Source organism: Carettochelys insculpta, chromosome 1 (assembly GCF_033958435.1).
Source record: "Carettochelys insculpta isolate YL-2023 chromosome 1, ASM3395843v1, whole genome shotgun sequence".
In the NCBI taxonomy this organism is placed as follows: Eukaryota; Metazoa; Chordata; order Testudines; family Carettochelyidae; genus Carettochelys; species Carettochelys insculpta.
In genome coordinates, this window is record NC_134137.1 from 304,186,955 (window position 1) to 304,463,754 (window position 276,800).

The 276,800-nt window shown below is 43.2% G+C and overlaps 2 protein-coding genes across 10 annotated transcripts; one reads left to right on the top strand and one right to left on the bottom strand.

Annotated features, from left to right (window-relative positions):
* Nucleotides 1-8,603: 8,603 nt before the first annotated feature.
* Nucleotides 8,604-12,119, bottom strand: LOC142007391 (uncharacterized). The gene is made up of 2 exons (XM_074984011.1): nucleotides 9,591-12,119; nucleotides 8,604-9,487 (listed from the first exon to the last, which is right to left on the bottom strand). Exons 1-2 carry the CDS (start codon nucleotides 10,126-10,128, stop codon nucleotides 8,946-8,948), a joined length of 1,080 nt encoding a protein of 359 aa, XP_074840112.1. The 5' UTR covers nucleotides 10,129-12,119; the 3' UTR covers nucleotides 8,604-8,945.
* Nucleotides 12,120-12,455: 336 nt separating this feature from the next.
* Nucleotides 12,456-239,582, top strand: PPP1R12A (protein phosphatase 1 regulatory subunit 12A). Of its 9 annotated transcripts, none has more exons than XM_075012338.1 (27): nucleotides 12,460-12,785; nucleotides 92,449-92,579; nucleotides 118,725-118,843; nucleotides 132,057-132,216; nucleotides 136,761-136,905; nucleotides 153,184-153,258; nucleotides 153,662-153,750; nucleotides 153,896-154,053; nucleotides 157,695-157,822; nucleotides 169,687-169,803; nucleotides 170,185-170,400; nucleotides 177,188-177,282; nucleotides 183,724-183,846; nucleotides 190,880-191,047; nucleotides 191,515-191,691; nucleotides 197,921-198,011; nucleotides 200,208-200,405; nucleotides 200,888-201,059; nucleotides 202,899-203,017; nucleotides 204,635-204,700; nucleotides 219,050-219,066; nucleotides 221,576-221,717; nucleotides 222,368-222,472; nucleotides 225,085-225,132; nucleotides 229,407-229,457; nucleotides 231,915-232,024; nucleotides 237,990-239,582. In XM_075012338.1, the coding sequence occupies exons 1-27, from the start codon at nucleotides 12,549-12,551 to the stop codon at nucleotides 238,003-238,005; spliced, it is 3,273 nt and encodes a 1,090-aa protein (XP_074868439.1). In that variant the 5' UTR covers nucleotides 12,460-12,548; the 3' UTR covers nucleotides 238,006-239,582. The 9 variants fall into 9 exon arrangements, with proteins under 9 accessions (XP_074868497.1, XP_074868515.1, XP_074868439.1 ...); XM_075012367.1 differs by lacking the exon at nucleotides 237,990-239,582 and adding an exon at nucleotides 228,663-228,693; XM_075012357.1 differs by lacking the exon at nucleotides 231,915-232,024 and adding an exon at nucleotides 228,663-228,693 and having other exon boundaries at nucleotides 12,461-12,785.
* Nucleotides 239,583-276,800: the final 37,218 nt, after the last annotated feature.

The window sequence follows — 276,800 nt, forward strand, 5'->3', positions numbered from 1 at the left end:
TACAAAATTATACAGATTATTTGAGCAGCTTCATACCAATACTTTTGCAACAGAGTGCTGGGAAACAGATAGGCTACATCTACACTGGTCCCTTCCTTTCAAAAGAGGCATGAAAACGCAGCGAATCAAAAATGCAAATGATGCACTAATTTGTGTATTCAGTGCCTTATTTGCATAATGACAGCCACTTGCCATTCTAGAAGAGCTGCTTTCAAAATGCAAAACAGCTGTGTGGATAGGCCTCCTTCAAAAGGAAGCCCTGCTTTCAAAAGCCTCCTTCTTCCTGAAAAAAATTAGGAAGAAGGGTGCTTTCGAAAGCGGGATTCCTTTCAAAGGAACCCAATCTACATGGTTGTTCTGCCTTTCGAAAACAGCATTTCCGGAATGGTGAGTGGCTTATGTTATGCAAATGAGACACTGAACATGCAATTCAGCACCTCATTTGCATTTTCAATTGGTCACATTTGCATACTCCTTTCAAAAGGGAGGGGCAATGTAGAGGGGGCCATAGTGACACAACACTCTGCTCAGTGCAACTATAAGTAATTGCTCTGCAGCAGCCCTAATTAGAAAGAGATGTGCCTAAATGATGAATTGAGAGGGACTGAGAAGAGCCCAACTAGCTAATGAGCCTATTTCCCAATGGCAGAAATGGCACAGGGAGTTCACACTCAGGATGAAAAGAAATTGCCAGATCCATAGAGAGCTGCTGAAGCTATAAGTCAACAGCTGAGGCAGCTACTGATTATATTATTTGTTAAGCACCAAGAATGTGCTAAGTGCTGTTCAAAATGTAAACAAAGACAATCCCTTTCCTGAGTACACTTAGATTTCCAGAAAACCTTTGACGAAGTCCCTCACCAGAGGCTCTTGAGAATAATAAGTTGTCATGGGATAAGAGGGAAGGTCCTTTCATGGACTGATAACAAGTTAAAAGATAGGAAACAAAAGGAAGGAATAAACGGTAGGTTTTCAGAACTGAAAGTGGTGTCCAGCAGGGGTTTGTACTGGGACCAATCCTATTCAACATATTCGTAAGTGAGCTGGAGAATGAAGTAAACAGTCAGGCGGCAAAATCTACAGATGCTACTAAACTGCTACAGATTGTTACATCCAAAGCAGATGGTAAAGAGCGTCAAAAGGATCTCTCCAAACTGATTGACTGGGTGACAAAATGGCAGATGAATTTCAATGTTGATAAATGCAAAGTAATACATATTGGAAAATATAATCCCTCTATGGCTACGTCTACGCTTGTCCAAAATTTCAAAAGGGCCATGCTAATGGCCAAATTGGAGAATACTAATGAGGTGCTGAAATGAATATTCAGTGCCTCATTAGCATGCTGCTGGCCACGGCACTTCAAAAGTGCCGCATTTGGATCGCGTGTGGCTCATCTACATGGGGCCTTTTTCAAAAGGACCCTGCAAACATTGAGATCCCCTTGTTCCTATCAGCTGATTTCGACGTTTGCAGGGTCCTTTGGAAAAGGGCCCCATGTAGATAACCTGGGTGCAATTGAAGCCGCGGCTGGCAGCATGCTGATAAGGTGCTGAATATTCATTTCAGTGCCTCATTACTATTCTCTGATTTGGCCATTAGCATGGCCCTTTCGAAATGCTGGACAAGTGTAAACACAGCCCAAATGTATAAAATGATGGGGACTAAATTAGCTATTACCACTCAAGAGAGAAATCCTGAAGTCATTGTGGAGAGTTCTCTGAAAACATCCACACAATGTGCAGAAAAAGTCAAAACAAATCCCAAACAATGCTAGGAATCATTAAAGAGGAATAGTGAATAAGATAGAAAATATCTTATTGCCTCTCTACAAATCTATGGTAGGCCCACTACTTGAATATTGTGTGTATTCTGGTCACCTCATCTACAAAAAGATATCTTGGCATTGTAAAAAGATCATACTAGGGCAGCAAAAATGACTGGGTTTTTGGAATAGCTGCCATATGAGGAGAGATTAAAAAGAATGGAACTTTTCATCTTAGAAAAGAGGTGAGGATTGTGGTAGAGGTCAATAGAATCATATGTGCTGAGGAGAAAGTAAAATAAGGAAAAGTTATTTACTTGTTCTCATAACATGAGAGCTAGGGGGCAGCAAATAAAATTAATAGGTAGCAGATCAATGGCTATGTCTACACTAGCCCCAAACTTCGAAATGGCCATGCAAATGGCCATTTTGAAGTTTACTAATGAAGAGCTGAAATACATATTCAGTGGCTCATTAGCATGTGGGCGGCCACAGCACTTTGAAATTGACGCGGCTCGCCGCCGTGCGGCTCATCCTGACGGGGCTCCTTTTCGAAAGGACCCCGCCTACTTCGAAGTCCCCTTATTCCTATCTGCTCATAGGAATGAGCCATTTCGAAGTTTGGGGCTAGTGTAGACATGGCCAATGTGTGGAATTCCTACTTAGAAGATATTCTGAAGGCCTAGACCAATGTTTTCCAAACTTAAAACAATCCTGTACCCCTTTAGGGACTTCAGCCTTATCGACTTACCCCTCTCCCAGTGCCGCCTCAGTGCTTATCTCCTGATTTATAGTCATTCATTTTCTGCCACACACCCCTTGAAATCTTTTTGTTTAACACTGGTGAGATGTGTACCACACTTTCAGAAACACGGGCCTAGAGTATAACAGGTGTAGCAGACCACAGGCTGCAAGCTGCAAGAGCCTGGTTGAGGGGTTGTATGCTGGGAGCTAGATTAATGCCTTCCTGTTCCCCGCCTAGGCTCAGAGAACAAAAAAGCTGTCAGGTAGCACATTAAAGAATATTAAAATAATTTATTAGGTGATGAGCTTTCATGGGACAGACCCACTTCTTCAGATTTGGAGAGGGTGCAGCCCTGCAGTCAGTGCAGGCAGCTGAGGAAGGATTTGAGAGGTGGGCAAGGAAGAGAGGCAGAAGGCTGGAGGTTCAGAAGGGCAAGATGGTGCAGTCAGGTATCAAGGGAAGCTGCTAGAGGGAAGAGGTGGAGAGCAGTGGCCCAGGGAAAAGGCCACTGTATGGTAAAGTACCATCAGTTGCCTCTCACTTAGGGTCCCTGGGCTGGAGCCCAGAGTAGTGGGTGGGTCAGGGCTCCACACACCCTTCTTCTGGAGGGCCACCTCACTGGAAGAACAAGCGCATTCATATTTGCTTAAAGGGGCTTGTCTCCCTCCCCTCCTGCTTTGGACTCGCCTATGATGAGAGTAGCTTGGTAAGTGGAGACCCTTGCCTTGGAATGACCCAGGGCAGTGAAACGGCCTCTGTGAGTCTCTGAGGAAAACTAGTATCTTCCAGGAAGTGCAGGACACCAAGTGGGGCTGACAAGGGACTAGTCACACAGGGTACATAAAAGAACTAGATAAGTTCATGGAAGATAGGTCTATCGAGTATTAAGCAAGACTGGCACAGATGGTGAGGTTTGCCAGAACCGAGGAAAAGCCAACAGGAGATGGATTATTTGATACCTGTTCTATTCATTCCCTCTTGGGCAGGGGTCAGCAATCCCAGCACAGGTGCCAGGAGTGGCATGAGAGCAGATCTTCATCGGCATGAAAGACGGGAGCTCAGTCCCACCTCTCCTCCCCCATGCAGCCAAGAGCAAACTCAAATCCATGCTGCCTGTGGATTAACAAAAGAACAGCTAATGCTACCAACCACCACCTAAATGGCAAAACTCTGTATCTTCATTTATTTATTAATGAAGCTGTTGTAAGTAGGACTACTAGTGGCTTTAAAAAGTATCACCAGCACTCCAGTCATACCTAGAGGTCAAAAGGTCAAATTTTGGCACTCTGCTTCAGAAAGGTCGCTGACCCCTGCTCTAGGGAATCTGGCATTGCCCACTACTGAAAGACAAGTGACTGCGCTAGATGGACCTTTGGCCTGATACAGTATGGTTGTTTTTCTGTTCATATACATATTTACCTTAGTCTGTGATCTTGTTTATTTACACAAGCTAAGCAGCTAAGCAAAGGTGGGACCTGTAAGGGTGCACATAACCCCACAGCAAGGACTTAAGTGAAACCTTATGCAGAGGGTCAACATAAAGCCTGAGCTGAGAGCCACATGGAGCAGGCTTGATCAATGTGGGGCTGTATCAGTCAGGGGGCCTACTTCAAAGGGATCCTGATCTGAAGCTGCCGAGGTGAACACCTCAGCACAGCCTGCCTCTCCTACCCCAGCTGCTCCTTCCTCCCAACTCCCTGCCCCAGGTCATCACCCAAACCACCTGCACACCCCTCCTCCAGGTCAGAACTCCCTCCCAGACTCTGCACTTCCTTAATCACCACTCCAACAGGTCGCAACCTTGTCCTTCACCTGAACTCCCTCTCAGATCCACCCAACACTACCTTCTGCATCCCAGTATCTAGCTCTAAGCTCCCTTCTGCACCAAACCTCTGCCCCAGACCCTGCAACCCCTCTGTAGAAAAGTGAAGCCTTGACAACTTACTAAAATCTTGATATGCCCCACTGTTCAAAATTATTCCCCACCCCTGCTATAGAGCACATGAAAGTTTAAAAAGTTTGTCTGTGTGAAATGCCTGGTATGCTGTATGATATTATGAAACTTGCTATATTATTGAATGCTTCAGTGTATGTTTAATCAGCTGTTTGCTCCCTGGGTTTATGTCATTTGGCTTCCAGCTAAGCCTACGGAGGTCAACAGGACCAACAAGGAATCATTGACCCGAATGGTTTTCCATTCACATTGGAAGCACCCTAGAAAAATGAAATGGCTGCAGGTTGTCTGCAGGGGATGGTGTTGGCATAATGGAAAATTCATCCCAGAAACAAAGAAACAACGTGTTAAAACTAGATTTTCTAAACACAGACTCTGAGTGATTCAAGAAAAAAAAGGATGTGCTCTGAGCTGAGAAACCTTTTGAACACTATATCAGAATCTGCTAATGGAAGCTGGCTGCAGGAGTAAACGAAGACTCCATGATCAGGAAGACAAATCTGAGCTGAGTGGGATCCAGGAAAGGGGACCAGGGATCCCTGAAAGCACTGATCCAAACTTAAAAATGTGCGAGTGGTGAGGTCTCTCACAAAGGAAACTGCATACATCTGTTATGCCTGTGAGTAAAGTGATTTAGGAATTGCTCTATAAAGTCTTTCTCTTACTTCTTCAGGTCTGTCCCACGAAAGCTCACCTAATAAACCATTTTGCTAGTCTTTAAAGTGCTACTTGACTGCTTTTTGTTTTGATAGTGTATAGACTAGCACAGCTTCCTCTTTGTTACTAAAGTATCCTTAAGAATGGAGCTCTGGGGAATATGTTCTTGAGCTATTGGGAATACTTGGGAGGTTCTGCATTGATCTGGGGGTTGGAGCAGCTGGACCATAGGAGCCTATTCCAATAAAGTGGCACTAGACAGAAAATCTGTTCCACAAAGACAGGGTCAGAGACTGGCTGGAGCAGGCTCAGACTGCCTGCAAGTCCAAACACTGCACGATGGTGAGTGTCCACATATGACAACTCGATCAGGACTCTGATAGAGAAAAGAGGATTATATTTCCATCTTTCTTTTCTCACCACCCTTATCACTACCACATTTCCTGGTACTTGCTATGATGGCCACAGGCAAACACAGAAAATACTGTAAGGGCTAAATATATGATGGAATGAAAGGTAAACATGCTGCCCAACTGCAGACACGCAAACACAATATGCTACTGAGAACCAAAATGAAACAGAGTGGTAGAGGGACAACATGTTGGCTGACACCATGAGTGAGCTGTAGTTCTCATACCATGCTGCCCGCGCTGTTCGAAAAACTAAACAGACATGGTGGTCCTCAACTCAAAAATAATATACAGTAGAGTAATATGGAGTTAATAGGAGGTTGGTTGTAAGCACAAATGGTCGTAAGGCAATGTGCTTGTAAGTTGGGGACCTTCTGTAACACACCATAGCCACATCTACACGTGCATGCTACTTCGAAGTAGCGGCACCAACTTCGAAATAGTGCCCGTCACGGCTACATGTGTTGGGTGCTATTTCAAAGTTAACATCGACATTAGGCGGCGAGACGTCGAAGCCGTTAACCCCATGAGGGGATGGGAATAGCGCCCTACTTCGACGTTCAACGTCAAAGTAGGGAACGTGTAGTCGTTGTGCGTCCCGCAACATCGAAATTGCAGGGTCCTCCATGGCGGCCATCAGCTGAGGGGTTGAGAGATGCTCTCTCCAGCCCCTGAGCTCAATGGTGGCCGTGTGGAGCAGCCCCTTAAAGCTCCCCGCCCCCTGCCTTCCTGTGCAGGAAGCTGAGAGAGTGTGCAGGCAGCAGCAGTAACACGCGGCTAGCCTGCACGCTCCTCCGCAGCCACCCACACCCCCACCCGACGCGATGGCCTCCCGGCTGCCCCCCTAGCACCCCCAGGGGACCCTCCCCAAGGGGAGCCAGGGCTCCCAGCCCAGCAGCCAGGCAGGGAAGCGGCAGCAGGGCCCCTCCTGGACGGAGGCTGAGCTTTGGTACCTGCTGGGGCTCTGGAGTGAGGAGGAGGTGCTCCAGGTAATGGGAAGCAAGAGGTGCAACGTGGATGCGTTCGCTCGGCTGGCCGAGGGCCTGGCCGCCCGGGGTCACCCTGCCTGCACTCCGGATCATGTCTGGAGGAAAGTGAAGGAGCTGCGGCAGGGTTACGCCCAGGCCCAGGATGTGGCCGGCTGATCTGGGGCCGCCCCCGTCACTTGCCCCTTTTACAGGGAGCTCAGGGACATCCTGGGCCCCCGGCACACCTCCTCCCCTCCGGCCACTCTTGATACCTTGGCCGAGGAGCCCCAGCAGGCCCCGGAGGCAGAGTCTGCCCCGGAGGCAAGCCCAGCACCCTGGGGGCCCCCCCAGAAGCCCACCCCCGGGGCACAGGAGGAGGAGGAGGAGAGGGACTCCTCCTACAGTGACACCGGCCTGCACATCATCCTCCCATCTAGGAGCTCCAGCCGGGTGTCCGCCCCCCGGGTGTCCCCCGACCGTGGGAGTGGACCGTCAGGTATGTACCCCCCCGGTGCACACCCCCTGGGTTGAGGGGGGAGGTAATAGATATGGCCAGGGCCCTCCACATGCCCAGATGACCATGGCCCCAAGGACAGCAGTGGCATGTCCCTCACAGGAGTGCATCAGCCCCTGCCCCCCCAGCATGACAGTGCCATGCCCCATCCCTGGGGCTGGGGGGAGCGGAACCTCTAGGATCCCCCGGGGGGAGGGGGTGGGACACCCAGCAGCAGCAGCAGCAGCAGCAGCAGCATGTGATGGAGTGGGGGGAGTGCAAATGCAAGACTCAGGCTAGATATGAGAAACAAGCTCAATAGCTCCCAGTGGCTAAGGATGATCCTGGGGCTACAACTGGCAGGTTACACCTCTGCCCTGAACAAAGAGGAGGGAGGAGCCGAGCTGGGTTTGAATCGGGGGCGGCAGTTAGAGGCTACGGGAAGGGAGAGCTGGAAGGCAGCCAGCCTGAGGAGGGGGAAAGCTACACCCCAGAGGGGCACCCCTTGGGGTCTTCTCCCCAGGACGGGTTGGAAGGACCGTCTCTGACTGCTGTACTGTCGCTTCTGGGAGACACTGGGCATCTGTTGCCTAATAAACCTCCTGTCGCACCTGCTGAGTGAGTGAGAGTCACTCCTGCCAGCGGACGGGGTGCAGCGCAGGGGGACCCCTGAACCCCATCAGAGCAGCATCTCCTGGGGACGGGGATGGGGAACCTGTAGCAGAGGGGTCGGGGGACAAGAGCTATGGCTCGGGGCCCACACTAACGGCTGTCTCCACTCTTCTTCCCCCCCTCCTGTATTCCGCAGCTGCACCATCGGAAGGACCGGAGAGCGCCGGCGAGGTGTCAGTGGTCCCGGAAAGCCCTCCGGGGCCATCACTCCAGGCCAGCCCCTCGGCGGAGCAACGACCGGCCCCACAGCATGGAAGATGGCAGACTGGAGGTCGCCGAGCAGTGGCTGCGGGTGGAGGAATGCCGCCTCCACCTGCAGGAGCGGGCGCTGGCCTGGTGCCAGGAGGCATGGGGGGCCTACATGTGGACCCTCAACCGCATCGCGGACTCCCTGGCCCCCCAGGCCGTGCTGGCCACCGCAGCACCCGCCCTGCCTGCTCCACCCACTGCTACACCCGCTCCTCCAGCCGCTGCGCCGTCCGCTGTTGCACCGCCACCCGCCAGCGAGGGCCATTCCGCCGAGTGGGACCTGGGGCCAGCTGACACTCGCCAGCCGTATCTCCGAGTCCGCCCGGCCCCCAGCCAGCCCCGGCCAGGGCTGCGGCTGAGGCGGGGATCCCGGCCGCCCAGCCCCAGCGCTGGACTGTAGGGTCGTGGGGCCCAGGACGTGGCCCCTCCCCCTTTGTACATATTCCCCCCCAGTTTATTGTTCTTTTCTTGTAAATAGTTTGTATTTGTGACCCATTACTTTGCTGATCCTTACCCCCCATGTAAATAGTTTTCCCCTTCCTTGTCATCCCAATTTTTATAATGTATATATATTTATCAGTTTGATTTCCCCTGTACATAGTTTGTCTTGTTCAGAATATTTATAATAATAATAATAATAATGATAATAATAGTATAAGAGTTGTAGTAAAGAAAATGTTTGAGTTGACAAACAACTGTCTGCTTTTATTTTTACAAGAAAAGTGTTGGGGGGTGCTCTTGGGTGCTCTGTGGTGTGGGCGTAGGGGCAGGGAGTGTTGTGGAGGATGGGGGGGTGAAGTGGGGGGCCTGCCAGTGTTCACCCCGCGGCCTCATCAAACTGGGCCCACAGGACCTCCCGCACCCGGGTCCCTTCGGGGTTCACCTGGCGACTGGGGGCAGCGGGTGGGCTGCACATCGGCCCTGCCGGCCTCCACAGCCCAGCCCTGAAAGAAGGTGTCCCCCTTGCTCTCCACGAGGTTGTGTAGGGCGCTGCATGCACCCACAATCTGGGGGATGTTGGTGGGGCCCGCATCAAAGCGGGTGAGGAGACACCTCCAGCGCCCTTGGAGGCGGCCAAATGTGTGCTCCACTACCTGGCGCGCGTGTTTGAGGCGCTAGTTGAAGCGCTCCTGGCTGGCAGACAGATGGCCGGTGTATGGGTGCATGAGTCAGGGCCGGAGGGGGTATGCCGCATCTGCGATGACGCAGAGGGGCATGGTGGTGTCCCCCACAGGGATCTTCCGCTGGGGGATGTAGGTCCCCACCTCCAGCCGGCGGCATAGGCCCGAGTTCCAGAATACCCAGGCGTCGTGGGTGCTGCCAGGCCAGCCGACATAAATGTCCAGGAAACGGCACCAGCTGTCCACCAAGGCCTGGAGGACCACTGAGCGGTAGCCCTTCCTGTTTATGTAGCGTCCTCCACTCTGTTCCGGGGCGTGCATGGGGATGTGGGTCCCATCCAGAGCCCTGAAGCAATTGGGGAAGCCCAAGGTGGCAAAGGCCGCGATGGCGGCATCCGGGTCCCCCAGCCTCACGAGCCTGTGGAGGAGCAGGGCATTGATGGCGCGGACGACCTGCAGGGGAAGCACATGGGAGAGCACCAAAGAGGGGTGTGCAGGGTGTGTGTGGCCCTCCCCTGCCAGGGCTGCCTCCCCCTCCCCCCGTGGGTCCTCTTACCTCCATGAGGACAGCCCCAATGGTGGCCTTGCCGACGCCAAACTGCTGGCCCATGGATCGGTAGCTGTCTGGAGTGGCCAGCTTCCAGACAGCGATGCCGACCCGTTTCTCCACGCTGAGGGCTCGCCGCATGGCGGTGTCCTGGTGCCTGAGTGCGGGATTGAGCCACTGGCACAGCTCCAGAAATGTCTGCTGGCTCATGCGAAAGTTCTGGAGCCAGCAGTCGTCGTCCCACTCTCCCAGCACCAGCCGCTCCCACCAGTCGGTGCTCGTGAGGTAGCTCCACAGCCAGCGGCGTGTGAGGCGGGGGCGGGGGTGCTGCAGGGTTGGGGGTTGAGTCCTCCTCCCCTGCGGGCAGCTCCTCCTCTGTGGCAAGGAGGTGCTCAGCTGCCTCCTGCATGGCACCGAGCAGGGTGAGCACTGCTCCTGCAGGGGTGACTGTGTGGACCTCTGGCTGCTGCTGCTGGGAGTCCATGACTGCATCGCTCGAGGTGTGTGTGCCTATGGCTCTGCAGACTGTGTGCTGTGCAGGCTGCATGTGTCTGGGAGGGGCCCTTTAAGGGAGCGGCTAGCTGTTGCCCCGGAAGTGCTAGTCCACCCTGTGACTCTGTCTGCAGCTGTGCCTGGCACCCTTATTTCGATGTGTGCTACTTTGGCGTGTAGATGTTCCCTCGCAGCGCCTATTTCGATGTGGTGCTGCGCAACGTCGATGTTGAACGTCGACGTTGCCAGCCCTGGAGGATGTGTAGACGTTATTCATCGAAATAGCCTATTTTGATGTCTCTACATCGAAATAAGCTACTTCGATGTAGCGTTCACGTGTAGACGTAGCTCATAGCTACACCAACACTAGAGACTTTGTCAACAAAACTGGGGTTTGTTGACAAATCTCAGAGCATCTACACACAAAACGTGTTTTGTATCGGAGGGGTAGCTGTGTTAGTCTGGATCTATAACAGCAACGAAGGGTCCTGTGGCACCTTATAGACTAACAGAAAAGTTTTGAGCATGAGCTTTCGTGAGCACAGACTCACTTCATCAGATGCTGGTCTTGGAAATCTGCAGGTCCAGGTATAAAATGTGTTTTGTCTGTTAACACAAGTTGACACTTCCACCAATGGCATTCTGCGTCTCCATGATGAGGAATAATGCGTTGGTCAACAGTTTTGTCACTGAAACTTCGTGCACATGCTGTAGGAGGCCCTCTGTTGACAGACAGAGCTTCTGGGTCCCTGGGCAGCCCCATTTGCTAAGATTCCAGTTGGCCGTTCTGTTTAAAGAGCAACTGGGCAGTCTGGCCCTTTTCTGTTGACAGAGCAGATTGCTCTTTCAATCTGATACAGTCTCTCTCTGGGATAGCCTTTTTTTTTTTTTGCAAGCGCAAAGACAGTAAGCCTAACATAAATAATGCATATGCACTGCATTAAACTTAACGTATGCCAATACACATCTTATAGAGCTGGAAGGGACCTCAGGAGGTCACTGAATCCAGTCCCATCCCTTGCTCTCTTGGCAGGATCAAGCACCATTCCTTGTAGTATTTTTTTCTCTTTAAAATTTAATCTATTCACCCCACACTCCTAAATGGCCTCTTCAGGGACTGAGCTCCCCACCCTAGGTTTAGCAGCTTATTTTTGCTTTTTTTTTGGGCTGCATCAAAACATGATCACATCTCAGGCTCAGGTTCTAAAGTCAGCTACAGATGTGCACATGCAAACACATAAGGAAAAACAGAGGTACATCCACCCCAAATTTCTTGCTGTGAAATATGTGACCATGCAGTTCTACTGCTGGAACTCCAAATGGCATCTACAAATTCAACAGTTTTCAGTTTTGCTTAACTGCTGTCCTGATGTGTGTCTCTCGACATTTCAGTCAGACAGTCAGTCAGACAGGGAGAGCCCTATTATTGTCATTCATATGGGCTGTACACAGTTACATGTTCTTAACTTAGGAGGTGAAATATTACTCGATTTAGAGTCAAAGTGAGTTAACAAAACTGCCTGATTATGGTACATTGAAGCCTTGGATTTTCCTAGATGCCATGTTATGAAAAAAAAACATGCAACAGAACATTTTGATGCTTTTCTCCATAGAACTTCATGGGGGACAGCCAACTGCACTAGTACCAAAGAACTCTCGTACAGTTAAGTGTCAGAGGAGTAGCCGAGTTAGCCTGTATCTTCAAAAACAGCAGTAAGCCCCGTTGCACCTTATAGCGGAAGCAGGCCAGTGTGTTACACCGACAGTAATTACTTATCCCCTGCCGCATGGGAGAGACATATTAGTCCCACTTTGGTCAGCGAGGGAAACTGAGGCAAATGATTACGACCCGAACCACGCCCCCCACGGGGCTTCCGCACAAGCCGACGGCCCAGCCCAGGCCGCCCTCTGCCTTCGGAGCGGCCCGACGCCAGCCGCTGCTCCCGCGCTCCCGACCCCTGTGGGGCCCCGGGGCCAGGCGCAGCGCGCGGACGAGGGTAGCGACCGAAGAAGGAGCGAGCCCACCCGCCGGCGTCCCCTCACTCTGCTCCCCCCGGGAACTCCCAGAGCTTCCCGCTGAACTGCTCACCCCGCCCGGGCAGCCGCCCGCCACACGGGTCACCCCCACCACCAACCATCTCCTGCTCGCACGCGCTCTCCCTCCGGGTCCCTGTGCCCCTGCCACCTGCCCACCCCCCGGCGATAGCCCACCCCACACCTGCCTCCTCCTCCTCCGTGCCCCGCCCGCTCCCTCCGGTCTGACGCGCCAGCCTTCTCCAGCTCCGCCCACCCGCCCCTCAAGAACCTCGCGAGATTATGCTAATAGAGCCGGCTGCCGCGCCCCCTCCCCGGCTCTTTCCCTTTGGGCGGGTGAGCGAGTGCGGTGGCGGCCGGGTCGGCCGCGGTGCTTTGTGGGACAGTGGTGGCTAGAGGCTGTCCTCGGTGCGGAGCGCTAGGGCCAGGCAGGAGCGGGGCATGAAGATGGCGGACGCCAAGCAGAAGCGGAACGAGCAGCTGAAGCGCTGGATCGGTTCCGAGACCGACCTGGAGCTGCCCGTGGTCAAGCGCAAAAAGACCAAGGTGAAGTTCGATGACGGCGCCGTCTTCCTGGCCGCCTGCTCCAGCGGGGACACGGACGAGGTGCTGCGGCTGCTGGAGCGGGGCGCCGACATCAACTACGCCAATGTGGACGGGCTCACCGCGCTGCACCAGGTCCGTGCGAGGCCTCAGCGGGGGTTGCCGGGGCTGGGCCTGGCCGCGGCGGGGCGGGGAGGGGCTCTGGAGGGCCCGGCGTGAGGGAGCGCGCGCGCTGGTTGTGGTCCTGCCGGGGCGGGAAGGGTGCTGCCTGCCCAGCTCTCCGCAGCGGGGTCTGTGCTGGGAGCGTGGGCCGGGCAGAGGGACCGGCCTTACGGATGCTGCTCTCCCTGGTTCTCGCTGGCTCCTGGGTTCGGCTCTACTCTGGCCGCTGGGGTGGAGGTTGAGCCCTTTCCTTCCCCAGCTGGGGGGAATCGGGACCTCTCTGCCTTCCTCCCCCCCGGGGCGGGGCTGGTGGGAGCCCCCGGCCGGGTGTGCCGGCGGGATGTCACTGAGACAGCGGGGTCCGCCGGGGGACCCTGCGCGCCGTGTGTCCGAGGAGGAGAAATCCCGCCCGCATGGGGGGGGGGGGGAGGGAAAGACCCCAGAGGGGTGATGCTGGCAGGTGGGGTGAGGAGGTGAGATGCAGGGTCACTCTCATGTCTGATGATTTTTCTTTCGCCCCGACCTCGCCAGTTCCTTTTGTAGCGTTGAGGGCTGAAATCTGTTCTTCGTGCAGGCGGATCATTCAATTTTCTCTGGTTTCTAGGGGGAGGTTGTGTTTTGTTCTTAATATAGAAACGCGTGTCCGTAAGCGGCAGGCGTCTTTCTTCAGTGATGGGTTTCTGCCGCAGTGTGAAAGCCCCCTCCTAGGTTAGCAGCCTTACAGTAATTTTGTTCTGCGGTGCGAGGCTGTAAGAAGGGGTTGCTTTGTTCATGGATTTTTGAACTGAGCTCGAACTTTCATTGCGGGTGGGGGGAATGGAAAGTGGCCGAGAAGTTTCCTCAAAATGGATGCTTTATGCATGTTAAAGTTTTATAGCAAGCTCATTGGAATCTCAAAATGTTAGCCAAATAAGGAAAGGCAGTGGCAATCCAGTGATAATGTGGGTTTGCCCAAATAGTTTTTGCGTCTCCGGCAGACCAAAAGCTATAGAAGCATCCTAAATTGACGAAACAGCTCAGAAAAGCAAGAATAATCTCCTTTGACATTATTTTTTTGTTTTGGAAATTGTACCTCAGTAGTTCCAGAAAGACTTGGTAATTATGAGCTCTAGTTTGATCAGGTAAAAATCTTTCCAAAATAGTTCAATGAGGGACTTCAGAATAGTGTAGGAGTGTTCTTGTTTCTTTCTAAAAGGAAACTGATAACTTTAGTGTGCAGTAAATATTGATATTGAAATAAGTATGTTAAATGTCCCATTATTTATTGCAATAGTTAATAATAAACATTGCTGAGAACTGGATTTTGTGCTTTTTGACTTTTACTGTGATGTAAGATACATAAATTTACTGTTTCGTGTACAAAAGCTGTCACCTGCACTTTTGTTGAATTATTACTCTTGATGGAATTTGGTATACTTTCTGCTGGCAAAAATAAAAACAAGTGAACGTGACAGGCTATGGAGTAATCATTAAATTTGGATCATGTTAACATTCTGTGAAACTCCTAAATTTCAGTATATGTCATATTATATGGCAGACTAGTATAATGTAACCTCTTTTCATCAGTCTGGATACTTGTACTTTGAAGAAATGCCTTACTTTCAGAAACCGTATCTTTTGGGTCTGGGATATGTGAATTTTCAATAGTGTGAACAAAAGGATGAAGTTTGGTTTTTATAATTATTGATAGAACAGCACAGTTAAGAATAAGGTTTCTGTGTTTTAGCAAGTCTGAGAAGCCTTTATGAAAAACAGGTGAGGAGGAGTTACTTTGGCACTTTATGATGCTGTAGTGCAACATTTTTAGCAATTAATGTCATCTTTGCCTCCATGCTGTCAGACTTCTACTCCATCTCAGTTTGCAAGATGACTGCAGATAGTGGGAAATTAAGATCGCTGTCGATTTTATTTTTTCCAAAACTTATATGGAGTAGTTGTTACTCTAGTGCCATGGGTATGATATTTATAAAAATGGTGTTTTGAGGCTTCTGTCAACAAACATTTAGTTGAAAAGCAAATTGTGAGATTTAACTGAATAGTTTTCTGTATGTAACTTAGTACATAATTCTCTCTCACAGACAAACAAAATCAATCAGTCCTGTAACATCTTAAAGAGTGCAAAAAGATATAAAACTGTTAGTCTTTAAGGTGCTACAGGACTGCTTGGTTTTTATTTATTTATTTTGTGAAACTACAGACTAACATGGCTATCCCTCTGAGACGAGTAAATGGTGGTATAATTACTCCAATCCTTAAGGGAATGTGTTGTGGTGCCATTTTAATTGGAATAGTCTTTAGGTACCCAAACTTCAATAGAAAATGCTGGACACCTTGGCTACGGTTACGCTATCACGTTTTGCTAACTAACTGTTGAACTGTCCATGTACAAAATGCATTTTGTCATCAAAGCCCAGCACTTTTGATGGCACTGTTCTGCCTCTCAGCCAGGAGGCGTAACTCTGCTGTTGACCAAAAAGCTATGTGGACACACTGGTGGGCCTTCTCTTGAAACAGGGCGTCCAGAACAATGGGCAACTCTGCTGTGCTTCCAGGTGCAGTACGTCTGTTTTGTCATCAGAGCCGAGTACTCTTCTGATTGTCTTTTGCGTATGGCCACACTCTGACAGAAGTTTAGTCCAGAAGTGTCTCCTGCCAGTGGCTGCTTTTGACAGAGTGCTGTAGTGTAACTGTAGTCCTTGATAATAGAAGGGTCTTTACGCTAAATGAGAGCTGCTGTGGTAAGAAGTAAGGCCATATGTACTGTAGGAAAAAGTTCAGAAATTTAACACTTGGCTAGTATCATTTTTAAATCACTAGTGTCGGTTACGTTGAAAGCCCTATTCAGAATAACCCATTGTTGCTATATTTTAAGAAGTATATCATTCAATTTAGATACACTTATTCTTGAGAAATGAATACCTGTATTATGTCTCAAATGAAGTGGCTTATGTCCATTTTGAACTCCTCCCCCCCCCCCCCCACCCCGGATATGTTTTTCTGTCTTGGCTGACCTGATATAAGTTAGACTTCAGTGTACCAAAGCAGGAGTGCTACCTTTTTTTAGGATAATATTTTCACATAGATACAAGGCAGTATAGGAAAAAGGGATGAGCAGCACTATCATACAAAAGTCCTAGTAGTTGGTAATAGTTCAACTCTTTCTGCCCTGAATACATAGTTTCAGGGTATAGATACGCTGCAGCTAGATGTGTAATTTCTGGCTCAGGTTGATGCACATTAGCTCTGAAACTAGTGAGTTGTATGTCTCCAGCTGGCTGTCTGAGAACAATTCTGCTGGTCCAGGGGTTAGCAACCAAAATATCAAGAAGAGCCATTTTTTTCCAATTTGGTTAAAAAAAAATCAATACTTCAAGAGCTGCAGTGCATGTGAATACGAGACAGCCCTTAATAAATAACATCAAACCATACTTTTTGTAACCCCTATTTTAAGAACAGCGCACACACAAAGGTATGTAATGCAATACATGTTTACTGTAGGATGTTCAGAAACTTTTTACGTGTTCTGTTTCCTCACACTTTACATGTGTGTTTACACCGTCTTCCTGACTTTGACTCCTGAATCTTCTCACCCTCTCTGTAGGGTGCCAGGGGTCGTCCAAAGTCATAAAGAAGACCTTAAAGAGCTGTATGTAGCTCTGGACTCCAGAGCTGTAGGTTGGAGATCCCTTTGCTAGTCTGTAGGCGTACGTGAGTAGGTAGCAAACCTGCTTGTTTTAGCTTACTGGCTGGATCAAAGATAATGCATGTGTGTTTACTCAAACTGGAAATTACACCTTCAGCTTCAGTGTGGAGGTACTCTGTTTCCACTGCAGCAATAAGTTGTTCTACCAGCCAAACCACTGGGTCATCCATTAGCCAATCTCTTCCAATATTAAGGCTCAAAAACTAGTTGAGTGGAGTAATGAAACTTGGTGGATGAGTTAGGTGGGGTTTATGGTCCTCTTCCTGTATAACTAAACAAATTCTTCGTATTCTTCTTATTCAACATACATTGTAAAGGCCAACATGTGTTGCAGACATTTATTTCTGAGATGGAAAGTCTGTAAGTGCTTCTCTCCCTCATACTGCCTACACATTTTATTTCTACTGTGATTTGACACTAATTGCTGATTCCACTTTTATATTTTGCTGTTCAGAAGGAAAGTATGGTCCATGTTAAATGCACTTCTCTTTTTGAAGGGATGCAGTATTTTCTGTTATATATAGGTCACTTTTACCACCCATATTCTAAGTAGCATTTAAGCTTGCTATTTGCAAACTAATGAAAAAAATTGTTGCTTTGCAATCTAAATTAGAACAGATTCACGTTATGGTCCCTTTTGATTTAGTGCTGATGTCTTGATATTGTACAGCACTTGCTCAGCAGTGACTGACTAACAACAACTCTGAAAATAATCACAGATCATCATAGAACTGTACAACGATCTGTTCTTGATTAAGGGCAATCTTGAAGATGGCACTATCTTCCATTCTAGCTATTTTTATCTTAATATTTACTATCCCATTAGTAGTTGCTTTGATTTTAGTCTGAATTAAGTGAATTGCCTCCCTTTTCTTTCAGAGAGATGCAATTATTGCTTATTTTATGGCAAATTCATAAAATTGCTCATGCTGACATGGACATTGGTAATAATAGTCATTAAATATTTCAAATGACAGCTTTATTCCTTCTATTGCCTTAACACCTGATTAAAGGGCTGGAGTGATGCAAATGGGTGCTTAAAACCAGATGATGGAGTTCACTAGAATGCAAAATATCAGAGGGGTAGCCGAGTTACTCTGTATCTTCAAAAATAACAAGAAAACCTGTGGCACTTTATAGACTAACAGATATTTTGGAACATATGCTTTCATGGGCATCTGACGAAGTACGTGTTTGCCCACGAAAGCTTATAGTACAATGTAAATCGGCTTTCTCAGTACCCCTTTGAAGCCTGGGTTAGGAGGTACACCAGGGCAGAGGACATAACATGCAGCAAAATAGCCTGGTAACCAGGAGTAGATTGCTGTAATCTGAGCCCCTGTGACCATCTACTCTACCTTATGAAAGGAGGTACAGAACAGTTTGGGGTTGGGATGATGGAAAAATGGCCCAATGTGTCCTTAGCATCCGAACCTGTTGTTTCTGTGCCCTTAGAGTAGGGGTAAGCAAACTTTTTTTTACACCAGGCCTTACTTTTTGTCCCTGCAGTTAGCAGCCTCCCCCCCATCCCCCGCCAACCTGTCTAATGTAGTCCAAACTGATGGAAATGTTGGTTATGTTCATATGGGGAAAAAACCTTTCAGCACATGTAAGAAAATAAGCATATAGCACATATAAACTTTATTAACTGGTGTATGAATGTGAACACATACATAAAAGCAGTAACACGTTTCAATATTTTTAATGAGATGGATTAACCTGAGACCCAGCAGCTGCTGCTGTTGTACCCCCCGCCCCCATGAAATTTCATGCCCCCCCATTGATAACCCTTGCCTTAGAGGTAAGAAATAAAAAAAAATCCTGTATTGGTCATGGTTCTGTTTTTTTCCTTTTGTGTGTATCTGAGGGTGGCCAACAAAAGTGCGGAAATCAGTTTTACTTCTTGTCTTAATATTTCACTGTCTGACTTTATACTGGTAAAAACAATTATTTATTGTTTAAATTAATTATAATGTAAAGAAATAAGTGGAAGCACTTCTGCTGGCCATAGATTCTGTAAAACATGTTATTTTCAGGAAATGAGAGTTGAATAGCATAATACCTCAGTGTGATCAAGCTAATATCTTAAAATAGTTAACTCTTAATTTCCCGATTTTTGTGCTTAATTTTGCAACCTAATTTTAGTTCTCTCTGAAAAAGTGGTGCTAGAGGAAGAGACAGACTATGAAATGGCCATGTAGTGTGTCCCTTCATACTGCATGGTAACTTAGGGGACCTATAGTACTTGGCAGTATAAGAGAAACAGTATTTTTGGCCTCTGACTGAGACACCTCATGTCTCTTGCATCCAACTCCAAGGAGTGTGGGAGGAAGGACCGAGATTCAGGACTTCTCACAGTCCAGATTATTTTTTCTGGGGGACTGGAGCTAGTTAGGCCTAGGCTCTGGGTGGAGAAAAAATGAGGGATTCAGTGTGCAAGTGGGGGCTAGGAACAGAATGGAGATGGGTGCAGGCTCTGGGTGGAAGGGAAAATGCAGGTTGTGGGGATCTGAGAGAGGGGTGTGCAGAAGTAGAGTGCGGGGGGGTGGGAGAGAGGGAGGGTACAGGAGCAGAGTGGGGGTGCAGGATTTCTGCAGGAAGGGTATGTGAGAGGGAGATGGAGTCCAGGGTCTGGCTATGAGGGAGATGGGGATTGCTTACACAGCTCTGTGTCCCATGCTGCTCCCATTGGCTGGAATCCTGCCAATAAGAGAAGTGGAGAAAGACTCCTAGGAAGCAGTTTCCTGTTCCCCAGCTGCAGGGAGTGGAGTGAGAACGTGTGCAGCCGTGCCCCGTCTCCTCCCCTGTATGGGTTCTGGACTGTGAGGCTCAGACCTCCACTCCCACAGTTGGAAGCCAGCCTTGATTCTTCAGCCTCATGGGGGAGAGGTATGAGGCTGCAGCGCCAGACTGGGCTCTCTGCTGCAGTGAGGGAGGAAGAGGTGAGCCCTGAGCCTGTGGCCCACCTGTGGGGCAGACCACACTTTGAGAATCACTGGTGTAAAGGCACTACATTGTCCCTGATTAGTGTTCTCTTTTAAGTACACACACATAATTACTGAACTGAATTTCAGAATTTAGGTTGAGACAAAGCATGGGGGAAATTCCATCTTAAAAGCTGCTGGTAGTAACATGAGTGAAAACATCTCCAAGTTAATTATAGCCTCTGTAATGTAGCGTTTGAATCACACCTTTATCAGATAGTCACCTAGATTTCATAAGACATTCAACATATAGGCAATACAGTAAACTCTTTCATATCTGGCAGCCCCGGGACCTGGAGGTTGCCGGATATTGAAATATTCTGGATAATAGAATAGTATACCTAGCAATGCCTAACATTAAAGAAAAACAAGATTTGATATTAAGAAACAAACAAAAATGTATGCAGCATATTTTACCAGCAGTAGCATTGTACAACGTAAATGTATACTGCATTTGCGGTATTTATTTGTATTTACTTTCACTATATTGTACTTATGGAAAACATAACTAAAATTTACTTATGGTTAAAATGCCGGTTATTTGAGAGTTCCTGATGATAGAATGTTGGTTAAGGCAGAGTTTACTGTAATTACAGCCAACCTCATTTTTTTTAAATGTGTTGCTGTTGTAGGACCTTGTCTTTCTAGTTGAAATTAAGTTTTCTTGATTCCAATCTATATTACAGACTTCACTGGCACCATGAAACATACAGATTAAATGCTGTACATATTCTGACATATGGTACACATTTTTTTTCTTTTTGTAATCTACTAGTTATGTGGTAAAAGGCAGATTATATAAACACTGAATTAGTAGATTGTTGGGGAAGGGTTGCAAGTGGAAAATGAATGTGAACGTAGGTGGAGGAAGTCAATTGCTCACCTTGGTGGATGTTAGTACTACAGTAGCACAGCTGCAGCTAGTTGTTATAGTGTAGAACAGTGGTTTTCAACTAGTGTGCCACACAAGCTGTCCATGTGTGCTGTGAGATTTCGTCCACTTCCCCTCACTGTGGCTCTTTGCAGAGCCACCACAGGGTGGAGGGAAATGATGACCCCACATCAGCTGGGGCTCAAGCAGCATGGCTTAAAGAAGAGACTACAGAAGAGAACACAACATTCAGTTACACTTACCTGAATATATTTTATTGTTTTGTTTTATTGTTCTAACCAAATAAGGTGCATTCAAAGGGTGCATTACAAGTGACTATCCATAAGAGCAAGCTCTTGCCCCTTAATTGTCTCTTGTTCAGTTGAATTTCCCTTCTGAGTTGAAAGCAAACACCAATGCAGCTGAGCATTCACTATTGGCACACATTGAATAGTACAGAATGTAAAAGTTGGTAATTCATACTAACTTGTTTCTTTGTTGATGTGACTAATTGAAATAGAGCTGCAAGTTTGTATGGCTAGCTGTAAGCAGTGCATGTTCAGATGCTGTCAGATGGGTGGAGACATTCCAAGCTGTCATGCTTGCTATATGCATTCCTGAAATGAGTCAGTGGAAACCAAGGCATTGGGGTGGAAGCATTCCTCAGCTGTCACCTTTCTAGTAGTCTGAAATGCATTGTGATACAGCAGTAAAGCAGAGATTATCCTGTAGTTCAGCCATGTCAAACTTGCAGCCAGGGGGCCACATGTGGCCCACACAGTTTTTACCCCCCCCCCCTTTTTTTTTTTTTTTTTTTTTTTTTTGCAGCTCGCGACTAGATGTTAATAAAAAATCTAAGTGCGGCCTGCCCAGTCACAATCCTTCTCTGTCACACATGAGCAGCAAGGGCTGGGGACATGCCCCAGCCCCAGCTCCTCAGGCTGTCCATGTCAGGTGTATGAGTATTAAAACCCCAGGGAGCCAAGGGGGTTTTAATACGCGTGCACCAAACGTGGACAATCTGAGAAGGAGGGATGCTGCTCATGCATGCCAGAGAAGGGTGTGTAACCACTTGAAGGAGAGGGATGGTGAAACCCACTTTGGACAAGATGTAGAGGGGTGCCTGCCTGGGGCAGTGTCAGGTAGGGAGCCACAGGGGGTGGAGCAAGGGGCAGCCGAGGAGTGTGAGGCAGAGTAATATGGGGAGGGAGTACAAGGGGTGCAGTGCAAGCCTTGTGGAGCCTGGGGCTAGTGCTTTGGGGCATAGTGCAAGCCTCAAGCCTGTTGATTTTGATGGATGACTTCAATGCGAAAAATGGAAGCATAAATACAGGTAGGAATAGACAATGGGAAAAGAAGGCCAAGGCGACATGAATAAAAGTGGAGAGTGCTTCAGTGAGTTTTGCTTTTTTAATGGATTGGTGATAGGTGGTAGTGTTTTTTCTCCACAGAAGGATCTATAAGGTCACTTAGGTTTCACCGGACCACTGAAAACCAAATTGATCATATCTGCATAAGCAGTTCTTTCAGTTGGTTAATGCAGGCCGTCCATGCTAGAAGAGGAGCAGATGTAGGTTCAGACCTCGATTTGGTCACGGTCAAACACAAGTTCAAGCTCAAGAGGTACACCACAAAACCTGACCACACTGGGATTGAGATTCTGGCAAACCTCATCACGAAAGACGCTACCGTAGAACATGTTTGGGAACACACCAACACAGCCTGGAAAGAAACCTTCAATAAAACATTGGGAAAGCGGACAAGGCATCACAAAGAATGGATCACAGCAGAAACTCTGAGAAAAGTGAACAAATGAAAGGACAGAAAAGCAGCAGTCAACAATAGCAAAACAAGAGCAGCCAAGGTGGAAGCTCAGACTGTATTCAGGAGCCAACAAAGAGGTTAAAGGCTGTAAAACTGGACAACAAGAACTTTGTGAAAAACCTTGCACAACAAACTGAACAAGCTGCATGACAAAGAAACTTGAAAGAGCTCTATAACATCACTCAGAAGTTAGCTGGATCACTGTGTACATGGATCAGCCAGTACAGGATAAGGGCAGGGTGTGTGCTGACAAACCCAAGTGAGCAACTCAGTAGATGGAACACTTGGAAGAGCTACTGAACTTCCTTGCCAACATGGAACCTCCTGAGTTACCACTTACAAATATACCACTGCAAATTAACAGCAGCAGACCTACAAAAGAAGAAATCAGAAAAGCCATTGCCCATTTGAAAAATGGAAAAGTACCTGGCCCAGACAACATCCCGCAGAAGCAATCAAGGCAGGTAGTGAGACATCAGTCAACAAGATGTATAATATATTTGGGAAAATTTGTAACACTGAAGAGATCCCACAAGACTGGAAACTGGGCCACTATCAAGCTTCCAAAGAAAGGCAGCCTGAAGGAATGCAAGAACTGGAGGGTATCACCTTATTATCTATTCCGGTAAAAGCGTTCAAGAGGATTCTTGTGGTGAGAATGAAGACAGAATCGATAGACAGCTCAGGGAAGACCAGGCTGGCTTCTGAAGTGAGAGGTCCTGTACTGACCAAATAGCAACTCTGAGAGTTCAAAGAAGAGTTGCTTGAGTGGAACTCCCCCTGTACTTAACCTTCATAGACTTTGAAAAAGCTTTTGACGATGTTGACAGAGATACTTTGTAGAAACTGCTGCAACACCATGGTATCCCACACCCAAAATTATTGATTGGTTCAATGTATGGACCCTCAACATGCTAAGCTGTTTACAATGGTGTCTTGACAGAATCCTTTAGCATACTGTTGGGAGTGTGACAAAGGTGCCCATTTGTCATTTTTCCTGTTCGTAATCCAGTCCATTGTGATCAAGAACAGGACAACAGATGGCCGTCAACGAGGCATTCAGTGGACACTTTTCAAACAGGTAGAGGACATGTTTTTACTGATGATGTTGCCCTTCTTTCACACCAACAGTAAAACATGAAATAAAAGGTTGCAATGCTAGACAAAACTGCCTCAATGACTGAACTGAGTCTTAACAAGGGAAAGACCAAGACAATGAGGATCAATCAGTCCAACAACACCACCATCACACTGAGATGGGATGACCTTTAAGAGGTGAAGCAGTTTACCTACTTGGGGTGTATTATGGGCACAGATGGAGGAACAGATAAGGATATCAGTGCCAGGTTAGGGAACAGGTGCAGTCAAGACTCTTCCTCTCATATGGAGTTCACAAATAATATCTGTGAAGATGAAACTGCAGATCTTCAACACAAATATGAGAAGTGTGCTCTTGTATGGATGTGAAACCTGGCGTACTAAAAAGTCTTCAAATCACAAGCTACAGACATTAATAAACAGATGCCTGAGATATATCCTTCACATCAAATGGCAAGACTTTGTCACAAATGAGGAGTTTTGGAACAGAGCAGGACAAGAATCAATTGACATTCAAATCAAGAAAAGAAAATGAGGATGGCTAGGTCACACTCTTAGAAAGTCATCATCCAGCAAAGTCCGTCATGCTCTCGCATGGAACCTGCAAGAGAGGAACACTTTGGACAAAGTGGAGAAGGCATATTGAGATTGAAGGACAGCAACTGGGGTACTCCTGGAGCCAGCTAGAAGTTTTGTCCCAAGACGGAGTGAAGTGGAGAAGACTTGTAGATGACCTATGCTCCACGCGGAGTACAAGGGTGCGGAACGTGGTATGGGGACTGCAGTACAAGCCTTATGGAGCCTGGGGGCAGTGCAAGCTTCAGGGGGCCAGGGGGTTGTGCATGGAGTGCAAGCCTCAAGGGGCCTGAGGAGACAGTGCAGTGCTGGGCCGAGAGAGGCGGGGGAGCTGCACTGCCAGGGATGGCAGTGCAAGCCTCAAAGAGCCAGGAGGTGGTGCAATGGTACTGCACTCCAGTGGGGCAAGTACAGGCCCCAAAGGGTCTGAAAGGTGGGCAGAACAGAGTGCAATGGGGAATTGCAGTGTAAACCCCAGCATGTCTGAGAAGGAAGTTCAGAGAAATTGTTGGGGAGTAGAGGAGTGCAGTGTAAATTGGAGGGGAGGGGGCCTAAGCGTGAGAGGGGAGTGCAGTGTTTCTCCTTCAGTGGAACTGAAAGGAAATCACCTTTCTGAACTTTGGACAGTACCTATGCAAGTTGAGATCCTGACCTGGTCTCTGTCCGCATCATCCCTTTCTTCTACTGGGGTCCACCCAGTGCCCCTTTCCTCTCCCCCTGCTTCCTCTATGCAGGAGAAAAAATGTTGGATTTTGATGGCTTCTGTGGCCCACTGAAAGGGAGCTGGGGAAACGGGAGTCTCTAGAGGAGGGATTTTACTGTGTTGTACCCACCCTGTGCAAAGGTGAGAGGAGAAGTACTTAAAATCAGGCAAAGCATCATTCAGACTTGGTCACAATGATTGACAAAGCAAAGCCTGTACATTGGAAATGTTCTGACTTAAGTACATCTTTAGTGATGTAACATTGGAGCGGTCCACCAGTGAGCTGGTGGTGATTAGGGCTGAGAGGAAACTCTTCTTCATTCTCTGAGTCTGTACAGCTTCATACCCATCAGATACTGCTTCTTTAACTGAGGCACTGCAGACAACATAATCACATAAAGATCCCATTGGGCATTGCACCTATGGTGGTTGTGGCTGTTTTCTCCACAAGAGTGCTAGTTAGTGATTCTGACATTTAATTGCTCGTAACCGTGCAGCTCTATTTACATCTTCAGTCAAAAATCTGAATCATGATGGATGAACTTTATAGTGATTATTTGCTTATGTTAGTTCTTCCCACCTGACAGCTCTGAATTATTGCATCATCTACTCCTTTTTTCTTAGTTCCACTCTGTGCTAAGAGACTAGTTGAGTAGCCTGAGACTACATGCTAGAACACAAAATGACAGGCAGATATTCCATTCTGTATTTGCAAGCAACACCACTGTCTGATATTTTATTAATGGGGGCTTCAGATTGGCTGACATGGGGCTCTGTTTGTAAAGGAGTCTGATATAATTAAAGTCAGCATGAGTTTATTGTCAATATATCCTGTCAAATGAACTTTATTTTTAAAATGAGATTACACAATTGATAATGGCAATAATATATATAGACTTTTATGAAGCATTTTAGTTCACATAAACTTTTGATTGGAGAACAAGAACTATATAACATTGGATTAAAACTAATCTCAGAAAGTAATTATGAATATGGAAACATCATTGAGTGAATGTTTCTAATGGGGTCCCATAGAGTTCATTTTTAGCTCTGTGCTATTTAACATTTTTATTAATAGCCAGCAAAAGAACATAAAATAATCATTGGAAGTATAAATTAGGGAAAGGTAAATAGTGACAAGGTTCAGGTCATCCTGAGAATCCTGGTGACTGTGAAAATGATTTGGAAGTCACGGTGGGTAATCAGCTAAGCATAAGCTTCCAGCATGATTCGTTGCCAGAAAGGTTTGTCGGACACTTGGATGCGTAAAGAGTGGAGTCTTGCAAAAGAGAGATTATTTTATCATTATTTGGCAGTGTTGTTGGAAGACAGCATGTTCAGTTCTGATGGCCACAATTCAAGAAGCCTGTCAGTAAATTGAAGAGGATTGGCTCATAGAAGAGCCACAATAATGATTAAAAGAATGGAAAATGTGCTTGGTAGCAGTAGATGAAGGTACACAGCTATTTAGCTTAACAACCCGAGTTTAAAGGGGTGATGTGATCTAAGTATGTGGTGGTGGGCCACGGGGAGCGATAAATGTTTGGTAATGGACTCTTCTTAGTGTAATAGATAAAGCTATAAATAATCAAATGGCTGGAAGTTCAAGTTTTGTAAATTCAGACTGGAAAACAGATGTACATTTTTAAGAGTAATTTATTATAGTGGGACTGCTTTTTTTTTTTTTTTTTTTTTTTTTTGTTTGAAGTCAGAGACTAGCATGGCTACCTCTGAGTCTTTGAATTTAGACACTTCTTAAATCAAGATTTTTGTTTAAGATCGTCTCCAGGAATTATTTTGGGGAAATTCTGTGGCCTGTGTTGTACAGTGGGTCAGACTAATGACTACAGTTTTCCCTTCTGATTGTGGAATTTGAATCTGTTTACCTTCAGAAGTTCAAGAAAGCTGAAATTCTTTGGCTACAACCTACACTATATTTCTCTGTCTGTTTGTAATTGTCAGGGGCCTTATTTTTCTAAATCATGCAGCTTTTAAAAATAACCATAGGTGCTTAAGTATAGGCTTAGGATCCTCATATTGAAAACTTTGGCCAATGTATTTATATATATATATATATATATATATATATATATATATATATATATATGTATATATAAAAAAAAAAAAGCTTTGCGATTTTGTTGCATTTAGTGTAAGTCTAAGTTTCAGTCGTGTTTTGAAATGAGATTCTTAGTGACAAATTTTTAATAAACACAACTTGCAATATTGTAAACATGCACATGCATAGCTTCACTCAGGTGAATTGCCACTGAAATCAGACTGTTCTGTTATTGTGAACTGCATCACACAACTGCATTAGTGTTTCTGGGATAAAGACCTTCAATTTATGTATCTTATTTATATCATTTTTGTAAAATTTGAGACCCTACCAGCAGGGTCAGTTAAAGTCTTAGTATTTAATTAAACCTTTAAGTTTACATTAATACATTTTCAAGTGAGAGAAATTGAGTTTAAATCAATGATTTATTTAAAAGTTAACTTTAAATGTATATTGCCCTGATCTAAAAATCACTGGAATTCATGCCAATCGCAGCGGGGGGTGGAGGGGGTGGACAGTGCCTGTGAGAAGCTGGAAAAAAGTCTCTCCGGTGAGCGTTTCTCCATGCCGACACTCCTCCAGCTGCGGGGAGGGGTTTGCAGCAGCAGTATGTGGAGGTAAGTACCCCTCTCCCCATTGCCAAACCCCCCACCTTGCTCCTGCACCTCCATTCTGCCCAAGTCCCCTACCCCCTCCTGCCCAGACCCCTCATCTGCAGCCTGCTCTTGAACCCACACCCCCACTGCTGCTCTCAGTCCACTTATGCACCTTACCACCTACCCAGATCCACCAAACCCAGCCCACTCCTGAACTCTTCCTTCCGCCTAGACCACCCATCCTTATCCTGTTTCTGCACCTTTCCTCCCATCCAGACCCCAAATGCCCACCCCCAGCCTACTTCTGCATCCTTCCTGCTACCCATATCCCACATCTGCTCCCCTACAGCTCTCCCCCACACACTGAACCCTCTATCATCCATTTTCAGTTCCATCCTGGGCCCCCAGAAGAGTTACTCTGGTCTGGGGGAAGCCCTGAACTTCAGTCCCTCCCTGAGTGTGAGGGGGAGAGTGAGGTGTCTCAGTTAAGGGCCACATCAGTGAGGGTTTTGTGTATGGTGTGTTTTTTCTCACTCACTTTAATGTGGCCCTTGACTGATTCTTTTGTGGGTTAGTGACCCCCAACCCACAAAAGGTTCCCCATCTCTCCAGACACTTAGCTGAAGATGAGTAGTGGAAATATGTCTTAAACCATCCTCCTTTTGGATTTTAGTCCAAGTAAATAGTGACATTTAATTGTCCCTGGAAACCTCCCCCATCATCCCAGTCAGGATCAGATGGAATTAAAAACACAAGTGTCATAAAACTGCAGATTTTTTAGAACTGCAAATTTTACATTTTTTGTCTAATTAAACTTGTGCACTTTATTATGAGGTCCCAAAAGTGCTTAAAGCTAATTTGAATAGTGTAAATAATTTGTCTCCAGCTCCAAGGAAAACAGTTTAACGCTTTCTCTTTATAAGGAGACTTTGTGTAATGTCAGTTTCTTGGCTGTCAGGAATAGCTTAGCAGAGAGATTGTGCTGTACTAATATGCTGTGTCTGTCAGTGGGTTTGTTTGCAGCATCTTTTCAGATGAGGTAGCCAAATACTTGTTACCATTATGTGTATCACCAAAGTGTATGTGTGGAAAAGGGTATCGAACACTGATACTAGCATTTCATTTATTTACTGTAGACCTGGCTTACATCCCAAGGATTTTTTTTTTAAACTTCGGGAAGATACAATAAGTTGCTTACTGGTATTTTGGTAATTTTGACTAAGACTTAGGAGGTCTGTATTACTATTTAGTTTGTACTTTCAGATTGGGAAGAGACTTGTAGTTAAACAGAGGTGCTCTTGTGGCTGTTTTCTGTCTATAACAACTCCCCTCCCCAGTACCTAGTTTCACTTAATTTATGAATTAAAACAGGAAATAATTTATTTTTGTTTTTTTTTGTATTTGTGAAGTCTTTGTTTAGGTGCAAACAAGATGTAGTTTTTAATCCTCAGTGCTAAATGCTGCCTCTTGGTTCAAAAGCCATTATAAAACTGTTCTTAGAACTGCAAATATTTGATTCTTTATTATGGGTGTCTCCCAATAAGAGGCCAGTACAAAAATAAGCCTTGCTATTAACCTCTATATGCCACTTTGCTTACTGTGTAGTTAGAACACTGGGTTCCTCACTAAGGAAATTTATTTTGACTCTGCCATGGTGGCTCAAAATACTTTGGTCTTGGAAGTCTTTAAAATGAAATACTTTCTCTGGCAGTAGCTGGAGAAGGATGATAAACTTTCAAACACTCTCCAGTCCCCAAGGTTCTATTAGTATGTAGTACTCTGTAGTAAATACATACATCCTTATCTTACTAGCTGGTGGGGGGGGGTGAGAGTGCAGGTGGGGCGGAGAGTGGGTGATGGAGGGAGGAAAAATTTAAGAGGGAGCTTTAGCTGGTTGGGGTCCAGAAGCAGTGCCTTTATGAGAAGCCTGGTACAGTAGTTTACAACCCCCAGCTTGCTTATAAATAAGAATGTAGCAGGGTGTGGTCAATGAATCTTGCATACTGTTCCATTGTTTATATCATCCTCTTGCTGGTAAGTAACAGAGAGATAGCTGCGTTAGTTTATATACCATCAAAACAAAAAAAGCAGTCCAGTAGCACTTTAAAGACTAACAAAATAATTTATTAGGTGGTGAGCTTTCATGGCTCTGTCCCACAAAAGCTCACCACTTACTAAATTATTTTGTTAGTCTTTAAAGTGTTACTGGACTGCTTTCTTGCTGGTAAGTATTGGTTTAATATTATATTTTTCTCCATGACTGTTGGAAAGAAGGAGCTTTCTCTTTGTTTGGATCTTGGCTGCTGCAAGCAAAGAAATAGGCCTGTGCTATTCTGTCCTTTTCCCCTGGCTTCCTCCTTTAGAGTGTGCTTATTCTGTGAATGACTGTAGTGATTATGTTTACTTATAGCTTTTTCATTACAGTATCTTGAAACTAACAATTCTTGACTATTCCTATGCTGCATGGAGTTCTGAATAGCTAGTTTTACCACTTTCTTGCTGCTGCTGTTAAAGAACAACTTTGAAGCAGGAGAGGCTTTGGAACTACATGTTGATGCAGAAAGGTAGCACAGCATTGGCTTGTGCTTATTTAATTTAGAAGATTAGAGGGACTAGAATACTAGCCCATTTACATTTTGCAGACATCGGTAGCCTTGGGGGCTGTCATGATTTATCAGAGAAAACTTGCCATTGTTCACTTTGCACATGGTTGTTTCAAGCATTGCAGGTAGTTTGTACAAGCATCAAAGAGTGTGACTATGTAGCCTTAAAAATGTGGCTGGTCCATTGCTGATTGAGTGAGGCTGCAGGGCTGTTTTATTACAGTATAGCCTTTTGGGGGCATGTTAGAGCATGGACTGTGAGGCAGAAGGGTCCCAGATTTATCTATACAACAATGAAATACCAGTGCAGTTTTAGCACCAGACGCAGATGTCACCCTGTTATATAGATGCTCTTAGGAACTCTGTTCGTCCCTTCTTCCCTGCAGGTCTCAAAATATTAGAACATAAGTGCTTAGTACAACATTTTTCCCCCCAGTTTTCCAGCTTCAGAAGAGAAACACTTTTTCCTTTCTTGACTGGGGACTGAAGGGGATGGGAGGGGCAGACAGTGAGAAGTGACCAAGCTCCTCTCTGTTCTTTTCACCATTTTTTTTTTTTTTTTTTTTGCCTTCATCATCCAGTCCCTCCACCCATGTTCTGGCTTTATTAATGTTGCTCATAATTTGTAGCTTTCTCTTTTGCAAAAACTGAGTAATCTGGTCTACCTCATTCATTATTTCCTCCTACAGACCAAAACTACTGTGAGGATATAGATAGAATTCTTGCAACTCTGAGCTGCAAAAGTGAAACTTCCAACAATCATGTTCATTTTACCTATGCATCTTAGAGCTGTAAAACTAATGAATCTTATTATTCTGCTGTTCCTCCAAAAAGGAGGTAACTGATCTCAAGCTATGATCATAATTACAATTGCACAGCAGGAAATGATCTTTGAATAAGGTGAGTTACAAACTGGAAAGTCTACATATGTGGCTAAACTGCAGTACTGAAAATAAAGGAATCTGGGTTCTGTGCCTTCTTCTGAAGATGTTACGTAAACTCTGTTCCCCGTTTTTTAATGGTGGAAATACTGGCATGAAAATATTAATGTATTTGCAGTAGAAGTCTGGCCGTAATTCATAAATGTATGGGGAAACACTGTGTGATATCCAAAAGACTTAAAAATGATAGACTTTTTTAAAACAGTAACTCTTCTAATTAGTCAAGTTTATTAATAAAATTCAGACATTTGAGAGTTCGAGGTGTCTTTAAACTATAATTATTACAATGACAAAAATATATATGGCAGGATAAAGCAAGATGCTTGCATACCAGTCTTACAAAATTATTAAATACTATTCTATATATACCTTGCAAATCCCTTTAAATGGGGGGATGGAGGGACCTTAACTACAGTAAAATCTGAAATCAACAGAAGTCTTGTCTGTTGGCTTTAAAGGAGGCAGGGTTTCACCTTAAATCGTTCCTCTTGAATTACTCACTGTGTGGCGTAAAATAGTGCAAGTGCATCCTACCACCTTGTTCTTGCTTTCTGTAATTGGATTTCGTATTTGAATAGTTTGAGAAGTCATTACTTAAACAATAATGTCTTATAATTTTTGGCCAAGATTTAATTTATAAAGCCTCCTTGAATGAATCTATGACTTTACTTTTGCCATGACCCCTCAAAGGGCAAAATTCTAAATTGTGTCAGCATAGCAATCTTTCACTTTGTGTTTCAGAGGGGAGAAAGACGCTTATTGGCCTGCAAGTCAGATGTATTTTAGGCTTTTAAAGCAGGGGCACACAAAGTGGGAAGCATGCCTCCTTGTGGGGGGTGTGAAATTTCATAAGGGGGATGCAGCACAATCAGCTGCTGGCTCTCAGGCTCATCCATCTAATTAAAAATGTTGAAATATGTTACTCTGTCTATGTATGTGTATTCACATTTGTATACTGATTGATAAAGTGTTTGCATTCTAGATCAGTGGTCCAAAACTTTTCAGTAACACAGCACACTTCAATGAGACAAACAGTTCTGTGGCATACGCACTTTTTTCAGCTGAATTGGTTGCTCATAAACATCATATTTACTTACATTTACTGTGCTTATAGTCTTAGTAGAGAGGTTTGCAACATAGCACATACAAGCTAAACATGGATCAAATGCATTCATGTTTCACATCCACCAAGAATACACTGTCTTACACAGTGAGCACAGATGCATTTTCAAAATCTGCTCAATTCCATGCTAGGGATGTTGAGTAAAGAAGTAAACACTGGAATGGAAGCAGGCACCCCTTCCCATCAGCCTGTTCGAGTGAGGACATGGCATTTAAACCATGTCCCAGCTCCAACAGGTTCCCCACCAGCTCCTTTGGGTTGGGAAGCAGCATTCCAGCTGCCTCCTGATGCAAAGAGGATCCTGCAGGGGTGACATTTCCCCTCACCCTGGCTCTGCAAAGAGCCACTGTTGGGAGGGGAAGTAGACAAATCACGTGCCAGCTGGGACTCAGGCAGCCTTGCTGCTTGAGTCCTAGCTGTTGTATCATTGTTTTCCATCCCCTGCAGTGGCTCTGCAAAGAGCCACAGTGAGGGGAAATTGCTGAAATTTCATGGCACCCTTGGACATGTCTCATGCCTATCCTTGTGCTGCGGCACACTGGTTGAAACCCATTGTTCCATATACTTGTACATGCCAAAAGTTTAGTTTTTTTGTTTTTTCCCCTCTTTTTTTAAAAAACATAAACATAACCAAAATTGTCGGTTTGTATTACAGGTCCTGCTGATTGCAGGGATGAAAAGTGGGGCCCAGCATAAAAAGTTTGCTCACCCCGGTCTTAGAGTATTGTTTCAAGTGGCAGAAAGTGTGTGTTTGATCTTTCAAATATCTAATGCTGATTTTTAAGCATTGTTTGCAGCCCCAATTTTGTGGCAGCCAAACATATTTTTCATTCTGGACATCATGCAGAAAGAGCTTCTAGTAGAATAGCCTTGTAAAATCTTTACTGTTTTGACCAAAAAAAAAGAAAATCTTGTTAAGATACATATAGTTAGTTTCTTTAGGGGAGAAAAAAAAAAGGGACATCTTTTGAGTAACTTCCTAGCTTGTACTAAAGAGCCAGTTTAGTTCTGAAGAACAACCTGAAACCTATGCCATGCATCAATAAAATAGCTGTCAGAGTTCTGATTGTTGAATATTTTCTGATGAAGAGGACAAGAGCGTGTTTTGTCTTTAAGATAAGATGAGTGTTTGGTTTGGCAGTTGCGAAGGTGGAAAAGCTATTCTCTTGCCATGGGTACTAGATGTGGGTGCACTCTGTTCAACTGTTTTTGAGGATTGCATTCTGTTAGTGATACAGCAGTATGTGGTGGCAGTCTGCTTAAAGGTGGTCTGTCCCCGTGCCCCCTCCCCTGAGCCTTCCACTTTTTCCTTAGGATTATGGATTTTATTTCTAGAGGAGAACACAGCTTGCTATAGCCATTTGGTAATATGGAAATCTATTTTAACAGCATTTTGCTATAGTCTCCAGCTTCAAGACTTCCTTCACTGTAGGGCTGTACTGAGTTAATACTTACAGGCTTGTTTTCAAATGTATGTATAATTTTACATGAAAAATTATGACATGATTAGATCAGTCATAAAACTAAAATAACACTTTGAAAAAATAAAATTACAGAGACTGTGTGTGCATTGCAGGAAGTAGCAAGCAATAATGACAACAATAATATACATGTTTTGGAAGGTGAGTGTGAAAGACAGATTAGTTGTGTGCCTGGCTGCTGGGGAAATTTTGGAAAGGTGCTGTCTCTTTAAGGTACACCATCACTGACTGCAGGAGTGGTGGTTCAACCTACAGGCCTGCTCCTGAGCCCTGTCCCCTCTCCCCTGCTCTGTGGGGATGGGGTATGTGGTTGGGGGTGAGAGACACAGATTATGTGTGCTGGCTGCTGAGAAGCCATTTGATGCCTCTCTAAGCACTCAGCTCACCACCTGGACAGTTAAAATCTCAGACCCCATTAGCCTCCTGCTACTGAGACCTGTCTCCTGTGCACTGGTCTGTGGAAATGGAGTATGGGTTGTGGTGGTAGAGGTTGAAGGGGACACCCTGACATCCGTGCCACTCCCTTTTGGTCCCACTCTGCACAGCCAGCAAGAGGGTCTCTGAAGCAGTTGGCCAGGGGCTCTAGTGCAGGAACAACCTGACTGCAAAGTGGCAGTGGGAGGGACACCTGAACGCTGTTGCAGAGTATGCACTACTCTGCTAATAGAGTGTGTGGCTCTTGAATCACTACTGTGCAGTTAAGGAGTACAGCAGGTAAAACCAGGCAATTGCTATATTCTCAAATTAACTCACCCAAACTAGTAAGACAAAACACTTGTGTGTCTCTTTCTGCAGTGGAGTTTCTGATTTTGTATTGCTCTGTACGATATTGTTTTCTCTTAAATACAAACTTTTTTAATAAGCGCAAACTCACAAAATGATCACTCTAGATCTGACTTTTCAGACCTTGTGCTCAAGTAAAACCTGAACACTTCTAACAGTTGAGCCTGGAACATTACTCATAATTTTGCGAGGTGCTAAAGGTCATGGTCTTAATAAAGATTCATGGCTTATTACAACATTTTCCAGTAACCCCCTCTTTTGGTCTGCCTCTGAGAACCAGAGTTATTCAAGAACCGCTTCACCTTGAATGGTTTCGTAGAGTGTTGTCTACTTACACTAAACAGTCTGTTATATCTTGTATTTAGCTATGACATTGAATATCTTTCCCAAACCTGAAAAGAGGTCTGTATACCTCAAAAGGTTTTTTTCACCAACAGAAGATGGTAAAGTAAAATATATTACATTGTCTGCCTTGTATCTCAAGAAAATTTTGACACCTGTCAGCATTTCATGGCTTTTTAGTTTCTAGCACAGAACTTAAAATGTGAAGGCATAAATTATGCTTTTGTAACTTCCAATTCAACTTCCTCCCTGCTTTGCACAGGTGATTGAGTGAAGAACAGTTAGAAAAATCTGCCAAGCAAAAATTAGGGATTTTTTTTTTTTTAGTGTAGTATAATCGTGGAAGACAAATTGGCTCAGGGGGCATATCCAGAATTGGCTGAAGACACTGAACCTGAAATTGCACCAGGTCTTGAACATCTCAACCAAATGTCCCAATGACCTTTGACTCCAATGACAAAAGTTAAACTAGGCTTCAGTATTGCAAAACATCGTTTGAAAGTAGTGAGCTCAGTACTTTGCTGTCTATTTCTGTAAATCCATAAAAAGCAATTATCTTAAGGAAAAAATTGTGAAATCTTGCTCTTGATTGTTCCCATGACATTTCAATCCCCCAATAAACAAAGTCAAACCTAGTTTAGAAGAAGAAGCTGATTTAGGGGTAAGTCATTTGCTTCTAGTTTAAGCATGCCTAAGTAAAGTAATAATCACATGTTTTGGTCCATTAGAAAGAAGCAATCTGAGAACAAACTGGATCAGACAAAGATGGGCATTTTGGAGGTCTTTGGTATGGACAGAGAACAAGGAGTCTGGTATGGGTTAGACATCAATAACCAGGACTTACCTACTTTGGCAACATCTGTGGATGCAGTGGGGTTTCAGCACTTGCAGGGAACAGCCAGGAAACCTGCACTCAGCAACTCCCCCATGCTTCCAGATCTTCCAGAGCACTGAAAATTGCTCATTTTTGGTATTAAGGCTCTGGGAAGGATGAGGGAGGATCAGGAGCGGGGTAGGGATATTTGGAAAAATGGCAGAGTAGCTGCAGAGGCTGCACAGCCATGCTGTCTCTTCCCTGGAGTGCCCCCCTCAGTCCCACATGATTAATGCTGGTCCCTCTGCTGTAGCTGAAGTGAAGCACTGCAGCTGGTGGCAGCAGAGAGGCTGGCATTGACTTCTACAAGTTTGACAAATTCCCCGGTTTGGGATTCATCAGTCCTTAAGATGACGAAGTTTCAACCTGTAGTAAAATGGGAAGGCAAACAAAATCAAAAGGCTTCCAAAATTGCTTACGTTCACTTAGGTCCTGTGCTGAAAACTTAATTTGCTGCCTCAAATAGCTGTCAGAATCACCAATTTTGTAAAGAATTGTCATTCATAAGTTAAGGTCCTGCCTGAATTACCCAACAGTGAGTGAGTGAAATGCACTGCGATATGCTGAAATTGTCCCAATATGAAAGTAGGTAAGTCCTGAATCCTCTTTCTACTCTCTTTATTCTGTTCTCCTCGGGCAAATAATCCTAGGGTGGCTTAATCAAAGCTGAAGACCCCAGGTCTGCACAAGTTCTCATTATCTGTATTTGTCTCTGGCTTGTTTTTTGCTTTGACAAGTAATACAATTGCAAGGTAGCACTTAACATCATGTGTTCAACTTGAACATGTTTTTCATGACCTGAGCCACATTGTGAGAGACTGTTCCAGGAGTTCCTGGATAGAGCGGTACTGAAGAAAACAGGATGAGAAAAGAACATTTGTGTCCTCCATACAGTATAAATGACTTACAACTGCCCAATAAACTGTTGATAGCTTTTTTTGCCTCCTAATATCACCAGTATTCATGGATGCCAGGTAGAGTTTAAATCTGTGATCTTTTACCTCTAACTCTGTAAGTAGTGCTCAAATGCTTTCACATTATATCAAAAGAGTTGGAACTTGTCCAATGAAAGGGGAAAAGGTGGAGAAGGAAAAAAATGGTATCAGGCACTTTCCAGAGGGCTGTTATTACTTATAAAACACTCAGCAATGGCTATGCCCTGGGGTTTTATCGGTAGTGCATTGACATTATACGTGGAACTAGTCTTACATGGAGTATGATCTCTCTAAGCTAATATTTGCTCATGAAGAACTACTTGAGATGAACCTGAAAGCCTGTGTAGGAAGAGGAAGTTATTGTAGTTGGAGACCTAGTAGAATATACTTTTTACCACTCACTAAGCAGAGCAGACCTATGTCCCCCGCGCCCCCCCCCCCCCCGTAGCTTCTTTGAGAGAATGCCACCCCTTCACTAAAGTGAATCGGTAATCTAGACAGGCTTTTGAAATATTCATTTTGTAATAGTTCTGGGGAGCACTCCAGTGTGTGTCAATTCAGGGTGACTTGCTTAAGGACAGGGTTAATAACAGTCCAAAACTGGGGGTCCTCCACCATAAAGCACACTTCTGTTTACCACACTGGCTAGCAGGAAGCCATGTAAGCAGTTTCCTCAGATGCTGCAGTTATGTGCCACCACCAGTAACACTCATAAAGGTGAGAGATTATGAAGACCAGTCCCATCAAATAAAAAGGTGGTTCTGATCTCAAAGAACCAGCCACATTCCAGGTCAAATTATAATTTATAATTTTACCCCCAAAAGCACTCTGTAGCCAGTTCTTTAGCATCTGAAAGGTTTTATTCATAAGAAGAAAGAAAACTGTTAAAGAAATCAAATACATACATAAATTGCAAAGTTCTTGGTGCAGGCTTGTAGCAGAGATGGAATAATCTACTGGGTGTAAATCAAGTCTCTCAAGTACATCTGTGAGGGAGGGGTCTTCACCAGTCCTTTTAGAGTTCAAGATTACAGAGGGAAACACCTGAACTGGAATTAATTTGCAAGTTTGACATATTTTAATCTTGGATTTAACAGAGATCTGTTATCTTGCGCATTACCGGGGCAATTTCCCCACCTTCTGATATTTGCAGAAATATGGCACGCATCCTACTTACTTTTCTTCTTCCACAGGTCCTATTAATGAGAGATGACACAAACCCCCGTCTTTTTCCCCACTCCCACTGTGTAAAAACCCTGGATTCTTATTGCCTACTCCAATCTGAAGAAGGGAGTCTTACCCACAAAAACTCATTACCTAATAAATAAATCTACAAGACGGAATTTGTCACGTTAAACACGTCACCTGTCCATGTATGACTCAGTCTTTGCGGGTGGATGCCATTGCTCCCAGCCTGGTCTGAACATTCACAGAAAAGCTGATCAGGTCTGGATTAGCGCTGCATAAGGCCCATTTTCAATCAAGTATGTCTATTCCCTTGACTAGTACTTTTTTCACAGTAGGCCAAGCCTCCTGCTGATGCTTTCCGGAAGCAAACATTTGAAATACAAGGACATAGCAATACTTATAACTTCATACACAGAAACGATACATGCATACGAATAACCTAAACATAACCAGTGAGTCATAAGCTCTTTATAGATGTCTTATTTGGCCCACATTTTCGAAGGTTTATTTCAAACATATAGCACTGGTAGCAACAGTGATCTGTATTTCGTATTGCAATCCAGTATAGCTTCTTCAAGAGAATGCTGTCCCTTCACTCAAGTGAATCATTAAGTTACACTTGCTTTTGAAATAATCATTACCCAAGTATTTCTGCATATATCCAGGCTCGCTGTTAAATTTATTCTCTTCTCTTTATCTCCAAGAGGCAGGCCCATCCCTGATAGCTACAGGAAGCTTAGTTCCTCTTTTTTGGAAAAATATCCCTGTTACATTCTAGCTTTAGGAGAATCTATAGTCTGGCCTACAAAATATTAAAAAACGTGCCCCCCTCTCTGTTATGTATAAAGATCTAGAAGTTTTTTTCCAAAAAAATACTATTGTTACTTTTTATGTCACAGTAGACAGTTTTCCCACAAACTGTTTAGTTTCCAAAGGGGTCCGCACTTCCATTTTGAATATTTTAGGAGTTGGCAAATGCAGTAGTTTTAAATCTTTTTCATTAGACATGCCTTGTCTTGACAGAGAATGTGCTAGATTTCTCTCTGCACTTTTAACACATGTACTTGTACCTTAGCTTCAGGGTAGCAATGTGGCATTGTTAATATTCTGGTAAAAGTCTTTGTTCAAGTTAAATATTAGAATTGAAGAAAAGTCACTTCCCCTCAAATCACTCTGATTGGTAGGAATTGCAGTTCCAAAAGTCCAAGGCCTCTGGACCAGATTGTTGAAGTCATTGGTCTGTTCTTATATTTTTCGTAGTGCTTTGGGTATTAAGGGAAACGCATAGAGAAGAGCTACTAACCAGAAGTGGAACTGCATATCTGTTGTGTTCTCATCCTGTGGTGTGTTTTTAACTCCATGAATGAAAAAAAGTGGTGGCTTCTCTCACCTCCTTGCTAAAGTTGTGCCACATAATATCTCATTCTTGCACCATAACAGAACTTGAACTTGGAGAGAAGCTGTGCATTCAGCCATGTTGGAGGCTATTCAGTTAGCCTGCTCAGCTAACCTTGGCTTTGCTAGTTGGCTTTTACACAGGGTTTAAACCAAAGTGAGATTTTCCCCCCACATTCACCCAAAAAGAGTTTTGCTGTGCAGCATGAGTCTTCTCACTGACCTGCTTTCATAAATAAGCTACAGTAAACTCTTAATTTAATGGACCCTAATTTAACAGACTTCTGAAATGATGGGCACTGTTCGCCCACTTCTCCCATGAATGCCAGCGACTCTCCAGGGATAGAGGACCCACTGCTGGAGGAGGGGCCGTCAAAGCAGTTGGGGCCAGCAGAGGCATACCTGCTCCAGGTAACCTTAGTTTCCACCAGTCTTGGGTGGGTGATGAGCGGATCGTGGCAGGTGAACCCGGAGGTTCAGTTCTGTGAACAGTGCAAAGAGCCAGCTGCCGAGCTCTTTCTCCTGAGCCTTCTGCATTCCTCCCAGGTCTTGGACAGAGCGCTCTCTAGTGCGCCTTGCAAGGTGCCTCCAGTCCTGCAGATTTGGATTTAACAGACTTCTGACATTAACGGACACCCCTTTCCTCCAATTGTTCCGTTAAATCAAGGGTTTACTGTGTTGTGATAACAATTGTAGTTGCGGAAGAGGAAGAGAATGTTCCCTCAGCCATCTTTCAATCTTAAGTTCCTTCTTCCTTTTCTGACAGACAAACTTGATAATGCAGTTATACATACCAAATTTGCTAGCTTGCATAGAGAGCTGTGTCTGTTCATTGTATCAGTTAGTGGAAAAAATGGCATGAGGTCACAGACTAAATCAGTTGTCAGTTTTAGGAGCTGTGAACGCTGCTGGCCAGTTGAGTATTACCATGTTTTAGCACAGATGAGTTTAATGTTTTACACAAGGCTAAGTACTGAAAAAGCAAATACTTAGCCTTACCAGCAGGTCTGCACTGCATGGCGGTACTATCTAAGAAGGTACTATGAGTGGCACATGCCTTTCCTAATAAGTTATGAATTTGAATTAACTCAGGGGCCCCAGATGGTTTGTCTTCTCCTTGAACTGAATGTTCAAAGAGATTTTCTGAAATCACTAGAGAAACCTATTCAATAATTTTAACTAAGTGGAGGATGTTTATGCCTTTGGCCTTGAAGGGACACCGGGTGTGAATCTTCTGCTAACATCTTTTATGGGCTAAAGTTAACACTGTGTTCCTGTCGTATATAAATAATCTCAGCAACATCTCAGTGAAGGGTCTTGGGCTCAGACACCTGTTGGACCAGAGAAGAAGCAAAGCTTTAGGGCTCAGTGTTAGCAAAGTCTCTGTTTTTTCCCCTTTTGTTTGAAAACTTTTGAGGGCCATGGTGGTTATGGAGAATGCATGATGTTCTGTTGTAGTGGGGGTTGATGTAAGTAAGGCCCAAATCCGCCATGCTTTATAAACTATGAGCTTTTGGTTGTTGCCTTATTAAAAAAACAAACAAGAAACTCAGCCATTCTTGCTGCACAGAGATATCGATGCTGTTTCCCTTTTTCCTGTCCTGTCAGGCAGGCCTTGTCTGGTTTCTTTGTAATACAGGTGCCAAAGGAGAGTTGAAGGGGTAGAAGTGAAGTGCTGAGGGATCTTTCTTCAGCCAGGGTACTCACAGCACCTTTCGTTCACAAATACTGTCCTGGGGTTTCTAAAACTTGTCAGGTTTTTTTTTTTTTTTTTTCCTTGGATTGTTTTGATGAGGCAGACAGCCAGGGACACGAGCTGCTACAAGCCTTATCGTTCCAGGCTGAATGTGTACTGGTTGGGTTGGTTAAACACTGACAAATCTTCAAAGATTAGTTGCTGACAAGCATATGAGAATGGGTATAGTTTTAGAACTCAATTTGGGAAGAACAGACTAGCTAGCTTCAGTAATGCGTTTGCCTGACTGAGACCCATTTATTTTCAGAACAGAGCTACTCCCGAGCCACCAGGGTCCTCTCATATTCTCTCCTTTCCAAGAAACAGAAGTCGGTTCATGGATGAGGCAAGTGAAGGAGAGTAGCAGTAGAAAAAGAGGCACTGGAGGGAGCCTAGTCATAATGGACATGTGTGGGTCTGGGAATACTGACAGTGAGAGAATTTGACTGGCAACATTCCTGAGGTTTTTCTGCAAAGAATTGTTGTTAAGGTCATAACTCTTATTCTGACTTTCTCTGACAAATTAATAAATTTAAAACTGCTGAAGAATTTCTCTCGTGAGGGTGTTCAAAGAGCAGCTTCATATTAAGACCCAGCGTCTAATGCAGCAATGACACTTACTTCTGTTTTCACCATCAATTTAAAATTCTGTTCCCCCTGGGGGGGACAAGCAGCCATGTGGGGGGGTGAGTGAGTGCCTGAGAAGGGGAGTCAACTGAAGTTTTGTAAACAGTATAAAGAATGGGTTTCAGGAGTAGATGCATACTCCAGTAGGAATTTTTTGCAGCTCAAACATTTCCCTGAAAAAGCTTCTATGTCTGTCCTGTCCTGTGCACCACCACCACCCCCGCCCCGCTTTATACCCTTAAAGTTATAGTCTGTGGGCCAGATCCAGTTTGCCACGGCTTTTAATCTGGTCTGCGGCCCACCTGCTTCTATGACTGTGGAGTTGAGAGAGCTTCAGATGCTCTCCCAAATATGCTAACATTCCTCAGCTAACATTGCCCAGTTTTCATGGAGGCAGGGACAGCCCAGCAAAATTTCTCTGCTCCTATTGACTGCAGTTAGCTGAGGGTGAGGGCAGTACAGCACAATTTCTCAGCTCCCATTGGCTGGTTTTCAGGTACAGGAGCAGAGTTTGCTGGTGGTGGGGCAGTGCGGAAGGGCTCTCTCCCCCTCCCCCAGCATAGAGTGCTACCTGAAACAGCCCAGTGGGCTGGGGCTGCTGGCAGGAAGTGAAGCCTCAGCCAAACTCCCTCTCAGATACCACACCTTATCCAGTGCTTCAGTCTCTTACCCTAAGCTCCCTTCCATACCCAACTGCCATCCCAGACCCAGGAAAAACATAATGGAAAAGTGCAGCCCTTGACCACTTGGCAAATTCTTGAAGTGGCTCTCTAGAAAAAATTATTGCCCACAACTGCCTTAAAACAATGGAATGTCAGAAGTAATTTACATAGGAGGAAACTCTTTCCCATGCACTTGAAGAGATCTGCAGCTGTGGATATAGAATGTCTTGGAGGGCCTATTCAGTCATAGCTTAGGATCCCTGTAGAACAGGCACCTGTTTCACAAGCAGTTGCTTGATTTCTTTAGTGTGGTTTTGCTTTGACTTGTTCTCTACTTCCTGTCTCTTTCTGCTCCTTCCCCTTGCGAAAAATAGATCCAGGTAAGCCACTTGAATAGCAGGAGTTGCTATCCCTGGTCAAGAAATGGTGAGGTATGGGTTAATTTTTCTGCTTTTCCTGTTGTATACAACGTCTGTCATTTATTAGCACCAGATGCCTGAACATGAATGGCACTTTCCTTATAGTAGGTGCCAAACGTATGAAGATACCGAGCTTCTGAAAGGTTACAATCATCTGCATACAGCTGCAGTTATTTTTCTAACTCTTCTTAACTTTCTTCCAACTAGTAATTGGCTGATTTCTTATGGGGTCATGTCACATAGGTCATCTAAACTTCTCTGTATAGTTCTGCAGAATTGGGTAGGCACCTTATAAGTATTCAGATACATAAGTTGTGGAGCTCTGTGGCATCTGCCAGAAATTCTGCTGTGATCAGTTGAATCGTTACACAAAACACTTGTGGGAATCTTTGTATGTAGAAATGTTCTGACTGACTTTTATTTAAAACTCTCAGCAATGTAGCAGATTAAATATGCTAACAAAATTGCACATCTTTTCCGCAGAGAGCTGTAAGCAGTGAATTGTTTCTAGAAAATGAACTAGTACACAAATTTAAGCAGGGGTATTCAACTTCTTCTCATGCCTCTCACCTTAATAGTCTATGAAAACTCCAAGGCCCAGTGGGGAAAGGGGGTGGGGGGCAGGAGTGACGGCAGCTCATGGCTACTGCCTCACCAGGTGTTGGCAGGGCCATCTGGGTGGGGAGGGGCCTGGGAGATAGATGCCAAGTACCTATTTTCCTGTGGAGTGTTCTCCTCAGCTCTGCCCAGGCCATGCCCCACTCCCCGTTCTCCAAGGCCCTGCTATGCTCTGCTTCTTCCCATACCCACCCAGATCTGTGCCCTGCCCCTGAGCATGCTGTGCCTTCGCTCCTCTCCCCGCCCCCCCTTTCTGATGGTGTGAAACATCTGATCCACAGCAGGTGATAGGTACTAGGAGGGAGGGGGGGCATTCTGATGAGTGGATTGGTGGTGCTGTGGAAAGGGGGAGGTTTTCAGGAGAGACACGGGAAGGGGTGCTGAGTACCCATCTTTTTTTTTTTTTTTTTTTTTTTTTTTTGCCGTGCTTCCTCATCCTCTTCCTGCTGTTTGCCACCTCATCTCCCTGTAAGGTTCTCAAAGCACAGGGCCTGGGCTGCTTGCACAAATGTGCCATACCCAAGGAACCACTCTGGCTCCAATGCTTTGGGGTACCCAGGTTTCTGCCTGGGAACCAGCCAGTCTAGAGCTGTCTCTGCTTTGCTAACCCCCTGAAACTGGTTCACTGCCCCTGCCCCCCATCAACCTGCTGTGGACTCTAAACTGAGAGCCTCTGTGTTAAAGGAACAAAGCTTTCAAAGTCTTATTGGTCACCGAAGTTTTATTTGCTATACAGTAGGAAGGAAGCTGTTTTAAGACCTACACAGCCTCCCTAATTCTCATTTGTCCTGTAAATCCAGTAGGCAGTGGTCCCTGTTTAAAGTAACATGGCTACAATGCATTTTATCCTCTGAATTAAAGTGTATAGGAACGTGAAGGGACAATGTCTGGTGTAATATCTTTCATTGCGTCTAAATTAGGATCCTTATTCCTGTGTTGGAAAAATAAGTAATGTACATAATTATAAGATAAATGGATGTCCATAATTTTTTTTTTGCTGAAATGAAAAATTGAGACGTATTAAAATAAAAGCAGCTTTTAATCCATTGTAACAATGGTCCTGTAAAACATAAATATTCTAAACATAGCTGAAGTGAATGCATCCAATAAAAACAAACCAGTATCTGGTAATGGAAAATATTACTCAAGGCAAGAGTAGAAGCTAGCAGAAAGGCAGTTGAACAATCTTATTCTGTACACAGATATGAAAATTAAGCGTTTTATGACTTTCTCAAACATGTTGGCTGAAGACAGGTCAATTCTATTGGCTTTTTGGCACACAAGTACCTGAGCAGTGGCATCCTACTACTGTGTGATTTTTAAACAGGATAAGTTCTTGTACTTGCCAGTTCTGTCAAGTTATGGGGTTTTATGGTTTTAGAAGTACACTGGAACCTGTCTGGTCCAGAACTCTCTGGTCTGGCTGGACCACAGAGCTCCAGTGGCAGAGGGACTGACGACAGAGGGACCAGAAGGGGAATTGACTTTCCCTGGTCCAAGAAACTCCCTCATTTGGGGCCAGTCGGGTCCCAACGATGCTGGACCATGAAGTCCATCTGTCCTTTGAGACTTGTTTTTTATTTTCAAACTTCCTTTTAAAATTTAAACATGGTTAATTTAAGTGGTATTATCTAATAAGCAACAAAGTTACTTTTTGAACAGATGTCCTATTCCATTTTGGAACAGTTCCACATGCAGAAAAAAAGAGTTTGCTGACATGAACAAGCTCTCTAAATGGTCCCATCCTGTCCGTCCCGCTCCCTCCACCCCTCGTTTCTGGCTATATTTTGTCATGGGAGTGAGTCTTATAACAACACAAATCCATGCATGAGGACTTGTGACTAATAATTTAAGACTTGTTGACATAGTGATTCAACCTGCAGTAGAAGGAGCCACATGACAAGACAGAAAACGGCAAGCTTGATACATTGTACACTAGGATCTTGGCTTGCATGTACTACAAGTTCCATTGTGCACTTTGACATATTTCTATTTCAAAGTGTCAGTGCACTGTGCATCTTTCAGTGTGCAGCAGAAGGATCCATGTGGCCCACTAGTGCACTGTAGATTTACATCCAGGCTTATGTGCCCTAAATTGCCACATAGATAAGCCCTTAGTTTTCAAATTTCAGTAGTTGAGCTATGTGTTTGAGTAAGTGAAAGTCAGAATAGTATAACTAAAGAATACACTAGTGTCTTAATGTGTGACAACAGGGTAACACCGTAAGCGGTAAAATTTTTTACTGTAAATTCCAGATCTTCAGCTTCAGACGTGAGAATAAATCAAGTTATCCTACTACTTACAAAATTTTGTGGTTTGTGTTTTTGCACAGTATCCTATTAAATGTTCATAACACCTGGCATAAAAGGATATTTGAACAAACCATTTTTGGGTAGCTTATTGAAGAACATTAACTTTGCTTCCAATTTGAAAACAAAACTATCAGTTCTATTTGGAAAGGTATCTGCCTTTGTTGTCCTGATCAGGAGTCTCAAGTTGGAGATGCTGTTCCGAACATGGACCACTACTTCAGGGCAATATATTTCCCTGAATTGAGGCCAAGACTAGAAAATTGTTTGTGAGGCTTGTTTCCATAAGTTTTCTCCTAAATTTTAAATGTACTTAATTGGATGATGAGATTCTTCCTTTTCCTTCATGGCCTATAAAATTCCATCTGGTTTGTACTTTGTATGTTGGCCTTGTTTTATGCTAGTGACCTGTAATCGAACAACTAAAATTTCTCCTAATTTAGCAATTTAAACAGTAGCCATATTTAGATTGTTAGCACTTTTTCTGGAAGCCAATCCATGTGGGAATTGCAATGCCAGGAATTGTCTTTTGAGGTAGGATTACTGATCTCCATTGCAATGTGAGGAGAACCTTTAATAGTTTTTTGATAAAGTTTTAGAAACGCCCTATTTGTTGAAACACATTTAATCCTTGTGATCTCAAACTGAGAAATGGGACCTAACTCTTCCCCCTCGCTCTTTGCCATGTACCTTAAGCTTTCATTGCTTACCAGTGCTTTTCCACTCTCTGCAGATAGTTGCTGCCTCTGTATATTTGTTAAAAAAATGCAAAATAACACTAATCTAGAAGAGCAGGCCCCATGCTTAAATATAGTACCTGTTCAAATAAGCACACATTCTGGATAACACCTTCTTCTCATCCAGGATCTATCTGTGTAGAAAAGAAACCTGAGGAATACGGGGGTGATTGGAATTTGTCCAGGAACTAGTCTAGATGTAGATAACATATGACTGAAGCCTTTTGTGACCTATTTCACTGATCACAAACTGACATCAGATCACCAGAAATAAAAAGCAAATTAAAAAATAACATGTTTATACTGTGTGTGTGTGTGTGTGTTTGGTAGGGTGGCAGTGCTCACTGTGTGTGTGCTCACGTGTGCATACACATATATAAATAAGCTATTAATTTAATCTAATTTATTGCCAAGAATATAGAATTGTGAATATTTTTTGTCCCAGCTTGTCACAGACAAACAAAGGATCCTGGTGGTGGTAATTTGATTTTTTTTAAAAAGTGCTTTCTACACAAAGCACAATTGTCCATTTTTAGTAGGGGCTGGAATCAGTTTCAAGTGAGAGAGAACTATTAACCTCTGTACAGGCAACTGAGATCAAACCTGGGCCTTATGCTCTGAGCCATTTTTATATACCTGCATGGCAATGTCAGATTCTGCAGAACCATAATTCTCACTTAGTCTTTTAGCCCTAATGGTTAGCCCTTCCAATGGTGAACAGTTTTTTAATCTAAGTCAGTGTTATCTTTCATTTACTTGCACACCACTTGATTTAATGATTAAGCCCTTGTTTAAGCACACAACTTTAACCAGCTTCAGTTAAAATCAACTGGCTAAAGCAGTGTAAATTTCTGTGTATGCTTAGACCTTTTAAAACGAGGCTTACTTAAAACTGGCTTCCCCCGGTGTAATATTCAGTGCTATTTCAGTAATGCAGACAGCAGGTTACCTGGTATTGTGTCCTCTGCTTTGAAAACTGAGTGGCTAAATTTAAGCCTCTGACAGACAGGAAATGTAGACAACCTCCCATCCAACCTTAACTCCTCACTTCTGGAGATGGGAGTAGGCATTCTGAATAGCGATGAGATCTGTGCTCAGCCTGTCTTCGCTTCTCTTTTTCCTAGTCAGGCAGTTGCCCTATCCTTTAACATGTGGCAGCTAACACTACTTATCTGGGAAGTGCTCGCAGATGGTTAGTGTTTACTCTTTACCCTCTGAAGCTGATTTTCCAACAGGGCTGTCACAGTGACATGGATGTGAGTCGTGTGCTCTGCTATACTGTTGCACTGATGACTACTAGCTCCTGCCTGGAGCCCCTGCTGCATTCCCAAGTCCTCGTTTCTGGCCCCACCCCAGAACCATCAACCCTCATGCACTCCAACCCTAAGCCCCGATTCCTCTTCTTCACCCAAACTCCCTCCCAGAGCTTGCATTTCAGCCTCCTGACCCCTCCCTGAATCCCTACTGCACTCTGAATCCCTGAGTCCTAGTGGGAACCCTTCTCCTGCACCCTCAATTCCTCATTCCCTGATCCCACTCCAGAGCCTGAAACCCCAGCTGGAGCCTTCATCCCTTTGCTACAGTCTGATGAAAATGGGCACGGGTAAGGGTGAGCAGGCAATGGTGTGGGGGCAGGGGAACAGTGTGAGTGGGGAAGGGCAGGAGGTGGGGCAAGGGTGTTCACTTTTGTGCAATCAGAAAGTTGGCAATTCTAGTTGTACCAATGAAAGGCATAGTGATGAATGGGATCTTGCTCCAAGTCCTCTGTTCTGCATTATAACCCCCCACATTACATCCCTCACTGTAAACTATGTGAAATGCTTGAATTTTAGTTGGACTTGGCTGTTAATTGTGTGGGCTGTGATCCAGCTGTGGCTACATTCCTGTTCAGCCCTTGTTCCCCGAATATTTTCATCAGATGCTGATGGTCGGTCCTGTGACATTACTCTCCATATTGTTTCGCATATTCACTTTACTTTGAGTGATGCCCACTGCTACTGCTTCAGGTACCACTGTGGAAAAAGCCAGAAAAGGCTGATGGTCCATGAGCAAGGACAATGGATTTTGTAAAGGCTTTGCCTTCCTGTAAATGTGTCATACTGTCCCTGACTCACTGGATGCTGTGATGCTGCAGGGTGAGGTGATGTTAGCCTCCATCTTGAAATGCAGAACTGTTCCACAGGGAGAGGGGGAATTAAGCAAAGGATTCCTGCTTTACTGAATACCATATAAAATGAGGGAGGAAAATGGTTAAGATCTTCAGTATGCTTCTCTGCCTCCTCATCGAAAGAGACAATGAAAACACCTGGAACTGAGGATGAGAGGAAGAAATGCTGGACCCAGGCTACAAAGATGCCCCTCCCCTGTGAAAGAATCTACCTGAAACAATATCTAGGGTGAAGAATTATTATTTAAAATCAATTTCTTAAGTGAATCTAGCTTAGTTTGTGTGTATTATATATATGTTCTATTTAAAAAGGTAAGAACCACATTACAAAAGGTGTGTTTTGTTTATAAACTTGTTTTTCATTTATAATATAACCCAGTTAGTTTATCTGCTAACTGGTGGAGAGGGTGAGAAGTTGTGCGCATGTTCTTTCACATGGGGGGGTGGGGTATTCCATATAATTTTGTTTTAGTACTCCAAAGGAAGAGGACATATGGGTGCTCTGGTAAGTCCCTTAAGCAGAGCCCCCCCAGAGCTGATCTTTGTCTACGCTGATCTGCAGTTGAGTGTGGCCCTGCTTGTGTGTTTGGCTAGAAGAGACCTGAAAGTTGGGCTGAGGAAGACCAGGTAAATGGGAGTCTAGGCTGGCAGCAAAGCTGAACTCAGTGATATCTTCACATCAGGGGCATCCCAAGGGGTCCAGCTCATCACAATGCTGAATAAAATGATCTAGCAGGTGGAATGTATCCTCCAGGCCCATCATTTGCCCACAGCTGGTGTAGGGGGTAGAAGCACTCCACTTCCATGTGCAACATAGTAAGTTCAAATGTAAAATGGCTTATTTATAGTAGTGGGCAACCCTCAGCTGAATGAGTACATTATGGAGATGAGTGTCGACTGAAACAATGGCTCAGACAAGTACAAACTACCCTGTTGATCTCATCTCGGTGTAGTCTGTGTCCCTCATCTATGCCCAGACTACTGTGTGCATTATGTTTTGAAGATGTCATCACTCTAGTTTTTGTGTGCTTCTGCCATGCACGAGTTATGTTTGTTCTCATTCATCAGGGGACTTCTGCTTGCCAGTGGCATGCAACACAAATACCTGTTCCTGACACAGACCCAGTCAGTCTTTTCAAATACAAAATCAAATGTTCTAGCTGAGACTGTCTGGTGCCTATGCTGTCATTTCAATGTGTGACCTAAGTACCTTCCATGTCAGGCACAGTGTTATTTGCTAACCTCTCCTAGAAGTGGTACTAAGGTGAAATTTCAGTATGTTTTTGAGCGGCTGAACTTTGCTAAAATTGTGTACATCTCTTACATTTCCAAAAGAGGTCCATTGAAGCTACAAAGAACAAACGGGACATATTTACACAATGTAAAAGGAGTTAGTACAGGACCCAGGTTTCCTGCAGAGTAAATTCAATCACACAGTACAGTAATCCCTCAGTATGCTCAATTTCAATTTGTGTTTAACTCACATTAATGCAAGTTAAGTGCAAATTGAAAGTGCTCCAGCCCCTGGCTCCCCTAGCTGGGGGAGCCTGGCAGGCAGACAGGAAAGCTTCTCTCCTGCTCCTTTCAGCTGCCACCTAGTTCCTGGCTCTCTCCCACCCCCCCACTTATGCAATATTTGGGTCGTGCAAGAGTGTGCAGAAGTGCAACCCTCTCATAACTTGGAGGACTGCTGTATTTGTTCTTTCAAATTACCAAATTGTTTTTAAATAAAAGGAAAATATACATGCTTTATTTAAATGATTATTTTTGCAAAATAGTGTTATTTTTATGAAGTTAGTTTTTATTTCAGATTTCTTAAAAGGATTGTTAAAAGCTGTCCATATAATTTTTGAAGCAGTTTTTTAATGAGCATTCTATCAAATGTATTTTTTCTTCACTCCCTATTAATTCTTACCATTCAATTGGTTTTAACAAAAAGGGTTATAGTCAGTTTAGTGTCCAATAACAATTTTTTCTAGTTTTCAAAACTTAAGCATTCATTTAGCTATGCCAAAACAAAGCACAACTCCAAATTTCTCCATTTTCTCTTTTCAATAAGGTTGAGAAGCAGTCCTATTCCAGGTTCATCCTAATTTTCTGGCTCATCTCTGTTCAGTCTTTTTCAACATTCAGTTCTGTCAGTTTAGAGTATTGCCCTTAATTTGGTGAATCTGTGTTCTTCCCTGTTTTATGAGAAGTAATCCTTTTCCTGGCACAACCAAACCTGTTTTCCTGACACAACCATACCCTAACTTTGCCTTCTTCTTCGAGTGTCCCCGTGGGTGCTCCACAATAGGTGACGGCTTGGCCGGCGCCGCAGATCGGATCTTCCAAGCAGTTTCTGCCGGACCGCGCATGCGCCGGCACGTGCCGCTCCCTGGCGCGCTCCTGGCCACGTGCGCGATCTGGTCCCCGCCAGTTCCTCTTAACCGCCGTCGGCTGCAGACGGAATCTGACTAGGCTAAAGCCACATAGCGTATTCAACGACTTTAATTGTTTTCTCTTTAAAGTTTTCAGTTATTTAGGCTACCATAAGTAGCCGGTTGTTATTTTGTAAAAAAAAAAACAAACAAGCTACGGAGGGACAGCTCAAGCCAGTCCCAGTAACAAGCGCCGGAGGCCGGGAGCTACGGCCATCAGCCCTCCTGCTGAGGCAGGCCATCGGACGGGGAAGCAGCACAAAGAGGGTGCTAAGTACCCATAAACAAACTCAAAGACTCACCAACAATGTCCTCCTCAGGCTTTAAAAAATGTGAGTCCTGCCGAGAGGCGATGCCAGTGTCCGATGGGCACAGTCTCTGCATAAGGTGCCTGGGGGAGTCCCATGTGGCACAAAAATGCGCCTTCTGTGCAAAATTAACAACAAGAGCACAGAGAGACAGGGAGATGAGGATTAAACTGCTGCTTCTTGACAAGGCCCTCCAGCCAGACGTGCCGGAGCGGCTGCAGCAGGAGGGACCCTCCGGGGCCCTTAGAAGAAAAGCTGCCTCCCTCACTCCATCAGCGGAAAAACGGAGGAGAGTTTCTCCAACCTGATCCCTGCCGGCAGCAACGGTGAGCGGGACGGGAGGAGCACGCAGCCCCCAGCCGCAGCAACAGCTGATCGGCGGCGGCACGGAGAGCCACGTGGAAGCGGCTCAGCCTCCGATGATCAGCCAGCCGCCCCGCACCGCAGGCAGGGCGGCGGCTAAGCAAGCGCCGGTACCGGCGGCACCGCAGGCAGCGGCACCGACCCCCGGGGAACCGGCGGTGCAGAGCGCGCAGGCACGTAGCCTGCAGGCGCAGAAGGACTCCGCACGTGCGGCACCGCCTTCGAGCGTGCCTAGCACGGTGCCGACGGGGCCGGGATCCCCCGCCCATCAGGGGGCGGAGTTACCTCCCTCTAGGGAGGGGAAAGGCTGCACACAAGAGGAGGTACTGCAGCCCCTCTCCAGACAGGGCTGTGGAGCTTTTTTCTCACAGCCCTCCGCTCATGTTGCAGACTCCAACCAGGAGGCAGGGGTCCCGCCTAGCCTACCCGGAGCCCCCTTCGCTTTTCCTGCAATCAGCCTCCCCATGGCTGGCACCACCCTCACCCTTCCTGGGATTTGAAACGCTAGACTATTATGCAAAATCGCTCTCTCCAGTGTCTCGACGATCCCCCTCTCCCAGACACAGAGGGTATGTGCAAAGGGAATGGTCAAGGTCACCTTCCCAGGAACAGTGCCTATACTGCCATGGTCGTCCCTACCACGTGGGGCATGGACACCATCGGCAATCTACCAGGGAAAGATCCCCACATACTACCTCGTACCCCCGAGGGCAATTGCGATCGGGGACAGAGACTCAAGCATCCCAGGGGGGACTGGCCGTAGACCCACGAGATTTTCCCTCGCAAACCTCCAGCGAGAGGGCGCACCATCACCATCAAGAACCGGAAGGGTCCAAAGAAATGTACCCCAGCGGTTCCTCGTTTTCCTCCCCGGATGAGGCCACGGCCTTAGGGGACGTCCATCCTAAGGACGATCTCAAACAGTTTCAGGAGCTGTTTAAGAGGGTAGCTTTCACGCAAGGCATCCAGACAGCACAAGTGCAAGAGAAACATCATAAGCTCCTTAAAAATTTGAGCTCCCCGGCCTCCTCCAGAGTAGCAATACCGCTTGATGAGGCGATCTTGGAGTCCGCCACTACCATATGGCAGACCCCTGCAACTATTCCGCCTGTTCAAAAGAGAGCGGATAAGAAATACTTCGTGCCGGCGAAGGGCATGGAGTTCTTGTTTAGCCACCCCCAGCCAAACTCCTTGGTGGTGGAGTCCTCGCAACAAAGATTAAAAACATCTCAATTTAAAACAGGGGGAACGGACAGAGATGCCAAGAAGCTAGAGCTGTTCGGCAGAAAGGTCTACTCCTCCTCCACCTTAACGTTGCGCATGGCAAATTACGCAGCGCACTTGGCGAACCATAATTTCGACAACTATGCCAGATTAACTTCCCTCATGGACTCGCTTCCAGAGGACAAAAAGCCAGTCCTCAAGGCCATAGTGCAAGAGGGCTACGCGGCTGCGAGGATGGAAGTTCAGATTGCTTTGGACGTTGTGGACACGGCAGCACGTTCCACAGCAACTGCAGTGGTGATGCGACGGGAGTCCTGGCTCCAGACCTCGGGTATACCGAGAGATCTGCAAGCGAAGATAGTCGACCTTCCCTTCGACTCGCAGAAGCTGTTTGCTGAATCAACTGACTCGGTCCTTCATTCCAGTAAAGATTCAAGAGCCACACTCAGGACCCTGGGGATTTACACCCCTCCATACTCAAAGAAAAGGTACTACCCACAGCAAAGGCGGTACCAGTACCAGCAACAGCGCCCCCAGTATCACAGGGGTTACGAGCAAGGGCGGCATCAGCAGCACCAGCAGTACAGAACCCCCAGGCGACGCTCACAACAGGGCCGTCCGTCCTCGGGGCGGGGCTAAAGGCCACAAGTTTGACATACAGATCCAGGGCTGCGCCATCACCACCATTGCACAAGATCATCCAAAACGACTTTTTCACCATCGCCTCCGACCATTCTACGACCAGTGGCAAAGGATCACCACAGACAAATGGGTGCTGGAGATCATAGCCACGGGGTACGCCATCCCCTTCCAGTCGCTCCCGCCGCCGCGACCCCCGCCCAAGCCCCACCCTCAGGAGGCCTCCCATGTAGCCAGGCTCAGGCAGGAGGTGGCCCACCTCGAGTTCTTAGGGGCGGTGGAGAAGGTGCCGGAGCAACTGCAAGGGAAAGGGTTCTACTCTCGGTATTTCCTGACAGAGAAGAAGACAGGAGGCTGGAGGCCCATCTTAGACCTTCGTGGCCTCAACAGGTATCTACGCAAGCAACGTTTTCGGATGATCACGATTGCCTCCATCCTTACAGCACTGGACGATGGAGACTGGTTCGCAGCCCTCGATCTACAAGACGCGTACTTCCACATAACCATCCATCCGGCTCACCGGCGTTTTCTCCGGTTCATGGTGGGCAACGAACACTTCCAATACAAGGTCCTACCGTTTGGCCTTTCCTCGGCCCCCAGAGTCTTCACCAAGACCTTGGCAGTGGTGTCAGCCTACCTGCACAGACAGGGGGTGTTTATCTTCCCGTATCTGGACGACTGCCTGCTCAAAGGGACCTCGAAAAGGGAGGTCCTCCGCATGATACGCGTCACAGCAAACACGTTCTCCTCACTTGGCCTGGTTATCAATCTGGCAAAATCAAAGATAGACCCCTCACAGGACATAGAGTTCATAGGGGCTCGCATAAACTCGGTCTCGGCGAGAGTATACCTACCAGAGGCTCGCTTTCGAGCCATCGGTTCACTCGTGCAGGTCATCACCTTCAGCCCTACAGTGCCGGTCTTGACGTGCTTGCAGCTGCTGGGCCACATGGCAGAGGCGACGTTTGTGGTACAGAACGCCAGGTTGCACATGCGCAGCATGCAACACTGGCTGGCAAGTGTATACAAGCCGGCAGTACACACCGTTCACAGGGTGGTGTCGCCCTCACCTGGGGTGCGCGAATCCCTGCAATGGTGGGTAAACCCTGGGAACTTGCTAACAGGGGTACCCTTCCATCAGCCGCAAATATCGGTTTTCCTCACTACGGATGCCTCCCTCATAGGGTGGGGAGCGCACATGGGCGAAGAGGTGGCTCAAGGACTGTGGTCACCCACGGAACAGTCTCTACATATCAATGTTCTAGAGCTCAGAGCAGTGTTCAACGCCTGCAAACACTTTCGAGACCATATACAAGGCAAAGTCGTCGGGATCAGTACGGACAATACCTCCACAATGTTTTACATAAACAGGCAAGGAGGAGCTCGATCCCGTACCTTATGCGCGGAAGCAATCCGCCTATGGAACTGGTGCATCGCCCACGATATAATCCTGAGAGCCTCATACTTGCCGGGCGCGCACAACGTGAAGGCAGACCAGTTGAGCAGGCGTTTTGCGCTCACCCACGAGTGGCAGATCCGTCCCGATCTACTACGGCCGATTTTCCACGCATGGGGGTTTCCCCAAATAGATCTGTTTGCCACTCAGCACAACAAACAGTGCCCACGATTCTCCTCCAGAGCAGGGCTGGGCCGGGGGTCCCTGAGGGACGCGTTTGCGATCCCGTGGGGGGGGCCCCCTGCTTTACGCATTTCCCCCCGCAGTGCTGATCCACAAGGTTCTGCAAAAAGCCAGGAGAGAAAAGGCTCGGATGATCCTGATAGTCCCAACGTGGGATCGCCAACAATGGTTCCCCCTACTCCTGCGCATGTCGGACCGCCCACCGATGCCTCTTCCGGTGGCGCCGGGTCTGCTCACGCAAGCCCAGGGGTCCATAGTGCATCCGCACCCCCAAAGCCTGCGACTGCAAGCGTGGCTAATCCATGGCTCAGCTCCCTAGAGAGCACATGCACAGTGGAAGTACAGCAAGTCCTAGAAAGTAGCAGGAGGACTTCCACTAGGAAAACCTACAAACAAAAATGGACTCGCTTCATGGCTTGGTGTTCTACCAAGCAGCTGGCCCCCCTTTCGGTGCCTATACCTACAATTCTAGAGTATTTACTGGACCTCAAGAGAGCAGGACTCTCGCTATCCTCGTTAAAGGTCCACCTTGCCGCCATCTCGGCGTTCAGACATGAGGATGGGGGGCACACGGTGTTCGCCCACCCTATGGTTACCAGGTTCCTCAAAGGGTTGGTAAACCTCTACCCCCCTCGGAAACCAATTCCACCTTCGTGGAGCTTGGACCTGGTGCTTACCACACTCATGGGACCACCGTTCGAGCCCTTGGCCACGGTTCCCCTTCGCCTCCTTACAATAAAGACGACCTTTCTTCTTGCAATTACGTCAGCTCGTTGGGTGAGCGAGCTTGCGGCAGTCATGGCAACGCCACCCTGCACTGTTTTTTCCAAGGAGGCGGTAACCATACGGCTGCATCCAGCCTTTGTTCCCAAAGTTTCTTCCGAGTTTCACATCAATGAACCTATTGTTCTACCCTCGTTTTATCCAAAGCCTCATACCTCCAGCGAAGAGGCGCGCCTACACCTCCTGGACGTGAGGAGGGCGCTAGCCTTCTACGTAGACAGGACCAAGTCCTTCCGGAAAACGGATAGACTCCTAGTCTCCCTCACTCCCAAATCGAAAGGAGAAGGTCTCTCATCGCAGAGAATTTCACAGCACATTGTATCCTGCATAAAAATGTGCTACGAGCTCAAAAAGACTCCTTTGTCGGCCACTCCCAGGGCTCATTCCACCAGGGCGGTGGCAGCATCAACAGCCTTTTTCAAGGGCGTTGCATTGAAAGACATTTGCAGAGCGGCGACCTGGTCATCCTATGACACCTTCGCCAAACATTACGCCCTTCACAGGGTATTCCAAGAGGATACCCGTCTCTCCGCAGCAGTCCTCTCGGGGACCAGCTGCACTTAATCCGATTACCCACCACCTATCTTGGGTTACTGCTGGGTAGTCACCTATTGTGGAGCACCCACGGGGACACTCGAAGAAGAAAGAGAAGTTACTCACCATAGTAACGGTGGTTCTTCGAGATGTGTCCCCGTGGGTGCTCCACTTCCTGCCCATCCTCCCCGCTTCGGATCTCTGTTAGTGTTTTGCAGGGGCACCCGAGGCGGTTGGTCGAGGAACTGGCGGGGACCGGATCGCGCACATGGCCAGGAGCGCGCCAGGGAGCGGCGCGCGCCGGCGCATGCACGGTCCAGCAGAAACTGCTTGGAAGATCCGATCTGCGGCGCCGGCCAAGCCGTCACCTATTGTGGAGCACCCACGGGGACACATCTCAAAGAACCACCGTTACTACGGTGAGTAACTTCTCTTTACATTATGAGATGACTAAGCTGGTGTACTGAATTTGGCTGTCCTAGCTCTTACATTCAGGAGTTGTTCTTGATAAACAGACACAGTCTGTAGAACATATAGTAAATAACTTCTGAACCTTTGCATTGCTAAACTGGTTGGTGTTACTGAATAGTTTATGCTCAGGGCTAATCCCGGGAGATAAGATTTAAAAATTGGAGAGGTTTTCCCTTTCCCCCCAAGTCTGTACAAAATTACCCACATTTAAACATTTTTAAAGCATGTCACTCTTTTGGTGTCATTTTGGTCAAAAAGTTCCTAACATGCAAGAATGCCTACCCCAGTTATCTGTGTGGTTTACCAATTTTCTAGGAGGTATGTGACTTTTCAGTTTTACTGCACTTTGAAATCTTCCTTTATATGGAAATTTTCCTCTTGTCTCTCTTGCATTGAGGAAGCAGTTCTGAGATGGTGGGTTGTGACCCCAGCATGGATCATGACTCTGTTTTGATTGAGTCACCAGGGGAAAAGGACCTAGCTAGTTGTTCCATGGACAGCAAGGCACTGAAGCCTGAAGGTCACAGGTGAGTTGGAGCTCTGAGCAGTTCAGCTGGTAGTCTGAAGCTCCATATCCTGAGTGCAGAACTAAAGCCCTTAGCCTCAGACCTGGCATACTGAAGTCATCTTCCCTAAGTGGGGTTGAAGACAGGGGGGTTGCAATATTTTCTGAGCGGTGGGGGGAAGGTCAGTTTTCTTTTTTTAAGTCTACATGGCCTGGAGAGCATAAAAAAGATTGCAGTAAGGGCTTGTCTACACCAAAACTTGTACTATACCGTCTCTGGGGACAATTAGGACTTTAAAACTGTCATTATCTGAAGTAAAACAATGTAAGGCAGACTGCCAGTTTAAATTCAAACCTGAGTTAAATTGGTGCAAGGTTGTGTGTAGGCCATGAACCTAAGAGATTTCCTGCATGCATGCTAGGTTTTCTTGCTCACATGAGCTTCCCTATAGATCCTGAATGAGTCTTAATTTTTGAATTGTTAGGTTTTGATGGTAAGTTTTGGTGTGGGAGTCTGGATGAGCTCTGAGGTTGTTCATAAATGTGGGTCTCTGAGTATACTGCTTTACATTGGGCAAAAAGGTTTAAAAAACCCATATGTGTTTTTAAAATCATGGGGGGGACATGAGGTGGGTCAGCTAACTAACCTGAAACTTGAACAACTAATCCTATTCTGTCGCTCAACTGACAGTTTTCAAGACTATCTTCATATGGATTTCAGAGTGCTTTGAAAAATTGGCTTAGAAAAAGCTCTCTTCCAGTTTAACTACCGGGAAGCAGTTTGCTTTGGTTTACTGAAGAGAATTTTTTTTGAGACCAGCCTGTGTGCAAGGTGTGTATAGAGAGAACCTTAGATGTGTGAACACTACAGAAGTATAGCATAGACAAGGTAATATGTTTTTAACATGCTAAACTAATAAAGCCTGGGGGAGCTAAGGAAATCCCTTGTTTTATAGGCTGACTGTGGATTTCAGACTCAAGACTGTTCTTTTGAGACCTAAGAGAGCACCTTTCTGAAAGTCTGCTTTCCAAGATTCACATTCTTGGCAGGTGTTGGAGTGGTGCTCATTTTGTTTGCATTCTTAAGGATAGACTACTAAATCCCCAACCTGTCTTGGTAATATGTGGGGTTAATCAATCCTCTTAAAGTTAAAAATATATTGGCTTAAATAGAGGAGGAAAATATCCATGCTTCTGTAAGAAAAAAATATAGAAGGGAGTATTAAATCTTCATACTTCTGGACATAAGTTACCCACTAGCAGCTACTAAGTTTCTCTTTAGGTATATTATTTTGTTATGGAATTTCTTGTATGTTCTTGCTGAAGCATCTGACTAATAGTCATTGTTGGAGGCCAGATTCTGGGTCTAAATGAATATGGCAGTTACTATTAAGATTCCAGGTATGTCCCTTTTTGAATAAATCCTGTGCTTTTGTCATGTGATCATTACCGTAACTGTGGCTGAAGGAGCTGTCAGAAATAGACAGTTTAGGCCAGGGGTTGTCAACCTGCGGATCCGGAGCCATGTGCAGCTCTTTATGGAGTCATTTGCCACTCCAGATGCTGTCACCACTGAGTCATCTGTGGCTGTCTACTGCTTCCCCTGACAAGAGCCCCCTGAGCAAGGCCTGACCACAGAGCTGCCTGAGGCAGGCTCTGCACTCCACTGGCAGGTTGCCGACCCCAGACGCAAGAGAAGGCTGCGGGGGGTATGCATGCCTGAGCTGCACACAGCTCTTTGAGCAATAAAATGCTTGGAGCTGTGGGAGTTGCTGTGCACATGCATCCTGCCTCAGCACTTTGTGGGAGAAGCATGTGATTGTCGTGGTGGATCCAGTGAATCATTGGCATTGTATTACCGCAGGGGGTGAGAGAGCTGGAGGTGCCTAGTTCTGGACAAGGGGGATTGGGTTAAAGCAGGAGAGGGAGCTCTGAGGGCGCATAGCTTTGCGGGATGGGATGGGGATTGGGTTAAAGTGGGGAAGGTGCTGGGGATACTTAATTTTTTTTTTAATAAAGGGGTACTTTAATACATATTTACAAAAACAAGTTGAGAAACAGTGGTGCGGTGGGTTGATGCAAACGTTGCTCCTTCCTCCTTAGGAGCCCACCCCCAAGCGTAGCATTCTCCTTTTCCTCATTTGTCTCCAACCCAGGGGTGCCATTCACCTTTTCCAGATTACTGTAACCTTGGTAGGAGTCAGATTAGTTCTGCATAGCACCAAGTTACACCTCACTTAATAACTACTTAAAAAATATGCAGATATATCACAGAAGGCTACTACTGAAAACTTGCTGACTTCCTACCATCTTATCAAATAAATGTATTGGAATAAAAACATTGTACTTACATTTCACCGTATGGCATATGAAACAGTAGAAACAAGTCATTGTCTGAATGAACGTTTAGATTAAACTGACTTTACTACTGTTTATGTAGCTTGTTATAAAAGTACAGTAATCCCTCGAAATGTGGCTCTGGCTCAGCCCCACCCTGCAAAGTCCTGATTCAAACCCCCAGGCCATGGTTCATCTGCCCTTGTGCCCAGTTCTGGCTCCAGCTTACCAACGTGGCTCTGGCTCAACCCCCACAAAGAGCTGTATGTCCCTGGCTTACCACCCCCTCTAGCTCTTCCCTCCCCCCAGCCCCCAGGAGGTATCTTGCAGAAAGAGCTCCAGATGCTCCTATTGCTTCCCTGGCTGCAGAACGTGCATTCAGCCAGGGAAAGAAGTTGCCCCTCCCCACCAACTTATGCGAAATTGGAGTTACGTGAGGGTGCGTAGGACTGCAACCCTTGCATAGCCCAAGGGACTACGGTAGTCAAATATCTAGGTGAGTTGATGTACCCCCACCCCAAAAGGTGCCTGTTCCCCTGGCTGAGAAACTGCTTTAGAGTGCTTTGCTACAGTGTATAGGTAAGTCCTAAGAAGTATTTTGACCCAGTTAATTTTCTACATTGAGATTTAGTCCCTTTATTTACTCAAAATGCCCTGCCTTTCTCGATCCTCCTACAGGAGGATATCTCAGACACACAACTTACTACTAGTGCCTGAGCATGACATTGATTGCTTTAGTGGGCAGGAGGGAAATCGTCTCTGAGGAAGTCAGGTATTAGGTTCAACTTTTTTACCTTTCACCCAGCAATGAACTAGAAATCGTTGCAGATGGTGGATGTTCTTTGTATGAGAACATCTGTAGTATTTATCAAATTTTTATATCAGTGGCCCCTTTAACACAGCAAACTTATGAGTGATTTTTTTCCCCCCATGGTTATAAATTGAAAACTTTTTATATAACATTTATTATAAATGCTGGACATGAAGCAGAGTTTGGGGCTGGAGGTGAAATAACCTTGTTACTCCTTGAGGGGTCACAACCCCAATTTAAGAACTCTTAATGTAAAAGGATAGCCAACTTCAATATTAAAGTTTTTTGTAGGTCATGTTGAACTTTGTTGTTGCCTTCAAAGAATCCTATCAGTTGCATCAACAGTGAGAATTGTGCTGTAGTCTAACCTACTGGCACTTTCATAGTTCTGTTTTTCTAACTCTGGTCAGAACATGCTTTCAGTAATTCATTAATTTAAAACAGGCATATGAATTCCCCCATATACATTAGTGCTCTGATCCTTGAAAGTCTCTTAGAAAAGTAAGTCCAGTGTAGTGAAGGCTGTAGACTGCACAGTAGTTATAGTCTGTATATGATAAAGGGATGGATCAATGAGGTACACACCTAAAAGAGATGGTTAGTTCTAAAGTCATGTAGGAAAAATAAAAGGGCTTCTAAGAAATGGGAAGGAAGGAACAGGAAACAGATACAAAAACCCCATTTAGAAGAGTACACCTGTCATATGCTACCAGGATTCATTGTCTGGGAATTGTATTTAATATCACTTTATTTTTTTTTCTCCCCTATCATGCTTTTCTTCCCCATTTCTTAGAAGCTCTTATTTTTCCTGCATGGCTGTAGAACACATTTAGAGGCTGAGCGTATTGTACTCACTGGAGCTTTCTGCATTTTTTTTTCTTTTTACATTCAACCAATCTCCTATGTTTCCCTCTTTCAGAAATACCCCTTTCTGCTCCCGTAACCCCATCCCTCATTCCCAGTGTTCTGTGTATTTCGTGTGTGGCGGAAGCTATGTGACATAACCACATTTTCCCATGCCAGGATACAGCATTTTCTCCACTCCATGGTAGTGTCTGTTTATTCCCTTCCTTCCAGGTCCCTGTGTTCGTGCCACCCACCCTTCCATTCAGTTTCCCCTCCTTGGTGTCTTCCATCGTGGGTGTATTCATCACCTAGTTCCCTCAAGATACCTGCCTTGTCCACCACCCTTCCATCTCTCTCATCATGGTTGTTCCTCCCTCCCTTTCTAGATCCTTATTTCTCCCCTCTTTAAGACCCACCCTGTGAGGTTCTTGTTAGAGTTCAGATTGTAGGCAGTCTCCCCAGGCATCCACATAAGCCACTGGCCCTGGGACATAGCTGTGTCTGCAGCACTGGGCTGTTTCAGGGCTATAATTTTCCTGTGATTCAGGCTTTCGCAGTGTTCCATTTTACACCAAAATCAATAGGATTGATGAGCCCTGCCTGCCCAACACATCTTTCTGAAATTTCAGAATTGATTGGTTGTGGCGTTCAGAAGTGTCCCATTGGATAGAGTGCCATTGAATGTTAATCATCAGTTTGCTTTGCCTGTTACTGTTAGACCTAATCTTCTTCATTGCCTTCCATTTTTTTGTTTTATCAGTAGACCCTACACCCTTATAGTATTATTTCTATTTGAAAAGGTTATTTGTTGGATTGTATGAGGTCTGGAAGTGTGATGACTTTGCGTAAATAAAAATCACTTATCTAGTTATAAAACTAGTTAGAACTAGGTAGAGCTAACGCTTATGTCCTTGAAAGTCCAAATTTATAAATGACTTCTGAAGATATTCTTCAAGTGCCCCTGTATTGTATTAAATATGTGATATATAAGCTATAGCCAATGTATGGCTATTTGTGTAAGTATTTTCTGTGGGAATCCCAGAGCCTTACATGGTCAACTTGCTTTGTAGCAATACAGTGAAATGAAGGCAGCCATCCAAAAGAAAAAAAAATCAACTACCCATTTGGCTTTAGCTATTATACCCTTTTCTTGGCCTCATCAGTAGCACAGTAGCTAAACTACTAAAACTTAAAATGCTGCAGAAGCCTATGGAGCTAGTGGAAGAAATTCCTTTTGTGGCAGTAGTTACAGACTGGAGATTTAATGTTATTTTAATAAAGCGTTGTAGCACATTGATTATATAACTTTGTTGCAGAGTGAGCTTATGCCACAATATAGGCTGGTATTCCTTCAGCCATGCACGGCATAAATTACTGGCTGATCCCATAGGTATTTTAAACAAAGTTTTAGGCTGCAGAAGACAACAACTTTGAATTTCCGTTACAAGACAGTACTTTCTCTCTGCATTTGACTATTATATTTAAAACATTTTGAATAGCTCTTATAAGGGGGTTGATTTTAATAGGAAAACTCTAAAATGGACTAATATCAGGAAATTTTCATTAACTGAAATTGCAAATGTTATTTGAAAAGAATATAAAAATGACTTACATGGCTAGAGGTTTACAGTTTCCTCTCAAGTCCTCCCTTCACACAAACCTCCTTAAGAGCTCAGCTTTAAATGTACATTGCTGGAGCTTTGGTGCTTTGTTTAGAACGCTGTCTAAAATGTTAAGCATTGGCAGAAAACGTGTTAGCTCCTAATACTTGGAGTCTTGTTTTGCAAGAAGAATATGCACCAGTATGTGTAAGAAGAGGGTTTAGATTTTAAATCCATTTACTACTAGTATGTTAAGATTTATAGTGAAGAATTTTTAATTCTTGTGGGTGTTCTGTTTCCACAAACTGAATTGCTCCATCATGTAGCTCAACCAGTTGATTAATATGAGTTTAGGAAGCATTCCTCATCTAGCATCCTTCCTCATTACCAGTCTCTTCTACCTGTTTGGGATCAGACATTTCAATTTGCTATTTGGCTGCTCAAGATGGTTTCCTCAGAAGAGGAAAAATAAGGAGGTGCTTCTAAAGTAGAGAGGGCCCCGTATTAACTATAGCAGGCCTTGCATGCACTTCCTGCCAGCTGAATCTTTTCTCACTCTTGAGCAGTGGTGAGCACCTTGTGGCCTACTGAGGCTCCACCTGTATTCCATGGACCCCCCAGCCATCTGCTTCCCTACGTCTCTTAGTCATGTCCTTGCTCCTCCTCCTCCACCTCCCAGAACCTTCAGAGCATGCACATTGCTTGCCTTGTGCTCTCACCGCTCCTCCCCCGCCCTCCCAGAGTTAGAATGCCATGAATCAGCTGTTGACAGCATTCCAGCTCTGGGAGGGCGGGGGAGGAGTCAGTAAGCATGGGGCTCTACTGCCTTGGTGCGTGAGAGGAGAAGGGGACAGTGGGGCTGCAGGTGGAAATTCAGTTGGCCACAGGCTGTTGTAGCCCACTGAGGGCCACTTGTGTGGACCATCCCCTGCTCTACTGGGCAGAGAGATCATTTGAAGTCTTTCTTCCTTCTCTTAGGGAGGGAAGGGAGTGTACTAAAACCTGCTAGGAGGTTGATCTCTGAGGTAAAGGGACCAAGAGTTCCTGTGCTTTCCTCAGTTGGCCTTGTACATCCTGTGGCTCTTAAATTCAACCTTTTAAGACACCAAGGAGGGAAGGGAAAAAAACCACTTTATTTTGGATCCTCAGTTTTGTGGACTCTCCGGGGAGAATGGTGTCCCAGCAATTGCAGCTGCTCTTGCCCATCTGAGTTTGGCTGGAAGGGAGCAGCAAGGAAATGTCTGGTAGGTGGTAGTCCTTGGCATTCTCTGCAATCTCCGTGTTACCACCTTGGGGGGAGGAGTTTAGAATTTATCTGAAAGCTCTGTTGCAGGGCTCAAATTTTAAGTGGCTCAAAGGAAGGAGAGTGCTCTATAGAGAGTAATTCTGATCCAAGGGAATGGACCAAGATTTGTAGTCTGTTCTCCTTCTCACGCGCTTCCCTCCCCCCAGCCCTCCACAGCTCAGAAGTATGAGATATTTCTTTGGAGGATTTTAAGTGATTAGTGTGATGCAGAATAATTTAGGCTAATCCTGTGTAAGGCATATAAACAAAGTGTCTGTCTTCCAAGTAAGAGAATTATTAAACTGAATATGCTTCTTAGGGTTTCAACCTGCAATTTGTCACTGTCTTCCCTTTAGATCATAGAATTCAGTAGGCAGTTAGGCACCTTTTGAAATATTTGTAAATTCTCAGTGAAGAATTTAGCTCATATCCCTATCAAAGAGATTCGTCGTGGAATTCTGTGGGGGGGGAATTAAAAATCTGCATATTTTATTTGTCACAATACCATATAGTCATGCCAGTTTGCTATTTTGGTAATTGATTTCAAAATGCTTGGCAGCAAGTGTGAGTGTAACAATGCAGACAAGAGTCAAGACACTTTTTTTTGACAAATAGACTGCTTACTGGGCATTATTGATATGGAACTTTGAGTAATGGTTCATTCAAACTGCAATATAAAAGCCTACTTCTTGCACCCCTCTGAAGTAGTGCAAAGGCTTAGAGAAGTCCGAGCTAATGGAGGAGTTGTGGCAGGATGATGTAATCAATGGCTGGGACAGAAATTTGTGAGTGAACCAGGAGATGGAGAGTTGTTGGATGTGGGTGCGAAAAGTATGGAACAGAATTTTTGTGGGGAGGGGAAGGGGAGGGACTGTTGGAGAGCCTCCCACATGCGGATCCTGGCTGACCTCTTGCCTCTCCCATTTAGGAAATATGAATTTGGTGTATGTGCAGTGGTGCAGAATTCTGCCAAAGGTGGACAGGCTTCCAGCTTCTCTGAAATTTAGCCATTGCTTCAAAGTAAAATTAATATTGAGGTGTTAGCATCTTTAATCAGTAGAACTCAGATTAGTTTTAAAAGGAAACCACTATCCTCATTTTATAGATGGGAATACTGAGACCTAGGGAGCAGAAAAGGGAAGACTTTCCTAAGGTGACCCAGCAGGTCAGCTCCAGATGTCTTGACATGCATGATTTTGCCCAGTTTCCACCCTTTATCTACCCTTTTTCTGTGGAGGGTTGTGGTAAAATGACATTCCTGAGTTTTTGATGGATTTCTATGATGGCATCTAGTTCATCCTTAGATGTGTTTATAGTACACATACAGCCTTGATCAGCCTTAGTTGAGCTAAAAGGATTTCTTAGAGATGGAAAAGAAAAAATAGAATAATAGAATACTAGGACTGGAAGGGACCTTGAGAGGCCATCAAGTCCATCCCCCTGCCCTAATGGCAGGACGGGGTACTGTCTAAACCATCCCTGATAGAATCATAGAATCACAGAACACTAGGACTGGAAGGGACCTTGAGAGGCCATCGAGTCCAGCCCCCTGCCCAATGGCAGGACCAAGTACTATCTAAACCATCCCTGATAGACGTCTGTCTAACCTGTTCTTAAATATCTCCAGCGATGGAGATTCCGCAGCCTCCCTTGGCAATTTATTCCACTGTTTGACTGCCATGACAGTTAGGAACTTTTTCCTAATGTCCAACCTAAACCTCCCTTGCTGCAGTTTAAGTCCATTGCCTCTTGCTCTATCCTCACAGGCCGAAAAGAACAAGTTTTCTTCCTCCTCATGACACCCTTTTAGATACCTGAAAACGGCTATTATGTCGCCCCTCAATCTTCTCTTTTCCAAACTAGAGAAGCCCAGTCCTTTCAGCCTTTCTTCATAGGTCACATTCTCTAGACCTTTACTCATTCTTGTCGCTCTTTTCTGGACCCTCTCTAATTTCTCCACATCTTTCTTGAACAGCGGTGGCCAGAACTGGACATGATACGTCAGCTGAGGCCTAACCAGCACAGAGTAGAGTGGAAGAATGTATTCTCGTGTCTTGTTCACAACACACCTGTTAATGCATCCCAGAATCATGTTTGCTTTTTTGCCACAGCATCACACTGTTGACTCATATTTAACCTTGTGGTCCACTATAACCTCTAGATCCCTTTCTGCTGTAGTCATTCCTAGACAGTCTCTCCCCATTCTGTATGTGGGAAACTGATTCTTCCTTCCCAAGTGGAGCACTCTGTATTTGTTCTTATTAAACTTCATCCTGTTTACCTCAGACCATTTCTCCAATTTATCCAGATCATTTTGAATTATGACCTTATCCTCCAAAGCAGTTGCAACCCCTCCCAGCTTGGTATCATCTGCAAACATAATAAGTGTTCTTTCTATGCCAATAACAGAATTTCCAGTGCTGTTTCAGCTGCCTTTGTTGCTATTGATCACTAGGTTTTAATGACACAGCTTGAAAGTCCTTGTTTCTCTGAAGCCTTTTAAAAAACTTTTCAGTTTAAAGTAACTTTAGATTTTCTGGCAGGATGTCTCTTGTGTCCATACACAAGGGTTTTTTATTTGTTTGGCACTTTACTGTACTTGAATACAATTTGGAAGTAACATAGGCCAGTGTATGGTTTATGTGCATGTATCATAACTTGAATTAACTGTACTGATTCAGACTAGAGATGTTAATGGTTAACTGGTAAGCCCCTCCCTAAATCGATGAGGCTTACCTGCTTTGGTTAACCAGTAGCGCCTGGAGCAGCTCCACACCTGCAGCAGGCAGGGGGTTACTCCAACTCCGCGGGGCCGCCATGGGTCGGAGGTGCTCCAGTGTGACTGGAGTAGCCCCTGTCTGCAGTGGCTCAGCTTGGGAGTGCTGTGGGCAAGGGTGCTCCAGCCTGCCACGGTCCAGGCACCCTGTGGGAGGGGGTGATCTGGCTGCACCACAGCAGTCTCCCATCCACAGTGGCCCTGTGGGACTGGTCTAGCCTAGCTGGGCTGGAACAGTTCCTCTGCCTCCGAATGGGGCTGCTGTATCCTGAGTGGAGCATCCCTGCGCGCTCTGTACCTGGAGCCATGATGGACAGATGCTGCTCCAGTCCCACAGTGAACTGAGGCCAGGCTGCTGCAGACAGGGGCTGCTCCAGGGGCAGCCTAGTCCCTTGCAACTGCTCTGAGGATGTATGTGGGGCATGGAAAGCAGGGATCCTAAGGAACTTGCTGTGCCATTGACTAGGAGCTGCCCAGCTAAGTGTCTCCTGGCCAGAGCCTGCCTCTTGCACCTCAGCCTTCCTGTCCTTGCGGTATCCCCTATATCTCTACCCCACCTAACTCAAACTCTCTGCACTCCCACTCCTTCATCCATACCCCTTTTCAAAACCTGCACCCCTCCTACATCCCTCCTTCAGGTCACATCTCTTTCGCAGACCATGCACCCGAATCTCCTACCCCAGTCACAGCCCAAATACTTGCACCTCTCCTGTACTCTTGGCCCAGGTCATAACCCACTTGTAGAACCTGTACCCTCTCCTACACCTCTTCTCTAGGTCAGAATCCCTTTCCGGACCCTGTACCCCAGTTCCCTACCCTAAGTTCCCTTCTGTATTCAAACTCCATTGCAGACCCCATACCTTCTCCATAGAAAAATGCCGCTTTACCACTTGACCAAAATCTTGGAGTGCCCCCCCTCCCCCCCCGCCAGGAATGATTGCCTGCTGCTGTGATAGTCAGATGTGCTTTTTATTTTTTTTGTGGGGGGGGGGGCGTGGGCAGGAATAGACACACCACTAGTAGCCAAGTATCAGAGGGGTAGCCATGTTAGTCTGAATCTGTAACAGCAGCGAAGGGTCCTGTGGCACCTTATAGACTAACAGAAAAGTTTTGGGCATGAGCTTTTGTGAGCAAAGACTCACTTCATCAGGTGCTGGTCATGGAAATCTGCAGAGCCAGGTATAAATAAGCCAGAGCAAGGCTGGGGATAACAAGGTTAGCTCAGTCAGGAAGGATGAGGTTTACTACCAGCAGTTGATGTGGAGGTGTGAACACCAAGGGAGGGGAAGCTGCTTTTGTATTTAGCCAGTCATTCACAGTCTTTGTTTAAGCCAGAGCTGAGGGTGTTGAATTTGCAGATGAATTGTAGCTTAGCAATTTCTCCTTGGAGTCTGGGCTTGAAATTTTTTTGCTGTAGGATGGCTACTTTAAGTCTGCTACTTTGTGGCTGGGAGATTGAAGTGCTCTCCTACAGGTTTTTGTATATTGCCATTTCTGATATCTGATTTGTGTGCGTTTATTCTTTCACGTAGAGACTGTCCAGTTTGTCCGATGTATATAGCAGAGGGGCATTGCTGGCACATGATGGCATAAATTATATTGGTAGATGTGCAGCTGAATGAAGATAAAAGATATAACTGCATTTGCTCCAACCCCTCCGACAGAGACAAACACCTACAGGATCTCTACCAAGCAGTCTTGAAACTGCAGTACCCACCTGAGGAAGTGAAAAAACAGATCAACAGAGCCAGACGTGTGTCACAAAGCCTCTTACTACAGGACAAGCCCAAGAGAGAAACCAACAGAACACCACTAGCCATCACCCACAGTCCTCAGCTAAAACCTCTACAGCGCATCATCAGGGATTTACAACCCATCCTGGACAATGATCCCCCACTTTCACAGGCCTTGGGAGGCAGACCAGTCCTTGCCCACAGACAACCTGCCAACCTGAAGCAAATCCTAATCAGCAACTATACACTGCACCACAGTCACTCTAACTCAGGGACCCGTCCATGCAACAAACCTCGTTGCCAGCTCTGCCCACATATCTACATCAGCAACACCATTACAGGACCTAATGAGATCAGCCACACCATCGTGGGTTCATTCAGCTGCACATTCAGCTGGGTTCATTCAGCTGCACAGACACGGTCCCACACCAAAGGCTTTTATGTAAATTAGGTGGTCATGGGATAGGAGGAAAGGTCCTTTCATGGATCGGGAATTGGTTAAAAGACAGAAAACAAAGGGTTGGAATAAATGGTAAATTTTCACAATGGAGGGGGGTAACTAGTGGTGTTCCCCAGGGCTCAGTCCTGGGACCGATCCTGTTCAACTTGTTCATCAATGATCTAGAAAATGAGGTAAGCAGTGAGGTGGCAAAGTTTGCAGATGACACCAAGTTGTTCAGGACAGTCAAAAGCAAAAGGGATTGTGAAGAACTACAAAAAGATCTCAGCAAACTGAGTGATTGGGCAGCAAAATGGCAAATGAAATTTAATGTGGGTAAGTGTAAGGTAATGCATGTTGGAAAAAATAACCCAAATTACACGTACTACATGATGGGGTCAAATTTAGCTACGACAGATCAGGAAAGGGATCTTGGAGTTATAGTGGATAGTTCTCTGAAGACATCCACGCAGTGTGCAGCGGCAGTTAGTAAGGCAAATAGGATGTTAGGAATTATTAAAAAAGGGATCGATAATAAGACAAAAGATATCATACTTCCCCTATATAAAACTATGGTACGCCCACATCTCGAGTACTGCGTGCAGATGTGGTCTCCTCACCTCAAAAAAGATATATTGGCATTAGAAAAGGTTCAGAAAAGGGCGACTAAGATGATTAGGGGCTTGGAAAGGGTCCCATATGGGGAGAGGCTAGAGAGACTGGGACTTTTCAGTTTGGAAAAAAGGCGATTGAGGGGCGATATGATAGAGGTATATAAAATCATGAACGGTGTGGAGAAAGTGAATATAGAAAAATTATTTACCTTTTCCCATAATACAAGAACTAGGGGACACCAAATGAAATTGATGGGTAGTAGGTTCAAAACTAATAAAAGGAAATTTTTCTTCACACAGCGCACAGTCAACCTGTGGAACTCCTTGCCCGAGGAGGCTGTGAAGGCCAGGACTCTATTAGGGTTTAAAAAAGAGCTTGATAAATTTTTGCAGGTCAGGTCCATAAATGGCTATTAGCCAGGGATAAAGTATGGTGCCCTAGCCTTCATAACAAGGGCAGGAGATGGATGGCAGGAGATAAATCACTTGTCTTCTGTTCTCCTTCTCTGGGGCACCTGGCATTGGCCACCGTCAGCAGATGGGATGCTGGGCTTGATGGACCTTTGGTCTGACCCAGTATGGCCATTCTTATGTTCTTATGTACATCTACCAATATAATTTATGCCATCATGTGCCAGCAATGCCCCTCTGCTATATACATTGGACAAACTGGACAGTCTCTACATAAAAGAATAAACGCACACAAATCAGATATCAGAAATGGCAATATACAAAAACCTGTAGGAGAGCACTTCAATCTCCCAGGCCACGCAGTACCAGACTTAAAAGTAGTTATCCTACAGCAAAAATATTTCAAGCCCAGACTCCAAAGAGAAATTGCTGAGCTACAATTCATCTGCAAATTCAACACCCTCAGCTCAGGATTAAACAAAGACTGTGAATGACTGGCTAAATACAAAAGCAGCTTCCCCTCCCTTGGTGTTCACACCTCCACATCAACTGCTGGTAGTAAGCCTCATCCTTCCTGACGGAGCTAACCTTGTTATCCCTAGCCTTGCTCTGGCTTATTTATACCTGGCTCTGCAGATTTCCATGACCAGCACCTGATGAAGTGAGTCTTTGCTCACAAAAGCTCATGCTCAAAACTTTTCTGTAAGCCTATAAGGTGCCACAGGACCCTTCGTTGCTACCACCAGTAGTGTAAGTTAAGTAGTTAAAGCTTTGTGTTGGAATGTTGACAGACATTATATGTTGGATTTCTGTAGTCCGGCATCCCACGAGTACTCCCAGGCCGGGGCACTCAAGGGGAAAAACTGTGGACCCTGATTGTTCTGCACCTTGCCTGTTGACCCAGAGTTTCTGGAGTCCACAAATAATCCATTTTTGGCAGTCAAGCTTAGGAAGGGAGGTGGAAGAATGGGGGTCGGAGGATGCTTGGGGGCAGAGAGAGGGTGGCTGTGGAGTCCTGTGTCTGGGTGCTGGGATGAGGGCATGGGGCTTGGTGCTCTCGCATGACTCTGCATTCCTAGACCTTGGCTACAGGACTCTCGCCCTCCCTGCTTCCTGCCCCTGAGTGCACCCCTTTGTCTCCGCAGTTGCTCTTCCATCAGTGATGCAGTGGGGTTGGGGGGTGTCATTGACTTCCTCTGGTCCAGCAGATTCTGTGGTTTGGAACCTGTCAGGCCCTGAGGTTGCCAGACTAGGGAGAGTTACAACCTGTACTTGTGGTACTTTTCTGTTGGAGTGGAACTGAATGCCTTCATGGAACCTTGCAGTGGTATTAAAAGTATGCAAGGTTATTAAGTGGCACTGATGTCCCTAAAAATTCCTATTTCCATTATGATTTTTTTTTCTTTTCGTGGGTTGGAGGTATGTCTTGATGCATTCCTGTTAATCATTAAACAATGCATATTACATGGGTCTTTGCCTAAGGAGGCTGGGAGGGGAAGGAAGGACATTAATATCCTGTAGGTTTTATACAGCTGGTATAGCACGGATATATTTGGATCAACTTGTGTTTATAAATTTGGGGACAAAATGTCTATTCATGAAGATCATTTTCATTTTCTATTAAAAATTGTGCTCTTTCCCAAAATGCTCTGATGTGCTTTTTTTATTTCAATAGTGATGATGGCACAGCCAGATGCTGAGAAACAGTGCTTAGTGTTCAGAGAAAGCACATCTTGGCATAGTTTATGATGAGTCATTTGAAAATTACCCTGCATTTGGCAGCCTGTTCTTATAAGATGCTTAAGCTAACTAAGCAGGGTGAATAAAAATTATTTAAAAATATTTGATTATTAGCTGAATTAAATATTTTTTCTTTATTAATAACCTATTTAAAATATATATTACAATAACCTGGGTTAAAGTTTGAACCTACTAAAATATATTAAAATAATTTAAATTTTAAAAAATCAAATACATGTTTGATGCCCAAATTTCCAAGCAAGCTAAACTGCTGAACTTATGATAATCAGCATAACTTGTTTGTTCAATGTTAAACTAGTTTTTGAAATTGGTAGCTTTTTTCCTGTGGATCTGGGAAGAGTATTTTCTTCATTTTATTCAATTAGTTCATTTTAACAACTTGTTTATCTCAAATTGAATAACTGGTTGGGAGTTGAAAAAGCTTTTGTCCTAGTGAGCTATGAATAAAAACAAGATATAAGAGGAGGGAAGGTCTGTGTACTAGTTCTAAAATCCTGAAGTACCTGGGTAACTGAAACAGATAGTACTGTCTTTGTTTAATAAGAGAGACAAGGTGGATGACTCAGTCTATCTTAATGGATCAACTTCTGTGGGTGAAAGAGAGGCTTTCAAGCGACACAGAGTTCCTCCTCCAGTTCTCATTTATTTTAAGTCCTTTTTGTTACTCTAAATCGTGATTAAAATTTGATTATTTTAAATCTAATTTTTAAATCCATCCAATAAAAACATCTAATTTTAAGCTTTTCAGGAACTTGTCTCCTGTTGCACTATGCTGCTAGGTTAAACAAGGAGATAGATGAGATCAGCCCTGTAACTCCTCTCCATAATCTCTCTTCATATGTGCTACAGCATAAGTAAAAAGCTATTGATGTGTAGCTGTGAGAAACAATTGTCTAAATTGGTGGTAGACTTGAAAAGCGGAACTGGAAGACGCAGAAATTCCAAAGCTGGAAAAGACCAATGTGATCATCTAGTCTGACCTCCTTTATAATGCAGACCATAGAACATCCCCAGAATAATTCCTACAGAACAACTTTTAGAAAATATACAGTCTAAATTTAAAAATTTCTAATGATAGAGAATCCACTGTGACTCTCTGTTAATTGTTTGAATGGTTAATTACTTTCATTGTCAAAAATATAAGCTTTATTTCCAGTCTGAATTTTTCCAGCTTCAGCTTCCAGCCATTGGATCATGTTATGCCTTTGCCAGCTAGCTTGAGGAGTGCATTATTAAATATTTCTTCCATAGGTAGATAATTACATACTGTAATCCAGTCACCCCTTAATCTTCTGTTTTGTTATGCTACAGAACCTCTCCAATCCAGAACTCTCTCATCGGGTAACATCCGTAATCTGGTATGATTTCAGGAAGCCAGATGACCACTTATGGGTGTGGCCAAGTTTTCTGTGGTTCCATAAAGCTTGTTTTTCTTCAAGTGTCCCAGTGGGTGCTCCACATTAGGTGTAGGGCTCGCCCGGCACCGCAGATCGGATCTTCCAAGCAGTTTCTGCCGGACCGCACATGTGCCGGTGCGCGCCGCTCCCTTGTGCGCTCCTGGCCACGTGCGCAATCCGGTCCCTGCCAGTTCCTCTTAGCCGCCGTCGGCTGCAGACGGAATCCGACTAGGCTACGGCCAAGTTAGTGTATTCAATGGTTTAGCTGTTTTCTTTAAAGTTTTCAAGTTCTTAGTCTATTGTTAAGTTAGCCAGTTGTTGTTTTCAAAAAAAAAAAAAAAAAAAAAAAAAGAAACAACAAGCGGGACGGAATTCAGTCCGGTCCTAGTAACAAGCGGAGCACCGGAGGCCAGGAGCCTAGGGCCATTAGCCCTCCTGCCGCGGCAGGCTATCCGAGAGGGGGAAAACAGCACAGAGAAGGTGCTAAGTACCCCATTAACAACTAAAAGACTCCCCAACAATGTCCTCTTGAGGATTCAAGAAATGTGAGTCTTGCCGAGAGGCAATGCTAGCATCTGATGGGCACAGTCACTGTATAAGGTGCCTTGGGGAGTCCCATGTCACGCATAAATGCTCCTTCTGTGCAAAATTAACAGCCGGACAGGGAGATGTGTCTTAAAATGCTGCTATTCGACAAGGCCCTCCAGCCAGACGTGCCGGAGCGGCCGCAGCAGGAGGGACCCTCTGGGGCCCATAAAAGGAAAGCTGCCTCCCTCACCCCATCAGCGCAAAAATGGAGGAAAGTCTCCCCAACCTGATCCCTGCCAGCAGCAACAGCGAGCGGGACAGGAGGAGCGCACAGCCCCCAGCCGCGGCTGATCGGCGGCGGCATGGAGAGCCACGTGGAGGCGGCTCAGCCTCCGATGATCAAACAGCCGCCCCACACCACAGGCAGGGCGGCGGCTAAACAAGCGCCAGTACCGGCGGCACCACAGGCAGCGGCACCGACCCCCGGGGAACCGGCGGTGCAGAGTGCACACGCATGCAGCCTGCAGGCACCAGAGGACACCGCCCGTGTGGCACCGCCCATGAGCGTGCAGAGCGCAGCGCGGACAGGGCCGAGATCCCCTGCACGTCAGGGGGCGGAGCCACCCCCTCAAGGGAGGGGGAAGGCTGCACAGAAAACAAGGCACCGCAGCCCCTTTCCACACAGGGCTGCAGAGTTGCTTTCTCTCAGCCTTCCGCTCATGCTGCGGACTCCAACGAGAAGGCAGGGGTCCCCCCTAGCCTACCCGGAGCCCCCGTCTCCATTTTTACAACCAGTCTCGCCCTGGCTGGGACCACCCTCACCCTTCTTCGGGTTTGAGCCGCTGGAGTACTGTCACAAATCGCTCTCTCCAGTGTCCCATGTCTCTCGACGATCTCGCTCCCCCAGACGCAGGGGGTACGCACCAAGGGAGTGGTCCAGGTCACCTTCCCAAGAACAGTGCCCATGCTGCCATGGTCGTCCCTATCACGCGGGGCATAGACACCACCGGCAGCCTACCAGGGAAAGATCCCCACAGATGGTCCCGTATCCCCGAGGGCAATCGCGAACGGGGACAGAGACTCAAGTATCTCGGGGGAACTGGTTATGGAACCCCGAGAGTTTCCCTCACAAGCTTCCAGCGAGCGGACGTACCATCGCCAACAGGAACTGGAAGGGTCCAGAGAGGTGTATCCTAGTGGTTCCTCGCGCTCCTCCCTGGACGAGGCTACGGCCCCAGGGGACGTCCATCCTCCGGACGATCTCAAACAGTTTCAAGAGCTGTTTAAAAGGGTGGCCTTCACGCAAGGCTTCCAGACAGCAGAGGTGCAAGAGAAACACCATAAGCTCCTCAAAAATCTGAGACCTCCGGCCTCCTCCAAAATAGCAATACCGCTTGACGAAACAATCTTGGAGTCCGCCACTACGACATGGCAGACCCCTGCGACTATTCCGCCTGTCCACAAGAGAGCGGACAAGAAATACTTCGTGCCGGCGAAGGGCATGGAGTTCCTGTTCAGCCACCCACAACCAAATTCCTTGGTGGTAGAGTCGTCGCAACAAAGATCAAAGACATCTCAATTCAAGAGAGGGGGAACGGACAAAGATGCCAAGAAGCTAGAGCTGTTCAGCAGAAAGGTCTACTCCTCCTCCACACTACTGTTGCGAATGGCAAATTACGCAGCGCATCTAGCGAACCACAGTTTCGACAACTACACTAGGTTAACCTCCCTCATGGACTCGCTTCCAGAGGACAAGAAACCGGTGCTCAAGGCCGTCGTGCAAGAAGGCTGCGCAGCCTCGAGGACGGGAGTTCGGATCGCCCTGGATGTTGCGGACAGCAGCACGCTCCACAGCTACGGCAGTGGTGATGCGAAGGGAGTCCTGGCTCCAGACTTCGAGTATACCGAGGGATCTGCAGGCAAAGATCGTCGATCTTCCCTTCGACACGCAGAAGCTGTTTCCTGAATCAACTGACTCGATCCTTCATTCCAGTAAAGATTCAAGAGCCACACTTAGGACCCTGGGGATTTACACCTCTCCATACAGAAAGAAAAAGTACTACCCTCAACAAAGACGGTACCAGTACCAGCCACAGCGTCCCCAGTACCACAGGGGTTACGAGCAAGTGCGACATCAACAGCACCAGCAGTACAGAACTCCCAGGCGATGTTCCCAACAGAGCCGGGCGTCCTCGGGGCAGGGCCAAAGGCCACAAGTTTGACACACAGATCCAGGGCTGCGCCCTCACTACCATCGCACAAGGTCATCCGAAGCGGTTATTCCACCATCGCCTCCGACCATTCTACGACCAGTGGCAAAGGATCACCACAGACAAATGGGTGCTGGAGATCATAGCCACGGGGTACGCGATCCCCTTCCAGTCGCTCCCACCGCCACGACCTCCACCCATGCCTCACCTCCAGGAGGCCTCCCACGTAGCAAGGCTCAAGCGGGAGGTAGACCATCTCATGCTCATAGGGGCAGTGGAAAGAGTGCCGGAGCAACTGCAAGGGAAAGGGTTCTACTCGAGGTACTTCCTCACGGAGAAAAAGACAGGAGGCTGGAGGCCCATCTTAGATCTTCGAGGCCTCAACCGGTACCTGCGCAAGCAACGCTTTCAGATGATCACAATCGCCTCCATCCTTACGGCACTAGACGATGGAGTTTGGTTCGCAGCCCTCGACTTACAAGACGCGTATTTTCACATAACTATCCATCAAGCTCACCGACGATTCCTCCGGTTCATGATAGGCAAAGAACATTTTCAATACAAGGTCCTACTGTTTGGCCTCTCCTCGGCCCCCAGAGTCTTCACCAAGACCTTGGCAGTGGTGTCAGCCTACCTGCACAGACAGGGGGTATTTATATTCCCGTATCTTGACGACTGCCTACTCGAAGGATGAGGTACTACGCATGATACGCGTCACAGCAGGCATGTTCTCTTTGCTCGGCCTGGTTATCAGTCTGACAAAATCAAAGATAGACCCCACACAGGACATAGAGTTCATAGGGGCACGTATAAATTCTATTACAGCGAGAGTGTATCAACCAGCGACACGCTTTCGGGCCATCGGCTCCCTCGTGCAAGTCATCACCTTCAGCCCTACGGTGCCGGTTCTGACGTGCTTACAGCTGCTGGGCCACATGGCAGCAGCGACGTTCGTAGTACAGAATGCCAGGTTACACATGCGCAGCATGCAGCACTGGCTGGCGAGCGTATACAAACCGGCAGCACACACCATTCACAGGGTGGTGTCACCCACAACAGAGGTGCGCAAATCGCTGCAATGGTGGGTAAACCCCAAGAACTTGCTAAGAGGGGTACCCTTCCACCAACCACAAATATCGGTTTTTCTTACTACAGATGCCTCCCTCATAGGGTGGGGTGCACACATGGGCGAAGAGGTGACGCAAGGGCTGTGGTCCTCCACGGAGCAGTCACTGCACATAAATATACTGGAGCTCAGAGCAGTGTTCAACGCCTGCAGACACTTTCAAGACCATATACAAGGCAAAGTAGTCGGGATCAGTACAGACAATACCTCCACCATGTTTTATATAAATCGGCAAGGAGGAGCTCGGTCCCGTGCCTTATGTGCGGAAGCAGTCCGGTTATGGAACTGGTGCATCGCCAACAATATAATCTTGAAAGCCTCGTACTTACCAGGCACTCACAATGTGAAGGCAGAGCAGCTGAGCAGGCGTTTCGCACTCACGCACGAGTAGGAAATCCGTCTCAATCTGCTACGACCGATTTTTCACGCATGGGGTTTTCCCCAGATAGACCTGTTTGCCATTCAACACAACAAGAAGTGCCCACGATTCTGCTCCAGGGCAGGACTGGGACGGGGGTCCCTGGGGGACGCATTCTCGATCTCCTGGAGGGGCCCCCTGCTTTATGCTTTTCCTCCCACAGTGCTGATCCACAAAGTCTTGCAGAAAGCCAGGAGGGAAGGAGCCCGAATGATCCTGATAGTCCCAACGTGGGATCGACAGCAATGGTTCCCCCTACTCCTGCGCATGTCTGACCGTCCACCGATGCCCCTTCCGGTGGCGCCGGATCTGCTCATGCAAGCCCAGGGGTCCATAGTGCATCTGCACCCCCAAGGCCTGCGACTACAAGCGTGGTTCATCCATGGCTCAGCTCCCTAGAGAGCACATGTACGGAGGAAGTGCAGCAAGTCCTAGAAAGTAGCAGGAGGACTTCCACCAGGAAGACCTACAAGCAGAAATGGACTCGCTTCACGGCATGGTGTTCTACCAAACAGCTAGCCCCCCTTTCCGTGCCTATACCTGTAATATCAGAGTATCTACTTGATCTCAAGAGAGGAGGACTCTCACTATCCTCATTAAAGGTCCACCTTGCCGCCATTTCGGCGTTCAGACACGAAGAGGAAGGGCACACGGTGTTCGCCCATCCCATGGTTATCAGGTTCCTCAAAGGGTTGGTAAACCTATACCCTCCTCGGAAACCGCTTCCACCTTCGTGGAACTTGGACCTGGTGCTTAATTCGCTCACGGGACCACCGTTCGAGCCTTTAGCCACGGTTTCCCTCCGCCTCCTTACGATAAAGACGACGTTCCTTCTCGCAATCACGTCAGCTCGCAGGGTGAGCGAGCTTGCGGCAGTTATGGCAACGCTACCCTGCACTGTTTTTTCCAAGGAGGCGGTGACTCTACGTCTGCATCCAGCCTTTGTTCCTAAGGTTTCTTCAGAGTTTCATATTAACAAACCTGTTGTTTTACCCTCGTTTTACCCAAAGCCTCATAACTCTAACGAAGAGGCGCGCCTACATCTCCTGGACGTGAGGAGGGCGCTGGCCTTCTATATAGACAGGACCAAGCCCATCCGGAAAACGGATAGACTCCTGGTCTGTCTCGCTCCCAAATCGAAAGGAGAAGGTCTCTCTTCGCAGAGAATCTCGAAGCACATCGTATCCTGCATAAAAATGTGCTGCGAACTCAAGAAGACTCCTTTACTGGCTCCGCCCAGGGCTCACTCTACTAGGGCGGTGGCGGCATCAACAGCCTTTTTCAAGGGTGTTGCGCTAAAGGACATTTGCAGAGCGGCGATCTGGTCATCCTATGACAACTTCTCCAAGCACTACACCCTTCACAGGGTATTCCAAGAGGATACCCAGCTCTCGACAGCGGTCCTCTCGGGGACAAGCTGTTCATAATCCGATTACCCACCTCCTATCTTGGGTTACTGCTGGGTAGTCACCTAATGTGGAACACCCATGGGGACACTCGAAGAAGAAAGAAAGGTTACTCACCGTAGTAACGGTGGTTTTTCGAGATGTGTCCCCATGGGTGCTCCACTACCCGCCCATCCTCCCCGCTTCAGATCTCTGTTTAGTGTTTTGCAGGAGCATCCGAGGCGGTTGGTCAGGGAACTGGCGGGGACTGGATCGTGCACGTGGCCAGGAGTGCGCAAGGGAGCGGCGCGCACCGGCGCATGCGCGGTCCGGCAGAAACTGCTTGGAAGATCCGATCTGCGGCGCTGGGCGAGCCCGACACCTAATGTGGAGCACCCACAGGGACACATCTCGAAGAACCACCGTTACTACGGTGAGTAACCTTCCTTTTTCAGCTAAAAGTCCTGGCTCTGTGTTCTGTGCTGTTATTTAGCTGTAGTTTACCCCCAAGAGCCCAGTAAGCAGTGGAAGTCTTGGTAATATGGCCTCCTGTGCTCTGGCAAACTCTCACGCACAGCACCATTTAGGTCCCAAGAGTTTCGGAAAAGAGGGTTTTCTATCTGTAATTAGATTGATCCTAAAGCACATTTTCTATCCATGAATCATTCTCCTAATTCTTCACTGAACCCTCTCCAGGTTCTCAACATCTCTCTTGAATTGTAGACATCAGTAGTTGATATGTTATTCCGGCAGCAGTTAAAACAGTGATAAAGGGAAGAAGAAACCGTAATTTGGTCATACTGGGGACCTTAAACTGCTGTCCTTGGCCATCTACTGATTTCAGTGGATGCTGTTGTGTGTGAGGGACAAAGAACTCTATCCTAGAGTTCTATCCTGTATTAGTTTGTAAAAAGATAGAAATGTGCAATGTGCCCAAATATCTACCTCTTTAGAATCAGGGATGAGCGACCCTGAATAGCAGGTTAGGGGAAGTGAGTGGCCCTCATTCAATTCAGTGGGCTGCCGCAGGCCTCCGCCTATTGGGGCTCCACTTGCAGCACTTCCTGGCTGCCCCTCTCCTCCATGTGCCCCTCAGGCACTGTTGCCTTGTACTCACCTGCATGTCCCACTCTCTCCCAGCACTTTCAGAGTATGTGAATTGCCTGATATGTGTTTCGTCCTCCCTCCCATCCCTCCATGCCAGACCTGTAATGCTGCAAACAGCTGATTCGCAGCATTCCAGCTCTGGGAGGGACGGACTCTGTAGCTCTGAAAACCCTGGTAGGGAGTGGGAAGAGCAGGTAAATGTGAGACTCCAGTGTCCTGATGCTCAAGAGGCACTTGGGGGAGTGGGGATCCTGGGGGCGGTGGGGGCGGGAACAGGTGGAATCTCAATGGACCATTTGCCAGCTATAGGTAGCCCACGACTGCCTTAGATTAAAATTGTGGCACATAATCTGTACATGAGATTAAAAGGGTGGGGGGAGTTTGACAAATACTAATTTGAGTTACATTTGTTTTATGTCCACAGGTATCTGCATATGCAGATATCTGCAGCTCATTTTTATGGCTATGGCTGTGATTACACAGTTTGTATCTGCACAGGCCTTTAGTCACAGCATCTTGCCACATTGTGCACACGTAGAAATTAAGTTGCAATTTTAACTATAACATTATTTACTGCAAATCTGAAACTTCAGGCAGTACTTTTCACATATTAATCTTGAGTGTCAGCAGCGTTAAACTATAGTTACATTTGGAACAATGATTTGGAATATCTTGATTACTTAATTTACTGGAAAAAAATAAAATTAAAGATATATTTGATATGAAAAAGATAAACAAAATAGAAAATAAGAATTTATCTGTAGTATTATGTGCTTAACAATTTTCGTTCAAATATTGAGGTTGTAGGTTAAGTTGCTTTTTAAACTGCAAGACTTCTGATAAATTGCCACATTAATGGCATTGATTGTGTAGAACACATTTGCTGCTTCCAAATATCTAGTGAGCAACTGACCTCCAAGCTCCTTTTCCAGAGGGACAGCTTTGATTCATTCTCTGCCACCAGAAGCCATAGAATGTGTGACAAACATGGTCTTCAACCTTTAATACTATTCAAGTTGAAGAAATAAAATATTTAATGTCAGTTTTGAAGGGCTGCTATGTTGCCCATCTTTTGCCTTACCTTTAAAAAAAGATTGACTTGACTTGAATTTTACAAAATTGTGCACTTTTTTTAAAACGACCGCTGATGCTGGTGCAAGAAGGGAAACCACTTCAGAGATGTACGTTGGTGTTTGCGACCAGTCTTAGTTAAAATGGACTGTTGCACAGCAGGTAGTTTGGCTGGTGATAACCAGTGAGTGCTTTGTACTAATCAGCTCTGCATGCTTTCTCTGTAAGACTTGAAGAAACATGGAAAATTACATCAGCTATAGTTACCCTTCAGTAATACTGTGGGGAAAGGAAAGCCTGATTTTCTGTTATGTTTCTTAAACGGTCTCTCATATTTGGCCCTTTCTCTTTTTTTTTTTTTTTAATCTTAGGTTCTTCTCCTAATTTTAGGTGAGAAGAAACGCTTCCCATGAATTTCAAGAGTAGAAGGCATCATCTGGTACAGGTTGAACCTCTCTCATCTGGGACACTTGAATCTGACTGGTACTTAATGAGAGAATTTGCCAGACCGCTGGAGGTCAATTTTATCTTGCATAGTACCAACACTTCCTCTGCTTAGTGGGCTCTTAGAAGAAATTTAGAGGTGAATTAGCACTAAATAACAGCACAGAACACTGAGAGCCAGTACTGGGGGCTGTCAACAACGTGTATGGGCTCAAAGGAAACTTGGTCACACCCATGATGATTAATTATCCTGCCAGAGTGTGGATGTAGCTGGATGAGAGATTCAACCTGTAGTAGAAGCAAGGAGACATGTTTGAATATGCTTCTTATTTTGACATTTGTTTAATGATACTTCTCTTTCAACTATTGAGTTAAATTCCAGGAGACTTGGCTTTTTGGCAGAGGGATGGAGATTACAAGAACCTGAAGTTTGTTTTACAGTCTATTTAAATGTGTATTAAATCATTATTTTACAATGCGAGAAGCACTTGGTACACGACAACATTTAGCAAACTAGCACATTTGCAAAAGCGAACAAAGCTACAGCATCAGAATTAATATAGTGAAATGAAATGTTTTATAGTATACTATTTAATGTACTGTTTTCATAGTGATTATTTTTCGTCTTGTGATCCCATGACTGTGTTCTTAAAATTTTCAGGGGACTACGTAATTTTTGTTTTTGAAAAAAGATCTTGATTTGTGGATTGGAAAAGTGAGCATTAGAAAAGGTGAACTTTACTTTAAAGTAGGGCAGATATTTTCTATATATCTCTCATAGAAATCCATTTCAGCAACATAACTTGCCCTGCTAAGATGTTGAGGTAACAGTGTGAAGAAGCAGTCAGCTACCATCTCAAAAACAGCTGTATGCTGTATTTGAAAAAAGCTTAAGTGAAAATGAAATGTGTATATTGACTGTTTAAGCAAGCACTATCAGAATAAATGCGGTAGACAGTGAGGCAGTTTTTAGTGTTACTTACTTTTATTATTCTTGTTCCCATAGAATATTATGATAATACTTCGCAAATCTTTAGTTATAAGTCACACTAGTTCACTGATGCAGATTATTTGATTGACTTCCTGTTCAACCTGCTGGCCAGGTTTCATTCTAGAACTGCTCAGTTGTCTGAATTTTTTACTATTATGAATTTTTGAAGACTTAACACACTACCTCATTCTATTGAAGGTATCTCTAGATGAATTATGTAACAAAGATTGTAGGCAAAAAATTGCTGTTAAAGCTAACTGGTCACCAGAACAAATGTACCAGGAGCTCTGGGCATATATTTCTGCTGTTTTGACAAAATTGTCAACTGTCCAAGGAAAGTTTTAATTTCAATTTAATTTAAGGAAAAAAAAAACAATATTTTGAGATGTTAGAACTATTGTGTTTAGACTTTATTGAAATGGAATTTTTCCCCTTTTTGTTTTAGAAATGACCTTCTATGTCTAAGTTTGTTTTATACTTTGAATTATAATATAATATACAAGTGTAAACTAAAACATTAATTCACAAGAATTGTTTGTGAGATCTTGATTTTTTTATTAAAAACATTCTGATTTAGAATTCCGTTTTTCTGAGAGAGAGAGAGATATCCAATGGATCTACCTTCCCCTTTACATTAAAGGTTGGGATTCTGATTTTATTCAAAGACCCTCAGGTGCCATTAACGTCAGTGAGTGTTGAGGGCAACTTCATACATATTTTGTTCTTTTGATGTGGGCAGAGCAGTTTTTAGAGAGCAAAGTCTTTTTGCAGATAGCTGAGCACTTCCTCACCACTACAGCATTGAGCTTGCTGGGGGGCGGAATACCTGCACAACCACTCCTTCCCCACGAATGCATCTTAAATTTACTGAGTTTGTTTTTTATTCAGCCATTCTCCTCCAGACCATGTTGTGCCTCATAGTCAAAACAATTAATGAGATTCCCTTCAAATTAATTAATCATTTTTTGCTGGGTCTTGCTTGTTTTTTGGCTGTACTAATCTGGGGGTTTGCCTAAAATAGAAAGTTGAATCACTTTAATTTATACTTGTATTAAAACAATTGAACTGTAAACTTATTGTTCAGTGCTGGTGTGATGTCTAGCACAATGGGGTCCTGGTCCATGGCTAGGGCTCCTAGATACTATTGTAAGTGAAGAGTGACTTGGCTTGCTTGCATTAAATTTTTACTTTTACTTTCTCTCTCTCAACACTTAAGGTTTGTGGAGACAGCCTAAGCATGCAGGATGCTTTCTGCTTCTTACTTTCTCCTCATTTATCATGTGTAGTACACACGTGATAAATTGACCACTGAGTTCTCTCCCAGTGACTTTAGTGCGCCACCAAAATGAGAAGCGTACAGGAGAACGTCAGATGTCAACTTATTGCAGAAAGCAGACCTACATACTTCAGCTTCACCTATATTATTCACATATGCCATGTCTACACGGAGCTGCTTTCCCTGTAGCTCCATGCTAGTGAGCAGTCTCACAATTGCAAATGGCTGCTTGTTAGCATACTCATGTGGCTAATTAGCATAGCCGCACGAGATTCAGGGACTGACGACAAGGCTTTAGCAGGTAGAGGCATGTCCACATGGTGTTTACTGCTTGCACCACCCTTTGCCGAGAGTGAAATCTCGCATGGCTATAGTATCCTAGTGAGCAGCTGTTTGCAACTGCAAGACTGCTCATTAGTATGGAGCTTCCAGGAGAGCAGATCCGTGTAGATGTGGCCATAGCTGAAGTTGCATAACTTTGATAGACAGCCCAAGGTAGTACAGAAAAGGCTGCTTAGACAAACTATTAAAGTAGCTGAGGCACAGATGCTGTGCTGTTCCTTCCCCTTTCTCCATTGGAGTAGGGAGGTTTTTAGGGAGCAAGATAGAGAAAAAATTGTGGAGAAAAAGTAATGCCCCACCTTCACCTATCTGATTGGCCTAGTCACCTGGTGAAACTTAAATACATATAAGTTTTACAAGCCCAGCCCTTTTGAAGCATCTTTGATGCAAGAAATAAAGGGAGACCATCCGTGGTACAGATAGGTCAGTAAGCTGCGAAGGGGTTAAGTTAGTGGAGGCAGGGAACATGATCCCTTTACCTAGGATTGCTAGTGTCCAGTTTTTGACTGGAACGCCTCATCAAAAGAGAGGTCCTGGCAACTGTTGTCAATACTGCCAACTGTGCCATTAAAAGTCCACTAGAGAGTGCAGTAGGAGGGGAGGGCCTTATGGCATATTCCCTACCTGCCCTGGCTCTGTGCATTTCTGGAAATAGTCACCAGGTTCCTGCGGCCCTTAGGCACAAGGAGGCTCTGCGTGCGGCCTCTGTCCAGAGTACCAGCTCAACCCTTCTCATTGGCTGAGAACCATGACCAACAGGAACTGTGGGGGCAGAGCCTGACATCCTTTTGGTGCTTCAAGCAGAGGAGCCTTTTGATGTCCAAGGTAACAGTCCAGTCATCGCCTTCACTCTTTCTCCTGTTTAATATGCATACTTCTATTCAGTTGGTTGAAATGAGACAGCAAATGAAACTGCAGTTGAGGACTGATGAGCTTGACAGAGTGAGTGGTGTATCAGACTGGAATAGTGGGAGGCTGCTTCAGATCAAGAGCTATATTGGTTGGGTAGGAGTCAGGCTGAAGATTTACACTGGCTTCTTACACATGCCTGATTCAGCAAAATATACCTGTCCCCAGTTTAAGGCTACTGAAGGGATTTGGCTGAGTTACCTCTTGTCACAGTGCTGCTACTCAGGCTTCTTAGACTATGGCATCCATTGGATGCTGTCAAGGGGAAGTGGTGGTAGATATGAAACTTCTAAAGCAGCAGCAATGGGGTGAGTCAACTTAGATGACTTTACAATAAACTTAAGTTTTTGTGGCAGTATCCTATACCAGGATATCCTGTACCCTATCAAGGGTGGATGTCGTTCTTGTCACTCCCACGCTGTGCTAGCTCAGCACACATAAGCAATGTCCTTAGGGCTACGTCTACGCTATCCCGGAACTTCAGAATTGCCATGCAAATGGCCATTTCGAAGTTTACTAATGAAGCGCTGAAATACATATTCAGCACTTCATTAGAATGCCAGCAGCTGTGGCACTTAAAAATTGCTGCAGTTCATCCAGACGGGGGTCCTTTTCGAAAGGACCCAGGGGATTTTGAAGTTGGTGGGGTCCTTTCAAAAAGGACCCATGTCTGGACGAGCTGCGTGGCAGTGAGCAGCAGCCATTTCGAAGTGCTGCGCCACCGGCATTGTAATGAGGCGCTGAATATGTATTTCAGCGCTTCATTAGTAAACTTCGAAATGGCCGTTTGCATGGCCGTTTTGAAGTTTTCGGATAGTGTAGACACAGACTAGGGCTCCAAAGTTGCATTCTCCAAGGAATCTGTCTGCATTAGGAATTCTCCAGCATAGGGCTGCAGCGAGGTAAGTGGAGAAGTGGCGTGCTGGGAAGAAACAACAAAGGAGGACCCCAAACCTGATTTGAAAGGAGAAGGTGGGCCAATCAGCTAAGCTGTTTGTACATGAACACAAGAAGCCTGAGAAACAAACAGGAAGAACTAGAACCCTGGACCCAGTCAGAGAATTATGAGGTGATTGGAGTGACTGAGACTTGGTGGGATGACGCACAACTGGAGCACTGTCATGGAAGGGTATATAAACCGTTCAGGAAGGACAGGCAAGGGAATAAAGGAGGAGAAGTTGCACTGTATGTAAGAGAGCACTATGGTTGCTCAGGGCTCCAGTATGTAGAGGGAGAAAAGCTTGTTGAGAGTCCTGGGGTTCAGCTTAAAAGACAGACATAACAGAGGTGATATTGAGGATGGTGTTTTGCTATAGACCACCAGATCAGGTGGATGAAATAGACAAGGATTATCTTCAGATAACTAAAGGAAGCTTCCACATTAGAGGCACTGATTCTCACAAGGAGCTTTAGTCACCCTGTTGGGAGACCAATACAGCAGTACATGGACAATTCAGGAAGGTTTTGGAGAGACACACATCTCCTAAGGGACTTTGTGAGGTCATCTAATCCAGTCCTCTACCCTCTTCGCAGGGCCAAGCACCGTCCCTGACATCTTTTTGCCCTAATTCCTAAATGGCTTCCACCAGGATTGAACTCACAACCCTGAGTTTAGCAGGCTCATGCTCAAACCACTGGGCTGTTCCTGTCCTGCCTTCTAAGTGATGGTACATTAGCTTAGTTTTATATTAAAATATTCTAACTTAAAAATTGTAACATTATTATTCCTCATTTTTACACAGGAAAAAACTGAAAGAAAGAGTTCAGTGTCTAAAGTCATACAGATTGTGACCCAGCTGGAATGGACCCTAGATCTTGTGATTGTCTCTTAGCCCTAACTCCAGAGTTTTGGGTGCACTCTTGAAGAGTCTACAACAGAGAGCAAACATGCCAATCTGTATCTTAGATGTCTTGTTACAAAAGCAACTGTCCCAAAGTACAAAAGTTTTGAGGCTTGTAACTGGTGGTATGCTGTCCTATGTCTACATTATTGCACGTTGAATACTTTTAAATACCTATCTCGGCAGTGTACTGAGGGCAAAAAGGGCAAAATGAAGTATGCTGACAGTGGTTGGTTTTACAAGATACTATAAATAGGGTTTGTTATTCTTGTTTCTTTATAGGCAGAAATAATCTGATTGGTGTGTAGCTCATACGGAGGTACTGATCAGATGACAGTTCAAGATATTGTTGTATGCTGTTTTCCCTTTGGAAGTGTCAGTGAAATATTAGATTGAGAAATCTAAGTACTATTTACAATGTAAAAACTGAGCAAAGGGTTCCATAAACAGTACTTAGTGAAAAATAAAAGTAAAACAAATATTAAAGGTTGTATAACAAAATAGGATGTATTCAGTAACAGAGCACAACTTTCTGCTCTGTGCATGGTACAGTAGTTAAATAACACGAACAAGCTTTTTTCATTACTAGCATTCTAAATTTTTTTTAAAATTATACCATTAAAATGTAAAGTGTTTTTCCTTCTTTTTCAAGGAATAATGTGTACTGATTTTTTTAAAAAGGTAATTGCTGTCTTTTGAGGAACTACACTTTCTAGATAGCTTAACTAAGCTCAACTTTTCCAGACTAGTATGTTCTTTCAGGAGTGTGAATTGTCTTGCATACCCCAAGTTTCACTCCCTTAAAAACTCCAGATTGAACCTCTCTAGTCTGGCACCCTCTGGGCTGGTAGTATCCATCATCTGTCATGTTTTTAGTTAGCCAGCTGTCTATAATGTTTGCTGTGGTCCAATAAAGTGTGTTTACAGCCACCAGGCCTGGCTCTCAGTCTTCTGTGCTGCTATTTAGCTCTAATTTGTCCCTAAATGTCTTCTAAGAGTTCAGTAAGCAGTGGAAGTGTTGGTAATGCTGCTAGACAATACAGACCTCTCTGGTTCAGCACTTGCTCTAACTTGGCACAGTTCAGGTTCCAAGTGGAGAACTACAGAGTATCAACCTGTACTTGCTTGCAAAATCAGACCTAAAAATACCAAGTGTGACAACGTGTTATTGCTGAAAAATGTCTTGCTGTCTCATTTTTATCATATAAGTAGCAAAGGTACCTGATGTTGCTCGGTTGTTTAACAAGTAATTTTTTGAAAAAAAATGAAAAGTGTACATGGTACATTTCCAATGGTGGTATTTTTCAAAAGTGAAGGTAAGTGAGGAGGGGCAGGAGGCTGGTGACTTAGGGCAGAAGGTTGGTGAGGAATCAAGGCACAGGGTGTGGGGATGCAGAAATTAGGGCAGAGGTCACAGGACAGTGCTGGGAGATGGGCAGGTGGGAGATACTGGGTTCACCTGTGTCAGTGAGGCTGACTCTGCTATGGTGGCAGCTGCTACTGGGGGGCAGAGGAGTACTCCCCATCCGGTGGCTCCTCCTGAGCGAGCCAGGGCAGTGGTTCCCCGTCCGACAACTCCTCTTGGAAGGGAAGGATCTGGAGCTGCGTGCTTCTGGGGTGGGGTCTGGGGTTCTGTGGGCTGGCCCCAGCCTCTAGCTGTCCCCGGTCGCCAGCTGCCTCCAGCCATTCCCCAGCCTGCATCCTGTAGGTGGGGCAGTACTCTGGGAACAGGCCCCAGCTTGCTGCTGCCCCACCTCCTGGGCCTGCAGCTTCTCCAGGGAGTCTTTGCTTGAGTTAGTGGCTGTCCTGTCCTGCAACCTGTTGTAGAGGTCTCCAGCTGCCTCTGCCCCTCTTCCCTAGCTCTGCACTGATCTGTGGGTTGGGGGGGTGCTCTTGGGGGTTACCCCCAGCCTCCAGCAGCTCCCTCCATTCGGCAGCCCATTTGGTGGGCTGCTCCAGGGTCTGACCAGAGTCTGGGGTCTGCTCCTCACCCCTAGTGTCTCCTGTGGCTTATGGGCTGTGAGGGTGGATCAGGCTCTGGGGGTAGCTGTCCCCACTCCTGCAGATCCTCCTCCCTGCCATGGCCTACAGGCAAGGCTGTTAGAGCTGCCCCCCAGTCTCCAGCATGCTCCTCCTCTTCTGTAGGCTGTGCAGTGGCAGAGGGGGGAGCGGGCTCCCAGGGCAGCTACCCCTCTAGCTTCCTGCCCCTGTAAGATGTTAAAGGTTAACCAGATAATGGGTAAGCCTCATCCAGAATGGAGGAGACTTACCAGTTACATTTAACTTTGGAATACTTGTTTTTCAGGACAAAACTTCACTGGCTAACAATAGAGGCTTGATGGTTAAAGAAAATCACTTGTAAGGGTGAATTAGGTGATGAAGCCCTATAATAGAGGAAAGAGAAATAAAGAAGAAAAGATAAAAAATTATTTCACTAAATTTGTCTCTTCACAAAATAAAAAAGCAGTCATGCAGCATTTCAGAGACTAACAAAATGATTTATTAGGTGATATTTCTATTTATTAGGTGATGATATTTCTTTCTCGATAGTTTAACATTAACTCTTGCTGATGTCCAAGTTTTTGTTTTCTAGGGAATGCAGCAAGAACAGTAGAGGGGATACCTAGCCAGATCACCTAAGGTGTAGCCAAAGTCGATAAATAAATATATAAGCTGATTTTTTTTAAGTTGTGGGAAAAACCTATATAAACTGTCTCCAGTTTTCCTTGACGGAACTCAGTCTAGTTAGATTTGACATGTACATGTACACGCATTGTTTACATTTTGGTACTTGTCTGCTACCATGTTGATTGTCTTATCTGTGAGCATTTCTATAAAGCCTTGAAAATGGTAAAATATAGCTGTTAAAAAAAAAAAAAAAAAAATCTCAAGCTATCTTGCCTGATCAACTTCAGGTGTGTTTTTTTCTTTCTCTGAAGACTCTTAAGTAACTGTACCACCACTTCTAATCCTGCTTCAGTATTTCATTGTACAAAGAAGCTCCTATTAAAAAGATGTCTTTGAAAAATCCCCCACACTCCCAAAACGTTCAAGTGTACAACTGTCTTCCCTCTTACTGCCTTCAGTTTCTTGGTCTTTTCAGCTTGTCCTTTAAAATAAGTAACACAGTTTGTTTTACCAGTTGCTTAGTGTCTTCAAAATTTAACCAGCTGTTTGTTAGTGTTTTGAAGAACCAATTTCTTAAATCAGTTAAGAGCTATAATAGACAGTAAAGTCATCTTAAACTGTCTGCACCTGGAAGTCAATGATAAGTGTCTTCACCCAGTCTCTTATGATAGATAATCATGCTGGTTATACATTCCTGCAATGCTAAGAAAAACAATCTCTCAGATAAGACATTCAAAGTACATTTAAGCTATCCTGATTGTTGCCATATATGGCACAATAAACTGACCAAATTTGGTCAAATATTTTAAGCCAGTTAGTCATATGTCTTTTAATGTGCTGCATGTGTAAGCTTTTGATTTTCTTAGCAACGGTATTTTTATGGATATGTGTTGGCAGTTTCTCTTCTGTATACTTTAAAAATGTGCAAGAAATTTTTCTGTGGACAATTAGTGACATAAACAAAAGGGCTGTTTATTTTGCTGTGTAGAAGTGATACATTTTACGTATCTCTCTTTTGCAGTTTATGCTTTTGAAAGAGGTTGTTGTATTTATTGAGTGAAATGCTCAATTACTGCAAAATTGAAAGCTGTGTAGGTAAAATCAGTCAGGAAATGCAAAGGTTAAGTTCCCGAACTAATGTTAATTTAAACAGATATTTATCCTGTACAGTTAATTTTGAACTTGGTGATTGGCACTAGTCTTATATATTTTAATCAGGAAAAACAGGAACAGAAATATATATTTGTGCATGGTAGCCAAGTTAACTTTACTGTTTAAACTCAACTTTTGAGTTTCTTGGTGTCTTTTATTCTTCAATGAAATATTTAACATGAATGCATTAAGTGATTAATGCAGCAAATGATAATGTGATCAACCCTGTACAAAGGAGGGAAAAGGGATTTTGGGAGTAATGTTAAGTCATTCAGTAATTTTAAGTATTTATGGTAAATTTTAGATCATTTCATGATGAAAGTATAAGTGTGTGATTTGTTTACATTGTTTCTGAAGCATAATACTTCTCGGGATTTAGGATCTTTCCAGTAGAGTGATGTTTTGAATTTTATGGCTTGTTGAAGTGTGAGGGCAGAAGCTTATTGTGGCATAGTGTAGTGGGTTATACTCCTGAGAAAAGGTCCTGTGGATCTTGCAGCTTCAGTTCTTGCTGTCCTGAATCACAGAGAGCCTTCTCTCTGCATTCTGCTCTGCCCTTTTAAGGGCAGCACTATGGAAATTGGCAGAGAAATCTACTGAACACCCCCTAGTCAGAAAAAAAATACTCTTTACATGGAGGAGGAAAGCAGAACAGCAGGTGGTCAAGTTAAGGAACTAGAAAACATCTGTTCCTGTGTATTTATGCAGCACAAAGGTGAATGTGTGGTGATGCGTATAGCCGCATAACAAGCGGAATACACGGGGTCAAGTCCCCAGAAAACACACGGATTCTCTTTTGCAAAATACTGAAATTGATGCTGAGGCATATGTCTTTTTAAGGTACATATGTATAGACCTATAAGGTGCATAATAATTTAAAGAATAGAAAGATGGCATGGAATGTTGTTTGCAATAGAAACTCCGTGACATTGTAGAAATGCAATTTTATTTCTCATTCTGTACTTTTAAGCCCTGTCTGAACTACAACTAAAAACCATAGTTGAGGTACCAGTTGTAAGAACTGTTGTCCTCTCTCCCAGTTCAAATTGTTTCATTTTGTGATGTAGATATAACCTTAACTGGTTTCATAAACAGCAGTGAAGTACCAACATGAGTCAACTTACTTGAGGATGGGTACTTGACAAGGATAGTTTTGAGGAATAAGTAGGGTCCTCTTATCTGCCGTATAAAATGGAGCTATGTTGTGCCTGGGTTCCCCAGCACAATTATAGTTAAAAATGAAGCTTTATAGATAAGACTCTACATAATTTACAGTATTGTGGATACTGAAGTATTAGGTTTTAGGCACAATTTTTATTTTAGTTGGCTTACTTTTTATAGTGTGCAATTTTCCATATGTGTTTTTGAGTATGTAGTTAGTGCAGTACTAATATTCAATGACTATACAATTTAAAAGATTAAAGTGACTGTACTCTATTTCTACAGCAACCGTTTAAGATTTTAGTGTTCTGAATTTTATATTGAATGGGTCACTTTTTTAATTAATGTAATAACTGAAGCAAAATGTCTTTTTTTTTTTTAAATGGAAGGCATAACTTAGAGGTAGCCTCATAGTACAAATTTGGCTTAAACAGGTCTACTCTGCCTTTTTCAAATTACCACAGTATTGCTTTTCTGTGTGGTTTTTTTGTTTTTTGTTTTTTTTCCCCCCATGTCTCTTGTGCAACTGTGCTGCAATTACTAGAAGGTTTATGCCATGATTCAAATAGGGCCTTTCTGATCAAAAGTAGCTTTTTGGCTTTGAGATATTTTTCCTACTTTTTTTTTTTTGTTTAGCTATTGGTTCATTTGTGAATTTTTAATGATAAAAAAATCTAAATTCCTACAGACATCCTTTCATCTTAAACATGAATGTTCTTTTAAGTCTTTTCCAAGAAAAAAAATTTAAAGCAAGACGTCTATGTGAATTTCTTAATGTTTGTTTGTTTCTATCTAGGCTTGCATAGATGATAACGTAGATATGGTGAAATTTCTGGTGGAAAATGGAGCAAATATTAATCAACCAGATAATGAAGGCTGGATACCTCTACATGCAGCTTCTTCCTGTGGATATCTTGATATAGCAGAGTAAGGACTTTTCCTCTTCTATTTCAAAATTGGTCAATATATTATGGTTTTGTTGATTGTCAGCAGAACAAGTAGCAGATGGCATTTATAAACAAGTGTTTTTAACTTTAAGCTGTCTGATACATTTTGTATATTTATGCCTTCTAACTGTGAATCATTTTATATACATATCTTCTGGCCATCTTAAAATTGCTTATTTTTCTTATTCAGATTCCTTAACAGTGCTTTTTTTGTGCCTGTATGAGCTGGTACAGGCTCCAGCCCCCAGGACCCGGCTAGGGGGCAGGAGTCCCCAGCAGCTTTGCAGTGGGGAGCCAGCTGGGGTGCAGAGCATCCCCTGCCCCCTGAAACCCTAGCTGTGAGAAGCTGGGGAGGGGTTTTAGGGGGGAGTGGGTTGGATGGGATGGGGAGCCAGCTGAGTACCAGCTCCTCTCCTGCCCCACCCCCAAGTCTGATGCAGAGTTTCCTCTACTTGTGACTGGATTCAGTAGTGTGGCGTTCTTTGAACAATATCCCTTACTTCCAGCCTCTGTCTCCCATCAAGAAAATCAGGAGCTTTAGTTAGTCCACCTGCTACAGTTACACATTCTTATACTCTATTTGGTGGCTGCCTAGCTAATTTTTCCCAGGCTTTTTATCATATGGAAATAATCACCACGGGTTATATGAAAATTCCTCTCTTCCTTTTTTGCTTCCCTTTTGAGGGACCCTTCCTGTGAGTGGATATTCAGAAAAGAAGTAGAACTCCCTGTTCTGTCTGGGAGCCTTAGAACTGGTACCTGTTCAATGTACTCAACATTTTTCCTAATTTTCAAAAATGGAAGGAGGCCAAAGATTCAACTGAATATGTTCGTCTGCCATCTGTAGATCAGAAAGTGTATGTTTAGTGGGGGCTTTAATAATCCCTTCACTTAACAAGGACATCTGGTTCTTAGGTCTTAGTTTGAGACATATTTCCAAAGAGACATCATCCACTGTGTATGTATCAGAGGGATAGCTGAGTTAGTCTGTATCTACAAAAACAAGAAGTTGTCCTGTGGCACCTTTATAGACTAACTAACAAATATTTTGGAGCATAAGCTTTTGTGGACCAAGACCCGCTTCGTCAGATGCAGCTGTGTATATAGCATATTTAAGAGATTTACCATGGGCCCAGACCGCTACCAATATGGAGTGCTACTCTTCAATTCTCAACAGCACCAAGAGTATTTACACAGATTTTTACCTGTACAGGTAGCTCACCTGTAGTGTCAAGGTTCTCCTGTTTAGGCGACTGTTTGCCCACAGAGAAATCCTGTAAGGAAGTATAAATGATAACTCTGTCCCTACTCACTTCTACACTATTTTGGGTTTCAAATAAAAGTAGAAGAGTATAGAAACCGCTGGAGCAACTGTAGACTCAAAGTCAAAACGTACCTACCACAGTACAGGTTCTAAGCTGCGAAGGACCTCATTGCTTGGGTTAAGCTGACCCTTCAGGCGACAGCTTCAACTGTCTCATCCTCCTAGGTTAAATAGTTTTTGTATGGCTATGACTCTCCACCTTCTTCCAAGATTTTGTCTTCAGTGCTTAAAGGAGTGGTTATAGGCAGTGTATATGCTGAGCAACAGCAGTCTGGACTGGCTGATCGTGCTATCCAAGGTGGATTTAGTTTCTTCCCTCCTTTATCAGAGGGCTGGGAGAGGAGGGGGACTGAACTCTGATAACTGTCCCACTCTCATTGGAAAAAAAAAAAGACAGAGTAGAGAGTTGGATCTTTTCTTACTGCCCATTCTGCAGCAGCTGAAGTATTTCAGCAGGTCAGCAATCTGATTTTTGCATCCCCTACTACTTCTCTAAAGGCCCTGCAGCTGGACCCTACCGCAGGTTAGTGTCCCACATCCTGGCTCCAGAGTGACTGGCCTGTTTGGCTGCAGCCCACCCTTCCACAGTGAGCAGGTGGGACCAGCGAACAGACATGGAAAGCTGGAAGGAGGATGATGACAACTCTGGGGCAGAGTGTGGTCAGGGCGACGTGGGTGCTCGGAGAAGCTTCGTCTCCTCCAGTGTATCTGCTGCCCCTGACACAACCACTTGCCCTGACCAGAATCCCCCACTGGTGCTCCCTCGAAGCACAGTGTTGAAATTATAACTTGCCGTTCCAACATAGTTCTCCATACACCACACCTTTAGTGAATGCAGTGCATCCTGCCAAAGTTACTGCCATGCAATGATTCTAGAAATTTCACCTCTGTGCACATACAAAATTTAATGAAGGAACTCTCTATTTTATACCCTCATTGCAGATCCTTTTTAATGGTCCAATTAATGTTCATCTTCTCTTTTAGGGCAAGGTGGTTATGTCTAGTGCTGCACAGTGATTCTAGGTATTGCAATTCAGAACATAGAGAGACCGCGGAGGGAAAGAGGAGAGCTGCTCAGGAGCTTGCAGGTGGATCTATGGTGGCAGCATGAATTAAGCTCACGTGTTCACAGTATTTTAAAAATGAAAATTCTTGAAAATGCCAAAGTATATACAATTCATTATGCCTAGTGTACACACATCTTTGGTCTGATGATTAACTGTTTGAGTGCTGGTAGGTGTTTCTGATATATTGTCACTGGTAAGCCCTGTGCAGTTTTAATTACGTCTGCAGACAAGAATCCGTCAGACTCCAAGGTCATGCCTGCACGACAAACGTTGATGCAAGTTACATTGGCCTAAAGCCACTCCAGTTAGTATGTTGCTGTGTGCTTATGTACTTGGCATCTAACACTGGCACCTCGCTTACTTACCACGAGTACTTGTATTGAAGCACAGAGTAGTGTGCTGTGGGTAGATACACCAGTATACAACCTGCCACCGTCCATTACACGGTCTTTTTGGGAAGCTTTGGCAATGCATAAAGGGGCAGAAACTAATTGTTTGGAGTGACTGGGAGCAAGGAGTCCACTTCTCACCATGTATCTGTGTCCATCTCATAATGTCACCTATAGACCATAAGTGTCATGCCACTTGTTTCAAAATTCCACAAACCATGTGCCTTTTCCCCGTCCATCATTTCTGACAAGAAGCATGGAGCTGCATATCTCTGCATTGTTGACTTCAGTATTGCAAGCCGAGGGCATAGAGACCTCTGATATTTGCAGAGCCATGAGAAAAATTGAAACAGCAGTGAATATGATATCTTGGAGTACTGACTTGCTTTGGGATATGGTAAGAAACAGTTCAAGGTTGTTGGTGGCTTTCATGGAACATCTGCATATGGAGCACTTTTGGGCCCAATAAATGAGCACTGACAGGTGGAATTGTATCATCATGCAGCCTTGGGATGACTAGCAGTGGCTGGAGAAGTGTCATTCCTATATCTTTGTGCTGAGCTCACTTCAACGCAGGCACAACTAAATGAGCTGCATCAGCAGGGAAGAAGTGAGTTGTCATTTACACTGCTGAAATTTGTAGTGTTGGATTGCTGCTGGTTAGTGGAAAGCTCAGGCTGGGGCTTTTGTCATCTAGATGTGTGGGGCTATCAATCATTTTCTTTTATGCAGTATTCTGACTGTTGGCAGTGTGCAGACTTAGTGGATGGACACATTTGTAACAATGTGCTTTCAAAGCTGTGTTGGAGAGAGATGGCACATCATTCTTCTTTTGGCACCAGACCACCTTACCACAGAGTATGTCAAAAGAAGAAGCTACCTTGCAAGCATTCATGGATCACCATTGATCCTTCACCAATATCAGTGTTGGCTGGTCAGGGAAGGTAGATGATGCTTACATCTTAAGTACACCAGACTTTTCAGAAAGTACTGATAGATTGCTATTAGTGATGTTGCAATGCCACTAGCTGGTCCTTGGGGATGCAGCATAGTCCTTGCTCTCGTGACTCATTAAGCCATACATCAGCAACCTCAACAGCACAAAGAAGATATTCAACTGAGGGATATCTCAATGGTTTGAGCACTGGCCTGTTAAACCCAGAGTAGTGAGTTCAGCCCTTGAGGGGGGCATTTAGGGAACTGGTGCAAATAGATTTAAAAAAAAATTGTTGGGGATGGTGATAGGTCCTGCTGTGAGTGCAGGGGACTGGAGTTGATGACCTCTCAAGGTCCTTTCTAGCTCTATCAGACATCTCCATGTTATTTAACTACTGGTTCAGAAGGTACAGATTGATTGAAGGGGAAAAAGTGTTGTTTATTCACAGGATTGGATCGGAGGAAAAACTCAATATTTGTACTGCCTGCTGTTCCCTGGTTAATATCTGTGATGCAAAGAGGGGGAGTTGCAATCAGGACAGAAGTGGAGTGTTTGTCTGCTGAGTTTGAAGTATTGGGAGTTCTTAGTGCAAGGCTGTGTGGCTCAGAGGGGCTTTGAAAGAGCAGTTTAACAGTGAAATGTTATCAACTGTGCTTTACCTGACCATGTTTTGGGACCTGTTAGGAATTGTGTGGTGTTTGATGTGTATTTATGATTATAATACTACACTAGTGCACTCACTAATTTTTTGGTGCTTACCATATATTTATGAATATTATTCTGTTATGGATCCTGAGTTGTCACTGACAACTGACAGGTGCTTTCGGAATTATGAAGCATTAATAAAGATGGACTTCTGACAAATAGAATTTTATTCAGTTAAAAAAAAAAAGCAAAGAGAAAAATCTGTGCCATTTAAAAGCAAATAAACTTAATGGAACAAAACTTGAGAAGAAAAAACATTGATTATTTCGCCTACGCATACAGTGCTATGAAAATCACAGTTTTGTGGCACTGATTACGGGCACCATCTTACACAGGTGGTGATTTTAGCTCCTGTCTCGCTTCTGAGGGTAACAAATGCATAGCTCACAGCTGCCCAGGCTGTCTGTCAAAATGCTTGCTCGTGGGTGTGGGAAAGTGTCCTACTGCAAATCAAGAAAAAATCTTCCATCCCTAGAGGTCTTGGAGAGAGGGTTGTAGAGTATCACCATTAAAGTCTCAGAGGCCTCTTATGAGGCTTCAAGGAACATCCCTCTGTGCATAAATAGCGCTGTGTTACATCACCTTGCCTAATTGTACCTGAGAATGAAATGCAGGTGACACCACTTCACTTTGTCTGCACTTGTGCTGTGTCAACTTTGGTATATGGACCTGTGTCACTTGTGGAGGTGATATTACTATGATGTTATAATGGGACACTTAAATTGGTGGGAGACACAACGTGGATACATGCGCTCCTAGGAGGACACAAAGTGGCTTATGTAAATCTCATTTTGTAGTGTAGACGAGGCCTAAATCAAAATTGTCTGTCCTTAGATTATTTTAATACCATTGCTTATGTTGTAACACTAGAACATCCTGGGTGGTGCTTTGTCTCCTTCTGAGAATTTGAAATCTAAAAACACTTACAACATGGATGAACATGAAGGGTGAAGAGAAGGGATACAACACAAGCATAATATTTGAATTTGTATAATTCTTTTTATAAAAAGCTGCTCCATAAACATAACTATCATTGTATTTCCTGCTCACTAGTACTATTTTTCTGTGAAATATCTCCTCTTTCTTCCCAACATTACCTGAAATAAATAAATTCTAACTTATTTCCTGATTGCCAAACTGTACCTAATTAATTGCTGGGGATGTGGGGGTATCAAGCCATTCAAATGTGTGGCTCTGCAAAATCTTGAGAGGCCAGGTTAGAAGCCCTTGTAATGTTGGAGCTTTTGGCCATTCTCCCCCAGAGTGAAATGGTTCTGATTTGTGGGTTTTTGTTTTATGAAATGTTAGACTTCTACATAGCTGTTTTTGAGGCACAGGAAGGTGTTGGAGGTTGTATGATTTTTATTCCTCCTAATCTTTGCTAAACAACCACTGTAGCTTGGTTTGCTTGGATTGCTAGTTCACTGTTCCTTTGACTGTGACTGTGTGTGAATCAGGATGGATAAAAATGATCATTTTATTGATTTGTGCATTGATAGTTCTTCCCACTTGATAGTCTCAAATTCTTTAGGAATTAAAGTGGATGTCATGTACTTGTTCAATAGAACAGCAGACCTTCAGTTAGTCTTAAAATGTACATCTATATAGAGTTTCTAAACCAGTCTCTCTCTAACATTCTTACTATCGGAACGCAAGCTGGAACACAAAATTGACAGATGCATATTCGATTTCTGATGTATTGATGATGGAGAATCTGTTACGGGACTAAATAAAGAGTTAGAGGGTATTTAATATTCATGCTAGTCATTAAGATTTTTATAGGAAAATAGAGCCAGTCCAAATAATACCTTTAATCAAATTTGTATTATATAAAAAGAATGCTGTTGATGTAATATACTTAGATTTCTGTGAAGTGTTTGCCTGCATACTGCATGACATTTTGATTAAATAACTTGAATGATGAAAAATGTGACACACACAATGGCTGCGTCTATACTTGCATTCGTGTTTTGAAAGAGGAATGCAAGTGAAGGAAATCGGAATTCAAGTGAAGAAGTGATTTACATATATTGTGCTTCCTTTGCATAATCTCTTTTTCAAAAGATTCTTTTGAAAGAAAAAAGCAGTGTAGATGTGGCTTTTTCGAAAATAATTTTTCTTTTTTAGGGATAAGGGTTTATTTTCGAAAGAGCACGTCTACACTGCTTTTTTTTTTTCTTTCAAAAGAATCTCCTTTGAAAAGATTATGCAAGTGAAGGGCAAGATATGTAAATCAGCACTTCATTTGCATTTCTGATTTTCTTCATTTGCATTCCTGTTTCGAAAGAGGAATGCAAGTGTAGACGTAGATTGTGTATGTGGTTTTAGAACTGTCTATAGATCGTGATGTAATTGTAAACAAGAAATAATCATTGAGTGGGTTTGCTTTTCTAGTAGTGTCCTGAAGGGTCTAATTCTTGGACTAAAACTGACAATTCTTCAGTAATTTGTAAAGTCATCACTGATAGTTTGCAGGTAACACTAACAGGGGCCGTGTCTACACTAGCCAAAAACTTCGAAATGGCCATGCAAATGGCCATCTCAGAGTTTACTAATGAAGCGCTGAAATACATGTTCAGCACCTCATTAGCATGCAGGCGCCCACGGCACTTCAAAATTGACACAGCTTGCCACCACGCGGCTCATCCAGATGGGGCTCCTTTTCGAAAGGGCTACTTCGAAGTCCCCTTATTCTCATCTGCTCATAGGAATAAGGGGACTTCGAAGTAGGCGGGGTCCTTTCGAAAAGGAGCCCCATCTGGGCGAGCTGCGTCAATTTTGAAGTGCCATGGCTGCCTGCATGCTAATGAGGCGCTGAATATGTATTGCAGCACTTCATTAGTAAACTTTGAAATGGCCATTTGTATGGCCATTTTGAAGTTTTTGGCTAGTGTAGACGTAGCCAGGGAATGGTAGAGAAAGCAGAGGACAGAGCACTGACGGAGAGCGATTCCATGGTAAACTTGGCACAAGTCACCAGTGTGTTTTAATATGGGTCAGTGAACTCTGTATATCTCTAAGAACAAAGAATGTAGGCTGTACTTACAGGATCCAGGAAAGCAGTGGATCTGAAAAGGATTTGGACATCATGATGGATAATCAGTTAAACATGAGCTCCTGGTGCTACACTGAGGCCAAAAGGGCTAAAGTGATCCCTGGATTCTTAAACAGGGGAATGTCAAATAGGAGTAGAGAGGTTATTTTATCCTTTTGTTACCCCTTCTGCATCTGCTGCTGGAATACCGTGGCCAGCGTGATGTCCTTAATTCAAGATTGATGTTGATCAATTGTATGGGCTTCTGAGAAGAGCCATGAGATTAGATTAGAAAACCTACCTTAAAGTGACAGAATGAAATAGTTGTGGCTCTTCAGTTTAACAAGGAGGAAAGTTAGGTGTGTCTTGATTAGTCTGTACATATGTAGGTGGGGGAAACAAATACTTGATAATCGTCTCTTTGTCACTGGCAAAGATATAACTTGGTCCAGTGGCTGGAAGCTCAAGCTATTCAAGTTCAGACTGGATATAAGCCAGACATCTTTAACAGCATGAATATTTAATCATTAAAACAATTTACTTAGGCTAATGGTGGATAGTCTGACACAATGTTTTTAAATGACTATTGGAAGTTTTTTCTAAAATATACATTCTAGGATCTATTTTGGGGAAGTTTTATGGCCTGCGCTATGCAGTTCAGACTAGACCATGATGGTCACATCTGGTCTGGAACCTGTGAATTATATCCCCCTTTTCTCCCTTCTTTCCAGTTTTATTCACTGAGACTTTTCTGTCCTTTTAACTCAAACTGGCTGTGAAGTTTATGTGCATTTTATGGTGTGTAATGTTAGTGGCTGTGGTCCAGGACACTCTGGTTTGGCAACATCAGTGGTTCAGCATAATTTTCATTAGCCAGATGTCCACTTGTCATGGGTATGGCCAAGTTTCCGGTAGCCCCATAAAGTTACAGACACGTGCTGTCTCTCAGTGTTCTGTGCTGTTATTTAGCTCTAATTTACTCCTAAAAGTCTTCTAAGAGCCCAGTATGCAGTGAAAGAGTTGGTAACACAACTAGACCAGATTGGTTTCCTGTGATTTGGCAAATTATCTAGTTCAGCACCAGTCAGGTCCTGAGGGTACTGGACTAGAGAGTTTCAAACTATACTGAGGTGTGGGGCGCTAAGGAAGGGTGAGTATAGCTATGTTGCTTATTTCCTTAATTTTGTCCAGGTGTATTTTGTGGTGACTATCAAACTTTAAATGTAGGCTTTATTTTAAAGGTACATAATGGATAAACCTGTACATTTATCTTTTACTAAAGAACAATAACAAATCCAGCAAAAGCAGGTATGCAGCTATCAATTTTTTGTTCCTTTTGGTCTGGCGCATGTAATAATTTTAAACTGCTGAACACTTTTTAAAAAAGATGTATTTTGAACATCTAGGGACTTTTTTCCCCCAATTTAGCATTCTTCTTATGCCCATCTTTAATTGAAGTGTGGCGAATAGGATGGGAAATAACATGAGATGGCATTTAACAGTAGCAGTAGTAAAATGTTTATATAATATGTTTTTTCTATATTTTATATATAGCGTTAAGACTCATGTAAAATAAACTTCATGAAATGGCAGTAACTTCTCTTGAGCTGCAAAAATTGTTTGATTAAAAATAGACTTTCTCATGGTCTAATCTGGTACCTGCGTAGTTGTCAGTGTGTAGTTGATTTGAATTAACTTGCTTGTTCACAAGAATTCAAAAGCTAGAACTTAAAAATGTAAGCATTCTCCTGTACCTACTCAAGTATCTATGCCACCTTAAAAGATATTTCCAAAAATATTACACAGTAAAACCATTAATTAAGTTTACATTCTGTTTGACAGTTAAATTTGAGAGGGCTTAATGCACAGGAAAAAGAAGAGAGAATTGCTAGGTGGGGATGATAAAATAGAGAGTTGATTATATAAAATACCACCTAAAATTAACTATTTTTATAGCAGTACCCCAAGGATCATTACCTGTGACATTTTTAGGGCACAATGCTTGGTGTGAGGAATATAGTTTAAGATGACATACAGTACATAGAGTAGATGAAGCATGGAGGATGAGAATAATATATATTTGTAAATATATCTATATATAGATATATAGGGGTGTATGTGTGTGTGTATGTGTATAGATGTGAAGTCATTAAAAAAGCTTGATAACTGACATTTAGTTGAAGTACTTTTGGGCTGTGATTGTGGGAGAAGTGAAAAAACATGTGGCCTAGGCTGGCAGTTTTGGTGGAATGCGAAGGCTGGAGTACTTAGACAAAAATTAATAGGGAAAGTTTGAGTTACATAGGTACTTGAAAGAGACAAAAAGCTCAAATTTTATAATTTAAAATAGTAGGAGCCAGTGATGGCAGTCAGTGATGGTCACAGTTACTAGACAGGAAGAAAGATCTCAATATCTGTGCTTTTGTATGGATGGCTGTGTCTAGTGGCCTTGGTACTGGGGAAACCAGAAAGGAGTAGGCCTAATAGAGGTGCCAAACAAGAGGAGATGTCAGTAGTTAGAAAGGGTGATGGGGATGGATTAATTTTAACAATCTGGAAACAGAAAATTAAGATTGCACTTAGAAATATTAAGTGTCATACATTTGGTCACAGCCTAGATGTAGCCAGTTTCCTAGTTCCGGGCTAGCTCAACTATTGATGCCCATCTGTGTGTGAGTGCAAGCCAGTCATTTGACCACCTATTACTTGATAGTGTTGAAATGTTGCCAGATATTCTAGAAAGAAAGCCCTGATGTAAGTGTTGGCTTACCTATTTGATTATTACCACCTGTTAGCAGGCCTACTTATGTGTTGATGTCACCTGTTGTGAAAAAAAGGCAAACTAATTAAAAGCTGAGCATCTTGATGGACTGGATCATCTAGAACAAACATTCTATATGTGCTCCTATATCTTCATTTGTATACAAAGCCATCAACTGAGCATGGCAGTTTGGAAAGCACATTAAACAAGTTAAGACTTGGTCCCTACTTTAAGAGCCTGCTATTTAAACTGACTAAACAAATACATCAGAATTAACTGTGAGAGCCGGAGAAGCAGAATCCACAGTTCAGCCTGTTCCCTCAACACAGAGATAGAAATGCATAGCCATTTTAAGCTTCTTCCTTAAACAAAAATATTGTAACTATTAAATGGGCTCAGCAGCAAATCTGTTTGTGGTGCACCCTCAGCAAAGCAAACCACCCACATTAAATACATAAATACCCCACTCCTTCTCAAAAGCCCAAAACCAAAAAAACCCTTAACTCTCCCTCACATGAATGTGCACATGCTCACACTCTCTCACATATTCCCCCAGATCTAATTGTGCTTTCTGTTTTTCCAAGTTAAAATAAGTAACTAACTCTTTTGGAATTAGGCATAAGCATCTACCTGCATCTCAGCTTTTTTATGATCATAAAGTTACCTTGTTTTTTTTATTCCTGTTGCTAATGTTGTAATAAATTAAGACTTTAAAATATTTGACCATTCTTTCATTTGACCTATATTTGAACAGTCAGCTCACCAGTTCTTTTTGGATGGATCATCTCATCAACTATTCACCTCCCTCAGTTGAGCTTCTTGCTTTCACCTGTGCTGGGAAGCAGTCTCTCTCAGTATTTCCAAACTATTGTACCTTTTCCTTGAATACCTTAGAAGTTCAGTTTTATCAAGCTCAGATAGATGTTAGAGTACTGATATCTCAGTGATTGAGATATAGGATTGAACAGAGGAGGAAGATGCAAAGTAAATCAGAGTAATCAGACCTAAAGATGGTTTTTGAAACACTGAAAGCAGTGACCACCAGCGAAGGTGTTTGCTGTTTTTTACAAAATAGGAACTACCCATGAATGGGGCCCTGTGGGATCTCCTCTGAGAATGGGAGATAGGACAGCTCCTCTCTGAAAGGAGTATCAAAGTTGAGAGTGGTAGGAGAGGGGAGATTTTACAGCCAATGAAGGAAATATCAATCCTCTTCAAAGAGGGAGGTAGTGGTTGACAACTGTTTTTGACATTAGTGAGGATTAAGTATAGGCCTTGGGATTTAGTCATAAAGATGTCACTGGATTCCTTGGAGACTCATGTTGAAAGTGGACCATGTTATCATGACCATTTTAAACCCTCCTCTTTCATTTTTTTTTTTTTTAGGCAAGGTTTTTATAAGAGAGTCATAAGGCAATCTGAGATGTCTATAGACTTATTGACCATTTGTGAAACATAGTTTAGGTCAAGGCATGGTAGAGAGAACACGAATTACAAGTTGAACCTCTCTAGTCTGGCACACTGTGGTCCATCAAAATCCATGGTCCAGCATGATTTTAGTTAGCTGGATGTCCACTTATCTTGGGTCAAGTCACCTGTGGTCCCATAAAGTTTGTTTACAGCCAGCGGTCCTGGCTCTCAGTGTTCGGTGGTATTAGCTCTGGTTTACCCCAACTGTCTTCTAAGAGCCAAGTAATCTCTGGAAGTGTTGGTAATTCTGCTAGACAATATTGGCCTCCTGTGGCTCCACAAATTCTCTGGTTCAGTATCAGTCAGGTCCCAAAGGTACCAAACTATAGAGGGTCAATCTGTAATCTCATTAGGTTAATCTACTTTGGTGAAGAGTTATCAAGTTGTGGTGTAGATTCCTCATTTTTTTGGCGTATGTGTTTACTATTTTTCACTGCCCACACCTTTGAAGATCCTTGCAATGATGAAACTGAGTTGCGTCTGAGAGGCTCCATTCTTTTTCTGATGTGATCCAGTGATTAGTGTTGTTTGACCGTTCATCTGTCCTGAAGGCATTATGGTACTGCAGGATATTGTTTTTACAACTTTTGCTCATATATACATGAATCTCCTAGGAAAAATAGTATGCTGATCTGTTTACTAATGTTGCTGAATTCAGTCTTTCTTCAGACTCTACCTGTGCCATTGATCAACTCTCCCAGTGTGTAGGTGTGATTGAGACTTGGGTGAGAGCCAGCTGATAGAAGAACACGTTAAATACTGTTGATAGATTAGGGAACCAGCTGGAACTGGCAGAGATGGTAACTATTTCTGTGAGGAGATCTGACATACTTTTGTGACTCTGTTTAGTAATTGGGCCCATGGTCTCTTCAGGATGTACAGTTAACAGCAGTGACCAAGAATGTGTTTTGACACAGGGTGTCCATCCGTGTCACCATACTCTCTAGATGGATTAGACCTGTGCACTTTGAGACTGAACCCCCCCCCATATCACTTGGAAATTGCACAGGCTAGTTTAGGGCTGCCACTTGTTCTCTGAAGAGTACCTTAGTTTACATTAGCTATGAGTTTGTAACTAGTTAGTGACAATGGCTGGCCGCACATGTGGTCTTTCTCAAATCCCAGCATGATTAATATTCAGTGGGAAGTGCTGAATGTGAAGTGTCTTACTTTTTATCTCTTAAGCTATGTTGTGTCTTTCTTTGTATAATGGATTTGGCACACTTTTGCATTGTATGGTGGACCTTCCTGAAGTAGTAAAGACAGCTGCCCAGAACTTAACAGAACACACTTAAAAACAGTTAACATGGTGTGTTTAGGCACTATGGATTAACATTTGATGATGAATTCTTTGTAATGTTACATACACATGGTTTTATTCACTGTGTAGATAGACAATGGGAATGGGATGATATTAGTAGGAGCACAAGGTGTGAGAGTAAAAAGAATTGTTAGGCAGGCAGCGTCATGGTTCCCTATCTTGTTACTTAATAAATAATTGCTTGAATGGAAGACTTCTTAATTTGTCTTGGAATAAATGTGTTTTCAGGAGAACTTGAAGGAGAGGATTTGAAAGGTGTGATAGACTGGTCTGATATGCAGAAGTACTAACTCCATAGAGTGAACTGCTCAGCTTATATAAATGAGGTATCATATAATGAGTCTGGTAAGTCCTGGGTATTACAAAAGTCTCCAACGGCGATATGGAAACATCCTGCTAGAGATTTGCTCATTATATTACCACATAATGTTTCTCTAAATAAGAACACTTGTTCAGTGTTGTAATTATTAGTGTTCTATTGCTGATGTTTGTGGCAATGACTTGTAAACCAATTAAAAGTTCCTAAATAGTTACAATTTTTAAGCTTAATATTAATGTAAATGTTAGTATTGGAGTTTACGTGTAGAATTTGGGATTTGGCAGCTGTGGAGTATAAAACTTTTGCTGCTCTCTAGTCAGTTAAATGTGAAAAAGACTTCAATGATACGAAATTTTTAAAACCTGAAGTTTCATTTTAGTTTTCTATTTCTTTCGGGAAATCATCATCATAATCAATAACCGTGGGCTCAGCGCCTGTTGGTGTCTGATGCCTCTCTCACTATTCCTTTCCATTGTTCCCTGTCCAATGCAGAGTGGCTTAGGTTCTGTAGACTAGCTCTGCACCAATCTACTATATCAGCTATCCATTCTCTGTGGGGCCTGCTTCTCCTATTTGAACCGTCCATTATGCCGAATACCAGGGTCTTGATTTTTTATTCATCGTTCATTCTGCAAATGTGGCCAAATAATTGTAGCTTCTGTTTTATAACCTTCAGCAGGTTCTCTTTCAGCTGTATCTTTCTATATAATTCCTCATTGGTGACCTTCTGCATCCATCCTATTCTCAGAATCTTTCTATAACAACTCCTTTCAAACACCAATATTCTTCTTTTTGAATCTTTAGTTATTTTGGGGAATGCCTTTCCTCAAAAATACACTAGTTATAAATGCGAAGTTTCTACTTGTTATCTGTCCTTGGTGAGGATCAATACCTCCCTTTTTGGAAACTGTTATTCATTATGGAGCGAACCTCACCACTTTTATATTCCAGGGATTTAAAAACTTAAAACATGCCAACTAAATGTGGTCAAAAATAACTGTGCTACCATGCCATTTTAAGGCCAAATCTAAGACCATAAGAATAGCCCTACTGGGTCAGACTAATGGTTTGTCTGACCAACGACCTTGTCTACCCATTGTGGTCAGTGCTAGGAACCTGAGAGGAAATGAACAGGTAATGAGAGGAAGCGAACAAGTGTCATGATCAACCTCATCATACAGTGTCGCCTTACGGCATCTGAAAGTTTAGGGACACCAAGAGCATAGGGTTTTGTCCCTGTCCATCTTAGCTAATAGCCACGGTGGACCTATCCTCCATAAATGTACCTAATTCTTTTTTTAAATATCAGTTATGCTTTTGGTGTTAATGTCACATTGCAGTGAGTTCCACAGGCTGACTGTGCATTGTGTGAAACGGTTCATTATGTCTAATCTTTTAGCTTCATTGGGTGACCTCTGGCTCTTACGTTATGTAGACGGATAACTGACCCCACTTTTTGCTGTCTCCACACCATCCATGATTTACTAGACCTCTGTCACACCGCTCACCCCCCCACTGTCTCTTTTCTAAGAGGAACGATCCCAAGTGAGTATTACTCTCAAAAGCTCATGACCCAATAAATGGGAGCCACAGGACTGCATGTTATTTCTAGTCCCAGTTACCTTAATGTGTCCTCACTTGGAAGCTGTTCCATACCTCTGTTCACTGAAGGATAAAAGAATAAAATAATTGTGTGCTCTTTGTGTACTGTAGTTATTTATAACATTAAGATTTTATTTTGCTTCTTATTTCATTTGGATTTTTGCACCATATCCATCTTTTTGTTATCTGGCTTTATTTATTTTTTTTTCCTTTCCTGTAAATTTCTATCATCCTCTAGGTTGCTGCAGAAGAGGCATTTCTGCTATTTTACGCCTTCCATACTCAATTTTTAGTTGGCCATCTGTTTATGACTAACTCCGGAACCTATTTTTGGCTTTGTTCGTAGATTTCCTGATTAACAGCAGATATAAAACTAAGCAGAACAAGTAGAGCTCCCTTACTGTTGTCTTCACGTTGCCCAGAAGCAGCTCAGGACTTGTCGGTTTTACTTCTTCCAGGATAATGGAGTTTTACAATTCTGCATTAGATCTCTTAATCACTTTCTTGATCCACATAGGTGAGGCCTTGTGGAGGCAGTTTTATTCTCTGAAACAAAGTGTTTTTATACTGCAGACAAGCTATATGGGAAGTAAGATTCCATAGAGCTTTTCTAAGACTATTCCCGAGCAATTTACTGCAAAATCCTCCTGTGTTTCCTCTCTCTCTTTTTTTTTTTTTAAAAGTTTCAAAAGAAAGCCCTGCCACTTCAGTACATTTCAGGGTTATTTTTAAGTATCTGATTTTGTTTCTATAGACCTAAAGAATATTGTGACATTCAGGCTATGTCTACACTAGCCAAAAACTTCGACATTGTCATGCAAATGGCCTTTTCGAAGTTTACTAATGAAGCACTGAAATACATATTCAGCACCTCATTAGCATGCAGGTGGCTGCGGCACTTTGAAATTGACGCGGCTCATCCAGACAGGGCTTCTTTTCGAAAGGACCCCAGCTACTTCGAAGTCCCCTTATTCCTATGAGCAGATGGGAATAAGGGGACTTCGAAGTAGGCGGGGTTGTTTTGAAAAGGAGCCCCGTTTGGATGAGCCGCATCAATTTCGAAGTGCCGTGGCTCCCCCACATGCTAATGAGGTGCTGAATATGTATTTCGGCCCTTCATTAGTAAACTTCGAAATGGCCATTTGCATGGTCATTTCTAAGTTTTTGGCTAGTGTAGACACGACCTCACAGATACATGTTTAGAAAGAAAAAGATTTGTGGTGTTTAATGACTTTTTTGTTTTGGAATATAACTTATTTCATTATTGGTGTGTGTTTAAAATTCTTCCAAATTTATTGATTTGCTATTATGCAGAAAGTAATTATATTGCTGTTTTTAAAACTGAATTTTACAGAAGCCTTTTTAGAAAGAGCCTAAAAATCTGCATTTGTCAGGATGGGTACGTTTATAATTTAATTTTATAGCATTGACAGCCAAACAAATAACCTTAGAGTAAAGTTTATTTGTGGGGGGAGGGGGAGACTGGATACTTTTAGATGAGATTAACATGGGACAGCATTTTGGCTTTGTATTGTATAGTGAGGCAAGATGATTTTTGGTTCTCTGCTGCTTATGGGCTTAAAATATTGTTTTGCCTTATACCCTGTGACAGTCCATTGACTTTATGTATGTATACCATTGCAGAATTAGGTACACTTATCTGTGTTGATAGAAAATATTCAAGTTTAAAAAAAGAAAGGTAATTTTTGGATTAAAATGGTGTGGGTAGGAGTGGAAAAGCTAGGTCTTTTAATAAATACTATAGTGAAGGGGTCAACAAACTTTCTGAGGCAGAGTGCTGGAACTGACCTTTTAACTTTTGTAAGTCAAATACCAGTGATACTTCTTGAGGTCACTAATAGTCCTACTTACAACAGCTTCATTAATGAATAAATGAAGATGCAGAGCTTTACCGTTTAGGTGGTTGTTGGTAGCATTAGCTGGTCTTTTGTTAATCCATAGGTATATAGCTTTGAGCAAGCTCCCAGCTGCATGGGGGAGGAGAGGTGAGGCTGAGCGCCTGTCTCACATGCCGATGAAAATCGGCTTGCTTGCCGCTGTTGACACCCGTGTTGGGGGTTGCTTAACTCTGCTGTAGTGCTTTGAGATCAGATGAAAAGTAAACTTGAGCTTCTTTAATCCATCAATTTTAGGAAATAGTCTATGCCAGATTATTGAATTATTTGGACTGGGGGTGTTCACCATAATGAAGGATTCAGAAACGTGCTGGGGGGTGTGGTCTGGGAGGGAAGGGTGCATGAGGATGGGGTACAGGGTCTTGGCATGAGGGGGATGAACTTGGGGACTTTACCTCCCACCCTGGTCCTGGGTGGGCATACATGGCTCCACGTTCCCCACTGCTCCCAGGCACACCCCTTCACACACATTGCTTACATTGCCTGCAGTTCATGGCAGGGGAAAAGCGTTCAGACAAGCACCTTCCTGCATTGCTGTTCCCCAAGCCAGAGAAATGTGTATTTAATGAGGTTCAGGTGTATAAGAATACAAATACTTTTAATTGTATTCATCCTTCTTCCAGAATTCCTAACAACTTTTCCTTTTAATCTGAAACTGAGGTTTTTGCTCTGTCCTATTACTAATGCAATCAATGCCATAATTCCCATTGACTGTTAGTTTTATGTTCCTTAAAACCATGTTGCAGTGACTTAAAAAGCAAGTATAAACCCCATGAAAAGTGAACAGTAAAAGGGGTCATTCATAAGCTATTGTAATGTTATTAAATACTCTGTCGTCCAATTTTTAAAATGTGATAAAAGGAAACTTATTTGTATATGCAGGTATTTTGGCTGATTGCCTGTTGGTGTCCTGTGTTCATAAATGAAGGGATTTGCAAAGTATACTTTAAAGGTGAACTACAAACTCATAGAACTTTGTATGATTCTAAAAGCTGTTTAAAAAACATAATTAGTGATATATAGACCAAGATTTGAAACATAATTTGTTCTTAAATCCTGAAAACTAAGCAGCACATTATTCTTCTTAGTACCTCTGCAGTAACTGATGTCACAGCAGTCATGAAGATAGGTTTTTTCCCCAGTCTTCACTCCCTATAGATATCCAGTAATAATTTTTTCACAAAATTGATTTTGAGCTCAGATTTCTTATATGTAGTCTCTACCGCAAAGAGAAATGTTTAAGGAAGTGTTAAACTGGTGACTCCCTTCTAGCATATATTTAGAAAAGTATGTTACTCTTATTTAAAGAGAATTCCTGCACTGGAATAATAATTTTAGATTTCAGTATTATGCATCTCACATTCACTTAGACTTACTTCAAAACTAACACTGCCTGTAAATGACACATTGACTCTACAGGTTACTTTAAATAACTAAACAAAAGTGCATATCCCTGAGGGTTTCTCAGTTGTCAGTTGGATAACAGGGGTGTCCTCCACTTGGACTGCACTATAGATACAAAACCCTGACCTTTTTCCCCTATAACATGTATGCACGTACAGCTGCAATGAGATTCACACACTGCCCAACAGATGAGTGCATACAGCTGGTAGCATCTGTTCAAGTGCCCTCTCTCTGCTTTGCTTCACCCTGCAGCTGCTCCTGAGCAGTGTGTGTGTGTAGAGGGGGGCAAGGAAGTGCTGGTGTCAGGGTGTCACCCTGCCCTCTAGTACCCCAGACTCCACAGAGCAGGGCAGAAGAGGGGATGGGGACAAGCAGGTGGGAGAGAGGTCTGAGCTGTTGCAATCTGAAGAGGGCAGGACTGGCTGCCTTTCTTATAGAAACAGTGCACTGTCTGAGATTCTTTAACACCTCACTATATCTGTCTTTCTCTCTTCCTTCTCCCCTACCCACTTCTCCTGTGCCCCATCTTCTCAGAGTATGAGAGGAGGAACTGAGCCTGGCTCAGGAAGGCCCTGAAGGGTGAGTCCCTTTATTAAAGTGGCAGTGCACTGTTTAACCTGAGATTTCCCTAGTGCATGGAGTTTCTCAGAAACCTACCTAGCAGCTGCCAGCACGTGCACACACTGTCTCTGGGTCTCACGTGCCTCTCAACACACATTTGTATTGTTTTTTTACTACTTGGTCCTTCCCACAATGCACATAAGTTCTCTGTAATTTTATTCTTTCACAGTATTGTTTGTAGTGTTTTGACTAAATGCATTTCTTAACTTTTCTCTTGCACTTGGATTTAATTCTTTGAGTAGCAAGTTTTAAAATTCCTAACCTGTCTTGGCTGGACCTATGGTTACTTTTTTTTTTTTTTAAATAAAGTATTTAAAACTAAGTGTGTGTGTGTGTGTGTGTGTGTGTGTGTGTGTGTGTGTGTGTGTGTGTTTCTACTTGAGATGCACAACATATGTTAGTAGACATAACATATTCTGCCTATGGATGGAAAAAACAGGAACACTGACTTTGACTGTTGCATATGGCGGTCCTCTTAATTTTCACGTGTTGAATACTGGTACACGCTTCAGGAAGAGGTCTTTTCTGAATTTAAGAATAATTTGCCCAGCCAATTCTTCCACTTGGTGACACTTTCTTCCAGTCTCTGTCCATAATAAATATTAGATCCAGAGGTATCGATCTTCCAGTTATTTCCCTAATGATGGTTTTAAAATGCATTTCCAATAAAGGTGCAAAGAATGTCAGGTTTACTTAATTGTTTAAGAGGAGAGTTGTTTGCATTTCCTGTCTTGAAAAATAAGAGAGCCTTTTATCTAATTTCTGCATGTAATAGTTATCAAAGGATATACACAGTGTAGGGTTCCTAAAATATATGGGTCATGAAGTAAGTTTTACCTCCCCAGAAGAATGGGGTTTCAAGGTAAATGCCCTTTTCTAGAGTCAACCAAGCCATGTAGTGCTCAGACTTTTTTCCTAGGTGGGGGAGGACAGATCTTTCTCTATATGTACATAATTGTACTTACAATTCATTGATTCAAAAATTTGAGTCCACATAGTTGTGCATTTAAGAATGGATACTTGGAATTTGAAAATCATACTTGAAACCTCTCAATGCAAAGATAGCCTTGGCAGTGACTGGACTGTTTTTTGTTTTGTTTTGTTTTTAAACATAACTCTCCAGAAATGTGTGTTTATGGAATATACAGATCTCCCAAAAATGTGTCCTTTATCTCTGTGGAGGGTATGTGTTCAATAACATTTACAATTATGAAATGCAGTGCTGCGCATAGTCGTTTTGTCCAATCTGATGGTAAGTTTGGAGATTTAAAAACTTGTTTAGAGTGTTTTGCCTAAAAAGCTTTGAGTTTAAAAATCTGAAAAGACTTGCTAATAACCATTTGAGTGACTCCATTGTATATTGAATGTTTACTTTTCACCGCCTCAGGGTTTGGCTTTCTGAAAACAAACTGCTTGGACATGATATCAAAGGTTTCTTTCATTTTATTGGAACTGTATAATAGTAGTTTCCTTCTTCAAGATATTTCCGTAATATTGGATTAACTGGGTTTAAAAGAATAAAAGTAACTTGAAATTTGTATACCTACTTATGGGTAAATCTTTTCCCTTCTTTCCTTTAGTTACAGCAACTTTTGGCCTTTTGGAAGTAACATAATGAAATTACTTGGCCTGTGCCATCTTTGACTTTTTTTTATGAACTACCAGACCCTACCTGGACAATTGCAGTTGTCATTTCTATCCCTATCCAAAAGACACACTGAAGTTTTAAAACAACAAGAAGGTCTGTGGCACCTTATAGACTAACAAATATTTTGGAGCATAAGCTGTCATGGGCAAAGACCCGCTTCATCGAAAGCTTTTGCTTCAAAATATCTGTTAGTCTATAAGGTGCCACAGGACTTCTTGTTGTTCTCGAAGATACAGACTAACACGGCTACCTCTCTGAAGTTTAAAAAGTTATCTATTTTTGCAGTGTTGGCAATTAAAAATTATGTAATCTGAAAGTATTTTTTTAAGCTTGGAAAATGAGTTGGAAGTGACAACTTTTACATAGCTATTTATAGTGTGCATAGATGTATGGAGTACTTTTCAAAGCTTCTACTTCAGTAACTTTCACAAATTGAATGCACTTTTCAGCAAATCCCAAACTTTTAATTGTGCCATTATTATGAAAGCAAAATCTCACTATTCTACACACACCATGGTTTTCAGAAGATCAGTATTTTCAAACTTATCAGCAGATACGTTAAAACAAAAATGCTAATAGTAATATTTTATTTTTACAGAATGTTTGTTTATAGTATGCGCTGAGCTATAAGGGTTGGTGGGGTAATATCTTATGTGTTACTGGGACAGAATATCTTATTCTGCTAGTGGAACGGACGTGCTTTCTAGCTTCACAGCGCTCCTCTTCAGATCTGGAGAATGTAATCGGAGTGTCTGAGCTAAATATAAGGAGGGACAGATAAAATACATTTCTCATAAACTGTAGGCATAATGTAAAAAGCAGTGGACAGTTAAGTGAGAGGAGTCATCAGCGTGTTGCAATTTTTTGTAATAAGCTGTAAAACCCGTGTATCTGGTAAGTTCATGGTTCAGTGTACAGCAACCCCTCCTCGCAAACTTAATAAGCATACTTTTGTATGCCAATATCAAAATCGTTGATGAAGATATTGAACAGAACTGCTCCCAAAACAGACCCCTGCGGAACCCCACTTTTTATATCTTTCCAGCAGGATTGAGAACCATTAATAACTACTCTCTGAGTAAGGTTATCCAGCCAGTTTTGCACCCACCTTATAGTAGCCCTGTGTAAGTTGTATTTGGCTAGTTTACTGATGAGTATCATGTGAGATCTTATCAAATGCCTTACTAAAGTCTAGGTATACCACATCCACCGCTTCTCCCTTATCCACAAGGCTCATTATCCTATCAAAGAAAGCTATCAGACTGGTTTGACATGATTTGTTCTTTGCAAATCCACGCTGGCTGTTCCCTGTCAGCTTACCACCTTCCAAGTGTTTGCAGATGATTTCCTTAATTACTTGTTCCATTATCTTTCCTGGCACAGAAGTTAAACTGACTGGTCTGTAGTTTCCTGTGTTGTTCTTATTCCCCTTTTTATAGATGGGCACTATATTTGCCTTTTTCCAATCTTCTGGAATCTCTCCTGTCTCACAAGATTTTCCAGAGATGATAGCTTATGGCTCAGATACCTCCTCCATCAGCTCCTTGAGTATTCTAGGATGCATTTCATCAGGCCCTGGTGACTTGCAGACATCTAACTTTCTGAAGTGATTTTTACCTTTGTTCTTTTTGTATTTTATGTTCTAAACCTACCCCTTTCCTACTAGCATTCACTGTTAGGCATTCCTTCCTCAGACTTCTCAGTGAAGACCGAAGCAAAGAAGTCATTGAGCATATCTGCCATTTCCATGTTTCCCATTACTGTTTCTCCTTCCTCGCTGAGCAATGGTCCTACCCTGTCCTTGGTCTTCCTCTTGCTTTTAATGTATTTATAAAAAGCCTTCTTGTTTCCCTTTATGCCCCTGGCTCATTTGAGCTCATTTTGTGCCTTTGCCTTTCTAATCTTGCTCCAGCTTTCCTGTGTTGTTTGCCTATATTCATCCCTTGTAATTTGTCCTAGTTTCCATTTTTGATATGATTCCTTTTTAATTTTGAGGTCATGCAAGATCTCCTGGTTAAGCCAAGGCAGTCTTTAGCCATATTTTCTATTTTTCCTGCGCAGTGGAATAGCTTGCTTGTGGATCCTTAATAATGTCCCTTTTGAAAAACTGCCAACTCTCCTCCGTTGTTTTTCCCCTCAGTCTTGCTTCCCACGGGACCCCACCCTACCAAAATCCGCCTTCCAGAAATCCATTTTCTCTATTTTGCTGTTCTCCCTTCTAACCTTCCTTAAAATTGTGAACTCTATGATTTCATGATCATTTTCACCCAAGCTGCCTTCCACTTTCAGATTCTCAATCAGTTCCTCCCGATTTGTTAAAATCAAATCTAGAACAGATTACCCCCTGGTAGGTTTTTCAGCCTTCTGAAATAACAAGTCTCCAATGCAGTCCAAGAACTTACTGGATAATCTGTGTGTGGCTGTGTTAGTTTCCCAACATATATCTGGATAGTTGAAGTCCCCCATCACCAACAAATCTGGGGCCCTGGGTGATTTTGTTAGTAGCTTTAAAAAAAGCCTCCTCCACCTGGGTAGGTGGCCTGTAGTAGACTCACAGCAGGACATCACCCTTTGTTTTTTATCCCATTTAGCTTAATCCAGAGGCTCTCAACACATTCGTTTCCTATGTCCATCTCCACCTCAGTCCAAGTGTGTACATTTTCAATATATAAGGCAACATGTCCTCCCTTTTTTCCCTGTCTGTCCTTCCTGAGCAAGCTGTACCCTTCCATACCAACATTCCAATCATGTGTATTATCCCACCAAGTTTCTGTGATGCCAACACTGTCATAGTTGTATGTATTTATTTATTAGCACTTCCAGTTCTTCCTGCTTATTACCCATACTTCTTACATTTGTATATAGGCATCTAAGTTATTGATTTGATCTTGCCTCCCAGTTTTGCCCTGACCCTCCTTTTTCTCTGCCATTATAATCTCTGCTCCCTCCCATTTCTGACCCATCTCCCAGGGCTCCATCTGCTCTACTTACCCGTGGGCTTTGCTCCCCTGTCGCTGTCAAACCTAGTTGAAAGCTCTCCTCACTAGCTTAGCCAGTCTGTCTGGATAGGGTCTTCCCTCTCCTTGAAAGGTAAACGCCATCTCTGCCTAGCAGTTCTTCCTGGAATAGCATCCTGTGGTCGAGGAAGCCGAAACCCTCCTGGTGACACCATTTACGCAGCCAGGCATTCACCTCCAGGATGCACCTGTCTCTGCCTCAGCCCCACCTTTGACAGGAAGGATTGAAGAGAATACCACCTGCACCCCCTAACTCCTTCACCCGTACTTCCAGAGCCCTGTAGTCACTCTTGATCCACTCAGTATTACGCCTCGCAGTATTGTTAGTGCCCACATGGATGAGTAGCATGGGGTAGTAGAGAGCCGGATAATCCTCTACAACACGTCTTGGATAGGGGCTCCCGGTAGGCAACGTACCTCCTGAGATGAAATGTCAGGGCGACAGATGGACGCCTCTGTCCCCCTCAGAAGAGAATCGCTGACCACCACCACTACTCTACATTTCGTCCTCACAGTGGTGGCAGCTGAATTCCCAGCCTTAGGGGTACTAGGCTTCTCCTCTGCTGTATGGGGTGATTCCTTGTCTGCTGTATCAAGTACAGCATAGCAGTTTCCTAGTACCACGGTGGGAGGGTTGGGAACAGGTAGCTCAGCTTTAAGATGCTGAACAAAATGGAGTCTCTCTTAGAAATAGTCATGTTCTCATTCAGATAGGTTTTTCTGTTATTGGAAAGGACAATAAAAGCCATTCACTCAGGTTTATTCTGTTTTTCTGAGCTGTCCATTATAATTTTGATTAATACTTCACACAGAGAACAATAAAAAATAAGTAATTAAGCAACACAAACAGCAAAATAAAACTGCAAACAAACAAGTGACAGCATTGAAAATACACGTGAAAGTAAAACATTGTTTAGTTATGGGTATTTTAAATATGAATGTTTACCCACACTGTGCAAGTTCAGCAGGGCACTGTAGCAGCATAGTTCTCCTGATTTCACATTGTGGATGTCACCAACTCTCAAACTCAGTGAATTCACTGAGCTTTTATAAGCCCTGAAGCACATTAACATGCTTGGATAGTAACAGAGAGTAAGCCGTGCTAGTCTATACGCTATCAAAACAAAAAGTAGTCAAGTAGCACTTTAAAGACTAGCAAAATAGTTTATTAGGTGAGCTTTCGTGGGACAGACCTACTTCTTCAGACCATAGCCAGACCAGAACAGACTCAATATTTAAGACACAGAGAACCAAAAACAGTAAGCAAGGAGGACAAATCGGAAAAAGATAATCAAGGTGAGCAAATCACAGAGTGGAGGGGTGGGGGGGGAAGATCAGTTCCCCCCCCACCCCTCCACTCTGTGATTTGCTCACCTTGATTATCTTTTTCTGATTTGTCCTGCTTGCTTACTGTTTTTGGTTCTCTGTGTTTTAAATATTGAGTCTGTTCTGGTCTGGCTGTGGTCTGAAGAAGTAGGTCTGTCCCACGAAAGCTCACCTAATAAACTATTTTGCTAGTCTTTAAAGTGCTACTTGACTGCTTTTTGTTTTGATAACATGCTTGGAGTTTGCAGACTTGATTCCTGCTTCAGAGAGCTTGCAAATAAAGTAATTTATCCCATAAAAACACTTAGCAAAACCCCAGAAAGCCTAGCACTACTTGCTACTTAAGACTCACTTGGGGTACTTTTAGGTCTTATCTGTATTACGTGAGGCCTTCAATAGCATAGCTGAATTTGACATACTTGGTGTGGCATCTCTTGTATGATATGGTCAGAGAGAACTGCTTTCCCATTGATGCTGTCTACTCTTCTCATTTTGATGGAGTGCCATCTTCGACAGGAGCATGCTCAGAGAGTGATTCATCATGTCTAAGCACACATGATAAATCAATAGCCAGCGGATCAGTCGCTGCAGCATCAGTTCACAAGGCCTTTGTCTTAGAGCCTAGAAAGGTTCCATGGACCACTGGAATGGAGCTTTCAGACCACCAGTGGTTTGTGGACCACAGTTTTGAGAACCTCTGACTTAAAGCCTCATGTATAGAATGATAGTGAAACTAAGCAGTCTGGTTAATTTTTCTCCTGCTTGTCCAAGTTAAGGACAGTTGGCTGCATTGGAGACACATTTCACAGTTCTGCAGGGTATAATGTATCAACCTTCTAAATTTTATCATTGCAGCAGAAATACTAGAAAGGTCAGGGTGTTTTTTGAAAACTTAAATCCTGTTATAGGTGCGCCTACCTTCATCAGGGAAACCTTTCATTTACCATGGGATTGTCTTTTTTGTGTCTCCAAGTCTTGAAGATACCTATGAGTACATGACTGAATGTTTTTCATTGGTTAACTACAGAGTTTGTCCTCATATATCTAAAGATTCATCTTATGTGAAAGTCTGCCGTAGCTAACACTTGTAGGTAAACCTGTTGTCTTATTTTTATTGTATATGTATTGTTGCATATACAATATTTTGTTGTAGTTTCTGGTCCTAACAGCTTTTGTTACTCTTCCACCGTTACCACCTTTATTAATCTGATGCTCACCATGTTTTGTTTAGCTTCCAACGTTTTCTTTTTTCCTTCTGTTACAGGTATTTAATTAGTCAAGGAGCACATGTGGGAGCTGTTAATAGTGAAGGAGACACTCCATTAGATATTGCTGAGGAAGAGGCAATGGAAGAGCTGCTTCAAAATGAAGTAAACAGACAAGGTAATGTTGAATATAGCAGTCTAGTATTACCTTTTAAACTCAAGTATATTTTAAAAATTAATTTCCATAAATAATTGAAAGTTGTTTTCAACTTTTGTTTTTAAAAGAATTACTGCGGAACACATATACTGCTGTATTGGAATCCAGTATTTTGATACTGTATTTTGATTCCATATGCTTCCAAGCATCCAGCTGGCTCTGAGCATTGTCTAGACGTTGTCACTTGTTGTACTCTCAGGCACACTACTGGGGCATACGCTTCCATTCTGATACCATTTTTGACATATGCGCCCTGTCATCCCACTACCCTAGGTGCCAAGATTCATGGTCAATTTCCTCAGTACGTATGCATTTTTACCCCAATGTTTTACCAGCATGGGCATGCCGGTTTATCATTTAAATGTTCTGGGGACTCATTAATAGTTAAAGTAACTTGAGCTCTTTGGAAAGGATCTTAAACACAAGGTTCATATACACATTTTTTTTCACAAAATCAGACCTGAGGACACACATACAGTGCTCCTCTCCCAGTCACAGGAAATTTCTTCCGTTTTATTTCTAAGGAGGTATGTTATCTCTGATTTCAACTTTTTTAAAGAATTGGAAGTACCCAAGAAAAGTCTGAGTAATTCTCAGGTGTTATGGAACTTTCCTTTTCTTATTTCTAAAATTTGAGCCCAGAAAGAAGAATCTGAAATATGACTGAGGAAATGTACTCCTCATACCATAAAAAGCTAACAGCCCACATATCTACCCAAAGTTTATATTCACAAAGGACATTTGTTTCATAGTGGTCCAAATTAGTTTTATTATCTACAAATCCAATTGTGAGAGTCATTGGACATGAATTAGGAGAAGATTGAGATAATTTTTTTTCCTTGTCCAAAGGCTTTCTTTTTTCAGTTACTCTCAAAGGAGCTCTTCTTGTACACCAGTCCAACAACAGTACTGATGGCCTCTCTCTTGGCCTATGGTTTTGCTGCCTTATGTGTAACCATGTGTGGGATACCTGAATGAAGAGTCAGTGGCACCAGAGCAGCTGAAGTTCCCATGACCATTACTTTTTTTTTTTTTTAAAGAGATAAATTCTCCACCTGGCAAACCAGGGACACACTCTTCAGAGGGTTTCCATCGCAGACAACATCTAAATCACCAGGAGGCTCTGCTGCACACCCTTGACATCAGGAAAGGCCTGGCTTTCTATCTAGATTGGACAAAACCCAGGAGAAGGACAAATAGGACATGTAATCTAGCTAGCAGATAGGTCAGAATGGTTGACAGTCTGTAACCAAAGACTTTCCTCGTGGAACCCAGGCTTCATTAGCTCTTCTTACAAGTCTTAGAATATTCACCCACTTGTGGGTAATATGTGCTCATTCTGCAAGGTCTGTTGCTGTTTTGATGTGCCTTTTCCAAGAATTTGCCAATTGTTGAAATTGGTAAAGTGACTATTTAGGCATCTGTACCTAAGTTCACTGAACACAATGTTGTAAATCATAACTCTGCCTCTGATACTTTGTTTGGCTTGGCAGTATTTTCCTCCATAATGGACTCGACTCTGAAGGCCCCTTTCTGTTAGGCTGTGTCTATGCTATGAGATAAAATAAAATTTATTAATATCGATTTTGTAACTCTGGAATTCATAAATTTGATTTTGGCTATCCTCAACTCCCTGTGTGTGCCTCACAAAGTCGACTTATTGCTGCCATACTAAATTGGCAAACATTGACTGTTGTAGTAGTACTTTGTGGGAACCTCTCCCACAGTTTCCTCATCCCTTGTAGCATTCTGGGTGTGTTTGCTGATCTTTGACATCATCTTCCCACACTGCATTTTCCTCATTCCCCTCCCATGTTTAGCCAACACCCATTTTTCCTGTCAGAAAGAAGGAAAAGTAGGGCACCCACAGAGATGGCAAAATGAACAGAAATCTTTCTTTAACAGAATTCTCAGTTAGCTGCCACTGACTCTCTCCTCCTGTGATTGCATCCAGTCCCTGCAAATAATACAGGGACCATGAAAAGCTTGAAGAAAGAGATGATAGCAAAGTTTTTGAAAAAAGAGTTTCTGAGGGGAGGGTATTTGGCTTTCTGGTGCACTATTCTTAACTGGCTACCCACTGACTGTCTCCCCTCCACCCCACCCCTCCCCCACACTGAAAACAGCACAGGGACCAAGACTGTGTTCTCAACTGGCCCTCCACCCACTCTTCCCTATGTGAAGGGGGTACAAAGTTAAAAGAAAGAGGATAGAAAAGCCTAGGAAAAAAGATTTTTGTTTCCCCCTTCATTACACAGACATTGCCAACACAGGAGATGGCAGTGGAATCTCATACACTGAAATTGTAATGGAAACAGGAATCTCAGCTGTCCCTCCACCCACCATTTGCTGTGTTTTTGTGGGGGGGTCAAAGCATGAAGACAGATAAGAAATGTTTTTCCTAACATTTTCTAATGGAAATATCAAAGCAGCAGATGTCTGCAATGGGCAGTAAGCCCCTGAAAATATTTTTGGCAGGGGAGGTGGGGGGGGCTGTGGTCTGCGGCTGCAGAGTCGGTGGAAATGTTGGAGTAATTGGAGTAGTCCCCTTCTAGTATTTTAGCTACCAGGAGAGACTCCCCCTCCCCCTGGCAGCAGCAAACCCCACGGGTCCATTGCTAGCAGTGCGAGTAGCTTAGCCACCGGGGAGGCTTCTACCCATAGTAGCAAGCCCCCGAAAATCTTTCCCACCCTTGGAGCCCTAACCTCGTGCAAGCCAGGACATGGTGCTGCCTGGCAGCATGGTCAGCACCGAACAGTGGGCACATTCTTTTATTGGGTTGGAGGCTACCCATGTGATGTGGTGGAGTGCTGGAAAGACCCCGACAGCATGGCACTTGTGGGGGAGGGATGGGATGTTCAAACACAAATATAAACCACTGAGAAGTTCTCTGGCCTCTTATGCAAGCATGACCCCCCGCCACCCACAACAGTCTTGCTGCCGCATGGTGTGGTGGGGCAGCGACTGGTGCCGGGCAGCACAGGAAAAAAAATAACAAGTGTAGAGACAGCACCTCAAATTCTGTTTAGGCGCTATATGTAAGGGTAGATAAGCTCAGAGTGCTAAGAGAAAAGACATTTCTCAGGCTCTCATAGAAACATGACCCCACAGCCACAGGCTTCCTTGTCCCGATTTGAAATTCAGTCTTCCAGTTACTTAATTCCTGCGCATCTGGAGAGCACCAGCCAGAGCGGAGCACTGAGGTCCATTGTGGGTCACATACGGGACACCTCTGGAGGCTAATAAATGTGATTTTAAGATTTGAAACTTCCACATTGGTCTTTCATCTAACTTTTGAATTCGAGCTTGAGGCTATACCCATCAGGTACTGACGATATTGTGATGCTGACATTAGTGCTCCCTAAATCAAACTAGTGGTATTTAGAGTGAAGACAGTCATGTGGTAGTATCGAGCTAAGTGCCTTAAATTTAAATTTATCTTGTAGTGCAGATGCAGCTTCAGAAAAAACTGCTTGGTACCAGAGTACAGGATCTGTCAGAAGTAGAAATAATTAGTCAATTTGAACAGTAATTGTGGTTTTCTTGAGAAGTGTCCTTACTGGTGTCCCATTATTGTCTACCTTCCTTCCCCTCTGCTCTGGAACTTTGTGGGTAGAGAATTAATTGAGGGCAGATCTTGTTGAAGTACTATATAACAACGACACAGAGTATAAAACTGCCTGCAACACGTGCATTTGCTGAATGGATGCTGGTATGAGGAATCTCCAATCACAGACACAGGTGGCACTATCAAAACAAAAAGCAGTCAAGTAGCACATTAAAGACTTGACTGCTTTTTGTTTTGATAGTGTATAGACTAGCATGGCTTACTCTCTGTTACTATTCAACAGGTGGCACTAGTGCACTTACTGTGGCATGTGGGAGGGGGGACATATCAACTACTGTTACTGCACGAGAGTAACCATTTCTTCTACAGAACTAATGGGCTGTCTTGCCTCTTCAGTAGGGAAAGGGCTTAGTACTCTACTTATTGGAGGTTGGGGTGGGGAGGAGAAGGAATGGTCTTGCCTTCAAAGTTCTGGGTGAAGATTGTGATGATCAGTGCAAATGAGTAATTGGATAAATATTTTCTGACAGATTTTCCTGATTCTGAATAAGGACTGTTACCTTTGACAATGATTTGACCGCAAGTGATACAGTGTATGGTTTATTGGTTTAATATTTTTAATTTTGAAATCCCAGTATAACATGTAGTTTATACCCTTCACCAAAAGGTAAATTATGGATAATACACACAGCACATAAGGTTGTGATTTAAAGTTTTAGCAACATGAATTTGGAAGGCCACTTATGAGTGGCAAAACCAGGGTTGGACTATGAAAGTTAATCCGAGTGAATGTTTGGTACAGTGATTTGAAATGAACAGTCATGTTCTATTCACGTGTCACATGATGTATTGAAAGTTATCCGTGTTTTAAAGTTTTTGTTTAAATGTTTTTATTAGTATGCCTTTCCTCATCTCTCTGAATCTGTGGACTAATGTCTTAGTTCCCATGAGTCCCATAGCTCCTAAAGCTTCTACAGTACTTGGGAATGTTAGGATTTTACATCTGGTATCTTTGGCACTTATAGATCTAGAACTGAATACTAAATCCTTCTGAAAAACTGGAAACCTTCATTGTCCAGTGGTATGAAGCTTCCCTCTGCATTGCCACAAGACTTATAAAAATATGACTGTGATAGATATAGCAATTTCCTACAATATCCTTCAAGCCTTATTGGATTAACTTTAAATATCTTAGCAGTTCATTGTATTTTCTAGGGAACTCTCTAAGGTATGCAAATACTGCCCCCCTTCTAGCTATTCAGGAATTCAGCCTTTTGAAGTTTAGCCCTGAGAAGGTGACCTTTGTCTTCTGATTACCTGCTATGTGAGGACAAGAGCAGAGAGAGGCCTAGGGGCTTGAAGTTTAGTTGTGGGTTTTGAAAAGCTAAGAGTAAGTTCTGTGGAAATGAATTGGTGAGCAGATGCCAGGTGAGGTAGGTGGTTAAAATTGCTCTATCACAATAGTTCTGCAATGTATAATAGTGAGATGATTTCTATTTGACAGAGGGTTATATAATTATCTTACAATATAAATAATAATTATAGGGTGTGTGTGTGTGTATATTTATTTTCTCTTGGGGAGGATCTCAGCTAAATGTAGCATTTGACTCAACTAGTTTATATGCATACAAGGCACAGAACAATGCTTATATTTAGACATATTTACTATGTGAAATAAAAAGTGATTTTTTCATAGTGTACGTATAAAATATGTCTTTATATTGTTCGGATGGTGAAACAGTGATTTGGCTTTGAAATTTATATTGTTAGAAAATGCTTGCTGAGCAACATATTATAGATCTACTTAATGACTGTATAAACATTTTGCTGATGAAGTTTAAAGCATTTAGCTGATACTTTGAGTCTGTCTGTTCTAGTAACAATTGTTGAATTGTGAACTTTACCTCAGGTAGCCTAACGAGCTTTGTAAATTCTTAAATATTGCTGTCCTGAGAGGCACCACATTGCCATCTATGGGCCATATGGCCAAAGTACTTTACATGTCTGAGAAACAGTGAGTTTGGTTTTATGTTTACCTCCTCTGCACTCAGTACAGAGGTTTGAAAACAAAAGCAAAGGAAATTCCATTTAAGGTAATATAAAACATGTTTTGCATTCTAATTTCTGTACATATAGTGGGGCTATGTATTTTGAAGCATCTCTAAGTTTTTCTTTTTCCTGTTCTATGATGTGAAAAGTTCATCTCCCATTTTAGTGCCAGTTGTAACACAGGGGGAGTGTCTACACAGGCACAAATCTTCGAAATGGCCATACTAATGGCCATTTCGAAGATTACTAATGAGGCGCTGAATTGAATATTCAGCTCTTCGTTAGCATTAGGACGCTTCTGGCCGTGGAGCTTCGAAAGCGCTGCTTTCAAAAGCGTGCGGCTTGGCGCGGCTACACGGGGGTCCTTTTCGAAAGGACCCAGCACGTTTCAAAATCCCCTTATCCCGCCCCCTGTTTGGAATAAGGGGATTTCGAAAGGTGCGGATCCTTTCGAAAAGGACCCCCTATGTAGACACGCTGAGCCACGCGCTTTTGAAACTGGGGCTTTTGAAGCGCCGGAGCCGGAAGCATCCTAATGCTAATGAGGCACCGAATATTCAATTCGGCGCCTCATTAGTAATCTTTGAAATATGGCTATTTCGAAGATTTGTGCCCATGTAGACACAGCCAGGATGTTTTACTTAAATTAGAATCATAGGGTTGGAAGAGACCTCAGGAGGTTATTGAGTCTAACTGCCTGCTAAAAGCAGGACCAAACTTAACTAAATTGGCACATCTCTTTCTGACTCTCACCCTCTTCTTGTGTTTGTGAAAACTTGATTGTGAAAACAAAAAAGCAGTCAAGTAGCACTTCAACGACTAACAGAATAATTTATTAGTTAAGCTTTCATGGGACAGATCCACTTCTTCAGATCATCGCCATACCAGTATTCTATGGTCTGAAGAAGTGGGTCTGTCTGATGAAAGCTTACCTGATAAATTATTTTGGTAGTCTTTAAAGTGCTACTTGACTGCTTTTGTTTGTTGATCGTATATAGACCAGCATGGCTTTCTCTCTTTTACTATTGATTGTGAAAGTTACTCTGTCCTGTTTGGTGACAGGTATCAGAGAGGTACCCAGGTTAGTCTGTATCTTCAAAAACGACAAGAAGTCCTGTGGCACTTTAGAGACTAACAGATATTTGGGAGCATAAGCTTTTGTGGGCAAAGACCCTCCCACGAAAGCTTGTGCTCCAAAATATATGTTAATCTATAAGGTGCTACAGGACTACTTGTTGTCTCGGTCTCTGTCCTGTTTGTGTCACCTCTTGAATAATAATAAAAGCTGGAAATCCTCTGTAACTATTACTGTCATGTGGTACAGAAGATGGTTAGTTGTACTAACATGTCTAAAATTCTTCCTTGGTCATCAAAAAAAAGTTGTCAATCCATGTCTAATTTGAAGTTTCTTCGATCTATACGTATATGACTAACCTTGAACAAAACAAAAATGGAGGTCTTCGGGGCAGCGTGTTCTCTTTTTAAATTATGAACTTCCTCCCTCGCTGTCATTGGAACCCTTCTTTTGTGCTGATGGGAAGAGGTCTTGGGCTTTTATGTAGGAAATATGAATATGAGTAAATTAACACACAGATGAGCTAATTTTACCAGGGAGACTATTAGTACAAAAAGTTGATCCTGTGTTTGCAGGATCAGGACTTTGGCATATTGTAAATGGGGCAAGCATGCAGTGAATAATGAAATATAAGTATCATGTCTGCAGTTGTATTATCACCAGTAAAGAAAGTGAAACGTAAACAAAAGTTTAGTTAGTCGAGTCTTTTGCTGCATCTACAAGGATGAATTATTTGTGTGTATTCTTTTTGGTAAACAAAATAAAATAAACTTTACCAGATATTAGCATTGTTCATTAAGGTTTTAAAAATAATTCCTGCTGTCAGAATGAGGTGTCAAAGATCATAAGCTGCTTACCACAGGTGATATTAAAAGAATTATAACTGTTGCAGCCAAAAGAATATTAACAACCAAATGGTTAAAAGTAAAATAAAAAAAAGAAGGGGGGAAAAAAACAAGCATATAGATTTAAGAATTAAGCAAAAAAAGTATGCATTGACTCGTACCCTGAAGATAGGGTAAATAAAAATTAATGTGTTAAATTGTTTTTATTTAAATCTGTTATTTTATTAAATACATTTATTTTAAAATTATTTAAATTGTATTTTAAATTGTGTTGAAACTAAAGTGTACTGTAATCTGTTTAAATAATTTAAATAACTTTCTAAATTTGTGAGCACTCCTCATTTTTACATTCTGTTCAGGGTCAAGGGCAAAGCATCTCTGAGTTGTGACAAAACACAAGGTTCATAAATGTTTTATCGTATAGTGCATTAAATATCTATGTTGTTTTCAGTTTTGACAGTGGAGCTAATGGCAGTATTTGCACTCTTCCAAATGTGTCATTTTTAGCATCTGCTGAGAGGCTTTTGCCTTAACTGTTTTTGCCTTAACCACTTTTGATCAGTTTCCCAAACAATAGGTCCTAACCTCTAGTGTATCATGGGAAGGTTCCAGATGGGCTGCCACATCCAGGGCTGGATTAATCCATCGCAGGGCTGTGGCCAAGGCAGACTTGTACTTCTCCTGGCCTGATGCAGGCTGGGGCTGTGGGAGAGAGGTGGTTTGAGAAGGGAGCCTGCAGTAGCACTTCCTGTCCCAGAGGACTAGTAATGTTATCAGAGTTGCCAAGCACTTTACAAATAAGCTGTTAGAAACTACAAATCCTTTGGTGCTTGGCTTTCTTTCAGACTTGGAGCTAATGATGAACACTCAATAGTAACACACAATTTTGTAAATGCTGGTATATATATTTAATGGCTTATTGAAGATGGACTTGTGCAAGTTTCTTGCGATATTTTTTAAATCTGTATATGAAGTTTTATGTAGGCCTATCACTGTGGTATTTGAACCACTCACATAAATTCTGGGTAATTTAAAGTAAATAATATTACTAGCTCAGGACCTGATGTTAATAAATTGTTCCTTGGCCACATAGGCTCTAAGAGAATTGCAGGAACTGCCAGAATGGAACTTGCCTTCGGAATACAGATACTTGGCCCACAAGAAACTGCGTGTAGTAACATATATCTTCACAACTTCTACACAGTCCAGTGATGCCATCACATTATGCATTTCACAATTTAAAACTCAGATATTTTAAATGTGTGCTGATTGGTGGGGTGTTTTTGTTTTTTCCTTTTCCCATCATTCTCCCTCCTTTCTCCCCCATAGTCTCTTTGTTTATAGATTTACCAAGTCAGTCATTGTCTCTTTTCTTTTGTTCTTCTCTTAATTTCTGGCAGCACCCCCACCTTTAGCATAAGTTGAAGAGCAGAATTTATAATTTTCCAGTATACCTCCCATCCTGGTTCCAGGTGGGTCTTTGCCCAAGAAAGCTTATGCTCCAAAATATCTTTTAGTCTATAAGGTGCCACAGGACTTCTTGTTGTTCTGTAATTTACCTGTTTAGTTTAATTTGCCTGCCTGGGAGACTCTGGTTCTGCCCCAGCTAGATACTAAAATTTATCAAAGAAAGGCTGCAGAGCATGACAAAATGAGAAATATACAAAAAGGGTTGAAGAAGCAAGAAAAATAGCAAAGTCTCAAGGTCCTCTCCTGGAAAAAAGGTTTAGGATAATTTTTCAGTGAAAGACCCTGAAAGCAAAGGAAGAAAACTTTGAATGAAAACAATAGACATAAGTGTGGAAAGCAGAGGCTGCAAACAAGTGGTTTAAACTAAGAAGAAATGAAGGCAAGAAAAGCTAGGCCGTGTGCAAAGCACCACTGTGTTTTGGGTAGAGCAAGGAGCTGTGCAACGATTATACCTCAACTTTGTCTGGAGAGAAAGTAGGTGACCAAATTTTACTCCTTTTCCTCACAGCAAGAGAAGTGAATATGGGGGGGCCTCTTCACAGGCAAAGAGTGTGAGTGAAGAAATTCAGTATTTACCGAGTTCTGTCTAGTTAATGCTGATGCTACAGGTGGAGAAGAGAGAGAATGTTTTGACAGTATTTGGATGGGGTAGATGAAAATAATTGTTTTTTATTTAAATGGGGCATATTAAAATACAGTGCATTTTGGAAAAAAATGCTTTACATTAACTTGAAATTGGCAAGCTGTGTTACGACTTAAATTTATTTATAATCTGATTAATAAATTGATTTTAATGTTAAGAAGTACGTGTTTGCCAAGTTTTAAAGAAGGTCATGCAAATCATTTAAGCACTTGAAACCAGAGTTTGTTGCAATACCAGAACAGTTTTTGAAAGCAGCAGCTTTTTTCTGGTAGATGAACTACTTCTAAGATATTGAGGGATACGGTGACCAGAAATGAAATTAAATTCGCTAACTACAGATACTACTTCCTTTGTTTAATAAAATCCATAATTTTTAAGTGAATAACATGTTTTGATAATTCTATTAAGTACCCATTTAAGGTAGTGTTAGTTATTAAAAAAAAATTACAGCTCTGTTTGCACAATTTGTACTTGAATTTGAATTTACATCCAGAAATAAGAAGTAAAATTTTAATTAGTAAAAAGTTAAATCTTTTAAATAAATATGTATAGATAGTTTGTGTTTCCACTACAGCTTATGTTGGCAGAATTTATTGTTAAGGGGTATGAATAAATTATCCTTCGAGCAACATAAGTTACATCAACAAAAGCGCTTGTGTTGACAGCTTCTTCCACTGACGTAGTTTGTCTCTCGTGAAGGTGGTCTTGTTATGCCGACAGAAGAGCGCTCTCTCCTTTTGGCACAGAGTGTCTTCACCAGGCACACTGCAGCAATGAAGCTGCATTTATCGAATACCCTCCTCATAAGTAAAAAGAAGCAACATGTAAGAGTTACATTTAGTTGCAAATCAGCATGTATTTATGGTTCCTAACTGAGAATTTATTAACATTAAAAGTACAAATGCAATATACATTTAAAATTGAGGATTTAAACAGTTTTTTATTTAATGATTTAAATAATTTTGTGTTAAATCAGTCCACCCGAGATTTGGTGTTTATGGTCTTCACATCCTTTGTTCCCATGTTCAGAAATGGAAGCATCCTAAACTTCCCATGTCAGCTCTTCCAAGGCACCAACTGTTTCTTGTATGTTCAAGTAGCTTATAAATTTCAGCCTCCTGGGTAGGCAGGCTTTCATTGTGCTTTTGAGTTTGTATTATTGTGGTTACCACCAGATTTTATTAATCCTTTATAAAAGTAAGCTGAGCATACGTTTTTGTTTTAGTCAGTAATTATGTTGAAAAATTCAGTAGACTGCTTATAAATCTGTAAGATCTATTACTGATGAGTTATGACCATTCATAATACATACTATTCCTGTTAGCAAGAGCTATAATTTATTGACCTTTTATAAAGTATTAATAAACTTACTCTTAATATTAAGTATCATCATAGATTGTCTGAAAAAGACTTCTAATTCCAACAAGTATCTTTTTCTACATTATTCTGCAATTAAATCTTGATTTCCATATTTGTTGCCATAGGAATGTCAACTTTAGCATAATAATTTCACTGTATAATAAATGCAAAGAGAAAACTGTATTGCTGAAATACTTTATGAAACATATAATTTAGATTGCTAGAGAAAGAGGTATAGAAAAATAAGTTGATGTTACAGGTAAGGAAACAGCATATTGCTATATACTGTCATAAAACAAATTGCCATGTTGTCCAACTTGTGGTCATTAAAAACCACATGGTGACTGTTGTAAAAAAGATGTTTAACTTTGGTGTCCGAGCTAAATTACTCAGGTAATTACAATCTGTCTAAAATCCTTGTGCTGTTTGGTTTTAGACATTTTATTCTCGTTCAGTTTTTCCATTATTGTGTGCTGTTTTAGCTGCATTTTTTTTGTTAGAGATCAGCTATAGTATAATTAATCTTACAAAAAGTTAACTGTTAAGGTTGTTCAAAGATGTATTATTTATTCACCTCAGACACTTAAAATACAAGGAAATAATAAGGCAAAATTTCCATAATGCTAATCTCCAAACATGAGCTCACTTCCTTCTTACCAGTTTAGCAGTGCCAACATACTAATGTTCTCATATAGTTCCCTTTATTTTAACAAACCTGTTGCCCTCATAACACAACATTTAACTCTGACCTTCTAGCACTAGATTTATTAAAACCTGGTGAGATAATTATAATCTTAGCATTTCCACATACCATATGTGAGACAAAAATAACATAGTTATCGCAGACAGCTTGCCCAGATTTCCTGTCCTGATGCTAAGAATACCTCCTGTCTCATGCTATGTCAGCCACTGATTCAATTTTTGCGTATGTTCTAAATGGTCCATAACCATATTATATCTTTGGTGATTACCTTCCATACTATGGCTTGACTGGCTACCCTCCAAATACATGGTAAACACCTTTTTGGAATTGGTCACAATTGCCTTGAAGGCATCAAAGAGAGCCTGAAGTTGCTGTCCTTTTCAGTGATTTAAATAGCAAATTTGAAGATTGCATCTCGCTTCTCTTTGCATCTCACCTTTCTGGTGATGTTGTGAGTATAGTGCTGAACAGGGGACTTGATAGGAGTTAAATCCTTGTGTGATTTGGGCAAGTCATCTCTGATGTACTTTGTCTGGACAATAGGGCTGAAAAATACTTCATTCTTCTCCATCTATTATTGCATCCATATTAAGATCTTACTGGTAGACAGACTCCTATGTTTTGTGCAGTTCCTAGCACAGTGTGCTTCTCATCTCATTTGGAAACAGAGTACATAACAGTAGACATCTGAGGTCCAGAACAGCATCCTGAAGGTAGTGGTAGATGCAGTGCTTAGCACCACTGTGTGTTGTCTAAACTTGGCCTGCACACCAGTCAAATAGCCCAAGATCTCCATTACATGTCAACTAATTTTGATTTGAGCTTCTGATAATCACGCTTCCTGAACTAATTTTCTCTGTGTATTGCTTTCAGCTACTCTAAAGTCCAGTTTTCACATTGAACATAAATGGCAGACTCTTATTTAGCTACAACTCCCATCTGTTTTCCTATTATGGTCTTCTGTCTTTCTCTGAACTGTAGCTAGTCAATTAAAATGCTTGTGCCAGAGTGTTTCCTACGTACATGGGGAAAATGATGCTGACACCCTCCCCCCCCAGAAAGTGCTTTGACATGTATTTGTGAACAATGCTGTAGAAAAGATTGGTAATATTCTCATTTTGACTTCAGCATCCTTTTATTAACTTTATGCATTCACATTTCAATAAAGCAATCTAAACTACTCTTTATTTTCTGCCCTTCCTTAGAAAACTGTATGTGGTACTTTATATGAATGATACTGTTATAAGTCTTTATGTATGTAGAATAATGTACTTATGTTAAAATGGATGTTGCTCACTTTCTCAAGGTGTATAGTCAAAGAACCACTTTACATTTACCTCAGTATAGATATTGTATTGTTTAGCCAGCATTGTTTTTATTGCTATGTGCACAAATTATCAGGTAATGAGTTTGTTTGAAATGAAACAGTGTCTCTCTCTCTCTCTCTGTCTTTTCAATTAGGGGTTGATGTAGAGGCAGCTCGAAAAGAAGAAGAACGAATAATGCTTAGAGATGCTAGACAGTGGCTTAACAGTGGCCGTATAAATGATGTCAGGCATGCAAAATCTGGTGGTACAGCACTTCATGTAGCTGCTGCTAAAGGGTATACAGAAGTTTTAAAGTAAGTATTATTTCTACATGATAGATTTATCATGTCTCCAAGCTTTTCAGATGTTAGTGGAAAATAACTTGGCCTTAATATTATTGAAAGTTTTTTGGATTGCATCCTGGAAGTTTGTGATCTTTAGCTTTGCCTATTTCTCATAGTTCTATTTCCTGTTTTCAGCTAGCAGTGAATCTTAACACACTGTTATAACTTTACTGAAGTCATTCAAAACTTGCCAGTATGGTACATACTGAATTTGAATCCTCAGTAAAGCTAAGGCAAATATATCCTTATCGCTGAAGCATATTTTGACTTAAGGAAAAAGAATACCTTTCTTTAATGTTAGTTGTTTTGGGGAGAATGCACCTGCTTTAAATCCATTTACTGAGATGTTTTTATGCAGAAATGTTGTCCAGAAGCTACAGTCTAAACTAAAGCCATCTAGGTTTGAGAGGCGAGAAGAAGAAAATTAGTAATTTTTAGGGAAAAGCTTGGATCATTTTAGGAGAAAGATGGAACTTGATTATTTTCCTGCAACCTTCAGACATCTCTTATCCTCTAATTCATTGGTACCTATCCCTATTATATAGAATGGCTACATAAACCTAAACATAACTGTGTGTGAAACAAACAGGGTCTGCATATATTAATATGATTTAAAGCCATCTGTATGGATTTATATTTTTATGCTTGTTCCATGTGTGTTTAAAAGGGTTGTTTCTATGTAGTATTGCCTGTTGGCACACTTGTGTAAATGTAACAACAGAACAAACAAATTAGCTTATAGTATATTGTCTAGAAGCCGTTTGGGAGCCAACAATCTAATACATGTTATCTTAGCTTTTTTGTTGTAAATGCTACTTTTTAATTTGACCATCTAATATGTATGCGGGTCCAAAACTTGTGTTCAGAAATATACAGATCCTTCTTTGGGACCAAGAGTTTTAGAAAACTGAAAGAAAATTTATGGAACTAAATCAATATTTGTATGATCCTAGAGAATAAACAAAAACTGATTAATGTTAATAAAAAAACTCTCAATGTTATTTGTTATCACAAGGAAAGCAGTCTGTTTATATGCCTTATCAATTAGAGTTAATTATAGTTTGAGATTTTGTGTTCATATAATGTATGTTGACAGATTGTGAATCCATAATGTAAGTTTCTCTTGAGGGCACTTGAAATACCTGTTTTAGGCACCAAAGTAAATTGTGTATTCACCCTGCTATGGAGTTTTAGAAAAACAGTTATTGGCAGAGGTGGGGAAAGTACTCAGTTACTTGAGCTAAAGTGCAGCTGCTTTCACTTCTGTGTACCTGGGTATAATCTGGAGCTGAAATGTGTGTGTACACGTATGCCCATGCATGTACTTTACCTCAAGTAGTTTTCCAGAGGGACACTGGTAACTCGTACTTAAGTATATTCTCCCTCCTCCCCAAGCAACTGCACTTCTACTCAAGTAACTTTTGGGGTATCTTTTTCACCTCTGGTTATTAGATGACTAAAATAAAATATATGTTGCTCATTGAGACTATGGTAGATCTTCTGTAAGTTTCTAGTTTTGAAATACATGAAAAGGATTTTCCAAGACCCTAGTTGCTTATATTTTATACCAGTGATCTATCTGACATACCTTGTTTGGAGGGCAGTGAAATCCCATATCTTTAATTCTAACAAGTAGGTCCTGTTTTTTTCACTGAGGTTACTGACGCACGACAGTGTGTAAAGTGGCCTTAAAATGGGTATGTTTTGTCAGTGCAGGAGCAGTAATGTTCCTTAAAGCGAACTTAAATGAGAATCCCTCATTGAATAAGCTTCGCTATTTACACATTGCAAAGCCCTGTCTACATAGGGAGGCTATCAGCAGAACAATAGCAGTAATATCTATGCTCTTGTAACTCCCCATGGGAACAATTCGTTTTAAAGTAAGGGACTTTTTTGGTAATAGATTAATAGAAAGTCTATTGAAAAATTAACTTCTCATTCCAGGACAGTGACATATTTACATTGTTGTAGTTGTGCCAGTTTCTCAAGGTAGACAGGACTCTTATATTAAACTTCTTCACAGTAAGATTATAGGCTTTGTGAATAATTTTGAAACTGATTTATATTTAGATATCTCTAAACATGTACAGTAGATACTCTGATTGATAAAAATGCACATTTAATATGCAGATTTGGAGTATATCTGCCAAATATTTTTGTTAGTTTACTTAAATGCTGTGTAATCGTAACTAAATTATTAATTGATTACTTTTGTGACTAAAAAAATCTACTGCATCCTATGCCCCCAGCACAGATTGTTAAATGTTGCAGTAGGAAAAAACCCTATCACATCATATTATCTTAATGTACTTTCAGTAGGAAAAAAAATTTTTGTTCAGGTAATATCTTGATATTTTCAGTCAAACTGTATTTAATTTCCTTGATTTCTAAGAGCCATTATTTATGGAAATTACCTGTTGGTAAAAGGATCTTTTTCTTTTTTCTCCAAATATGGTATCTATCATTTGAAGGTTTATGACTGATTTATAACCCTTTTTGTGAGTAAAAATGAATGATTCTTAATACTTGAATCATAGGAAAATGCTACTGTAAGAACACGTGGCACTTTTGTTAATCTTGTAGCATATGTGATCTCCCTCATAAGCACACACGTATTCTTCCTCCCTCCCACCCAGTCCCCATTCCTAATCGATAGTTCTAGGAAATACTGACTAACTGTTTCTGGTTCTTGACCCATGAAATCAGTAGTGCTAAACTTAGGCTGGAGCCACACTACAGCGGAAAATGGACCTGCTGAAGGTCATTCTTCTGGGGTTTCATTTCACACATGCGTGAAATGAAACTCCCAGGGGTCTATATCAACCCCTGTACTCGCGAGAGGGAAGGAATAAGGAAAGTCAACAGGAGAAACACTCCTGTTGACCTTCCTCCATGTGGACAGACATGGAAGTCAACCATCGGTAAATTGTTTTTTAGCTACACAATTGGTGGAGCTAAAATGGCTTATTGGCAGTTGGCTTCTGTATCTTGTATAGCTATTGCCTTAAACTGAAGGGACATTGTTGATTTGAGAAGGCTCAAAGCTTTGAGAAGAGCTACAGTGGCTGTGTCTAGACTAACCCCCAACTTCGAAGGGAGATTACTAATGAAGTGCTACACACAAGCCAGCACTTTGAAGTTTCACAGTTCAAAGTTGCTGCAGGGGAGATTTAGCCTAATGAAGTGCTGGATATGCACCACAGCACTTCGTTAGTAATCGCTGAACACCCTAGTTACTATGCCACCTTCGAAGTTGGGGGCTAGTGTAGACACAACCATTGATGCATCTAAGCACAGTTCTGCTACACTGCTAGTTACGAATCATCTTAAGGGATGATATCAGCTCCAAAAATGAATTTGAAAATACAGTAAACTCTTTCATATCTGGCAGCCTGAGGGCTGGGAAGTTGCCAGATATTCAAATATTCTGGATAATAGAGCAGTGTACCTAGCAATGCATAGCACTAAATAAAAACAAGATTAGATATTAAAAATCAAACAAAAATATATGCAGAGTACTTTATTTACCAACAGCAGTAGTGCTGTACACTTAAATGGATACTGCATTTTCTGAATTTATTTGTATTTACTTTCACTGTGCTGTACTCATGGAAAACATAACTAGAATTTACTTCTGGTTAAAATGCTGATTATCTGAGAATTCTAGAGGATAGAATGGCAAATATGAAAACGTTTCCTGTAGTTTCAGGTAGTTTAACATGCCGTGTCTGACAGTTTTTGAGATTTTTATGCTCATATGTTCCTAAATTACTTCTCTCTCTCCTGTTCCTGTATAAAAGATTCACAACAAGGGAGAATTGTCTGACTATATATAATCAGTCAAGTCCATGTGAACAAAACAGAAGGGGGAAAGCAAACTCTTGAATTGCTTTTTTGTAATGATCTTGAGAATTGTAATGACTGAAAATATTTCTTGGTAAGCCGTGTGGGATTTTTAAGTTGTGTGGTTTTTAATGAACACTTAGGCCGTGTCTACACTTGCATTCCTCTTCTGAAAGGGGCACGCAAATGAGGGAAATAGAAAATGCAAACAAGGTGCAGATTTATGTATCTGGTCTCATTTGCATGTTCTACTTTAAAAAAAGCATCTTTTGAAAGAACAAAAGCAGTATAGATGCAGCTCTTTTGAAAGTAAACCCCATCTTTGAAAGAACTCTTTTTATTTTGGTTCAGGAAGAAGGGTTCTTTCGAAGATGGGCTTTATTTTCGAAAGAGCCCAGTCTACGCTGCTTTTTTCTTTCCAAAGACTCCCTTTCAAAAGGGGAATATGCAAATGAGATGTCAGAGATGTAAATCTGCACCTCATTTGCAGTTTTGATTTCACTCATTTGCATGCCCCTTGAAAGAAGAATGCAAGCATAGACACAGCCTTACTGCAACCCCTATGTGAGAGAAGTCAAATGAAGACAAAAAATTAAAATAAAAATAACTCATCACTTAGTGGCAATTTATTATTAGTGGTATACAAGTTCTAATTCTTCTCATTCCTTCAGGCTTTTAATACAGACTGGCTATGATGTAAATATTAAAGATTATGATGGCTGGACACCACTTCATGCTGCTGCTCACTGGGGTAAAGAAGAAGCATGTCGAATTTTAGTGGAAAACCTGTGTGATATGGAGACTGTCAACAAAGTGGTAGGATTTTTATGTAATCCTTCTCAAGATGCAAAGTTCTGGTCTCTAAAGTGACTTTAGAAGCCAGGGTAAGCACGGTAGTGATAGTGTGCCATTCCAGAACTAGCATGTTGTGTGCTTAGAGGTTTTGTTTTTTTTTTTTTTTAAAGATCGTTTCTAAATTGACTTATAGATGGCTGACTCAACTTTGTACTTCATTTTCAACAATTGACCATGTGCTCTATTTTATTTCTTTTAAAAGCAAATTTGAAATAAAACTAGTGTGAACTTATGGTGCGGTAGAATTTTCCTGAATGTTTAGGGTTACATAAGGCTTTTCAATTTTTTAATTCTAATTTTAACTAGTGTTTTATTTGCTGGATATTTTCTTAACCCTTTTTGGCTCATGACAACTCGCCAGCTTTGCTTGGGCTCTAAATTGTCTTTAATACGTTTCACTTAAGTGGAAAAATGCTGGTGTCTTTTGCTAGCGTTGGGCTGCAGGATGGCAACATTTAACTACTAAAAGCAATTTCTGCTTATATGCACTGAAGTGTTAACACTGTGTTCTGCTTTTGTGCACTTGGGAAACATACCAGGCAGAGTTGGGCATACTAAATGATGCATCAGATTGCAGCATGGAAACATGAAGCTACAGTGTCTTACCTCCTCTGTTGGACAGATCTTAGGAACTGTGGACTTAACTTAGCTCTGCAGCAAACCTGTCTTCTCCAAAATCCAAACATTCCTATGTGTTTAGAAGCTTCATAAGGACTGAAATAGTTAGTGAATGTTCCAAAGGGCTGAGGCTCTTGTTGCTTCCTTTGTTCTACCTGGACCCTGAACCACTCAGTGCAAGTGAATTTTCCCACCTGTCTTTTAAGGTGTATGGTTTCATTCACTGTGCCGTTCTTAAATGCGTGTATTTTATTTAATTAAGTTCTTAGGCATAAAAAATAAACTGGAATTAGTTATGTTAATATCTATAACTTATGTAAGGAGGAACCCACTTAAGAATAATATTGTGGTTTGTGTTGAAAATCAGACATTATGCCTAGACATTTGTTAGATTAGGAGCTTGTTTTTCCACTGTGCCAGAGATAGACACTGCAGGGATTGAACCACTAGCCATTGATTTCTTGCATTTGCTTAGATGCAATAAATTGATTTCTGAGCACTCTATGCCAGTATACCACCAAAATAAGAATAGCTGGTGTCGGTGGAAGAGCAGTCTCCCACTGATCTTACTCATATGCAAGAGTGTGTTCTACAGACCAGTCAGTTTAATTTCTGTGCTGGGAAAGATAATGGAACAAATAACTAAGGAATTCAACTGCAAATATCTGGAAGAAAATAAGGTGGTAGGTAACAGCCAGCGTGGATTTGTGAAGAACAAATCGTGTCAGACCAATCTGATAACTCTTTTTGACAGGATAACAAGCCTTGTGGATAAGGGAGCAGCGGTGGACATGGTATACCTAGACTTTAGTAAGGCATTTGACACGGTCTCCCGTGATCTTCTTATCAATAAACTAAGAAAATACAAGGTAGATGGGGCCACTATGAAGTGGGTACATAACTGGCTGGATAACCATTCTCACAGAGTAGTTACTAATGGTTTGCAGGCATGCTTGAAGAGTGTAACAAGTGGGGTTCTGCAGGGATCTGTTTGGGGAACGGTTCTATTCAACATCTCACCAAAGATTTAGATAGTGGCATAGAGAGTACGTTTATTAAGTTTGCAGATGATACCAAACTGGGAAGGGTTGCAACTCCTTTGAAGGATAGGGTCATAATTCAAAATGATTTGGACAAACTGGAGAACTGGTCTGAGGTAAACAGGAAGAAGTTTAATAAGGACAAATGCAAGGTACTCAACTTAGGAAGGAACAATCAACTTCATACATATGGAATGGGATTAAAGATCCACTAATGCACAAAGAACCATTGAAAACAGAAAATTACACTGTATTGAGACAACATATTTCAGTTGCATAAGAAAGTCAGATGTTTATTTAACAGAGCTAAATTAATCTTTGGTCTTATATCTGTCCCTGAAACTTAATTCATATGCCAAGTGGGTCCTTAATATGGAGTGGCAGTGCATACGGTAGTATTAATGCTCTGGAGAAATGTCCCTGAGAAAACTTGGCTATCCTCACTCATACTGAGGGAAGAAGGGATAGAGGAGAAGCTGAGCAGCGGTGGCCAAGGACATGCGTTTGCTTCTTCTTCGAGTGTCCCCGTGGGTGCTCCACATTAGGTGTCGGGCTCGCCCGGCGCCGCAGATCGGATCTTCCAAGCAGTTTCTGCCGGACCGCGCATGCGCCGGTGCACGCCACTCCCCCGCGCGCTCCCGGCCACGTGCGCGATCCGGTCCCCGCCAGTTCCTCTTAACCTCCGTCGGCTGCAGACGGAATCTGAACTAGGCTAAGGCCAAGTAGCGTATTCAATGACTTTATCTGTTTTTCTTTAAAGTTTTTCAAGTACTTAGGCTACTGCAAGTTAGCCGGTTGTTTGTTTTTGCAAAAAAAAACAAAAAAAAAACAAAAGCAACAAACAAACTACAAGCGGGACAGCTTCAATCCAGTCCCAGTAACAAGCGCCGGAGGCCAGGAGCATCGGGCCGTCAGCCCTCTTGCTGAGGCAGGCCATCGGACGGGGAAAACAGCACAGGGAAGGTGCTAAGTACCCGCTTAACAACTGAAAGACTCACCAACAATGTCCTCTTCAGGCTTTAAAAAAATGTGAGTCCTGCCGAGAGGCGATTAAGGAGAGACAGGGAGATGTGGCTTAAAATGCTGCTTTTGATAAGGCCCTCCAGCCAGACGTGCCGGAGCGGCCGCAGCAGGAGGGACCCTCCGGGGCCCATAAAAGGAAAGCTGCCTCCCTCACTCCATCAGCGCAGAAACGGAGGAAAGTCTCCCCAGCCCGATCCCTGCCATCAGCAACAGCGAGCGGGACGGGAGGAGCGCACAGCCCCCAGCCGCAGCAACAGCTGATGGGCGGCGGCAGGGAGAGCCACGTGGAAGCGGCTCAGCCTCCGATGATCAGCCAGCCGCCCGGCACCGCAAGCAGGGCAGCGGCTTAAAACTGCTTTTCATAAGGCCCTCCAGCCAGACGTGCCGGAGCGGCCACAGCAGGAGGGACCCTGCGGGGCCCATAAAAGGAAAGCTGCCAAAAACGGAGGAAAGCCTCCCCAGCCCGATCCCTGCCGGCAACAATAGCGAGCGGGACGGGAGGAGCGAGCAGCCCCCAGCCGCAGCAACAGCTGATTGGCGGCGGCACGGAGAGCCACGTGGAAGCGGCTCAGCCTCCGATAATCAGCCAGCCGCCCCGCACCGCAGGCAGGGCGGCGGCTAAACAAGCGGCGGTACCGGCGGCACCGCAGGCAGCGGCACCGACCCCCGGGGAACCGGCGGTGCAGAGCGCGCAGGCACGCAGCCTGCAGGCACCGGAGCACACCGCACCTGCGGCACCGCCCTCGAGCGTGCCGAGCTCGGTGCGCACGGGGCCGGGATCCCCTGTACGTCAGGGGGCGGAGTTACCTCCTCAAGGGAGGGGGAAGGCTGCACACAAGAGGAGGCATTGCAGCCCCTCTCCGCACAGGGCTGTGGAGTTGCTTTCTCACAGCCCTCCGCTTATGTTACAGACTCCAACCAGAAGGTAGGGGTCCCCCCTAGCCTCCCCGGAGCCCCCTTCTCCATTTTTTGCAACCAGCCTCACCCTGGCTGGGACCACCTTCACCCTTCCTGGGGTTTGAACCGCTGGACTATTATGCAAAATTGCTCTCTCCAGCCCTCCCCCAGACGCAGAGGGTATGCACCAAGGGAGTGGTCTAGGTCACCTTCCCAAGAACAGTGCCTATACTGCCATGGTCGCCCCTACCACGCGGGGCATAGACACCATCGGCTATCTACCAGGGAAAGATCCCCACAAACGATCTCGTACCCCCGAGGGCAATTGCGACCGGGGACAGAGACTCAAGCATCTCAGGGGGGACTGGTTATGGAACCCCGAGATTTTCCCTTGCAAACCTCTAGTGAGAGGGTGTACCATCACCAGCAGGAACCGGAAGGGTCCACAGAGACGTATCCCAGTGGTTCCTCGCTCTCCTCCCCAGATGAGGCTACGGCCCCGGGGGACGTCCATCCTCCGGATGATCTCAAACAGTTCCAGGCGCTGTTTTACGAGGGTGGCCTTCACGCAAGGCATCCAGACAGCTAAGGTGCAAGAGAAACACCATAAGCTCCTCAAAAATCTGAGACGTCCGGCCTCCTCCAAAATAGCAATACCGCTTAATGACGCAATCTTGGAGTCTGCCACTATGATATGGTAGACTCCTGCGACTATTCCGCCTGTCCACAAGAGAGCGGAGGGAAAAAAAAAAAAAACAAAACTTTGTGCCGACAAAGGGCACGGAGTTCCTGTTCAGCCACCCACAACCAAATTCCTTGATGGTGGAGTTGTCGCAATGTGGGGGAACAGACAAACATGCCAAAAAGCTAGAGCTGTTGGGCAGAAAGGTCTACTACTCCTCCACTCTACTGTTGCGAATGGCAAATTACGCAGCGCATCTAGCGAACCATAATTTCGATAACCACATTAGGTTAACCTCCCTCATGGACTCGCTTCCAGAGGGCAAGAAACCAGTGCTCAAGGCCATCATGCAAGAAGGCTACGCGGCCTCGAGGACGGGAGTTTAGATCGCCCTGGATGTTGCGGACTCAGCAACAGCGTCCCCAGTACCACAGGGGTTACGAGCAAGGGCGACATCAACAGCACCAGCAGTACAGAACTCCCAGGCATCGTTCCCAACACAGCCGTGCGTCCTCGGGGCAGGGCCAAAGGCCACAAGTTTGACACACAGATCCAGGGCTGCGCCATCACTACCGTCGCAAGGTCATCCGAAGCGGTTATTCCACCATCGCCTCCGACCATTCTATAACCAGTGGCGAAGGATCACCACAGACAAATGGGTGCTGGAGATCATAGCCACGGGGTACGCGATCCCCTTCCAGTCGCTCCCACCGCCATGACCTCCACCCAGGCCCCGCCTCCAGGAGGCCTCCCACGTGGCGAGGCTCAAGCAGGAGGTAGACCATCTCATGCTCATAGGGGCAGTGGAAAGAGTGCCGGAGCAACTGCAAGGGAGAGGGTTCTACTCCAGGTACTTCCTCACGGGGAAAAAGACAGGAGGCGGGAGGTCCATCTTAGATTTTCGAGGCCTCAACCGGTACCTGCGCAAGCAACGCTTTCGGATGATCACAATCGCCTCCATCCTTACGGCACTAGACGATGGAGATTGGTTCGCAGCCCTCGACTTACAAGACGCGTATTTTCACATAACTATTCATCCGGCTCACCTACGATTCCTCTGGTTTCTCATGGTAGGCAAAGAACATTTTCAATACAAGATCCTACCGTTTGGCCTCTCCTCGGCCCCCAGAGTCTTCACCAAGCCCTTGGCAGTGGTGTCAGCCTACCTGCACAGACAGGGGGTATTTATATTCCAGTATCCGGATGACTGCCTACTCAAAGGGGCCTCGAAGGAGGAGGTACTACGCATAATATGCGTCACAACAGGCACGTTCTCTCGCTCGGCCTGGTTATCAATCTGACAAAATCAAAGATAGACCCCTTGCAGGACATAGAGTTCGTAGGGGCACACATCAATTCTATTACAGCGAGGGCGTATCTACCAGAGACTCCCTTTCGGGCCGTCGGCTCCCTCGTGCAAGTCTTCACCTTCAGCCCTACGGTGCTGGTTCTGACGTGCTTACAGCTGCTGGGCCACATGGCAGCAGCGGCGTTCGTACAACAGAACGCCAGGTTACACATGCACAGCATGCAGCACTGGCTGGCGAGCGTATACAACCCGGCAGCACACACTGTTCACAGGGTGGCGTCGCCCACAACAGAGGTGTGCAAATCCCTGCAATGGTGGGTAAACCCCGAGAACCTGCTAACAGGGGTACCCTTCCACCAACCACACATATTGGTTTTTCTTACTACAGACGCCTCCCTCATAGGGTGGGGAGCACACATGGGCGAAGAGGTGACGCAAGGGCTGTGGTCCTCCACGGAGCAGTCACTGCACACAAATATACTGGAGCTCAGAGCAGTGTTCAACGCCTGCAGACACTTTCGAGACCATATAAAAGGCAAAGTAGTCGGGATCAGTATAGACAATACCTCCACCATGTTTTATATGAATCGGCAAAGAGGAGCTCGGTCCCGTGCCTTATGTGCAGAAGCAGTCCGGTCGTGAAACTGCTGCATCGCCAACAATATAACCCTGGAAGCCTCGTACTTCCCAGGCGTTCACAATGTGAAGGCAGACCAGCTGAGCAGGCGTTTCGCACTCACGCACGAGTGGCAGATCCGTCCCGATCTGCTGCAACCGATTTTTCATGCATGGGGTTTTTCCCCAGATAGACCTGTTTGCTACTCAGCACAACAAGAAGTGCCCACGATTCTGCTCCAGGGCAGGACTGGGACGGGGGTCCCTGAGGGACGCCTTCGCGATATCTTGGAGGGGCCCCCTGCTTTACGCTTTCCCTCCCACAGTGCTCATCCACAAGGTGTTGCAGAAAGCCAGGAGGGAAGGAGCCTGAATGATCCCGATAGTCCCAACGTGGGATCAACAGCAATGGTTCCCCCTACTCCTGCGCATGTCGGACCGGCCACCGATGCCCCTTCCGGTGGCGCCGGATCTGCTCACGCAAGCCCAGGGGTCCATAGTGCCTCCGCACCCCCAAGGCCTGCGACTACAAACGTGGTTAATCCATGGCTCAGCTCCCTAGAGAGCACATGTACGGAGGAAGTGCAGCAAGTCCTAGAAAGTAGCAGGAGGACTTCCACCAGGAAGACCTACAAGCAGAAATGGACTCGCTTTACGGCATGGTGTTCTACCAAACAGCTAGCCCCCCTTTCGGTGCCTATGGCTGTGATATTAGAGTATTTACTGGACCTCAAGAGAGGAGGACTCTCGCTATCCTCGTTTAAGGTCCGCCTTTTTGGCATTCAGACACGGAGAGACAGGGCACACGGTGTTCGCCCATCCCATGGTTACCAGGTTCCTTAAAGGGCTGGTAAACCTATACCCCGCCCCCCTCGGAAACCGCTTCCACCTTCGTGGAACTTGGACCTGGTGCTTAATGCGAAAAGGGGACCACCGTTCGAGCCTTTGGCCACGGTTTCCCTCTGCCTCCTTATGATAAAGACGACCTCTCTTCTCGCAATCACGTCAGCTCGCAGGGTGAGCGAGCTTGCGGCAGTTATGGCAACGCCACCCTGCGCTGTTTTTTCCAAGGAGGCGGTAACCATACGGCTGCATCCAGCCTTTGTTCCTAAAGTTTCTTCTGAGTTTCATACTAACGAACCTATTGTTTATCCTCGTTTTATCCAAAGCCTCATAACTCTGACAAAGACGCGCGCCTACACCTCCTGGACGTGAGGAGGCGCTAGCTTTCTATATAGACAGGACCAAGTCCTTCCAGAGAATGGATAGACTCCTAGTCTCTATCGCTCCCAAATCAAAAGGAGAATGTCTCTCTTCGCAGAGAATCTCGAAGCACATCGTATCTTGCATTAAAAAGTGCTACAAACTCAAAAAGACTCCTTTCCTGGCCATGCCCAGAGCTCATTCCACTAGGGCGGTGGCAGCATGAACAGCCCTTTTTCAAGGGCGTTGCGCTAAAAGACATTTGCAGAGTGGCGACCTGGTCATCCTGTGACACCTTCGCCAAACATTACGCCCTTCACAGGGTATTCTAAGAGGATACCCGTCTCTCGACAGCGGTCCTCTCGGGGACAAGCTGCACATACTCCGATTACCCACCTCCTATCTTGGGTTACTGCTGGGTAGTCACCTAATGTGGAGCACCCACAGGGACACTCGAAGAAGAAAGAAAGGTTACTCACCGTAGTAAAGGTGGTTCTTCGAGATGTGTCCCCGTGGGTGCTCCACTACCCGCCCATCCTCCCCGCTTCGGATCTCTGTTTAGTGTTTTGCAGGAGCATCCGAGGCGGATGGTCAAGTAACTGGTGGGGACCGGATCGCGCACGTGGCCGGGAGCGCGCGGGGGAGTGGCGCGCACCGGCGCATGCGCGGTCCGGCAGAAACTGCTTGGAAGATCCGATCTGCAGCGCCGGGCGAGCCCAACACCTAATGTGGAGCACCCACGGGGACACATCTCGAAGAACCACCGTTACTACGGTGAGTAACCTTTCTTTGTGCAGCTGAGATACTCCATCTGTAGTTTTGCAATCAGTGGCTTGGCTTTCAGAGATTCTCAGTACCCAAACGCAGTTGAAATTCTGAGTTGTGTGTTCTGGTCAGCTCCTGAGAACCAAAATGCTTTTATTTAGGTGCCTAGCTCTAGATATTTGGCATGATGGATTGTGTTTTGGATTGCAGTTATTTTACCAAAGGAAAATAAGCTTATATAAGTCATAAATGTTCGATTTTTAAGAACTAATGTACTTTATTTTAGGCCAACATGCTTGAAAATTTTGGCCTTACTGTGGATATGAATGTGCATAGAATATTTTCGTGACAATGGAGAACTTTTATTTGTAGAGTGCTGTTAAGTGTAAAGCTCACAGATGATGGTTCCGCATGAGGGAGTACATCAACAGAAAGTTATACAACTACCCCCCTTAAATGAGCTTTCTGGTATTCAGCTTGTGTCTTTGAAGTGGTCAACCAAATTGTGACCCAGATCGCATGTTATTTCTTGTCACACTTCTGATACAATACCTGCATATAAAGACTTCCATAGCAATTTTCACAGATAACCTGGTTACTTGTGGACACTTGTAAAGCTTTAAATTTCCATTTGGTAAGCTTTGCTTCCTGCACAAAATATTGATCAGATGACAGTAAGTCAATCAAATGTAGCTGAATTTTGGTGTAAGCTTTATCAGGGTCCATTTGCAGACAGTATGGACAGGGTTTTTTTCCCTTCTCAAAGTGTGACCTGTTGCTGATTCTTGAAGTTGTCTGCTTTTGTTCCATGTGGAGGCTTTCAGGGGGGCTACAAATCAGTGCCAGTATTAGACTGAGTCCCAGGGTGAAAAGCCAAAGTCCTGCCTCATGTGGTTGAAGCCTGCGCCTTGAGACCTACTACACAGGACTGAAACCAAAGCCTGGGCAATATAGTTTCGCAGGTGCCGTGTGGCAAGAGACTCTCTCCCTACTTGCTATAATGCCATTTCTGGCTTTCATGTACAGAAAACTAGTTATTGTGGCATGGATGGCCCATGGAGGTTGAGAAGCCTTGCCTTACATTTCTTCCATTCTCCCTGCTCAATCCACATAGCGTGCTGAATGTTTTTGGTAATCTAAAATTACTCACTTTGGCAGCGGATGAATAAGTGGCTTTTCAGAGTTAGCTGCAGAATGAATTCCCACAAGTGTCCCTAGTCATTCCCTAATTAAATGTGCAAGATATACTCAGTCTCTTAGATGCAGGCCCCTTTCCCTTCTCCTTGCAGCCACTTGCTACATCTACACTACAAGATAAATTTGCAGTTAAGGCAGTTGGATCAGTATTGCCACGTCTGTCTTCACTTTAAATACCATTAGCTCAGTTTAGGGAGAATTAATACCTATATTATAATGTCCTCGGAACCAGTTAAGTGTAGCATCAAGTTCAAATGAAGGCCATTATGGAAGTGCCACATCTTAAAATCAAATTTATTAGCCTCCAGAGGTGCCACAATACCCCATAGTGCTCTGCTGTGGCCACTGCTCTCCAGGTGTACAGGAATTAAGTAACAGGAAGTCAGTGAATTTCAGGTCAGGACCAGGAAGCCCCTGGCTGTGGGGTAGTGTTGGTATGAGATGCTGAGAAGCATCTTTCGTTCTTAGTACTTAGCACTGTGAGTGCATCTACCCATTACAAATAGTCCCAGCATTGTTCTGTGTCTTCCTCCACTAGCTGAGCATTTGGTTTTTTTTTTTTTTTCCTGCCCTGCTTGGTGCCAGCCACAGCCTCACCACACCACGTGATGGCACGTCTCTTGTGGGGGTCATGTTTGTATGAGAGCCGGAGAAACTTCTTCTCAGCTGGCTGTTTGTGCACGCCTCCCAGCCACTGATGCCACACACTCGGGGTCTCTACTATGCTCAGCCACATCATGTGGGTACCCCAGACCTCATAAAAAGATGTGCCTGTCATTTGGTGCTGACCATGCTGCCAGGCAGCACCATGTCCTGACTTGCACATGGTTAGGGCTTCAAGGGCAGCAAAGGTTTTAGGGGTGTTGCTGCTGCTGGGGGGAAGTCTCCCTCGGTGGTTAAGATTTGCAGGGGCTTGGAGCTGTCCAGGGGGCCTGTTTCAACTGGTCCCGTGCCAAAAATATTTTTGGGGCCTTTCTGCCCCCAGGAGGAAGTTGACCCTGGCAGCTGCAAATTGTGGGGGCCCGCAGCTGCTCCCAGGGGGGACTACTGAAACTGGCCCCGCACTCAAACCCTCCCATGCTGCCCCACCACCACCACAGCAAGGGCCTGGGGGCTAGCTGTCATTGGGGGGAAGTTTCCCCTGCCAGTTGTGAATTTGGGCAGGCCTGGTTGCTGCCTGGGGGAAGAGTTCAAGTGGCCCTCAAGCATGGACCCTGCATCCCACTGCCAAAACAGATTTTTGAGGACCATGTTAACTGGCCATTCAACCTCCCAAATACCAAACAACCTCACATTGCCAATGAAATTTGGTGAGCCCTATCCCCCCCCCACAAGTTGGCAATGTGTGTAGTGAAGAGGGAAGCCAAAAATCTTTTTTTCCTTGCCTTTTCTTTCCTCTTTCTTCTGACCCCTTGGACCCCTTCATGGAGGGAAGAGTGGGTGGAGGGCCAGTTGAGAACACAGACACTGTACACAAAAGCTGTATAATGAACTGGGAAAACAAAAACCCTCCCCTCAGCAACTCTTTGTTTTTTTTCAGCAACTTTACTCTGTCTACTCTTTCTTCATGCTTCTGATTGTCTCTGTATTATTTTCAGAGATCAGATGTACTCAAGGGAGTACATCGGGTGGAGGGCTAGTTGAGAAGACACACACCTGCTGATTTTTGTGAAATCTTTCATAATCCAGTTACTGCTACAGTTTTTAAAAGCAATTCAGTTATAGAAGAAAGAGATTTCTGTGCATTTGGCAATCTTTGTTGATGCACTAGTTTTCTATCCTTCCACCTGGAAAAATGGACTTTTGCTTACGACAGGAGGGGAATGAGGCAATGCAGTGTGGGAAGATGATGTCAAATACTAGTGAAAATACCCAGAATGCTACAGGGATGAGGGAACTATGGGATAGGTTTACACAATGCACTGCTGCAACAATTGATGTTTGCCAATTGAGTGTGGTAGTAATATATTGACTTTTTGAGGAGCATGTGGGGAGGTGAGGATAGTCAAATTTGAATTTATAAAATCCAGTGTTACAAAATCGGTATTAATAAATTTGAATTTGTCTCATAGCATAGACATAGCTTCAGAATCCATTCTTGCCTAGACAGAGCATCTGGTGGACATGGATTGTACGCACAAACTAATTGATCTTCTTGATCATCAGTGTGTGATATTTAGCTGTGCTGGATATATATGGTAAAATAATCGGTTCTAGTATACAAGTGGTTCTGTTTCAGAGTTAATGTTCTTGAGATAAATGAAACAGTTCATACCCCCTTAAAGTGACTATTTCAGGCTTTTTGTCTATAAACTGACACTGCTTGGAGGCGGCAGGAACACACTCAAATGATCTCACAGAAACTGAAAGGTCAAAACTGTTGTAGGAAGTGTAGGGGTGGACCACATGTTGCTTGGTGCAAATCTAGGCTGTACGAAAGCCTTCTCAGTCTTGGGTTTGCTTAAAATAGCCTTCACAATATAACTAGGTGCATACTTGACTTAATTTGGCTACCAGTCTGATTGAAGCTAAAGACAAGTATGAACTCCTCTCCTGTTTCTTAAGGAGCTGTAAAGTCTATAGCTATTATGATCACTTTAAATGCCAACATTGCAGATTTTTGTACCAAAACATATTTTGGGTCATTTGTCCAGTCTGAACAGGATGTGTTTATGCCAAGCAAGGAGGAAATGGTCAGGCATTGTTTACTTGCGTGACTTAGTCATTGCCCTTGCCACACTAAGTGGCATGAGGCCTAAGGCAGTTCCCTGGCTTGCTATCCTCTAATGCCATTCCTGGCTTTTTTTTTTTTTTTTTTTAAATAAAATAAAACTGTGCTGTTTTTACATGTTTTGGAGTACCCACTCAGCTTGCTGGCACAGCTGTGATTTCTACTAGTACATTCAGTTTTTGTTATCTCTTCCAAAAAAGAGACAGTCAGAAATAGGTAGTAAGAATGTTTAGATGGATGTAGGTTTTTCTTTATAAGTACTGGGACCCTCTAACTTTAGACAGAAGAGTGACAACAACTAGAGATACATTATCATTTTATAAGGTAAAATTACAAAGATATTGAGAAGATATTTGGGTGTTTGGGTGTTGCTATTGTCTTTTGTTCCTGTAATTCAAGATCAAGCTCCTCAATAAACCTGAGAGGGGACCAGATTTAAAACTGAAAAATGTTTCCTGTTATAAATGTACAATTAGTCTGTGAACATTGTCACCTGGTATTTGGGGTAATTTTTTTTTAATGCTTTAATGCCGCTGTAAATAAGACTATCCAAAGTTATAATAACAAATGTTAAAAAAACAAAAATGTGATTTTTTTGAAAAGGAACTATCTCCATGCCTCAGGTGATACGACAGCCTCTAACTGCTGCGGTTTAGGTAGAAACTTTCTCTGGGGCCAGATTACCCCATAACTTCCAACACCAGAATTCTTGCATTTTTTTTGAAGCAGCTAGTAGTAGCTGCTATTGGGGCAGGAGACTAAAGTAGGTGAAACAGTGCTCTCTGGTATGACATGCTCTGTGTTACATGCTTATGTTCAGTTTACAGGAAAAAAAAGACACATTTTTTTGTCTTGAACTTTTAACATTGCAAGGTCAGTCGTCTTTCTAAATTATCAGTATTATGCCAGATAAGTCAATATGCTTTAGGGTGCCTGAGCTGGTCTACTATCTTTCAGATACTAGCATAAATTGGACCTTATTGAAAAAGATTGCTGAGGCACAGGGAGGAATGAATTTTTTTTCCTTTTTTTTTCCTCTCTCCTCACTTAGCAGTATGAGTTCTTCAAAGCTAACTGAAAGGAAAAGTAGTAAAAGGTTACTTTGGTCATTATGTGATTTTTGAATATATATATAGAAAACAAATCTGGTGAATCAGAAATGGTAATATATTCATAGTAAAAGCTATTGCTTTGAACAGAATGGGAGTTAGTTGTGTACAGCATACAGTTGTGGACCTATGGTTCGCAAATTCAGTTATTTGCAAGCAGCTGGAGTGGCGGCTTCCCTCGGGGCCCTAAGCGGGGAGTGCAGGCAGCCTCGCTATATTCACAACATTTAACATTTGTGAGGGTTGCCAACATGGAACTCTTACGAATGTTGAGACCCTACTGTATATTTAAAATACGAGAACTCAATTCCCAGCAATTGAAATTTTAGGACCCTTTTGCTGCACGTAGTAGATGAGTGGGTTGGCAAAGGTAAACTTCAGTTATTGAATCCACTGTAATTAGTGGCAATAATAGCCTGTTTTAGATCCTAACAATTAGCACTTATTAGCTGAGCTTTGTTATTTGATATCATATTTTTCAACATAAAATTACATACAGCATTGCTGTGAGTTTGATAAATATTACTACGCTTATTTTACAAAAAGCAGAATTGAAGCATAGTAGCTATGACCTACTACAGTAGGCAGGGAGAAACTCTCTATTACAGGTTGAACCTCTCTAGTCCAGCCCTCTCTGGTCTGATAACATCTGTAGTCCAGCATAACTTTAGCTAGCCAGATGACCACTTATCATGGGTGTGATCAAATTTCCCATGGCCCTGTAAAGCTTGTTTGCAGCCGCCGGTACTGGCTGTCAGTGTTCTGTGCTGCTGATTAGCTCTAATTTACCCTGTGTCCTCTAAGAGCCCAAGTAAGCAGTGGAAGTGTTGATAATGCCACTATATAATATTGACCTCCCATAGTTTGGCAAATTTTCTGTTTCTGTATCAGATCCAGGGGTGCTGAGCTAGAGAGGTTCAACCTATAGTTAAAGAATGTTCTGGTTGGGAGTTGGGAGATGGGGAATGGGTTTTCATTGGGGGGGGCCAAAAAAAGCTGCTGCAAAATCAGAATAGTGGGTTAAATTGAGTTTCCTCAACTACAACTGTTTATTTCACTACAGGATGTCAGGAGCATGAACTGTTCTCAATATTAAATAGTATTACATCTGCAAGACTATAGCTCTGCAGTAACTTAGAGCGTAAGCAGAGCTGGCTTAGATTGACTTGCAGCATGTTACTGTTGCAGAGAGTGTCTTCCTAAAGAATGAGCTTTTGGCATTCTGGAAATGTGTACCAGAGAGGCTCCTGGCAGAGCTGATCAAGGCATCCTTACTATGTTTGGGCAGTTTCTCTCTGAAAAATTCCTTTTCTGTGCTGAACAACAATAGACTGACAGGTGTTCAGTTTAACTGTTTTTTTTTAGACTAAATGAGTCAGAACATGCCCCAGTTTGAAATAAAGATTATCTAGACGGGGGGAAAAAAAGCTCTATATCTTGTATTTTTATGAATATTGCTTTTTATTACCTATTTTTTAAATGGTTCACTTGATGGAAATGTTACCCTTAATAAAAAGGTTATGTACAGTGACCAAGGATGTGTATTACAATCCAATACCATGCTTTGATGATTTTGAAATGTGAAACCAAAGGAGCATCATTCATCCATAATACCCCTAAAGTATATTACTATAGTTTGAAAACTTAACTTCAAAAGGACAGCAAGAGATGTCAGAGAGCATTTGTGAGATTAAGAAACTTAAGTGTAAGGATTTTTTTACCAAAATCCCCCTTATCAGTTAATATTAGGCTTATAGCAATTATTTTAAGAAAAATAAATTATTTTAAAGTTGTATGTAAAAGGAGCCTTTTATATTATGAGCAACAAAAAATACATACTTTTCCTGTGAGCATTTGTTTAGAAAGCCTTGGGGAAGATGTGGGAAACAGCTCACCAAATACAATAAAAGTAACCCTATTATTTATTCTTATTAATATTTGATTTATCAGATGTTAATATTATATCAGAATACAATGAAAACTGTTAGGGTTGCAAAGTCAAGAACTTAAAAGTTGGGAAACATAAGAACGAAGGATACCAGAAGTAGCTGTGGCAGCTGTGCCCTGCTGCGTTGGGCAAAAACCTCATTGACAGACTTTTCACCTGCCAAATTCTAACAGTTGTCTACTGAGCATGTGGGAACTCAGACTTTCAGAGGCCCTTAGCTTGGGCAACGTTGGATAAATTTTGATAGAAACACCAGACAGTACATTCTTGAAACCCAGGTGATCTCTCTGCTAAATGTCATGTCCTTGTTCCAAAGCATGTATGCAATGGCTTCTCAATTTGTAAGAAACTTTTTAACAAGTGTAAACATCATATTTTCCCCCTAATCTTGTTCTGAGAAACAGCTGAGCAGTTAAATGCAGAAATTCTCTGAAATTATTCTGCCTAAGGCAGACACAGTAAATTGCAGCCTAAGTGGTAAACTTAGGGGCAACAGAGATCAGGGCCTAATAAAGGAAAGTGTCAGGCAACCTTAACTGTAGGCAGTGTTACTTGCACTGTGTTTATCTCTTTACATTGTACAAGTTAATTTTTTAACTTTGTGATCCATGGACCCATGACAAATAGAAAGTTGCAGATGTCTCCAGCTAAATGAATTTGTCATCTGTTCCCTCGCTATGTCACTGAGCTGTTCATCCTACTTATCCCCAGCCTTCCCTGAGCACCATACATCAGGCAGCTGGTAGGATGACAGCTTTAGCTGTTTAAAACCTAGTGAGGCTTGGGAGTAAGATAAACACTTTTTTTAAAAACTGTATTCATAGCATTACAAAATTTAAAATTCTACTACAATAAAACCTTTTTCCCTGCAGAGAAATGCTTTTTGGAGAATGTATATTTTCCTTCTCATTTCAGCTTCAGGTAGAAGTGGTTTTCCAAAATTCTTCTGAATCACTGAGAGACAGGTGGAATGCTATCTATTTTATTATAGAGATCTAGCTCATACTTATGATTGTATATCTTTGTTATGATCATGTAGTTAGTCTAGATGACAGCTGTTTTTTAAATACTACTTTGTGTTACGTTTTTTTTTTGTCACCAGGGTCAGACAGCATTTGACGTAGCGGATGAAGACATTCTAGGATATTTAGAAGAATTACAAAAGAAGCAAAACCTGGTAGGCTCTTTGAGATTTCTTTCTCTATGTATATATTATGGTGCAGATGTGTTTATGTACCAGCTATAATTAATTCATATTAATATATGAAAATAACTTTCAGGTTTGACTTGAAGTACTTAATTTTCCTGTGCTGCTGTCTCTTGTTTTACTTGATTCGTGAAGTTGATCTGAAAAGCTTGAAAAGAAAAGTGATGTTCTTCAAGCAAAGCTTTCTCTATATTTAACTTTCCCAGGCAAATGCTATACTGTTTGGCATATGCTGGGTTGCGGGTGTTATGTTACATAAGTTGTAAATACCAGGTTTCGCATATTCTGAAGATGGAATCGTTTAATATTTTTATTAAATATGCAAGTGATACCGTTCCATTTATTTAATTGCATCAATTTATATCTCTTAAAGCTTCATAGTGAGAAACGGGAAAAGAAATCTCCCTTAATTGAATCTACAGCTAACATGGATAATAATCAATCACAAAAGCCATTTAAAAAGTAAGTAAATCATTAAGATGCTCTTGCTGAGGAAAATAATTTCCTGAACTTTCACAAAGACTAAGTATATATTTGGCTGGTTTATTTTACTGAAGTATGAATAAATATTTGTATTTCTTACTGAAGTTAATATTTTTGGTTCCAGTAAAGAAACTTTGATTATTGAGCAAGAAAAGAATGCATCTAGTATTGAGTCTCTTGAGCAAGAGAAAGCAGATGAGGAAGAAGAGGGAAAGAAGGATGAATCCAGTTGTTCTAGTGAAGATGATGAAGAGGAAGACTCAGAATCTGAAGCAGAAACAGGTAAATAATTTTGCAGAAATATCTTTTGGTTCAGAATATTAATCAAGTTAAACTCATCATACTGGGATTTCATCATGGGGGGCATTAATTGGAGTAGCTTCTTGATTCCACTTTTCATTTGCTGATGGCTATTTTCTAATTTCAGTAAGTTTTTAATGTTTTTTTAAAGAATATTAAATCCGCACTTATAAACACAAAATGTAATTCATATAAAAACGTTTGGAATGGTTTGTTTTTTATTAATGACAATGTTGGAATTGAAACTCTCAATTTTGTAATTTGTAAATAGTTAATCAGTATTTCTAATCAAACTAATATAAGGTTGCAGAGACCTTAGATAACATGCTTAAAAAGGATTTGGTATGGGGAGGAGACAAAGGAAAAGACAAAAATAAGGTTTATAGGTAGATCACCATCCTAATCCCTTATATCATGGAGCATTGTAAAGCAAACATCATCATATAGTCTATCAAATGTAGTGGGTAATTCTGGCTCAGATACTGATGAACTTAGAGACCTGTATTTTGGATTGATATTAATATACTGGAATTCATTTGGTTTTAAAATTATTATTTTGATAGTAGCTCAACATCTGTTTCACTTTATCTTAGAATTAATGGTACTCAAAAGGCTTAGACTGTAGAGAAACTAGCACTGCAACAGACTTGTTTAAAAGTCTTAAGTTGGGTGCCATTGTTCGCTCTCTCTGAACAACCCTTAGACTGGGGTGAATTTTTAGGTGTGGGTGGGTATATGTACACAAGGCTGTAACAATATCTGAAAGAGTCCAAAGCATAAATTTAGTGTGCATGTAGGTGGAGCTGGCTGGGGGAGATTTGCAGGCACAGTGCTAGTGATCTCTTCCTATATGCAGGCCACTGCACATGTCCACCAAAATTTGCTACCCCTCTCATACTATCATCAAATTACATAGTAGCTCTTCTTATCGCCTCACAACCCTTCCTCTCCTTTGTCTGTTTATATGGAAAGCAGTTGTTTGATTGGATGACTGTCTTCCCATCTGCATGTAGCAGCTGTAGGGCCTGTTCCTCGAGCTCCGGAGAGGAGAAATGGAGAAGTTAGTTAGTCTATGCAGATAATCAGACAATTTTGGAGTGGTTATCAGCAGCTTTCCTGACTGCCCCTTTTCCCTTGAAGGCAGATCAAATGGGGAGCTCTTCTCAGTTGCAAAGCAGTGGTACCTAGAGCACCACCTGGACCTCCCTGTATGTCAGGGGCAGGGTTTTATATCTGCATGTGCTGTCAAGTGAATGAGTAAATACATAGCTTAAGATTGAGGGGGTTTTTTGTGTGTGATTGTAAAGATATATATTAGGTAGTCTTAGACATCTGTGTGATACAGCAGTGTTTTTAATATATGAAACAAAAGTGAAATGTTTGAAATAATTGTAGTTGTAAATGCATTATACTCCAAAGTACAGATGCCTTAAGGAACAAGAAATCAACTAGAATTTAGAAAGAAATTTACAGATGGTTCTTATATATATGTGTAATGTATTTTTTTTCCAAATTAGTTTTCCTTATTCTCCTTTCTGATTTCATTTGCCACTTCATGAACTTGGGTCTGTAGTGAACTACAAAAGGCTCATTAGAGAGCATCCATATGAGATAAACTGTCTACATATTTTTAGGCTTCCACTGTGCTTCTCTGACTCTCATACAGGGTACCCCGATTAACCTCAGAAAGATCTTTCTTTTTAAAAGATAATTCGTATAGCTCCTTTCTCTGTCAACTTGCTGTTCTCCAGCAGGCCTTTGCTGCATCACGTTAGAAGTTAGTGGCAGATTGTGACACTTTTATCAGATTGACATTCCTACAGTGAAGAAAATTCTTCCAAAGGAGAAGATATTTGGATCAGTTTAGTGTTTCTAAGTTTGTTTTATCATGTGTTTAATCTTGTTAAATCTATTAGCATTAGCAATGATATTCATATACAAAGTCATTAAAACTAACTTTTGGTCATACTGGTTTGAACATTTTAAAGTGATTGAAATGTACTTGTCAGCCATCACTTGAGCTATATTTCAGTACTGGAGTAATAAAAAATGTTAACATTTGCCGGAAATAAAATTGTAGGATGGGGTGAGCTCCAGAACTAAACTCTTACTAGATTTTCATAGGTTTTAGATTTTAATTAGACCGTCTCCTCCTATAAATGGTGAATGATGTGCTGCAAAATCACTCTCAAATTTAGAAAGTCTCAAACATCTCTTTCGTTTTCCTGTATCCCTCTTCTAGAGAGGTTGAGGTTTGTTAAATTTAAGTTACATTTGATATATCATGCAATGCTGCCTCAGTCAGTGAACTAGCTTTGTTTCCTGAACCCTGTGACTTTTCTAACTGTTCTCTAGGTTACTAGTAGATTTTGTGCCAGGAAAATTTGACTGTGACACAAGAATTAATTTTTATGTAAACTTTGGACTTTCTTTAGTATAAACAAGGCTTTTATCATACTTTATTTGGCAAGCAATAGGAATTAGGCTTTTCCCTGAAGAGCTGCATCTCTAAATTTCAGCTGCACTGTCCCTTTTTTCCCATTATTCCTCTTAATGCAGCTTTACAGTGAAGATTCTCAGAAATTTAATGAAGATTCCATCTGAATAATGTAAAGCTTTTTGCCACTGTAATATTGCAAACTCTTGTGATTTTAACCAGAATGGGAATGATAGCTGGTGTGTTTTCTTAAAACCTCAGCTCCTTGAGGCTATTATGTGAGAATCTCCACTTTCTTAAAAAATAAATTTCTATTCCTAAGAGTTGGGGATGGAGAGATTCTTCAGTATATGACCTCATGTACCATATAGGCGAGCCAACCAGAAAGAAAGTAAGAACCTAATGTTTGTTCATTTTTAAAGTTTGATGATTTTGGGATATTTTTGACTCCTTTTTTTTTTTTGAATGTTAGTATTGCATATAAACCCATATAATTCATATGTATTTTTATTTGATGTCCTGCCATTCCCTCAGATCATTTCAGACATGCTTGTCGTGTTGTTCCGTCTTTTCCTTTTGATCTTGCCCTTCTCTTTACCCCATACTTGAATTTTTATATTACTTCTCAGTATATTAGTCAGTGTAAGATGCTTAAGCCCACGTGTAGTCTGTTGCGCCAATGGGACTAATTAGAGACTTAAAACTAAGCATACAGTTGAGTGTGTTGCTGGATTGGGCCCTTGTTAGTAAAGACAGAGAAGAACATTGTAGTCTAGGAGTAAACAGCTACATCCTTCTGAAGGCAAGCAATTCAAACCTAACATGGAATACATTACCTACACTGTCCAAAACAAGAGCCTGACCTTTTTTTTTTTCCGCCCTTCTTGCATTTCAGAGCATCAGCAACTGACTAGGGTCTGAAGATGCAACCTTTAAGAACATGTAGTTCTGACTAATATAAATCGGAGTGTTGTATGCCAAACCAAGATGGGAAAAATTCTAGTTATCTTTAACTGAGGGAGAATTAAAATTAGTGAAGTAAGGAGCAAATGCTGAACAGAAAGTAGGGTGACTAACAGTATGTTACTTGGAACATTTAAGGTTTAGCCTATTCAGAAAAAATGTGATTTCTATAAAAATGAAGCCAATAAATTTATAAATAACATCTTAAATATTTTATATGCAGACAAAACCAAACCCGTGGCATCTGTAACTAATAGTACAAATAACATCAGTACACAACCGGCTTCTGTAGCTGTGTCGACATCTTCAATAACCGCTGGTCAAGTGACACCTACTTCACCCATTAAGAAGGTAAAACAAAACAAATATTCTTTATGCATGTGTTTCTAGAGAATATTTAGTATTCTACCGTTTTGATTCCAGTACAAAAAATTTGAACTGGTTTGACCACATGAATCTTAGATACTATTCCAGTTTTCACTGCATACTCTCTATTCTTCATTAGAATATTTACTTTCAATTTTTGTGACGCTTACAACTTAAAGTATTTTCATCATGTTTTACTGAGACTTCTGCATGGCTGTGTCTACACTACCTCTCTACTTCGAAGGGAGGATGGTAAGTAGGGTGTTGGGAGTTTATTAATAAAGTACTGCAGTGCATATGCAGCACTTCATTAAGCAAATTCCTCCCCCCCCACCCATGGCAACTTTGAAAATTTTGAGGAGTAAAGGGACTTTGAAGTACCCTGGGCACTTCTAAGTACCGGCGGATGAGCTGCGGCTAGATGTGAGCCAGTAATTGAAAGTTTAAAACTTTGAAGTTGCCATGGGGGGGAATTTGCTTAATGAAGTGCTGCATATGCACTGCAGCACTTCATTAATAAACTCCCAACACCCTACTTACCATCCTCCCTTAGAAGTAGGGAGGTAGCGTCGACACAACCCACATGTTGCATACCTGAAGGATGTTAGTTGTTTAATACAATTTTGTCCAAGCAAAAGCATCTCTGTTAACGAGTTTTTATTTGTAAACCCTCTGTCTTTTATGGGAAGGCAGGGAACTTGTTTGTTTAAATCTAAACAGAGCAGACTTTAAACAACCTCAAAATGTAATTTAGTATGGCATATATATATATATATATATATATTTGAGTAGAAAAGGAAGTCGTGTTCCTGAATACTTGGACTCTTGTGAAACAATGAAATGACAAGGAGCAATTTTAATTTAAAAAAAAACAAAAGTGATCAGAAACCATCAGGGCTGTGAATTTTAAACTGATGTTTCATATATGCAATCTATCTGAAAACACTTACAAATAATAGAACTTACTGTTTAATGTGTATACATGTTGGGAACATGTGTGTTTATTGTTGCCAGATCTAAGGTGTTGCCTGTTGGAATCAATTAAGCTACTGAAAGCTGGATGGATAGGTAGAATGGAAATTGCATGTGATAATGACTTTGTTTCAGACATACAAGATGGATTTTAGACTTGCTGAAAGAGGAACTCGAGGGGAGAAATCTGCTCAGATTCTTTGTCATGCAGCTCTCAGTCTGCCAGTATTTCTCCATTTCCCATGTACCATTTTATTTTTAATAACGGTTGTGTGCTTGGTTCTTTTGTTTTCTATGCCAGTTTCATAGTGTTCATGGGTTGTAAATTCATGGAGCTGAACTGAAAATATCAAAATATCTCTTGACAAAAGTGAAGCTGCCTGTATTAGACAAATCAAGAAGAATTTGAAATCAAGTGAAACATTTCTTTTTCTACTAACAGTTTTCTGAAATGATGATGCAGCTTTTGAAATAACTTCATTTTCAATCTTGGCCAGTTGTGGTTATGTTTATCATCAAACCCCATCAGTTACAAAAATATCAGATTTATAAATAAAAAAGGATGTGCTGAACATTTTAACTCTCAGGAGTTCTGTGAAAATGACTTAAGAAGTAGAAGAGACATCTTATAAACTTTTAAAATACAACGTGATGGTGCGCAAAGGAGCTTAATCCTTTCTCTGCTGTCTCAGAGCTTGTGTAAAGTTATTTTTTGCAGCAATATGAGCTGGTCAGAACTTTGTCCTCTGGTAGATGTATGTGTAGTTCCCTCTCATTTGTTCTTTGGGAGTGATAGACATGAGAAGTGAGTGTTTCGTAATGTTTAAAGCAAGTACAGTAAAGAACTCTGTATTCAAATAGTAGGCATATGACTTTCAGTATTTTATTTTAAAAGTGTGTGTGTGTGTGTGTGTGTGTGTGTGTGTTTTGAAATAAGGATAGAGGATCCCATCTTTCCTAGGACCCTGTCCTGGAAGGAGAATATATAGCAGCACTACCTTGAGGAATTTTCTGTTTTAAATTCCCAACTGGATTTTAAACAAAATAGAGCAAAGCATTGCACAGTGTTCATTTGTCAGTCTATGATAATGTTTCTTTATTATACATCAACAGCAACTGCAGTATGCTAGATAATTTTTCAGGCAGAAAAGAATGTGTTGCTCTTGCTACAAGGATTTCACAATCTAAAGACAAGCAAAGAACTTGATAGATATTAAAGGGTAAGGGGAAAAAACATACTTAGAGTGGCCATGGCTTGGCTGTAGCTGGCAACAGTTAAATTTAGCAGTACACTTACAGGGATAGATCGTCTAGGTTAACAATAGGCATGATGTGTGAGTGTCTGAACGAGTGTTTTGGCCACTACTTTTTTCACGAGAAAAACTAGAGGAGTTTATCTAAAGATAGTTAAGATATATTCCTGAAGAGTCTGTCCCTTTATATGACTGGTATTGAAAGTGCGTTAAATTGTACAGTCGTTTCTTTGTCTCTTGTAAGTATGTTTTTTAACAGACACTGATTTTCAGGCTCTTTTCCACTGTCTCTGCTACTTTTCAAGGAAAGAGAAAAGTAGTCGTGGCTGGATTAGTCTCTAGTGAGTGCTTGGAAGGGTTTCACTAGATCTAATCCAGTGGAGCAGAAAAAGGGAACCACAAAACAAGAAATATAAACTGTTGTAGGCCCCAATCCTGACACTGTCTGGCTAGGATGCTTTTTCAGGACTTAAAAGAAGGGTGCGTTCTACCCTAAAGTTGTTGCAGCTCTAGCCTCTGCACTGCTTGTGCCATGGCCACATTGAAAAGATATTGTTTCTGCCCCACCCCTAAATCCTAATCCATCAGTGCTTCTTAGGAAGACGCCTTAGAACTGAGTGCCTTGTTGTATGTGGGATAGGCAGCTTCTGTACATCAGTCGTACATGTTTCAGGAGTACCTCAACAGCATGGAAGGAGAAGCTGTTCTCTGTGGTTTAACTCTTGTCTTCTAGGGCCTGTGTGAATAGGGTCCTTTAAAACTTAGTCTTCTTCCTCGAGTGTCCCCATGGGTGCTCCACGATAGGTGTCGGGCTCGCCTCGGTGCCGCAGATCAGATCTTTCCAGCAGTTTCTGCTGGACCGCGCATGCGCCGGTGTGCGCCGCTCCCCTGCGCGCTCCCGGCCATGTGCGCGATCCGGTCCCCGCCAGTTTCTTCTTAACCGCCATCGGCTGCAGACGGAATCTGCTCAGGCTGCGGCAGAGTCAGCGTATTTAGAGTTTTTCAGAGTTTTAGAGTTCTCTTTCAGAGTTCTTAGTTAAATTGTTTGTTTCTTTATTGCAAATATATATATAAGTAGAAAGTCTTAGAAACGAGAGGAGGAGCGGAGGCACCCCGGGGACGTGAAGGCCAGTAGGCCTCCTGCTGAGGCAGGCTGGAGTCCGTGAGAGGGGAACAGGCACAGAGAAGGTGCTAATTACCCTATTAACAGCTCAAAGACTCACCGCAGTGTCCTCTTCAGGATTCAAGAAGTGTGAGTCCTGCCACGAAGCTATACTGGCCTCTGACGGGCACAGTCAATGTATCAGATGCCTGGGGGAATCACACGTCACCCAGAAATGCTCCTTCTGTGCAAAGCTCACGGCCAGAGCCAGAAAGGATAGAGAAATGCGGCTGAAAATGCTGCTGTTTGATAAGGCCCTCCAGCCAGACGTGCCGGAGAGGCCTCAACTGAAGGGACCCACAGGGCTCCACAAAAGGAAGGCAGTGTCCCTCACCCCTTCGGTGCAGAAACGGAGGAAGCTCTCTCCAGCCCGATCCCTGCCGGCGGTCACAGTGAGCGGGACGGGCGTAGCTCACAGCCCCCAGCCGCAGTCACAAGTGAGCGGCAGCGCAGCAGCGCACGTGGCAGAGGCTGAGCCTCCAATTACTAAACAGCCGGCCCGCGCATTGAGAGCAGCGGCCAGGCAAGCGCCGGAACTGGCAGTACCACTGCAAGCAGCACAGACCTCCGTGGCACCAACGGTGCAGGGCCAACAGGCACGTAGCTTGCAGGCACCAGAGGAGACCACCCGCACGGCACCGCAGATGAGTGTGCCAAGCGCGGCTCCGACAGCGGGGCCGAGATCCCTGGCACGGGGAGGGGTGGAGCCAGCCCCGCAGGGGAGGGGAAAGGCAGCAGCGAAAACCCGGCACCGCAGCCCTTCTCTGGACAGGGCTGCAGGGCTGCTCTCAACAAGTCCTCCCCTTATGCTGCGTACACCAACCAGGAGACATGGGTCTCCCCCAGCCTACCCAGAGCCTCCTTCCCCGTTCCTCCTACCAGCCTCACCATGGCTCGGGCCACCCTCGCCTTTTCTGGGATTTGACCATCTGGAGTACTACCACAAACCAGTTTCACCATTGTCTCAATCACCCAGATGATCTCGCTCCCCCAGACATCGGGGGTATGCACCTGGAGAGTGGTCCAGGTCTCCATCCCAGGAACCGTGCCCATGCTGCCACGGTCATCCTTATCACGCCGGGCATAGACAGCACAGGCACACACCAGGGGCAGGTCCCCCTCGACCGCCCAGTACCCCCGCGGGCACTCACGGACGGGGACGGAAACACAGCTGTCTCAAGGGGAGCTGATTTTGGAACCCCGAGATTTTCCCTTGCAAGCCTCTAGTGAGAGGGTGTACCACCGGCAGCAGGACCCTGAGAGTTCAAGGGAGGTCTACCCTAGTGGTTCCTCCTTGTCCTCCCCCGATGAGGTTATGGCCCCCGGGGATGTTGCCCCCCCAGACAACCTCAAACAGTTTCAGGAGCTGTTTAAAAGGGTGGCTTTCACGCAAGGCATCCAAACAGCAGAGGTGCAGGAGAAGCACCACAAGCTCCTCAAAAACCTGAGGCCTCCGGCCTCGTCCAAAATTGCTATCCCGCTCAACGAAGCAATCATGGAGTCTGCTGCTACCATATGGCAGACCCCGGCTTCCGCTCCACCTATAAACAAGAGGGCGGATAAGAAATACTTCGTCCCGGCGAAGGGCATGGAGTTTCTGTTTAGTCACCCACAACCAAATTCTCTGGTGGTAGAATCGTCTCAGCAGAGATCGAAGACTTCCCAGTACAAAGCGGGGGGAACGGACAGAGATGCCAAGAAGCTAGAGCTATTTGGCAGAAAGGTATACTCCTCCTCCACCCTGCTGCTGAGAGTGGCTAATTATGCAGCACATCTAGCGAACCACAATTTCGACACTTACTCCAGGCTTACTTCTCTCATGGATTCGCTTCCAGAAGATAAGAAGCCGGTGCTGAAGGCCATCGTGCAAGAGGGCTATGCAGCTTCAAGCACGGGAGTCCAGATCGCCCTGGATGTAGCGGACATGGCGGCATGCTCAACGGCTACGGCAGTGGTCATGCGCAGGGAATCCTGACTCCAGACATCGGGTATCCCAGGGGATCTGCAGGCAAAAATTGTCGATCTCCCTTTCGACATGCAGAAGTTGTTTGCAGAGTCAACTGATTCGGTCCTTCATTCCAGTAAAGACTCAAAGCCACACTCAGAACACTGGGTATTTATACCCCTCCATACAGAAAGAAAAAGTATTACCCTCAACAACAGCGATACCCATACCAACCTCAGCGTGCTCAGTACCAATGGGGCTACGACCAAGGGCAGCATCAACAGCAACAACAGTATAGAACTCCCAGGCGACGTTCCCAACAAGGCCGTGCATCCTCGGGGCAGGCCCAAAGGCAACAAGTTTGACGGACAGGTTGAGGGCTGCGCTATTACTACCATCGCGCAATGTCATCCACAATTAATGTTCCATCATCGCCTCCGACCGTTCCACTCACAATGGCAAAAGATCACCACAGACAAGTGGGTACTAGAGATCACAGCCACAGGTTACGTGATCCCCTTTCAGTCGCTCCCACCGCCAAGACCTCCGCCCAGGCCTCATCTCAGGGATGCCTCCCACGAGGCGAAACTCAAGCATGAGGTGGACCACCTGATGCTTATAGGGGCGGTCGAAAGACTGCCGGAGCGACTTCAAGGGAAAGGGTTTTACTCCCGCTACTTCCTCACAGAGAAGAAAACAGGAGGCTGGAGGCCCATCTTAGATCTTCGAGGCCTCAACCGGTACTTGCGTAAACAACGCTTTTGGATGATCACAGTCGCCTCTATACTCACGGCACTGGACGATGGAGATTGGTTTGCAGCCCTCGACGTACGAGATGCATATTTTCATATAATGATCCACCCGGCTCACAGACGTTTTCTCCGGTTTATGGTTGGCAAGGAACATTTCCAGTACAAGGTTCTGCCGTTCGGCCTCTCCTCGGCCCCCAGAGTCTTTACCAAGACCCTGGCAGTGATGTCAGCCTACCTGCACAGACAGGGGGTATTTATATTCCCATATCTGGACGACTGCCTCCTGAAAGGGGCCTCGAAAGCGGAGGTACTACGCATGATACGCATAACAGCAAACATGTTTTCTTCGCTGGGCCTGGTCATCAACCTTGCGAAGTCAAAGATCGACCCCACACAGGACATAGAGTTCATAGGGGCACGCATAAATTCTATCACAGCAAGGGTTTATCTACCCGATGCTCGCTTTCGCGTCATCGGTTCCCTGGTACAAGTCATTACATACAGCCCCATCATGCTGGTTTTAACGTGCTTGCAGCTGCTCGGCCACATGGCAGCGGCAGCGTTCATGGTACAGAATGCCAGATTGCATATGCGCAACCTACAACATTGGCTGGCGAGCGTTTACAAGCCGGCATCCCATACCGTCGGCAGAGTGGTGTCGCCCACAACAGAGATGCTCAAATCCCTGCAATGGTGGGTAAATCCCAAGAACATGCTAACAGGGGTACCCTTTCACCAACCACAAATCTCTATTTTTCTCACCACCGACGCCTCCCACATAGGGTGGGGAGCACATATTGGCGAAAAGGTGACGCAAGGACTGTGGTCCCCTATGGAACAGTCCCTGCATATAAATATTCTGGAGCTAAGAGCGGTGTTTAATGCCTGCAAATACTTTCAAGACCACATACAAGGCAAGGTAGTCGGGATCAATACAGACAAACAATATCTCCACCATGTTTTATATAAACCGACAAGGCGGAGCTCGATCTCGTGCCTTATGTGGAACTGGTGTGGAACTGGTGCATCGCCAACAATATAATGTTGAAAGCCTCATACTTACCAGGCGCTCACAACGTGAAGGCAGACCAGCTGAGCAGGCACTTCACACACACACACACACACACACACACACACACACACACACACACACACACACACACACACACACACACACACACACACACACACACACACACGAGTGGCAGATCCTCTCCGATCTGCTACGACCGATTTTTCAGGCATGGGGGTTTCCCCAGATAGACCTGTTTGCCACTCAGCACAACAAGAAGTGCCCCCAATACTGCTCAAGGGCAGGACTGGGGCGGGGGTTCCTGGGGGACGTGTTCGCGATTTCGTGGAAGGGCCCACTGCTTTACGCGTTCCCCCCCACGGTGCTCGTTCACAAGGTCCTGCAGAAAGCCAGGAGGGAGAGAGCCCGCATGATCCTAGTGGTCCCCACCTGGGATCGACAGCAATGGTTCCCCTTGCTTCTCCGCATGTCGGATCGTCCACCGCTTCCCCTTCTGGTAGCACTGGACCTGCTCACGCAGGCCCAGGGGTCCACAGTGCATCCTCACCCCCGAGGCCTGCGCCTACAAGCATGGTTAATCCATGGCTCAGCTCCCTAGAAAGTACATGTACGGAGGGAGTGCAACAAGTCCTGGAAAGTAGCCGAAGGATCTCCACCAGGAAGACCTACAAACAGAAATGGACTCGATTCACTGCATGGTGTTCCACCAAGCAGTTAGATCCCCTTGAAGTGCCTATACCTGTCATACTAGAATACTTACTGGACCTCAAGAGAGGCGGGCTGTCCCTCTCCTCGTTGAAGGTCCATTTCGCCGCTATATCGGCTTTTCGGCATGAAGACGAAGGGCCTACGGTGTTTGCCCATCCTATTGTTACCACGTTCCTGAAGGGGCTGGTAAACCTGTACCCCCCTCGGAAACCGCTTCCACCATCGTGGAGCTTGGACCTGGTGCTCAGCGCGCTAACGGGATCACCCTTTGAACCCTTAGCCACGGTTTCCCTCCATCTCCTTACGATAAAGACAACCTTCCTTCTTGCAATCATGTCAGCTCGCAGGGTCAGTGAGCTCACAGCAGTTATGGCAACGCTGCCCTGCACGGTATTCTCAAAGGAGGCGGTAACCTTACAACTGCACCCAGCCTTTGTTCTGAAAGTTTCTTCAGAGTTCCATCTTAACAAACCTATAGTTTTACCCTCGTTTTACCCGAAGCCTCATAGCTCCAACAAGGAGGCACGCCTGCACCTCCTGGAGTGAGGAGGGCGTTGGCCTTCTACATAGACAGAACTAAGTCCTTCCAGAAAACGGACAGACTCTTAGTGTCTCTCGCTCCCAGATCAAAAGGAAAGGGTCTCTCTTCACAGAGAATCTCGAAGCACATTGTGTCCTGCATAAAGATGTGCTACGAACTTCGAAAGACTCCTTTACTGGCCCCGCCTAGGGCTCATTCCACCCGGGCGGTGGCGGCATCAACAGCCTTTTTCAAGGGCATTGTGCTAAAATACATTTGCAGAGCAGCGACCTGGTCATCCTATGACACCTTCGCCAAGCATTATGCCCTGCCTTGGGTATTCCAAGAGGATACCCGCCTCTCGACATCAGTCCTTTCGGGGGCAAGCTGTGCATAACCTGATTACCCACCTCCTTTCTTGGGTTACTGCTGGGTAGTCACCTATTGTGGAGCACCCATGGGGACACTCGAGGAAGAAAGAGAAGTTATTCACCGTAGTAACGATGGTTCTTCGAGATGTGTCCCCGTGGGTGCTCCACCACCCACCCATCCTCCCCGCTTCGGATCTCTGTTCGGTGTTTTTCAGGAGCATCCGAGGCGGTTGGTCAAGGAACTGGCGGGGACCGGATCGCGCACGTGGCCGGGAGCGCGCAGGGGAGCGGCGCGCACCGGCACATGCGCGGTCCGGCAGAAACTGCTGGAAAGATCTGATCTGCGGCACCGGGGCGAGCCCGACACCTATCGTGGAGCACCCACTGGGACACATCTCGAAGAACCATCGTTACTACGGTGAGTAACTTCTCTTTCTCGATCCAGAAGTTCTAGGAGGCTTCAACCATTATAGTAAGGTAGTTGTAGATTTTTGGGCTAGTGTCTCATGTATCAAGGGTTAGGTACTCTGAACATAATATCCCATAGTGTTCTCAGGATGTTGGAGGGCAGAGTGAGCCTCCAGCTGAGTGCCACTCTGAAGGACTTTGAGGAACTAGTGCTACTGTAGCCTTTTCAGAGTGGATAAGCATGATGTTTGTGTTGCAGTATGGAAACGGGAACCAATAAGGATTGGAGGGTTGTCTTTGTTTTATACTGTACAAACATACAGAAAGGCGGGTCCCACTTAGAACTTAAATGAGTTCTAATTTAAGAAAGATGCAACAGGTGGCTAGGTCATGCAGTCTAAGAAATAGGGGAGGGACCATGAAGCTTAAAAAAAATGAAATATTTGATTAATAGCATAGTGTAATATGCAAGCCACAGCTATAAAATTACATACACAGCCAGAAAGTTTTTTGCCCAAGTTAGGTTTTGAAGCTATGAATTTAAAACAAAACAAAAACAACAACAACAAAAAACGCTTAGATGCAATGTTAAGGATCCCTCTGAGCCATCTACCTTGTATCTGTTGTTGTTGTTGTTTTCCTCTAGGTATCCTGGTTTAAAGTGCATCATCAGAGAGCACTTAAAGAAGAGGTTAGGCTTTATGAACTAGTTTGTGAAATGTGTCAGTATACTGTCATTTAGGCCCACATTGACTAGTAGAGACGATAAGCGCTGACCCTTCTTAATGTATCATGGCGTTTGTGCCCCTTAGAAATCCTCAGGGCTGTACTTTAGGCACACTAAATCTTTTGTCTAATAATTTAACTTGCACTGTATGTTCTAACCTCTATTCTGCTCAATAAAAGAAAATCCTATAAATTGCCACAATTTCTCCTGTATTATTATGGTTGGAAAAAGAAATAGGTCTTAGCCTCTTGCGATTCAGTCAATGCTTTGATAAAAGTAAATCTGAACTGGTGGAGGACCAAACGTGGTAGTATTATGTATTGCAGTGTAGTAGAGTTAAACTTCAAGGTTTAGAGGTGAACTGGTTTTGCTTCTATACTGGAGTGATTATATAAAAGGTGGTAATCCAGCCTTGCTTCTGAAAAACCTCATCAATGGCTTGTATCATCTTCATTCATAGTAATATGTGCAATACAGAACACACTCCTTTGAGAGTGAGAAAGTCCATATTTTTTATTTCTCAAGTCAAAAATAGCTGCAGATTGCTAATGATAATAGCCAATGTATTGTGTAGAGATGAGAGCATCTTTGAATGTGTGTGTGTGTATGTATGTACTGACCCAAGGATATCGATGAAAGATCACACATGCCTAGGGCCTGTTAACACAGCCACTTTTGCTTGATCTTCCTTCTTTTGCTGCCGTCAGGGACTTGGGGAGCATTAACAGCCTTTGATATCCTTCTCCTTTAGTCGAGGACGGCTGATTTAATAAGATGATGCACATTTGCAAATTATGTGCTTCTGGCTGATTGAGCTGCATGCCAATTTTGTACCCTGGAGGATTGGAAAAACATGATGCTTTTGAGCTCTTTAATGTAGAGAGATGCAAAGAGCAAAAAAATGATGAGATGAAAGGATCAGGCATAGTGAAATACAGGCTTCTCAATAGGTGAGGCGCATACCTCCCCCCTGGCCAACAGTAATTGCTAGTTTCCATAGCTGTGCTCAGCAGCTCTAAGTGTCAACTGTTAATCTGAATGTTACCAAGTACTGTTAGGTAGCTTTTCAGTCAATACAGTGAGTGTTCAGAATGTGGCCATTTGACTGATTTTGTGCTTTTCCGAGGCTTCACACTCCTTCCCAAAATCTCTGTATACTGCCTGGTCCAAGGTTCCCATCATTCCAAATTTTCTTCTCCTTGAACATATCCAATCTTCTTTTCATCGGCAACCGTTCCAGCTTCTATGACTTTTTGTTGGTTAAAGTTACCCCTAGTGATTACACAATTATCTAAGTTGTGTGATGCTGAAAATTTTATATTTCCAATAGCTGCTGCTCAAGGGATGGCTTTCTGAGCTGGTGCTGCGGGGTTAAAGTCAAAGCTTAATGCTTTTGTGTAAGGCTGTGTAATGGTGCTCAGTGTGGGGAGAAGTGTGAGTTTGTGCATGCATGAGAGAGAGAGGTAGTATTGAATGTAGCAATGTTGTCACTCAGTTTTTTCTATATGCTAGATTTTTTAATTCTTGGATTTCAAGTCTTTAAAAGTATTTTTGTAACATAAAAGGGAGAAGGGACATTTTGAATATGATTTGGATTAGCAGGGTATCTTGAGATAGTTAAAAACTGGAATGCATTAGGTCATTTAGTTTATCTATGCCTTTAAATGTGGTGAGTTTGTTTGGGTGTACCATGTGAAAAGTACAGCAGGTAAGCTTTTTCTACATGCAGAATATCAGAATGTTGTAATTATCTTTTGTTCTATGAAAGTTTCATTATCTTTGTATATGGAAATTAAATGACATTTTTATATAAAACATATTATTTCTAGCATATTTAATGGGAACTCTTTACCCCAGTATTAGAAATGTGCTTGTTGCTCTTAGAAATTTTGCATTTCAGTGAAGAAGTATCAAGTGTGTGAATTTTAAACAAAACTTTTTTTCTGTGTTTCCATTCTTTCACTTTTCATCTTTGTGTCTTGTCTTAATTGGCTTTAGTATGATATCATTCCTCCTATCATGCCTGTGGTGGAGGCAGTAGATCCTGCGTCATGGAGGCAGGGCTTGCGCAAAACTGGCATTGTTCTTGTGCCCAGTAAGGGTGAAAAGTCAATGGTGAGGCTTTGGTGTGCGCAGGATTTGTTTCAGGTTGCAAAGTAACATATTTAATCAAAAGGTTGATGCCAGAGTTGCATGGTTTTCAATTGTGTGTGTAAATTTTTGTTTGCATCTTTATCACAGCGTGTATTGTGAAGTGTGGGTTTTTTAAGCTAACTTCTAGAAAAGTTGGTTTTCCTTTTTTGAGTAATTACATTTCCTCTGTCATTAACCTGGCCAGGAAATAAATATGTATTGGTTGCTCGTCCTCAATTAAAAAGGAAAAAACAGTATGATGACTGAAAATAGCTAAGTATTTTGAAATATCCCTAAGAAGCATGAAGTACCAGAGTCTTTGTGAGTTAATGGCCTTTAACTTGATGATGTCTTCATTTACAGTTTCCAACTTCAGCACCCAAGGTTTCTCCCAAAGAGGAAGAAAGAAAAGATGAATCTCCTGCCTCATGGAGATCAGGTCTTCGAAAGACAGGCAGCTATGTGGCACTTACAGAGATTACAGCTTCCAAAGAAGCTCAGAAAGAAAAGGACACTACAGGTGTTATGCGTTCGGCTTCAAGTCCCAGACTTTCTTCTTCATTAGACAACAAAGAAAAGGTAACCATTTCCAGAATGTAGACTCACACCTCTAAGCTCTGGCCAGTTAAGTTAGTACAAATATTAGTTATGAGATAAAGTGAATGTAAAATTAACTTGTGTTGATGGGTACATTGCAGTGGAGTTTGCACTCTTGCAAAGTTTCATTGAAAGTTAGCTGGTAAACTGTGGCATTACCCTGTTGCTCTTAGTAGGCAGTAGAAGTGCCTCAGAAGGAATGCAGCTGTTGTGCCACCTTTTGAAAAGTTTAGGAGGCCTTTCCCTCCACACAGACCAACTTCATTAGCTGGTGCAAGAATGTACGTGTAGGGCTTTGCCACTTTTGGGAAGATTTGCACCGCAAGTGGTGGAAAGCCTTGTTCAGTTAGCAGAGTGCAAATATAGTGAGAATTTCTGTCCCTTGCTGCAGAGTGCTGGGGGTGAGGACATAAAAAGTCTTCTGATACCCCTTCATTCACATGTTGTGTATGGACAAGAATTAATTTTCTATTTTATAGTCAATCAGTGTTTAAAACTTTGTTACTAATTTGGCATAGGTATTTGAGCAAAAATAACTTCATGGTAATGTCATTTGTTTTTGCAAGTTCTCATGTCTTTGAGCATATAGTCCTGATGAAATATGTTCGCATGTTTAAGGAAAACACACACACTTTTTGAAGTTAGTTCTTCTTCGAGTGTCCCCGTGGGTGCTCCACGTAAGGTGTCGGCTCGCCCCGGTGCCGCAGGTCGGATCTTCCAAGCAGTTTCTGCCGGACCGCGCATGCGCCGGTGTGCGCCGCTCCCCTGCGCGCTCCTGGCCACGTGCGCGATCCGGTCCCCGCCAGTTCCTCTTTAACCACCATCGGCTGCAGACGGAATCTGCTCAGGCTACAGCCAGAGTTAGCGTATTTAACATTTTTAATTGTTTTAAAGTTTCTTCAGTCTTAGATTAAGTTAGTCGGCTGTTGTTTTCAAAAAAAAACAAAGAAAGGAAAGGAATTCAAAGCTTCCAATCCTAGTAAAAAGCGGAGCACCGGAGGCCAGGAGCCTAGGGCCATTAGCCCTCCTGCCACGGCACGCTTTATCCGAGAAGGGAACAAGCACAGAGAAGGTGCTAAGTACCCTATTAACAACTCAAAGACTCACCACAATGTCCTCTTCAGGATTCAAGAAGTGTGAGTCGTGCCGCGAGGCGATGCCAGCGTCTGATGGGCACAGTCAGTATATAAGGTGCTTGGGGGAATCCCATGTCACTCAGAAATGTTCCTTCTGCGCCAAGTTAACAGCCAGAGCAAGGAAGGACAGGGAAATGTGGCTGAAAATGCTGCTGTTCGACAAGGCCCTCCAGCCAGACGTGCCGGAGCGGCCGCAGCAGGAGGGACCCTCCGGGGCCCATAAGAGGAAAGCCGCGTCCCTAACCCCATCAGCGCAAAAATGGAGGAAAATCTCCCCAACCCGATCCCTGCCGGCAGCAACAGCGAGCGGGATGGGTGGAGCGCACAGCCCCAGCCGCAGCTACAGCTGATCGGCGGCGGCCCGGAGATGCATGTGGCGGAGGTTCAGCCTCCGATGATCAAACAGCCGCCCCGCACTGCGGGCAGGGCGGCTGCCAAGCAAGCGCCGGAACTGGCGGCACCGCAAACAGCGGCACCGACCCCTGGGGAACCGGTGGCGCAGAGCGCACAGGCACGCGGCCTGCAGGCACCAGGGGAGACCGCCTGCGCGGCACCGCTGAGGAGCGTGCCGAGTGCAGTGCAGACTACGGGGCCGAGATCCCCGACGCGTCCGGGGGCGGAGCGACCCCCACAGGGGAGGGGAAAGGCAGCACAGAAAACATGGCACCACAGTCCCTCTCCATACAGGGCTGCAGAGCTGCTTTCTCTGAGCCCTCCGCTCATGCTGCGGACTCCAACGAGAAGGCAGGGGTCACCCCTAGCCTATCCGGAGCCCCCATCTCCATTTCTACAGCCAGCCTCCCCATGGCTTGGACCACCTTCGCCCTTCTTGGGCTTCGAGCCACTTGAGTACTATCACAAATCAGTCTCTCCAGCGTCCCAGGTCTCCAGAAGATCTCGCTCCCCCAGACGTAGGGGGTATGCACCAAGGGAGTGGTCCAGGTCACCATCCTAGGAGCAGTGCCCGTGTTGCCATTGTCGCCCCTATCACGTGGGGCATAGACACCACCGGCAGTCTACCAGGGAAAGATCCCCACAGACGGTCCCGTATCCCTGAGGGCAATCGCGAATGGGGACAGAGACTCAGATATCTCAGGGGGAGTTGGTTCTGGAACCCCGGGATTTTCCCTCGCAAGCTTCTAGCGAGCGGACGTACCACCGTCAACAGGACCCGGAGGGGTCCAGAGAGGTGTACCCTAGCTGTTCCTCGTTGTCCTCCCCGGATGAGGCCATGGCCCCGGGGGACGTCCATCCTCCGGACGATCTCAAACAGTTCCAAGACTTGTTTAAAAGGGTGGCCTTCACGCAAGGCATCCAAACAGCAGAGATGCAAGAGAAGCACCATAAGCTCCTTAAAAATCTGAGACCTGCGGCCTCCTCTAAAATAGCCATACCGCTTGACGAAGCAATCTTGGAGTCCGCCACCACGATATGGCAGACCCCTGCGACTATTCCGCCTGTCCACAAGAGAGTGGACAAGAAATACTTCGTGCCGGCGAAGGGCATGGAGTTCCTATTCAGCCACCCGCAACCAAATTCTCTGGTGGTAGAATCGTCTCAACAGAGATCAAAAACGTCTCAGTTCAAAACAGGGGGAACGGACAAAGATGCCAAGAAACTAGAGCTGTTCAGCAGAAAGGTCTACTCCTCCTCCACCCTACTGTTGAGAATGGCGAATTATGCAGCGCATCTAGCGAACCACAATTTCGACAACTACTCTAGGTTAACCTCCTTCATGGACTCACTTCCAGAGGACAAGAAGCCGGTGCTCAAGGCCATCGTGCAAGAAGGCTACGCGGCCTTGAGGACGGGAGTTCGGATCGCCCTGGATGTTGCGGACACAGCAGCACGCTCAACAGCTACGGCAGTGGTAATGCGAAGGGAGTCCTGGCTCCAAACCTCGGGTGTACTGAGGGATCTGCAGGCGAAGATCGTCGATCTCCCCTTCGACACGCAGAAGCTGTTTGCTGAATCAATTGACTCGGTCCTTCATTCCAGCAAAGACTCAAGAGCCACTCTTAGGACCTTAGGGATCTACACCCCTCCATACAGAAAGAAAAAGTACTACCCTTAGCAAAGACGGTACCAGTATCAGCCACAGCGTCCCCAGTACCACAGGGGTTACGAGCACGGGCAACATCAGCAGCATCAACAATATAGAACTCCCAGGCGACGTTCCCAACAGAGCCGTGCGTCCTCGGGGCAGGGCCAAAGGCCACAAGTTTGACACACAGATCCAGGGCTGCACCATCACTACCATCGCACAATGTCATCCGAAGCTGTTATTCCACCATCGCCTCCGACCAGTCTACGACCAGTGGCAAAGGATCACCACAGACAAATGGGTGCTGGAGATCATAGCCACGGGGTACGCGATCCCCTTCCAGTCGCTCCCACCGCCACGACCTCCACCCAGGCCCCACCTGCAGGATGCCTCCCACGAAGTGAGACTCAAGCAGGAGGTAGACCATCTTATGCTCACAGGGGCAGTGGAAAGAGTGCCGGAGCAACTGCAAGGGAAAGGGTTCTACTCCAGATACTTCCTCACGGAGAAAAAGACAGGAGGCTGGAGGCCCATCTTAGATCTTCGATGCCTCAACCGGTACCTGCGCAAGCAACACTTTCGGATGATCACAATCACCTCCATGCTTACGGCACTGGACGATGGAGATTGGTTCGCAGCCCTCGACTTACAAGACGCGTATTTTCACATAACTATCCATCCAGCTCACCGACGATTCCTCCAGTTCATGGTAGGCAAAGAACATTTTCAATACAAGGTCCTACCGTTCGGCCTCTCCTCGGCCCCCAGAGTCTTCACCAAGACCTTGGCAGTGGTGTCAGCCTACCTGCACAGACGGGGTATTTATATTCCCGTATCTGGACAACTGCCTACTCAAAGGGGCCTTGAAAGCGGAGGTACTACGCATGATACGCGTCACAGCAGGCACGTTCTCTTTGCTCGGCCTGGTTATCAATCTGGCAAAATCAAAGATCGACCCCACACAGGACATAGAGTTCATAGGGGCACGCAGAAAGTCTATTACAGCGAGAGTGTATCTACCAGAGACATGCTTTCGGGCCATCGGCTCCCTTGTGCAAGTCATCACCTTCAGCCCTACAGTGCCAGTTCTGATGTGCTTACAGCTGCTGGGCCACATGGCAGCAGCGACATTTGTAGTACAGAACGCCAGGTTACACATGCGCAGCATGCAGCACTGGCTGGCGAGCGTATACAAACCGGCAGCACACACTGTTCACAGGGTGGTGTTGCTCATGACAGAGGTGCGCAAATCCCTGCAATGGTGGGTAAACCCCAATAACATGCTAACGGGGTACCCTTCCACCAACCACAAGTATCGGTTTTTCTTACTACAGATGCCTCCCACATAGGGTGGGGAGCACACATAGGCGAAGAGGTGATGCAAGGACTGTGGTCCTCCACGGAACAATCACTGCACATAAATATACTGGAGCTCAGAGCGGTGTTCAACGCTTGCAGACACTTTCGAGACCATATACAAGGCAAAGTAGTCGGGACGGGGGTCTCTGGGGGACGCATTTGCGATCTCCTGGAGGGGCCCCCTGCTTTACGCTTTTCCTCCCACAGTGCTGATCCACAAAGTCTTGAAGAAAGCCAGGAGAGAAGGAGCCCGAATGATCCTGATAGTCCCAACATGGGATCGACAGCAATGGTTCCCCCTACTCCTGCGCATGTCGGACCGTCCACCGATGCCCCTCCCGGTGGCGCCGGATCTGCTCACGCAAGCCCAGGGGTCCATAGTGCATCCGCACCTCCAAGGCCTGCGACTACAAGCCTGGTTAATCCATGGCTCAGCTCCCTAGAGAGCACATGTACGGAGGAAGTGCAACAAATCCTTGAAAGTAGCAGGAGGACTTCCACCAGGAAGACCTACAAGCAGAAATGGACTCGCTTCACGGCATGGTGTCCTACCAAACAGTTAGCCCCCCTTTCGGTGCCTATACCTGTAATATTAGAGTATTAGAGTATTTACTGGACCTCGAGGTAATATTAGATTATTAGAGTATTTACTGGACCTCAAGAGAGGAGGACTCTCACTATCCTCGTTAAAGGTCCACCTTGCCGCCATTTGGGCGTTCAGACACGAAGAGGAAGGGCACACGGTGTTCGCCCATCCCATGGTTACCAGGTTCCTCAAAGGGTTGGTAAACCTATACCCCCCTCGGAAACCGCTTCCACCTTTGTGGAACTTGGACCTGGTGCTTAGTGTGCTGACAGGACCACCATTCGAGCCTTTAGCCATGGTTTCCCTCCGCCTCCTTACGATAAAGACGAACTTCCTTCTCGCAATCACGTCAGCTCGCAGGGTGAGCGAGCTTGCGGCAGGTATGGCAACGCCACCGTGCACAGTATTTTCCAAGGAGGCGGCAACCATACGGCTGCATCCAGCCTTTGTTCCTAAAGTTTCTTCTGAGTTTCATATTAACGAACCTATTGTTTTACCCTCGTTTTATCCAAAGCCTCATAACTCTAACAAAGAGGCGCGCCTACACCTCCTGGATGTGAGGAGGGCACTAGCCTTCTATATAGACAGGACCAAGTCCTTCCGGAAAACGGATAGACTCCTAGTCTCTCTCGCTCCCAAATCGAAAGGAGAAGGTCTCTCTTCGCAGAGAATCTCGAAGCACATCGTATCCTGCATAAAAATGTGCTACGAACTCAAAAAGACTCCTTTAATGGCCACGCCCAGGGCTCACTCCACTAGGGCGGTGGCGGCATCAACAGCCTTTTTCAAGGGCGTTGCACTAAAAGACATTTGCAGAGCGGTGACCTGGTCATCCTGTGACACCTTCGCCAAGCACTACGCCCTTCACAGGGTATTCCAAGAGGATACCCAGCTCTCGACAGCGGTCCTCTCAGGGACAAGCTGCACATGATCCGATTACCCACCTCCTATTTTGGGTTACTCCTGAGTAGTCACCTAACGTGGAGCACCCACGGGGACACTTGAAGAAGAAAGAGAAGTTACTCACCGTAGTAATGGTGGTTCTTCGAGATGTGTCCCCGTGGGTGCTCCACCACCCGCCCATCCTCCCTGCTTCGGATCTCTGTTTAGTGTTTTGCAGGAGCATCCGATGCGGTTGGTCAAGGAACTGGTGGGGACCGGATCGCGCACGTGGCCAGGAGCACGCAGGGGAGCGGCATACACCGGCACATGCGCGGTCTGGCAGAAACTGCTTGGAAGATCCGACCTGCGGCGCCGGGGCGAGCCCGACCCCTAATGTGGAGCACCCACGGGGACACATCTCGAAGAACCACCGTTACTACGGTGAGTAACTTCTCTTTATGGATGACTGTTATTTTTGATTGAACGTTTAGAGACATTAATAGAAAAACAAAAGGGCATAATATTAAGATAGTAGGGTTCTTTGAACAGTTTGCCATTTCTGGTGGGATGCTTGTCATCCTTTAATTCTGTATGCTGCTAATTATGCAGTTTAACTTGGAATAAATAGAGTTGGAATTGGCCTAAAAATAATTTTGCAGCTTCGATAGTAGTGCAGCTCGGAACATTTGAATAGCTTTTGATGTGATTCATGACTACCACACAAAGCTATTCGTAACTTCTAAATTTGTTTCTGTTTTAAAGGAAAAAGATACTAAAGGAACTAGACTTGCATATGTTGCACCTACAATACCAAGACGATTGGCCAGTACATGGGACGTTGATGAAAAAGAAAACAGGTGACTCTTGATGCTGTTACTTGAATTTTAACTATACACACAGTTATTTGATATCAGAATCTCTTGGAAACAAGTATTTGTACCTGCAAAAGAAAAGTTGAGTTGAAACTTATGGTTAAAACTATTTTGGGTGGTGAATATGTATATTACAGTATCTCTTGTTCAACACTAACTATTTTGGTCACTTTGCTTTTTGTAACCAGGCAATATATTGTAATCACAAGACCAAATCTATCTTTTTGCCTCAGAAGAGAATATTTATAAACTGCAGTTGATTTGTTCCTTGTAAGAGCAGAGGGCATGGATATGTGGGAAACCACTGAATAGTTATAATTCCTAGGGTCTTGTCTATTCAAGCAAAATTAGTACCTGCATTTCAGCAGCTAACACACTGTCACTGAACTAGTAAAATCACATAAGTAATTTCCTGTTGTAGACAAGTTTAAGATGAATAGCATCAACTTCTTGGAGAATGAAGGTCTGTGGGTGTTTTGTAAAGTTACATGGGGGCTTGTCTGCATGGTTGGGTATTACACACAAAAGGGTGGAATGGGGGTGATTCGTCAAGTGCACTAACGTTTTGCATACAAATAGTTCCATATAGAAAATTCTATAGTGGACTTTAGCATGGTGCTGTTTGAAATGGTGTTGTGCTGTCTTTAAATTGTCATACAGGTTTCGTAGTGCAAATTTAAAACTTATGCAACAAATTTACTATTAGTTTTTTTTCCTCGTTGTTTTTCAGTAATGTGCCAAATTATGGTACACTTAGGTATTTATCATGTAGGCATTGTATTTAATGTTGTCATGCCTCGAGAATATCTTAGTGGGTTGTTTAATGTTTTTGTGTAGTAAGATGGTGGTAGTAGCTACTTACAGCCCTCCATTTACAGTAGGTATTTTCTGCATAGTTACATTGCTGTAATAAGTGTCTCCTTTTTTCTTGAATGAGATATAATGTTACTATTTTAGATTGCCTCTAATATTTTTCCTGTCATATAGAACTTGTGGTGTGTGCAAGGCTTTTTTTTTTATTTTGTAAAGGCTCATATATTTTCCAAGTATGTGACAACCTACTTCTGCGTCCTGTATTTGTGTGTTGTCATTTTTATGTGTCTGTAGAAGTTGTAGAGTTTCCATCCAGCAAGACACTGGCTGGAAAAGCTCTTACTAGCCATATAAAAAGTTCCATTGGATTTCTTTGCCTACAGTTAGACTGAGGGGAGCAAATTGACCTGACAGTGTAGCTGTGTATAGCCTCAAAGAAGTCTTTCCATTTCCTCTCTCTCTCTCTCTCTCTCTCTCTCTCTCTCTCTCTCAGCTCTGATCTTGTCAAGGAAATCATATGAGGTGAGTATCGAGGATGTGAGTGACGTAAGAATAAATGTGAATATTGATTAGGCTAAGTCAGTCACACCAGAGCAATGGACTGGACTAAAATTAAGTCCTTTCCAATGCTCCCAGGATTTTACCCCGTGACCCTGCTCGCCGTCTACGGTGGGTCTAGTCACAACGGGGTTTCAGGGTGTGTGAACTGCGCTGCTGCAGTGTGTTTACCCAAGGAAGAAATACAGACGAGGTGTTAGGTTTAAACAGGGAGAAAGGGTTTATTTAACAAAGTAAAAGTGTGGATTATGATAAGCTAGGTGACACAAAATATGTGGACCCTTGTTTTTCTGAAATAAGCACAGGATTTGAATACTAATTGGCTTATAGCCTTAAACAATAGATAACTGCTATAACAGCACTGCTATCTAACCCCTTAGCTACTTACTGCGCTTCCGGGACGGGCCGTGCAGCCTTCGATGCGTGCTGTAAAATGGAAAGGATAACTTCAGAGCTGAATATTGTATTTATTTATTCCTGGATCTTCCTGAGGTTCACCAGGTCGCTCGACCCTTGGCCGACTACCGCGGGGAGCAGATCTTACTTAGAATAAGAATTTGCCTGCGCTAAGCTAGGTCAATTCTCTAGTTAAGTGGGTTGCCCTGCTGGCCAAGCAGGGGAGAGCCCAGTATATGCGGGGTTTCCTTCTGAGAGGTTATCCCCTTAGTTAAATGGTGGGGTTTTCCTAGTTAAAGGTTATCCCCTCAAAAAGGTACTGCCTATTTCGACCACCTTGTTATGATAGCCCTTTGTTGCAGACCTTCATTACCCTCAAAGGGTTACTAAGAACGCCAGGGTTTTCCCTTTATAGGGTTATCCCTGACCGCTCTACCCTCCTAAATAGGGGGGAGCTTATAGCTCTGGATTATAATTATAAAGCAGTTTGCCTAACTATTCTTCTGTGTGCATGTAATAGTTTTAGGCTAGACCAATAGCATTGGCCTCCTGTGCCTTTACAAAGAGACAAGGCGTACAAAATTTAAGACGCAGATCATGGACGTGGGGAAGTCCCAATCCACTTTCTGTTACAAAACTATATAAAAACATTAACTGCTCACCTAATTACTTATATTAGTCTTAAACCCAGACCACAAATACCTCCTTTTTCCTGCTCTGTAATCCAGGCGCTGGGCCTGTAGTTCTCTTCGAGCTAGGAAGTTATGACCCTCACGGCGCGCTTGTACGGCAGCCGCGTCAGGTCAGATAGTAAAGGAGGAAGGAAGAAAAAGAGAGCCAGTAGGAAAAACCGGCTTGGTTAACAAAACCTCCTGTGTCTTTTCAGGAACGACCGTGATATTTCAGACACCGGCCCGAGCTAAGGTCGGTGACTGGAAGGGCAGGGTCGCTGCTGCGGTTTCCCCGTGCAGGGCACCGTTGTTTAGGCGGTGCAGTCTGCCGGGCAAACCCTCCGGATAAAAGAACCGGAGTCTTACTAGTGATTTTTGCTCTTTGTAGACTGGAGCTCTTCTGGTCTTCTGGCTGGAACTCTTCTGTTCTTCGTCGGCCCACGGCGGCTAGCGAGCGATGACTGACACGCAGGTCAGCTTCGGCTCTTCCGCCAGCGATGTTCGGCTACAGGCTCAGTCCAGCTCTTAGCTCAGTCCTTCTCTGTAGTCTTCTTTCTTCTTTGTCTGTTCTCCTCCGAGGTCTGGTCCGGAATGCCCCAAGCAGCACTGCTCTCCTGAATATATGCTGCCTGGGTGGACCTGTTTGACAACTTCTGCCTGCTAGGTCCTCCTCAGTGCCACAATGTATCAAAGGGGCATTTGACTATTACATATGTATAAGGATTCTAAATTGACCAATCAGTTTGAAACCTTTCAAACCATAACTTCATACATATTCATAGCCCGCCGAATATTAATTGTAACTGCCATTCTCTAACTGTCATTTTCCAGCGGCCATTTTGTGTATCTAAACACCATTTTAACAGTAAATATGTTTTTCAATTTATCTAATTTTAATGTGGTTTGTGAGGGAAATATGTCACCACTGCTGGTAAAGCAGATTTTAAATTTTAAATGCTTAGCTTAAGGGCTGTTTGGTCAGGATGCAGGGCAACCACACAGACACCACGTCTCATGGACAGGGACATATAAATCACCTCAGAAGAGGATTTTTCTACAGTGAGAAAAGAAAAAGTGTAGTCTTGTTGGAATAGACGATTGAATTGGGAGGACTGGGTGATGATCTTGTCTCTTTTATAGAACAGTAGACTAATGGGAGTGCCTTTTAAACTGCTCTACTAAAGTCTTAACAATTTTGAGAAAATAGCAGTTAAGAAGGATCCCTGGTTATGTTTTCTTTTTTGGAGAGAAAATGCCAAAATTATACTGTTTGAAGTGATCTATAATAGTTTTCAAACCTCCTATCTCCCCCCCCAGTTCTGTTTTTAGTTATGATATCATAGTCCTCACATGTATCACTGCCTTCTTTCCATCAATACAGAATGGAATATCATTATTTAAGAAAACTTCTAGCACAAGATTTTCACTCTTAGGTCTCAGGCTTCCAGCTAATTCAAGAACTTTTGACCTGAGCAAATGAAGACTAGCTAGTACACTTGACTCATACTGATGCCTTTATACTAGTAACTTAGATGACCCAACTGCCACTGTGTTAGCTCCACTTCTTCCTTGACTGCAATCACGAAACGTGTCCTAATCGTGGCTCTTGATAAAGTTCTTATTCACCTGCTGTTCATTTAATCAAGTATAGTTTTTATACAAATAAAAAGCTGTACTTTTAGTGTTTTGCTGCCTGTTCACCCTCACTACGTCATCCAGGAGCACTGAGTTCCTTTAGAACTGCAGCCTCATTTCTCATTTTCCTTTTGTTTTCTTCTCTCCACTAACTCCTGGATTTGGGATTATTTTCTTGCATTCATTTTTGTCTATTTTTTGAGGTGAAGTTTAGAACCTTGCCTTCATTATTATGCTTGTACTTTCCTGGAACTTCACCCTGTCAATGCTTTCCTCAAATTTTCTTGTTGAGGTTGCACTCAACTGTGATGGTCAAAGGCCCTCTGCTTAATACTTGGAGCACACTGAAGGCCTGAGAAACATCACAAGTTCTGTTTCAGTAAGACCATGAAAAGGCCATTTTTAAATAGCTCTGTAATTGTATATCTTACTTTTGCAAGCTGTAATTGGAAATGACACATCATGCTTCATGGCAGTGATGTTCTGCTAAAAAAACTTCTATTACTAGCCTCAGTTGAAAATATATACAAAGCAGTCACTTGGTTTTCCTTTGCATACATTTACAAAGCAATATTGCTTAAATATTGCTTAAATTCAGTATCTGTCAGTATCTGTACCACAGAATTTGTTTTGAAAATGGGGATACTCAAACTGTACTGTTGCCTTCAGTTTTGTTTTCTTTGTCTCTCATTCTTTGAAAGGATCATATTCTTCTTTCATATTGAAATTACTGCAGTATTATTTTATGCTATTTCTTGACTTTTATTTCATTTTCATTCTATTCAAACATCTCTTGAGTTCTTCGCTCTCCAAGAGTGAACCTCTTACATGGATGGTGTCTTTTTAAAAAAAATTAAATAGTTGTTTGTATGTGTGGTTCTTCAAAGTTCCTTCATGTGTTTAGTGAGACCAAATTCTTCAGTAAGGACTCCTAAATTTTGTTGCTATGTTAGTTTATTCTGTTTCTACAAAATAACTTTATTCTCATCCCTTCCATTATTATACACCTAACTGTAGTTTTCAAGATTATGGTGAGATTCTGAAGTACATGTCACCAGCTAAGGATAAATTTGTGGAATAAAGGAATACTTGCTCCCCTTCATATAACTACAGAGGGTCTTTTCCTCATTCTCATGCTTTGTCTGAGGTTTTTTTTCTTTTTCCTTTTCCTCTTTTTTCTTTTTTTCTGAAATTCTTCATAAAAACTTGTTTGTGTAGTTTGGTGGATTTACTGCTGTTTTGGCTCTTATTGATAACGAGGTGTGGGGGAAAAAGGGGGAAGAGATCAAGAGATGATGCAGGCCTAATGACCACAGCAGAGGTCCCTCAAAGACCGCAGACCAGGTAAGGAATGCCGTCAACTAGCCACTATTTATTGTCAAGCAAGGTACAAATAACAGCTGTCAGGTATATTACACTGTACTGATGCACTGTACATATGTATCTGCTGCAATGGACTGACACAGGAAGTAGAAATACTACTGCTTACCTAGGTCAGACAAAGATGATCCCAGCAAGACACCATACTATATACAGGTACAAACAAAGCACGCCAATGATGACAATATGTAAATGATGGCTGTTAATTTGATATTTATGACTTTTACTTCTCTTCTACAGCCTCTTTTCTTCTGTATAGTAGGATCTTCACATTCATCAATTGAATTATTTGCGAGTGGCCTTGCTTTCCTGAGGCTCTGGTCTGGGTGTGCCAGCGACTGCCACGGCTCCCTGGAGCTCTAGGGCCAGAGCGCTGACGGCTGCCACCGCTTCCCTGGGGCCCCAGGAGGGTTGTACCAGCAGCTGCCGTTTCCTGGGCTCCGAGGCGCCCCTCCATCCCTCCCCCACTCACAAAAATCCAACATTTATGAGGGTTCTGAACACAGAACCCTCTTGAATGTTAGGACACTGCTGTATATCTATGGCTGTCACCATACTAGCCCCTCCTTTTGGAGGGGACATGGTCATGAGCCATTTGGTTTTGGGAAGGAGGGGCTTTTGAAATCCGGGAGTCATTACGAAAGGCCCCTGTCTACATGGGTGGTGTGCATGTCGAAAGCAGCACTTTCAACTCGTGCATGGCTGCTGTTATGCTAATGAGGTCTGCATATTCATGACAGCACCTCATTAGCATCTGCCGGAGCGCCTCATTACCATGCCCCCTCTGAAAGGAGGGGCTAGTGTGGCCACAGCTTATCAGTATTAACATGACTGCATTAATTATAGGAGCTTAGGGATTTGCACAGTTAAGTGGCAGTCCTCTCTTTTTGCTCCCTTTCCCTCCTTCTCCCCCAACATAAAGAAGCAAAACTATTTCTAAAACAAGCCTTACCTAAATACAATCTTTTTACAGGGACTCAACTGCTAGCTCAATACGTAGTAGTGGTTCTTACACAAGAAGAAAATGGGAGGAAGATACGAAGAAAAACAGCTTGAATGAAGGACCTACATCATTAAATACAAGCTATCAGAAAAGGTAAGGGCTATGACCAGGTGTATTGCTTTCCCCAAAATAAGTTAAATTTCTGCAATTGGACTGACTGGGGAATAGTGAACAGATAGCCTTTGTTTAAGAAAAAACTGTTAATGGCTGATGCATTTTATGCTACAAGAACTGTTTTCAATTAAACATTTCCACTTCAAAGATTTCATTCTTTTTTTATCATGAAACAGAAATTTACTTCCAAAGTAATCATGAGAGACTCTCAAAGGAAAAGAAGTTAAAATCCTTGTAGAAAAATGCTAACTTTTTTGATAGGGATTTTAATATTAGGCATAGCTGCAGTCTTCATGGAATGTAGACGTGCCTGCTCTTAAATTTTTCAAAAAAAGTTCTTGATATGAGTGAGAGTTGATTCTGAAAATACCTGTCCATGCATGCACTGTACACATGGCACAAAGTTTCCTGAAAACATACTCATTAGACAAGTTTCAGAGGGGTAGCCTTGATTTGAATAATTGAGGGTGTTGTGAGATACGTGTATGTGGAGATTGGAGAATCCATTGAGATGACTTATTAATAATAGGCACATTAGAGACTAACAAATGTATTAGGTTATGAACTTTTGCTGGTAAAATCTGCTTTAGATGAAAATGGAGTGGAAACACAGAATCCTGGATTTATATAGCAATGAGGAAGTTACCTATCACTAGTAGGACAAGCTAAGGAAGCAAATTAAGTTATATGTGTCCCATTCCTGCAAATATTAAAGGTGCAGAAATTGCCTTTGTAATGCGTAAGACAGTAAAGTTATCTATCCAAGCCAAGGTTAGGCATATTAAACTTGTAAATGAATTCCAATTCAGATGGCTCCTCTGTAATCTTGTGGTAAAATTCTTTTGTAGAAGAATGGCTACTTCTAAATCCATTATTGACTATCCAGGGAGGCTAAAATGACTGCTTATGGGTTTCAAAACAAAAAGCAGTCAAGTAGCACTTTAAAGACTAGCAAAATAATTTACTAGGTCAGCTTTTGTGGGACAGACCCACTTCTTCAGACCATAGCCAGACCAGAACAGACTCGATATTTAAGGCACAGAGATCTTTACCAAATATTCATAAACCTTAATTACCTGCCAGGAGAAGTATAAAAAAAAAAAAAAAAATTGACAGGGTCAGATGAATACCCAGAGACCAACTACTCCAAGATCATCCCAAAAAAGCCAAGAGCAGAACACCACTGGTCATCCCCTACAGCCCCCAACTCAAACCACTGCAACGAATTATTAAAGACCTACAAACTATCCTTAATCAGGATGCCACACTCCAGAAGGCCCTAGGTGACAGGCCTGTTCTCTCCTACAGACAACCTCCCAACCTTATGAGGATCCTCACAAATAGCCGCAGTCTATACCCCAGGAATACCAGTCCTGGAACCTTTCCTTGCAGCAAAGCCTGCTGCCAGCTTTGTCCACATATCTTCTCTGGAAATACCATCACTGGACCTAACCAAGTTACCCACAGAATCACGGACATGTTCTCATGCTCCTCTACTAACATCATATATGCCGTCATGTGCCAACAATGCCCAGATGCTTCTAACTCCCTTAGACAAAGGGTTAATGGGCACAAAACAGACATCAAAACACTCCAGATCCACAACCATAACAAATGCCCAGGCTCGCGCCCGGAGAGGTACTCTGGCATCACTGAACAGCATTGCATCAACACAGGAGGCAACAGTTACCGGTTATAAGCTCTTGCTCAATTGGCGTAGAGAACGAGTGCCAGGGATTGCCTTTGATGGTGGGAGGGATCCTCGCATCTCACTGGACAGTCGCCGCCCGCCTCAAGCTGGGCAGCCCCCAGCCAATAGGGTACTCTCCCGCCACAGTGCACCTGCCTCGCTGGGTGCGTGAGGCTTAAGGTTCCTGAACCTGACAAGTGACTGAAATTTGGGCACCAGGCAAACCAATAAGAAAATCAACAAGAAATGAGAAACATCAACAATTCAAGCTTGCTTGCTGGAATGTGCGGACCATGCTGACCGGCTTGACTGAACATCTTCAGGCCATCAGTGACACCCGAAAGACCGCTGTCATCCACGAGGAACTGAAGAGGCTTCAAGTTGATATCGCTGCACTGCAAGAGACGTGACTCGCATGTTCGGATCTCTAAAGGAAAAGGACTACACCTTTTTCTGGTATGGTAAAGCCCAAGAAGAACCCAGAGAGCATGGTGTTGGCTTTGCTGTCAGAAACACCCTTCTACAAATGGTGGATTTAGTGATGGGCAGATCAGAAAGACTTCTTCGGATCACGCTAAAAACTTGCGCCGGTCCTGTCCACCTGATCAGCGCTTATGCCCCAACCCTGTATGCCACACCAGAAGTAAAAGGCAAGTTCTACGACGTGCTTAGTGCCGCTGTAGTGCAAACACCTGCTCGTGAACAACTGTACATCTTGGGTGACTTCAATGCAAGAGTTGGAGCTGATTGGGCCTCATGGCCTTCCTGCTTAGGACACTTCGGTGTGGGAAAAATGAATGACCAATGGACAGCGTCTCCTTGAACTGTGCACATACCATAATCTGTGCATCACAAACACATTCTTCCAAACAAAGCCACAGCACAGAGTGTTGTGGAGACACCCACGCTCCAAGCACTGGCATCAACTCGATGTGGTCATCACTAGGCGTAATAACCTCAAAAACGTCCTTCTGACACGCAGCTATCATAGTGCTGACTGTGATACAGATCACTCGCTAGTTTGCTCCAAGCTCAAGCTGAGACCCAAGAAGCTTTACTGCTCTAAACCTGCTGGAAGGCCCCGCATTGACGCCAGAAAGATGGCAAACTCGGAGAAAGCTGAAAAGTTCAGAGACACCCTCCAGGAAAATCTGCGCAGCGGCCCTGGGGGCGTCTATGCGACATCCAAATGGCAACATCTGAGGGATACAGTTTACAACACGGCCTTGTCTGTGTTTGGAAGAAGAGCTAGAAACATGAACGACTGGTTCGAAGCTAACTCCGATGAGATGATTCCAGTCATTGAAAAGAAGCGCGCTGCACTCCTGGAGTACAAACGCTCACCGAGCCGGAGTACCCAGCAAGCACTTAGAGAGGCCAGAAGAACAGTACAGCAGACAGCCAGGCGCTGTACCAACAACCACTGGCTCCAGCTATGCAGCAGCATTCAGACCTGTGCCGACTTTGGTAATCTCAGAGGAATGTACGAGGGTATGAAGAAGGTATTAGGACCCACCCAGAACAAGATGGCACCTCTGAAATCCAAATCTGGTGAAGTCATCGCTGACAAAGCCAAACAGATGGAGCGCTGGGTTGAGCACTACTCCGAGCTGTACTCACGTGAGAATGTTGTGGTTGACGCAGCCCTCGATGCTGTCGAGCTCCTACCAGCAATGGACGAACTGGACCAAGAGCCGACTGTGGATGAACTGAAGACAGCCATCGACAGCATTGCAGCTGGAAAGGCCCCTGGTCAGGATGGTATACCACCAGAGGTAATCAAATGTGCTGCGGACACACTCCTGGAACCCCTGCATGAGCTACTGTGCCTGTGCTGGAAAGAGGGTGAGGTTCCACAGGATATGCGCGATGCTAACATTGTAACGTTGTATAAGAACAAAGGAGACAGAAGCAACTGCAACAACTACCGTGGAATCTCCCTCCTAAGCATCACTGGTAAACTGTTCGCTCACGTCATCCTTGGCAGACTCCAGAAGATTGCTGAGAGGGTGTACCCCGAATCGCAGTGCAGATTCTGCGCAGAGAGGTCTACCGTTGATATGGTCTTCTCTCTAAGGCAGCTGCAGGAGAAGTGCAGGGAGCAGAGAAAGCCACTCTACATAGCCTTCATCGACTTGACCAAGGCTTTTGACTTGGTCAGCAGGGATGGTCTGTTCAAACTGCTCCACAAGATAGGCTGTCCTCCACGGTTGCTGAAGATGATCCAGTCATTCCACGAAAACATGAGAGGAACCATCCAATATGACGGCGCATTATCGGATGCTTTCAGAATCAGGAGCGGCGTCAAACAAGGATGCGTGCTTGCTCCGACATTGTTCGGGATCTTCTTCTCACTCCTCCTGAAGCATGCCTTTGGATCTTCAACAGAGGGCATCTTGCTGCACACAAGATCCGATGGGAAACCGTTTAACCTTGCAAGGCTGAAAGCTAAGTCTAAGGTGCGAGAAGTCCTCATCAGAGACATGCTATTCGCAGACGATGCTGCTGTAGTGTCTCACACAGAAGACCAGCTTCAAAAACTGCTGGATCGGTTCTCCAAAGCGTGCAAGGACTTTGGGCTTACCATCAGCCTAAAGAAGACGAACGTACTCGGTCAGGATGTTGCTGAATCCCCGTCAATCAGCATTGACAGCTATACGTTAGAAGTTGTCCACGAGTTCGTTTACCTCGGGTCCACCATCACTGACACCCTGTCGTTGGACACTGAGCTAAATAGGAGGATCGGAAAAGCGGCCACAACTCTGTCCAGACTCAGTAAGAGAGTGTGGAATAACAACAAGCTGTACACTCACACCAAAATGCAAGTCTACAGAGCCTGCATCCTCAGCACCCTCCTTTACGGCAGCGAGACTTGGACCCTGTATGCCCGCCAGGAAAAGAGGCTGAACGTCTTCCACTTGCGCTGCCTCAGGCGCATCCTTGGAATATCAAGGAAGGACAGTGACCAACACTGCCGTCCTCGAGCAAGCTGGAATCCCAACCATGCACACCCTCCTCAGGCAGCGTCGACTCCGCTGGCTTGGCCACATCCACAGGATGAACGATGGAAGGATTCCAAAAGACATCCTGTATGGTGAGCTAGCCTCTGGCAAAAGACCTCCCGGACGCCCCCAGTTGCGTTACAAAGATGTCTGCAAGAGAGACCTCAGAGGTAGACATCGAGCTGGACAACTGGGAAGACCTAGCAGACGACCGCAGCAGATGGAGGCAGGGCTTACACAAGGGCCTTCAGAAGGGCGAGTTGAAGATCAGACAGCTAGCAGAGGAGAAGCGAGCGCACAGAAAGCACAATAAGGACTTGCCAGACACCCACTACATCTGCAAGAGATGCAGCAAGGACTGTCACTCTCGTGTGGGTCTTTATAGTCACAACAGATGCTGTAAATGAAGTCCTCAATTGAAACTTTAAAGGGCGCGATCCATAGTCTATGCAGACTGAAGGATGCTTACTAATGGAATGGGGCATTCTGTTAAAGACTTAAAAGCATGCATTACTGAAAAAAAACTTTCGCACCGCTATTCAAAGGGAAGCAGCCGAGCTGGCTTTTATATTCAAATTTGGCACATTAACACGTGGTTTGAACCAGGATGGGAATTTTCTGAGTCACTATAGGGGTTCATCTGCATACTTGGCTTAATCTAATTCTTGACACCCCCCCCCCCGCACTCTCTGACTTGCTCACGTTGATCATTTCTTTTCTGATTTGTCCTCCTTGAGTACTGTTTTTGGTTCTCTGTGCCTTAAATATTGAGTCTGTTTGGTCTGGCTATGGTCTGAAGAAGTGGGTCTGTCCCACGAAAGCTCACCTAGTAAATTATTTTGCTAGCCTTTAAAGTGCTACTTGACTGCTTTTTGTTTTGACAGTATATAGACTAGCACGGCTCCCTTTCTGTGGATTATGGGTTTGTGTGGATAACTATTCCTAATGTCAGATTTATGTCCATTTATCCTTTGGCACAAATACTTTGTTTTGTCCTTCAGACAAGGCAGAGGGGCATTGCTTGGTACATTATGGCATATATCACACCTGTGGATGTGCAGGTGTATGAACCCCTGATGGTATGGCTAATGTGGTTAGGTCCTATGGTGGGCTCGCTTGCATAGATATATGAACAGAGTTGGCAACAAGTTTGTTGTAGGGGTAAGTTCCTGGTTAGTGTTCTTGTGGCATGTTGTGTGGCTGTTTAGTGATTTTTTTCTTGAGATTGGGTGGCTGTCTGTAGGCAAGGGCTGTCCTGTCCCCCAAGGTCTGTGAGCATGAGAGATCATTTTTCAGGATAGATTGTAAATTGTCAGCAATGCAATGGATGGCTGAAGGCTGTAGGTGATGAGAAGTGGTGTTCTGTCAGTCTGTTTCTTTACTTCAGGTAGGTCATTAAGTTTTAAGATATCTTAGGGCTTGGCTGTGGACAGTGAACCATATGATGCATCCTGGATGGAAGTTGGAATCACATCAAAAAGAATAGTGGTCAGTAGGTTTCTGGTGTAGGTTGACAACATTGATTCATACTGGAGTGTCCAGAAAGTGAATCTCTTTTGTGGACTGGTCCATGCTCAGGTTGATAGAGGGGTGGAAATTGTTGAAGTGAATGAAGCAGTACTTGAAGAATAAGGCATTGAAGATAGTGCTGAGGACTTTGGCAGAGGCAGCTGAAATATTACAGCTTGTTGGTAAGTTTATGGAGTGATAATGAGTAGTAGCGGAAAGGAAAAAAAATCCCCAATTAAGGATGATTCTCAGAGCATGTCTTCACTACTTCATAGATCAAGCCTGCAGCGATTGATTCATCAGCAGTTGATTTTTACATCTGCTTATATGTAATGGACCAGTGCTGCAGTGGTTGGTGTATTGTATCTGCTTATATGTGTTGAATCAATCACTGAATGCTCTCCTGTTGACTCCAGAACTCCACCAGGATGGGAAGAATAGGTGGAGTTGACAGGAGAGCAGTCCCTGCCAACCTTACTGAATGGAGGGCATTGCAGCAAGTGCCTCGACTTTAGCTCTGCTATTTGTATAGCTGAAGTTATGTGTTTTTAGATTGACCTGTGTGCAGGGAGGAGAGGGAGGGGGAGGGTGGTGTAAGCTAGACCCCAGGTGGCAGTGCTGGAGGCTGAAAGAAGGTCTGAGTCAAGAGAAATGGGGATGTAATTCCCATTTGAAAATGTTTCTTTTGCCCTAAAACGTGTCTAAGAGATGAGGTTACGTATTTTACTTAATTACTTTTGTAGCTTTGACATCTTTATGTGCACATATAAATGATGCAGACAGGCCCTATGTAAATATCTCTTGTCCTCAGTGGCTCCTTTGGTAGAAGACAAGATGACTTGATTAGTTCTCATGTTCCAAGTACTACATCAGCATCAACAGTTACCTCTTCAGCTGGTCTTCAGAAAAGCCTGCTTTCCAGCACGAATGCCACTACAAAGATTACAACGGGTTCTACTTCAGCAGGTGTACAAAGCAGGTAAGGATGTCAACATGCTTCGTGTTAGATCTACTCTGTGCTTATGTATGTGCATGCTTTCTTTGTTTAGTAGGTCATGGGACTCTGGATTTTTTCATTTTCCTGTTAAATTTGTTTAAACATATACAATTTGGCTTAAAAATAATTGTGAATGGCTTTCACTATAAGGTGGCAGCTATGCATGTCTGTAAAAGAATAAAGTGAATGCTACCAGGGTAAAGAATATTAACAATCAAACAGTATGAACTGTTTAATTTTGAAATTGTCTAATTTAATGGCGCCAGGTGAGCGTCATCTTTCATAGCAAAGATGTTTCTCTTTGTTCTTGTAAAAAAAAATCCATCCCTCAACTTACATGTTATAAGCTGTTTAGTAAAGTGCTTTCATTGTTTCGCTGTTTCCTTTTCTCTCTCTTTTTTTTTTTTTTTTTTTTTTTTTTTGTTGTGTTGCTGCTTGTGATGCTATAGTACCTCAAATCGTATATGGGCTGATGATAGTACTGAGAAAGAAAAAGACAATGTTCCTACAGCAGTGACCGTTCCTGTTGCACCATCTGTTGTAAATGCGACAGCTACTACCACAACCATGACTACAACTACTTCTGGCACTGTGTCCTCAACGTCAGAGGTCAGGGAGAGACGGAGGTGTGTAAAGGTCTGGGAAGCAATGCTGCTGTTGCACAAAATGGTTGCTTTCTTTTTTTATAAAAAAAAAAAAAAAAAAAAGTGCAGTAGTTAGTCATAAATCAGCTAGTACAGTAAGTGAAGCAATACTTGTCTGCTGTTTATTGACTGTATTAACGCAACTATTTACATGCAACAAATTTCATTAACCTTCCAAAAAACTCTTGAGAAACTTCCTAGGAATCTGACAAAATATCTTAGTAGTTAATGAGAACATTGTGAGTTGTGTTCTTTCATGTTGCTTCTATTTTGTTTTGACCTTGAATTATGTTGATTTATGGTTTAGGTTACTTGCAGGCTTATATTTCTGTGTATGTCTAATTACATTGAGATACTGAACATTGAACCAAACATTTTTGTGGTGTCTGTATCACCCCCAGAATTGAGTCTCCCAGCCCAGAGCAGCAAACTTGGGCTTGTGGTGCTAGGCTAAAACTGGATGTGTTAGACAGACAGCACTTTGAAGCTCCAATGTGGGCTCTTGAAGTCCACACCTCACTCTAAATTTGAGAGTCTGAGGTGTAGCCCAAGTCTCATTGTTTACCATTGCCTTTTTAGTATGGTAGCATGAGCTTGTGAGCCCAAATCTGTCAACCTAGGTGGTGAGGCTTGCTGCCCTAATGCATTTGTGCTGCTGTAGCAAGTTTGAAGATGCCAGATGCTAACAGGAAAGAGTTCTCCCATTAGCATAATAAAACACCTCCACAAGAAAGAATAATTCTTCCAGACATAGCTCTGTCCGCACTGTTGCGTTTGAATTAGTGTAATTTAAGTTGCTCGAGGAATGGCTTATTCATACCCATAAACTATAGTGTAGACAAGCCCTAAGTGTTTATCTAAATATGTAATCACATGCTACTTTCACTTTGGAAAATAAAAGCATTAGAGGAATTCAAAAATCAAGCTGTATAGTTACAGGTGTAACATAATTGATGTTTAGCATTTACAAAAGGTGGATTTGCTACACCAGAAGAGATCAAATGACAGATGTGCTAAATTTAGGACAAAAAGCAGTCAAGTAGCACTTTAAAGACTAGCAAAATAGTTTATTAGGTGAGCTTTCGTGGGACAGACAAGTGGGTCTGTCCCACGAAAGCTCACCTAATAAACTATATTGCTAGTCTTTAAAGTGCTACTTGACTGCTTTTTGTTTTGATAGTGTATAGACTAGCACGGCTTACTCTAAATTTAGGACAGTTTTTCATCTCTTTCCCACTGTAACATTGGAGGCATCTTGGGGAATGATGTGGCTCGCTAGCGATTTTGCTAGTAGCCACTGCTTTGCATGTGCATTTTTCGTAAAGTAGCATGGTTGCTGCTGGCCAAGTGTCTGTCACATAAAATTCATAAAAATAAATGCAAGCAATGTAAAACGAGTAGCAGTATTCCTTCCAGCAATATCAGAACAGTTCGAATTTTAAGCTGTTAGTGTAGCTGTTGGAAGTCTATTATGAACTGACAAGAGCAAGGAAGTTCAGAATTAAGGCTGTCACTTTATTATTCACTCACTAATGTGTGTTGGTATTGCACATATATTACAAAAAATCACAATATTCAGTGTTACATTGCTGCAATTGGACTGAAGTTGGTTTTTTATTCAGAAGGTTTTGAGGAACGTAGATCAGAAGGTTTTGAGGAAAGTAGAACTATTTTAAATGAAAATTGTTGATTGTTTCTGTAGTACATAGTATATTGAATATTAATGGTAATTACTTAGTTCATACTAATAGTTGACTAGTTCAGTAAGTGACTTAGTTCATATTGTCATGTGTCTGCAAATCTTACTCGGAAAAATAAACCCACTCAGAACTATTTCAGTGACTAAACAGTGCATTTTGGTGCAAGCTGAAGTGAAAGTGTTCCTCTCTAACTAATTTTTTAAAAAGATAGATAGCGTGTATTTTTGTCCAACTCTCTTCTACTTCCTTCTCAAAGAAATCTTAATGTAATTTTAATCTGTCACACGTTTTTTTTTTTCACACAATTATCAGCCTCAGAAGGATTCTAGTTGTGTGGTAGGTTTTCCATTATAGGCATATTAGCGCTAACAAATACTAGTATAGTAATTGCAGAGCTTTGTGTGGATTAGAAATTTGACAGAGGACGATATATTGGTATAATTATACTTGTATAACTCTCCATTTGAACACTTCTGGTGAGGTGTAAGAATAGCTTTTTTTCTGGTTTCGTTTAACTACTTTCAAAGTGACAAACAGCTTCAAAATAGTTTTGATTGTGATGTGCAAAGGATTAAAATCCAATCCAGTAATATCTGTGTATGTTGTGCCGTACAAGAGCAGTTTCACAAAGCTAAAAACAGTTATGGGCCTGATCAGCTGGATGAAAATTAAAAAAAAAAAAAGTCAACAATAATTGGCAGTTGTTTGAGAACATTTTACGAGATGATCAAAAATCCACAGTTTTAAAAGAAGGTTATGCTTGTTTTAAAAAACAAAAACAGCCACCATGGTACACCAGCCTGAGGTGGAAAAGTGGTGTGGAAGAAGTTATGAAATAGTGTGTTCGTGTATGTGTATGAAAATTGATGGAAAGAGAAGCTGAAAGCTGTTAATATAAACTGGGCACTAAGAATTTTTTAAAAAATAGGTAAGAAAATTAAAATCAAAAACATCTGCTAGCCATAGATTTTCTCTCCAATAGTTATTTAATTATTTTAGGAACAAAAAGAATGCTGACAGTAGTGCTTTAAGAGATGGAAATGGTAGAACTGTCAGTAATATTATAAAAAAGTCAGAAACGTTCCATAGATAATTCTGTTCTATATTTAGGAAAAAGCCAGATGCTGTATTCATATTGTGATGAGGAAATGCTTTCTGTTCCAACGGTAATTCAGAAGGGCGTTAAAAAGGAGCTAGCAAAGTTAGATATTTTTAAATCGGTAGGTGGGATGACTTGCTTCCAAGTGTTCTAAAAGAGTAGTCCAGCAAGATCTCTGGACGTTTAATGCTGACTTTCAGTAATTCTTGGAACATTGGGGAAGTTCCCGAGGACTGTTGTACCAATCCTATAAGAAAGTACATAGGGTAACCCAAATAATTATAGGTCAGCCAATCTGGCATTGCTTCCGGGAAGAATAATGGATGGCTGATACAAAATTTGTTCAATTAGAGGAGGTTAATGTAGTTAATGCCGATCAGCTTGGGTTTATGGAAATACATCTTGTCAAACTTTCTTACTTTTTACATGACATTAAAAATTTAGTTGTTAAAAGTGAGGGTTAATGTAGTGCACATAGACATCTGTATGGTGTTGCTTGAAACCTCATAATGTTCTCAGTTAAGAAATTAGATGCAAAATCAACCTGGCAAAGATTAAGTGAACTTAAAAATAGGCTGCTAGGTTTCAAAATAGAATTGTAAAAGGGAAATCAAATAGTGTGTTTCAGTCCACAATTTGAAATAGTACTTAACATCTAGCATAGAAGCAGTTTAACACTTTGAAAATCTTATTAGCTTATTCTTCTAACCAGGGGGATGTCCAAAGCAGAGCATGGCAAGATAAGAGCTTTTTAAGGTGATATGTCATAGGTACACTGGAGGTGGTGGAGGGTGGTGGGGATTAAAATGTTGACTAATATTAAAATCCTAGTGAAGATAGAGCATTTCGGACTCTTTACTCACTAAAACTCAGTGTAAACCCTAGTTTCCTTGGTACAGTGGGCTCCTACCATTCAACACGTTAAAAGGAACTGCCCAGGTTTGTCTATATTATGGCAAATTAGTATTTTCATTTTAATCTGTCAGTAGCTGAGAAGTAGAATATGAATGATAATCCACTATTAGTTTGTGCAGTTTTTTTTAAAGATAGAACATCTTCTGAATCATGTTGTTAAATAATTTTCGTATTTTCAGATTGACTAAGAGCTGTTTTTAATTTTGTCATGTATTCCTTACCAACGAAGCTAATAAAATGTAAGCCATACTTTTTGTACACAATGTCAAAAATCAGAGGGTTGCCATGTTAGTCTGGATCTGTAGCAGCAGCGAAGGGTCCTGTGGCACCTTATAGACTAACAGAAAAGTTTAGAGCATGAGCTTTCGTGAGTTTCGTGACCAGCATCTGAAGAAGTGAGTTAACTCACGAAAGCTCATGCTCTAAACTTTTCTGTTAGTCTATAAGGTGCCACAGGACCCTTCGTTGCTGCTAATGTCAAAAATGTGATAGCATCTTAAGCCACTATTGTAAAAGATTGGTAAACTGGCTAATATTGGGACCCAGAGTGGTTCAGGATTGCACACTTTGTTGTCTTCAGACTTTGAATGCTGTATGTATCATTTGTGACTAGAACTCGCTTTCAGGATCTTAATGTTTGGTTGCTTTTTTGCTGCTTCTCCCCCTCCCCAACTTTGTTATTCTACAGATGCTAAAATGTACTTGATACTTAAATAACTATCAGAATTAAACAGCAAAGAACTGGTTTATTATCTTGTAATAACAAAGCAGAAGTTCCATTGAGAATCTTAATGGATCATTATAGCTTGATAGATAATTAAGTAAGGAGCAAATTTTCACTCCACAGCTGAGGTTTCATTTGTAGTTGAACTGGTGCTGCCCTGTTGCACAAAGGAGGCAGGAAGATACTTGTAGCAGGGGAGGGATGGAGAGATGGTAAACCCTGGACCTGCTTCATCCATGTAGCAAAACACAGGTCAGCACAAGGACCCAGAGAGTGGCAGGGAGGAAATGGCTTCAGACATTTTGGCACCTCTTTTTTGTGCAGTGATTGAAGCTTTGGCCAGTTTCTCAGACAAGCTGGAGCAGCGTTTGATGTCAGATATTTGTCCTGAGCTGCTTACACTACTTTGAGCTGAACAGCACAGACGTCTCTCTGTACATCGGAAATATTCTTTTAGGGCCCTTGTGATGACCTTAGAACTCTTTTACACAGTCAGAGCTAGTAAAAAGTAGCAAGAAGCATCCATAAATTGGGTCCCACCTATGTGCAGGGTTCCTTGTATGATAATGCCCGGTGGGCTGTACATAGACAGGCTAAGGGAAAGGAGGGGGTGGGATTTAAGTATCTGCTTCTATATAGATTGTCCTGTCCTCTTTTGCAGGGTGTGAAAGCCATATAAGACCCTGGTCACACAGGTACATTGTACACTGGGCTCAAGATTTGTCCATCTCTGAGAAAGTTGAAGCCTCAAAGGCAGACATTCGTTTTGTGGATTTAGAATAGAACATTCAATTGACATGTGAAACAGAATCTCTCATGAAAATAAATCAGAAATCTTTATTCTCTTCCCCCTACAGCTATAAAGAGGACTGCTAGTTTTAGATATGATCTTGTAAGACTACTTGGGAGCTTCGACTGTCATGGATTTTTGGGGAGGTTAACTAGTCATGAGGCCAAGTATTAAGTTTTAATGTTTTGTTCCACGTTTCAAAATGGCTAAAATCTATTACTTAGTAGCTCACTGTTCTCGATGTTGGTATGATTTTTGCGTTTACAGAATGACTGACTGCAAACCTGTAATAATGAAAAGTGACAATGTTTCACTGTTACATTCAGAGTAGACTAAAGTTAGGGGAACAGTAATCATATCCAAAATAGATTTGCCTAGTGACAGTGCTACCTAATCAGAGCTAAGTATGGTTTGTCTCTGAAAAATTTCCAAATGCATTTATGGAGTACTCTCTTGCTCTGTGTTTTTAATAGTCTGAGACAATAGATGGCATAGTAGGGCATTCCTCTAATATTCATATTCTTTACATTAGGCATATAAAATGCATGTTAAAGCACAATAGTCTCTCATACATTTCTATACACTAAATCTCTGAGGAACTCCACACTTGTTTTGGCCGACTGGTAGAGTATCAAAATAGTTTCAGAAAGTGGTATTGAGAGAAAATGGCAAAATGAGTTTGTCAGAAAGAAAATTGACTAGCAAGGATACAGTCTAGTTCAGTAATGTATTCTCGTCGTATAATTTGGCGTAATACTCAACAGCCAGTTAATCTGTAACATTTGTTTATAGTGCAAGTTCTGTATTTCTTGCATTTCAAACACAGATGTATGTATATAATTACTTTATGTAGAATTTAGTTTTGGTTTTCTCATAAGTACCTTGTGATATCATTGAAAAGCACTGCAAATGTTCATTTATTTAACCATTTACTGTTTGTGAAAAAAATAGTGGTTAAATATTATTTTAATTTCACTCTTTAGATCATACCTCACTCCTGTTCGGGATGAAGAGTCTGAGTCCCAAAGAAAAGCTAGATCCAGGCAAGCAAGACAGTCCAGAAGATCCACACAGGTACAAATTTTTGTTCTCTTTTCATTTAGGAGCACACAAATTGATGCCAAACTCTGCAGTAACATAACTTTCACAGTAAAACTTCAAATACAGTGACTGTGGTCCTCAATGTAAACTCAGTACATATCAACAGATAAAATAATCCACACTGCAAACAACAATACCTGTCCAGATTTTAAACCTCTTCCTCCGAAAATGTCTGAAAGGGAGGATGGACATTCCAGTGTCCCCTCAAGGTTAACAGACCCAGAGTAGTAAACTGGGAGGGAAAGCAAACAGAGGTTCTCACAGTATCTTCCTGAAACCAACTTCCTGCTATACAGCAAGGTAGCTCCAGCTATGAATCTAAGCTGTGACAATAAAATATGCCTGGGTAGTTGGATGCCAAGGTACTTAGCCCAACAGTTTGAATTCCAGAAGGATACTTACTGGTAACCATTACATTGTCTGAAACACAGTGTGGTGAGCTCCAGGCTTGAAATTCTATTTAAGAAGCAAGCCTGTCACATTGCATTTGCTTCAGTTCCTGAATGTCCTTTGACTGAGGTAACAGGCCTGGATATCTGTGATGTGGTTCACATTCAAGAGAAAAGTTCAGGCTAATCTGTCTAGAGGTATGGGGTGAAGGGAACGGACAGTGCTGTTTGAACGTACAGGACCAACCAAAGATCTAAGAATGCTTTGAAGTTTTGTGTATATCTTTTACAAATAATAGTTACACACTCTGATTTTGGTGCTGACACACTTTGCTACCACTCTCAGCTATTTTTCTCAAGCCAACAGCATTATTTGTCATGCGTAGATTTGAGCGGTAGCCAATTACAATTCATTTAATCCGTAAAATGTTTTAGTCCCTACCATAGTTGTTCCAATGCACTAATAATGCCAAATGTGAAAGAAACAGAAATGAGAATTCTCCATGTATTGAGTATGTTGTAACCCACATCCTCTTGCTTAACTCTTCCAGTATCCTCAAATGTACATAGATATTGGAGGAAAACAAATAGGTGTGGTACCCCAACATGCGTGTCCTCAAGACAGAGGATCAAGTGTCCACTACTACCATCTGAATCCCCTCAAAAAGATAGCAGTAGAAAGACCAAAAAATGACTCCATCCATCTCTCTTGGTCTGCTGACAGACTGAAATAATTCAGCAAGGCTGCATTAATATAATGCAAGGGTAGGAAGAAATAATCATCACACTCTCTAATCTAAAACAAAACGTGTAATCAGAGTGACTAATGTCAAGGGAATCTGAAAATTGATGAAATTACTGGAGCTCCCCAACCGCAAGTGTGTTCATGCCGTTCCTTGGCAAAGAGATTATTGACCAAGATTATTTTTTGCAAGAGATGGTTTCTTGAGACGAGTCTGCACAACAGTTGACACAATATCTGCTGTAGAGGAAAGGTTGACAATCAGTGCTGGACACCATAGGTCTCAGAAGGCTAGCTGTGTTTGCTTGTTTTTTGTGAAATCATAGGTACAGCTCATATATGCTAATTCCACCTCGGGGGAGAGGGGGCATGATGGGTAAGCATGAGAAATTCACTAAGTCAGTGTTTGAAACTTACGAGACTTGGGATTTTTTTGAGATGTTCTCTTTCCATAACAGTAGACAAAATAAAAGGAAAATTCTTAAGGATAAATTTCACCCTTTTAGGTAAGCAGAAACCTCTGTGAGGTGACGAAAGTGTATTAAGTGTTCCAAGCATGATTTTTTTTTTTTTCCCAGATGTTCTGAGGACTCATAACTTCAGTTATAGTCAGTGCAGTGGGTGAAGGCTCCACACCTCTTAAATTCAAGCCCTGTGATTTGGTCAGCAGTCAATATGAATACTGCTGCATTTTCATAAACTTTTTATAATACTAATATTTGTAATACAGTGGGAAAGATCTAGAGTGGGATTTTCAAAAAAAAAAAAAAAAACCACTTCGTGATTTTAGGAGTGTCATGTCTCATTGAAAATCATATTACAGAAGCAGACGTTTTTTATTTGTACTTTAGCAGGCACATAATGTGAGTACAGAACGAAGAGTTAAGTTTTAATAATTGCAAAATGCAAGAAAAACACTCCCAGGTTAAAAGCTTTAAAACTATTATATGAGTTTATAGACCAGCCATCAATAATAGTAAAAACTGTGAAAAAAACTTATTGAAATTTTTGCTTTTTCCTTGTTTTTTTTCCCTCTAGGGTGTGACCCTAACTGATCTTCAAGAAGCTGAAAAAACTATAGGAAGAAGTCGCCCTACACGAACCAGAGAACAAGAGAACGAAGATAAGGAGAAGGAGGAGAAGGAAAAGCAAGACAAAGAAAAACAAGAGGAAAAGAAGGAATCAGAAACTAAAGAAGATGACTATCGACAAAAATATTCCAGAACTCTTGAAGAGGTATCTCATGCCCTTCCTTTTAAGCGGTGTAACTGGCATAAATTTTAATTTTTGTTTGGTAGTACTAAAATAATAGGCTTAAGTTTTCTTTACTTAGGCCACGTCTACACAAGGAGATGAACTCAATTTTAGATATGCAAATCCAGTTACGAGACTTGCATAGCTGAAGTTGACATAACTAAAATCAGTTTTTGCTGCCATCCCTACAGCAAGAAGTTGACAGGAGAAACTCTCCCATTGACTGACTTCCCTTACTACTTGTGACTGCCAGGAGTACCAGGGTCAATGGCAGCACTCTGACAAGTGCGATCCCACTGGGCATGCTAAATTGAAACCCAGAAGATCGACAGCCTACATGTTGATCTTCCGATAAGTGTAGACATACCCTCATTTAAATGTCTATCAATTTCTTATATCATAGGTATTTTTATCTATGTCCTTAATTCTTTGGAAATTGATTCTTACTCTTTTCTGCTGGACAGACTTATAATCGTTATCGGCCAGCTTCAACTACAGCTCCAACTACTTCGACATCCTCTTCACTTTCCACCTCCACTAGTTCTCTTTCTACTTCAAGTCAGCTAAACAGACCAAACAGCCTTATAGGTATAACTTCTGCTTATCCGAGGAGTGGAGCAAAAGAAAATGAGAGAGGTAGGAGGACTATATGTTTTGACCTTTCTTTTCTTATTTATTAAAGATCTTTTGTCTCTATAGAAGGTGTTAAACCGCATGTGTTATGAGAAGGGATTTCTTAATTCCACTTTAAACATTGCTTCTTCCTAGGTTCTTAGCTTTTGAAGTAGTCACTAGCAACTGTCTCCAAGTGGTGACTCCTAATACATAATATATACTTCCCTCTATTTGTGAAATGATTCTGAATTTGAATTGTTTCCGTAGTAGTATGTTGCAATTCTAGAGGCTTGTTCTTGATGGCAGATTCTAAACTGAAACATGAGGAGGATTCTTGCACACAGCGGTTACATTGCTATTTTGTGATGGAGTTTGGTGTGAAGAAAAAAATGCTGTTCAAGAAAGCCAAAATTAAAGCAAAGGGGTGCAATTCACCTAAAATATTTCTTCCTCCTCCTGCCCTCTCCCCCCACACTTCATCCTTGGTTCACCTTCTAAGAGCTCCATTTTAAACTGAAGACTGGGAGCACAAATATAAGTTAGTGTAGTACTTACTACAGTGTTTACACATGGCTCTGTATGATTTGTTGTGCTGATAGAAGTAAACAGATTAAAAACACATTGGAGGAGGTATATGTTTGTGCAACCCTGATTAATTTTTATTTTGAACATATCGTTGAAAGCATGTGGGAGGTGAAAAGTCAGAATTCAGTAAAGCCAATGCTGAACTAAATTTTTCCACCAGAGAAGAAAGAAATCTTTACTATAGGGGTTTCCCACCTTTTTTCATTGGTGGCCACAGGGCAATTTTTTGTGTTGGTGGGTGGGGGGCAAACACAAAATAGCCCCAAACCACTCCCCCACCCTTGGCTTAAATCCCTCACAGCACCAAACCACACTGCCCCACCCCCAGGCTTAGACACCTGCCCACCCCCCGCTGCCTCAAACCACTCCTAGACCCCTGCTTTAAACCCCCCACAGTTCCAATCCACCTCCAGCCTAAGACCCCCACCACATTCCCAAACTGCCCTTCTGCCCTCAGCCTGAAACCCCTCACAGCCCCAAACTGTTCCCTGCCCTACCCCCAGGCTTAACCTCCCTCGCAGCCCCAAACCACTCTGCTGCCAGCCCCACATCCCAGGCAGGGCCCTGCCCCTGAGGCCAGCATTGACTCAGTGCTCCGAGTGCCAAGGCTCTCCCACTGGCCCTGCATCCCAGCCGGGGCTCAGTGCTCTGGATGTTGGGTCTCTGTCTCCCCCCTGCCCCACCCCCCCAGGACAAACCCCATGAAAGCTGGTCGCACCACAGCAGCAGACCCTGTGGGCCCAGTAAAGGCTCTGTGGGCCGCCTGTTGGACACCCCTTGCCTTAGTACAATCTTAATAAAATCCAGGAAATTTCAGTACATTGTCCTAAAATAAAAGATTTTTTTTAAATGAAAAGTTAAATGAATTGCACTGTATTCTTGATTCTGTACTAAAGAAATATTTCTGTGACGAAGTGTGGCCTAGTTGTTTTTTATTATGTCCCTATAATAAAGTACACCAATGTTGTAAAGCTTGAATCTTAGCACAAACATCTAGATCGTTGTCAGAAGTCTTACTATTGTATTAAAATATTTTCATTTGGAAGCTGAGGTAGAATGTAACAGAAAACAAATGAGATATGCAATTCTTACCAGACCACTTTACTGGAATTTACAGCATATTATACAGCTGTGCTCTTAGCAGAGGTCTGTTACCACATAATTTGTAAAACTGGCTACTAAATTTCTAGCTCCAGCATCTAATAGTAAAATGTCAATTGTATATCACAGATTATCATAGGATTTGTCATACTTTAAATATTTTATTCTCAACAGAAGGCCGGAAAAAAGAAGAAGAAAAGGAAGAAGATAAATCACAGTCAAAATCAATAAGAGAAAGGCGTCGTCCAAGAGAAAAACGAAGATCTACAGGCGTTTCCTTTTGGACTCAGGATGTGAGAAACTGCTAAAACAGCTGTAACATGTTTCTGTTTCACAACATTTAGAACTTATATTAAACGTTGCATTAAAATAATGGGGAATAGCTTAAAGTTTTATATGTTTTACCACTGTTCTTTCTGGAAAACCTAAGAGATGCATCATCATGAGATTGATTCAGCTATGCATGTACTAGAGAGTTCTTCCAAAAATAGTTGCAGTCTTGCTTGTAACATGTTTTTTTCTGTATGTAAAGTGTTAGTGTATTGAGGTAGCATGGATACTTGAGGTCTGTATTGTCTGGGGTTTCTTTCCAGGCCATTTAGACTTTAATGCGTAGAATTAGATGGCCAATACTTATGACATTATTCCTGTAAAGGTAGCTATTGAGTTTGCATGAGTGGCCACAGAAGTTGTTAAACCCCTAGGCCAGGAGTGCCAAACTCCCAGCCCATAGGCCATCTACAGCACAAGCACTTCCCCAATCTGGCCTGTGAAATACTTCTAAAAAATTCTTTAATGAGGCCCATGCAGCTGCCTGCCTTGGAGGGGGCAGGCGGTGCATAGGGACTTGCCCATGCACATAGGCTCCAGCGTCCATATCATTCCAGCCACAGAGGACACTGCTTGGTCACAATGCAAAGAGCTCTGGTCAGAGAGCCACTTGCGCTAACATGTTTCTGCAGCCAGTGGACCAGAGCCAAAGGGTTTTGTTTTCAGTTGCCCCAGGCAGGGGCTGGGGGATTCCACTAGGAGGACATGGCTGGGGCTTTCCACAATTTAAAAAAAAGCCCAATTATCAGGAGGCTTGTGATCAGATCAGGAGAGTTGGCATCACTGATATCTAGTAAGTTGCACAAAATGAATTAATAGTTTCACAGCTTACCCCTATGTATGGGACGGCTCCGCGTACACCTCCCCCCTTCCCCGGGCCACAGGGATATGACAGCAGAGCAGACAAAAGCCATTCCAGCCCTGCTGTGCTGCTGCTGGTGGCAGCAGGGGTCCCCAGTGGGTTTTAAATCACCCAGGAGCAGTAGGTAGTGCCAGAAGGAGCCAGCAGGCAGGTTGAGGGGAAATGCATAGACACCCTCACTTTCCCGGAGCCCTGCCAAGGGGGGGTGCCTGCTGATCCACTAGGGGGATTTGAGGACTGGCAATGATACTCAGGTAAATTAAGTTTGAGACCCCTGCCCTACGCCCGTGATGCTTTAAGTGACTTTTGCTGATATATTTGGTTATTGCAGATGTATATAGAACAACAAGCTAACAGGTTGTGCATTCGTGGTCCAACACCTTTGGGACCTGAGTGAGGGAATTTGCCAGACAAGTGGAGGTCAGGCCTCCAGGCTTACCTGGAGGGCCGCCATCCTGCTGGCTAGGCTCCCCTCCTTGCTGCCACCCACTTCTTGCCCCTATAGTATCATGATCAGTATGCACTGTTGTGGATAGACATTAGGTTGCTGTGAATCGGTGGTGTCTTTTTTGCACCACTGAGCAATGTAAGTGACATCAACATAAACAGTAATGTAGAACAGTCCACTCATGAATTCTGATCTCCAAAACATAAAATATTTAGGAATTCCCAACAGCATTTTTAAGTTTACTATTTTTATTACTATTATTTTCTCCAGGGTGATGAAAATGAACAGGAACACCAGTCTGATTCAGAAGAAGGAACAAATAGAAAAGAAACTGAGGTACTTGTTGGGTATTGTTAATTCAGCTGTGATCTCTTGAAGCAGATTTTGTTATGTTGTTTTAAAATTCTTTCTTTCAGTTATAAGAACACATCTTGTTGGGGTATAAATACCTCTTACGAGTACTTTCTAATTCATAGCTTGTTGGTATGTTTCAGTACCAGTTCCTTTACCGGGGGTGTGTGTGTGTGTGTGTGTGTGTGTGTGTAAAAATGTCTTCTAGTCTATAAATGAACTAGAGGCTTTAATGATAGATTTTAAAATATTTTATTGGTTGTTTGCTCAGTAGAGCCTCTCCTTTTCTTGCGTCCTGGGTGTAGGTAACTAGAATTTGCTGTATTCATATGATTTCTAACTGACGATTAGGCCAGTGTGACAGTATCTTAGTTGTGGGAGTTATTTCTGCCTTGTCAACACCCTTAGCTTCATCTCTTCCGTTTTTCTGGAAACATAATGTGCTGTGACTAATGCTGCACTAACTTTGAGTCTTCTACATTTTTCTCAAAAAAATACCTAAACTGGAGGTTACTAATAATTTTGATAATAGCACAGGGAAGGTTCACTGGAGAGCACAATCTATTTGAATTATTCGTAATAGAAATGAGTTTCTATAAACACCCAGTGCAAGATTATTAGCCTTCAAGAAACTATAGTCAGGGAAATTAATGCATTCTTCTTGCAAGGGGTGAAAGCTTCAGCATCTCTAATGAGTATGGGTGGAAGGAGCTGTCACATCTTAAAGTGTGCTATGTTATGGCACAAAAGGCTACATTTGTGTTGACTGAAACATTGAAGTAACGCACTGGGAAATAAGGCTCCATCTTATTTTAGTCCCCCAGTTCTCTAATTTTCCCTCTTGTGTTTGTATAAGTCTCATTACCCATTGCTCAACCAATTTGGTTAAATGATTCATTCTGTCCTCTCTTTTTGCTGCTCTTGTGTCTTTTCTACAAGCCTAATGGATTGTGTGTTCATATTTCCTTTGTTCATCAGTCTCCAGTGCAAATTCTTTTTTGCCCTCAGATCTGTAATTATTCTTTCTTCTTGCTACAATGTACGTTACTTAGTCCATCAGTATTTCTTTCTGTGGAATTGTATTTCAATATGTGATTGTGGTAATTTCAAATGTATTACATGAATGTAAAACTAAAGTAATACAGCAGTAAATCAAGCCCCAAATTAGGAAGCACTTTTTAAGAAACTTTAAGTGGGCTGGCAACTAAACATTTTTTCTTAAATCGGTTGATGAAGGCAAGTGTGTTAGATTCAGAAAGTTGGAGGCAGAGTGGATGGAAGCTTGAGAGATTTCATTAACAAACTTCTCAAATAAAGTTTCATGCTCTACTATTACTAAATATTGTCCAGAACCTCATTTTTACCCAGGACTAGACTAGCTGAACAGCACACTCATTGTCCATCAAAGAAGTACTTCTTACCTTTTCCAAACATTGATACCTCCAGCTGAATCACTTCAGCAGTGCATGGAATAGAGTAGCCAGGTACAGTAAGCAAACTGAGAAATAGACACCTGCATGAAGAGAATCTAGACAAGGGAAGAGAATAATACTTTTTAAGAAAGAAAAATGAGTATATGATATGAGCCAGGACAATAAAAGCTATTTGCACTGGAAACTATATTACTTGTCAGAGGCAGACCTAAGGTGCTGTGTCCAGAAAAGCAGATTCCAGCATCAGAGTTTCACAAAAACTAGTCTTCTTGCTGAATGGAGGAAAATGTTCATCATAGTTCAATTATAGTTTAGATGCTAACATGCTGCATTACTCTTTCATTTAGATTTGTGGATAGCTTAATAATTTAATTCCTTGTAGGCTGGGAATTTCCCTGCAACATTTTAGCTAGGAATTGAATTGTTTTGGAACACTTAAGCATAATTTTAGGACTCAAGTAATTTTAAAGCTTTAAACCAAGGGTAGCCAACACAGGCCCACGAGCCAGAATTGGGGCAACAGAGCTTTTTCATCTGGCCCATGGAGCTGGCAGCAGCACCATTTTGAAAGCTGGCCGTAGGGCAAGTGGTTGGCATCCTGTGGCTCCAGAGCTGCACGTGGCTGTTTAAGGAGCTATTTGTGGCTCTGGACACTGCTGTCGCTGACTCCTCCTCCTCCAGCTCCTTGGCCTGCCGCTCTCCAATAATGGAATTCAGTTTAATTGGTTTAACATCCAGCAGGGTGGCGGGAGGGCTCTGGCCATTAAATCAGTTAAATTGAGTTTCATTATTTTAGCACAGCAGGGTAGGGAGCTGTCCACACTTCAGATGGGGTGAAGGCAGTAGGGGGGCTGTGGGGAGCTGCACAGCTGCACTGAGGAGACGGCAGTGGCCACAGAGAAGGAGCAGTGGAAGCACATGGAGTTCCTGTGTGAGGTGGTGGGTGGTTTGGGTCTAAAAGGGGTTAAGCCTGGGAGTGGGGAGGGTGGTTTGGGGCTGAGAAGGGTTAAGCTTGAGGATGGGTGGAGGGCAGGTTTGAGGCTTTTTTTGTTCTGCCCTCAGAAATATAAAAAATTGCCATGTGGCCCCTGATGAAAAAAGGGAGGCTACCCCACTTTAAACGTATAAAGCTATGACACTGAAACTTATCATTTAACATGGGACCATCTTTAGAATTCTGACCTGTCTCTAGCTATGGGATATTTGACTTTGAATGTTCATAATGTTAACATTATTTAAACTGTTTTCTTCAAACATGACTTTTGTGAATGCTGTATACTGAGCTGTAGGTAAGGGTTGTATAAATATTCCAGCTGCTATTATTGTATACTGTATTTTGATTAATAATTGACAAACATAGTTTAAGGAATATGCATGAGAATTGTTAGAAGAGTTAAGGTTGATTTAGAAGCTTACCTCTCATTTTCTGGTCTGACTTCTCACTTCTAACACCTTTAGCATATCTTTTTTTGTATAAAAAGAGTAGAAGCCAAGGGAAAAATTGAGGCTTCATTCTTGTATTCTGTAGCCACAGAATTTGCTGCATATTCAATGGCCTATCAAAGAAGCATCCAGTCCTTCATTTTTAAATTAACAGTACAGAGCAACATTTTCAAATATAATCAAAGCTGATGTGGTCTGATGCAAGCAGAAGTTCTGCAGAGTTCAGGTCCATTTTATAGAGAATACATTGGGTTTGGGATGTTATTGCTCTGACCTTGTAAAAGTACTTTTAATTTGCATCTTGTCAAACCATAATTCCATGTCTTATATTTGTTTTAAAATATTGTGCAGATTTGGCTGCTTTTTTTCCTTACCTCAGTTCCCAGCATTTCCACTGCTGTTGTGGGCTAACAATCCTGACAGTCTTTTAGAATTAAATCCCTCTGTAAGGCTAAGCAGTCTTTAAGTCTCGTGTTCTTCCAGTTAAATACCAAGCCATTCTATTAACAATATGTTGTCACATTTTAATCTGAAATCTTAAAACTAAGGCTACGTCTACACTAGAAGCATCTGTTGACAGTAACATCTGTTGACAGAGTTCATCTACACACAAAAGCAGATCAACAGAGCAATCCGTGCTGTTAGCAGAGAGCTACCAGACTGCCCTGGCCTCTGTCAAAAGAATGGCTGACTGGAAGCTCTGCAGACAGGGCTGTCCAGTGAACCAGAAGCCATTTCTGTTGACAGAAGTGTCTACACAGGCACTCTGACAAAATTCTGTTAACAGAAGTGTTATTCCTCACATTTTGGAGGGATAACACTGTTGGGACAAATCCAGAGTTCTGTTGAGGCTCTGCCGCCAGAACACTTTCTGTGTAGATGCTTCCTGAGTTATGTTGACAGAAGGCCCCTTTTGATTTGTGACCCTTAAAATGACGACTTTTGACCATCTCTAAGAAATTAGATTAGAAAATGTTTTGAATAGTGACTTTCAATTGATTATGCAGTCTATTCCTCAATTCTATAATAAGAAGTGAAATCTCTGTTTTCTTTCAGATGGTTCTAAATACTGCACATTCTGTGAAATAATCGTATACACTTTACTGTGTGATGTTTAGAGAGAAGGAGAATGTTTCCCGCTTCCCTTCTTGTTTGGGGAGGGGATAGCTCAGCGGTTTGAGCATTGGCCTGCTAAACCCAGGACTGTGAGCTCAATCCTTGAGGGGGCCAAGTACATTTAAAAAAAAAAAAAGGAGGGGGGGATGGTGCTTGGTCCTTCCAAGAGGGCAGGGGACTGGATTGGATGACCTACCAAGGTCCTTTCCAGCTCTATGAGATGTGTATCTCCATATATATGTTGCAATTGCAAAAACTTACTGCCCAAGCACAGCATTTACTAACTCACTCTTTACTTCAGTGGTTAAGGCCCTACCAAGTTAGCAGTCATGAAAATCACATCATGGGCTATGAAATCTGGTCATCTTTTAGTGCTTCCGTAATCCCATTCTACAGGGGGAGAGGGGCATGCTCACCACATGCACTGGTGCCAAAAGTTTTTCCTGTAGCAGTATCCATAGGGGAGCCACTCTGGCAATTCCATGTCATAGTATAAGGGGTGAGAAATACTCCCCACACCCTCATTTATTTCAGTCCTGGAAACTTTTGCTGCTTTGTGCTAACACTGCTAATGTTGTCCTGCCTTATGCCCCTCTTTTCTTGTAAAACAGTTATAGTTTATGGTTATCGCTTGGTAGCTAGTATAAGTTAGTTAGTAGTTGGTCCTGAGTGGGAAGGGGCATGCTGTGTTCCCGAAACTTTAAATCATGCAACCACTATATGTGTTCTATGCCCATCAGAGATCCTCATATCAGCTGCCTGCTTTGTCTGGGAGACAGACCTGTTAGCGATGGGTGTCATATTTTTAAGTTTAAATGCAGGATGATAAGAGAGAGGGATGTTGGACTCTGAGCACTCCTTATACAATCTGTGCTGACATTGGCACTGTCCTCCAGCTGGCATTAGTCTCCCTCCCCAGCTCCCTCCAAGAAGATTGAGACACTTGGGAGGGGAAGATCTTGCACCTCCCATATTGGGAAGTGAAGGGCAGGAGGAGAGCTTCAACACATGTTGGGTGGCTCAGTCTCTCCAGCGGGGAGTCAGGCACCAGCTCAGGCCAAACAGTCTTGCCCACTCCTAGCCAGATCTGATACTCTGGACACTGAGAGCCTGCACCAGATAGGACCATCAACACCTGAGGCTCTGCAGACAGCACAGGATAGCCTAGTGTTGTCAGTGGTTCCCTGTTATCAGGGAAAACTCATGTTAGAGCCTATGCACAAGTTGGAGTGCAGTTTGGTGTATTGGCATATGTCTGTCTGTTGAGGCATGTATCCACCCTTCCTCTCACCTCGATGCAGATTGAGAGACCACTCTGAGGACCCTGGCTGCTGCTTACTCTCCCATTGGCAGCAGACGTCGAGATAGCCCTTCAAACCAGCAGTTCTCTCTGGATTGATGTATTCCTGTTCAAGATCATGGCTCCTCTTGGTCTGCTGGCTCCCTTTAGTCCTTGGCCAGGGACTCATCCCACTCTGAACAATCTGTCACGCATCACTCGGTGAGAGGTCCTAGTTTGACCACTTCCTGGTCCTAGGACATAGTCCGTTTGCCCTTCCTCTTGGACCAGTGGTTGCTTGACCTGGAAAATGTTGTCACTATCCCTCCAGCAGGTCTTACCTCATTGTGATGGTAAATCAGAGCGACGAATGCCATGTTCAGTGTTCCACTCTTCCTGCCAAATAGTTGTCAGACACCTCAGACTCCAGCGGAGAGGTGCCTCTGGGAGGTCTTCAAGCCCCAGGGACGGTCCCCGAAAGAAACCTCATTGTACATTTACATTAAAGAGCTAAGGGCAGTACTACCCCAACAAGGCAGACCACCAGCCATGTTAACCCTTATACTTATGGGGCAAATAGAAATTCAGAACACATTTATGGAAACATTTAACTAGTGTTTGGTGTAATTTATTGATTTTCCTATTTATTTTACATATTTGTCAGAAAATAATCATTTGAGATAATGAAATTTTCTGTTACTCCCTTAAGTGGTGCTGCTGTTACTTTTATTGTCTGGTAAAGTTACAAGCCACAGATAGAAGATGGCAGTTATAGGGTTCTGAGAGCCTTGGCAGTAACTCAAGAATTTAAACTGGAGGAGCGGTCAAGAACAAGTTTTATAAATGCTACAAAGAAAATCGAAATGCAGTTTAGACAAAATGGTTTCTGGCATGAAATTTGTAAGGAACCTGATGAATTAGATATTTTTCAGCTTCAGAGATTTTTTGAAAAGCTGCTTATAATAAGTCCTCAGTCTGCGCTTTGATGTTCCACATACAGAACTGCTTTTCACAAGTTGGCTGATCATTCAAGTCTATTTTTTTAAAAAAAGACAAACAACAGTAACCATTTATAACTTTTAGGTCATCGTAATATAATTTTATTTCAGCTCCTCTTTGCTTGGACCCAGGATTTCCCAATACAGCCTATAAATTGAAATGTCTGGCTACTTAAAGGAAATCAGTGCTTTCACAAGGAAGATAAACTTAGACCCACACAAAACAATTAAGATAAGTTGCTGAATAAATTTTGAAAGAAAAATTGTCTACAAATTGTTCTGCAGTATGTCAATTTGGAAAAATTAAAGGTCATTGAAACCCTATGTTTAATCACATTTTACCACTACTCTTCACTGCTCTCTGTACTTATCTCCTCAGTTGGTCTCCCTTTGTAGTCTCAATTTCAAGATGAATTTTATTACAGATAAACTCATTTCCAGCAGCACTGGGACCAGGAGGTGGCTGGATAGTCAAATATGCTGGATAATAGAGAGGTATACATAGCAATGCATAACACTAAAGTAGAACAAGATTAGATATTAAGGAACAAACAAAATTGTGTGCAGAATACTTTATTTACCAACAACAGTAGTATTGTACACTTTAAACTTATACTGTATTTATTTGTTAATTGTACGATGCTACAAGTTGATTCCTAGTAACTTCTTTTATTCTAAGTGTCAGGTTCTAGGAACCCTTATTTTATATTAATTTCAGTGCTGGGTGGCGGGGAGAGAAAAAGGGGTCAGGAAACAGTGCTGCTTATAAGTTAGGGCACACTGAATATAGGCACAGCCATTTTCCTCACTGGTGAATCAGATCTAGTTTTTGTAAATAGAAACCAGGGAAATAGAGAAGAATTTAATCCAAGTGGAATATTTGTCATATCACTAAAACAGAAATCTTTTTTTACAATTGGATTTCAATGAGGAAGATGACAAAATAATTTAACTAATACTAGAAATTACTTCAGTAAGATTGCTGATTTTGGTTAAATGCATTCATCACATATGATGATCTTTAATGAAATATTACTTTTTAATTCCTGGAGGGTTGGCAACCCTCTACTTCAGCAGTTAAGTTCCCATAAACACTGATTTTTAAATGTCTTTTCCAGAGCAATACCACCAAACAGCTCATGTTATTGCCACCAAATATGCCTAAATGACAGTTTGTAGCCATCTGCCGTAGGGGAAGTATTCTCTCCATCGGGGAGTCAGGCACCAGCTCAGGCCAAACAGTCTTGCCCACTCCTAGCCAGATCTGATACTCTGGACACTGAGAGCCTGCACCAGATAGGACCATCGACACCTGAGGCTCTGCAGTGATCTGTTGCTTTACTGTATTCAGAGTCTTCAGCAATTAGTCTGTTCCGTATCTTTTTACTAATTAGATTGTACTTCTGAATTTAATTTGGTCTAGTAAAATGGAATTCATGACTTATTGTTTAGCCGTTGATCAAAAGTAATGCTCAAAAACTGGAATGTTAGAACCTGATTTGCTAGAAGCAGAATGTTGGCCAGGACACTTTACAAAGATTAAAGGCCTCATGGAACTGCCAAATCTCATGATGATATTGGAAGTCTGATGTTGAGTGCTCTTTTTAAAAGTTTTCATTTCACAAGTCATTGCCCATCTTGCATTACTTTCAGCGAAATTGAAGCCAGGTTCCTCTCATTAACATGACTGTTTCCCAGAGCTTTTGCGTATAGAAATAAGGCTACTTTTTCCTCAGTTGATCAGTCCTCATTCCTTCCTGTGCCATGAGCAGTCAGAAACAGTGAGGGACCTGTGAATAACTGAGGAATCCAGGGAATGCTGGAGGGCAGACTGTAAGAAGAACAAGATGATAATGAAGGACAAACATGGATTATGTGAGGGACAGGGGTCAGTGTGCAAGAGAAGGCACAGGAGAGTGGTGAAAGCTTTGGGGAAAATACGGGAGACAGCCAGAGAGAGAAGGAGAGACAGGTCTATCACCTCTGAGGTTATGAGTAAGGCTAAAATTTAGTCAAAAAGTCATGGAATATGACTTACAGAAACCTCCATGGCATTTTTGCTTCAGCTCTGGGATGGTGGAACAGGACCTGTCAGCTGGTGGGACTTCCCTCCACCCTGCCTCTATGCTCCTGGGCATTGGTGGCATCCCCACAGCTCCCAGTGATGACAGACAGATGTTATGGCTCAAAGCTTCTGCCAGTAGCAGCAGGCACCCTGTAATTTTAAGCTACTGTGGGGGGCAGGGGACCCCTGGAGCTCCAAGCAGCAGAGGATGCTGGACCCTCCTCCTTCCCCATTTTGCCATAGTTACTTTTAATACAAGTCAGGGACAGATTGCCTGCTTTTGTGTATTTTTGGTTATTGCTTGTGACCTCTTCATATTTAACAGCAACAAAAGTTTATCCTTAATCTGGAAGGAAAGACAGATCATCTACCACTCACTCTTTCAGGCTTTTTTTTGTATTTTTCTCATGCAAACTGAAGATAAGGGTAGTTGTAGACTCATGGACTTGAAGGTCAGAGGGTATTATCATGATCGAATAGTCAGACCTCCTGCACGTTGCAGGGTATAGAACCTTATGCACTCCTGAAATAGATTCCTAATCTTTCTGGCTCAGTTACTGAAATCCTCAACTTGTGATTTTAGAGACTTCAAGTTACAGAGAATTAACTGTTTGTTAGTTTAAACCTCTAAGGCCGTGTCTACACTAGCCCCAAACTTCGAAATGGTCACGCAAATGGCCATTTCGAAGTTTACTAATGAAGCGCTGAAATGCATATTCAGTGCTTCATTAGCATGCGGGCAGCCACAGCACTTCGAAGTAGGCGGGGTCCTTTCAAAAAGAAGCCCCGTTGGGATGAGCCGCGTGGCGGCGAGCCACGTCAATTTCGAAGTGCCGCAGCCGCCCGCATGATAATGAAGTGCTGAATATGCATTTCAGTGCTTCATTAGTAAACTTCGAAATGGCCATTTATATGGCCATTTCGAAGTTTGGGGCTAGTGTAGACGTAGCCTAAGTGACCCATGCCCCATGCTGCAGAAGAAGCTAAAAAACTCCTTGGGCCTCATCCAGTTTGCCTGGGAAGAAAATTCCTTCCTGACTCCAGATATGGTGATCATTTAGACCTTAAACCTGTGGACAAGACACACCAGTTAGATACTACAGAGAATTCTTTCCCAGGTAACTCAGAGCCCTTTCTGACTAGTGTCCTGTGTCCAGCAGTTGGGGATTTTTGCTGCTAGCAGTAGTCAACGGGCCATATGCCATCATAACTTTGAAAGTACAGATGTAATTTTTTTTTTAAGTCTGATGATGTTTAAGTCCACGCCAGAGTGATTAATCCGGTATAAGCACCAGAATAGAATGTCATTTTTGAGTACTGTCATATTTTTTGAAAGCTTGATATTTCTAATAGTAATAAATGTCACTATGGCTATGTCTACACTAGCACACTACGTCGAAGTAGCCTATTTCAAAGTAAGAACATTGAAAGGAGCTGTCCTGGAAGGAAATGTGGAGCATCCACACACACAAGCACTCTCCGCCGAAATAAGGGACCAGCAAAGCCTGTGGACGGGGTCACAGGCTGGACTAGCCTTTCTGGGGCAAGAGCAAGCCACTCCCTTAAAGGGCCCCTCCCAGACACACTTGGCCTGCACAGCGCGAAGTCCACAGAGCCGACAACTGGTTGCAGACCCCATGCACACAGCATGGACCCCCAGCTGCAGCAGCAGCAGCAGCCAGAAGCCCTGGGCTAAGGGCTGCTGCAGGCGGCGACCATAGAGCCCTGCAGGGGCTGGACAGAGCGTCTCTCAGTCCCTCAGCTGATGGCCGCCATGGAGGACCCTGCTATTTTGATGTAGTGGCGCGGATCGTCTACACATGCCCTACTTCGACATTCAACGTCGAAGTAGGGCGCTATTCCCATCTTCAGATAGGAATAGTGGTTTCGATGTCTCGCTGCCGAACGTCAGTTTCAGCATCGAAATAGTGTGTGATGTATGCTATTTCGACGTTTCACCAGCTACTTCAAAGTAGCTGGCTAGTGTAGTTGCACCCCATATGTTTAAATCCCGCCCTCGCTGCCTCCAAAGATAGACACGTAATGTAGATTTAATACTGGGCTCCAGTCTTACTTTTTTCAGCTTTCAAATCATCTTTCTGTAGTTGTTTTATAGAAGTGGTTCAGTAATAAGTGATTAGTGCTTTTACATCCCCATTGTACGTTCATTTTTGATAATTGTTCTAAGTGTCAACAAGAGTTTAGACTTCTGTGGTGAATTCAATACATATTTTCATTTGATTCTGCAAGTTTTCTTCTTTTTGCATTATTGATACGGCCCGTGGTTGTCTGAATGGTGTTTCAGGACAAGCATTATTACTGCTTGCATAAATAGAGAAAAAAATGAAGCCAGGTAACTAACAGTGTACAAACTATCATAGAAATTTTATGGATAAAATTAAGCATCAGGATGTTAGGAATAATTTAAAAATGGATAGAAAATAAGACAAAGAATATCTTACTTCCCCTATATAAAATTATGGTACACCCACATCTTGAGTACTGCGTGCAGATGTGGTCTCCTCACCTCAAAAAAGATATATTGGCGTTAGAAAAGGTTCAGAAAAGGGCAACTAAAATGATTAAGGGTTTGGAACGGGTCCCATATGAGGAGAGGCTAGAGAGACTGGGACTTTTCAGTCTAGAAAAGAGGAGACTGAGGGGCAATATGATAGGTATATAAAATCATGAATGGTGTGGAGAAAGTGAATACAGAAAAGTTATTTACTTGTTCCCATAATATAAGAACTAGAGGACACCAAATGAAATAAATGGGTAGCAGGTTCAAAACTAATAAAAGAAAGTTTTTCTTCACACAGCGCACAGTCAACCTGTGGGACTCCTTACCAGAGGATGCTGTGAAGGCAAGGACTCTAACAGAGTTTAAAAAAGAGCTCGATAAATATTTGGAGGTTAGGTCCATAGATGGCTATTAGCAAGGGGTAAGGTGTGATGACTAGCCTTTTGTTGAAGGCGGGAGATGGATGGCAGGAGACAAACGCTTGATCATTGTCTTTGGTTCACCTCCTCTGGGGCACCTGGCATTGGCTGGTGTCGGCAGACAGGATAGTGGGCTAGATGGACCTTTGGTCTGAGCCAATATGGCCGTTCTTATGTTCTTATGGTTCAGTTCTGTGAATTCATTGGGAAGACAGACTGACAACTGAAAATTTGCAATAGAATTCAAGAACTCTGATGTGATGTGGATGTTCACCAGTGTTCCCTCTAAGCTTTTCTATCCATGTTCTGAGTAAAATTTTATGGGTACCAAGGCATTTGCAAATGTGCACTTCCAGTAGCAACACAAATCCTAGTTGTGAGAACTCTGCTAATCAGCTGGTTGACATTTGAATTTCTGCCAAGTGGTCACACAATCACACAGCTTACAGTAAATACACATGTTTACAGATCCCTATGTTGGAAACATTTTTCCAGAAGTTACTATATGCAGAACTCTTTGAAAAATCTTCTGAATGCTTCAGATGCATCTTCCTGAGCTTCCACTTCACTGCATGTCTAGAAATTCCAGTGTTCAGAGAGTTAATATTATCTCTAGCAGTATTTATTAAATGCAAAATATTTTTGTTTGGGATAGCGGAACTTTGAAAGGGAGCAAATCCTAAGGATTACTACTATAAAGGCAACAACAACAATCTCTTCCTGGTCTGAAGGTGGGTGGGATATGTAGTCAGAAACAGCACAGGGAATGCACTTCCCCAGAAGTAAGGAAGAGGGTAAGCCTGAGAAGTGTTACCTCCTCTTTGTGTGAATGGGTGTGTTGTACCTGGCTCAGAGAAAAGGATGCTCTGCCCTCAGGGGTGATGCTAGAGTGCGCCATTCCTGAAGATGTGAGAACCTGACCTCTCCTTTTCCTCTGGATTCTTTCCTCTTGTTGGTGGGCTGGGGAGAAAGGGTAAGAACTGATTTTTCCTCCATGCTGCTCTCTGAACAATTGACATCTTTCCCCAGGCTTCAGGAGCCTCTTGCCTTGTCAGGTGCCCTTCTCTTGACCTGTAGTTGTAGACTGGGGACTGTGGGGACTGTTTCCAGTATGCAGTGCGTCTTACTGAGGATTTGAGATCAGGAGCGAATTTTTTCTTATTGGGCCAAATTGGCACAGAGCAGATGAGTTTTTAGTTTGTTTTGGTTTTGCTTTCTTCACAGATATTGTGGAAGAGCAGTTGGGATAAGGAGCAGAATTTGGAACTCTAATAATAAGATATAATGTTGTGTGGGGGGATAGTTTGTTGCATCTGTGGTCAGTGTAGATAATAGCAGGAATGTGCAAAGTGGGGTGTATCATGATTGGTTGTGGGGGCTCAGGCTCATCCATCTCATTAAAAATGTTGAAATATGTTACTGTTTTTATGTAAGTGCATTCACATTTATATACTGATTAATAAAGTTTTTACATTCTAAACATTTATTTTCTTACATATGCCAAAAGGGTGGGGTGTTTTTTTTTTCTTCATATGAACATAACCAAAATTTCCACTGTTTAGATTACATTAGACGGGTTGGGAGAGCCCTGCTAATTGCAGGAGGAAAAGTGGAGCCTGATGTAAAAAGTTTGCTCACCGTGGCTAACAGGACCAGCTCCCAGACATGGAATACTAGAATTCTTTGCAGATCTTTTTCCCCCTCCCACTTTTCATACCCTTTACAGCTCCCTTGCTGGGGCAGAGCATTCCAAGAGAGCTGAGTCCTGGGAAAAGGCTGCAGGGTCAGCTCTGAGATATTGGTTATGCAGAGAGCCCTGCAACTTCATTGGACCTAGTTAAACGCCTGGTATTTAAGATGGCTAGTCGTTTTCCACTTTCACCGAGTGTTAATAAAGTTGCAGCTCATTTAAAAAGAATTCCAGCGTCTTGTGCAGCACGATTGAAAATCTGACTCAAAGTAGAGCCTTCAAACGGGATGAGTGGTAGCTTAATTTCACACCCACTGAAACTTATGGGAGTATTACTGTTGAATTTAGTAAGAGTAAAATTATGTCAATGTCACTGTTGAATATCCTACCTGTAATGAAGAAACTTAGAAGGGAAGAATTAAAATGAGATGTTTGGATTTTTTTTGCTCCTTTTGCTGCTTGCAGGACAAATCAATCCAGCCCTTTCCATACACCTGCAGAATTGTTGTGGTGTTTGTTTTTTTTCATTTAAGGGTGAGGGGTGTGGGAGAACAAGGTCAAGTCTTAAGCCTGCCCAGCAGATGAATGTGGCTGGAATATGCTGGTGGCAATATAGGCGCTAGATAAAGCCTATATAAATACAATTACCATTCAAAGAAAAAAAAATATAGTGAATTCCCTTTCTCTTATAAACATCCATATACAATTATATAAATTAATTTGAATTTATATGTCATTCTTGACTCAACATGTGAGACTTGATCTTAAATTTAGTTGCCATTTACCAAAGGTTTTATTTTGATTTATATTGGTAGGGCAGCTGTTGTTATTCCCCACCCAATTCAGCACAATTTAAATAAGAGTAGTGGCAATATTTTTCTATCTTGCCACACTAATTGTTGTTCAGGATAGTTATAGTGACAAGTGAGCTCTTAAAATACTGATCTCAAATAAAAAAAAAACCCATAAGAAAGGGTAGGAGGGAGAGGATTGTAGATGGATAAAATCCGATGTCGTCTTAAATAATTTTTGCCAAAAAAACCACACAAACTGAGGAACGTATATACTTCTGAAATATTAAAATAGTTTTAGATAACCATTAAATGCTAAGCCTTATAATGAGCTTGTACTAACTATTCTTGGCAAAATATTTTTGTGGCAAATATATTTTAGCACATTTTTATAGCAATAACAAAATGTGATGCTCTACATGGTGTTTAGAGAACACATGGTTGAATAGCATTCAACTTTCTCCTGTGCTTCAACACAGCTTTCCATGCTACATTTGTTCACTGACATGTTGAATATTTTTATTTAATGAATGTACATATATCAATTTGTCCTAATATGTTCGTTCTTTCTTTTTCCAGAGTGATAGCCTTTCAAGGTATGTATTTGATTTAAATTTTTTATGAAACAAAAATGTTTTTGATTTATATTCTTTTTTTAAATTTCCTAATTTACAAATCATACTTTGATCTTGATAGTTGTTTAGGTTAAGCTCAGAAAAAAATGTTAATGCTCTAAAGATTTAGCATGTTTTATGTAGAATATAGTAATAAAACCATAGGCTTGGCTTATTTTACACATTCAGGGCATGTGGGAGATTAGAGGGGACCTGCAAATAATGGTTAAAATCTTTAGGTTATAAGCTGAATCATTTATTTATACTGCACTTAATATATGCTAGATACTTTTCAGAACATAACTGTCTGTGCCCCATGCAATTTACAATGAAAATGTAAGACTTTTAAAAATGTCAAGTGCTTTTTAGCTGTCTCTGTTTTTGAATACCCGATATGAGACACTGAAAGGAAGTTCTCTTTAAGAAGCCTAATTTTCACAAGGAGGCAAACCAAAACTTTTGGTCACTTTGGAAAATTTTGTCCTGAATCTTTAGAATTAAGGTGTAGATTATGCATTAGATAAAATGTAAAGTTTCCCGTGACATCTTGCTTCTGTTGCCCTGTATGCTGGTGGAGTGGAAGGCTCCCAGGGAAAATCTCTACTGGAAATATTGAAGTGTGATACACAGCACCTAAATAAACATTGCATTAACATTTACTAGCTTCTTAAAATGTTTGTCTGATTAGTCCAGGCTCCTCTTCTCTCTTTTACTGTGTCCCATTCTACCATTTAGCTCCTATCATATCCTCCAGCTGGAAACAGGAGTTTTCCTGTCAGAGAAATAAATCCTGCACTCCTCGTCCCTAATAATATTCATTTTTTTCTACGTTGTTATCTTTGTACAAAAAACATTTCTTAAATAAGTGAATGCATGTTAATGTGGCTTTTGACATGCTACTGCCTGTGTTCCTGATTGGTGGACTGATACTGAATATAGAGTGTTCCCGGTTGTCACTCTCAGTGGAAAGTGAAGTAGACTGCATTCAGTAGACCTGAAATGCAAAGTCAGTGAACATCAGAAATAGGCTGAAAATACCACTAAACTCATTCATTTTGAGCATTTAATCTTAAAGTAATATTGCAAAAATCCTTAACTATAAAGTATTTTATTTAAGCTGTGTCTACATGACCCCTCTCTTACGGAAGGGGCATGCAAATATGGCTGATTGAAAATGTAAATGAAACACAGATTTACAAGTCTCATGTCTCATTTACATATGTAACCCACACACCTATGTATGGTTAACTGCACCATGTAGTGGTACCTAGACCAATTCACAGAGAGAGGAAAAAATGTGTCCTCTACAGCCTAAGCTGAGAGGCAACTGGCCTTGAGCTCAGGCTGTAGAGGCACCTGCACTAAGCTCCAGAGGTCCAAGATTCAAATTATATACACTGTCATGTGATCGTATTTCTGGAAGTGCTATTTTTGGAGGAGAAAACGTCCGTGTGGGCAAAGTTTGTTTTTGAAGGAATCCCATCTATGGTGTTTGAGGGTTTGTTTTGTTTTTGTTTTTTCCCCCTTGAAAACAGCACTTCCAGAATAGCGAATGGGCACTATTCTGCAAATGAGGCACCTCATATGCAAATTAGAGCCTTGTTTGCATTTTGATCAGGTACATTTGCATGCCTCTTCCAAAGGGGAGGGGCCATGTGGACACATCTTCTCAGGTGATTTTTTTAAAAGAAACCTGCAAAGAAGAAAAGGATGTGTATTCATTGGCACAACTTTATGATAGGTGGCCTGAAAAACTTTTTTAGAATAATCAAGTCGTAATGCTTTTTTTTTTTTTTTTTTAAGTTGAGTCCTGTCAATGATAGAACATTACAACAGCCAAACTGTGTAAGCTGAATAATGGGTAGGGGAACAGATTTTTGAGTGTTTTTTTGTAAAGCCTTCTTATTTTTATTTTTTGTTAATGTTAACTTTACTTCAATGACTAACATTGAATAAAAAAGCTTTTGTGAAGAGAGCCTTGCTGCATCTGGTAAGGTAGGTGAACTGACAATTAATATCCTTGAGAATTCCCTAATGTCTTCCAATAAAACTGGGAAAACCAGATTCAGCTTGGCTCATTTTCTTGAGTTTTTTTTTTTTTTTCATGAAAAAAAATAATTCAGCCCTTTTTACAACAGATGAACAAGCAAAGAAGAGGTGAAACCTCTGTTTTAAGAAATCTTGACAAGGTTGTCTTCAGAGTCATGCAGAAATGTCTTGAAGGAAAATATTTTCATTAAAAAGAAATTTTGACCTAGAAAGCTAAAATGTACATTCCCAAAGCCTTAGCTGGCAATCAGAATACCTGTTTTCATATAGAATAAATGTTAGTGTTGAGTGGCAGGAAAAAACTTTAAAACAGTATGTGCACCAGGTTAGAAAAAAGTTATAAAATAGCGGTATGAATAAACTTTATATGCTTGATACACTGCATCTGGTTAGGAGTATTACGGAAATAATGAACTCTTTTTCCCCCCCCCCACCTTTAAAGATATGATGCAGGATCCATCAGCACAACATCAGGTGACCGTTATGATTCAGTGCTGGGACGGTCTGGGTCACACACTTACTTTGAGGAACGAAAACCATATAGCAGTAGACTAGAAAAAGAAGATGCAACTGACTTTAAAAAGGTATCAGTAGCTCAGATATTAAAATCAGTTTTGTGATTTTTTTTTTTTTTTTATTCTCCCATAAATTCTGTCCTTGCATAATCTGATTACTTACATTAAGTTTCAAATCTTACCTCAGTCTAAGCAACTCAACTCTGAACTCCACAGCACCAGAGAGGAAGAATCAATCCCTGGCCCTAGCTTGTGACCCTTGTGTTCCCCTCTGCAAGTGAAGACATCTAGAGGAGCCATATGCTGTTCTAATGACACCTCATATCACTGCCATGCTCCTTGAGGCTAAACATGTTGTTAGAATTCCTTGATATGTATATGGAGCCTTTTATTTGATGCACTTGCTATAGTGTAAAATCTAGTGTTGGTTGAAAACTCAGATGATACTTGTAAAGAAATGAACAACCGTCCAACTTATTGTCAGATATTTTTAGAGGAAAACGTTTCACATTGTTTTCTGTTTTATGGAAATGCAAAGTAAAATTATCATAAATATCTTTTTGTTGAACGTAAAAGACAAAGGTTCCTTCTTTCAAGGAATTTAAATATTTGTTCTTTTCAAACAACTCAATCAAGATTTAGACTGCAGCATTTTACAAATTAAATAATGTAGCCAAAAGAAATGCACATTTCTTAACCCTGTTCAAATATTTTCTTAGCTTTATGAACAGATTCTAGCTGAAAATGAAAAGCTGAAAGCACAGTTACATGATACCAACATGGAGCTGACGGATCTTAAACTGCAGTTGGAAAAGGCCACTCAGGTTTGTATTCGTACACAAGATGAAGTCTCTAGCTTGTAAAATGAGTAACAAACCTGAAACAGTACTGAAAATGGAATTGGTATTTTTCTCAGATTTTGGCTTTATCTTACCTCTTCTGAAAGAATGGGGCTAGGTACAAAAACTTACATTATTTGTGGGAATGAGGGAAGGCCAGATGGAGCTGGTTGCCTAATGCAAGTGGATAATTGCTAAGATATCAATGGTTGTTTCTGGCACATATATGTGTAATTTGTCTGGAGGGAAAAAGGCATAAAAGAAAAAAAATCATTCTACAGTGTTGAATTAAGTCTTCTTTGAAGTCTTAGACTATGTCTACAGTAGAAAGTTTTTTTTGACAGAAGGGGTCCTTGTCAACATAACTCAGGGAGCGCGCGCGCGCACACACGCGCATACACACAGTGTTCTATTGACAGTCTCTTGACAGAACTCTGCATTTGACGTGACGGTATTTGCCCTCAAAAATTTGAGGACTAAGACTTCTGTTGACAGAAGTGCAGTGTAGACACTTCTGTCAACATAGAGGGCTTCGGGTTCACTGGGCAGCCCTGTTTGCAGAGCTCCCAGTCAGCTGTTCTGTCAACAGAGGGCAGGGCAGTCTGGCTGCTCTGTCAGTCTGCTTTTGTGTGTAGATGCACTCTGTCAACACAACTCTGTTGAGAGATGTTACTGTCAACAGATGCTTCTAGTGTAGATGTAGCCTTAGTGTTTAACTTTTGAACTCATTTATAAGCCTGATGGCAGGTTGTTACAGACTGGCATGTTATCGCTGGCTGATCAGACATCCTGTCTTGCAATTGAGGAGTAAATAGTGCAACTCTAAATAGCATGTGGTAATATCACATCTGTTGATTAGTAGTAGGTTTTTTATTTTTGTTTTTAGTTTCTTTTAAAGCTAGGATAGAAAAAATTGATGCACTTACATTACTTAAAGCAGTGTCCACACTGGCATTCTTTCTGCAGGAGACACTATCTTCACGCCTCTGATTAAGGTGTAGTAATTATACTGACAGGAGAGCAGTTTCCGATAAACATAGCAGGTCTGCACCAGACCTGCTACAGCAGCTGTGCCAATCCAGTACAGGAGCTCAGACTGGACCTAAGCAGCTAAAGTCATTGATGTAACACCCTTCCTGGTAAGGATGTGTGAACTTATTTTCCCAGAGAGCACAGAAAGATTGAATTACTTATCGGAGGTGTCACTGGACATCTGTAACTGGAGCCAGGAGCAAACTCAGTTCATTTTTATATCATTCCAGTATCTTACCTGCAAAGTGATCTCTCATAATATAGGAATCCCTAGCTGCCACCAGGCTGTACACTATGCCTCGGCTCAGAGGAGCTAAGGAACTAATGCTGCTGAAATCAAGACCAGCCACCCTGGCCCAGCCCTAGTGTCTGAGCTTCCTCAGCGATCTACAGCTGCTGTGTCTTTGCATCGAGCTCTGCAGCCCTACGTGATCAGCACTATGGCCCTCAGATTTTAGATATTAAAAGTAGTGGTGGCAACCTGTGGTTCACATGTGGCCCACTGGGGCTCCACCTGTGGCCCACAGACCTCGTGGCTGTCCCCCTGCTTTTTGCATCTCTGAGACTGGAGCACCAGAGCCCCACACTTCCTACAATTACCCCCCACTCCCAGCACTTTCAGAGAAGCTACAAATTGCCTGCTCTCCTCCCTCCTAGAGCTGGAACTCCACAAATCAGCTTTTTGGAGTGGTCCAGCTCTGGGAGGAGCAAGAATGGACACAAATTGAGTGATTTGTGCACTCCAAAAGTGCTGGGAGGGAAGTGGAGGAGCAGGTAAGTGTGGGTCTCCGCTGTGCAAGATGCATATGGGGGATGGGCAGCAGCCAGGGGAGGCCACAGGATGCTTGCAGTCCACTGGGGTGAAAGAGGGCCACTCATGCAGCCCACTCGCTGTATTTGGTTGCTGATTCCTGTATTAAAGACTTTCTGGGGCATCGGAGTAAACACATAGGCTACGTCTACACTAGCCAAAACCTTTGAAATGGCCGTGGAAATGGCCATTTTGAAGTTTACAAATGAAGCGCTGAAATACGTATTCAGCACCTCATTAGAATGCTGCGGCACTTCGAAAGTGGCACGGCTCGCTGCCACGTGGCTTGTCCAAACGGGGCTCCTTTTCAAAAGGACCCCACCAACTTTGAAGTCTCCTTATTCCTATCTGCTCATAGGAATAAGGGGACTTCAGAGTAGTCGGGGTCCTTTCAAAGAGGAGCTCTGTCTGGATGAGCCATGCAGCGGCAAGCCACGTCAATTTCGAAGTCCTGTGGCCACCCGCATTCTAATGAGGCGCTGAATATGTATTTCAGCGCTTTCATTAGTAAACTTCAAAATGGCCATTTGCATGGCCGTTTAGAAGGTTTTGGCTAGTGTAGACACGGCGAAAGTAAAATTGCATGTTTCAACTTCAAGAATACAAAAAGGGCTTTATTTCTTTAATTCTTTGACTTTTGTCATTTCTCTGTTAACACCATGAAGAGCCAAAATATTGGGTTTTTTTTTTTTAAAACATTTAAATAATTTTTTCACCATATGACCCATATTTAATTATTAACATTATATTTCAGAGACAAGAAAGATTTGCTGACAGGTCACTCTTAGAAATGGAAAAAAGGGTAAGTTTCCATCAAAGATCTAGTGGATATTTTAGTTCATATTATATTTTGTTTTCCAACCTCAGGGTGGACATATTTTAATGAAGATATTCCTGTGATTTAATGATGGGTTTGTAGGATACAACGTGGCAATAAATGCAAGGTAGATTTATAGACAGTATTACTTGTTCCAGTAAAATGCACTCAATCTGTCAGTTATGGTAGGTGGGCACTATGTCTCTCCTCTCTGTTCTACCTTGCGTTTAGCTGTGATGCTTGGAGTATTTTTCCTAGACCTGAAGAATAGCTCTGTGTTGTGTAGCTCAAAAGTCTGTCTCTCTCACCAACGGAACTTGGTCCAACAAAAAGTATTACCTTGCCCACCTTGTGTCTCATATTCTGAAACAAATATTGTCACAGTAATACTGCATACAACTCTGTAAGTTAGTTAGTTATATGCAGTAGACATGTGGTGGTGATGCAGTAAATTGCACATGGACTTCCACTTCTATACTCGGCTTCTTAAACATTTTTCCCCAGAAGGGTGTCTAACATTCCATATCTCTAAGCAGCTACAGACAGCCTTATTTTAAAAAAAGAAAAGAAAAAAGAAAATCAACTTGCCATAAAACCATCAGGAGGTAGGTCTACACAGCAAAGTTATTTTGAAATAATGGCCAATATTTCAAAATAACCATCCTAACGTCTACACAATGCAACTGCTATTTCAAAATAATTTTGAAATAGCGGTTGGCTTATTTTGAAATTGGTAAACCTCATTCTATGAGGACTAGCACCTATTTCAAACTAGCTATTTTGAAATAAGTTCTGTTAAGACAGATAATAGTGCCCATTTTGAAATAAGCCACAGTGCGTCCAGTGGCTCTATTTCAAAATAGGCTTTATGTGTGTAGATGCTGTTTTATGAAATAGCTAAGTGATATTGTGAAATGCATCTTTGTGTCTAGCAGTGTTATTTCAAAATAAACTATTCTGGAATAGCTTATTTCAGAATAAGGCTGCTGTTTAGAAATAGCCTTAGAGAAGTAGATTAAAAATGAAACTGTTCCAACTAGAATGTGTGAGGGCTGTTACATTTATCAAAATATAATTATGTCAATAGATGAGTAGTTCACATTGGGGAAGGGGAAAATGCACACAGTTGTGCCCTTGGTTGATGGATCTGTTTTTTCTGAACAACAGCATGGCTTTATAAGAGCTACTTTCTTATTTAAGTCAGCCTTTTTGTTTCCTACAGTAATCTGTTTTTCCGTGGCACCTCAGAAGGACATTTCATAAATAAAACTAGTAGATTAAATAGAGCAGAACAGCACCAAGGCACAGTAACTGACAAATGATCATTTCAATTTTGTTGTTTTTAATAGGATATGCAGTGATTTGACTATATCCTGTAACCTAAAATTAGTCCAGTAGCCATAAATATATATATATGTATTACCTTGCCCACTTTATGTCTCATATTCTGAAACAAACATTGTCACAGTAATACTGCATACAAATCTGTAAGTTAGTTATATGCAGTAAACATGTGGTGGTGGCTAATAACTGTTGTATTTCTGCTAGCAATTTTAGCACTTTTCACTAGTTGTTTAAATGCTTTTGTAAGTTGTAATGTGTTTTTTAGTTTTTTGTTCTCCATGAGAAAATAGTGAACACACTTATAACTGTTTAAAAATAAAAATAAAAAATGCTTCTGCTACAAGAAGAAGCTTATTCTTAGGAGTATTTTACCATAGAAACCACTTCATGACCTGGACACTTATTATTAATCAGAATTTTGTTATTTGTATAACAAACAGTTTACCTCAGTCAACCCAGTTAAGAGCTCTTCTTGTGTACCTTGGACCAGAGTTGATTTAAAAAAAAAAAAAAAGCAATTATATTTTTAAACTGAAGATGTTTTTATTTATATAGGATTGTTTTATTCAAATTAGAAACTGGTTTACTTTTTAATATGTGTATTTAAAATTAAATTTGAAATAGACAATTTATTTTAAGGCCTAAACTTAGTGTACTCTATTAAAATAATTTAAATACAAAATAGCACTTTGTAGTACATTTCCCAAATTTTAAAGAGAGACAAACTACCAAGAACCTTTTGTAGAAGTGCTAAACTAACCTTCACAGCAGTAGCCTCTTCAGTAGATGCAGAGAGAATATTCATTCAACTAGTTAATTCCAAGTTGAGACACTAATTGGGAGCTAAAAATGCAGGAAATCTTGAGTTGTTTTTTTTAAACTATGAATAAAGATTAGATATGAGATCTAGTAATTCTAAAATTTTGAAGAACACTGTGATCATGGACACTGGATGCGGGGGGCAGTGTTCTGAGGCGACACCACGTATTCTTTCATGCAGGTGTTTGATTGGCTGGTTCTTGTTCACATGCTCTGGGACTAACTGGTCACCATAATATGGGATCAGGAAGAAATTTTTCCTGAAGTCAGATTGGCTGTCACTTGGGGTGCCTTCCGCCATGACATGTAGGTCATTTTTTAGAATTGTCTGGGCATACCCCCACTTAATTTCTGCTGAATTTCAGAACCTTGGGTACTGTTGCACTTTTGTTCCCTCCTGTTCTCTACCTGTGAAACGTAATAGTCTAATCTCCTCTGGGCTTTAATATTTTGGTTTTTGGGTTTAGTATGTGCGTGCTTAGTGGTGATAGATATACAGGATGTCAGACTATGTGATCTGATAATCACTTTTGGCCTTAAGCTCTGACTATGAGTAGAAACAATCATTAATTTAGCATAACATTTCCTTTGCTTAATTAATCAGTTTTAAATGTAAAACATGTTTTCATAAACTTTTAGGTAATCTCCATTTTGTAATGCAAACGTAAAAATTAAGACTGTAAAGCGTACATTAATGCATAGATAGGGCATATCATACTGATTAGCAAAATGAAACTCCAACTCTAGTGTAAAGGCTACATTTAGGTGTAACTCACCCCTTTAATTGGTTATCAACCAACAAAAATCTATTTTTAATTGCAATTAAACTAGTTTAAATCAGTGTTTCCTGCTTACTGATTTAAATTATGATAGAAACTGGTTGCTTAAATTTCTTTACTTTGAATCTATCCACCCTGGCTTGAACTGTAAAATCTTAATAAAATCTGAACTGTATTTAATGGGCCACTTGTTTCTAAGAGCTCTGGTAAAAATGTTCTATCTGTTAACAATTTTTTTTTAATGTAACTCTTGGTAAAGTTGGCTTTGCAACTTTCTTGGGTTTCTGTGTAATTTTTTGGGGGGTTTGTCATTTTGCTTTTGTTGTTCACTTGCTTACTGCAGTTAACTCACTGGTACTTATAACTATGCCCATTATCATCAGTCAGTGTCATCTTGGAAAAACACAATTTTCAGCTCAAAAGAATTAAGTAGAATAAGTATAAGGATACTAACTACTGCAGTAAAATATTACTTTGCTAAACCTATTGAAGTTATTTGCTAAAATGGGGAAATATATCTGGGGAACAACTTCACTATGATTAAACTAAATTCAAATGGTTTGTATCTGAAAGGTGACCGGCAAGAGTCAGTCTCTACTGGGCGGTATGATCTAACCAAAGTTTTACACACCTCAGTTAATGCTGCTTGCTGTTTTGCATAACACTGTTTGCAGATTTAAATGTACACTATGCAGTAATCTGTCGCTTTTGCCTTCACTCTTTTAAAAAATTGGAATGTAAAATATTGAATAAGGAAACTGCTTTTGAGTTAGACCCACTGCATCTTCTTACACAAGAAAGCAACTATGTTATAAAGTCTATTGCCTGCATTATTAATCTGGGCTATATGATGGGAATGAAGTTTTAAAAAACAGTGTTTTGGGAAGATACTTAGAGGAGACAAACATTTCAGCTATATTTGCTTTTCAAAGAAAGCTTATGCTTTTGTTTCTTTTAATATACTTCTTTGTTTCTGATCATTTTCTGCATTTCTTGTATTATCACAGAATAATAAATAGGGAATAATAAATCTGAACAAAGGCATACTTATAAACTTATACCCTGTTGAAGTTCAAGTATGGGAAGAGATGGGATGTATTTTGAAAAAATTAATATCTCTCTTCCATCTAAACTTTTTAATTTTAATGTGGAAGAATTTTCTACACATCACTGGCATCACAAGCCTACTGTATGCTCTGTGCTTCTAGTTGTTTGATCTTTGAAACTTGACATGAATCACTATTTTCACCATATTTACAAGAAGTATTAAAGATGTAATTTGCATTGCTTACCATTAACTCCACTACTTTGATCTAGGAACGAAGAGCTCTAGAAAGACGGATATCTGAAATGGAAGAGGAACTCAAAGTAAGTGTGTCACACTCTTTGTGACATTTTGTAAAAGTGTGCTTTGGTGCATTATTTGTAGTGTGCAAAGTTTTCAACTATTAGTAATCTGATTGGAGAATAAGTAAATATATAATTTCCCCTTAGTTTCCAACACAGCAGAATCTCTTGTGCAATACACTGCAACTTGGTTGCTGTCCTGGTTGCAAGGCTATAATAGCAAAGGTGATTCTTCCATTTTTTAAGAAGATAACTGAGGTTTACATGTTTATGATGATGACCAGGCAGGGTAGAAAATGTTTTATTTTAAACTAAGGAGAAAAGTGATTTATGTTTTACATCACTTCTTATGGTAGCTCAAAACAGAAGATTGTCCTGTATGGTTTTTCTTTTAATTAACCTTGTAATTTCTTCTGTGATTTGTTTTCTTAAGTCATAATATGATTGCATGCAGAGTCTTTTTCCCTCCAAAGTTTACCCAGTTAAATGCTGTGCAATATGGTTTGAGCTCAACAAGGCTAATCCCATGAGTTGATCATATATACATTTTTCATTATATCTATGGTCAAAACTGCAGAAGTGAGACAACCAAGCTGATGACAAAATTAAATCATGTCCAGGAAGCAGCTGGAATGTGGTGAACTAGAATGCCATCATTTTAGAGACAGCAGCAGTGAATCGATCACTAGTATTCTCTAATTTGTGCTAATAAGTTTCTTCTAGAACTCCGTTTTTGAGCTCTCCCTGCTACTGTGCAACAGCAGGCACTTCAATATACTGTTCTTTTAAATGACCAACAAGAAGTCCTGTGGCACCTTATAGACTAACAGATATTTTGGAGCATAAGCGTTCATGAGCAAAGACCCACTTCATCAGATGCATGAGGGGGGTCCCAAAGCGGTATTTAAAGAGTGGGGTCCCGGTAAAAGGGAGAGCCAGAGCTGGGTCTATTCAGCAAGGTGGAGATGGCCCAGTATCAACAGTACTTATCAAAAGAGGAAAAAACAAGTCAGATCAGATGGGGATGTGGGCACATTGTCAGAGTCTAATGGGGAGATATTAACACCCAGGGCAGAGAAGCTGCTTTTGTAAGGGGTCAGCCACTCCCAGTCTCTGTTTAATCCTTGGTTGATGGAGTCAGATTTTCAAATAAATTGCCGCTCAGAGATATCCCTCTCCATTAGATTTTTGAAATTTCTTTGTTTTAGGACTGCTACTTTTAAATCTGTTACTGAGTGTCCAGGGAGATTGAAGTGCTCTCCCACGGGTTTCTGTACATTACCGTTCCTGATGTCTGATTTATGTCCATTTATTCTTTTACATAGAGACTGTCCAGTTTGGCCAATGCAAATTGTAGTGTGGCATTGCTGGCACATGAAGGCATATATTATATTAGTAGATGTGCAGGTAAAGGAACCCCTGATGGCATGGTTGATGTTACGTCCTGTGATGATATCACTGGTGTAGACGTGAGGAGAGTTGGCAGCGATGTTTGTTGCAGGGTTCCAAGTTTAGACTTATTGTGTTGTGATCTATAGTTGCTGGTGAGAATTTGTTGCAAAAAGGGGCTCTGGCCTCCCTTTTGCTGGGATCCCACTCTTTAAATAGCCCTCTGGAACCACCCCCCCCATGCATCTGATGAAGCAGGTCTTTGCCCACTAAAGCTTATGCTTCAAAATACCTGTTTAGTCTATAAGGTGCCTGAGGACCTCTTGCTGTTCTCGAAGATAAAGACTAACCCTATCTCTCTGATACTTGTTCTTTTAAATGCAAATACGGAGTTCTTGCTGACATAATGGATGGTTACAAGCAGAGAAGTATACAAAAGACAACCGTGTTATTTCTATCCACATTAGATTTACAGCCAAGTGAGTGAGCCTTAACAGAGGACAAAATAATATTTGAGACAGAAAGCAAACTACAGCATGGAAAAAAATTGTTATTCTTCTAGGGATGGAGGATTGCAGGACAGAGAATATAAGGTTGTTTTATACTTGTAGGTTATCCTTAAGAATGGCTAGAGTGATCAGAGAAATAGAGAATCTAAAGATATTACCAGTTTTGCAAAGTTCTTTATTTGCAGCCTTGCATTAATCTCTTTACTTATAAGATTAACTCTCATCCTGTTTTCTCTAGTGTCACGTAAACGTATGTGTTAAGCCCATGATTATTTGCAGATTACAACATAGGAAATTTAGTCCATGTTATCAGAATTTTAAGTAAAGAATTCCCGGAATAACTCTTTGTTAATGCATCCTGAATTGTTCTGTAAAGCTGTGACTAATCACTTGCTGTTCTTAGATTACAGTTCAAGAATGTGCCACTTATTTGATACTTTCCTTTCATAGCTAGTTAGCTGCTTTTAACATAGCTGTCTTTTTTGATTTAAATTTTTCTCTCAATGGTTCATCTGTTTTTTTGAAACTTACTATATTTGCTTTTCTCTTGTTTTCACTTCTGTTTCTTTGATTCCTGCAGATTCAGTCTTTGAGACATTTAAATGAGCGACTACTGGCTGAGAATAGGGCCTTGACCAGAGTGGTTACAAAGCTCTCAGGGTCCTGTAGGCAACTACATTCTGTGGACTTGTAATTTCCTCTTTTTTCATTTTTTCTCCTTTGAGTAGCCTGGCAGGTGTTGAATTTGAGCTAGTGCTGTGGCAGCACTTTACCATTAATGCTTGTGTGTTGGAAGATTTACTGATTGCTTGATTACAGAAGTGTGGCTTATGCATGATGTCCAGTGTCCCAACTACAGTTCCTTCATGCCAGACACAGTGGTAGGGTTGGTATTATCCTTACTAGCATCATAGGTCACCTTTTTGCATCCAAAGACAAATTCAGACAACAGTTCAAGAAATAGGTCTTGTACGAGATTTTTAATTGTGATTCTATGTGTTACCAGAAGATTTACCTGACATTGCTCAGGTCCTTAAATAAGCTTTGTTTTGCTTCATTTAAATTAATGTTCTGGGGTGTGGCTGGGAATATGGGGTTCAGTATGCAGCCTATCCCGGGGAAAGAGACAACAACCCCAGCCTTCTCTCACTGCAGCAGCTTGGGGCCGGGTGAGGAGTGCCTAACTGCTACAGAAGGCACAGCTGGGGGAGAGTGCAGGTCCTCCAGCTGGGGGGAAAAAAACACAGACAGACTCCCTGAGGGTATATAGTAGATATCTGTCCCTTTCTCCACACCAGCTGGCCATGGGGGGGTTATAGCTGTCCCGGTTGCTATCTCTGGCCCCTTGTGGTCATTTTGCAGTATAATTGTCCCTCCCGTGAGACCCTTCCTTTTCCATTTTTTGTGAAACAAATAAATTCTGGAATAGCCATTATCCTGGCACAGCCAAACCCATTACCTTTCTTGAAGTTTTATGCTAAGCAGAGCTGCATGCCTGCATTTGGTGGTCTTGACTTAGCACTCAGGAGGTGTTCTTGAACAGACTGACAGACAGATGGACCGGCAGATGCACAAAGTTTCTAAAATATATAGTAGATAAAAAGATGCAGTACCCCAAGGGGCATGGCTGCTCACACAGGACTTGAACTAGTATTAAGCTTCCGTTATGTTGACTTTTGTACAAGATTCAGAGTTTGGAAATTGACTGGTCCAACATACTAAAATTAGCAGTAGACAGGCTCACAGAAATCAGGGTGGGCACTTGCATAAGAACCCAGCATTTCAAAGGGACCCAGAGCTCCGACTGCTGCTTTTGCTGACAAACGAGCAGTGGGAACAGCTGGAGCTCCAGACCCTGTTGAATTGATGCAACAGTGCTGCTGCATGCAGCTGGGAGGAAGTAGGGGGTGGCCCTGAATGTCCTAGGCCCCACCACTTCTGCCCTTGGCCCTGCAGTGCCCACCTTGCCCTGGGACCCAGGGTGCCTCTTGGTGCCGCTGACAGGAGAGATCTTCCGCTCTCCACTATAGTTTACTTTTGTAAGATTGGCCCAAACAAAAACTGCAATAGTGAATATCTGAGTAATGAGTTCAGTAGTGTGGCTTCTGATTGTTTGCATCAGCTGTTCTAATTTTTACATTCTGGTGTGCAGGTTGTTGTTAGCAAAAAGTTATCTATTCTTTGATCATGTATTTGAATGGCAAGCCTTTTGTGTTTGTTCAAATACTGTGTTTAGTTCAGATCTGGCTCACTTGTACTAATATTCTTCACCAAACTAGATTTAGAATAGGCTTGAAAATCTGTAACTTTACACCAAAGGAAATCTGAATGTTGATATGAAGATTACAAATGTTATACCTGTGTCAAATTCAATTGCAGAGGACAGCTGTGAGAAATTAGTTCAGTGACTACCTTTGAGAAAACAGAACTTAGTCCATTCCCTTGTGCCTTCTCCACTTGCCAAATCCTTCAGCCCACTTGTCCTTCATAGAAAAGCTATATAGGGCTGAAGCTCTGTGGTTCTGGGCCAGGTGAAAATGCATTTAATAGAAATTTTGTGTAGCTAAAGGATCTCTCACACTGCTCTCATTTTTGCGCATGCACGTGCATACAAACACGTGTGCGCTTTCTCTGTCCCATTTCGTCTGTGATCTCTTGTTCTGCCTACAGGCCTCAGGATTGAGTTGGGCAGTCTGTCACAACATTTGTTTATGGAAAACAGTTAATCATTTGTGGATCTGGGTTTGGCCACTCAAGGACATACTTACTGACTATTGAATGGCACTTTGCATCCACTAGACCTGTGCAAAATTACCCGTCTCATATGAAGAGCTATAAATAGTGCATGTTATGGTCTTGCTTATTTAAGAGCCCATAGAAGATGCTCTCATTTGCAGGGAGAAGTAAACTGAAGTTGAAGTTTCACATGTCTAATGAAGGGTTAACTAAAGGCCTAGCTACATTAGAGAACTTTGGCAATTATGCCACCTGTTCATACAGCTGAGATGCTCATGAAGCATTGTGGGGCAGATCCTCTGCTGGAGTAATATTGTTAGAGCATCGTTACTTGTACCAGCTGAGGATCTGCCCTTTGTGTTGACATGTGGACGTGTTTCACAGTTTGTAAATCCAGTTGAGACTGCACTAGCCACAAGTAGATGATGTGAGTTGTTCTACTGTGGCTGGTTCATGCTGAACCATTTTACCATTATTGTATGGGAGGAGCATAGGGTTGCAGCTTGTCCTCCCAGATCAGTCCCATAATACTCATATCTACTATTGCAGTAATAGAGTGCTGTCTCCTCCCCTATTTCCTATTTGGCTGATATGTTATCTACACATTATTACTCTTTCCTTCCTTGAGTAGCAATGCACAAATTGTTTCATCAGAGTAAAAACTACAAAAGATGGCTTTGCCAGCTGTGTAACTGCATACTCAGTAGACTCTATTTAAATAAGCTCTATGTTTTGAACAGTGCTTTTTTCATCTGGATGGAAATTCACTGATGTGGTGGGGAGACAGGCAGCTGTGGGAGGAAGCTAAGGCTTAATGTATGTAAAAACTTCAGGTCCCTTATTAGGGTGCTGGTTGGCACAGGACTGTGCAACTGGAGGCACATTTCCTGCACATCTGGGATTTGCAGAGAAAACGAAAAGGTAAATGTTGTGAAAACATACACGAGTCCCCTTCTGCTGTTCCCTCCTCCCCCACACCAATACATCTATGCTCTCTGGAGTACTCATCTCCTGGGGGTGCACTAGTGCCCTCTGGTCAGCCTTCCATACCACACTCCCCCAAACCTGCCTCAAGGACTAGTACATTTGGTGTCATGGAAGAATTGACTAGGCCTTATGGATAGGCCCCCACACCCAAGCTTGCATTTTTCTGAGCTTTAAAGGAAAACTTTAGCTTCAAAACAAGAAGCCAGCAAACACAATACCATGTAAAAGATATTTATTCTTTGTATGTTTGTAAATGTAAATATATAACATTTAGTGTCATACATCTTCAAGCACAGACCCTTGGACATTGAGGTTCCATAGGATTTTGGGTCTAGAATCCTAGACCAAATTGAACAGAAAAAGTAGATCTGAACACCGATCCCCAGAATGGGCAGAAACACTGGCACAGAGCTATGTCCACACATGTAATACATACACCACATTATACTAGGGATATTATACTAGGGATTATACTTTATACACATTATACTAGGGATAATACTGCATTTAAAAAGACACTAAGAATTAATGTTGCAAAGTCAAGTATTCTGAATTCCCAGAATTAAGGTTACCCATACAGTCTTCGCCATCTTGTGCATCTGCATTAAGGTACGGTTTTGATAAGTTTGTTTTTTCCCTGTAGCGTGCCTGCCTCCTTCCATGAACTTTTTCAGCATTTCCTTTTATTTTCTCCTATGTTCAGAATTCAGTCCCAGGCCTTATTTAACACATACCATCCAAAACTTTTTCTGAAGATAGAATTACTGGTATCTTCCGAGGTGTTTCTGTAGTTTAATCGTGCCCCTGTGCAATGAGGCAGTGCAGCAAACCCTTGCATAGCTCAAATTTTTGTGTAAGTCAGGGCGGGAGATGGTAACCAGGCTGCTGCTTGGTTCCTAGCTTCCCTCTGCTTGTGACCCAGGAAACTGCACAGTCCACTAGGGCTGGTCACTTTCTTGACTGCTTTTCCCTGCGTTCCCCCCATCAACACAGCTGTCAGGGGAAAGCAGGGTTTCAGCCTGCCTAGCTATCAAAAAGCCTTGCTCCTGCCTTCCCCCAGTGGCACAGCTGTCAGGTTGACAGCCTTGTGGCTGGGAGAAGACAGGGAGAAGGGGCTGCAGAGCAGCATCAAGATTTGCTCAACTCACCTTGTATGTCGCGGGTTTACTGTATCATCCTTATTTTACAGATGGAGAACTGGCGCTCAGGGAGATTAAGGCCAAAATAGTAAAGCGCCCACTGATTTTGGGTGCCTAAGTAGAGATGCTCAGGACTTGATTTTCAAAGTCCCTAGCATTTAATAGCTATTCATGTTATCAAAGCACAACTCCCATTGACTTCAGTTGCAGCTGTGAGCACTGAGCACTTCTGCAAATCAGACCCCAGGTTCAAACATCTTGGACACCCCACAAATGAGGAACACATGGGTGGCCGTCTGTGAAGTCTGGTTGTAAAGTGCACTTAGCCCAGACTCTGCCACAGAGCTCCTGTGCAATGCTATCAGGTGTCATTCAAGTTCCTTAATCATGAGACCATCTTTCTGTTCCTGTAATGTCATGTCACATTCACCACAGATCTCTACAGTTCTGTAAACACAGCCAGGGTCTTACAGACAACACTTCTTCCTACACAACCTTGATTCATTCCCTGGGCAGACGTATGCTGTGCACTGCAGAGACAGATTACTATGGGGATGAAGGGGGATGTGATCCTGTAATTAGCATGTATTGTAATACAAACACACTGAAGCAGAAGGGAGATTTACAGTTGTGTGGGCAAGCTAACTTTTCAATGCTTGACTTTGCAGCATCCCTATTTTAACATAGGGACTTGTGTGCCCAATTTGCTAACTTTTAAATAAACAAAAGTCATGTGGAACCATATTGACTGGGTCATCAGCAGAGTTTGGGCACTGAGATCCAAAGCACAGTGCTGATACTTGTGGTAACTTAGTAGAAATAAGCTGTTACCTTCTGTGTGGGGTGAGCACATGCAGTTTGGCACGGTCTTTCTCAGATACCTTCTGACAGCAGGCAGATGTGGAGATTGAGAATTCCTGGGATCGATTCTGATTTCTGTAAGGGAGCATTCTGTAGAGTTTGTTAGAGACCCTGGTGGCCCTAGCTCAGCCTTACCCACTGACCTAGTCCAAGCATCACTTCAGCTTCTGCCCTATCTCTGTGTGTCTCCATTCTGCCCATTCCCATCTCTGTCTGTTGGTTCCAAATCCTCTTTGCCTTCCGGGTAACCTTAATTGTGGCATTTTCTAACTTGGCAGTGTTTGACTATGCAAAAATAATGTTCTTTTAATGTCGCTTTCTTGAGTGCACGTCCATTGTGCTATGTGGACAGTTGAGAGTGGAACCATGGCATTGGGGCTCCAAAACATAGATGAGACAGGGTGGAAGATAGTACTTACACATAGATGTGGTGAAGCATTTCATATTGCTCAGGCTGGGTTATGGAAAGCTGTAACCAATGCAGGAACAAACAGTAATATAGATATTTGTTTTTCTATTAAATTTTGATGAAATAATGCAGACTGCTAGTGTAGATGGACCTCCTGAACATAAGGATCAACTGATTACAAATATACTAAGTGTGTTCTTGTAAGTAATTAAAACCTTTTAAAGCAATTCAGTCTACATTTACTTTGCACAAAAGCACCTCGAGCAGGATAAGTCAGGTTTGGTTTATTTCCCTGTCTACTGAATTTTAGTGCATCCAGTGCTAGCAAAGACAAATTTCTACCCCATAGCTTCATTATCTCATCCCAGAAGGCCAAATGCTCTAACCCAGATTATTACTGAAAGACCTAAAACAATTTCTGTTGACACAGATTCTGTTTCTGATGACGATGCTGTCTAGTTTTGTTGCCTTTTTTTGTAAGTTATATCGGCAAGTAACCATTGTGCATCCGTTTTTTTGATAGATGCTACCAGACTTGAAAGCAGACAACCAGAGGCTAAAAGATGAAAATGGGGCCTTGATCAGAGTTATAAGCAAACTTTCCAAATAAAAAAGTTTACTACAGCAGCAAAATGGTATTGCACATATCTAGTAACTCCCGTGGACCATGGTGTGACAGTCACTGGAAGCTTGGGAAGATTCCTTGGAGGCTGTCATTTTCAGATATCCTGCCAAACGCCCTCTTACCTGTGTTCTCCTTATCAGGATCATTGTTTCATGTTAACATGCAGCTGCTGAGAAGAAAAAATGACTGAGAACTCTTGTTTACAGCTACAGCATATAAGGAAAGTGTTCAAGGCCAGATATGCCTCAGATATTTAACCAGTAAGCCTTAGTTGTACATAAACACTTTTGCATCAATGAAAGCTTTCAGCTCCCACAGAAGACAGTTACTCGTTTTGTGCCACAATTCATAATTTTTCTATACTCAGCTTTTTTCTTTACATCTAAGTTTTTGGATTTGTTTTTCCTATTAATATTCATGTACCAGGTTTTTTTTCTTGTACAGTGTTTTCACAGCTTTATCATTTACAGAGACCACACAACCTTTTAACTAGAGCTGTATTGTCCAACCACCTGGAACAGAGATGTTTGGTGGAACGTTTGCTTTCACTGTTTGTGCAATATGCATTTATTTTCAATACAAGATGCTTTAAAGTCAGTTGAAGCTAGAATTATTTCGAGTCCTGTTTTTCTGCCTTTATTGGTCACTTTAAAAAAAGAAAAAAGAAAAGAAAAAGGTTTGTAGTGAAACATGTTCGATCCTGTAATCTTCACATTCATTTTAGCAGGTACTGAGTGATGCTGTATATATGTGTACTGTTTTGATTTTCTGACCATCACGTGGCATGCTTGAATATATTTCCCTATTGCAAATATCTGTTAATGCAAATTAGGCTACTCCAGAATAGTGTGTTTAACAAAGTTCATTAACTTTTATGGTATAATGAATTTACACATTGTACATTGTACGGCGCCCTATCTTGACAAAGTTTGATTTATAAAATACTTTTATTACCTTGTTCCTCCCATTTTTTCCTTGGATAGTGTTCACCATAATAAAAGTTGCATAACTATAACTGCTTCACGACATTTCACATACCTGTATTTATCTGAGTGCTGTCCAAACGGTTGTGCTAGCCAAAGTAATGTTACTAAATGTTTGAAAACCTTAACCCAGTACACTCACAATATTTATATGCACTGTTATTGCCATATGAAGAGGCATCTGAGTTGAGACCACCATCATATTCAGACCATTTTATACATTTCAGTGGCCTTTTTTAAAAAAGTAACTGAAGTGAAGATTGCTTTTGTTAGAGACAAACAGCTTTTTTATTCACTAAACTATACAAGATGACATCTTATTGGCACATAGACTATTGCCTAATACCACTGAACAGTTCAGCCATTGAAATAAATTGTACATTGTAAAGCTTGTAGTAGCTATTGTATTATTGGTTATCGTAAACGATATTAAATGTGAATTTGTACCCCTTCATTTAAAAAGGTCATTGTGTTCTACTGCCTACTTCTTGGGAAGGGGTGATCTTGTTTTTTTGGGGGTGGGGAGGCTTTTGTTTCTTTTGGGGGGTTTGTTGGAGGGGGCGGGTTTTTTTTTTGTAAGGGGAACGTGTTCTCTTTCGGTTGATTTGGTTTTTTGAAGATGTAAGGTTATGCTCTTACTACCAAGCTCAGGATTCGTGCTTTTAAAGGTACAAGGATAGTTTTTGGGATTTCTTCTAATTGATCTGTATGAGAGAGGGGTCTGCATATGAGGAACTACCATTGTCCTGTGCTACATAAAAGGCAGAGAATTGATCAGTTGGAATGGTTGCAATGTGTTCAGTGACACAGTTAGGCATATTCTGGATTATACTTGGTAAAGTGTGGGTGCCTGTGAATGAGTAAATACGTGTTTCTAATATTTTAGTGTTTTATATTTAGGTTATTTATTCTTTATCTAAAAACCGAATGGCTACTGTGCTATATTGATTTTATTGGTAGTACTGAGCAGACCTTGTATCTGCATGAAACTAGTTGCGAAACCCACTATTTTGAAAAAAAATGTATTTTGACATAGACAAATAAAAGGAATAAAAAACTATTTTAAATGTGTGAAAGTTTTACTGAGAACATTTGAAACCATGTTATGAGTTTAGTATTTAAATTCGTCAGTGGGCATTTTTTTCATTCATTGATTTACTTGGATGCAAAGTTCAAGTGCTTTTCAAAGATTGTAATCGAATTGTGATTATTTGCACATCATTGTACATGCACATCTGTAAATGCAACCGTAAAAATGCCATATTTATGCAATCTGTAACAACTTGGACAAATGTTTATATATTTTACATAAACCTGTCTGTATGCAGAACTTAACTGAGAACCAGTTTTTTGTGCAGTTACCACAGTAAAATGCAACCCTGAATCTGTCAGAGCTGCTGATTAATTTAACTGATGATTCTATAATGCCAGTTCATTTCCCCACAAATAGTTTAGTAACTAAACTGTCAATGCCCAGTAAACCCCCAAAACTGAACTTAAAAACACCAAACCCCAACCTACAAATGCCAGAACTTAAAACACAATTCTGCTGTGGAGGTCAGCTTGCTTATTTAGCAATCCTAGAGTGGGAAAAGCACTTCATTGCTAGTTTTAGCTGACCAATTAACCATACCTATAGATTTTGATGGTGCAGTGGGTGACATGAGGAGAACAGAATTCAAAACAGGAACTTCCATTTTCAGTGGATCTGTTTTAGGGTGGAGGGAGCTGTGCCAGAGTTGATATTGGAGATACATGGAAACAGATGATGCTTAAAATTTAAAGAAGCCAAAATGAGGGTAGCACTTAAAATCCACAGTACAAATTAGTGTACGTATAACAGCTAGGAAGGGTGGAACCAGAGTCTTCGAAGGAGTGATCATGTTTGAGGATGCAGACTATATGAATAATGAGATGGAGGCAGGTTGGAGGTCTGTGCATATAACAAAGTGGGTGTCTGTTGCTTTATGCAATTCCTGACTCTGGCTTTTGGCTAGAGAAACAGAGGACTGGGAGTTGGAACTCTTGGATTATATTTTTCCTTCTCCTTCTGCCCCACCCTGAAAAACAACCTTTGTGCTTTCCCTGATCCTCACCACATGCACATTATGCAGCCCCCTGCCACTTCCTTCTCTGAACTCCATGCATTTTCCCCTCTGCTGTGCACCGTGCCCTTTTGTATCCAGTTTTCACCTATATAAAATCAACAACTTGCAGGATCAGCCACTCCTTGATCACTGACAGCTTCTCTCCATTCACACTGTCTGTCTGAGCCAAGACACTTCCATGCAAAACTCCGCTTTGTGTTCCAGAGTGTAAAACTAGATCTGGTTTACCTCCTTGATATCACCTATTCCAAGGATTTTAACGAAAAGGCATGGCAAGGTGTGTCTGGATTAAAGCAGAACAATGTCCTCTTACTTGGAAGTACAGTGGTAAGCATATATTGTTTTCGGTATATGAATTGGAAAAGTGTTAGTGTCAAATCACCACTCTAAACATGGGGGGAGGGGTGGAATGAATTGACTCCCAGTATTTGCATGTTTGTGACCAGAAGATATCTAGCTTCAGGTATGTCAGGCTGAGGTTGAGCTATGAGGGAAGGCTGAAAGACTTGGGCTTGTTTAGTTTGGAAAAGAGAAGACTGAGAAGAGACATGATAGCGGTTTTCAAATACATAAAAAAGTGCCCCCTCAGCCTTGGTTCATTCCATAGTGAAGACGCTAATTTTCAACAACATAATCATACATAAGAGATCTTCACAGAGTTGGGAGAGGAACAAAACAGCAGTGGGCAGCTGTCACCACCACTAGAGAAGTCTGAAAATCTAGAGAAGCTTCTGCCAGTGTCTTGAGGTTCAGCAGACCAGCATGCTGAACCCCTAGACCTGGTCTGTATAGAGGAAGCCAGAAGGTAACAAACCCAACTGTCAGAACAAGAGCTAGTTCAAACATGGAGTTTCCTCTCCTGTATCATGTGTTCTTGGCCTAAGGTTACTTGTGGCGTACATTTTACCTTCTTGGTTTTGTCATACTTGACTGGCTTGTTCCAAGGAAAGATGAGGTCATTCACATGGGGCGGGGAGGGCATCTGTAAAAGGTATCTACACTTTTACTGGATTGAGTAAGTTCTCCCACACGTCCCCGTTGGGGTTTCAGCATACAAACACTTCAGTCTGAAGTATGAGGACAGTAAACTTTGTTCTTTTATTACCTGCTTATCCACTTGAAAAACTGGAAGCTGTGCAACAATTTTAATTTCAAATTGTATCGCTTTGAAGTTAAGCTTATACAAGTAGGAAAGAGCTTTTCTGTTGCACCAAACCATAAAGATGCATGTCGCTCTTGGACCAGATGTAGTAAGCAGCCAGTACAAAAACTGTGTGTGTTCTGGAATGCTGTATGAGGCTAGGGCTTCACCGAATAGAGTGGATATGATACGCCTAAGAAAATAAGTTCTTCGAGTGTCCCCGTGGGTGCTCCACATTAGGTGTCGGGCTCGCCTGGTGCCGCAGATCGGATCTTGCAAGCAGTTTCTGCCGGACCGCACATGCGCCGGTGCGCGCTGCTCTCTTGCGCACTCCTGGCCACGTGCGCGATCCGGTCCCCGCCAGTTCCTCTTAACCGCCGTCGGCTGCAGACGGAATCCGACTAGGCTACGGCCAAGTTAGCGTATTCAATGGTTTTAGCTGTTTTTCTTCAAAGTTTTCAAGTTCTTAGTCTATTGTTAAGTTAGCCAGTTGTTATTTTCAAAAAAAAAAAAAAAAAAAAACGAGAAACAACAAGCGGGACGGAATTCAGTCCGGTCCTAGTAACAAGCGGAGCACCGGAGGCCAGGAGCCTAGGGCCATTAGCCCTCCTGCCACGGCAGGCTATCCAAGAGGGGGAAAACAGCACAGAGAAGGTGCTAAGTACCCCATTAACAACTAAAAGACTCACCGACAATGTCCTCTTCAGGACTCAAGAAATGTGAGTCTTGCCGAGAGGCAATGCCAGCGTCTGATGGGCACAGTCACTGTATAAGGTGCCTGGGGGAGTCCCATGTCACGCAGAAATGCTCCTTCTGTGCAAAATTAACAGCCAGAGCAAGGAAGGATACGGAGATGTGGCTTAAAATGCTGCTATTCGACAAGGCCCTCCAGACAGACGTGCCGGAGCGGCCGCAGCAGGAGGGACCCTCCGGGGCCCATAAAAGGAAAGCCGCCTCCCTCACCCCATCAACGCAAAAACGGAGGAAAGTCTCCCCAACCCGATCCCTGCCGGCAGCAACAGCGAGCGGGACGGGAGGAGCGCACAGCCCCCAGCCGCAGCAACAGCTGATCGGCGGCGGCACGGAGAACCACGTGAAGGCGGCTCAGCCTCCGATAATCAAACAGCCGCCCCGCACCGCAGGCAGGGCGGTGGCTAAACAAGCGCCGGTACCGGCGGCACCGCAGGCAGCGGCACCGACCCCCGGGGAACCGGCGGTGCAGAGTGCACAGGCATGCAGCCTGCAGGCACCGGAGGACACCGCCCGTGTGGCACCGCCCATGAGCGTGCCGAGCGCAGCGTGGACGGGGCCGAGATCCCCTGCACGTCAGGGGGCAGAGCCACCCCCTCAAGGGAGGGGGAAGGCTGCACAGAAAACAAGGCACCGCAGTCCCTCTCCAGACAGGGCTGCAGAGTTGCTTTCTCTCAGCCCTCCGCTCATGCTGCAGACACCAACTAGAAGGCAGGGGTCCCCCCAAGCCTACCCGGAGCCCCCGTCTCCATTTTTACAACCAGCCTCGCCCTGGCTGGGACCACCTTCACCCTTCTTGGGGTTTGAGCCACTGGAGTAGTATCACAAATCGCTCTCTCCAGTGTACCAGGTCTCTCGACGATCTCGCTCCCTCAGACGCAGGAGGTATGTACCAAGGGAGTGGTCCAGGTCACCTTCCCAAGAACAGTGCCCATGCTGCCATGGTCGTCCCTATCACGCGGGGCATAGACACCACCGGCAGCCTACCAGGGAAAGATCCCCACAGACGGTCCCGTATCCCCGAGGGCAATCGCGAACGGGGACAGACACTCAAGTATCTCAGGGGGAACTGGTTATGGAACCCCGAGATTTTCCCTCGCAAGCTTCCAGCGAGCGGATGTACCATTCCCAACAGGAACCGGAAGGGTCCAGAGAGGCGTATCCTAGTGGTTCCTCGCTCTCCTCCCCAGACGAGGCTACGGCCCCGGGAGACGTCCATCCTCCGGACGATCTCAAACAGTTTCAAGAGCTGTTTAAAAGGGTGTCCTTCACGCAAGGCTTCCAGACAGCAGAGGTGCAAGAGAAACACCATAAGCTCCTCAAAAATCTGAGACCTCCGGCCTCCTCCAAAATAGCAATACCGCTTGACGAAGCAATCTTGGAGTCCGCCACTATGATATGGCAGACCCCTACGACTATTCCGCCTGTCCACAAGAGAGCGGACAAGAAATACTTGTGCCGGCGAAGGGCATGGAGTTCCTGTTCAGCCACCCACAACCAAATTCCTTGGTGGTAGAGTCGTCGCAACAAAGATCAAAGACATCTCAATTCAAGACAGGGGGAACGGACAGAGATGCCAAGAAGCTAGAGCTGTTCAGCAGAAAGGTCTACTCCTCCTCCACACTACTGTTGCGAATGGCAAATTACGCAGCGCATCTAGCGAACCACAATTTCGACAACTACACTAAGTTAACCTCCCTCATGGACTCGCTTCCAGAGAACAAGAAACCGGTGCTTAAGGCCATCGTGCAAGAAGGCTACGCGGCCTCGAGGACGGGAGTTCAGATTGCCCTGGATGTTGCGGACACAGCAGCATGCTCCACAGCTACGGCAGTGGTGATGCGAAGGGAGTCCTGGCTCCAGACTTCGGGTATACCGAGGGATCTGCAGGCAAAGATAGTCGATCTTCCCTTCGACTCGCAGAAGCTGTTTGCTGAATCAACTGACTCGGTCCTTCATTCCAGTAAAGATTCAAGAGCCACACTCAGGACCCTGGGGATTTACACCCCTCCATACAGAAAGAAAAAAAGTACTACCCTCAACAAAGACGGTGCCAGTACCAGCCACAGCGTCCCCAGTACCACAGGGGTTACGAGCAAGGGCGACATCAACAGCACCAGCAGTACAGAACTCCCAGGCGACGTTCACAACAGAGCCGGGCGTCCTCGGGGCAGGGCCAAAGGCCACAAATTTGACACACAGATCCAGGGCTGCGCCACCACTACCATCGCACAAGATCATCCGAAGCGGTTATTCCACCATCGCCTCCGACCATTCTACGACCAGTGGCAAAAGATCACCACAGACAAATGGGTGCTGGAGATCATAGCCACGGGGTACGCGATCCCCTTCCAGTCGCTCCCACCGCCACGACCTCCACCCAGGCCCCACCTCCAGGAGGCCTCCCACGTAGCGAGGCTCAAGCAGGAGGTAGACCATCTCATGCTCATAGGGGCAGTGGAAAGAGTGCTGGAGCAACTGCAAGGGAAAGGGTTCTACTCGAGGTACTTCCTCACGGAGAAAAAGACAGGAGGCTGGAGGCCCATCTTAGATCTTCGAGGCCTCAACCGGTACCTGCGCAAGCAACGCTTTCGGATGATCACAATCGCCTCCATCCTTACGGCACTAGACGATGGAGATTGGTTCGCAGCCGTCGACTTACAAGACACGTATTTTCACATAACTATCCATCCGGCTCACCGACGATTCCTCCGGTTCATGGTAGGCAAAGAACATTTTCAATACAAGGTCCTACTGTTTGGCCTCTCCTCGGCCCCCAGAATCTTCACCAAGACCTTGGCAGTGCTGTCAGCCTACCTGCACAGACAGGGGGTATTTATATTCCCGTATCTGGACGACTGCCTACTCGAAGGAGGAGGTACTACGCATGATACGTGTCACAGCAGGCATGTTCTCTTTGCTCGGCCTGGTTATCAATCTGGCAAAATCAAAGATAGACCCCACACAGGACAGAGTTCATAGGGGCACGTATAAATTCTATTACAGCGAGAGTGTATCAACCAGCGACACGCTTTCGGGCCATCGGCTCCCTCGTGCAAGTCATCACCTTCAGCCCTACGGTGCCGGTTCTGACGTGCTTACAGCTGCTGGGCCACATGGCAGCAGCGACGTTCGTAGTACAGAATGCCAGGTTACACATGCGCAGCATGCAGCACTGGCTGGCAAGCATATACAAACCGGCAGCACACACCATTCACAGGGTGGTGTCACCCACAACAGAGGTGCGCAAATCCCTGCAATGGTGGGTAGACCCCAAGAACTTGCTAAGAGGGGTACCCTTCCACCAACCACAAATATCGGTTTTTCTTACTACAGATGCCTCCCACATAGGGTGGGGTGCACACATGGGCGAAGAGGTGACGCAAGGGCTGTGGTCCTCCACGGAGCAGTCACTGCACATAAATATACTGGAGCTCAGAGCAGTGTTCAACGCCTGCAGACACTTTCAAGACCATATACAAGGCAAAGTAGTCGGGATCAGTACAGACAATACCTCCACCATGTTTTATATAAATCGGCAAGGAGGAGCTCGGTCCCGTGCCTTATGTGCGGAAGCAGTCCGGTTATGGAACTGGTGCATCGCCAACAATATAATCTTGAAAGCCTTGTACTTACCAGGTGCTCACAATGTGAAGGCAGACCAGCTGAGCAGGCGTTTCGCACTCACGCACGAGTGGCAAATCCGTCTCGATCTGCTACGACCGATTTTTCACGCATGGGGTTTTCCCCAGATAGACCTGTTTGCCACTCAACACAACAAGAAGTGCCCACGATTCTGCTCCAGGGCAGGACTGGGACGGGGGTCCCTGGGGGACGCATTTGCGATCTCCTGGAGGGGCCCCCTGCTTTACGCTTTTCCTCCCACAGTGCTGATCCACAAAGTCTTGCAGAAAGCCAGGAGGGAAGGAGCCCGAATGATCCTGATAGTCCCAATGTGGGATCGACAGCAATGGTTCCCCCTACTCCTGCGCATGTCGGACCGTCCACCGATGCCCCTTCCGGTGGCGCCGGATCTGCTCACGCAAGCCCAGGGGTCCATAGTGCATCCGCACCCCCAAGGCCTGCGACTACAAGCGTGGTTCATCCATGGGTCAGCTCCCTAGAGAGCACATGTACGGAGGAAGTGCAACAAGTCCTAGAAAGTAGGAGGAGGACTTCCACCAGGAAGACCTACAAGCAGAAATGGACTCGCTTCACGGCATGGTGTTCTACCAAACAGCTAGCCCCCCTTTCGGTGCCTATACCTGTAATATCAGAGTATCTACTGGACCTCAGGAGAGGAGGACTCTCACTATCCTCATTAAAGGTCCACCTTGCCGCCATTTCGGCGTTCAGACACGAAGAGGAAGGGCACACGGTGTTTGCCCATCCCATGGTTACCAGGTTCCTCAAAGGGTTGGTAAACCTATACCCCCCTCAGAAACCGCTTCCACCTTCGTGGAACTTGGACCTGGTGCTTAATGCGCTCACGGGACCACCGTTCGAGCCTTTGGCCACAGTTTCCCTCCGCCTCCTTATGATAAAGACGACCTTTCTTCTCGCAATCACGTCAGCTCGCAGGGTGAGTGAGCTTGCGGCAGTTATAGCAACGCCACCCTGCACTGTTTTTTCCAAGGAGGCGGTAACCATACGGCTGCATCCAGCCTTTGTTCCTAAAGTTTCTTCTGAATTTCACATTAACGAACCTATCGTTTTACCCTCGTTTTATCCAAAGTCTCATAACTCTAACAAAGAGACGCGCCTACACCTCTTGGACGTGAGGAGGGCGCTAGCCTTCTATATAGACAGGACCAAGTCCTTCCGGAAAACGGATAGACTCCTAGTGTCTCTCGCTCCCAAATCGAAAGGAGAAGGTCTTTCTTCGCAGACAATCTCAAAGCACATCATATCCTGCATAAAAGTGTGCTACGAACTCAAAAAGACTCCTTTACTGGCCACGCCCAGGACTCATTCCACTAGGGCGGTGGCGGCATCAACAGCCTTTTTCAAGGGCGTTGCGCTAAAAGACATTTGCAGAGCAGCGACCTGGTCATCCTATGACACCTTCGCCAAACATTACGCCCTTCACAGGGTATTCCAAGAGGATACCCGTCTCTCAACAGTGGTCCTCTCGGGGACAAGCTGCACATAATCCGATTACCCACCTCCTATCTTGGGTTACTGCTGGGTAGTCACCTAATGTGGAGCACCCACGGGGACACTCGAAGAAGAAAGAAAGGTTACTCACCATAGTAACGGTGGTTCTTTGAGATGTGTCCCCGTGGGTGCTCCACTATCCGCCCATCCTCCCCGCTTCAGATCTCTGTTTAGTGTTTTGCAGGAGCATCCGAGGCAGTTGGTCAAGGAACTGGTGGGGACCGGATCGCGCACGTGGCCAGGAGCGCGCAAGGGAGCGGCACACACCAGTGTATGCGCGGTCCAGCAGAAACTGCTCGCAAGATCCGATCTGCGGCGCTGGGCGAGCCCAACACCTAATGTGGAGCACCCACGGGGACACATCTCGAAGAACCACCGTTACTACGGTGAGTAACCTTTCTGTCTGCAACTGCCTTCTTGGGGGTTTCTTACATGAGCAATTCCTTTTGAGAGAGACAAATGTTACTTCCAGCACACCGGGCAGTGTGTCCTTGGTGTGCACTTTGACAAAAAGGCATTCTCCAGTTCTAAGTTAAATGAAACAAACATTCTAAAGACATTTCTCTGCATTTTATAATTTGAAGATACCCTATAAAATTAGCTTCTTATTTTAAGAAGCCTAAGAAAGTGAACTTCTGCAGAACTCTTGAATACATCTGATATCATCAGATATTTCCATATGAGAGTGCCTAGACAGAATATCTTCGATGGGACGAGGGTGACATTCACCTATTTTATTTTTTAAAGGCGGTTGTCACATACTGAATTTTAATATCTAGGGTAATAATGATTATATTCATCTTTAGCCCAAAACCAAAGAGAGCAGGTGAAAATATTATTGTTAAGCACCTGAAGTGTCCAGGAAACAAATTTTGTTCCATAATAATTAAGCTTTTGGAAGAAAAAAATTTCCATATCAGAACAAGGCCAAAAACTCAATTTGTCATGGAACTTAAATTGTGCACTATTTCATTTTAAAATAATCTCTCACTCTTCTTTTGTATTTGCTGATAGGCTAGTCTGGTCACTGTTGCAGCTGTAATTTAGACATCCCTGAAACTGACCAGCACTTTGTCAATTTCAGTCTGCAGCTTCTTCCCCTTCCAGGGTTGTTTTTTTTTTTTTGACTTCCTGGCAGCCCTGCCATGCTGCCCCTTTAAAGTGAGGGACCCAGGGCTACCTGCACCCCCAGATGCCAAACTCTCACCAGTTGTCAGTGCATGGTGCCAAGTTACGGAACAGTTCAGTAGCCCCGGGATCCTCAGCTCCAAAAGCCATGGAATCAACAGCTGCAGAAGCCCTGGGATTGCAACTCAAATTCAGCCTGAACACTGGGGTAGTCAAACTGTTAGGAAACAAGGCAGGTTTCAAAATCGTATGTTCTGCTGGAAAATGCATCAAAATCAATGTTATTCCACAATACATCTTGGTTTTGACAAATGAGCATTTTTCTAATGCAAAAATGTTCTGGAAAATTTTCAGCCAGCTTTATTAAGCAGGTATGTTTTGCATTTGTCTCACTAGTCTGAGCTGTAGCTGGTAGTTGGTGGTAGCTGCAAGGATGTTCTGCTCAAAGTCAGACTCAGTTATGTTTTCGTTTAGAGTAGCAGTGTGTTGCTGCCTAAAAGGCTATAGTGCAGGCATACACTATAGGATTTAGAAAACATTCCTAATGAATCCCTCTCACACACAAAAAATAACGGCTGCCATCCTGATTAAATCATCTGCTATTCTAACTTGTCAGCACCTCCCCCTTTTTGCTGCCATTACTGATTAGATACAGAAAGTATGTAACCTTTTGAAGAGAGAAAAGACTGAGGTTTGAGGGGGGGGTTTAAGTGCTGTCACCTGTTAGATGTCTAAAGTTTCTATTGGTGGATATTTATAGCAGGCACCAAAGCCTCACATTCCAATTTTGTAATTATTTCATCCCTCCTTATGTAGTTGGCATTTACACTTTTGTCTTGCAAGCTTAGTGAAGCTTATCAAGAACAGTTAGACACGGCAGCACAATCCCCCTCTCAAAGCTTTGCTTCCCTCTGTGTGAATGCCAGGGAGCACAGGCCAAAACAAACTTGCACTGTTTGGTTTTGCTTTAAAAAAAAAAAAAAAGAAAACTACACTAGGAAAAGGTGAGGAACTGCAGAAAAGCAGTTTCTTTCCTTGATTCTATATTTTCCCCTGTCAGAAAATCCACACAGATGTCCTGGAATTACTATTTTACACTTTCACCCAGTAGCAAAAAGCACTTTGCTGCTGCTTCTCACTTAAGTCTTACATATGCTTTATTCTTCACCAAAAATATGCTACAGCTGTAACTGGGCAACAGCTGTGCTTGTTTCTTTTTCCAAATATTAAATAATTATACAAAACACATATTCTGCTTCATGCTGTTTGGGAAATAAAAAAATGCAGACATCCAACAGGTGACACTGCTTCAGACAAACCCCCAACAACCGTGGGGAAGGGGTGGCAGTGGATGAGTGAGATGCTCAGGGAGCACTCAAGGATGATTATCAGTCTGGGAAAGGTAAATGAATTCTTTGCAGCCGTCTTCATGGCTGAGTTCATGAGATTCCCAAACCTGAGCCATTCTTTTTAGGTGACAAATTGGAGGAACTGTCTCCGATTGAGGTGCATTTAGAGGAGGTTTTGGAGCAAAATAATAAACCAAACAGTGGTCAGTCACCAGGACCAGATGGGACAACAAAAAAGTATTGAAATTCAAAGTTGATCAATGCAAAATCATGCATATTGGAAAACATAATTCCAACCATAAATACAAAATGATAGGGACTACATTAGTTGTTACCACTTAAAGAAAGATAATGGGAGTCTCTGTGGCTAGTTCTCTGAAAACATCCTGTCAATGTGAAGCGGCAGTCAAAAATAAGCAAACAATGGTAGGAATCAGTAAGAAAGGGATGGAGAACAAGACCAGAAAATATCATATTCATGCTTTTTTGAAGGCAGTGTGGAAGTAGGGGTGGCAATACCGTGACTCTCCTAAAATAATCTTGCCACACCCTTGCAACTTCCCTTTGGGTCATAACTTTGAATTTGAGAAACGTTGGGTAGCCCCCTTGGAAATATGAGTGTTACAGGGTAACACCACACAACCAGTCAGATTTCATGAGAGATTTCACAGTCTGTGACATGTTTTGCATGGCTGGGAACTTGGCAGCCAGGGTATCGTGCAACTGGGACAGGATTTGAAATGCACAGAGCAATGAAGTTCATTGTTTCATTCCTTTTTGGATAACAAATCTATTCATTAATTCAAGGAAGGAGCTTAAACAGCTCTTTGAGTTTAACTAACTAATGGATGGTATAAATTTCTTGTCTCAGGAATGGATCCATCAAACAGGCACAGGCAAGAACGGGACCAACCCTCAAGTCTGATCATCAAACTAACCTTCCCCTCCTCCAGCTACAACTTAGACCCCCACATTTTAAAAGTCCTGATGGGATAACTTTTACATCTGTATGAAGTATAGCCAGTTATAGACCTTGCCTCCCAGCCAGTCATTCCTCTCTTCATCATCATTGATAATCATACAAACAAATTAGTGTTATATGACTAGCAAAAAGAGGCCAGCAGCTGAGCACTGGTATGGCCATAGAACAATTATGAGGGTCATCCTGACTGGACATGTACCTGCTTTGTCATTGGAGCTGAAGAGTATTTTTGATGCTTCCACTAGTGACATGAGAATGTGAGTCCAAACCTCAGGCCAAACTGGTGGTAAAAACTGAGGACACAAACCCAAAACCGTTCATGAGTTTTAAATTCTGATTTCACTAACCTCCTCAGGCACACTGCCCGCCTTAAACAGAGGCACAACTGGGCCCTTAGATTAGGGTTACCATGTAAAAAAGAGGCCACCCGGAGAGGGAGTGTATCAATATCAACCAGTTCATATTGTTTTAATGTGTTTTAGCATATACAGTACATTAATACAACACGAGTTGGTTGACACTGATACAGTTACACTCCTTTTCAGGGGGTGTCCTTTTCTGAAAGGTCAAATATGGTAACTCTGCCTTAGACACTCTGGTTCGTACTGTCACCAAGTGAGTGTATCTCTGTGATAGAAGACTTTTAACATCAAGAATTATAGCAGTACTGCAGTTCGGGCCTGCCACTGGTGGGGGGAGGGGATAGTTGCCTCCAGGCCTGGTGATTCAAAATGCCCCAGCTCTCCTGGCCACTGCCCCCACTACCATAGGAGCAGCAGTGGCAGGTGCACTGGGCCCTTTAAGTCATTGCTGGAGCACCACACGCATATTCTGGGTAGTTCTGAGGACAGCCTGGGGTGGGTGGGTGGGGTGCAGCATAGTGTGCTCCAGGCAGCGCCAAAGGCTGGCTGCCCCAGCCCTGCACCTTCTGCCCGTCTCTCCACTCCTCGGCTACGTCTATACTAGACAGTCTTCTCAAAAAACCGGGGCGCTCTTGAAAAATCCGACGGCACGTCTACACACAAAATGCAGGATTTTTATATTAAATCGGAAGAATGCAGCACTTTTCCCAGTGGGCCTCTGCCTCTCCCGGATGAAGAGAAGTGTCTTTTTCTGAAAGATTGTTTCAACAACAAAATGTACGTAGCTGCCCTGGGGGCCCTTTTTTGGAAAAAGCAGTCCTCGTGGAAGAGCGGTGGGGGCTGCATGGATGTTCTCGATCAATGTTCTCGATCAAAAGAGCAGATTGATGTTTTTCAATCCACTTTTTTGTGTGGGGGAGGTGCTCTTTTGAAGGACGTTTTTTCAGAAGATTTCTTCCAGAAGAACTTTTTTCGAAGGATCAGTGTAGTGTAGACATAGCCCTCCTGGAGGTACAGAGCAAGGCTGCCAGTTCCCCTGTTCAGGTTACTCCTAGTTCTAAATTGCCAGTTACTTGCCCTAGGTCAATTGCCCCTTAAAGCTCACAGCAGGGACAATGGTTCCAGCCAATCATGTAATAAACTCTATGAAGATTTACTAATTCAGAAATTGAAACTAGAGAACTATTTACAAATTGAAAACGTGAATATGGGGGCATGAATGAGTTACAGCCCTCAGTTTTAGATGTTAATCAGAGTTTCTATCAGCAGCAAGCTCTAATTCTCCTTTAGGTTGCCCCAGGATAAGCAGCTGGGGCTCTGTTTCTTATGCTTAGGGAAGTCCTTACCCACAGGCCTAACATGCACTAGGAAGCTCCTTAATTCTTTCTGTTCAAGGGTTTAATTCCCCTCCTGCCATATTCTTTTTGCTGCAAACTCAGACGATGAGAGGAGTCTACTGGCATGATTCATCATCACATGTAGCACAGCAGAACAACAAGTCTTTTATCCTTTTTGTAAACGATTTCTCAATCCACAGGTAGGGAGTTTCCAATTATAAGAGCCAGCCATAGCCTGCCTGGTATCCATGGACTTCACCTTCTGGAAGGGGTATAAAATTTCCCTAGAAGAGCAGCTCTTCACTCTTAATTAATTAATTCTTCTCTCCTGTATGGTGATTCATGCTGTCACAGAGGTTCACATTATATTACACAAGTATTACAGTACACTGTGAAACACAGATATTATAAGTAAGATTAATGTGTGTGGCAATTAACAAGCATTTAAGAGTCTAAACACTTCCTTACAACTCTAATGCATTTCCTAACAATATTATTCTACAAGATAGCCACTCCAAAAAGAGATTTTGAAGTCACCAGATAGTTTTCTGAAATTATCGCTTCACTGTGCGGCAACAGTCAGAAGAGTAAACAGAATCTTGGGACTTGTTAAGACAGGGATAGAGAATAAGACAGAGTATCTTACCACCTCTATATGAATCCATGGTTTGTCTACCTCTTGAATAATGCGTGCTGATGTGGTTGCCTCATCTCAAAAAAGATATCTTGGGACTGGAAAATATTCAGAAAAAGGCAACAAAAAGGATTAGGAGTGTGGAATGGATGCCCTAAGAGGAGAAATTAATAAAATGGACTTTTCCGCTTGTAAAATAGATGACTAAGGTGGGATATGATAGTAGTCTATGAAATCCTGGCTACGTCTACACTAGCCCCAAACTTCGAAATGGCCACGCAAATGGCCATTTCGAAGTTTACTAATGAAGCACTGAAATGCATATTCAGCGCTTCATTAGCATGCGGGCCGCCGCGGCACTTCGAAATTGACGCGCCTCGCCGCCACGCGTCTCGTCCCATGAGCCGATGGGAATAAGGGGACTTCGAAGTAGGTGGGGTCCTTTCGAAAAGGAGCCCCGTCGGAATGAGACGCACGGCGGCGAGGCGCGTTAATTTCGAAGTGCCGCGGCCGCCCGCATGCTAATGAAGCGCTGAATATGCATTTCAGCGCTTCATTAGTAAACTTCGAAATGGCCATTTGCGTGGCCATTTCGAAGTTTGGGGCTAGTGTAGACACGGCCCATGAGTGGCATAGAGAAAGTGAACAAATAAGAGTTATTTCCTCCTTCCCATAACACAAGAACTAAGGTTCAAAAATGAAATTAATAGGCAACAGGTTTAAAACAATAAAAGGAAGTTCTTCTTCAATCAAAACACAGTCAACCTGTGGAACTCTTTGCCACAGGATGCTGTGATGGCCAAAACTGTACCAGGGTTATCAAAAAGCACTAGATAAATTCATGGAGGATAGGTTCATCAATGACTTTTAGCCAGGCTGGGCAAGGATGGCGTCCCCAGTCATGTTCATTCCTACGGGGCACCTGGCATTGGCCACTGTCAGAAGACAGAATACAAGGCTGGATGGACCTTGGCTGTGACCCAGTAAAGCCGTTCTTATGTATCTGTCACTGTTGAGTTCAGACATGGGAACCCTGACATTATCAAAAAGTGTTGTGAGATCCACACAGTCTGCACATCAATAAGGATTAGAAAAGTAAAAGTCAGTAATTGCTCTAGATAAACAGGCTTTCATAGGCCTTCTTGCTTTCCTAATCCAATCACTGTGAATGGAGCCTGTGTGTCGATGTCTCCAGTACCATGCAAGGAAGCATATTCGGCTGCTTCTGTCACACAATTGCCTGTAACTAACTCAACTAATACCCTTTGGGCAAGGTCAGGACTCCATAGCAGAGATGACAAAATGCATGAATGGGCATATGTAGCTCCATCACGTAGGGAAGATTTAATATAATCTGAGTTATTCACTCTGCTTCAAGGCCCTGGGCATCTAAGAACCCCTCTTGAGGAAGGTCTATACTACAGGTTACTTCAGTGGCATCTCTCAATTAACTTGACTTAAAGGAGCTTTTAGAGTGAGGCAGCTGTTAGAGATTCGTTACACTTCAGCTCCCATAAAGCTGGTGGCCAGAAAATACCACAGAAATAGCACTGTGGAGAATCTTGATAGTTTCTTCCCTCTCCTCACTTCCTTCTGTGGGGCTATGTCTACAAGAGAAGCATCCATCTACAGAAGTTACTGTCAGAAGAGATGTTCCGACAAAATGTCTGTTGACAGATCACATCTACACATAAAAGTGGATCAATCTTTTGACCCGCTCTGTTGACAAAAGGGCCCCTGGAGCATCATCACTACTTTTTTGTTGACAGTTACTGTCAACAAAATGCATTTTGTGTGTCGATGCTCTGTGAGTTTTGTTGACAAAAACCCCAGTTTTATCTCCAAAACTCTCTAGTGTAGATGTACTTAAAAAGGATGGAGCAGTCCAAATCTACCCAGAGGCAGGTGAAGAAAGCTGTTATATCAGCCAGAGTGAATACGTGTAAAAGATGGGCTTTACCTATCTAAATATCACACAGGAGAGAAGAAAGTGGATTTGTCCAAACGCTACATTAACTCCTTGGGGATAGTACCTTTGGCACAATAAACATTTTACTGAGACAATGTACATCTATTCACTGATATTTAAAGTAAACAAAGATGAAAGATTAAAGAGGATCCTAAACCCTAAGCCTAGAATTGTGACTTTAAGCCACTTTTTCTCAAACTGTGTTGCTGGAGAACTACCAGCCTGCATACTGTTAAAACTTCTGCTCCAGATGCTGCACAGCAGTAATGCTATAGCTGTGCTACAATGTTCAGTCAACTCTTAAGTTAAATCAATGTTCAAAAACCACTGTAATTACAACACTTGCGCATGTTCACACAAAACTCCTTGTGTTGGCAGAGTGCATCCACAGTTGGTGCTCTAGCGATGCCAGAGAGAGCAATGCAATGTGGGTAGCTGTCCCTCAGTGCAAATTGCTTCCTTCCACAGCTAAGAGTTCTGGGAGTGAGTCACAGTAGATCAAGGGGATGGCCGGGGAAGGATCACTGCCCCATGATGTGGTTTTCTTCATCCCATAATGTCAAGGGCTTGTGACTACATTTTCCGCCATTTTTCAGCTGCCCCATAAACGTTGTGCCTTGCCATTTTGGCCTGAAAGCATGGATCCTGCACTGTTTTCCTGACTTGTGATGAGTGTTCTGAGCATGTTGTTGATAATTCTGCAATATTTCATGAGTTGCAAATCTGAATGGGAATCTATGGTGCCAGCCCTGCTGTACGCTAAGAAAGAATTCCAGATCAATGTCGGCATTTACAGAGCAGCTGCACTTCGCGGGTTGTTGCTATTGGGCTTGAGAAATAAGCACTACATGTTGGAATCCCCTTGTGATGCAGGTATGGGATGATGAGCAGTGGCTGCAGAACTTTCAAAGATGCAAAAACATAATTCCTGAACTGTGTTTGCAGAGTTCCCCTCCCTAACTTATATCATGGTGCAAGGACACCAAAATGATAGTCAACTTCCTGGTGGAGAAATGGTGATCATTGTGTGGAAGATGGCAACTCCAGACCGCTCAAGGTCCATCCTGGAATCAGTTTGGAATTGGGAAGACCACCTCGGGGCTGGCAGTAATGCTGTAGGGCTGTATGGATTAATTGCGCAAGAACTCTGTATGTGAGTTTAGAGGTGTTTGGGCAACACGCTCCCCCATGTCTGATGAGCCAAGGATATGCCTTAGGAACATCCACCGCTCGAGATAAGCAGTGGCACTGTAGCAGAACATATGTAGACAAGGCTAAGGAGAAGGGAACAAACATGTTGTGATCTAGTGTAACCAGATGTAACAATCACATGTAAGCAAATAAGGAAATACTTTAAATGGTAATGAGTGACCTAACAGCACTGCATAGCAAGGCAGGAAAAAACTGTATATAAGCAGCATCGAAATCAGTGCAATTTGGACTTAACCAATGGACCTGGTACCGGTGCCTTGGAACTGTGAGAACTCCTGCTTGTCCACCTCTGTCTGGGGTCCCCAGCTGCCAAAGGGACGTAAGCAGCCACTTTCCTGTTATGCTTGAGAAACTGTTAAGTTAAGGGGTTTGTTTAAACTTGTCAGGCAATAAACTGCCTGTGTTAACAGATATCTGATCAGCATTTTTCTACTCAGAAAAACCAGCGTTGAACCTAAATTACTCTTGCCTGTGACAAGGGCCATTAACTGCCTCCTGCTAAGAAGGACTGTGACTCTTGGCAATGTGTGGAAAATAACAGCTAGCTTTGCAGAAATGGGATTGCAGAGTGACATATGTCACAAAAAATCTCAATTTTGGCTCCAAACCACCCTGTGATAGGGTATGTAAACAGAAAATCTTACTTCTCTGTAGTATTGCAGGTGCTAGTGAATCACTTATGTAATTTCATTGACATCTATGTGAGGTGGTCAGGAAACTTTCACGATGCACGCATCTTCAGCAACTTTGGCTTGTACAGAAAACTGCATGCATAGACTTACTTTCTTTCTAAACCAAAAGATTTTAAAGGGGGATGTGGAAATACCCATAGTAATCCCCGGAGACTCAGCCTACCATGTGCTCCTACCGTTTATCCTTACACTGGAAATCTTGACAGCAGCAAGGAGTCCTTCAACAGCAAGGGCCGAATGACTGTAGAATTTGTGGTTGGCTCAGCAATTGGTTGCTGGCACTGTCTTTTTGGCAGGTTAGACCTCAGTGAGGAAAATATTCCAGTGGTCACAGCAGCCTACTGTATGCAGTATAACATTTGCGATGTCCAGGAGAGAAGATTCTCCAGAAGTGATATGCTTAGGTGAGTCATCTGGTGGCGGATTTTGAGTAGCCAGACACCAGGGAAATCAGAGGGATTCAATGGAGGACTAGGTTAATCAGGAAAGGTTGGACATCAGAAATACATCTTTCTGTAATCTGTTCAGACGGGCACTGTTTATTTGCAACCTTGAATTACCCTTGCATCGATTTCCTGCCTGAGCCTTAACTGTAGACTGCAAATGTGCCAACTGCTAATATGTATGAAGTTCTGCTGCAGACACTATATGTAGGTCACAAATAAAGAACCATTGCCTTTGTGATACTAAGGCTACGTCTATACTTAGAAAAAACTTGGAAATAGCCATGCTAATTGCCAAATCGAAGAATACTAATGAGGCGCTGAAATGAATATTCAGCACCTCATTAGCATGCTGCCAGCCGCGCAATTCAAAAATGCTGCAGTCCGCTCGCCTGCGGCTCATCTACATGGGGGTCCTTTTCGAAAGGACCCTGCCAACATCGAAATCAGCTGATAGGAATAAGGGGATTTTGATGTTGGCGGGGTCCTTTCGAAAAGGGCCCCCATGTAGATGAGCTGCAGGCGAGCGAACTGCAGCTCTTTTGAAGTGCCGCAGCAGGCAGCATGCTAATGAAGCGCTGAATATTCATTTCAGCGCCTCATTAATATTCTTCGATTTGGCCATTAGCACAACCATTTCCAAGTTTTTTGTAAGTGTAGACATGGCTTAAATGTTTAATAAACAACAATACACAGATTAACATTTTTACAAGGGCCATGACACAGAGCAGCACTCTGAAATGAGGACCTCATATTTGTGTGTAAGTCCAGTTGTTAAGGAAAATGTCCCTGGAGGTGTGTACAAAGGGTACTTTGATGAGCCAGGAACATGCAATGAATGTTTGGGAAAAGCTCAGGGAGGACACGGAACACAGTTCTGTGTGGGCTGCAGCGGGCGTCAAACATGCATTTATTTCAACTGCAGAATAAGCTAAGATCCTAAGCATCTCCAGTCCTTCCTGAGCTTCATCATCTGTTCGTGTCCTCCTATTATCTCCTACCTGTCTCCTTTCATGAATATCCATTTTTAGGTTCTCATTTATTGCCTCTCTCCATGCTCTGAACTCATTATAGGGCTGATCAGGCGATTGCAGCGAATCTTGAAACACGTCCTCGTAACTCCTTCTTGATCATCTCCTTATCTGACAGAGGTGCTCCAGCAGTGTGTAGGTTCTGGATCTCTAGGGTAGATCTGCAAAAGTGAAAGAAACAATATACAGAGTCAGTATTGTGTGTACACTCAGAGACCTCAGTCATAAAAGTGGCAGATGCCTCTTTCCCACTAGGCAAAAGTCCTAGCTATGTTAAGTTCAGCCTGGGAGGTGCGAATTGGGACAAGGGTAGAGATGTTATCAGAAGGGGATCAGTAAAAGCACCTGTGGACACCATTGTGGTACCATTTTCCACAGGTTAGTGGTGATCAAAGCTGAAATCACGCTATTGAAGATTACGGAAGGTGCAAAGGTGCAGCTCTTGTGCGCTTGCTGCTTCAGAGCTGGGCCATATGCTGCTTCCCTGTGTATGTGTTTGGTTCCTGCAAAAGTTACTGCCCAGTAGCACTGCTAAGTTTCCTACAACAGGAGGAAAAACAAAGCAGCAACTCCAAGGAACTTTCATCAGTGGCTTACAGAGTATCTGCAGGAACGTTTCCTAGAGATCTCTATGGAGAGTATCTGGGAGATATTATTGTACATTAACAAACTTTTTTGCAAGGCCCTAGCTGCAAACCTGCACAGGGGAATGTGAAGCAAATGCAAATAGTACCTAATGTTGATAATTTAAATACCCTCTTCCATATGCGCCACTTAACAAAATAAAGGACACATTTGCCTCATAGAACTCTGCAATATCAAAGAAAAATATGAATATCAAAAAAAAAACAGAACTCCCTTTTCCTGCCTCACATGCACCAGAGCCAGACTGCTTGGACTGCAGTCCCTCTCCGAAGTCAAAAAAAGGCCCTGACTCACCACCCCACTGAATGAGCCTGTCCCAATTCTCCTCCAACTTGACATCCTCATCAATCCTACCTCCTCAGGGTTAACTCCATTGCTTGCTTGCCTTTCAGCCCCTAGACGTATACAAAAGGCTCTGGGTGGTAGAGAAAGGGTCACCAGCAAGCATGGCATGCAACTCCTCATAAAAGCAGCATGTTTTCAGCGCCCCACCAGAGTGATGATTGGCTTCCCTTCTGGCACATGTAGCATAGCATGGCTGCATGTCCATTTCATGCCCCCGCCATCCATGCCATGAGCAATCTGTACATGTCAAAGTTCATACGGCTGGATCAGAGCTACGACTGCAGAGCCCCCTCTCCCAACAAACTTCATTGGACTACAACCCCTTTCTGACAACACAAATTACTGCATGACCCCAGGAGTGGGGACCAGAGCCTGAACCCATTCAAGCCCCACTGCCCTCCAGGCCCAAACCCTGAGCCCCTCTGAGGGTGGGGGGACATGGTGCAAAGTCAAAGCCCAGAGATTTAAGGCCCTGGAGGGGGTGGGGGGTCTGTAACATTGAAGCCCTTGGGCTTCAGCTTCAGGCACTGGTGCTCAGGTTTTGGCTTTGGACCCAGTCCTCAGCAAGGCTACATGAGTCCTGGCAACCCCATTAAAATGGAGTCATGGCCCACTTTGGGATCCAGACCCACAGCTTCAGAACCATCCATCTACCGCATCTGCTGAATCCTTGTACATTGTCATTGATGTGAGACACCATCATCATTCTATGAAAACAAATGCAGTAGTTGCCACAAGATTCCAAACAGGAGAGGAAGGTACTCACCAGGCGGTTTCTATTAAGAAGTGATTGAAGATGTTTGAGAAATCGCCGGTGCAAACTTTTCGTATGTTTGCTGTTCCCATATGTAAATGCATTTTGAAAATAAAAGTTAGATCCTGATTAGATGTATGGCTTTCTAACCATGGTTGAGTATAAGATGGAAAAAGATAAAGTTGTTCACGCAGATTCAGTTATAGGATGAATATTTTATGCTATACTATTATGTTACTAATCCTAACTAGCAGTCACACAGAGTAGTTCTGTGAACCTTGCAGATTAAACATCAACAGGAGTGAATGGATTTCTTACACATTATAATGTGAGCCAGTAGGTGGCATGAGAAAGCTGCTTCAGCCCTGCCCACAGTTTATATCATTTCATAACAGGATGAACCACCATCCTTCTGAATAAAATCTGATCTATAGAGTTACTTATAAAGTCTATGAGATTCGTTCGGTATCTGCCTGGAAGGCTAATGTGGTTTCTTTAGCTGTTTTTATAGGAGTATGTAGTATTTGCTCAAGAAAAATCTGCCTTGATGAACATTAAACAACTTCTGAAATGAGAGATTGCTTTGAGCTGAATAGAAAACTCAACTTAATTCACACACAGAGAATGTGCAGAGCCAGTGCGAGTTAGCAGAGGGTCCCTTTAAATATATTTTACCAGGAGTCACAAGACTGGAAATGGGAAACTGGCTTGCTAACAGAAATTCAGCTAGGATTGTTACTGATAGAGACTTGTCACCCAAAGAAAGCTCCTCAGCAGTCTTTGGGAAAGGAGCTTGTGAGCTCAATTTGCTTCCAGCTGCTGAACAAGTTGCAACTACATATTCAGCACTCAAGTGTCAAGGTATGCGCTGAGCTGACTCATCCTAAACTACATTCTTTCCCCTAAAGGCCATCAGGGTCAGTGTGGGAAGACAGAAAGAATTTCAGCTCTTACGGCTGAGCAGCGAGCCCTGAACATAAGCCCTGAACCTGGCTGAAATATTAAAAACATTATTAATCTCATCACCCCACAAGACCTCACTTGAATATCACAGCCGGTCACGGTCACTGTGTAAACCAGAGGGTTGCACTCTGTTGCTTTTATAGTCTAAGCACAATTCATTCCCCAGGGGCCACCTTCCACCTCCAGTCCCCCTTCATCTTCCCTATGTGCCACCCTTCCATCCCCTCTGTTTCAAGGACCCCCCCACCAGCAACCTCCTCACCCCTTCCTTATGCCAGGGATTCTGTTTCCCTTCTTCTTCCCCTATTTCAGGGGCTGTGTGACCTCTTTCTACTCCACCATTCTTACTGCTCTTCTTTCTGATAAGCCACTCACGGTGTCAACCAAAAAACCAAAATCAGTAAGGTTCTGGCCACAGATGCCTAGAACATTCCCTGAAATTTGGGACTGGATCAGATGCAGCATTCAAAAGTTATGTTACAGAGAAAACAACAGGGAAAAGACCATTGAGCTGAGTGTAAATTTCACTTTGCTCAGACAACAGCAAACTGCAGGTTTTTTTTAATCACACAAACTTGTCCATCCATCAGTCTTCCTCAGTCACCCCTCAGCTGCCAGTCTCCCCAGCAACCTCCCTCTGTCCCTCAAGAAACTTCCTGTTGCTCTTTCACCATTTGTTTTCTGGCTCTTCTTCCCAAGCTGCTGCCTTGGCTTCTGTTGCCCCTTCCTACACACTAGGATGTTATTCTCACACACCCCATCTGCTTTTTTTTTTTCTAGCTACTTCTCTCTGCCTTCCTCCCCTCACCTGGGCCTTCCATCCCTCCCCTGCTTCAATGGCCCCTGCCACACAGGGCTTCCCTGATGAAATTGCTCTCCATGTGCCTCTTTCCCAGTGGCCTGTTTAGCTCCTACCGCTAGCCTCACTCTACTTAACTACCTCCCTGCCCACCCCTGGACTGCTAATCCTGTAGCTTCCTACCTACCTCAACTCTCCCTGTAATAGGACGGGGGTTTCACACTCAGTCAGGTCCCGGACATCTGGAACTGAAACAAACATCTCCACAGATAGTCTGCTACCATTCCCTGCAGTCACTACAGACGGCTTGGAAGAACTTCCAGGGGAATTCTCTCTCAAGAGCTCCCTCAAACAATAACTTACCCTTTTCTGGCTCTACAGGGGCACTGCCATAACCAATTCCTTCTGGGTTTCACCAACACCCAGACCCAGCTCTGGCCCATCAGGTTGATTTTCACACAATCCCCTTCCAGGCAAACAGCTCGTACCATCAGACGAAAGGTTAGGATCACTTTCCTCCTCTTGGCTACAAGCTTCCACAATGCCAACAGGCAGCATAATTAACTTGCCATCCTGCCCTTCCTGTGTCCTGGCTAGAAGATAACTCTGACCAGACAGAGTCCTCTCACCTCTCCCAGCAACACCACAACATCAGGCAAAGAACAAGCACCAAAATCGTCCAATCTCTGGAGCTCCCTGATGATACTAACTGAACCAGATTGAGCTGAAGCATCGTTCTCCCTAGAAGACACAAAACTAGGACCATTTCCTTTCTGGACTTCAGCTGCACTCAGATCCAGCTCTGGGATCTTGGCACTATTTCCAGCCACCACAGGCTCAGACAAAGGATTAACTTCCCTAGAAGCAGAGGCACCTTTTTTGAAATGCAGGCTCAAACAAAGGCTCCATCTCCCCAGGTATGCTGCTGTTGTTCAACACAGACAGACTCTGTCCTTTGTCCCAACCCTAATGGCTGATTTCAGACACACACCTACAAGGTAAGACAGCTTCTCTCACAGACAAATTGCCACTCCCAGTAGACAAGCTGCTTTCCTGCACAGACACACAGGCATCCTATTTTGGCCCAGGCCTGGAAGATTTTTTTCATGGGCCTGTCTTTGCCTTTAGCAGATAAACTGCTCTTACGCGCAGTCAATGGCTGGTCACTCTGCACTTTTTTAAATGAAAACAAAAAAGCAGTCTAGTAGCACTTTAAAGACTAACAAAATAATTTACTAGGTGAGCCTTCATGGGACAGACCCACTTCTTCAGACCATAGCCATACCAGAACAGACTCGATATTTAAGGAACCAAAGAGAACCAAAACAGTAATCAAAGTTGACAAATCAGAAAAAAAATGATCAATTTCAGCAAATCAGAGAGCAGCAGGGCGGGGGCGGAAGGAGAGTCAAGAATTAGATTAAGCCAAGTATGGCGCACACCTCAAGCTGTTCACAGGCAGTTGCTTGCTCCTACCAGACAGTGGATCAGGCTTACCACTTCTCTCTGCTGGATTCAAAACACTAGCCTGAACTTCTCCCCCAAAACAGACTTTACCCTTTCTTAGGTAGGATCTGAACCTGATTTTTCATTTCAACCTGCTTCAAAGAAACCTCCTCCTGCTTCCTGCACATTTCCTGTCACTGGTCTAATTCCAAGCTCCCTTTTGGGACACCAGGTTCACATGCAGGTATCTTATTCCCAAGTACACTGCCTCCCTGCATAGGCAGACAGCTAACTTTTTCAGGCGCAGATTCAGAGGAACTTTCCCCTTGGCCAAAGCAATGCTGGTTAGTCACAGAAAACTATACACATTCCTCTTACCAATCTCCCTATTACACACAGGCAATACAGATACTGAAGAGTTACATGTATACTCATTCTTAGACATACCCAATGCGTTACAATCAGAACCCATACCAGAATAATTACACACTGGACTTCCAGGGGACTGCTGCTCTCACTTCTCCTGAGATGGCTTTGACTGCAATTTAAAGGCTCGAACTTCAGCCCTTAACTTCTTCATAACTTGTGCATGTTCTGCCTTTTCCAACTGAGCTTTTTGAATAACAGTGACTTGAGTCAATTCAGCCATCTTTTCTTTTCCTTTAAATGCAGGTCTCCTAGTCTCCCCTGATATTCCAGCTCCACATTTTCTTCCTTCAACTTGAAAAATTCTTCATTCTTTGTTGTGGGCGTGGTGCCAAGCAGGTTCAATGGGTGATGAAGTTCCCTCTCCTGTAGCTTCCTCGCTAAAGGAGATATTTCCTTCACAGCATATCTCATCCAGGACTTGTCTTTCAAGCTTCTCACACTGTTGTGAATCCACTGCACTGCACTTTAACCAAAACTCTCTCAAAACCCAAAACTCAAATTTAGAACAGCGTAGGGTCCTGATCCCAAGCTCAAGTGTCCAGGTTCTGTGGATCCAAACACAACTCTGTCACTTTAATTGGCTGGGGTTTCTGGGCACAGCTACAGAAATCAATGCAGGGTACCGTCATTTAAAATCTGGGCTACTTTTGGCCCCAGCCTGGTATTTCCTTCTCACTAAAGCAAATCCTACCAGCCTCAACAGCACCTCTGCCAGCCCTCTGGCCAGCCAGAAGCCACATAAGCAAACTCATAGACTTCCCAGCTGCTCTACCAGCACAGATCAACATCCCCAGACTTAGGTGAGAAGTTCTTAAACCTGTTTTTACCAACTCCACATACATCAATTACAGCTATTGATGCAGGCCAGCAGTGTTATTTACTGATTCCTGAAAGTCTCTGAAAGTCCCTTTCAGGTTACATAATTTTAGTTACTGCAGAATTGTAGATCTGGCCTGCTGGGGTCCACAGGCTGGGACATGGAACCTTGGAGATAGGCCCCAGAACAAAGAATCAAGATCCAGTCCAAGATGGATGCTGCTAAGTCCATGCCATGGTTCTCTCTTTCCTGTCCAGGAACCAAGGCCTTTCTTCTTCCCATCAGGCCCTTGAGAGCCAAAAATCACCTGACCCAGGTGAGCCACTGTGGCAAAATGCCATTGGCTCCTGGTTTAGCTAGCACGCCCAAGTCATTTACATGACAGGTGGAATCTATGTCTGGGCATCTCATTTCAGTTCATTTGCTCAGCTCAGGTCACCTGACCAGTGGGCTGCATTCCACTGACAAGTCCCAAGCATCTGGGATGTGGATTCAGTATCAAAGTACCTAGTCTCCACCCCATTGTTTAGCCCAATGTCCTGACTGGGGCTGAGTTCACACTTCCTATTTTGAATTAGATAGATGTCTATCAGGGATGATTTAGAAACTTTAGACAGTACATGGTCATGCCACTGGGACAGGGGGCTGGACTCGATGGCTTCTCGAGGTCCCTTCCAGTCCTAGTATTCTATGATTCTATGATCTTAGCACTGAAACATTTTCTAATACAGCTACATAGCTAAAATCTATAACTTTACCTACCGACATGATACAGACGTATAAGTAGCATACATAGACTCAGGACATCATCAGCTTTCATTAGACACCTCACACGGCCCCTCAGCGCAATATTTGGGGCCCACAGATACATTAGGCACATAAAATGCCTTCCCAGATCCAATATAAAAATCCAGTCACGTCATGCTCCCTCAGCGACAAGGTCCCCCAGCTATCGCGCACTAATATAGCTTCTTTCCTCAGGTGGTGTTTTTGGGCATTTCAGTGAATTCCACATACACATACTCCTCTCTTGCTGCTCCTGCTGCATGTGTGTCTTCCTCCTCCTGTCCCTCTCCCAGCCCTCTTGTCCACCTATTTATGCCCCACTGATCAGAAACATGCATCCCTGACAACCTCAGAGATACAATCTTTCCACATAAGCAAGTTCTTGGCCTACTTTTTCCCAGCTTTTCCCTTACCCATGTGCTACACGCCACATGACATCTAAGGGTATGCCTAAACTACGGGGAAGATCAACCCAGTCAGGGTTGATCTTGTGAGCTTCAATTTTGCATGCCTCGTAGAGATGCATGAAATCGAACTGTCTGGGGTCGGCAGTCGACCCCTGTACTCCTTGATATCGCGAGAAGTAAAGGAGGTCAATGGGAGAGTTTCTCCTTTTGACCTCCCTTTGGAGGGTGGCTATGCCATTGCTGTAGTTAGAACTGCATATCTACCATTGACTTTAATGTCTAGTGTAGCCCTACTAGGGTTGCCAGATTTTTGGGAAACTTAAGCGGTACAGTCAGCCCCAGCCATGGGATCCCCAGCGTGGCTGCCTGTCCTGCATATTTTTTCCAGGGGGCAGGGACCCTGCAGCCCTGCATCTGGGATCCAGCTGGGCTGTTGAGCCCCTGCCAGTAGCCCTAGCCATAGGATCTCCAGCTGGGGATGGGGACCCTGCAGCCAGTAGCTGGCTGGAGCTCAAGCCCCTGCTGGCAGCCCCAGCCACAGGATTCAATTTCCCCAACAAGTCCCACATCTCCCATTTACGCAAAAAACGGCCAGTTGGGCATGTTTACATAAATGCAGGACGTGGGACTTGTCAAGAAAATTATATTGTGGAACATCTGGCAACCCATAAGACCTATCCATAGTTACCTTCCTTAGTCACTTCATTCCCTCTCCATTGCCTCCAACCCCTTTTGGTTCCTGAACCATGCTTGGCAGTAAAGAAGCAGGACTCATAATACCTAATATCATTCTGTCCCTCCTTAATCCATCCCTTATTCGCAGTCCAGTTCTTCCTTTTTTAGGAGCCCTCCCCATCTCACATTTGCCCCTACCCAGCTGATTCTATCATGATATTCTTTTCTTTTGTTTTTCCCCCATCAAGACATTTTCAAGGCAAATGCTCCCTCCTTCATAAAGTCTCCTTCCGCATCTTCAGGAATCTCAGACAAGAAGAATTAAGGAGTTTAAACATTAGGCCTTGTCTGCATAGGAAAATTGACCAGCAGAATAAATATTAACCACACATAATAAATAAGTCTGTAATAGACACCCATATGTATATTCAACTGTGGAACAAAAGTCACTCTTATTCTGGAATGGTATTTCCACATGGAGATAGATTCCAGAGTAGCTATCACAGATTAGTTTATTCCACTGTAGCCATGCCAATATACACGCATCTATTACTGACACAACAAATCAGCCTCCTCCAGGTACTCTCCCATCAACTCCGGTATTCCACGAAAACGAGAAGAGTAAGCAGAGCCGATGGGAGAATAACAGCTGTTGATGTACTGCTGCAAAGATAACCACGGTAAGCAGACCTAACTATGTTGACTTCAGCTATGTTATTCACAGCAGAAGTTGTGTAACTTAGTTGGGCAGGCTGTGGTAGTATAAGGGGGTGATAACTCAGTGATTTGAGTATTGGCCTGCTAAACCCAGTGTTGTGAGCTTAATCATAGAGGAGGCCATTTAGGAATCTGGGGCCAATAGATTTAAAATAAAAATCTGTTAGGGAGGGATAGGTCCTGCTGTAAGTGCAGAGGACTGGACTTGATGGCCTCTCAAGGTCCCTTCCAGTTCTACAGGACAGGTATATCTCCATACATATTATAGACAAGACCTTTATATGTCTTCCAGTCCATCCCAATGCCTGTGCGTTTTTTGTTTCTTTCACTGTTTTCTAGTGCTGTCTAGTCTTATTTAAATGACTCATGTAATGGAATTTTCACCACATCCTTTGAAAGAACATTCCACATGTTCAGTTACAATATTTTTGGTATGTACAAGTAATCAACTGATGTTTACAATCCAGTGTTTTCACAAAGAGAACTACTTATGATGTCCCAAATTCTGAATCCTGCCATCACTGGATACATTAAGCAGGAGGAGCGTCAGTATTGGTTATAAAAGAGGGAATTTCTATTTATATTAAAGAGTCAGGTACTCAAACAGTAACAATAGGAAAGGAAAAGCAGTCAAGTAGCATTTTAAAGACTAGCAAAATAGTTTATTAGGTGAGCTTTCGTGGGATAGACCCACTTCTTCAGACCATGGTGAGATGCATTTTGCTAGTCTTTAAAGTGCTACTTGACTGCTTTTTGTTTTGACAGTGTATAGACTAGCATGGCTTCCTCTTTGTTACTATTCAATAGGAAAGGAAGTACTGCAAACTAAAAACAAAACCTATAATTTTGCCACCTTTGTTCATGTCAGTAGGACTACTTGCATTCTCAGGAAAACTGGTCAAAGTGTTTTAAACAGGTTTTTAAATAAAAAAATAGTTTTCCATCACAAATCATCTTTGGTTAATTGTTGATATTCAGATTTATGATTTGCAAAAAAGGAATTCATGCTCCTTTTTCAAAAACTATGTAGAAGACTAACAACATTGTCATTGTAATTTAAGCAAAAATACTTATTAACATTTTTGGTAATGTCAATAAATTTTGGAGGAAAATACCAAAAAAAAAAAAAAAATCAGTTTTGAATCCTTTGAAATGAAACACTTTTGCCATTTTACTTGCAAACAAGTTTTAGGTTTTTTGACCAGCTCTGTTAGTAAGTTCCTACTCAATGTGAATACATAAATAATATGTGGGGGAGGGTGGAGGTGGATGTAGGATTTAGGCCTTTAATGAGGCATCAAAAAGTAAAAGCAAATATATCTGCAGTTTCTGATGAAATAGGTCACAGGAACAACAGGGAAATAATTAAGATGATTTCCTAGACATTAAGTGCAAATTTCCTCAGGTTTGGGGCTCTGCAGCTTGCATTCTTTTCAAGTAACTTTCAGTGTTAGAATTCCTTGCTCTTTTTAATATTAATTCATAACGAAGTTAAACCATGTTTAAATAAACAGACTAATTTGGTAGGTTTTGTTTTGTCTCTCAATACAGGCTTGCAATTACAATAACTTAGAATATACAGATCACAAATAAGTAAATTTTAAGGCGCCTAAAATTTTAAATATCCACCGTATTTGTTTCTTTTAAACTTTTATTCATGGGCTCCCCGATTCTGCTCCAGTTCCTGCCAACACAATTATGCCTAAACTTTCCCTCTGCAAGCAAGGGTTCAGGGTAAAGTTACACAGGGTATAAAATGGGAAATAGTAAAAACTTTAATTTTAGACATGTATTGTTGTTGTAGAATTATGCTGTATATCATATTCTTTAAATCCCTTTTGTTCCTTGAATATTGCTTGACTTCTTAGGTCCTGATTCTGCTGTGAGCTCAGTACAAGTGAACACCTGCACTCTCATAAGCCCTCCACAGAAATACCACAGCCTTCAATTGATTGCTTTTGAGGGCGAGGACTGTGTTTTCTTTTGTGTTTGGTTTGGACACTGCCCGATAATTACTAAATTCCTAAGATATCTGACTGTCTCTCTTTACAGGGCTGTTCTTTTATTGTTCATTGTATTAATAGGTGTAGACTCTTAAAATATTTTTTACTCAGGAAAAAACAAAAACAAAATCTCCAAATCAATTGCAGGCTCACATAAAACACTGTAAAACCATGCATGTGGCATCAACCCAGGCCAAACATGCTATCAGCCCCGGCTTTTTGGCAAGACCTGTAAACCAGAACACCGCTTCCTACGAGATATGGCAGTGTAGTCATGCTTTTGGCAATGAATTCCATAGCGTTCCATGGCGATGTGCATGCAGAGCTGCCATTCGCATGCACAGAACCCTACTGTGATCACTAGGGCAGAATGTAGTGGGATGAGGGCCTAAGTTGTTTTACTGGTTTTGTATTAGTCCTTGGGAAGATCAAAATAAATGGTAAGATTTATAAAGCTGTTGATGTAAAAGAGCCCTAAAGGTATCTGAGTTTTTGTTAACTCATACACACAGGACACAAACTGACTGAGAAGTAGGAACTGTTCATTTTGTTTTCCAACTTTTTAGGGAGTTGTACGTATTTCTTTGTTTGGAGCTATAGAAAGGCTGGAATATCTTTGGTTTCATACACTGGGTCTATTAAGCCAAGTAAGAACTGAGTGAAATCGTGGTTTAAAATAATATAAAAAATTGGCTGTAGAGATGTGAATGTATTTAGAGGGTCTCTGAGAAGATTTAACAGCTGCATAATTATTGATAAAGATGGCTGTAGTGCTTCAGTTTTAATAGTAGTAGCTTGTTGGAATGTATGAAGTATCTTCATTAAGCACTAATGGAGGCCACCAGATGCTGATAAACAGTCTGGCAACTTCTAATGAGGTGTTATGTATCATAAATAGAAATACAGTCTTTCTGTTCTTCCTCAGAGAAAATCTGCATTACCTTGCATTTGTGGGTTTGTAATTGTGCTTCTTCTACACGAATAATGACACCATTATTTCCTTACAGACCTATTTTTCTACCTTGTTTCCATCCTACATTGTTTTTAACAAGTTTACACTCATGGTTGAAGAACAGTCCCATAGGTGGGGGCAGCAGTGCATATATTTAAAATTATTTTAAGGATGTGAGGCACTCATATGGTATGATAATTAAGGTGGTAGCAATAGCGATAATAATTGGGAAAATGGAGTTTGAGGCAATAGGAACACAGCAGACTTTTTAATTAAATAATCACCAGTATTCCTTAAAATTTTACACAGGGCCAGGTATATATTTATCTTAAATCTATTCTAGTTGGGACATTTTATTACTCATGGAAGTGAGATTTTACTCCTCTGGCTTTCACATTATAAACATAATGATCCTTTGTATGTGTTTAAAGTTTGATAGTTGTCAGAATCTCTGCTTTCAGATAACATATTGACTTTTATACATTTGCCAGTTTTATACATTAAAGGTAATATGTTTTCATTTTCTTTCCATTATACATCAGTGCAACAACAAAACACAATATAGGAAAAGAAAAATATTTTCCCTCTCTCAAGGTTTCAAGTCCTGTGCTTCAGCTTTTAGCTCTTCTGTTGTTACTTTGGGGAAGAGCTAAGGTGAGCAACTGTTTAAGGATGAGCTCAAAAGGGGAGTGGCCTCTGTGAAGGAGGCAACATTCGATTAACATTTTATAGCATCAGTAAGAATGTCATTCTACTCTGAGGCCATGAGTCTGTTTGTTTTCTAACATTAGAAACGATGGAACGATAGAACCAACGATAAAAATCAATGGGAGTTAGGCATCTTAATTTTTTTGAACATCTGGGCCCTTGTTACATTGAGGTCAAGAAGGTCCCAAGTGCAAAAATGAAACTGAATGATACGGACTTCGCATCAAACTTAAATGCCAACGCTAGTGATTGGAACATAATTGTGATATTTTTGTAGGGAGAAACCTTATCAGTAAGTGAGTACTGAGATACTAACATTAGGGAGGGGGATGTAAAGAATAAAAAGGGAGGTAGTAAGAATTTAATTGGGAAAGTTGGGAAATGAAAAGCCATATAATCATCGTGTAGGCTGCCTAAGTGTGTGTTACCAGAATCACAGATGGTATGTCTATAAGAATAAGGAGCAAGAAAAATAACATGTTAAATAGAAAGGAATAGGAGATTTTTTCACACTAAAATAATATTTTCAGAAAAGTAACCTAGTTCAAGTAAGAACAGAACTCACTCTGTGGTAGATAAGATGTAAAATGGAGACTGAGGGACTTTGAAGAACAAACACCTACAAATATAAAGCTAAATATGAAATTGTTTGAGTATCTGAAAACTAGGAGATAGAATAGGTGGCCAGAGGGCAATCAGAAAGAATACTCCACAATTACTCTTCAAGGCCCCAAGACTACACCACACACCTCTTCACCTAGGAAGAGTCCCACTGACGTCAGCGTGCAAGGGGCAGTAGTCATGTTCTGTGGATAAGGCCTCAGGTTCTGAAGTTCTTCTGACTTATGTTGCAGTCATAGAAGGGTAATTCTCAGTAACAGAACTTAAGATGATACTGAGGCTGATTTAATAGTAATAGGGGAGTGCTGAGACAGTGGGCATACAGGTAGTGGAGTATTCAGCAGGGGAAATTTGAGGCAGAGGGAAGGAAGATGTAATGTGATGGGTTTGAGGCACTGGAAATGATTTCACTGATGACTCATAGGGTTGGTGAGGCAATAAGCTGTACTGGTTGTACCCAGGGGAGGAACACCAGGAACACTAGCAGGAGGATTTTCAAGGGGGAAGAGGCAGCATGGGAGGAAGATAGTAGGGTAATTTCATTGGATGAGGTGAGCAACTTTCAGTCTAATTTTTTCCATCTATGAGAAGAATAAATTTTATTATGTGCACCAACGCATAAACAGATGTGCACCAACAAAGGAAACACATGTTGCCCATTGTGGGTTATGGTGGGCATTCTGCTAATCAGCTGGGCAGCACCTGAATTTCTCCTGGGAAGCTGCCCAAGCACTCAGCTTACAGGGAACACGGGAGGCGAGGCTGGGGAAAGTGGCAGGGAGATGGATCTGAAGGGTGTGGGTATTCTTCAGAGAGTTAGGGAAGGTGGGTGGGCCGGAAGTAAAGTAGACAAGTGATAGTGTGTGTAAATGTGTCCAAGAAAGATGTGGTGGTGATTAAGGGTTTCACTGGAGGGGGAGATTTTTCTGATGAGGTGGGGGAAGTGTAAATTTCACTAGGGAAGATCTGTGGGATTTGAGGATTGTTAAGAATGTTCAGAGGGGAAGATCTGTGGGATCTGAGGATTTTCACTGGGTTTGGAAAGTTATGTATAGCAGATAAATGGAGACATGCCATGAAGCTGAGTGCAGGGCCTTACTTTCTTTATGTAAATTTCTTTAACACATTACTATTCTGTTTTTGAAAACTGTCTCTCTGCAGAAGTCTATGTTAAAAATCGATGTTGCATGGAATTTTGGGGAGGCCAAATATCTTGGTTAGGCTGCTAGAAAAACACAGAAATATTACACAATTTACAAACATTTTAAAAGAAACCCATTTTAAGATGCCCAGTTACCAATGAAAGAAACTTTAAGTTTCTTCCAGGTACTTTCGTATTGCACCCTGGGGGTGGGGTGGGGACCTCAGGGCAAGGAATTGGGGGCTGCAATATGACAGTACCTGTAAGAAATTTAATTGTGAGGTGGCATGGGGGGAAGGGGTCACAGCGCAGTGGGTTAGAATGTGTTGGGGGTAGGGACTCTAAGGGCAGGGAGTTAGCATGCGTGTTGGATGCGTGTATGTAAGGGTCTCAAGGCTGAGTGTAGAAGATGCAGCAGTCTTCTACAGGAACTTAGGGGTAAGGACAGGCTCAGGTCAGGGTGGCGGGTGCAGAAGAAAATTGGGGATGAGGAGGGTCTCAGGGTGAGGATGGAGGAGGTTCAGAGCTGGGGATCGTCGGGGGTAGCAGTTAGGGCTGGGGTTGTCTCAGGGCTGGGGAGCATAGAGTGAATGCAGGGAGGGCAAGAGTGCCATTTCAGGGGGTGAGGAGCTGCAGCCACACATTCCTGGTCACTGCTACCGTTCTTCCTCTTCCCCAGACTATCAGGGAGCAAGGAGAAAGTGTGCAAAATACTCAGCCCCTCCCCTCAGCAACCTGGAGCCAGAGGAAAGCACACACGCTGTGCACTTTTCCCCCACTCCCTGACTGGCAGGGGAAGAGGAAGAAGAATTCCAGAGTCTTGGGTATATGTGGCTGCAGCTCCACCACCCACTCTAATGGGTACTAGGGAGTGGCTGGGACATCTCTGCACTTAGGAGTCCTTTAACTAGCCTGCCTGCCTGCCTGCTTCTTAGCAAGGCAGCCTTCAGGAGAATCCTGGGAGCCTGGCTGGGTGCAGCTGCAGCGGAGTCCTCAGCTGATTGGCTTCCACAGAGGTGCACCATCTTATTTTCACCTCTTTGCTTTAGTCTCACACAATACACATGAGATTTTCCCAAGTTTTAAAGAATGCACACTGGGTTTAACCATACACATTTGGAACATGAGCATTCATTGTTTTTTGACTTAAAAGGAAGGTCAAGATCAGCCTTCCAAATCCTGGTTGCAACTTTAACCTGAGAAGAAGAGACTTTTGCTCAGTAAAAAATATGTAAAGTTCACTATTTAGGGCTTAGGATCCTCTGTTTGCATGCCATTTTAAATTGAACTAATAAAAAAATTGCATTCCTAGACCTTTAAAATATCACGTGCTTAAGATTGTTAGAAGTAAAGGGCTGTTCTGAAAATGTTTTCCAGCTTAGTAAGTTACTCCCAGTTGTGGCTGAGGAAAACATGCAGTGTGATACTTAAAACTATTAGGACTTTATCCCTGAAAGCTCACCAGCACAGACATTCCTATTAAGATGCAAACATCTGACAGTCAGCATTTTTGCATTGGGCACTTAAACCAACCTCACCACAACATAACTTCTGTTAATAAGTAACAGACTGTGAGGGTCACAGAGACTTTTTTGGCATTTAAAAAAAATTTTTTTTGAGAAGCAAAAACATCTAATAATGGCTGATGCTGCTCCATCTCATAAGGGGTAGAAAATCATGTATATTATATATTATAAAGAAAACTATGAGAGGTCTCTGCACCAGGTTCCTTTTTTTTCTTTTTTTTTTCTTTTGCCTCCGCAATGAGACTGGAGACTGTGTGCATTGGAGAACTGGTATTTTGCTTCTTCCTCTCTTTGCATAATGTCAGGAGGAGTTCTGCAGAGTAGAAGCAATATCTGCCATATTAAGAACTCAGCTGAAAGATACTCACTTCTACTGATTTTAAATGTCAATCATTTTCAAAACTGACAGCTCTATGAACTGTGGAAAAACAACTCTTCCTCAAACAAAACAAAACAACTTCAAAAAATACCCTCTAAACCTGAGAATTGTCATCATATTTTTTGAGAGGGTTCAGACAAAATTGTGTTTTTAATAAAAATGTCATTTGATAAATGATAAATAGAAAAAGCTCAATTAGTACACATATATTGTTGAGTGCATACTGTGGTAAATCATTTTAGTGCTGGTGCAGAATTAACTTTTCTGTAGTTACCACCCTGCTTATCAAAAGTTTTTCTAATTATCCCTCCAGATTAAATTGTATGGTTTGAAGTATTCCTTTGCCTTGAAAAATGTTAGCAGGAATCATTCTAGACTGACAAGTCAAGTTTGAACTTATTTCCTCACACTTGCTGTCACAGTGTGTGAAAGTTGGAAGTGAATTAAATGACCAGAGGGCCATTGAATGTTGGCCAGGTGACAGAGTGCTAACACTGGAGAGGAGAGCAGGGAGAGGTACATAAGGTCAAAGTTGAACCATGGACTAAGTCTATTATTTATACTGACAGAGTGCCTTGAAGCCCCACTCAGGGTCTGGGGCCCCATTGTGTTAAACACACAATGAACCCCCGCTCCCCAAGATTTTCCATTTTAAAATCCATTAAGAATTTTTTTAACCAGATGGTCAAATTAGCAATGTAACCTGAATGAGACAAGTATGACAGAGGTAGCCATGTTGGTCTGTATCTCTGAGAACAACAAGGAGTCCTCTGGCACCTTATAGACTACCAGATATTTTGGAGCATAAGCTTTCGAGGGCAAAGACCCACTTCATCAGAATATCTGGTAGTCTATAAGGTGCCACAGGACTTCTTGTTGTTCTGAATGACACAGTGACAGAGAGAGAGCTGCATAAGTCTGTATGCTATCAAAACAAAAAAAAGCAGTCATGTAGCACTTTAAAGACTAACAAAATAATTTATTAGGTGGTGAGCTTTTGTGGGACAGACCCACTTGAAGTGAGTCTGTCTCAGGAAAGCTTATCACCCAATAAATTATTTTGTTAGTTTTTAAAGTGCTACATGACAGCTTTTCTGAATGAGACAGGAGCAAGATAGGTGACATTGACATGTGCTCCAACTTGCCCAGTCACAGTAACTTTGTGACACAAACTTATACATCATGCTACCACATCTCCAGGTCCCATTATCCCTAGATGCCTGAACCTTCTGAAATAAACAAATACTTGTATTTAATAAAAAGTACCCCTGGAGAACCAAGATTAAGTGGATCATGAAGTTCCACAATGTTAAAACCA

Coding starts and splice junctions, on each gene's coding strand:
- LOC142007391 (XM_074984011.1), bottom strand. CDS start 10,128: ATGCAGCCTGCACAGCACACAGTCTGCAGAGCCATAGGCACACACACC. Junction 9,488..9,590: donor TTGGGGCTGTCCTCATGGAG/GTAAGAGGACCC, acceptor CTTCCCCTGCAG/GTCGTCCGCGCCATCAATGC.
- PPP1R12A (XM_075012338.1), top strand. CDS start 12,549: ATGAAGATGGCGGACGCCAAGCAGAAGCGGAACGAGCAGCTGAAGCGC. Junction 92,580..118,724: donor GGATATCTTGATATAGCAGA/GTAAGGACTTTT, acceptor CTTCTGTTACAG/GTATTTAATTAGTCAAGGAG. Junction 200,406..200,887: donor ATTCCAGAACTCTTGAAGAG/GTATCTCATGCC, acceptor TCTGCTGGACAG/ACTTATAATCGTTATCGGCC.